The sequence below is a fragment of the Eschrichtius robustus genome, chromosome 4, assembly GCF_028021215.1.
Source record: "Eschrichtius robustus isolate mEscRob2 chromosome 4, mEscRob2.pri, whole genome shotgun sequence".
NCBI classification, from domain to species: Eukaryota; Metazoa; Chordata; class Mammalia; order Artiodactyla; family Eschrichtiidae; genus Eschrichtius; species Eschrichtius robustus.
Genome location: NC_090827.1, coordinates 82443441 through 82731798, shown reverse-complemented (window position 1 = coordinate 82731798; position 288358 = coordinate 82443441). Strand labels below are relative to the sequence as shown.

The 288358-nt window shown below is 36.0% G+C and overlaps 1 protein-coding gene and 1 pseudogene across 1 annotated transcript; both read right to left on the bottom strand.

Annotated features, from left to right (window-relative positions):
* Positions 1-7124: 7124 nt before the first annotated feature.
* On the bottom strand, positions 7125-8425 carry LOC137763767 (heterogeneous nuclear ribonucleoprotein A3-like; annotated as a pseudogene).
* An 84305-nt stretch (positions 8426-92730) lies between these two features.
* On the bottom strand, positions 92731-215519 carry GABRA2 (gamma-aminobutyric acid type A receptor subunit alpha2). Its single transcript, XM_068542238.1, has 11 exons — positions 215373-215519; positions 214286-214363; positions 211622-211737; positions 166093-166160; positions 141493-141713; positions 139588-139670; positions 134938-135081; positions 133748-133900; positions 102723-102925; positions 97015-97194; positions 92731-93027 (listed from the first exon to the last, which is right to left on the bottom strand). Exons 2-11 carry the CDS (start codon positions 214354-214356, stop codon positions 92731-92733), a joined length of 1536 nt encoding a protein of 511 aa, XP_068398339.1. The 5' UTR covers positions 214357-214363; positions 215373-215519.
* Positions 215520-288358: the final 72839 nt, after the last annotated feature.

Genomic DNA, 288358 nt, shown 5'->3' with positions numbered 1-288358 from the left:
ATAATGGTGATGCTTCCCTTAGGGTTTGATGACCTCTTAATGAAAAGATGATTGGGATTCATAGTCTTTGAACTCCATTTTACATGAATAATATACATGTTTTTTCTTTCTGAGAAGAAGCTTCATCTCATTCTCATTGATTCAGCAAATATTTGACTATCTATAAGGGATTCTTTCTTCTCTTCCCCAAAGGTTAAGAACTATTGCCCTAAATTACTCATATTGCCGTTGATTTGCATGCACGCTGATCTTTCCTCCAGGCTCACAACCAACATCATTTAAATTTTAAGCAAAGTGCAATTATCAAGAATCTATATACACTTAGAATAAAAAGGAAGACGTGTGATCAGAAAAAAAAGGCAAATAATATCATTTTTCCACATTAATTTACATGTGGAATAGCCTCAGAGGTTTAATTTTTTCATCTTGGAATTCAAGACAGAGATTGTTCCTTTGAGATAACTTCATCAACCCTCTCAGTTGACTACGTTGCAGGAACTTGCTGCCAACAGACATGGTGGAGGGTCATAGCTTTGAAGTCCTTGGGGTCCATGTTGTTTCAATCTGTTTAGTAGCTGTAGTCTGTGTGGATTTAAAGTTGGTTAGTCAACCAAACAAGAACAGAATAGATTTAGTTGATCAATGTCACCTTGAAAGAAAATTAAAAGGCATTTTTTGCAAGACTGAAAAATAGGAAGCTAGAAGAGAAAGCTTACTTATATGCTGGATGATGGAATTTAGCTTTGGGAAATCTTGATGCAGATAAAACCTAACAGAAATGAGTGTAAAGAACATTGCTTATATCTCATGATTATTGAGATATAATTTACAATTGGTAAAATTTACCCTGCTTAGGAATACTATTCCATAGGTTTTGACACTTGTCACTATGAAGATATAGAATATTTCTACTATCCGAAAATTTTCAACATACTCCTTTGTAGTCAATCCATCTCATACTCAGTCCTGGCAATCACTGTCTTGATATCTATCTCTATTCTTTGCCTTTTCCAGAACGTGATATAAACAGAATCATAAAGTATGCAATTTTGTGTTCTTGTGTCTTTCATTTAGCATAATAAATTTAAGATTCTACTCTATTAGGTGTTATCAATATTATGTTCCTTTTATCGGGGAACAATATTTAATTGTACAGATGTACCAAGATTTATTTATTTATTTATTTATTTAGACGTATCTTTTTCTTGCTTCCAGTTGCTGCTATAAACCTTTGTATACAGTTTTTTGTGGACATATGTCTTCATTCTCTTGGTTAGATGCCTGGGGTGGGGATTACTGGGTTGCATATTATATTAAAATATACTATATTATATATTATATTATATTCATAGATGCATTTTATATATTATATATGAACTGCTAAACTGTTCTCCAAAGAGGCTGCACCACTTTCTTTCCTGGAGGCAGTGTATGACAGTTGCTCTGCATTCATGTCAACGCTAGGCATTGCCTATTTTTAGCCATGTTAATATGTGTGTAATGAAATCTCATTTTGGTCTTTATTTGCATTTCCCAAATAAATAAGGATGTTGAACCTCTTGGATGTGCTTGTTTGCCATCCATATCTCTTTCATGGTGAAGAATTTGTTCAAAACTTTTTTTTTCCCATTTTTAATGGTTTATTTTTGTTACTATTATTATTATTGAATTGTTTTAAATGGATATATGAGTTGCAAATACTTTCTCCAAGTCTGTAGTTTGTCTTTTAATTTTCTTCAGTGTCTTTTAAAGACCAAAAGTTTTTAATTTTGATGAAGTACAGGTATCAATTTGGTTTCTTTCATGGTTTGTGCTTGGGATGATCTAAAAGCATTTTTCCTAATCCAAGCTCGGAAAGATTTTCTCTTATGACTTCTTCTAAAGTTTTGTAGTTGTATGTTTTGTGTTTAATTTTATGATCCAATTAGTGTTGATTTCTATGTATTGTGCAAAGTATGCATCAAAGTCTCCTTTTGTTCATGTAGATATCCAAATGGTGCATCACCATTTGTTGAGAAGACTATTCTTTCTCCATTGTATTACCTTGTCAACTTTTGTTGAAAATTAGTTACTGTTATATATGTAAGCCTATTTTTGGACCCTTCTGGTCCAATGATCCTTACACCAATATCACACCATCTGGATTAGTATAGATTTGTTGTAAGTCTTGAAATCAGAAATTGGGAGTTCTCATACTTTATTCTTTGTTTTCAAAATTGTTTTGACTACTTTAGCTTCTTTACATGTCCATAAATATTTTCAAATAAACTTATTAATCTATAACAAAACAAAAAGCAAAAAAAACTGCTGCGATTGTGTCTGAAATTGCTTTGGATGCACAAATCAATTTGGGAATAATTGATATTTTAATAATATTGAGTCTTCCAAATAAACTTTTCATTTAGTTAAATTTTCTTTGATTTCTCTCATTGATGTGTTAGTTTTCATCATATTCATTTTATAAAGACTTTGTTAGATTTTTCCCTAAGTGCTTCACATGTTTTGATCCTATTATAAGTAAAATTTTTAAAATTTTGATTTTCAGTTGTTTACTGCAAGTATAATTTTTATTTCCCCATTTATTTAGTTTTTATTTTTTAAATCAAATATATTTTGTTAAAATTATTCCTATAGATGTCATTTTTCATACCATATTAAATAGTCTCTTAAAATTTAAATTAAAAGATTTTTTATCACTGGTATATATAAAAAATGATTTTAGTAGGCCTTGTATCCTGCAACCCTACTAAATACATTCATTGGTACTAGAGAAAATTTGTAAATTCTTTGGGATTTTTCTATGTAGACAATTATATCAAAGTATGAATAAAATAAATTTTAGTTATTTCTTTCTCATCTCTATACTTTTAGTGTTTTGGGGGTTTTTTTTGCCTTATTTTACTGGTTAAGACTTTTATTATGATATTGAGTAATAATGGTTAGAGAGGACATCACTGCCTTACTCTCCATCTTAGCAAGAATGCATTTGTCAATATTACTGTACACATATGCATATATATATATATATATATATATATATATATATATATATATATGATATTAGCTGCTTTTTTTTTGGTAAATGCCTTTAACCAGGTTGAGAATGTTCCCTTTTATTCCTCCTTTGCTGACAGTTTTTATCATAAAGGTCAAATTATTTTTGGAAAAGGCAAGGAATGAAGTGTTCCTAAAAGCCTCTGGAGAGGGTGCAGCTTTGCCAACTCATGATTTACACCCACTTATACTGATTTCAGGTTTTTGGTCTCCAGAAATGTGAGAGAATAAATTTCTTTTGTTTTAATCCACCAGATTTGTAGTAATTTGTTATAGCAACCAGAAGAAACTAATACAATATTCTTGAGGGATATTTAGTAGGATTTTTCTTCCTCCTCATAAAATGAGTTGGAAATTCTCAACTTTCTTCTATTTCCTGGAAGAATTTGTGTATAACTGGTACATTCTTCCTTTAATGTTTGTTAGTATTTGCCAGTGAAGTTATCTGGGCATGGAGTTCTCTTTGTTGGGAGGTTTTTAACTAGAAACTCAATTCCTTTAATAGACATGTAATCAGCCCTGTTATCTATTTCTTCCTGAGTGAACATTGGAAGTTTCTATAATTTGAGGAAATTGTACATTTTGTGTAAATTACTAATTTAGTGACTTAAAATTGTTCATAATTTTGCCTTAATGTCCTTTTAACTGGGGTTTGGCAAACTATAGCCTGAGAGCCAAATCTGGCCCTGTTTTTATACACCCCACGAAGTGAAAATGTTTTTTACATTTTTAAATTGTCGCAAAAAGAGTCAAACAACAAGAATATGCTACAGAGGCTGTATTGTGGCATGGAAATTCTGAAGTATTTATTATTGGTCCATATAAAGAAAAAAAATTACCAGTACTTGCTATGATGTCTGTAGGATCTAGAGATGTCACTTCTTTCGTTCCTGATTTTGGTAATTTGTGTTGTTTTTTTTTTTAAATCGATTTTGTGATCAATCAGGCTGAGGATTATTAATAGTATTGATCTGCTCAAAGAACCACCTTTTTTGCTTCATTAGTGTCTGTCTGTTTTTAATTTAAATGATTTCTGTTCTTATCTTTATGTTTTTATTTCTTCTTTCCTTCTTTTTTTACTTTTAATCTATATATACCTTTATAAATAAAGTAGTTTCTTTACAGGTCATACGTAGCTCAGTCTTGTTTTTTATTCAATCTGATAAGCGCATCATTTTATCTGGGGTGTTTAGACCATTTCAGTTTAACTTGATCTGGGATATGATTAGTCTTAATCTATTATACTAATCCTTATTTTCTGTTTGTTCCATCTATTCTTTGTTCTTTTTCATCCTTTTTCATGTCTTTTTGTATTAATTATTTTCATGATTTCATTTATTTTCACTACTACTTATATCTCTTTTTGAAGTTTATTTAGTAAATATTTAGTTTGAAATAATTTCAGACTTACAGAAAATAGTAATAAAAAGAAATATAGGGACACCCTTCTGTGATAGTCCCAACTGTAAAAATTTCCCCACACCTTTGATTATTTTTTCCGTATATACATATTCTTCTTCATAATATTGTTACTAATCATTACCATTATTATTGAACCATTTGAGGGTAAGTTGTAGACATGATATCTCTCAACTCTAAATACTTCCGTGTGTATTTCCTAGGAACAATGATCCAAATTAGGAATTTAAGATTTTTACAATACTACTATATAATTTATAGACATTATTCATACTTTGACATTTGTTCCAATAATGTTGTTTATAGTGAATCTATCTTTGTCTATTTTACCCTTGATATTTTTTAAGAGAGTAGACAAGTTATTTTGTAGAATGTTCCTCTGTCTGGAGTTTTCTGACATTTCCTTCTGACTAGATTTAGGTTACATGATTTTGGCAAGAACACAAACGAAAACATTTTTTGTCCTTCTCCAAGCATCATACCAGGAGGCACAGGTCATTTTTTTCCCACCCATTTCTCGCACAACGCCATTCCTCACCTCTAGCAACCACCAGTATGTTCCCTGTATCTTGGTTTTGCTTTTTGTCTTCTTTTTTTTTAGATTCCACGTAAAAGAGAGATCATACAGTGTTTGTCTTTCTCTGGCTTATTTCACTTAGCATAATACTGTCTAGGTCCATCCATGTTGTCACAAATGGTAGGATTTTATTCTTTTTTGTGCCTGAGTAATATACTCACAATTCGTATCACAATTTCTTTATCCATTCATCCATCGATGAACACTTAAATCGTTTTCATATCTTGGCTGTTGTAAACAATGCTGCAATGAACATGTAGTTGTATATCTTTTTGAGTTAGTATTTTCATTTCTTTGCATAAGTGGATTTGCTGGATCATATGCTAGTTTCATTTTTAACTTTTTTAGGAACTTCCATACTGTTTTCCAGAGTGACTGCACCAATTCACATTTCCATCAACAATGTACTCGAGTTCCCTTTTCTCACATCCTCACCAACACTTATTTGTTGTTGTTTTTTTGTAACACCCATTCTAACAGGTGTGAGGTGGTATCTCATTGAGGTTTTGATTTGTATTTACTGGAAGATTAATGATGTAGAGCATCTTTTCATGTAAATGTTGGACATCTGTATGTCTTCTTTGGAAAAATGTCTATTCAGATCTTCTGCCCGTTTTTTAATCTGATTGTTTGTTTTGTTATTGAGTTGTATGTGTTCTTTATATATTTGGGATATTAGCTTCTTATCAAATATATGATTTGCCAATATTTTCTCCCATTCATTGGGTTGCCTTTACATTTTGTTGATGGTTCCCTTTGCTATTCAGAAGTTTTTAGTTTGATGTAGTTCTACTTGTTTATTTTTGCTTTTGTTGCTCTTGCTTTTGGTGTCAGATTATAAAAATCGTTGCCAAGACCTATGTCAAGATGATTACTGCTTATATTTTATTGTAGCAGTTTTATGATTTTAGGTCTTATGTTCAAGGCTTTAATCCAATTTGCGTGTATGTTACTCATATTTCTTTTTCTTAGTAGTAGCCATAGGGCTTACAATATTCTTTAACTTATCACATTTCACATGCAAATAACATTATACCAATTCACAAAGAATTTAAGAAAATTATAACAATATAATTCCAATTATGCGCTCCCATCCATTCTACTATTGTTCTCATAATTTTACTTTTATATATGCTGTAAGGTCCACATTATATTTTCACATTTTTGCTTTAGAGAATCAAATATGTTTTAAAGTATTAAAAATAAGAAAGTATGTAATTTCTATTTGCATCTTTTTTGTGTGTATTATTTCCCACATTCTTTTTTCTTTGCCTAGATTCAAGTTTCTATCTGGTATCATATTACTTAACATGGTCTGAAAAATTTCTTAACATGGCATGCTGTCAGTGAAAAATGTTCTTTATTTCATCTTAGTTTCTTGTAAGATATATTCTTTGGATGTACAATTCCACTTTGAGTGTTTTTATTTTTTGCCCAGTGCTTTGAAGATGTAAAACTCTTGTATTCTGGCTTGCATAATTTCTGATCAATAAGATTATTTTTATTTTTTCTTGGTGTGTAATGTTTTCTTTTCTTCCCTGATTGCATTCAAAATTTTGAAAATCTTTTTCCCCCCCACACATTTTGACTATGATATATCTAAGTGGGTAGTTTTTTTATGTTTGTTTCTCTTAGTATATATACTGATTAAGATTCTATGGGCATTTTGATCATTATCTCTTCAAATTTTTCTTCTGCACCCAAATTTTCTCTTCTCCTTCTGGGACCCCAATTATACATATACTTGACTGTTCCATGTTTTTTCTCTGCTCTTGGATTCTCTCTTTTTTCTTCTTTCTCTCTTTTATGTCCATCTACTAATAAATCCATTAAAGGAATCCTTTATATCTGGTAGCATTTTTAGAATTCTAGTATTCTTTTTTTTTTTTAAAGTTAAAAATTCCTTAATTTTTTATTCCTGGTACCACTACCACAATTTACAGGGCAATATACCTGATGTAATGAAAAGAAAAAGAAAAAGACAAAGCTACAACAGATAAAAGACCTCAGGAATGTACATCTAATTGACACTCCATTGCATTAATCAATAGCTGCACTTTTTGCAAACTGGCTATGACAGTCCTGAACAAGAAGGGTTTCCTGTTTAAGCTGCAGTAACTTTTCTGACTGTGGATCATCGTTCCTTCTGTGGCAGATTTTTCCAGTTCCTCTAATGCATTTGGGACGACTGTCTCAAAGTAACCTGCAGCTTTCCTGACAATTCCTCACTCTCTCTCCTGCTAAGAATTGTAGCCCTTTTCTTCTGAGTTTTTAGAACCTTCTGCTACCATATCCACCACTTCCACCACCAGATCCATAACCACCACCATAGGGACTTCCTGAGCTTCTTCCACCAAAACTGCCCCCCTTCATGGGTCCATAATTTGATTGCTGTTGTCCACTATAATTTCCAAAATCATTGTAGCTCCCACCACCACCATAGTTACCTCCAAAATTTCCTCCTTCATTGTAACCATCATATCCTCCACCACCGCCACCATATCCACCACCTTGGTTTCCATATCCTGGTCCACCACCACCATAGCCTCCTCTACTACTGTGACCAGGACCACTGCCATAGTTACCACCGTCGCCTCCAAATCCATTATATCCACCATCACCTCCGCCATAACTACCTCTGCTGCCACCACCTCCACCACCATAGCCTCCTCTTCCACCAAAGTTTCCACCACAGCCAAAGTTACCTCCACCACCTCCAAAGTTTCCTCCACGACCCATAAAATTGCCAGATCCACCTCCACGACCTCTTTGTGATCCAGCAGATTGCATTTCTTGTTTAGAAAGGGCCTTTTTCACTTCACAATTATGCCCATTAATAGTGTGGTATTTCTGAACAACAATTTTATCAACTGTATCATGATCATCAAAAGTTACAAAAGCAAATCCTCTCTTTTTTCCACTCTGCCTGTCTTCCATAACTTCTATGGTTTCAACCTTGCCATACTTTTCAAAGTAGTCTCTCAAATTATATTCTTCTGTATTTCTTTAATACCACCAACAAAAATTTTCTTCACTGTTAGATGGGCACCAGGCTTTACAGAATCCTCTCTAGAAACAACTCTCTTTGGTTCCACTACACGCCCATCAACCTTGTGTGGTCGAGCACACATTGCTGCATCCACCTCTTCAACACAAGAGTAAGTCACAAAACCAAAGCCCCTGGAACGTTTTGTTTGGGGGTCTCTCATCACCACACAATCTGTAAGTGTGCCCCATTTCTCAAAATGTTCTCTTAAGCTATCATCTGTAGTTTCAAAGCTCAGACCACCAATAAACAGTTTTCTCAACTGTTCTGGTTCCTTTGGATCATGGCCCTCCATTTTGAGACCGGACTCGCCTCTTCCAACTCAAGTTCAATATCTAGAATTCTAGTATTATTATTTTACCTTATTATGTTATCTATCTTTTTACTAAACTTTCCTCACACATGTATGCTGTCTACTTTTTCCAGTAGATCCTCTAACATATTAATTTTAGTTATGTAAATGTCCCTATCTTATAATCCAAGACCAGGGCCATCTCTGAGTCTGATTTTGTTGATTGCTTTATCTCTTGACAATAATTTTAATTTTTTGTCTTACATTTTTCAATGTCTCATAATTTTCTTGAGTATCAGGAATTGTGTGTAAAATAATACAGACTGAAGTAAATAGTGTTTATGCTTGTAAATGGTCATGTCTCTTTTTGTTATGCTGTTAGTGTAGGGGGATGAGCTAATTTAGTTTGTAGTTGAACTCTATTTGGGTTTTGTTATTGCTATTATTATCTTCAGGGATACTATGATGGTTAATTTTCTGTGTCATCTTGACTAGGCTAAGGGATACCAAGATAGCTGGTAAAAATAGCTTGCTTGTCTGTGAGGGTATTTCCAGAAGAGATTAGCATTTGAATTAGTAGATTTAGTAAAGAAGATTGCCCTCACCAATTCATCATTCAATCTGTTGAGGGCCTGATTAGAAGAAAGAGGCAGAGGAAGGGCAAATCTACTTGCCCTTCTTGAATGGTGATATCCATATTCTCCTGCCCTAGGACAGCAGGGCTTCTGTTTCCTGGGTTTTTGGACTCAGACTGGAACTCATATCTCTGGCCTCCTGGTTCTCAGTCATCTGGGTTTGGACAGGAACTACACCAGCTTTCCTGGGCCTCCAGTTAGAGATGGCTGATCATGGGACTTCTCAGCCTCCCTAATAAGATGAGACAATCCCTTATAATAAATCTTTTTCTACATGTTTGTACGTATATATCCTATTGGTTTTATTTCTCTAAAGAACCTGACTCATACTGATACATATTCTTCAAATTCTTCTAGTAATGGGCTGTTGTTTCCTTGTGTAGAAAGTAGGGAGTAGAGAAACAGACTTTTTTTTAATGGCCCTCCTCCTCTTTCAACTTTAGTCATTTCTGCACACCTGCAACCACAGATAGGCTCTTTCTAAGTGACCTCACCCTTCCTAATGCCAGGCTATTGCTGCTTGTTACTGTTGCTTGAACTAAGTGGGATGTGGAGATAGTGGTTTGCTATTGCCCTGGTCCAGCCTCAGTCAGAGACTAACCTGGTGTTATCAGACTTGGGAATAGGACTTTCTCTGCATTTATTCTCTTCCTCCTCATGGCAGCCAAGCTCTTCTTTATGACTTCAGTTGGTCTTGGGTGAAAGCTTCTACAATATTCTAAATAAAAATCAGTTCAAATTAAGTATATTATTCTAAAATATTTGCATATGCAAAGTAAGCTGTTAAAATTGAGAAATACATCAGCATATAAAATTGGTAATAGCTGCCATTAAATGAATAATTACTTTTTATTGGGATCTGTGTTGTGTTTTTGCATATATTTAGTATTTCATTTAATCCCTGGAAGAAATCTTCCACTTTATAGTATTATACTTACTTTATAGATAGAGTAATGAAAACTCAGAGAAGTTAAATAACTTGCCCAGGGTTACACAGCTACTAAATGGCAGAGCTGGTATTTAAATCCCAGATCTTCCTAACTCCAAAACCCTGCTGCTTTCCACTATACTTCAAAAGAATTTAAGTAGCTACTTAAAGCTAAGAGCATAATTGCTTCATTTAACTAACATGATGCTAGCAAAACATCAAAGAAGGAAATTGCAAATTGGATACCAATGGTAAAAGAGCATTGATTTCTTTAATCATAAAAGAAACTTGGGACTTGAATATCCAAAATAACTAAAGTGACTTTTTCCACCTAAATTTAAAGATATCTTCTCAAAGTTTTTCTTTTCATTTTAATTTAGTAGATGCGTGGGTTTATTGATGGTGATTTATGATTATAAATTAAACTCAGGGTATCAGAATCTGTTAATGAAATCAGTCTCAGAAGCCTCAGCTCAAGTGTCTTTGTTATAGCCTCTCATTAAAGAGATCATAAGCTTACTCAAAGACAAGATTAAATAATCATGATGTTATAGAAGTGAACATAATTTATCAGATACAGAAGTACAAGCAGTAAAGGTGACTACAGAGAAACACTAGAAAGTAAAAATCATTCATATAAGCAACATGACCCATGATCTCTGAAGTTTAAAGTTACTCTCTGGTAATAAAATAGATGTTTGTTAGTATCCCAAATATATTTAAAGTTAGCATTATGTATAACACAAAGCAGAGAAGAGTTCTGTCAACTTATGATATCATTTCTTGGTAAGACATTGTTTACAGTGAAGTCTGCAGCAAAGTCTGATAATTTAAGCTTCATGATTGAGCTTCATCTCATGCATGACCATGTGATATTGACAAGTAAATAAGTAAAGAGTTAGGTCCTGAGCTATTGTTGATGATGATTCACTGTATGTGTCATCAGTGCAAATGGAGGCTCTGTTTTAAGTTGAACAGAGGAAGTCTTGTAGCCAAAGAAATTTAAAATACAACCTGTCTCTAGTTACCAGGCAGAAGACCATTGATACTTTGGGAACACATGGATTCAATGGAGACTCCAGAGACACCATTATTCAGACTGGAGATGGAGGTGGGTCGTTGCAGTTGGGGGTGGGGGAGGGGAGATGGAGAAAAAAACTTTAGTAACCAGAGGAAAAAAAACTTCAGTTTATATTTCACTGAAGTGAAATATAAACATCCCAGAATTGACCAGAAGATGTGGAAAAGGACAATATGGTGAATCCCAGGAAAAAACACAAATTGGATCACAGCTTCTCTTTTATAAAAAGGTTAAATATTATTACCTGTTACTTAATGAAGAGAAGCTAAAAATTAATAATAAAAGCCACTCTCCTTTGGAATTCATTGTGTATAAGTATAGTTTAGGAAATTCTACATAGTTTTCATAAATGAGTGTAGATTTACTTATGCTCAATAAGTCCTTTTGTCAACTTCAAAAACTTCTGAGTTAAATGAAAACACTTTAATATTGTTTCATACTGATATATGAAACGTGAATATTTTCTGAATATTAGAATTAAGATTTTGGTACCCAGAATGAACAAAATCAGGAATAAAAGCCCATTCTCAAACAATCCTGCATTAATGAGCCTTAATTTTATTTGGGTATGATACACCTCATAGTAGCATTTACTCCTGTATTCTGAAATCTGTATGTACTGTTTGTCTCCTAAGTAAACTGAGATTTTGGAGGGAAGGAAATCATGAATTATCCATCTTCATGTCTCCAGTGCCTAATATATGCATGGCATACAGGAGGGGCATAATATGTTTATTGAAATAAACTGAATTAAGTAGAATGAATAAAGACTAGGATAAGAGAAGCAATGTGTCATTGCCTCAAGAGGACTGGCACGTGGATTAGGAAGTGGTCTTAAATGGTGACTTTGGCATTAATCAAAGGATGTTTAAAGGATTGAGTTCCTTCATCTAACAATGCAAACTTTGAACTAGATCACTTGTTTTTAAACATTTGGGTTTTGTTTTGTTTTGGTTTTGATTTTATTTATAGTCCTGTTCTCAGATTAAAAACTTACCACAAATCCCAATATACAAAAAAACTAAAAAAAGACGTGAACTGGATAAATCAGGGGCACAGGTTATAGAGCCCCGCTTGCTCCTTCCACTGCTGTTTGCTCTTATCTCATACCATCCAACAACAGCAATCCTTAATCAGTCTCCTCAGTAAGAGTTGGAAAGAGTAGAGTTTGAAAACCAGCATTCTACTATGTGATCTTTAAGCAATGAGTAGGTATAAAAAGCACTATATATATATAAAATGTGTGTATGTGTAAATAATAAAATATATAAGTATACATAATATATAAATAAAATATATAACATAATAAAATAGAAGTATAAATAAATAAAATAGAAATATATAAATATAAATAAATAAAATAAAAATATAAAAATAAAATATAATATATAAAAATAATAAAATAGTGTTTTATAGTTAAGATAACATGCTATCACCATACCCTGCTCTTGCCATGCCTGCCTTGCTATGATTGAGTCAAGGCTTTCCTATATAAACAACTAAAATGATCATTTGTGCTTGTTCTTGCAATTCTGTATGACTCCTTTTAATATATCTTCTTTTTAATATCTAATCTAGCTGTAATTGCTAAAGAAGTATATAAAACAAGAAAGGTGATTCAGTATTAAGGATTCTTCCTCAAGTGTGATTCATTTTGAATTCCATATTTTACTCCTCAGCTGCTTTGTAAAAATAATTTCCTTAATCTAAATTATTGCCATACTCATGAATTTAATGAGTATAAAATTATATAGTAAATATTTTCTATTAATTACATATTTGAAATATAAATGAAAACTTATTTTAAAATTGCTATAACAGGTTTATCATAATTTAAAATGGTATAGGTTGTGTTTTACTTTGTAAATATCAAAGTAATTTGATAATTACTTTGTAATCTTGCCTTGATGTGATCATACATAGTTCGCTTGTCTCCATCAGTGCCCTTTATACTAATAGTATGTCCTGATTAATATATTTTAAAATATTGTCTAACTTTTATGAAAATGCAAGATAAAAATTCTTCCAAAGTTATTCACTGCCAAGGAAATAGAATAAAATCTCTGTTGTATGCTTCAAACCTACAATTTAATCCCAACATAGGTTTTATAATTTACACTTGTAGATAAAAACAATTATTTTGACTAGGATTCATATATTCCTTTTGTGCTTATGTATTCTGCAAGAGAACATTTGTGTAGAAGATCAAGCCAAACACAAGCCCTTGCTTTTATGCAGGCTATGTATATAGTAAGCAAAAAAGCAAAAATTCCATTAATAGTAATACCCTAAGTTTCTTGAGTGTTTAACTTATGTCAGTCTCTGTTCTAATATCTTTAAAGATGTTAAACAGAAAAGAATTTAGGAACAGACTCATGGCTAAGCCCCTTGGAAATGACTCCCTGAACCTGTCACATCAGGAAATTGAAGGATCAGAAAGCTGCCTCTGCAATTTTTAGCTACAAGAGCACATTGGCTTGCACTTATAATCAGGAACTAGGAATTCCCCCTCCAGAATGTTGGATTCAGAGTCATATCACTAATCCCTCAGCAGAAGGAAATAATAATAATTTGAACACTTCTCACTCCACTTAATTCATTTCCAAATTCAAATCTTATACTAATTTATTAACTCTAAGATCCTAGCTCCTAAGAAATCTGGGAAACAGTTTCAGCATGCTAGAAGGAGATTGGAATAGGGGTTCAAGTGGGCCAATCTACTAAATCCAACAACCACAAATACTACTTCTGTGTGCTAGGATTGTGAATTATTTTACAGATTGAGATTGGTTATTTTTAAAATTGGATCATGACAGAGGATCAAGAAAACCTATTTCTCTCCTCCAAACCTATCCATCATGATTTGGCATAAATGCTATTTTTGTTAAAGGAAAACCATTAATAGCCCTGGAAACCAAAACTGTACCATAAATAGGCCGTGTATTTTGAAAAACTTCTAGGAGATAGACTAGAATTACAATGATGAAGAAAGAAGATTGAAGAAAGCCCATCACAATGTAAAATACATATAAGAGCAAGTCACTGAAAAGTTATTGTAATTCCATGATATTCCAAAATTAGTGTCAAGAAATAAGTAATCAAGAGGGATTCCTTAGTCAATTCTCAGAGTTAATATTTAATTAATAATGCACCTTCCCTTGAAGTTAAATTTATTACAATAGCACAGCTGTCTAAATAGGTTTATAATAGTATGTGTGGGGGGATGCTAAACTAGGTACCTATATAAATAAATCTGCATTTTCATTCGGTAATACAATGAATGTTCTATAGTTGGGGGGGATAAGTAATAGACCTAAGGAAAAGGACCAAAGTGAGTGACCAAAATAACTGAACCCAAAAGAAACAGAATGAGTCAAAGAAAATTCCGAGACTGTCATACAGAGTGAAGTAAGTCAGGAAGAGAAAAACAAATATTTGTGGAACCTAGAAGATTGGTACAGATGAACTTATTTGCAAAGCAGAAATAGAGACACAGATGTAGAGAACAAACTTACGGATACCAAGGGGGGAAGGGGGAATGGGATGAATTGGGAGATTGGGATTGACATATATACACTACTATGTATAAAATAGATAACTAATGAGAACCTACTGTATAGCACAGGGAACTCTACTCAGTGCTCTGTGGTGACCTAAATTGGAAGGAAATCTAAAAAAGAGGGGATATATGTATACATATAACTGATTCACTTTGCTGTACAGCAGAAATTAACACAACATTGTAAAGCAACTATACTCCAATAAAAATTAATTTAAAAAAGAAAAAGAAAATTCTGAGTACTAGAAATGCTAAGAGCAGTTTTTGGGAAAAATAATCCCGGAAAAAAAGCCTGTTGTGAAAGAGGAGAAAATATTAAACAGCACAACACACTTGTAATTTTTAAATATAAGCTAAGTAAGTGTGAATTTGGCTAAAAATAAAATTCATTGTCTGAAAGGGAAAATCAGAGAAATCTTCCAGTACCTAGAGGATCAGTCTAAAGGAGATATTTAGAAGTCTGTCTAATGTGTTTTCCTTAAGATGAGAACAAAGAAAATGGAATAGGAGAAATGTTTGTTGCTTTTGTTGTTGCTTTTGCTCGTTGTCCTTGTTAGGATTTTTAAGAGGATAATTTGTCTAAAACTAGTCCTTAGATTGCATCTATCAAATGCTGAGAAACAGTTCATTCTTTCCTTAACTTTGACCTATTAATAAACTAGTAAAATTATAGAAATCTTAAGATAAAATAAAATCTAAAAGCCTCAAGAGGGAAAGAAAATAGTAACTTTAAAGGAATAATAAAATTTGCATTAAATTTCTCCTTTTCAATATTGGACAGTAGAAACATAATAATTTCTTTAAATTTCTGAATGAAATTTATTTTCAACTCAGAGTTATATTCCCAATAATAATTAAAATCTGGAAAATGATACAGATATATTTTTAGTCAAAAATTACTCACCAAATAATAATTGGTACTTGGTCAGTTTGTCATTTGGAGAGTTTTGAAAGAATTTTATAAGAATGTAAGGCAGAATTTTTTTACAAATGTATTTAAATAAAGAGATAGATATAGAATACAATAAACATTAGCTACAAAATAAAATGGTTAAAGTGATATTTAAAATCTAAATTATTTTTTACGCATAGTGAAAGACATTAAGTTATGGATCACAGTTTGTATTTTTAAAAAGTTGAGAGGAGCTTCAAGATGGCGGAAGAGTAAGGCACGGAGATCACCTTCCTCCCCACAAATACATCAGAAATACATCTACATGTGGAACAGCTCCTACAGAGCACCTACTGAACGCTGGCAGAAGACCTCAGACCTCCCAAAAAGGCAAGAAACTCCCCACATACCTGGGTAGGGATGGACCTGCACCAGAGGGAGGGAGCTGTGAGGGAGGAAAGGTTTCCACACACTAGGAAGGCCCTTCGCGGGCGGAGACTGCGGGTAGCGGAGGGGGGAAGCCTTGGAGCCGCGGAGGAGAGCGCAGCCACAGGGGTGCGGAGGGCAAAGCAGAGAGATTCCCGCACAGAGGCTCGGCGCTGAGCAGCACTCACCAGCCCGAGAGGCTTGTCTGCTCACCCGCCGGGGCGGGCGGGGGCTGGGAGCTGAGGCTCGGGCTTCGGTCGGATCACAGGGAGAGGACTGGGGTTGGCGGCGTGCACACAGCCTGAGGGGACTAGTGTGCCACAGCTAGCCAGGAGGGAGTCCGGGAAAAAGTCTGCAGCTGCCGAAGAGGCAAGAGACTTTCTCTTGCCTCTTTGTTTCCTGGTGCGCGAGGAGAGGGGATTAAGGGCGCTGCTTAAAGGAGCTCCAGAGACGGGCGCGAGCCGCGGCCAACAGCGCAACCCAGAGACTGGCATGAGACGCTAAGGCTGCTGCTGCCGCCACCAAGAAGCCTGTGTGCGAGCACAGGTCACTCTCCACACCTCCCCTCCCGGGAGCCTGTGCAGCCCGCCACTGACAGGGTCCCGTGATCCAGGGACAACTTCCCTGGGAGAACGCACGGCACGCCTCAGGCTGCTGCAACGTCATGCCGGCCTCTGCCACCGCAGGCTCGCCCCGCATCCTTACCCCTCCCTCTCCCCGGCCTGAGAGAGCCAGAGCCCCCGAATCAACTGCTCCTTTAACCCCGTACTCTCTGAGCAAAGAACAGATGCCCTCAGGCGACCTCCACGTGGAGGTGGGTCCAAATCCAAAGCTGAACACCACCGGGAGCTGTGCGAACAAAGAAGAGGAAGGGAAATCTCTCCCAGCAGCCTCAGGAGCAGCGGATTAAATCTCCACAATCAACTTGATGTACCCTGCATCTATGGAACACCTGAATAGACAATGAATCATCCCAAATTGAGGAGGTGGACTTTGGGAGCAATGATATATATATATTTCTCCCTTTTTCTCTTTTTCTGAGTGTGTATGTGTATGCTTCTATGTGCGATTTTGTCTGTATAGCTTTGCTTTTACCATTTGTTAGGGTTCGGTCTGTCTGTCTTTTTCTTTATTACTTAAAAAATATTTTTTTCTTACTAGTTATTTTTTATTTTAATAACTTTATATTATTTTATTTTACTATTTTATTTTATTTTATCTTCTTTTTTTTTTTTTCTCCCTTTTATTCTGAGCCATGTGGAAGACAGGCTCTTGGTTCTCCAGTCAGGCATCAGGGCTGTGCCTCTGAGGCGGGAGAGCCAAGTTCAGGACACTGGTCCACAAGAGACCTCCCAGCTCCACATAATATCAAATGGCGAAAATCTCCCAGAGATTTCCATCTCAACGTCAAGACCCAGCTCCACTCAACGACCAGCAAGCTACAGTGCAGGACACCCTATGGCAAACAACTAGCAAGACAGGAATACAGCCCCATCCATTAGCACAGAGGCTGCCTAAAATCATAATAAGGCCACAGACACCCCAAAACACACCACCAGACGTGGACGTGCCCACCAGAAAGACAAGATCCAGCCTCATCCACCAGAACACAGGTGCTAGTCCCCTCCACCAGGAAGCCTACACAACCCACTGAACCAACCTTAGCCACTGGGGACAGACACCAAAAACAACAGAAACTACGAACTTGCGGCCTGCGAAAAGGAGACCCCAAACACAGTAAGTTAAGCAAAATGAGAAGACAGAGAAAGACAAAGCAGATGAAGCAGCAAGGCAAAAACCCACCAGACCTAACAAATGAAGAGGAAATAGGCAGTCTACCTGGAAAAGAATTCAGAATGATAGTAAAGATGATCCAAAATCTTGGAAATAGAATGGAGAAAATACAAGAAACGTTTAACAAGGACCTAGAAGAACTAAAGAGCAAACAAACAGTGATGAACAACACAATAAATGAAATTAAAAATTCTCTAGAAGGGATCAATAGCAGAATAACTGAGGCAGAAGAACGGATAAGCGACCTGGAAGATAAAATAGTGGAAATAACTACTGCAGAGCAGAATAAAGAAAAAAGATGAAAAGAATTGAGGACAGTCTCAGAGACCTCTGGGACAACATTAAACACACCAACATTTGAATTATAGGGGTGCCAGAAGAAGAAGAGAAAAAGAAAGGGACTGAGAATATATTTGAAGAGATTATAGTTGAAAACTTCTCTAATATGGGAAAGGAAACAGTTAATCAAGTCCAGGAAGCACAGAGAGTCCCATACAGGATAAATCCAAGGAGAAACATGCCAAGACACATATTAATCAACCTATCAAAAATTAAATACAAAGAACAAATATTAAAAGCAGCAAGGGAAAAACAACAAATAACACATAAGGGAATCCCCGAAAGGTGAACAGCTGATCTTTCAGCAAAAACTCTGCAAGCCAGAAGGGAGTGGCAGGACATATTTAAAGTGAGGAAGGAGAAAAACCTAAAACCAAGATTTCTCTACCCAGCAAGCATTTCATTCAGATTTGAAGGAGAAATTAAAAGCTTTACAGAGAAGCAAAAGCTAAGAGAATTCAGCACCACCAAACCAGCTTTACAACAAATGCTAAAGGAACTTCTCTAGGCAGGAAACACAAGAGAAGGAAAAGACCTACAATAATAAACCCAAAACAATTAAGAAAATGGTAATAGGAACATACATATCAATAATTACCTTGAATATAAATGGATTAAATGCTCCAACCAAAAGACATAGACTGGCTGAATGGATACAAAAACAAGACCCGTACATATGCTGTCTACAAGAGACCCATTTCAGACCTAGGGACAAATAAAGACTGAAAGTGAAGGGATGGGAAAAGATATTCCATGCAAATGGAAATCAAAAGAAAGCTGGAGTAGCAATTCTCATATCAGACAAAATAGACTTTAAAATAAAGACTATTACTAGAGACAAAGAAGGACACTATATAATGATCAAGGGATCGATCCAAGAGGAAGGTATAACAATTATAAATATTTATGCACCCAACATAGGAGCACCTCAATACGTAAGGAAAATACTAACAGCCATAAAAGGGGAAATCGACAGTAACACAGTCATGGTAGGGGACTTTAACACCCCACTTTCACCAATGGACAGATCATCCAAAATGAAAATAAATAAGGAAACACAAGCTTTAAATGATACATTAAACAAGATGGACTTAATTGATATTTACAGGACATTCCATCCAAAAACAACAGAATACACATTCTTCTCAAGTGCTCATGGAACATTCTCCAGGAAAGATCATATCTTGGGTCACAGATCAAGCCTTCGTAAATTTAAGAAAACTGAAATCGTATCAAGTATCTTTTCTGACCACAACCCTATGACACTAGATATCAATTACAGGAAAAAATCTGTAAGAAACACAAACACATGGAGGCTAAACAACACAGTACTTAATGACCAAGAGATCACTGAAGAAATCAAAGAGGAAATCAAAAAATACCTAGAAACAAATGACAATGAAAACACAATGACCCAAAACCTATGGGATGCAGCAAAAGCAGTTCTAAGAGGGAAGTTTATAGCACCACAATCCTACCTAAGGAAAAAAAAAAATCTCAGATAAACAACCTAACATTACACCTAAAACAATTAGAGAAAGAAGAACTAAAAACCCCCAAAGTTAGCAGAAGGAAAGAAATCATAAAGATCAGATCAGAAATAAATGAAAAAGAAATGAAGGAAATGTTAGCAAAGATCAATAAAACTAAAAGCTGGTTCTTTGAGAAGATAAACCAAATTGATAAACCATTAGCCAGATGTATCAAGAAAAAAATGGAGAAGACCCAAATCAATAGAATTAGAAATGAAAAAGGAGAAGTAACAACTGACACTGCAGAAATAAAAAGGATCATGAGAGATTACTACAAGCAACTCTATGCCAATAAAATGGACAACCTGGAAGAAATGGACACATTCTTAGAAATGCACAACCTTCCAAGACTGAACCAAGAAGAAATAGAAAATATGAACAGACCAATCACAAGCACTGAAATTGAAACTGTGATTAAAAATCTGCCAACAAACAAAAGCCCAGGACCAGATAGCTTCACAGGCGAATTCTATCAAACATTTAGAGAAGAGCTAACACCTATCCTTCTCAAACTCTTCCAAAATATAGCAGAGGGAGGAACACCCCCAAACTCATTCTACGAGGCCACCATCACCCTGATACCAAAACCAGACAAAGATGTCACAAAGAAAGAAGACTACAGGCCAATATCCCTGATGAACATAGATGCAAAAATCCTCAACAAAATACTAGCAAACAGAACCCAACACACGTTAAAAGGATCATACACTATGATCAAGTAGGGTTTATCCCAGGAATGCAAGGATTCTTCAATATATGCAAATCAATCAACGTGATACACCGTATTAACAAATTGAAGGAGAAAACCCATATGATCATATCAATAGATTCAGAGAAAGCTTTTGACAAAATTCAACACCCATTTACAATAAAAACCCTCCAGAAAGTAGGCATAGAGGGAACTTTCCTCAACATAATACAGGCCATATATGACAAACCCACAGCCAGCATCATCCTCAATGGTGAAAAACTGAAACCATTTCCACTAAGATCAGGAACAAGACAAGGTTGCCCACTCTCACCACTATTATTCAACATAGTTTTGGAAGTTTTAGCCACAGCAATCAGAGAATAAAAAGAAATAAAAGGAATCCAAATTGGAAAAGAAGAAGTAAAGCTGTCACTGTTTGCAGATGACATGATACTATACGTAGAGAACCCTAAAGATGCTACCAGAAAACTACTAGAGCTCATCAATGAATTTGGTAAAGTAGCAGGACACAAAATTAATGCACAGAAATCTCTTGCATTCCTATACACTAATGATGAAAAATCTGAAAGTGAAATTAAGAAAACACTCCCATTTACCATTGCAACAAAAAGAATAAAATATCTAGGAATAAACCTACCTAAGGAGACAAAAGACCTGTATGCAGAAAATTATAAGACACTGATGAAAGAAATTAAAGATGATACAAATAGATGGAAAGATATACCCTGTTCTTGGATTGGAAGAATCAACATTGTGAAAATGACTCTACTACCCAAAGCAATCTACAGATTCAATGCAATCCCTATCAAACTACCACAGGCATTTTTCACAGAACTAGAACAAAAAATTTCACAATTTATATGGAAACACAAAAGACCCCAAATAGCCAAAGCAATCTTGAGAATGAAAGATGGACCTGGAGTAATCAGGCTCCCTGACTTCAGACTGTACTACAAAGCTACAGTAATCAAGACAGTATGGTACTGGCACAAAAACAGAAATATAGATCAATGGAAGAGTATAGAAACCCAGTGATAAACCCACGCACATATGGTCACCTTATCTTTGATAAAGGAGGCAAGAATATACAGTGGAGAAAAGACAGCTTCTTCAATAAGTGGTGCTTGGAAAACTGGACAGCTACATGTAAAAGAATGAAATTAGAACACTCCCTAACACCATACACAAAAATAAACTCAAAATGGATTAAAGACCTAAATGTAAGGCCAGGCACCATCAAACTCTTAGAGGAAAACATAGGCAGAACACTCTATGACGTAAATCACAGCAAGATCCTTTTTGACCCACCTCCTAGAAAAATGGAAGCTGAAATGCTTTTGCACAGCAAAGGAAACCATAAACAAGACCAAAAAACAACCCTCAGAACGGGAGAAAATATTTGCAAATGAAGCAACTGACAAAGGATTAATCTCCAAAACATACAAGCAACTCATGCAGCTCAATATCAAAAAAAACAAACAACCCAATCTAAAAATGGGCAGAAGACCTAAATAGATATTTCTCCAAAGAAGATATACAGATTGCCAACAAACACATGAACGAATGCTCAACATCATTAATCATTAGAGAAATGCAAATCAAAACTACAATGAGATATCATCTCACACTGGTCAGAATGGCCATCATCAAAAAGTCTGCACACAATGAATGCTGGAGAGTGTGTGGAGAAAAGGGAACCCTCTTGCCCTGTTGGTGGGAATGTAAATTGATACAGCCACTGTGGAGAACAGTATGGAGGTTCCTTAAAGAACTAAAAATAGAACTACCATATGACCCTGCAATCCCAGTACTGGGCATATACCCAGAGAAAACCATAATTCAGAAAGAGTCATGTACCAAAATGTTCATTGTAGCTCTATTTACAATAGCCAGGACATGGAAGCAACCTAAGTGTCCATGAACAGATGAATGGATAAAGAAGATGTGGCACATATATACAATGGAATATTACTCAGCCATAAAAAGGAACGAAACTGAGTTATTTGTAGTGAGGTGGATAGACCTAGAGACTTTCATACAGAGTGAAGTAAGTCAGAAAGAGAAAAACAAATGCCATATGCTAACACATATATATGGAATCTAAAAAAAAAAAGAAAAAGAAAAAAAAGAAAAAAAATGTTCAGAAGAACCTAAGGGCAAGACGGGAATAAAGATGCAGACTTACTAGAGAATGGACTTGAGGATAAGGGGAGGCGGAATGGTAAGCGGGGACAAAGTGAGAGAGTGGTATGGACATATATACACTACCAAACGTAAAATAGATAGCTAGTAGGAAGCAGCCGCATAGCACAGGGAGATCAGCTCGGTGCTTTGTGACCACCTAGAGGGGTGGGATAGAGAGTGTGGGAGGGAGGGAGATGCAAGAGGGAAGAGATATGGGGACATATGTATATGTATAACTGATTCACTTTGTTATAAAGCAGAAACTAGCACACCATTGTAAAGCAATTATATTCCAATAAAGATGTTAAAAAATAAAAAAATTAAAAAACATCACATGTATCATCTCATCTAATTCTTAAAAAAATAGTTGATAATTATAACATAAGGGCTAGAACTGATTAAAGTGATAATATACTATGACAATATGATTAATTACATGAACAAATTGCAGGATCAATTACCCTTATTGAATAAGGTGAAAAATCCCACCATAATCTTGATTGATAATGAAAAAGCATTCAAGAAAATTTAACATGCATTTGTGATTACAAAGAAAGAATAACAAATTTATATTATACAATAAATTTTTAGTTAATATATGTCTATCAGAAATCTATCAAAAACTTCAAAGTTAATGGTGAAAGATTAGATACATTTTCTATTATGGTCGAGGACTGGACAAGAATGATGTTATTACTCAGTACTGTACTAGTCATTTTTTTATTGACTTTATTTTTTTTAGAGTAATTTAAGTTTCACACTAAATTGAGGGGAAACTGGAAGTATTTTGATAAACACTCACACATTGTATCTTTTAAAAAGGAAGAGTTGTAACTGTCATTAAATGCATCATATAAGCTGGATATGTAAACTCCATAAAAGCAAGGACTGTTTTGTCCTCAGAGGCTAGAAATTGCGTTGCATATAGTGGGTACTTAATGCATAAGTATTAAAGTAGCCAGACAAAATAATGATGTAGAAATGTTGATAACCTTCTTATACAACATAGAGAAAATTAAACCAAAAAAAAAAAAAAAAGCAACGAACTTATAGAAAATCTAGGAATAAAACTTATAAATGTGTCGAATCCATATAAAGTTATGCTGACACTTTAATTAAGGATATAAAAGACAACTAGAATAAATTTAAAGTATTTCATATTGTGGAATGGAAAATCTTTGTAATATAAAGGTGTGAATACTTGTAAACTTAATGTTAAACTTAAAAAAAATGACAGACTATAAGAAAATAATTGAATATATGGAATGCATTAGTAGCAGAATGTATAAGGAGTTAAAGAATTTTTTTTAAATAAGTCATTGCAAATATGAAAGTTGCTAAGAAGGTAACTCTTCAAAGTTCTCATCACAAGAACAAGTTGTAGTTTTGTATGGTGACAGATGGTAAGTAGACTTGTCGTGGGGATAACTTTGCAATGTATACTAATGTCAAATCATTATGTTGTACACCTGAAACTAAGTTGGGCCTTTAGCTGATCATTGCCAAGATTCACCAGAGGTGAATCCTCTCCTTGGTTAAAGCCAGCAGAAAGGGAGATGATAGAATTGCCTTATAATCCCTCTCGGAAAGCATTTACTATGTGTTAGATTTAGTTCTAAGCTTTTTTTTTTTTTTTTTTTTTAAGAAACTAAATTTGTTTGTGTTATCTCTCCAAAAGTCTCAAAATCAGGTCTATCTTCCTGGTACCAAACATTCACAAATATTAATCTGAAAAGATTCTTTCTTTCTTCCTTTCTTTTTAAAATTTTCTTGGAGTACAGTTGATTTACAGTGTTGTATTAGTTTCATGTGTGCAACAAAGTGATTCAGTTATACATATACATATATTCATTCTTTTTCAGATTCTTTTCTCATATAGGTTATCACAGAATACTGAGTAGAGTTTCCTGTGCTATACAGTAGGTCCTTGCTGGTTATCTACCTTATATGTAGTAGTGTGTGTATGTTCATCCCAAGCTCCTGATTTATCTCTCCCTGCAACATTTCCCCTTTGGTAACCATAAGTTTGTTTTCCACATCCGTAAGTCTGTTTCTGTTTTGTAAATAAGTTCATTTGTATCATTTTTTAAATTAGATTCCACATATGAGTGATATCATATGATATTTGTCTTTCTCTGTCTGACTTACTTCACTTAGTATGATAATCTCTAGGTCCATCCAAGTTGCTGCAAATGGCATTATTTTATTCTTTTTAATGGCTAATATTCCATTGTATATATGTACCACATCTTCTTTATCCATTCCTCTGTCGATGGACATTTAGGTTGCTTCCACGTCTTGGCTATTATAAATAGTGCTGCAATGAACATTGGAGTGCATGTATCTTTGGATTATAGTTTTCTCCAAATATATGTCCAGGAGTGGGATTGCTGGATCATATGGTAGTTCTATGTTTAGCTTTTTAAGGAACTTCCATACTGTTCTCAACAGTGGTTGTACCAGTTTACATTCCCACCAACAGTGTAGGAGGGTTCCATTTTCTTCACAAAAAGTCATCAAAAAGTCTGAAATGATTATTTCTTAAAGGTGATCTGGAAGAAAGAAAGGAGCTATGAGGCCATTTGTAGGATTCACCTTTTAATCTCTAGTACTGAAGCAAGATAATTATCTTTCTTCTTTCCACTGGTCTCCCAGATTCTTAGAGAAGTGAAGAAACTGACTTTCTGCTCATAAAACATTTTGGACTTTATAATTCTTAACTCTGCTGTTTTCTGTTCCCAGCTCTCTATAACCCATTGTGTGATTTTTAACTCCCCACACACTGGCAAAAATTTGGCTTGAAATTCTGTTTATGTTCCTTGAATTTTATGAATTCCCCTTGTCTTTTTCAATATTTATTTTTGTGTCTAATTTTACAACTACATCTCTCAATGTTTCGTTAACATGAAAGTTCCATTCGCTCACTGACAAATGCAATCTTTCACCACTTTATCTTTTGTTTGCTCTGAGAAAAGCAAACATTCTTCTTTTTTTTTTTTTTTCTTACCACATTTCTCTTCTAAAAGATATTTTTGATATCGTTTTAAATTTTTTTTCCATCTTGGGATGATATTGTCATACTAAAATGGAAGTCACCTTGCTCCGATGATGATTTATAAATGTCAAAAACTGAAGGCTGGGCATTGGAGAGGAAAGACCAATTAATTCTCTTATTTAACTAGTTTTTCCAAAAGGGGATCTTGAAGACTACTAAAAGTTTCTGCATATTAGGAAATATTTGGTTTCTTTTTTAAATCTCAGAATTTTTTTTTTAGCAATCTTGTTTCTCATTTTTGAGGTTAATTCTCATATAAATCCTTACTAAGGTGACAATTTTCAATGCTGTTTTTAAAAAAAGTAAATTAAGTGTAAAATTTTTTAGAATCAAACTGATAAATATCCATTAAATGTCATAGATATTTTGGGAGAAAACAAAACATGAGTATTCTCCACGAATTTAAAATTTAATTACAGAAATAACATGTGGACATAATACAAAGGAATTTACAATACTATGAAATGAATAATAAATACCAAATGAGGTTTATAGGATAAAAGTTATTCAAGGGTTTAGTGTGGGAACAAATTGCTTAAAATGGAACTTAATCTGCATTTGGAGAGACAAGCGCTTGCTGAAATACTGGTCAGCAACTGACTGCTCTAGTGAAATAGGGATGTTTGGCTCATAATACTTGGATATAGACATATGAAAGAGGTTTAAAGGTACTCTTAAGAGTGCTGACTCCTGGTATTATTATGATTGTTTTGTTTTATTTGTACAGAGTAGAGACAGGAGGCTTACTCTAGTGATTTAATGCAGAATTAATAGAAGGAAGGAGGACTAGATGCAATAAGCCAGTTAAAAGTTGTTGTGGTCATTTCTGCGAAATGATAAAGGGCAAAATTAAAACGGTGACTGGAGGAAATGTGGTAACAATTTGTCAGACTTTGGGTATTTCCTGGGTATAAATGGCCACTTTCACCACAGGAAAATTTATACTATGCAAATGTTAAACCCAATCAGGTTCAGTTGCTTCTTTCTGCCATTTCTATGTGTCAGACCCTATTTTGAACATTAAAGTATACAGAAGTTTTAATGAAACCTCTCTTACAAATTTAGAAAATCAGAATGTAGAGGGAAAAAAATGGGCATTTCCAGAAGAGTAACAACTCTATCTGATCACAATATGTGGTACTTTATTAGGCACTCAGTGAATACATGTTAAACATCATATGTATAAGCATGTAAATATTGGGAAACATGGCCTATATCACATATCAACACTGTCATACCAACATTTTATGGCACATATACACATATGTTTCAGGATTTATATTAAGTGACTGACCAATACATACAAACCCATTTAGTATGATTATTTTATAGTAGAGAAAGTAGATCACTGATTATTTGGGGCTTTATTTTATTGCTTTGGTTAAAAACTATAACCCTTTGAGAGCAAGGGCTGAATTTTTATTAATGCAGTAATCTGGGAATTCCAAATTTCAAGTTTGCATGACTAATACTGATTTTAGTCAAATTCTAAATTCTTGTTTAAAATAAACTAGTTAATAGCCTTACCAGTTAAAAGCCAAAGAAAAAAGAAAACTATCTATAGAGTGCCTACTATGCCCCTACACTGTACTAGATGTATAATTATTGTCAGGTTGAATTCTCTCAGTGACTGTGAACTAGATTTTAATTAACATAGTCATAATTCACAACGAGTAATTATTTATTCCTAGGTACTATAGCACAATGCAACATATGTGTCTAGCTTTTTTTTAGATAAAACTATTTTATTATTTTAATGTGTGACTTTCTCTATGGTTTCAAATATGCATGCAAACCATTTGTATATGTAAACAATATTATTCCAAATAATAAAGTATCAGTCATAAGAGGCTAAATTATATTGCAGAAACAAACAAAAACAGAATTGGATAACAGGTACATTTATCAGGTGTGTTTCAAGTGCAATAAAGATCAGCAGAAGAGCTCTGCTCATTTTAGTCAGAGACCTGGGCTGACAAAGACTCCACCTAGACTCGTTCTCAAGGTTACTGTAGCAGGAGGAGTAAAATATGTGGAACCACACACTGGATTTTAAAGTTTCCTGTCAGAAAAAACACATCCTATTAGCCAAATCAATGCACACAGCCACCTCAAACTTGGAAGGAGATTTACATTTATTTATTCACATTTATTTACATAAAAACTTAAATTTCTATGTTTTCTAGCTAGCAATGTAATAGTAAATTGTTTGTAATCAGGCTGAGAAGCATTCTTTATCTAATGGATTTGTCTCTCTTCTGAAAGATCTGTAATATTTTCATTATTGAAAAACTAAAGATGAATTAGTTTTCACTGTTGGCCCAGTATTTAGACAAAAAAAAAAAAGACCTACAATCTCTTTCAGATGAACATGAATCACAATGAAGTATTTGAATTATTTATAAAGAATAAGTTCTGAAAATGATACATTGAGATATTTCCATATGCCTTACTAAGTAATGGACAATGTTAAGATGCCTAAATTTTAGAAGAACATCTTCTACATGACTTGATAAGTACTTCCTCCAAGTACCCCTGAATTTCAAGTCATCATTTTTATGGATTTGTTTAACTACCATTTACGTACTGACTTCATTTTCTTAACAACCTAAAACCTCTGAACACCCATTCCTTCCCAAAAGTAATTCTATTCAAAGTCTGTGGGGAAAGGTTAGCACAATCAAAATGAATATATTACTTTAAATTTTGTATCTCCTTAGCTCTCTGATTCACTGTATCTGTCTTTTAAGCTCTTGGCCTTTTGACATCCCTAGACACAAATTCAAATAATGTGGAAAATATATTACATTGTAATTTGTGTGAAATACAGAGCAATGCCAGGTTTTTCATGGAAATGAATAAAGTTCTGAACAAGTGAGATGGCTATAATTTTTGAGACACAAAAGTCTTTTTCTAAGTCATTGGGAAGAAAGCTAGACAAATCAATTATATAAATGAGAGAAAAACAGAGGGGGAGAGAGAGAGAGAGAATACAGAGAAAGTTGTGCTTTTTAACTCACCTTATGAATTTATAGTATTATACAAAGCTAAACATTAGTTCATTCCAAGATTTTGTTTAATCTGCATGTTAAATATAAGACCCTTAATAGGAGGAAAAGGAGATTAACATCTAATGAGCTTCCACTCTCTTCTAGACACGATGAGAGGCATGTGGCCAAGTAGGTAAGAAATAAGACAGATGATAGATATATGTGTATGCACACACGTTTCATGTATATATATATATATATATATATATATATATTATATACACATATATAATTTGAATATATGTATATAAATACATATGTACTTTGGGTGAGATATTTTCTAGCTATGCTTTCATTTTCTCATTTATAAAATGAAGATATTAATACCTACCTTCCTGACTTATTGAGAGGATTAAATAAGGTAATTACTAAAAGCATATAAATACTCTCTTCCTTCAATAAATGTCCCATTTTATGGCCATTATTAATTCATTCAGTCCACATTGCATTTTTTTTTAAGCACATGCCAGTTTCCAGGTACTGTGCAGGCCCTGGGAATTGCTTGTGCAATAACACACATACAAGATAACTGCTCTTGTGGAACTTGTATTCAACTGACTCCATAACACTTAAAAAGAAAGAAAACTTGCTTGGGAAACTTTTGATTTTATGGTTTTCACCCCACACTTTTGATACTAATTTTTGAAGGTAATGTCCAAATAAATAACCCCTCCTCTGTTGTTCAATGAAATAAGTACCATATTATCTTCAGCCTTTCAGAATTTTATAGATATAACTTCATTTTAATCTTGAATAATCAAGCATCCAATGGAGTTATGGTTAAAAAAAATATAGACAAGAAAAGCTTCTGTTTTTGTTTATAGTTTTGTCTTCTTATGGCCCCAACAACCATTTTTCTGTTGGTCATTATTGCTATCACTGGGACATGGCCTCTGACTTGCTGTGATTCTTTAAATCCTAAAAGCCAGCATTGTGCCTAGAAGTCAAATAGCAAAACACAATTCACTGTGGTCTTTACAAGAAGAATAAGTTTCCAAACATTCAAGAAAAAATAATTCATACCTTCATATTCAAGGAAAAAAATATTGGGTTGGCCAAGAATTTCGTTCGGGTTTTTCCATAAGATGGTATGGCAAACCTGAACGAACTTTTTGGCCAATCCAATAATTCATATTTTCAATGCACAATTTGAAGTAATGAACCACAGGTCTATAATTTTAGAAGTCTGAGGCCAGAAGATACAATAGGGTCCAATTTGCAGCCCCTGTATTTGTCACTTCTTTCCTCTACTTTAGCTCAATAGCTCATATTATCAATATTGTGAAAATAGCTATATATAATTTTTAATTTTTGGTTTCATTTTTTCCTGTTTTATAGAGAAATAATTGACACTGTAAAAGTTTAAGGTCTATAGGATAATGATTTGACTTACATACATCAAGAAATGATTACTACAGTAAGTTTAGTGAACATCCATCACCATATATATATATAGAGAGAGAGAGAGAGAGAGAGAGAGAGAGAGAGAGAAATACTATCACAAAATACTTGTGATAACTATCAGGATTTACTTTTTTAACAACTTTCAAATATAACATCCAGCAGTGTTCATTATATTTATCATGATGATTATATTTATATTATATTTATCATAATTTAGTACTTATTTATCTTATAACCGGAAATTTTTACATTTTGATTACCTTTATCCAATATCCCCTCCCACTACTCCCTGCCCATGACAACCACAAATCTCCTTCTATGAGTTTGTTTTTGAAATATAATTGACCTATAATATTATGTTAATTACTGGTACACAACATAGCTATATTTTAAATAGAATAAGGTTGAACAGTATATACAGAGTTTGTAAAAGGCAACAACATAGAGAATTTCTCCAGAGATCTACATGTGATCATGTTTTCCTCTTTCATATTGCAATAAAGGTTACTAATCCAGCTGTTCATATTGAAGATTGTCTAGTAAATCCTAATCTTAACCTTTCTCAGGGCAGTATTTTGAATTCTTTTAATACTCTTTCAAAATATTGCTAACGAAATTATTGCAAAGCATGATGTTCTGATCTTCAGTCGTCTTGATAATGACTTAGACATTTATTGTACCCTGGAATTTTTATAGTCACCTATTGAGACAAAAATAATTTTGTACTTCCTCCCTTATCCTTGTAAGAGGCAGAAATTGAGCAGTAGAATTTTCAGATGAGGAAACCAGAGTTTATAGAACCCAATCATCAAGTAACTATGGTTAGTTAAATGTTAAATTTAAAGAAAAATCTCAGGTTATGGGGCAATCCGTTGGAAGAGTCAGTCAATTAATATGGATGAAAAGTTTATTCCTCTCAAGCACAGTTTCCCTTGCTCTTTGGAGTTCTCATTTACAAATAAAAAACTATGATTATTAATTAATCTCCAGGAGGTACATCAATTGACTCTGACTCTTATTAATCTCCTGTCCTACCCATGCTTGTCACCAGGTGATCATATTGCTTCTGATTCCTCACACTCATCTAGCAGTTTCCGGCTTTCATGCCTTTGCTCATTAGCTCTGTCTTCTCAGTGCTCTCTCTTTGTAGAGCTAACAGCTTCTCCTCCTTCAACCCTCAGCTCAAATGTCTTTTTTTTTTTTTCTAGGAAGTGTTGCCAGAATCTCAAAGGTGCTTCCTCAAAGCACTATTAACACCCTGTGGATTTTTCACTATCAGAGCATAAATCTCTTTAAAGTGAATCCATGTCAATATTCTTGTTTTAACCACCGTGTTACAACTGATTCGAAGTCAGACTCTGTGTCTCATTCATTGTTGCATCAATGAATTTATGCAACAAATTTAATGCTCAGCAAGGCATTAAATAAATGTTAATGTGGCTGTTTATTTTGGTGTAGGGATGTTCTATCCAATACATTCATTCAGAGAATCTGTAATAAGTACCTGCTGAATACCTACCAGGTGCCAGGTACTATGTTGAATAAAAGAGCACACGTTTTACAGGCAAATAAAATATTTCAAAAGTATTATGATGGAGTAAATGTAAGGCACAACTGCAGCACACAAGAGAGATATTTCTAATCAGTTTTGGAATACAGGGAAGGCTTTGACAAGAGGGTAATATTGAAGCTAAGGCCTAAACTGTAGTACAGTTCATGATCCCTTTTCTGAAATCCTGTAGCCAGATGCATTTCTGACTTCAGAATTTTTCACATTTTAGAAAGATAAGATAGTGCATACTTAATATATTATGTAACATATCTAGTGAGATTTGGGGTAGCACACCAGTATTCAAAACATTTATATTTCAGCAGAGAAATGAAAATATACACTTTAATTTTGTAAATAACATAATAGTATCACTTTAGTTCAAGTCATATCTTGTATCCAGATAAGCACAGGGTTAGGGTTGATTTTCTTGCCAAATAAATTCCAAAACGCTTTGTTTCCAGAGCTTTTTGTATTTTGTAATAGGAAATAGATAATTTTGGACCAAAAATAAGAGCAAACATTTATCGGGTTCTTACTTTTTGCCAGGCACCATTGCTTTATATGTTTATGATTGAATCATTGTTACAGTCTTATAATGGATGTACCTGTACTACTTTATGAGGCAGAGAGGTTAAGTTCACAGAGAGACTCAAAATCACACTGCCAAATGACTGAATCAGATTTGAAAGAAGGCAGTCTTGTGCCAGAGTCCTCCATACCTTTAACCATACACTGAAATGTTTTCTGTAAGTTATGTAAATGAAGGGAGTTGACAATGGAGAAGCAGGAACGGGAAAATGAATGAGGAGAGAAAGTAGGGCAGAGCACAGTCCGTATCAATATGCCCCAGGTACGGCACAAAATGTTTTCTTTATAAGGCAGGTAACAGAGCTAGTATCTTGTAATTTATTTGGCAATGAATAGGCAAAAGGGCAGAGGAGTGTTAGGAGACAGAGTGTGGAAGAATTAACTCTATTCTGAACATTGTGCATTATTCCAGGGGATGTGTTCCTACACAGTTGGATAAGTGTGTAGCTTGGCAAGGGGTTGTACAGTGGATTTGTAGATATGAGGCTATTAACAAAAGGATAGAAATTAAGCCGTGTGGTTGAGTAATACCTAGGGAAAATATACTAAGAGAGAGGCAGAGAGAGAGAGAAAGAATGAAAATAGGAAAAATAATAAATTCATCAGGAAACAATTATGTAAAAGAAGATCAGAGGAGCCTAAGAATAATGCAAAGAAAGGAAAATGATAAACTAGAAGACTGTGATGTTCTGGAAGCCTGAGAAATACAACACAATACAGTAAAAATAGAAGTTAATCTAGTAAATATTAAATAAAAGCTAAAGTACATAACATGAAGGTGTTAGATATATCTTCTTTCTTAATTTAAAAAAAGAAAAACTTTGGTCAAAATAAAATCCCTAAAACTGCAGAATAACTAGAAAGTACTAACAATTAAAACATTAAGAAGCAAAATTGTATGATAAGGCTACAGGTACAGTGGAAAATCTGTAAAAAAAAACCTCCTATTTTTTATCAAAAAGTAATATTATATTGGAATTTTGAAATATTCTAAAAGTGATTTATGGTGATGAATGCACAATGTGGTAAAATCAATAATTGTTGAATTTTTACACTTGAAATTGTGAATTTTATATGTAAAGTATATCTTAATAAAATTATAAAACAGTAATACTATGATGAAGTAATAATGTAATTATTATGAATTAATATTATATGAGCTAAACATCTAACTCAAGATATTGGAAAATAAAAAACCCATAAAACCAGGAAAATATTAAATATGAGCATAAATTAAGCAATTAGATATATAAAATCAGTAGGCAGAAGTTAATCTCAAGGGATATTTCTTTTAAAAGACTAACACAGATGAACATAAAACTGAGCTTTAATTCATAATATATTACAGAAGAAAAGTAAACAAATCCCTAGAGATGGAACATATTTTATTAGAATAATGAGTCTGCTCAACTTTTTCCTCATAGATTTTAAAACCTGGTATGAAAGAAAAAAATTAGAAAAATACAATTTCTAAATTTAACTGTAAAAAAGAAAAGCAAAAAATTTTCACAGACCAATTGTCATCAAACTAACAGAGAAAATTTAACCTTGATAAAACTCTAGAACTTGCCAAAGTGTGTTTCCAGGACCAGCTGCATCAGCATTATGTGGGAGCTTGTTAGAGATGTAGAATCATGGGTCCAATCCCACACTTATGAAATCTGTCTGCATTCTAACAAAATCGTCAGTGATTCTGGGGGAATTCCCTGGTGGTCCAGTGGTTAGGACTCCGCACTTCCACTTGCAGGAGCAGGGGTTCAATCCCTGGTCCAGGAACTAAGATTCCACATGCAGTGCGGTCAAAAAAAAAAAAAAAAAAAAAATCAGTGACTCATATTCACTATGAGGTTCAATACACATTGTTCTAGAGTTGAGAAAAATTCAGAAGTGAATTTTATTAAATGTTCCAGGAACAGATCATTCTAGTGTCATTAAAGTGTTTTAAAGTATAAGGAGATGAGAAAGGCTTCCAGATTATGGAATTCTATGGAAAAAAACAGCGTAACTTTTAGATGAAAATATGGAAAAAATGTGACAAAAAATATCCTGATCTCGCCTATATATCCTGATACAAAAATTCAATATGTAATTATTAGACTACAGCAGCACTTTAAAAATAATACACCATGAACAAGGGAAGTTTAATAATATTAGAAAATATTCGCTATAATAATATGCTAGAATAAACATATAATCAACTTTATAGAATTTTAAAATATAACCGGTAAAGCACAATATCAAATTCTGCTTTAAGAAAGTGCTTCTTAAAATAGGTCAGGTGGTATTTATTTAGTTTCATAATATATAAATTCTAATTTCTAACTCAATGCTTTATTTTTTAAATTTTATTTATTTATTTATTTATTTATTTTTGGCTGTGTTGGGTCTTCATTGCTGTGCTCAGGCTTTCTCTAGCTGTGGTGAGCGGGGGCTACTCTTCATTGCGGTGTGCGTGCTTCTCATCGCGGTGGCTTTTCTTGTTGTGGAGCACGGGCTCTAGGCACGCAGGCTTCAGTAGTTGTGGCACGTGAGCTAAGTAGTTGTGTCTTGCAGACTCTAGAGTGCAGGCTCAGTAGTTGTGGTGCACGGCCTTAGTTGCTCCACGACATGTGGGATCTTCCTGGACCAGGGCTCGAACCCCTGTCCCCTGCATTGGCAGGAGGATTCTTAACCACTGCACCACGAGGGAAGTCCCAATGCTTTATTTTTGACAAATAGCACCCCTGGTAAAATAATCCGTCAAGAATACTCACTATTATTATCATTATTTACTGTTTCTGGTGGCACTTTTCAATGTCATTAGGCAAGAGCAAATAAGGAAGGAATAAAACTGAAACAGAAGGAGGCAAAAATATCAATATCTCCAATTGGTTTGATTATATACTTGGAAAATTCAAAATAATTAATCAAAACTATTAAAAATAAAATAAAACATTTAAATAATGATTTTTTTTTAGATTTTTAATATTTATTTATTTATTTATTTTTGGCTGCATTGGGTCTTCGTTGCTGTGCACGGGCTTTCTCTAGTTGCGGCGAGTGGGGGCTACTCTTCACTGAGATGCATGGGCTTCTCATTGTGGTCTCTTGTTGCAGAGCACAGGCTCTAGGGCACTCAGTCTTCAGCAGTTGTGGCATGTGGGCTCAGTGGTTGTGGCTTGCCGTCTCTAGAGCTCAGGCTCAGTTGTGGCTCACGGGCTTAGTTGCTCCGCGGCATGTGGGATCTTCCAGCACAGGGCTCGAACCTGTGTCCCCTTCATTGGCAGGTGGATTCTTAACTGCTGTGCCACCAGGGAAGTCCCTTAAATAATGATTCTTGACACAAAGTCATTTTGCAGAAGTCAGTGGAAATAAACAGCTAATAAGTATTAGAAAAGAAAATATTTAATTTATAAAATCAAAGATGAAAGTAACGTTTCAGACACCTGCTGAACCAAATATATAAAGATCTCTAAAATCAAAACTACTAAAGGACATTAAAAAAGAGTTAACTAAAGGAAATACATTATTCATCAGTAAAATATGAAGTGTTGTTATGGTGTATATTATTCCTAAATTAATATGTCATAATCCTATTAAAATTACCAATATTATTTTGATTTAGGAAAACTGTTTCTGAAATATATATGAAAAATAAACATTTGGAAATATCCAAGAAAATTCTGAATAATGCAAAAGAAACAAATGGACAGCATTCCTCCACGGAGTAGATACATGTATAAGAACGCAGAATTAAAAAGTATTTTGTTTTGGTGCAGAAAAAGAAAATTGACCCAATTAAATAGAATTAAGATTTTAGCAAGAGAATGAACTGTTCATAGTTTTTGTTATGTGATAAAGGTAGCATTTACAATCAGTGGGTCAAAAATGGATTACTCCATAAATAGCACTAGGAGAACTAGCAAAATCTCTAAAAGAGCAAAACATAAAAAAACAAGAAAAATTTAGAAGTATCAAAGAATTAATGCACAAAAGGCAAAAAGAAAAAAAAATACAGGAAATAAAGCTGTAAAAGCACTTGAAAAAAAATACACTAACTATATATATTGTTCTCATATTATTAGAATCGGGAAAGCTTTATTAAACAAGGCACAAATCCAAGAGATAGAAAGAAAAAGATTGATGAAATTGAGTTTACCTAAAATATTAGTATATCTTTAGAAAAACCTTCGTGAACAGACTCAAATGCAAACATTACACTGAGGAATCCTGGGTAAACAGAATTCTAAGATGTCTCCCACAATTCCCTGCTCCCGATAACCACACAGTTGTATAATTCCCACCCCTTAAGTGTGAGTGGAATTTGTGACTTGCTTTTAAGCAGTAGAATGTAGCCAAGGTAAATTAATGTTACAGGTGTAATTAAGGTCCTAGATGGCTGACTTTCATTAATCAAAAGGGAAATGAGCCTGTTCTGATTTTAAAGGTGAGCTCTTTTAAAAAAAGATGCAGACTTTCCCTGAAAAAAAAGAGACAAAAGCAGCAAAAATTCTCCTTCTCACCTTGAAGAATTAAGCTCTCAGGTTTGAGCGGACCTGGGAGAGAGCCATGTGGCAGGGACAATGGGCAGCCTCCAGGACCTGAGACTGAAAATTTTACTTTGGGAAATGGGACTTAGACTCTGAGCTATACTTAAAAATTTTTTAACCTGTTCGAAATGTTTATCATTGCATATATTACTTTCATAATGGATTTTAAGAAAACATACTTGAAGAGGAAAGTAACTAGAGTCAGTGCCTATGGACAACAGTGTGAGTAGACTGTGAAAAGAAGATGTTAGATAAGGCAATAAGGCAATAATAAGATAGAAATGAGAAATTGAGGGTTTTCTTTATGAGATATTTAATGCTGTTAGAAAAGATACAGAAATTTAAAAAGAAGAGTTTGAACATAAAAGAAAGTAGGAAATGATATAATGAGAGCTCCAAGAATGAAGAAAGTAGTGGGTATGAAAATACAGTTGACCCTTGAACAACTTGGGGTTTAAGGATGTTAACCCTTTGCACAGTCAGAAATCCCCTTGTGGGACTTCCCTGGTGGTCCAGTGGTTAAGAAGCCACCTTCCAATGCAGGGGATGTTGGTTCGATCCCTGGTCGGGGAACTAAGATCCCACATGCCGCGGGGCAACTAAGCCTGTGCGCTTTAGAGCTCGCGTGCCACAGCTAGAGGAAGCCCTTGCACCACGACGGAGAGCTCACGTGCCACAACGAAAGATCCCGCATGCCGCGACTAAGATCCCACGCAGCCAAGTAAATAAATAAATATTTTTTAAAAACCTCATCTGGTTTTAAAAAAAAATCCACTTGTAACTTTTGATTCCCCCAAAACTTAACTACTAATAGCTTACCATTGACCAGAAGCCTTACCAATAACGTGAACAGTGATTAACCCATATTTTGTATGTTATATTTACATATAATTAACTGTATTCTTACAGTAAAATAAGCTAGAGAAAAAGTATTAAGAAAATAATAAGAAAGAGAAAATACATTTACAGTACTGTACTGTATGAATACAGTAAGTTTATGTCATCTGTTTACAAGATGAATCACCTGTCAATACCTACATCAATATTGTCTTATATGATACAAAACACTGTAGATGTTATGCATATTACTAACACTAGACATTAAAAATTAAAAGACAATGTGAAAAATAAATTAATATTTATTTACAAGTATAACAATTCATGCATTTACAATATAATGAGGCAGCAATATGATTACTTCATGGCTGCCTAGTATAATTGATGTGATTGCTTCACTGTAGCCTAGCCTATACACTAATAAATAGGTCATTATAAAATTTTTATGGCATACAGTAAGTATCACAGTCATATTCATAATAGAGTATTAGAAACATTACATTTTAAAAAAAATACTTATTTTGATGATAGACTGATATACATTTTCTCTAATTACAAGACAGAGACACATACTGTACAGTAATGTAATTCTTTGAAAGCAAAGTTATAAAACAGTAAGAAAACTTACACTTTATTAATTTTTTATTAAATATCACTTACCTTATGCCTATGTAAGGATAGGCTCTCCACTTCAACACAAGTCTTGCACATGATGGTCTACATGGTAAATACTTTGATGATAATGATGATGATGACACCAAAATGTCTCATACAGTTCTTGCTGTACAGTTATTAGACTTTCACACAAAAACACACATGACACAATAGATAAGTTTATTAACTGTATAGCATGATGACAATTTACTCTTCACTGAACTGAAAGTGGATCATCATAAAAGTCTTCATCCTTGTCGTCATCTTCACATTGAGTAGGAGGAGGGGAAAGAGGAGGGGTTGGTCTTGCTGTGTCAGGGGTGGAAGAGGTGGAGGAGGTGGAAGAGATTGAAGGGTAGGCAGAAGAGGCAGGCACACTCAGTGTAACGTTACTGAGATACATCATAATTTCTGTCTGGATTTTTTCACTTTTTTATTTCTCTAAAAATGTTCCTATATGTTATCAGTCCCTCATCTAGAAGCAGAATTAGAGACATTGTGATTGGGGGCAAGTAGATCAGTTCAGTGTCTACAGGGTTGAACGCATGGGGTTCTGGGTGGCCAGGGGTGTTGTCCAATACCAAAAGAACTTCAAAAGGCAGTCCCTTACTGACAAAGTACTTCCTGACTTCAGGGGCAAAGCATCAATGGAACCAATGCAGAAAAAGGGTTCTGGTTGTCCAAGCCTTCTTGTTGTACAACCAAAAGACAAGTAACTGGTGTTTATCTTTTCCCTTCAAAGCTCGGGGCTTAGCAGCTTTATAGATAAGGGCAGTCCTGATTATGAACCCAACTGCATTTGCACAAAACAGTAGAGTTAGCCTATCCCTTCCTGCCTCACATCCTGATGGTTGCTTCTCTTCCTTTCTAATAAGTGTCCTTTGTGGCATTTTTTTCTAAAGTAGAGAACTTTTGTCTGCATTAAAAAACCTGTTCAGACAGATATCCTCTCTCTTCAATGATTTTCTTAATGGCGTCTGGGAACTTGCCTGCTGTCTCTTGGTCTGGAGAAGCTGCTTTTCCTGTTAGGCTGACATTTTTTAAGCCAAATTTCTTTCTGAAATTATCAGACCATCCTTTGCTGACATTAAATTCTCCAGCTTTAGATCCTTAACCTTCTTTTTGTTTTAAGTTGTCTTATAATGACTTTGCTTTTTCTCAAATAATATTAGAGTCTATAGGTATGCCTTTGTTATAGCAATCGTGCACCCATATAAAAGCTTCATTTTCATTGTGAGATAAAAAGGTATTTGAAAAAATGTGCAAGCCTATTGCACCTGCTGGCATAGCTGCAGTGATGGATTCTTGAATTTCCTTTTCTTTTTTTACAATGGTCCTTACACTGGATTCATTGATCTTGAAACAGCAGATAACCACAGCTACAGACCTGAATTTACGGTACATGTCAAGCACCTCGACTTCTTCTTGTAATGTTGTGACTTTTCTCTGCTTCTTGGGAGCACTTCCAGCATCACCAGTGGCACTTCGTGTGGGTCCCCTGGTGTCATTCAGATTTACAAAGTTGCACTAAACATGGTGAAAAACATGGGAAAACCTCGAGAGATGACTTTTTACCTTGATATGCGATTTACTAGAGAGAAACTGCTCAGGCAGAGATGATTACATGACGTCTTAAGCAGATACACACAGCACTTGTGTTCACCACAATAGCAACAGGAGGTGGCTACAAAACTATCACAGTAATACAGTATGTACTATGGTTAATTTTATGTAATTATGATTTAATACTGCATCTTTATGTTTGTTTACCTTTCTCTCAACTGTGACATGTATGGTCTGTGTTTGTGTGTGTAAGTTTTGATAAATTTAATTTTTTATAATAGATTTGTGTGTATTTTATAGTAATCAATGATAAGATAGACTAGTATCTACATATATTTTATGCATTCATGGCATAACCAACTTTTTCTTAATTTTTCTATATTTCTAGGCTACTTGGTTCATCTGTAAGTTTTTTCAAATTGTTACAAATCTCCAAAAATTTTTCCAATATTTTTATTAAACAAAATCCACATATAAGCGGACCCATGCTGTTGAAACTTGTGTTGTTCAAAGGTCAACTGTAATTCAGTGCTTCATCATTTGGCAATCAATCTTACTACTCAGGGGAAATTCACAAGACTTGGAGAGATTAGACCAATGGCACAGTAAAGCATCAGAAGACAATATCTTTAAACTATTTTCCAGCATTTTCCTGTATGCCTTTTTCCCCCTAACAACAATGTCATTAATTTCTTCCCAGAAATCATAGCACCGAATCAGAAAGTAGCCTAGAGAGTATGTAGTCCTGTGATTTCCATGCTGTGTTGAAGAAGGAGACAAAGAGACACAGTGATTCTCAAGTGAGAAGAAAGGTCAGAGGGCAGAGTAACAGAATATAGTTGTGGGGAAGTGCTCAGCAAGAGAGAAGATATTTCAAAGAGCTTTCACATTTATAATCTAATTTTATCCTTAAACGTCCCTGAGGCAAGTAAGCTAGGGCTTATTATTTTTATATTTCAAAGGAGGATTTGAGGTGCCAAAAGGTTAAGTGACCTTGCTATATGTCGTTTTCTACACATATTTTGGTGATTTCTATCTATAACACCACGTGAAAACGAAGGGGCTTCAATGGTTTTTCTGATGATAAAAACACCTTTTGATTGTTTTTGAGAGCTTAAAGTGTTCTATACTCTCTAAACTTTCTTCTCTCTTACCATTAAGTGCAATTTTGTTTTGTGATCCAAAGATTTCTTGACAGTAGTTATCTCAGAAAAGAAGGGATTATAAATGATTTTTTTTTCTTGTCTTCATTTTACTACAATAAGCATGTATGAGATTTATAATCCCTAAATTATAATTGTTATACACTTTCAAAATTTATTTTAATGCATTTAAGAGACTTCCTGACTAGACAACCATGTTTAATTTATCCTTAAAAATATATAATGCAACATGAAATAACTTTTTAAAAGAGGGATACATTTCTATTGAGGACTAGAGTAAACATTTAAAACCAGAGAGGAAGTCGCTTAGAGTATGTGTTATAAGCACGGTCTCTGAAACCAGACTCTTTGGGCTCCTATTCAAGCTCTGTGTAACGTAACAAAACTCAGTAAACATTTGCTGCTGATGACAATTAGGTGAAATGGTTAAGGTGCACAAACTTCAGCATCAGTAAAATTTGTAGTGAAAAACTGGCCTCATCATTCTTGAATTTATGACCTTCTACAGAGTACTGAAGCTCAGTGTTATTATGTGTAGAAGAGGAAATATAGCACTTTGTTTACAAAGTTCATTGAACCAATAATGATTGCTATTCATTATTAATTAGATTGTCGATAACTATAAATTATTATTATTGCTATCTTTAATAACTGCAAAGCCTAATTATTTTATGTAACATAATGATATTTATATAGAATAATTTTGCACATTATGCTGACTAGGTGATTCTCTGAACCAGCATAATCAAAATTGTTAGAGATGCCAGGGATATAAACATAATTCTACCAAGATCAATTAGATATTAGAAAGAGAGCAGTTTCCTTGGTGAGCCACGTAGATGCCTTACATATTTTTTTAGCTTTGATGAGAAGATCCACAGTCTTCCATCCAAAGGGTATTTCAGGGGAAATGTGGAGTTCATTGATCAATTTCAGAACTAGCCTACATACTAAGAAGGACAAATATCAGCTTCTCTCTCCCACATATCATTACCCACTGTCTTTTTCATTCAACATATATTGACTGTATACTTACCATATTCCAATCATTGTTGTTGGGTCTGGAAACACATCAATAAATGAGCAAGACAGACAAGCTCACTTTCCTTGTCAAGCGTAGAAATCAGGGAGGAGAAAAAACAAATATGTAAATAAGATCATTTCAGATAGTTTAAGTACCATGAAGGGAAAAAACCCAAACAAATAAATTAATAAACCATAATTTGATAGAGGGTGACTTGGGCAGGGATGAAAAGCAAAATATTACATAGGATGGTCAGGAAAGACCTCTCTAATGCAATGACATTGGAGATGAGATCTGTATGACAGAAAGGAAAAATGCATGAACAGATGAGGGACAAAGAACCTTGCAAGCAGAAGGAAATACCATAAGCAGTGTAGTGAATGAGACTGAGAATGGTACACAGTGAGATTGTAGCAGTAAACAATGCCCAGATTCTGCACAGCCTTATGGAATTGGTCAGGCCTACAGGTACATTTTCCTTTGTTTCTGAGCAGCTTTGGGAAGAGTTTGCCTGTCAGTGGTGGTAACTAGCAGCTGGGGAATTCCACACTGGCTCTGGTCAGCAGTGCTGTAGGGACAGGACTCAAATCAATTGCAACCACATGCATTTGTTTGAATCTCAGACTTTGCTTTTTAACTGCTGCTATAACTAGTTTAAAGATGTCAGATATTTTGCACTGCTTACACTTTATTCTAAGCAAAGTGTATTATTTTAAAATTCAATAAATAAGTAGCTAATGATCCCTCTTAAAATAATTTTGTAGGTTAATGGCTTGAGTCTAAAAGAAGAAATTTTATTGTTTTTCTAAGAATCCCATGATCAACTATACTCCAAAATAAAATAAAAATGAAATTAATTTTAAAAAAAGAACCCCATATTTGTACAATAAATATAATATTAAAAAATAATATATTATACTGTCTCCTCCTATGCTAGGGATTTAAAATGTTTCCTTTAACAAGTACCAAATCTTAAATTTAACTCTTTAAGAAAAATACATTTATCTGGAATGCCCCAGGAAAAAACAGAAGAATATGGGTATAGAATACCATCTCTTATTCTCTATTTTATGATCCATTCAGATGTGTCATTCAACATAAACACTAAGTATCATAGCACTAAGGCAAGGGACTATTCATTGAAATGTTGGGGGAAAAGAAGGCAATAGCAGACTGATTCTTCCCTTCCCCACAGTTTCCCCAATCTCCCAAGGCAAGAGCCTCTTGAGGAAAGAACATCATCCCCTACAATGGTTTTTGCTAACAGTAGATGCTGGGCTCTAACTCATTTGAAACACATTGTTTTTTTTTTAAACATCTTTATTGAAGTATAATTGCTTCACAATGGTGTGTTAGTTTCTGCTTTATAACAAAGTGAATCAGCTACAGATATACACACGTTCCCATATCTCCTCCCTCCCGCATCTCCCTCCCTCCCACCCTCCCCATCCCACCCCCCCAGGCGGTCACAAAGCACCGTGCTGATCTCCCTGTGCTATGCGGCTGCTTCCCACTAACTATCTATTTTACATTTGGTAGTGTATATATGTCCATGACACTCTCTCATCCTGTCACATCTCACTCCTCCCCCTCCCCATATCCTCAAGTCCATTCTTTAGTAGGTCTGTGTCTTTATTCCCATCTTGCCACTAGGTTCTTCATGGCCTTTTTTTTTTTTTTTTTTCCTTAGATTCCATATATATGTGTTAGCATACTGTATTTGTTTTTCTCTTTCTGACTTACTTCACTCTGTATGACAGACTCTAACTCCATCCACCTCGTTACAAATACCTCCATTTCATTTCTTTTAATGGCTGAGTAATATTCCATTGTATATATGTGCCACATTTTCTTTATCCATTCATCTGATGATGGACACTTAGGTTGCTTCCATGTCCTGGCTATTGTAAATAGAGCTACAATGAACATTTTGGTACATGACTCTTTTTGAATTATGGTTTTCTCAGGGTATATGCCCAGTAGTGGGATTGCTGGGTCGTATGGTAGTTCTATTTGTAGTTTTTTAAGGAACCTCCATACTGTTCTCCATAGTGGCTGTATCAATTTACATTCCCACCAACAGTGCAAGAGGGTTCCCTTTTCTCCACACCCTCTCCAGCATTTATTGTTTGTAGATTTTTTGATGATGGCCATTCTGACCCGTGTGAGATGATATCTCATTGTAGTTTTGATTTGCATTTCTCTAATGATTAATGATGTTGAGCATTCTTTCATGTGTCTGTTGGCCATCTGTATATCTTCTTTGGAGAAATGTCTATTTAGGTCTTGTGCCCATTTTTGGATTGGGTTGTTTGTTTTTTTTGTTATTGAGCTGCATGAGCTGCTTGTAAATCTTGGAGATTAATCCTTTGTCAGTTGCTTCATTTGCAAATATTTTCTCCCATTCTGAGGGTTGTCTTTTCGTCTTGTTTATGGTTTCCTTTGCTGTGCAAAAGCTTTTAAGTTTCATTAGGTCCCATTTGTTTATTTGTGTTCTTATTTCCATTTCTCTAGGAGGTGGGTCAAAAAGGATCTTGCTGTGATTTATGTCATAGAGTGTTCTGCCTATGTTTTCCTCTAAGAGTTTGATAGTGTCTGGCCTTACACTTAGGTCTTAAATCCATTTTGAGTTTATTTTTGTGTATGGTGTCAGGGAGTGTTTTAATTTCATACTTTTACATGTACCTGTGCAATTTTCCCAGCACCACTTATTAAAGAGGCTGTCTTTTCTCCACTGTATATGCTTGCCTCCTTTATCAAAGATAAGGTGACCATATGTGCATGGGTTTATCTCTGGGCTTTCTATCCTGTTCCATTGATCTATATTTCTGTTTTTGTGCCAGTACCAAACTGTCTTGATTACTGTAGCTTTGTAATATAGTCTGAAGTCGGGGAGCCTGATTCCTCCAGCTCCATTTTTCGTTCTCAAGATTGCTTTGGCTATTCGGGGTCTTTTGTGTCTCCATACAAATTGTGAAATTTTTTGTTCTAGTTCTGTGAAAAATGCCTGTGGTAGTTTGATAGGGATTGCATTGAATCTGTAGATTGCTTTGAGTAGTAGAGTCATTTTCACAATGTTGATTCTTCCAATCCAAGAACATGGTATATCTCTCCATCTATTTGTATCATCTTTAATTTCTTTCATCAGTGTCCTATAATTTACTGCATACAGGTCTTTTGTCTCCTTAGGTAGGTTTATTCCTAGATATTTTATTCTTTTTGTTGCAATGGTAAACGGGAGTGTTCTCTTAATTTCACTTTCAGATTTTTCATCGTTAGTATATAGGAATGCAAGAGATTTCTGTGCATTAATTTTGTATCCTGCTACATTACCAAATTCATTGATTAGCTCTAGTAGTTTTCTGGTGGCAGTTTTAGGATTCTCTATGTATAGTATCATGTCATCTGCAAACAGTGACAGCTTTACTTCTTCTTTTCCGATTTGGATTCCTATTATTTCTTTTTCTTCTCTGATTGCTGTGGCTAACACTTCCAAAACTATGTTGAATAATAGTGGTGAGAGTGGGCAACCTTGTGTTGTTCCTGATCTTAGTGGAAATGGTTTCAGTTTTTCACCATTGAGGACAATGTTGGCTGTGGGTTTGTCATATATGGCCTTTATTATGTTGAGGAAAGTTCCCTCTATGCCTACTTTCTGTAGGGCTTTTATCATAAACGGGTGTTGAATTTTGTCGAAAGCTTTCTCTGCATCTATTGAGATGATCATATGGTTTTTCTCCTTCAATTTGTTAATATGATGTATCACGTTGATTGATTTGTGTATATTGAAGAATCCTTGCATTCCTGGGATAAACCCCACTTGATCATGGTGTATAATCCTTTTAATGTGCTCTTGGATTCTGTTTGCTAGTATTTTGTTGAGGATTTTTGCATCTCTGTTCATCAGTGATATTGGCCTGTAGTCTTCTTTCTTTGTGACATCTTTGTCTGGTTTTGGTATCAGGGTGATGGTGGCCTCGTAGAATGAGTTTGGGAGTGTTCCTCCCTCTGCAATATTTTGGAAGAGTTTGAGAAGGAGAAGGATAGGTGTTAGCTCTTCTCTAAATGTTTGATAGAATTCGCCTGTGAAGCCATCTGGTCCTGGGCTTTTGTTTGTTGGAAGATTTTTAATCACAGTTTCAATTTCAGTGCTTGTGATTGGTCTGTTCATATTTTCTATTTCTTCCTGGTTCAGTCTCGGTAGGTTGTGCATTTCTAAGAATCTGTCCATTTCTTCCAAGTTGTCCATTTTATTGGCATAGAGTTGCTTGTAGTAATCTCTCATGATCGTTTGTATTTCTGCAGTGTCAGTGGTTACTTCTCCTTTTTCATTTCTAATTCTATTGATTTGAGACTTCTCCCTTTTTCTCTTGATGAGTCTGGCTAATGGTTTATCAATTTTGTTTATCTTCTCGAAGAACCAGCTTTTAGTTTCATTGATTTTTGCTATTGTTTCCTTCATTTCTTTTTCATTTATTTCTGATCTGATCTTTATGATTTCTTTCCTTCTGCTAGCTTTGGGGTTTTTTTGCTCTTCTTTCTCTAATTGCTTCAGGTGCAAGGTTAGGTTGTTTATTCGAGATGTTTCCTGTTTCTTGAGGTAGGCTTGTATGGCTATAAACTTCCCTCTTAGCACTGCTTTTGCTGCATCCCATAGGTTTTGGGTCGTCGTGTCTCCATTGTCATTTGTTTCTAGGTATTTTTTGATTTCTCATTTGATTTCTTCAGTGATCACTTCGTTATTAAGTAGTGTATTGTGTAGCCTCCATGTGTTTGTATTTTTTACAGACCTTTTCCTGTAATTGATATCTAGTCTCATAGCGTTGTGGTCGGAAAAGATACTTGATACGATTTCAATTTTCTTAAATTTACCAAGGCTTGATTTGTGACCCAAGATATGATCTATCCTGGAGAATGTTCCATGAGCACTTGAGAAAAATGTGTATTCTGTTGTTTTTGGGTGGAATGTCCTATAAATATCAATTAAGTCCATCTTGTTTAATGTGTCATTTAAAGCTTGTGTTTCCTTATTTATTTTCATTTTGGATGATCTGTCCATTGGTGAAAGTGGGGTGTTAAAGTCCCCTACTATGATTGTGTTACTGTCGATTTCCCCTTTTATGGCTGTTAGTATTTGCCTTATGTACTGAGGTGCTCCTATGTTGGGTGCATAAATATTTACAATTGTTATATCTTCTTCTTGGATCGATCCCTTGATCATTATATAGTGTCCTTCTTTGTCTCTAGTAATAGTCTTTATTTTAAAGTCTATTTTGTCTGATATGAGAATTGCTACTCCAGCTTTCTTTTGATTTCCATGTGCATGGAATATCTTTTTCCATCCCCTCACTTTCAGTCTGTATGTGTCTCTAGGTCTGAAGTGGGTCTCCTGTAGACAGCATATATATGGGTCTTGCTTTTGTATCCATTCAGCCAGTCTGTGTCTTTTGGTGGGAGCATTTAATCCATTTACATTTAAGGTAATTATCGATATGTATGTTCCTATTCCCATTTTCTTAAATAGTTTATGTTTGTTATTGTAGGTGTTTTCCTTCTCTTGTGTTTCTTGCCTAGAGAAGTTCCTTTAGCATTTGTTGTAAAGCTGGTTTGGTGGTGCTGAACTCTCTCAGCTTTTGCTTGTCTATAAAGGTTTTAATTTCTCCATCAAATCTGAATGAGATCCTTGCTGGGTAGAGTAACCTTGGTTGTAGGTTTTTCTCCTTCATGACTTTAAGTATATCCTGCCACTCCCTTCTGGCTTGCAGAGTTTCTGCTGAAAGATCAGCTGTTAACCTTATGGGGATTCCTTTGTGTGTTATTTGTTGTTTTTCCCTTGCTGCTTTTAATATGTTTTCTTTATATTTAATTTTTGATAGTTTGATTAATATGTGTCTTGGCGTGTTTCTCCTTGGATTTATCCTGTATGGGACTCTCTGTGCTTCCAGGACTTGATTAACTATTTCCTTTCCCATATTAGGGAAGTTTTCAACTATAATCTCTTCAAATATTTTCTCAGTCCCTTTCTTTTTCTCCTCTTCTTCTGGGACCCCTATAATTTGAATGTTGGTGCGTTTAATGTTGTCCCAGAGGTCTCTGAGACTGTCCTCAGTTCTTTTCATTCTTTTTTCTTTATTCTGCTCTGCTGTAGTTATTTCCACTATTTTATCTTCCAGGTCACTTATCCATTCTTCTGCCTCAGTTATTCTTCTATTGATCCCGTCTAGAGTATTTTTAATTTCATTTATTGTGTTTTTCATCGTTGCTTGGTTCCTCTTTAGTTCTTCTACATCCTTGTTAAATGTTTCTTGCATTTTGTCTATTCTATTTCCAAGATTTTGGATCATCTTTACTATCATTATTCTGAATTCTTTTTCAGATAGACTGCCTATTTCCTCTTCATTTGTTAGGTCTGGTGTGTTTTGACCCTGCTCCTTCACCTGCTGTGTGGTTTTTTTGTCTTCTCACTTTGCTTATCTTACTGTGTTTGGGGTCTCCTTTTCACAGGCTGCAGGTTCGTAGTTCCCGTTATTTTTGGTATCTGTCCCCAGTGGCTAAGATTGGTTCAGTGGGTTGTGTAGGCTTCCTGGTGGAGGGGACTAGTGCCTGTGTTCTGGTGGATGAGGTTGGATCTTGTCTTTCTGGTGGGCACGTCCACGTCTGGTGGTGTGTTTTGGGGTGTCTGTGGCCTTATTATGATTTTAGGCAGCCTCTCTGCTAATGGATGGGGCTGTATTCCTGTCTTGCTAGTTGTTTGGCATAGGGTGTCCAGCACTGTAGCTTGCTGGTCATTGAGTGAAGCTGGGTATTGATGTTGAGATGGAGATCTCTGAGAGATTTTCGCCGTTTGGTGTTACATGGAGCTGGGAGGTCTCTTGTGGACCAGTGTCCTGAAGTTGGCTCTCCCACCTCAGAGGCACAGCCCTGATGCCTGGCTGGAGCACCAAGAGCCTTTCGTCCACACGGCTCAGAATAAAAGGGAGAAAAAAATAGAAAGAAAGAAAGAAAGAGGATAAAATAAAATAAAATAAAGCTATTATAATAAAAAATAAGAAACAAATTATTAAGAATAAATGTATTCAGAAAAAAAATTTTTTTAATTTGTAAAAATAGATTTATTAATTTTTTGTAGTAAAAAATAAGAAAAAAATTTATTAAGAAAAAAATTTAATTTTTTAAAATAAAAAATTTGAAAAAACTTATTAAAAAATTTTTTTTAATTTCTAAACATAGAAAATAAGGAAAAAATTATTAAGAAAACATTTATTAGGAAAAAAAATTTTTTTGAGTAAAAAAAAAAAAAAAAAAAAAAACACGGACGGTCCTAACCCTAGGACTAATGGTGAAAGCAAAGCTATACAGACAAAATCTCACCCAGAAGCATACACATATACACTCGCAAAAAAAGGAAAAGGGGAAAAATTAATATATTCTGCTCCCAAATTCCACCTCTTGAATTTGGGATGATTCATTGTCTATTCAGGTATTCAACAGATGCAGGCACATCAAGTTGTTTGTGGAGCTTTAATCCGCTGCTTCTGAGGCTGCTGGGAGAGACTTCCCTTTCTCTTCTTTGTTCGTACAGCTCCCAGAGTTCAGCTTTGGATTTGGACCCGCCTCTGCGTGTAGGTCGCCTGAGGGCGTCTGTTCCCCGCCCAGACAGAACGGGGTTAAAGGAGCAGCTGCTTCGGGGGCTCTGGCTCACTCAGGCCGGGGGGAGGGAGCGGTACGGAGGAGGTGGGGCGAGCCTGAGGCGGCAGAGGCCGGCGTGATGTTGCAGTGGCCTGAGGCACGCCGTGCGTTCTCCCGGGGAAGTTGTCCCTGGATCATGAGACCCTGGCAGTGGCGGGCTGCACAGGCTCCCAGGAGGGGCGGTGTGGAGAGTGACCTGTGCTCGCACACAGGCTTCTTGGTGGCGGCAGCAGCAGCCTTAGCATCTCCCGCCCATCTCTGGGGTCCGCGCTGTTAGCCACGGCTCGCGCCCGCCTCTGGGGTCTGCGCTGATCGCCGCGGCTTGCGCCCATCTCTGGAGCTCGTTTAGGCGGCGCTCTGAATCCCCTCTCCTTGTGCGCCGCGAAACAAAGAGGCAAGGAAAAGTCTCTTGCCTCTTCGGCGGCAGCTGCAGAGTTTTTCCCGGACTCCCTCCCGGCTAGCACCGAAGCCAAGCCTCAGCTCCCAGCCCCCGCCAGCCCCGGCGGCTGAGCAGACAAGCCTCTCGGGCTGGTGAGTGCTGCTCGGCGCTGAGCCTCTGTGCGGGAATCTCTCCGTTTTTCCCTCTGCGCCCCTGTTGCTGTGGGGTCCGCGCTGATAGCCACGGCTCTCGCCCATTTCTGGAGTTCGTTTAGGCGGCACTCTGAATCCCCTCTCCTTGCGCGCCACGAAACAAAGAGGCAAGAAAAAGTCTCTTGTCTCTTCGGCAGCTGCAGAGTTTTTCCCGGACTCCCTCCCGGCTAGCACCGAAGCCGAGCCTCAGCTCCCAGCCCCCGCCAGCCCCAGCGGCTGAGCAGACAAGCCTCTCGGGCTGGTGAGCGCTGCTCGGCGCTGAGCCTCCGTGCGGGAATCTCTCCGTTTTTCCCTCTGCGCCCCTGTTGCTGTGGGGTCCGCGCTGATAGCCACGGCTCTCGCCCATCTCTGGAGTTCGTTTAGGCGGCACTCTGAATCCCCTCTCCTTGCGCGCCACGAAACAAAGAGGCAAGAAAAAGTCTCTTGTCTCTACGGCAGCTGCAGAGTTTTTCCCGGACTCCCTCCCGGCTAGCACCGAAGCCCGAGCCTCAGCTCCCAGCCCCCGCCCGCCCCGGCGGCTGAGCAGACAAGCCTCTCGGGCTGGTGAGTGCCACTCAGCACCGATCCTCCGTGCGGAAATCTCTCCGCTTTGCCCTCCGCACCCCTGTGGCTGCGCTCTCCTCCGTGGCTCTGAAGCTTCCTCCCTCTGCCACCCGCAGTCTCCGCCCGCGAAGGGGCTTCCTAGTGTGTGGAAACCTTTCCTCTTTCACAGCTCCCTCCCACTGGTGCAGGTCCCGTCCCTATTCTTTTGTCTCTGTTATTTCTTTTTTCTTTTGCCCTACCCAAGTACATGGGGAGTCTCTTGCCTTTTGGGAGGTCTGACGTCTTCTGCCAGCGTTCAGTGGGTGTTCTGTAGGAGCAGTTCCACGTGTAGATGTATTGCTGCTGTATCTGTGGGAAGGAAGGTGATCTCCGCGTCTTACTCTTCCGCCATCTTGCCCCTCTCCCCTGAACCACATTTTGACTGCTGCTAATCTCTCATTAATGAAATGAGGCTTGCTGTATGTGGATAAGTTTTCTTCCTCTAGTTATAGTAGGAAAGCATGGACTAATCCTATTCTAATTCTTTGCCCTTGGCAGTTTACACTATAATTTGAGTTCAAGAATGTGAGAGTGATTGGCAGTCTTTTACTTCTCTTTCCATGCATACTTATAGACTGTCTTTCCTAGTTTACCTTGCAGATAGAGTTGGCAGTTTCACATATTGGTAGTCATGGGATGTAAGCAAAAGTGGTATCTATCACTTTCTGAACTGACCTATAAACGTCTCCTATGTGCAGCTGGCCACACTGTTGCAAATGTCAGATTGATGAAGACAAGCACTGCAAACCTGAAAGCCATGTTTTGAAGATGGTGCAGCCACAGGTGAAAAAGCCTCGATCCCAAATCATCTCATGGAGAGCCATTATTGGTCTGGAGCTTCATGTGAGTCAGAAACATGTTTCTCTTGTGTCTGAGCTATTTTTTGATACATTGGTCTTGGCAGTTATTGTTACCTTAGGGAAACAACAAGTATTTTAATTCAGAAAAAGAAGATATGGAGAAGTTAACTCTTTTCTGCAGCATCAAATGAAGTGGTGTAAACAAAATCAGAAAGTATTTCTAAGAGGATTTGAAACATCTAAGATATCAGATACATAATCTTTCAATGAAAGCCTTCCTTTAGGAATAACAAATCTTCCACACTTGCTGGAAAGCCATCTTATAATTATCAGGCCATTGATTGTTGAGAGATTTAACAAGAACAGATGAAATTGGGTTATCAGAAAAGAAAAAGTAAAATAAAATTATTAATAACGTTTGTTTGACTAAATAAGAGAAATATGTTCACATTAACTAAAAAATATATATGTTTTGCTTTTAACCTATGTCTAAATTCATGGAACCATGATTTTACATTTTGGGATAATAAGAGGCGTTTAAGTCACGTTTATCTCTAATTATATTGAATAAAAATATTGCATGTGATATTATAGGCTTTGCAAGGGGTGTTTGTGATATTCAGTGGAGCGCATTATACAAGTGCTTACTTATTTGGCCTCTGAATTGAAATTTAGTCTTAATTTACAGCCACACACACTTCTATCTAAAAGCTGATATCTTATATAAAGGCAATGGAATAACATAAGAAATCAATAAAAAGAATGAGGGTTACCAGGGGATTAGAACCATAGACTCCAAATCAGGCTTTCTGGCAAATATACAGACGTAATATGGTTCTTCTTTTCTGACTAGCATGTCACAATTTCAAAAAATAGAAAAGTAAATTAAACAGTCATTCCACTACATCAACTCTATTCGCACCACAAAGAGCATCATCGATTGACACAAGATTGTATTATTTTGTTTGGGAGAAGGATTGGCGAAGTAACATAGCATAGCATAGTTATTAACAAAGTTTTGAAATTTGAATGGTCTAGATGTATTCTGTCCTTTAACAATTTATTTCACATCTTTGGATTTTACTAACCTCATATATAATATTGACTAGAAATGATACATATCTCATAATACCTGTGAGATTTAAAAGACAAAATGCCTGCATGATACATCACACAATGTTTGGCACGTTGCAAGCTCTCAATAAATGTTAAACATATTTTCTAAATAATCTTTATTATTCTTTTTTTTTCTAATTACGAAGTAATACAGAAAACTTCATACAAGATGGGGAGTACATAAAAACACAATACAATAATAGCAATGAATCCTTGTTGAACATTTTCAAATTACCAGGTTCCTTTTAAAGAATTTCCCATGTTTAATTCATTTAATCTTTAAAAGGTATTCAATACAAATAGTATTCACTTTTCATCAATGAGAAAACTAAGGCTCAAGAAAGGTGAAGTACATTGACCAAAATCACAAAACTAGTATCCAAATAAATGTAAATAATTCTCAAGTGTAAGCTTTTAACCAACACACCACACAACTGTTCTCCATAATCCCAGTAACCAGAAAACTCACTGTCCACCTCTAAACCCTCTGACTAGAAATAAGCGCTAATATATTTGACATATGTCTTATTAGTATTTGTTTTGGTCAGATCGTTGATGATGATTTTTAACATACCCTTTGTATTAGTTTCCTAGGGCTGCCAGAACAAAGTACCGCAAACTGGATGTCTTAGAGCAATAGAAGTGTTTTTCTCTCAAGGTTTTGGAGGGTAGAAATCTGAAATCAAGCTGTTTGGTGGGGCCGTGCTCCCTTGAAGCCTCTTGGGGATGGGGGATCCTTTCTTGCCTCTTCTAGCTCCTGGTAGCCTTAGGCATTCATTGCCTTATAGCAGCATAACTCCAAACTGCCTCAGTCTTTACACGGCTGTCTTCCCTCTGTACCTGCTTCTTCATATGGTGTTCTCTTTGTGTATGTCTTTCTTCTCTTCTTATGAGGACACTAGTCTATTGGATTAAGGGCCCACCTCAGTTCCTTATGACCTTATCTTAACTAATTACATCTGCAAAGACTCTTTCTCCAAATAAGATCACTCTCTGAAAAACTGAGAATTAGGACCTCACCATATCATTTTGAGGAGCACAAGTCAACCCATAACACCTATAATAATAACAGGAAGTAGACTAGTTTCTTAATTTACATACTTTTAAAGTGCTATCAATCATGTATCTGTTAGGAGAGTGAAAAAGAAGATTCTAACATTTAGGAGATTGTTTTAGACCAAAAATATGTTTTGTCCTAAAATATACCAGAGAACTGTAAACTGTATTAGTGTATGGATATTTTGATTTCCTATTTTCATGAGTTATCTGGATATATACTTTGTTTTCTCTTGGACTCTCCAGGCTACAGACTTTTGCTAATAGAATGGACTAGAAATGAAACCAAACCAAGGTTAATTTCTATCCCTTAGGGTATGAAATTAGATATTAATGAGATTAGAAAATAAGAATCCTAGACACCTTTCTTCAGCCAAACCAAAAGTTGCTGAGGAAAGAGAAAATAATTTGGAAGTATTTTTACATTTGTGGAAGTAAGAGAAACAGGTGATAAGGCTGTTCATTAAGTAAGAACTGGTGAGTCAGCATTTTCAGATCAGGCACACTTTCTGCTCTATATTTCCTTTGTAACTTCACTGAGAATCTTCCATATAATTGCTGTAGAACAGGAATATCACAGAAAGCATGGAACCTTGATTTTTATCAGGATATATATCTACAAACGAGGAAGGATCAAGAGTGTCCTTCCATTCACTGTCAATGATTCATTAAAACCTATTAACCATAGAGCATTATACTAGGTACAGGAGGCGATTCCAAAATGAAGAAACTTTCCTAGATCTTAATAATCTCAGAAACAAACTGAGTAAAATTTCAGTCTTGTAACCATGTAATTTCATAACTCTGTAGATTTGTTTAGTTTTATACCAAAAAAAGGATTTATGGAACTCTTAAAATACATATTGTGTAGTAATATTGTTAAAAAATAGTCTTTGGAAAAATAGTCTAAAATGATAGAATTTGAATACATTTTAATGATCACAAATATTCACATGTTAAATATTTCACAGATATTTTTGTTACAGGCTCTAGAGCATAGATTATCATATGTCTTTCCACTAAAATATAGCCATGCATATTTTTTTCATTTCTAGAACAAATAATAGACCTGGAAGTGATTATGTTTTGAAAATTAACTAGTGCTTAGTATTAGAATATTTATTAAAATAAAACAGCCTACCAGTGATTTTAGCTTTGGTGAGCATTCATTACTGACTAATGGGAAAGCATATTTCTCAAAACTCATCAATTTTATCATTTTTACCTATCTTTAAAATAAGATCCATACATCCAAGATGTTGAATATGTATATGTATATTTCTTTAATGTAAATTTTTTTCTGAAGAAGAATATACATACAGAAAAGCACAAATCACAAATGTACAACTCAATAAATTTTCACAAGTTAAATACACCTATGTGACCAGTAGCTAAGCCACAGAGAAGACTATCAGATTCTTCATATCCTTTCTAATTTATAATCTCACAAGTGTAAATACTTTTAGCATAATGGGTTAGTTTAATCAGGTTTTAACTAATGAAATCGTATGTATTTATCCATAGTATAGGATGTAATTTTGTTATTCTCAATCTATATATTGCTATGTAGTGTTATTCTCAATCTATATACTGCTATGTATATATTTTGTATATATTTGCTATATGTACAAAACATATACATTATAATACTACAATTATTTTATCCACTCATATTTGAGTATTGAACATATTAGACATAACTCTCACAGCTCTGATTTTTAAAATGTTTTTTAAAAGTTAAAGATATATATTTAATGAATACTCTTAAAAACTATGAAAAACTTCATGTATGATTTAAAATATACTCAGTAAACAAATCTATTGCAAATAGTGGAATGAATCTTGACAAATCAGTATTTTGACATGTGGAAATCAGAGTTCTGTTGTACAATCTTCTATTTCAAACTTTTAACAAATAATTGTAAAACTTCTCCAAGGTATTCAGCTTAGAAATTGCTTGACTGTTAAAGGGCTTGTTCTGACATCTTATTCAGAGATGCTGTATTATTCATGATATGTGTAGAATTAATTTTCTTTGCCCTGGGGGATTGTAAAGAATCATGCATCATGATTGAAGAGAAATTGAACAGTTAAATCCTTAAATACATGTGACAAGAAGTAAGACTACTCCTCTACATTATCCAGACTATTTGGCTGGCTGCCAGTGATGTTCAACCAGATGGAGACCTCTGACAAGATGCACTGTCTCTGAATTAGAAGGTCTATATTATAGCTGATGATGAAAACACAAACGTCAGTTGAAATGACCCAAGTCTTCGAAACTGCTGACATTACTTTTCCTTTATAACTCAAATAAAATTAATATCTCTTCATCCACTCAGTTGGACATCCAAGACCCTTCTTTTATCTTCAGGATGCCTGGCTGCCTGCTGCAGACTGAGGGGAGGAACTATTTTTCTTCTCATCACCTGTGGCCCCAGTTGTCCCTCATTTAGGCCAAATGGGGTGCATCAAAGTATTTTGCTTAAACACAAGTACATTTAACTTAAAAGGAAAGAACACTTTGCATTTGTCCTGAAAACTGATTACATCAGTTGTAGTTTTAAATTGCCATTTTTCTTTTTTGCTTCCTTTCTCCATTGCATTGCTTTTTTATAATCCTTTATATTAAACAAAAAATCTATAATATAGTTTAAATTCTGCCATAAATGTATTTATTACTTTCTTTTAAGGTTTGTTTAAGACCTATCTTCCAACCCCAGGATCGATTAACTCCTGTGGGGATTTAGTTCTGTGCAAACTTCACAGATCCAAGAACTCCTAGAATTGTTTCCAAAATACTGTAGTAAATGTATTTTTTTTTTAATTTTTATTTGAGTTTAGTTGATTTACAGTGTTGTGTTAGTTTCTGCTGTACAGCAAAATGTATCAGTTATACAAATACATATATCCACTCGTTTTTAGATTCTTTTCCTATTATAGGTCATTACAGAGCATTGAGAAGAGTTCCCCGTGATACACAGTAGATCCTTATTAGTTATCTATTTTATATGTAGTAGTGTGTATATGCCAATCCCAATCTCCCAGTTTATCCCTCACCCCCTTCATTCCCCCCTGGTAACCATAAGTTCGTTTTCTACATCTGTGACTCTATTTCTGTTTTGTAAATAAGTTCCTTCGTACGATTTTTTTTAGATTCCACATGTAAGCGATATCATATGATATTTGTCTTTGTCTGACTTACTTCACTCCGTATGACCATCTCTAGGTCCATCCATGTTGCTGCAAATGGCATTATTTTGTTGTAGTAAATGTATTATTAAAGAGGTCCATGATCCTGACATAACTTACTTGGATTGAATGTCAGTTTTGCTCTTTATTAGCTGATGACTTTTGACAGATTATTTAAACTTTCTTCCTTACCTAAGAAATGGAAATAATAATAGGATCTATTTGATAGGGCTGTTGTGAGTTGATTTATGTAAGGTACTTAGTGCTTGGCACATAATAAACACCGGTGTGTATTGATTATTATATTAATATTATAATTATTATTAAATGGTCCTGAAATTCCATATAAAAATATTAGCTGTGAAATTCCAGAGTAAAAAAATCAGAGTAATGTGGTCTTGGAACCAGGAAGGTTTTGAATCCTACCTCCTTTACACCTGTGAGACTTTAGGCTATAATATAAGCCTTTTGGGTTTCAATTTCCTAATTTGTAAAATGGGCACATTATTCGCACCTTAAAGTGTTGTTTCAGGGATCCAATGATATAATTAGAGGCATGTTCCAACACATACATACAAAACTCCCAATAAGTATGCTTCCTTTACTCATTCTGTTTGCTTTGATACCCGAGTGGGGCTTGTTTTTTATAGCCTACAGTCACTTGACAAGGGTAAAATAACCAACGTTCAAGGAGTTGGTAGATTACAGGTAGAGAGACAAAATGAATCATCCCACCCTAACATGTCACATTTTATTTCATACTCCTGCTCAACAAAGCAACAGAAAAGCACACAGTATGGGATCTTTAAAAGAATGAAATCTATTGCACAAATAAAACATGACACATTTTATTCCTGACAGTTTCTCTACGGCAGCAAGATTTATTTTTACATTCAACCAAAAAGATAGATGTAACTCAGGTTAAGATTTACAAGCACTGTGAGACTGGATTAAAATAAAATTTAAGCAATGACTTGTAACCACAAGGATTAAACTTATTTCATATTAGAAAAAGATAGTTGAAAATATCATTTGATCTTCCAATTATTTTCTTTACTGATAGTTGCAGTTGTTGTAAAAGATATGATTGGAGAGAGCCAAAGAATGGTAAGAATTCAAAGCATAGTATTTACTTGTTCTACAATAATATTTTTTAAACTAAAAAAACTACATTTCTAGATATTTCAAAATTTTTATATATCTAATCATTTGTTGATTACTTACACTAATGGAAAAGAGGGAGAATTATACCAAATTTCATCTAAAACCTCATTTAAATATTCATTTTTTGCAAAAGAAATAAGAGGATAACCAAATATTCACAAATACACATTTTTGTTATATAACAGACAGATACAACTGAAAATCAGGCTTTGTTGTTTTTAAAAATTCAAATAAGTGAATGAATAAATGAATGAATAAATATAAGCTAAGAACCACAACACTACTTATCCCTTTAAATTTCTAAAACTATAGCTAGTGTCATTTCTAAATGAGAGAAACAAAAGCAAGAATTAACTTTGGGGCTCTGAAGTTTCTGAAGATTTTGAATAATGAGAAATATTTACATATATGTAACATCTATACAATACATCATTTTTCCTTGAAGTATTTACCACCAAATGTAATTGTCGTTCAGATATCTTGAGATTGAAACTCATCTGAGGTTAAAATACAGAAATTTGACTATCTTGATTCTAATGTAACAGGGCACCAAACCAATTTGTAATTTCAAACTAATGGGACTCTTGTGTTCTAAAATTGTCCTAGATCTGGGTTCTTTGGAGCTGAATCCAACATATAAATTCCGTTTTCTGTATGTCTTCCTGAGACTAGCAAAATTAACATGTTTGAGTAGTATAATTCTAGAACCAATCCATCCACCTAGGGGGAAATGTCAACTCAAGAATGTTGGGGAAGGGTAATAACTTTACTATCTTAAGATTTTTCTATCAACAATACATTTGTAAAAGACTTAGTGACCACTCTCAGTCTGGTTTTTGTTGTTGTTGTTATTAGGAGGCATCTATATTTATGTCCCTTTTGTAAATAACAGTGTTCCCCCATGTTAGAACTTGAGAATTCACTTCTGTCTCTGACATATCTTCTCCTGATGTCATCCACCTCTACTGCTTCAGGGAACACCCATTTTATGATTATTTCCAAACCTCTATCTCTAACTAAGATCCTTCAGACCCTCACAGACCTCAAACTCAATAAGACCAAACTCATCATTATCTTTCCCTTCCGACCTATGCCCTACTCCAATGTCCTTGCCTCTAGGATGCCTTTCCTGAATATTGTTCTCCATCATCCACCCCAAAGTCAGTGGTACGAGAGCAGAGTGGGAGAGTTCAGTACACAATTTGCCTTAGAGGGCTATTACAAAGTGATTAAAATGACTGCCTAAATTTACTGTAAATTGAATATAGCTAAAGAGCAGAAAAATCTTTCTGCAACTTGAATTCAGTTTTATCATAAAGTAAGATTTTGATAAAGAAGAGTCACCATTTTTTTCAACATACCAGGTAATAGAACGCTTATATGATTATTTAAAGTGAATCAAACATCATTAAGGCTGAATTACTTGAGGAAATATATATATATATATATATATATATATATATATATATATATATATATATATATATATATATGCAGAGATGTTAAGTTCTAGCTATTATTTGCCAGATTGGTTTAAATTCCAACTTCAGTATTTACTAGTGCTATGAATGTAGGAAGTAACTTTTAATTCATTTGAATTTCAGTGTCCTTGCTTGACAAAAGTAATAAAAACGTGATAAAAAAGGGATAAAAATTTTAAAACAAAATAAACCAGGGAAAAATATTTAGAACACAAGTAGCAGGCAAAAGATCAATTTTTAAATCATAAATGTGTCATTCAAATTAGTAAGAACAATATAGTTATGTAAAGAATGAATAAGTAACGCACCAGAAATATATTTAATATATAAAATAGCCAGCAAAAATTGAAATTTTTGGCATATGCTATGCTGGAGTACTGTGCGTTATGCTTTACACACATTACTTCATTTAATTCTTCCAATAATCCCATGAGGATAGATATCATTATTAACCCTATTTTGTAGAGGAGGGATCTGAGGAACAGAGAGGTTAATGAATTTGTTCAACATTAGACCACTTTAGCAGTATGCGTAGATTCAAACCAAGAACTGTCTGAACAAAAGATCTAAATTACTATGGTAGATTGACGATTCCAAATTAGGGAAGTTTATAAAGGAAAAAAATACAGTTTTAAAGAATGTCCCTCTTTTCTGTCATTACTTTGACACACTTACTTGGGAATCCACAGCCTAGTTAAATCCCACCCTCCACCTGCTCTACTCCTTAGCTTGTGCAGCTGAACACATTCCTATCAGTGTATAAAATGATGACACTTCTCCCATCATTTCCTATTAGTTGATGCCTCATTTATTGGTACTTTTTTTGAAACAAAACTCTGAAGATACTCCTTGTATCCAATTTCTTCTTTAATGTTTCTCTCTTAAATTTATTTATCCAGCTCTGACTTTTCCACTTTTCAGAAACTACTCTTATTCAGGTTGACCATGACCTTCACTTGTCTAAATTCAGTGGTAAAGTTCCAGTTGTCACCATATTAGACCAATCTGTAGCATTTAACACAGAAAGGTACTCCTTTTCTAGATGAATTTTCTATACACACTTGGCTTTCAGGGGACATCACACTCTTGATTTTTCTACTGCTCCCAACATTATTTCTTCTAATTCTCTTTTGTTGTTTGTTCTCCTTCTTATCAGTCACTTAATGGTTGAATGTCGCAGGGCTTAGTTTGGGAGCATCATCTTTTCTATCTAAATTCATCCCTTGGATATCGCATCTAGCCTCATCATTTATATGCTGACAACACCCAACTTAATATTTCCAGTCTAGACCTCTCCCCTGGATGCCAGATCATATAAAACTTCATTATCTTTACTGAGACATCTCATGGCTTTTCAAACTCAACATATCTACAACTCAAAAACAGTGACACCCTCCTTAATTTCCATATCAGGTGAGAGGAATTATATTCTTCAGTTGCTCAGATAAAAAAATCTCAGGGTCAGATTAATTCCATTCTTTAAAAAAATTTTTTTTTTTAAATGTGACTATTTATTTATTTATTTATTTATTTATGGCTGTGTTGGGTCTTCGTTTCTGTGCGAGGGCTTTCTCTAGTTGCGGCAAGCGGGGGCCACTCTTCATCGCGGTGCACGGGCCTCTCACTATCGCGGCCTCTCTTGTTGCGGAGCACAGGCTCCAGACGCGCAGGCTCAGCAATTGTGGCTCACGGGCCCAGTTGCTCCGCGGCATGTGGGATCCTTCCAGACCAGGGCTCGAACCTGTGTCCCCTGCATTGACAGGCAGATTCTCAACCACTGCGCCACCTGGGAAGCCCTCTTTTAAATTTTTTTGGTATTTATTTTATTATGTTAAGAACACAACATAAGATTTACTCTGAGTGTATTTTTTCAGTGTATTTATTGTTGACTGTAGGTACAATGTTGTGCAGCAAATGTCTTGAGCTCATTGTGCTTAACTGAAACTTTATGCCTATTTATTAGTAACTTCCAATTTTCCTCTTCTCTCAGCCCCTAGAAACCTTCATTCTACACTTTGATTCTATAAATTTAACTATTTTTGATACTTCATTTAACTGGAATCGTGCAGCATTTATTTTCTGTGACTAGCTTATTTCACTTAACAAAACATCCTCAAAATTCATCCGGATTGTCAGTAATTGCAGAATCTCCTTCTTTTTAAGGATGAATGTATACATTCCATTGTATGTAAATATCACATTTTCTTCATTCAGCTGTCAATGGACATTTAGGTTGTTTCCACATCTTGGATATTGTGAATAGTGCTGCAATGGCCACGGAAAAGTTAATATTGCTTTGAAATCTTGATTTTGATTCTTTTGGATGAAAACCCAGAAAGAAGTGGAATTGCTGGATCATATGGTCCTTAACTCCATTTCTCTCAAATCCCACAACCAACCTATCAGGAAATCCACTTTAGCTGTACCTTCAAAATATATCCTGAGATTTGGGACCTGTGAATTTACAATTTTCATCAAATTTGGAAAGTTTTCAGTCATTGTGTCTTCAGGTTTTTTTTTTCGGACCCTCTCTGTTTGAAGTTATCCCACAGCTCACTTCTGCTCTTTTAATTTTTAAATTCTTTTTTCTCTGTATGTTTTATTTTGCATAGTTTCTACTGCTATGTCTTTAATTTTGCTAAGCTTTTCTTCTGCCATGCCTACTTAATCCCTGTTATCCATTAATGCCCTTAATCCCATTCAGTGTATCTTTCATCTCAGTCATTGGAGTTTTTATATCTAGAAGTTTGATTTGGATTTTATTTATACCTCCTGTGTCCCTGTTTAACTATTTGACAGTATTTAGCATAGTTATAATGACCCTTTCTGCTGATCTAAAATTCATTTCAGTTTTTATTGGTTGATTATTCTCCTCATTGTAGGCTGTGTTTTATTGCCTTGAGTAATATTTGATTGAATGCCAGACATTATGAAGTTGTTAATCAAAATTTCAGAATCAAAGACCTGATCAAAATAAAGAGGCATTTATTTGGGGTTTGTAAGGACTACAGCCTGGGAGACACGGATTCAAGAAACACTTGAATTATGTTCTGCTGGACTACAAAATGGAGAAAGCTTACAAAGGCAAAAACCCTAAGGTCACAGTTAGTTACTTGAGCTGTTTATAAAGAATTGTAATTGAAACTAGCAAGAAGTAAGAGTGCTTGTTAAGCAAGGATTGGTTGGGGCTTAAATGGTTGCATAGTTATAAGAGGCAACAACCTTGAGGCCACAAGGTCGAAGCTCGCAGATGTTCTTTTAAAAATGGTTGGTAGTGTCCTTGAGTTTGGTACAGTTCACAGAAAGTTCGAGTTCTCAGTGGTGCAGGGACATGTCCGAGACCAGATGCTCAACGGCCATCCAACTCCATTTTGTATGCCCGAACTATGATTACTCCATTATGATTTCAATCTGTCTAAATTTTACCTTGTAGAGTGCTGGATTTTTTTATATTCCTATAAATCTTAAGCTTTGTTCTGGGTTGTAGTTAATTTATTTGGAAACAGTTTAATCATTTCAGGTCTCGCTTCTATGATTTGTTAGGTAGGTCCTGAGCAGAGATCAGCCTATGGCTAATTATCCCCAAGTACTGAGGCAAGACCTTCCTGAGTTCTCTATTCTTAAGTTCTGTGAATTATGAGTTTCCCTAGTCCAGCTCCTGAGAATAGACATTGAGATCATCCCTTTGTGAAAGCTGGGAAGTGTTCCCTCTGTCTATTTGAATGGTTCTGTCCCTAGACTTGAGTAGATTCCTCATACATTTACTCTGATGCGTAATTCTCAGAATACACCAGACTACCCTCTGCAGATTTCCAGAGTTCTCTCCCTCTGTGCAGCTCTCTCATTTCTGGTAGTCTCTCTGATGAACTATAGTTAGCTTGGTTTCTCTGGAATCTCAGCTCTTTCTCCTCAATTCACAGAATCCTCCAGGCTCAGCTTTAGTGGTGCCTCCTGTACCTGGTGCCTGTAAACTCTCTCAAAGCTATAGAGCTCACCTCATTTGCTTCCCGTTTCTCAGGGATTACCGTCCTCCATTGCCTAATGCCTAATGTGTTTAAAAAAATGTTGCTTTATGTATTTTGTCTGATTTTTTTGGACCTTTCAGATATGGGAGCAAATCACATCCCTGTTACTCCAGTTTCAACAGAAGCAGAAGTTACCTTGTGACTTTTGTAAAAAGAGAAAACAAAAAGAGGGATATAATATTTTCAAATATAGCCACATAGCACATATATGTGTTTCTTAATACAATACTGACTTCTTATACATTTTTAAACTATTTCATATAGCTTCATTTTCAAATTTATTCTTGCAATGTTTATATTATTTAAATTTTGCTGAACTATATCAAAAAAATTTACATTCCTTTGAATAAGTTATAGTAAGTTAGAAATAAAAACGATGACATTTTCTTACCTTTATTGGATAGACCAATTACACTTGCTCCTTAAGGATAGAAAGGAAATATGTTATCACTTGCAATCTGAGATATTTAGATAGAAATAGTTTTTGAGATAATTAAAATTAACCTTCATCAAGAAATGATTCTTGTCACCTAATCTAGATATCTAATATGGCATGGCATTTGGGCAATTTACCAAAATCATGCTCAATTTAAATTATTTCGTCAAATCCCAGTTGACACTGATATGGACAAATATGAAAAAGGATGATTAATTTTAAATCAGCAACAATACTCCAATGTCTTGCTTCATTTGCCATGTTATTGACTCAGAAAAAAACTAAAAATGACCTCAGATAATTTCCTCATTCTTATGTAAGACTGTCTGAAAAATTATAAAAGAACTAAACAATACAGGCAATACAAACAATACAAGAAAATGAAAGTTAATTACCTACTTTGATTGGTGTTGTTAAAACAAATTAATATTTTATGAACTAAAAACGAAGTGCTTTCTGGAGATTCAGTGGGAAGTCCACTTAACTTGGAAGAGAAATATAAATTTGGGCACAGCATGTTTTTGAGCTTTGGCAGATTACTTAAATATCCTGAGCAGAAGTATCCTTATCTATAAAATCACATTAACATTTATACAAATTTGCTGTGAAGATTAAATGAGGTAATACATTTTGCAGAGCTTTACACATGCACATTGATATAATCATTTGTATTATTAAATATTTCAATATTCATATTGTAATATAAAACATTAATTAAACATACTATGAGTCTGAAAGTTTATCTACTCAGTGAAAGATTCACTTTAAATTCAATTTCCCTAGTTAAAAACAATTCTTTATGATATGAAGATTCAAATGTCGTTCTCACTGTCAATGAGTATTAAAGTACACGTTGTTCCAGTGTTAAACTGTCATTCATAATTTAATAAATAAGCAACCAATGTTCAATATTCTGCACTGTACACAGGAAGTTATTTACGTATATATACGATTTATACCACTATAGACTGTAATATATTTTAAGTTATTGTTGAATGATACTAGATGCTAAAACTACAAACTTTGCTCAAATAGAAATAAGGACTTTAAAAAAGAACTCATTCACAAAAGACAACCAATTCAATATAGGACAAAGTTGCCTGGGAATATGATAGGCTAGGAAATCTGAAGGGAATCTTAATATAACTAGATCTTACATAAAATATTTTTTTAATGTGTGCCTGGGCTCCCAAGAAGGAAGAAAATCCCTATGTAACAACATCTTCCCTACTTGAAAAGCAAACACAAACAAACAAAAACCAGTAAGCTAAAAGGTGAGGTAGCCTGGAAGAAATACTTATACAAACTCAGAGATTCAACTTGAATCTGAGTTAAAGTGATGACATTGAACCTATGTATCCTCTATTTAGCCTCTTTAATAGGACCAAGGTTATCACAGGAAAGTAGTACACTTGGAGGCCTGCAGGACCAAATACAAATTTTCTCTGGAAAAAAGGATACCCAACATGGGTTCTCTGGATTTCCACAGATTAAAATGAATATTGTTGAACTCATAAACAAGATCACCAAACATATAAGAGAACATGGAACTATCAGGGTCAGAGAAACAAATTGAAGGAATATTCCTAATTAATTTATATCTTCTATAACACTTCAGATAACAGAATATAAAATAGGTAATAAAAGTAATTATATAGAAAACATTTTAAAAATAAAAGATAAAAATCACATAAAAAAGTAGGAAACTAGTAAGTATAAAAAATTCCCAGAGAGATATAAAAATGAAATGAGAATTTGAAAAACATAACCCATAAATATGGATATAAAAATATGAATAGGTGAGTTAAACTGATACAGTTGAAGAAAGATGTAGTGAACTGAAAGATCTGAGGAAATTACCCAGAATGCAATGCAGAGAGGTTAAGAGAGGAAATTATGAAGGGAAAATAAAAGAATCAATATAAAGAATAGAGTGTGGTATTCTAATGTATATCTAATCAGCCTATTAGAAAGGAGATTAGAGAAAGTGGGAGAAATCTGATATTTAAAGAGAAGATAACTGAGTAAACTCTAGTGATGGTGAAGGATAAGAATCCACAGACATAGCACAAGATATTCTAAACAGGGTGGAAAAAAAAACCATAAAAAATCCTGTATAAACTATAGAACATTAAGTACAAAGTGTTGATCCTAGAGAAATAAGTAATACTGAAGTCAGACTTCTTACCAGAAAGAGTGTAAGCCAGAGAACATAGGAAAGATTATAAAGAGTTTGAGAAACTTCCTTTAAGGAAAAAAAATATACTATTAGAGTAAAGGTGATATAAGTATACTTTTGGGAAAGTTACTACCGACAGAAATATATGAAAAGACAGTCTACAAAATGGAGAAAAAGAGGAAATGAATTTGGAGGAGAAGAAGGGAGATGTATAGATAGAAAGGATAGATATCCACTAAAAGAATAAAAATAGAATGCGTAAGAAAATAAAAGGTATAACCTCTAAACATAAAACAGAAAAAAAATATGAAAAAAGAAAACTTCAGTTATTGCCAAAAAAAAGAGAAAAGGGCAGAAAAGAAAAAAAAGCACAAAAAGAGAAGGACAAATAGGAATCAAAAGAATTCACATAGAAATAACTCCAAATATATTTAAAAAACTCTCAATAAACAAAAATGAATTAAGTTTAATATTTAAGAACAAATTGACAAAACAGATTAAAAATATCCAGCTACCTGCTGTTTAAAAGCAACTTATTTAAAACATAAGGATAGTTTAAAGTATAAAGTAAAAAGAAGAAAAAAGTTAAATCAGGAAAAATATTTACACAAAATTATATTAAATTCAGATAACATATTTAAAAATAATCTTTATTAGGGATAAATAGTATCATTACAAAGTTATCTGATGCTTATTTCACCAAGAAGATACAATAATTCTAAATCCATATGCCTCTAATAAAATAAATAAATAAAATCTCAATTACAGAGAGAAAAATTGATAAAACTAAAGGGAAAAATTATACTCAGTGATAATTTTCTCACTTATTCTTAGATCAGGCAGAGAAAATTTTTATAAATATTTATAAATTTTGAATAATACAAGTAACAGTTTTGTTTGAAAAGGTTGAACTCCCCACCCAGTATTTAAATAACAAACATTCTTCTTACACACTAAGTCATAAAGCAAGTATCAACAAATTAAAAAGAAATCTGTATTAAACGTAATATATCTTTCCTCAACTTGTTAGAAACCATTCCCCATTATTTTGTAAATTTTTAAAAAGTATCCTTCTTAGTAATTATGAGTAAAGAAAGAAATCATCCTAAAGGAAATTTAAAATTAATTATAATGGAATAATAAAATTATTATACAGAAAATTTGTGGACTTCAGTAAAAGCGATATTTTGAAGGTAATATATGACCATCAATGTTTATATTAAAAGAGTGGAAAACCTTAAAATTAAAGAGTCCAATGATTAAATGAAGAAGATAGCAAAAGAATAAAAGAATAAAACCTGAGAATCACTGGAAAAAATAATGAAGATAATACAGAAATTGACAAAAAAAAAAAAAAAAGAAATATAGTTGACCCTCCAGTTTCAGCAGATGCGGAACCCCAGATATGGAGGGACAACTGTAGGTATATGCATATAAAAAGATATCTTCTCCAAAGCCAGAAGGTATTTGTTCTTATAAAATATTAATAAAATTAGAAAACTCCCAGTTAGATTTCTATCGTATTAGAAACCTCATTACCGGCTCGGGACTTGGTTGCCTAGAATAACTGCTACATTTTTCAACGTCTCTGGCAGCTAGTTTTGCCCATGTGATTAAGTTCTGAGCAATTAGACGAAAGCGGAATCTTCCTTATAAGGCACGAGCCACATCCTTTTTCTTTCTCCTTTTTGCCTTCCTTGGGCTGGATGGAAACTTGATGGCTGGGGGTGAAGGAGAATTCTTAGTCCGTGTAGTGCTTTTGGGAGTGGAGACGGAGGAGTGAATAATGAGCTAGAAGGGGATGAATGCCTATAGACTTGGGGAGCAAAGCCCTTATATCTGTAGTGATCTACCTGCCTTCAGACCTAAACAGAAGTAAATTAATATATTTCTATCTCACTTGAGCCACCATTATTTTTAGTCATTGCTAATTTGCTGAAAAAGATAGAATTTTGCAGGAGGAAAAGACTCTCACATGAGATACCTTCTATTTTTTTTTCGATTAAAATAAGATGAATCATTAATTGAGAATTAATTGGGTTGGGGGGATGAAGTTGAAGTTGTGATCAGAGAGGATAAATAATCATTTCAGAAAGTAAGCATATCAGGAAACAAGTTAGTATTGTCACCCTGGTAGTGGTGACAGTGATTTAAAATTGTACCAATTTGCCAAGTAGTATAACTTTTCTCCAAGATGTTTCAAATGTTTGGGTTGAAGTACGGAGAAGGGTGATAGTTGGAAAGAACCAGGTATGGGTTTTACCAGGAGAGTATTAAGGCAAAAAGTTGAGAGTGTTTGACAGATATTTATTATAATAAATGGGGCACAGGACCTAGATCAGTCAAAAGAAAAAATAAGTAAAAAGTGAGGAAATGATGGATCTTAATGCAGTTTAAGAATTTTGTAGATAACTCAGGAAGAGATATGGAAGTTTTGAAGTTCATTGTCTGAGAGTGAAATTATTTCATTCAAGATGTTCTAACTTCTCTCCAAGTGTTCAGTTCAAAGACGTTTTTTCTCCACTGTAACTGGTAAAAACAAGACTGGATGAAAGTTGGGAAAAATTGCCTTATGCAGTTACAGGTAAAGGCAATGTTGTTTAATGAGAAAATTTTAAACATTTCAAAAAAAAAAAAAAAAAAAAGAAAGAAAATGGTCTTCAGAGAACCCCATTTCCAATGGCTATATATAAGATCTGCATGAGGTATAGAACCACTCGCGCCCAAAGAATTATCCTGGAAATTAGTATGAACATACAAAATGCTAATAAAAATATAGGCATTCTCATTATCCAAACTCTCGTTAGGTGAACTCACAAACCCAATAGATTTCCATGTACTTTTTCAGATTCTTGTGGAGAAAACCATATCCCTTACTATCTAAATTCTTACTATTTGAACTCTCCTTGATATTTGAAACGGGGAACCAAATATATCCTCGTAGTAAGGGAATCCACTTAGGTATATATATTACATTTGTCTTTCAATCTTCAATCTACATTTTGTATTCCAAATATTTTGTACTGTATTATTAATAAACTTTATAAAAGATTTTAACATTGTTCTCCACAGTTTTTTGTCACCGCTCCATTTCTTATACCTGATTAATTCAGTGATATTCTGCTGGCTTTTAAAATTTTATTTATTTATTTATTTTTGTCTGTGTTGGGTCTTCGTTTCCGTGCGAGGCCTTTCTCTAGTTGGGGCAAGCAGGGGCCACTCCTCATCGCGGTGCGCGGGCCTCTCACTATCGTGGCCTCTCTTGTTTTGGAGCACAGGCTCCAGACGCGTAGGCTCAGTAGTTGAGGCTCACGGGCCTAGTTGCTCCACAGCATGTGGGATCCTCCCAGACCAGGGTTCGAACCTGTGTCCCCTGCATTGGCAGGCAGACTCTCAACCACTGCGCCACCAGGGAAGCCCTCCACTACAGATAGAGGATAAAGTGCTTAAAGGAAAGAGCAAAGAAAAATAGTAAAAAAAAAAAAAAAAATAGGGTCTGTAATTTAGGATATGGTCATATTATGAAGGGTCTTCTATGCTTTGAAGTTTTCTTTGAAATGGTTAGCTACTAAACAGTACCCTGATGTGATTAGATTTGGATTTTGGAAAGAAACCTCTGCTGAGGAGATGGAGTGTGAATAGGAATGGAGGGAGACAAGGCATGGAATTTGTTCAAGAGCCAAAGGAAGGAGAGGCCTAAGTGAAGGCAGCAGCATTAAGGGTGAAGGAAAGGGGAAGGTCCAAGGGGCACTTCAGCAAAAGAAGCAACAATTTTTTTCAACTGGACCCAGGGTATTTTTTGTTGACAAGAACTGATGAAGGTTTGAACACGAGGGTGGGGAATAAAACAGAAACAGCAGTGACTATAAGCATTCCCTTTTGACCAGTAGTGTGGGCATGGCCTCCCAGACTGTCAGTAGATCAGTACCTCAGATACCTTTCTGAGTGGATGGGTGGTACCACACAGGTATTTGTATGGTGGTGAGTATAAGAATTTTCATGGACGTGAAGGTGTTAATGCATATGTTTCCACAGAGGCTTTCAGATGACATTCTCTTTGAAATGGCTTCTTAACAGATAACAAAATGAAACAAAACAGAACAGTAAAACTAATTGGAGAGAAATAGAGTGAATACAAAAATCACTTTATGTTCACTGGCAAACCCTGGCAATCAATCATATGTTGTTCAGGCAAATCTATTTTGTTAAATGGAGACATTGGCTAGAAATATAGAGCACTTTAATGTATATGATTTTCCCTCTAAACTCCACCACTATTACTTATTAACAAAAATATTTCTAAAACACTCACCTGGATATAAAATGTTGGGGATTGATCACATAAGTTATACAGACCACATCTTCCAGAGACTACTAAGGTGCATATACTTATGAAAGAACCAACAGCCTTCTGAAATGTTTATCCTCAGTGAGTTTGGCACTATTCACCTGGCATTTATTAGTGACCATGCTGGATATGGACATTTTGGGGTTGATTTGTAAATAAGGTACCTCGTGTAATCCATACCAAAGTTTACTGATCCAAGATCAAGATGTCAGATCAATTATTACCACCATCTTCACAAAACCACAAATCAGCTCATTATTTTATGATCTTCACCCATTATGTGAACTCTGGAAATTACCAAAATGATAGTGCTACAGAGTAATGCAAATATCCCTTGAGAAGGAGATGTCTAATGGGTGAATCATACACCTCAAGGGAACCACAAATACCCTTAGCTTATTAGTCATTGCTTTAGAAGCAAATGTGTCTCTGTAACTTAAAAATGATTTTTATTGTGTACTGGAAATTTTCCTCTCTTTATACTGTAAGATGATATTCATGAATATAAAACACAAAATTAGATCATCATATTTGCATTTGTTCCCAGGTTTCCTTAACCTCCATATATGTGTGCGAATAAATCTTGAGAGTCTACTAAAATGCTTTTTCTAAGAGGAAAAGCATTTTAATAACATCACTATGTTTTTAAAACAACTTCCAGTGTACAGCTAAATGAGTTAGTCCCATCGAACAGGAGCACTTTGTTAAATATTTATTAGAAAGGAAGACACAACAAAGATTATACATTAATCAGGAACTTAGGCAAATCAGTAAAAATCAGAATATTTTATATACTAAAATTATTCAATGAAGAATTTAGTACAATATGTGGTTGTAAGAATCTAGTATATTAAGTTGTGATTGAGTTTTAACTTGAAGTATTTATCCTGGTGTTTTCCGTACATCCTTCCTCTCAGGCATTTTCCCTTGTACCCTTTATATATTAGTAGAGTTTATATATTCACTTCATATGCAATCACAAAGATTGAAATCCATGTGTACAGAAACCCGTGTACAGAAAATCCAAGATTTTCCACCCTCAGAAAATAATCAGTCAGTGCTGCATGATGGTAGAGCTGGTGCTGAGGTCCCTTTCTTTACCTCTTCCTGGTCGTGTGACACTGGGAAGCTATTTAACTTCATTGTGCCTCAGGCTTCCTACTGGTAAAATGGGCATAATATTAGTACTTGCCTCATATTTTCTATGATAATTAAATGAGTACATTCATGGAAAATTCTTTGTGACTGCCAGAGTGAATCTAGCTCAATAAATGTTAGCTACGGTTGATAAGTATTGAACTATAGAGAAAGGAAGAGAAAATGAGATAGCCTAAAAAGCAAATAATGGAATGGATAACTTCCTGTTAGACCAGGAAGACCTCTCCATCAATACTACCTGAGAGCAGAATAGGAAGTCTACTCAGGGCCAGTTGCTTGAGGAACTCATTACCAAACCAGAGCCTGGAAATCAGATCCTGTGGATAGCCAATCATGTGATGTTGGAAGATACCCCCAAACACTTCTGATCAGTGCATGATCCCGGTAGAGGATCATGGTACATTGGATCAGCTTCATCCTGTGATCGAAGTAGGACTGGAGATGAGCAAATAGAGATTTAACTATGAGCATGAGCTAGGTCAGCAGTAGACGCCTCACTTCTGTTACACATGGTTGTGATTTGCAGGGTCTGACACGGTTCTCCACTTTTCAATTTGGATATCAACACATTTACACACAGTACAAAATAAATAAATAAGTAAATTTTATCACAATAGAAAAGGGTCTAACAATTAACCTACTGCTAGTCTTTAAAAGGCATTTTTGCTAATTGCAAGGATGATAGAACTTTATTTTAAAATAAAACATGGACCATTTACACAAGTCTGCCTGCCACCTGAAAGCAAGACCATTCTTTCCTCTACCACTGATATCTCCTCTGACTTAGAGATAGAAAGTCTATACTAATATTATCTGTCTATAGAGGAACTCCCCAGAAAGTTGGTTGGAAACTGGGAAATGGAAATGACACTTGTACATTGCACCTTGAAAAACTTAATTCCCAAAACTTAAGTGTTGTGGATGAAGAGAAAAAGACCTGTTGTAACAGTCCCTTCTGGTGATTGGATTTAAAATAGTAACAATAACCATAACAATGCCAGTGATTTCTAACATTTATTGAGCAGTCAATATGTACTGGGCACTGTATGTTACCTAATTCAGGGAGTATATGGTAATGAATATAAACTGCATTAAAGGTACTGAGGAAGTATAAGGAAGAAGTAATGGTATTGTGGTTAATCTCAACCTGGGAGAAAATAAATGTGTGACTGTTCTCTTCCTGATACAGTGGTATAGAGGTGGGGGAAGTCCAGTGGGCTTTCCTCCAGAAAGGACTCAGGATTTCCACATGCAAACTTCGTAATTTACCTGTATCCAATGTCTGATTCAGAAATAAGACATTTCAGCAAATCATTGGAAGTTCTTCTCTTGGTGACAGACTCATAGTAATCTAAATGTGAAAGTGATTTATAAAATCAGAACAACCATGATGCTAATCTGTAACGATAACAACTATTTATAGAGGCAAGAACATTCCTAGTCCATACACCCAGCACATTGTCTCACTGTAGGCAGACCTAAATGAGAAGCCAAATACTGATGAAGAGTTAGCTCAGTGTGTAAGTGTGATATTGTGATGTATAAGAAAACTATATGTTTGGTCTTCAGATGACCAAAATCTATTTCTCACATATATTTGGTCTTTTCCCATGGTTCTTGACTCACAACCCAAAACCCTTAGAGTTTCCTTAGTGCTGTGACAAATGTGTCTTTTGTTATGTTAATGAGGTGACTCTGGACCCCCACCTAAGGATGGGGGCTGGTTGCCAGGGGAGCCAACCCTGTGATTAGAGGGTTGGAACTTTCAGTCTTATCTCCCTGAGCTCCAGGGGGGGAAAGTGGGCCGGAGGGTGAATTGATTGCCAATGGCCAAAGCTGTAATCAGTAATGCCTATATAATGAAGCCTCCAAAAAAACCCCAAAGGAGACGGTTCAGAGAGCTTCAGGCTTGGTGAACACATGGAGATTCGGGGAGAGTGATGCCCTAGGAGAGAGCATGGAAGGTCCCTGCCCTTTCCTCATAACTTGCCTTGTGCATCTCTTACATCTGGATGTTCCTGAGCTATGTTCTTTTATAATAAAACTGATAATCTAGTAAGTAAAATGTTTCTTTGAGCTGTTCTAGCAAATTAATGGACTATGTGGAGGAGGTCATGGGAACCTCTGGTTTATAGTCAGTTGATCAGAAATACAGATAAAAAATGGACTTGGAACTGGCCTCTGAAGTCCAAGAAGGCGGTCATTGGAAACTCCAATCTATAGCTGGTCTGCCAGAAGTACAGGAGATAATCAGAGCTTGTGATTGGCATCTGAAATATGGGGACTGGGTGAGGGGGTAGTCTTGTAGGACTGAGCACTTAACCTGGGGAATCTGAAACTATCTCTGGATAAATAGTGTCAGAATTGAATCAAATTATAGGACACCGGCTGGTGTACCAAGCATTGCTTGAGGGTGTGTGGTGAAACCACGCCACTGCTAGCACACAATTGCAACTGGTACCAAAACACCCAATTTAATAAGTAATCAGAACAAAGGAATATGATAAATTGAATATTAACCTAAATTAGGCTTACTTTGCCTGATGCAACCATCTGACAGTAGTGATGATTTTGTCCATACTCAAGGACCAGGGTATTCTGATGTATTTGCTAAGTCTCTCTGTTTTGGGGCAGAACTAGGATGGGCACTGTAGGTGCTTGCTTCTAAGGATGTACTTTTGTTAGGCTTCTGTGGCCAACCAACAACACTCTGATTGACATTTGTTATTTTGAAATGTTAAAACTTGTAATCAAGTTATATTCTTGTCCATATGATCTGGAAGATATTTTGTCTGCTAAATATGAACTTGAAACTTCCTTTTTGACTTTAGGGTTTAATTCTCAGAGAGAAAATTTAATTCCTTGATATCTAATATCTAAGAAGTTGGCATACATACCTAATTGAGTTTTTAAATTTTTGATGCAAAAAAATCTGGACGTAAAATAGAATATTAAGTCAATCATCTGATTAGTAATATGCCTTTCAACTGAGAAGTTTATTGTGCCACATGTGAGTTTACTATGCAGTTCTCAGAATAGCCTAAGAATAATAATTACAATCACATAAAAAGTGAAAACACATGCAGCTGTGATCTGCTTCCTTAGAAGCTTAGCAAGACAAATCCCATTTATCTTGACTTTCAGTCTACAATTGTTATACCATAAATAACTTCTCTTTCTTTGTACATTAGCTTTAAATATGCATACCCATTCATCCCATTATTCTTAACCTGCATGAACAGCTGGATTCATTACATGAACAGAACTTTCTCTTTCTTCCACCCAGAATGAGATAAGAGAATAATTTTAAACATTTACAACAATATTTGAATGAAACAGCAAGTAGGCAAGATGTGGATGCCTTTCCAGGCTTTCTGTTCCAGTAGCTACTTGTTTTCCAGTCAGCAGAGTGCTGTGCTTTTCTTAATGAAACCCAAGTGTTCTGCACTGCTTGCCCTATAATTTTCTGGACTGAGTGAGCTGTTGTCTGTGCCAGGAGAGAACTACACACTTCATTATCTTTTCAATAGACCTGAAAATTATTTGTTTAAAAATATTTCCCACTGTCATTTTTAGAGGTGTTTGCAAGAGTGATTGTTATAGAGGTCCCAATAATTATAATTTAAGAGTTGCTTCATATTTATTCTCTCCTATATTTCAATAAGAAACAACTTGAGATTTAAAAATCACCTGTCTTCCATGGCTTTGTTTCTTTTCCCAAGAGTTGTCCGTTCTTTATTCATCAATATTTTGATTCACAAACTACTCCCTTCTCATGAATTCATTATTCCCTTTTCATTCTCATGAGAACACTTCACAGTGCATCTTCTAAGGGACAGATTGTACCATGCCCTTGATTTCTCTCCTCACTACCCACAAAATCATCACATAACAGTGCTGGAAATTTATCTGGTATGTACAGCATTTCATTGCTGATGTCTTTTGAGCTTTTTTCCCCACATTTTCCCAGTGTACTTTTCTAAAGTACTTCATAACTCAGTTCTACAAACATGTCTACAATTTCAAGAGTTTTACAGAAATTCAACCATGGTCTGTGTATAGACAATTTATATTTTTTAAAAAACCTCTAGCCCAGAGTTCCCAAACCCCTCTTTATTCTAGATCTGCATAACTGCTAATGACAAAGCCAGTTTGAAATACTATTGATTCCTGACATTGTCATATTTTAATATCCAGTACATTACTTTTTTTTCACCAAATAGATTCCACTTCCTGCTATTATCCTTTCTTTCCTAGTCTTTCCACACTGTGGCAGATAAAAGTTCTTGTCCCTGCCTTAAGGAATTGGCATACATCATCTCAAATCACTTTCTTTTTCATACCAGTTTACATTAAAGAGCTCAAAAGGCAGCGCCAAACTCACCCATCTGCATTAGGAGTAGCAGGAAGGCATCAGGAAATGAGTAGAGATGTAAGTGAAATCCTTTTTCTGCTGCTTACCAGCTTCTAATTTAAAAAAAAAAGACCTATTTGCATGTAACTGTGATTTTTTTAAGGTCTTGTTTTATTTGGAGCAGACTTTATACTATATTAAAAATTAATGCTTTATCAAGAATTTGCTGGAATGGTTCTCAACATCTACTCTACTATCTTCTAAGCATCTTCATTTTCAGACTCTCCTGCCGCTAGAGTTCTAGATTTGATTTAGATTCAGACAAACAAACTCACACAAGAATTGAAAAGTGAAAACCAAAAGAATGAAAGGCATCTTCTGGCTCTGCTCTTTATTCCAGTGAAGCACAGTCTAGGAGATGTGGAGTTTTCTACAGTAATATTAGCAGTAGTCCCACTCTTCCATCTCCACAGGACTTGAAAGCAGGGCACAGGTATTTTCCTGATAATGATAGTGATAGTGATAATTAATGATAATGGCAGTTACTTGGTTATGATGGTTGATTGTGGCAGTGGTGTTAGTTCTGGCACCTGTAACTCTCTGATTATAGAAGAGGTAACAACTCCCTTGATAGCTGTTCTGCAGCACATCTTTGAGAGAATTTCCTAACCTAGAGCTTCTTCCTGCAATCTTCCAGTGAGTCTCTATACAGTTCATATGCTATAAGAAATCCATTCTTGTTTTCTTTGGTCTGCATCTTAATGATGATTGTTAAAATAACTGATGGCAAGATTGTTTGAAAGTAATAGATTCTTAAGGGAATGAAAAATTGGAGTTGATTAGGTGACCTGGTTTAGTTTTAAGTTGGCAATGTTTCTACTAACATGAGATGGGCTATGGGTAGTCTATGACATGCAATGTTAAATGGGTTACTTGAATTATGAGAGACAGTATATGAGATTGGTTGAGGTCATAGACTTTAGAGATTTATAGCTTATGATTGAATTCAGGTTCTACCATACAATTAGCCTTGTGGTCTTTGGCAAGTTATTTAATTTATCTGCATCAATTTCCTCATCTGTATGATAGTACTAACTTAAAACTTTGTATGAAGATTATATATATATATATATATATATATATATATATATATATATATATATATATATATATATATATATATATATATATCTAAAGTGCCTAGAAAGATGTCTGGAAGGGAATGCTTTTTTGTTATTTGTAAGTATTATCGTTACGATCATTTTTGGTAGTTGTTATTTGTCAAGAACTGTGAAGTCTAAGATTATACCCTACGTGTAAGCTAACAAGTTAGCCAGCCAGGTTTTCTGAATACTAGCAGGAGACATGAGATTCCTGGGTCAGACACAGTTTTTTTACTCAAAGCAATAGCAATAGCCAGCATATCATGATGTTTGCATATATTTCTTGAGCCCCAATTCCTACAGAACAACAAAAAGAGTTTCAAAAAACACCTGCACGGTGGGTTACATTATAAGAGAGGAACTTCAAGCTTAGAGAACCTGAATTTTTTTATAATGGGCAATAAAACTACCTGACTTACGCCTCAGTGAAAGACATTATCATTACCATACTGGATTGTAAACAAGTAGACTTTGCTACTGTCTTTATCTTCCAAGGCTGTTTGTCATACAAATGTATTTGAAAAGAGTCTGGGACAAAGGCAGCCAGTGCCTTTGCTGATGAGATGTACAGAAATTTGAGCGACTCATGGAGAATTGTTTCAAAAAGATCTACCTCTTGTTTCTGCACCATCTTGGCTTCTGGTGAATTTTTCCATGAGTATATGCCACTTTATTGATTCTTCTGATAAATCCGACTGATCGAGGCTTGGATTATATCTGTTCAGCTTGTCTCGTGCATCATTTAACTAGGGCTATCGTCAATTCCTACTCCAAGATGGAGGATGAAACACACTGCACTATTGACCATAACCATGGTCTCCGAGGTTCTCACACATATCCAGCTGAACAAATCCCATAAAACACCAAGGCCTAACTTAAGAAGCCAGGAATTTTTCTCTGTAAATCTTTGTGTTAACATTTCCCCTTGTCCGGAGCCATTAATCTAGTAAAACAGAGTGTATTAACAATCACACAGACAATGGCCTAGCCCTCAAGGAGGAAATCTAGGATGGTTCTATCATTCCTAACATCTCTGGCCAGTGAGTTGAAGATTATCTGAATGTCTTCATGGGTCAAGGTAGTGTCACTTACCATTTCAGATAAAGTCAGGAAAAAAATTTCCTACCACCTTTTCTAACTGTATGACTCCCATTATAGGGATAAACTGTGCTCAGGATATCTATAAATAATGAGTCAGTTATCCCTCCAGGAAGTCCCCCTGAATAATCAAGGATAACCTTATTTTGGAAAGAGCTCTATAATCTGAGGGCGAAATGATCTACTGGCAATGGTTCCTTAAATACTTGAAAGTCTCTAAAGTGCAATTCACCATGTTTCAAGCAGGAAAGGAAGTTAGTGTCTGGTTTCCATGGAAGAATTATAGTCCTGAACCACATTTGTTCCCTTTGAAAAGAAAGTGTTATTTGCAATTATCAGGGCCCTCCAGCTGGGACCTATATATATTGAGGGGCACAGGTTGCAATGTTTCCACTGTGGCTGAGAAGAGAAAAAACATGAAATTGTTAGAGGAGGAGAAAAGATATAATTATGAAACATAGCTTCATCATCAGTTGGAAAACAATGGACAGAAGTGTTTACTCATAATTTCTCCCTTGCCCTATTATATATGGACTTTTTTGCTTTTTTTCTCTTCCTTTTGTCCATACTTCACATGCCTATGGTTGTAGGCATAGGCTTTATGTCATCATAGAATGTCAACACAGAATTGTGATTATACTAATGAATATTGAGACTGAACACCTCCCAGAGCAAGATTCTATGACTGCTAGAATTTGTTTTTGTTTTTTTTTCCTTTTGGAGAGTTGCTGAAAATATTCTTACTGTTCAGTGATGGTTTAATTATGTTTAATATTAGCTTATTATTATTTCTGTTGTGGGATTTTTTTTTTTTTTTTTGTAAATTTAAGTATGGAAAGAAGGGTACTTGTGGAAATAGAGTAGTCAAATGGGTAAACTGACAGTAGGGTGACTTCCTATATTTTGGAAGTTTGAAAGATAAATATTATATAATTCAGTTTCTGGCTGATTTATGTTTGACCAGTCAGATGCTATTCTGTGAGATTTGGAAGACCGATGCAATCTGAAGACTGCTTCTGTTGTTTCAGCTGTTTCTGCTGGTAAGAAGAGTGGTAATGGCAGTTGATTTTACTTTGGCAGTGTAAGCAGACATTCCAGTCACTAACCTCATAGATGTTAAGAAGAAGGACACAGCATGAATCGTCCATTAAAGACTGTATGTGACACAATGTGGTTCTGGACCGAGGAACATCATACTAGCTTCCTGATTGGGGGGGTCTTCTTTTTTTTTTTTTTAAACATCTTTATTGGAGTATAATTGCTTTAAAATGGTGTGTTAGTTTCTTCTTTATAACAAAGTGAATCAGCTATACATATACATATATCCTCATATCTCCTCCCTCTTGCCTCTCCCTCCCATCTGCCCTATCCCACCCCTCTAGGTGGTCACAAAGCACCGAGCTGATCTCCCTGTGTTATGCAGCTGCTTCCCACTAGCTATCTATTTTACATTTGGTAGTGTATATATGTCCATGTGATTGTGGTGTTACAGATCTTGGACCAGTCATTTCTTAATTATAGAAGAGAGAACAGCCTTGCTGGCCTGGTCCACAGTGAAGATATTTTCCTGTAAATTCATCCCATATTCTATTTTATTAAATAGAATAACAATTCTAACAACAATAACAATTTAATAACAATAACAATTCCTAACAATTCTGTAGGCTCTTTTTAAAACTCTGTAATAATTTCCTGCTTAACATGGGTATAGTGGGCTGTTTTCTGCAACTGAAATCTGATTGATATAGTACCGTAGGTTTACTCTATAAAAATAATTATTTTTTTAATGAAGTAGACAGCTTTAATGCCCTATAAATTATGAGCACAACTCATATAAGATAAATTCCTCATGTTCCTGTATATTTTCTTCTAAAGTAATCTGTAGTCATTCTAATTCCTTCAGACCTAAAATCAAAATCAATCCATTTACATTTGACTGCTTTGAGTTACTGTATTATTCAGGCACTGGATTTTTTTAATAGTTTCTTATTTCAGAAGTGGGCACAATGTTTACAGAGACACTTGCAGTTTTTCCATGAGTAGTTAATTACAAATAATTTTTTTAATAGCAAATACTAATATGATGGCCACAGCTGCATCTTGATGTATGCAATCTTAAGATGTTTTCTAGGCACTTATCTCTTTAATAAGGTAATTCTGTTTTATTATTCAGTTGAATAATAGAAGATATAATTATCACGGACAATGATGGAAGATTGAATGTTTTCACCACATTATCAAGATGAAGTCATTCCTCTTTGAGCTTTCAAGTAAAATCTGGCTGAAATCAATTGCCAGATTTTCTTTTTAGAAACTCATTCAGTCAGGAAATCTGTTAGACATGTATTGAACATTTAGTATATACAGAGAACTGAAGTCTGCAATAGAGCACAGGAAAAGCAATTACCAGAACATTATTTTGAAATGGTGACACTCACTTGCCCATGCTGTTTTATATGACTGAGACTACATGCAGAAAATCAATCAAACAGAACCTCAGGGGTAGGATCTGAAGGCATCTACTTGACTCAGATTCCTGGGGTTCCTTCCCTACTGCTCTGCCACAGAGCATGGAGTTTCATCCTGGAACTTCCCAGTGGATTAACACGTGATTTTTGTAAAGTCTTACTAAATATCTAAGTAATTTATACTCATATTAATTCCTTACAAGGCAAGATAATTATAAAATTTAATGAAAAGACTATGGAATTTGATATTCAAAATATTATAAATGTGGTTTTAGGAAAGTTATTTAGCCTTAGCCCAAAAGAAATTATCCAGAATGCAGCACAGAGAGTTAAAGGCATGGAAAACATAAAAGGGAGGCTAAAGAACATGGAGGATAAAGTGGGAAAATCTAACATATGTCTAATGGACACTCCAGAACGAGAGGGGAAAGAGAATAGAAGAGAAAGAATGTTATTTAAAGAGAGAATGATTGAAAATTTTTCAGCACTGATAAAAGACACAATCCACAGATTTGACAAATCTCACTGTATTTCAGTCAAAGCTGTGAAAAAGATGGGCATAATCCCCATAAGTGAGAATATTATAGACTAAAGGGGAAAACAAATATTGAGTAATCCTGGGTCAATAGGAACCCAGTGATGAGCACAGGGCATGCAATCAGGCACAGGTTTTCCACAACGGTGACTCGGATTTTCATGCAGAGTCTAGGTCAGTGGGAAGGATGTGGAAATAGTACTAGCTTCACTAGATAAAGAGTTGGGTATGAAACAGGACTTCTCTCCTCCAGTGCAATGCCTATTAGTGGGATAGCTGAGAAAGGCAAACAAGAAATGATGTGGAGCCTAATTTTGCTCAATATAGGTTTACAAAGTGTTATCAAAGTTTGTCTATGCTTTGCTCAAATCAAATAATAAATTATAAATTATTATCTAGTGTTTCAGTTCTATTGTTATTATGAAATTAGCTATAACTCCATCAAATTTAAAGTACTGAAGTTCAATATTATAGAAATTATAATAATGTATGTTCAATAACAAGTCATTAATAGTGACACCCTGTATAAATAGAACTTCATTCTTTTGTGCAGAAAGTGAAATTATAAAATCATTCTTTCAGAAATTAGTACTGTACTACCTTGAAATGTGCTAATCAGATAAATTAAGCTTATGTTAAACATGTAGGATGTGCTCACTATTCCTGTATCAAAATTTCTTATATGGTATAAAAAGCACCCTAATTATAATCTTTGAATAAAGAAGCAGTAATATACCAAATACACATTTAGCTGTAAAATTTATATTAAGGGTAAATGGCAAGTCCTAGTTTGTGGAAACAGGGAAGACCAAGTCTTCAAATCTTGATTGCTACTTATCTCTTCTCAAATTCCAACTTTATTTCATTTTTGTCTATTATACCTGTTACTACTGTTACCCAGCATGCATATGAGCATAACGGGTAATGAAGATAGGAAGATATTCTAGTTCCATTCTTGGTCATCAACAGGGACTTGATTTCCATCATTTATAACACATGTTCCAATTCCACATCAGTTCTGCTCATCTCTTCACCCTTTTGTTCTGACCTTGTTCCTACAGTTTTGAATCTGTTGATTGTTTGTAATTGTCCTGGAATATTATTTGCCAGAATAATTTCTGTTTGACATTAATCCTCCTTCCAGTCCTGGATCATTTAAGATAGGAAACAGAGAAAGTAAAACTTCTAACTCCATAGAGCATCCTTTGAAACCTCAGTTCCTCCATTTCTGAATCTGTTAGAGCAAAGGTGACATGAAAATTGTCTTATATTTGGAATCTAAAAAAAATAAAATAAAAATTTAAAAGCTGAACTTATGGTAATAGAGAATAGAATGGGGGTTACCAGAGGCTGGAACATGGTGGAAAAGGGTAGGTAAGACAAATAAGAGTGATGGTTGCCAGGGGTGGGGGGGAGGGAGTCATGGGGAGTTATTGTTTAATGGATCCAGAGTTTCAGTTTTGCAAGATGAAAGGAGTTCTGGAGATGGATGGTGGTGACGACTGCACAACAGTGTGAATATACTTAATACCACTCAACTGTACACTTAAAAGTGGTTAAGATAGTAAATTTTATGTTACGTATATTTTACAACAAAAAACGAGGAAAAAACGGACACTTATGGAATATTCCTCTCCTACATCTCGTGATAAAGACATACTTTGTTTTCACTTTTCTAATAAGAGGCACTTTTTCTATCAGAATATAAATTCTAATAAATTCCTTTGGTGATTAAAAAAACATTTCGTCCTCTAGGAGGACCCAACTTGTCAGTCATGACGCATTTACCTGAGCCACCAATCAAATTACCTCCATACTTATTGAGACACTGTGCTGATGGGGCAATTGCGAATGTAGTAAAGTAGATGGCCTGTCAGCTCAGTGTAAACTAGACATGAGTAACTTTGATAATAAAGATGTATATAACAAAATATATGAAATACATGTGCTCTTTGTGCTTCTACATGTTAGTTTGTATTTTTATGTTATATACACTATGCAGACCTATAAATACTAACAGTTCAATTATAAATTATATCATCCTTTAGTAGTTGAAGTCTATCAATTGGAAAATACAGTCACTTACATGAGTATTGAGTGTGATAGTCTTTTTTCCCCTCTTTTTTTATATATTTTTAAATTTTATTTTCATTTTTGGAGATTTTCAAAGTAAAAAAAAAAAATCTTGCTTAAATGTAACAGCCAATGTTTTGAGGTATATGCTGAAGCTTTGCCTCACTTCAATGGGCACAGCCTCTCTTCCTGTAGAGAGGTGGGCCCAGCAACTGCGTTTATTATCTTTTTTACTCTAGATCATATGACTGATTGGATGAAACTGATCCCATCAAATTATTTTACTCAAGAATTTGAATTAAACTACATAGGCAGTGAGCCTTGTTACTCCAGCGCATTGGTAAAATCCAAAAGCCAGTCCTAACTTCTCTGAGTTCAGGGGCTTTACTGCTCACTATGGGACATCTTATATCCTTTCCCTGAGTTCCTTTTGTGCTCAGACTAGTTGGAAGTTGCTCTTGTTCTTAGTCAAAGAAATTGTGGCTAAGATACTGACTGCCAGTAAGCAAGATACGATTTTCAGTAAAATACTCTCTCTTAACTTTGAAATTAACTAAACCTACCTAGAAAAAGTTCAATATAATTACTGGATAGGATACCAGAAAATAAAAAAGAGGAATGCAATGATCAGTATGAGGTAAAGTTTTTAAAAATTAGAGAATTATAAACATTTTTCTCCTCTGGTACAGATTCAGTTGTCTGGAATGGATTGGACTTTGAGAGAAGCCTTAGGGTGACCCTATACACACTCATTGTGGAATCTTCCTGTAAGCTGGTTTAGGGGACAGGCATAATGACTTTAAAATATTGATAAACTCTTTCATTTTTCTATTTATCTGGCATTCCATGTGTATTTTAGTTAGAAAGTAAAACTAGCTTTCAAACAGTAAGTTCAAGAGCAATTCAAAACTGGTATGCTTCAATTATTAGTTTACATTTTTTCATTATTCTGCATCTTAAGACATGATTTAGAAATTCTCCATAAGATTATTTTTATTGATTCATGGAAGAAATGTTATAACATTTCAAGCCACTTATGGAATAAGCTGTTCCACAGGAGTGAATTTTCCAGGTAAATGAATCCTAAGTAATTAAGCTCCAATTTTTAATTAAATTTTAAAAATACCCATTTCCCTGATTTCTTAAACCAGAACACTGGATATAATTCAACATTTTCTCAAGAGGCAATTGAGGGATTTAGTGCTATTTTTACTACTTGCATCTGGTTTTCCATTTTTCTAGTTTTCTATCTGTATCTGAGAACTTCCAAGACTTAATAATGGCCCAAGAATATAAAACCTTTTCCACTTGGCAGTGCAACAGTCTTCAAGAATTACCATTTTTGAGTCTTACTGCTTTCTCAGCAGTTTCCTTGGTTTTACAATTTAAAGATGAAGCAAAACTTCTAACGCCATAGAAAACCATTTGAAACCTACGTTCCTCCCTTTCTGAATTCTTCAGAGCAAAGATGACATAAATGCTTCCATTTATAGCATGCTTTCACTTACATGAATTTGACAAAGGCTGGACTATAAATTGATATTGGGGAAACTAGCTGAATGGTGTTGAAGAATGTGGCTTTGTGGCTGTAATTTAACTGAGATGTGAATTTGAAGTGATAAATATTCACCTCATTATTTAAGTGGAATATACTTCCCTACAGGCACATAGTTTAAAAAATGTTAGAATAAATAATTTTTTAAATATTTGATTAAAAAGTGTAGGCTGAAAATGATAATTAGAATGTACCTTTTTAATACATATACTCACATTGTTCATAATTAACTGCAGGTCTATAGGGTAAAAATTAAGAGTAAGGGTAATTTTAATTAATTGATTAAATAGTAAAATTTCAAGAATGCATACTTTATTACATAAGTTTGATAGCTTCACTTAAATTCACTATATTTTGTAAAAAACTAATTTGTTACATTCATTTAATTTTATGTTTGTTTCTTTTTTTCTTTACTAAGACTAAACTATAGACTAAACTAAGAGCTATAGGAAAAGCAAGCAGAAGTCTCCAAGAAAGAAACAGATTAGATAGAGTCCATGATAGGTTTATAAAATGAAAACATGTTGACACAGCTGTAGAGTAGAATTATTTGGGGAGTTTAAAAAATTTCTCATAACCCCTCCTCTCTCAAGATTCTGACTAGGGTAGGACGAATGTTTTTGAAAAGTCCTCAGGTAATTATAAACTGTGGCTAGGGTTGAAAAATACTGTAAGAGAACTTACCATGTTGATAAAAAATTGCCTTGTTATTATACCTTTTTGACATCCGAAAGCATTTAATTTCAGTGATATTAGCAATAATAGCAAAGGAACTCATGTCAACTATATTGTGTTAAATTAAGATAATAGATCCAACAAGAAAACTGCAAGATTTCTGCTTAATAAATAGAATGATGAACTTGAGTCTATCTAAAAAAAAGAAAATCTTATTTATTTTATTTAGAAGTTTCATGTAAATGTGACACCTTTTATGATAGAAGGGAGCTAATTTTCTGGGTGAACTTTTATACTTTCCATAGCGCCACTTTCTTAAAGTGTTAAAGAGATCAACATTAACAATTCGTGATACTCCCCTAAAATTTCAGGGTAGGTTTGGACTTTTCCTCTCACCCTATAACCTTTTTATTTTAAAAAGAAATTTAAGAAACCAATAAAATTTAAAATCACTATTTTACACTATTACAAAATATTAGTGTTATATCCTAATATAAAAAAGTCACATTTACAATAAATTCAATTCTTGTAAGCAAACATGTAACGAATGATTAGAGTATAAAAAACACAATTTTCAGATCAAATATATTTAAATTAATTTTAATAAGTACAAAAAGATAATGTTTAGCATTAATCTGCATGTGATTAATTAAGAATGTTTACACAGCAAGCATACTGACATATTCAATAAAGGTCAAGTTATCTTACATACGTAAAAAATAATGACTTTTCCCAATTACAGCAAGGTCACAAATTACAAATATAATTAGCTTCAGAATGATTTTTTCAAACAAGAAAACTTACCATACAAGCGTACTGTCACCCTGAAAATTTAAAATTAATGAATTGTTTTGGAGCTTTATCATGCATTCTCTATGCATGTGATTGTATTATTAATGTGTAGCAAGAGGAAAACATTCTTTCCTTTTTGTTTTTTACTTTTCTAACTTAGCAACAAGTATGAAGCTTTCTTAAGTTTCCATGCATGTGACCTCTAAAGGGAATATTTCATGAAAGGTCACATTCCTCTGTTTGGAGCACCCTAAAACCTGAATTTGTATCTGCTCAAGAGAATCTTGAAAACAATGAGATACCAATAAACCTGAAATCAATTATGGAGCAGACACCCAAGATCAACAATCAAGGACTTATCCATGGATGGTAATGTTTAATTCATGAAAACTGTAACTCAAAGTTCAGTTTCATTCAGGCCTTTCCAATCATACATTAAACTTGTTCACATATTATGCTGGGTTTAAAACACAGCCAACTGCTTCAACTACTGTGTTGAATATTTAAAAATAAATAATTGGGAACAAATCTTTAAGCCATTATCCCTAAAGTAATTCTGTGTCTAACACCTTTGTTTTGCTTTCCTAATACCATTTGTTTTCATAAATCAATTTTGTTGGAGTTACACTTATCTATCCAATAATATAGGCTTGCATTTGGCAACTTGTTGTGGTAAAATAAGTCTTCTAAAACAAAGCATGAAAAACAAATTTTTATACCAACTAAGCTAATTTAACACTTACAGTGCCAATACTGGTATTTATATGGTGTCAGATTAGACTTCTTTCTATAAACAGGAATTTGCAACAAACTAATGAAATCAATACATAATCCTTGAAGTTCATGTTTTAAAAGTTATAAAACCAACAATATGGCAAATAAAAAAAAAATCTCTCCAACCCCTAACACAAACTGTCAAAAATTTTTTTAAAAAAAGAAGGAAAATAAAGAGGGAAGTGCTTATTATTTTGTGTGCTTAATCAACTGTAATCATTTTTTATACATTATTATACCTATGGACCAAAGAAGAAAAATGTAATATATTCCCAGAAACTAAACTGTAAACAATATTAGTGAATAGCTAGTTTTACAAAAAGGGATTCTTGGTTGTTGTACAATTCAAAAAGATACAAAATTAACCAGAGACAAATATAGTAGATGACTTGGTATTTGCAAATGATCAACAGGATATTAAATTTAATGGAGGCTTTAACAAACCTCCATTGAGAAACTTGGAATTCAAAGATTTTTCTATCTTACCTTACCAGCACAACTGTGATATCATTTTGAATTTAATGGCTCAAAAGAGCCCACCAGAAATACATCAGAAAAATGTTTACACCTTTGTAGGAAGGATATTTTTTAAGAATATACAGGGCTCAAGACTAAATTCCAATGAATAAGTTGGTTGGATCTATTGAAAAAAACTATTCTATTGACTAAATTAATCACTAGTTTAATAAGAGCTATGTTTGGAATTAGATCCATTATAAAATAAATTGTTTAGATTTCATAAATTTGTCTAAATTTCTCAAAATATTCTTTTATACCTGGAAAATACACACACACACACACACACACACACACACACACCTACTTCTAATCAAAGCTAAGACCTTATTAAAGGTTCTTTGAGAGTATTACTTTAAACTGACACACAAACCTGTTCTTCGTTCTTCCCTACTGGCAATATTAACTGATGTTACGTATTAACTTCAACGTAAAGTGGTTTGAAGTGTGGTATATAATTACATGTATTAAAAAAAGTTCTTCATAAAAACAGGCAAAAATACAATATTTTACCTAAATAAGGTTGAAAACTGTGGTCTAAATATGTTGGATAATTAAGAATTTTTGAGAAAAACGATATAAAATTCTTATAAGAAATAGATTTTCATTACCTTTCCCAAATGCCTTTCACATGAACTTAATCTATCTTAGTATTTTAATCATGATGCTTACTTTGATAGAATCATGACTGTTAAATATCTCTGTATATACTTATATATGTATAATTTCTCACCTTTCTTAGAAATTAAAAAGGAGAAATGCCTCATTAGGTTTAACTAGCAACAGACATTTTTCAAGTGAGTTTTTCTCTTTGACTTTTTCCCCTGTTTTTGAGGTCTTGAATTTGTTTTTGAATTTGATGAAAATATGAGTGCATAAATATTAATGGAAAAGATTAGTATCTTTCATATAAATGTTGATAACACAAGATTATGGATATTAAGAATTTTATTAAATGCTGAATTTCATTTCTTAAAGCATGAATTCAATAGAGAAAAATATCATAATTTGTCTTGTCCACACTGTTATGATTTTGATTCAATGTCTCTGGTTCCTAAGCATGCAAGCGTTAAAAATAATCACACCCCACCCCAGTTTTAATCTTATGCTTCTGGATACTTTGGATTAAGAAAAGGTAAGCCCAAGGTTCCCATAAGACCTCAACTAAAAAGAAAATAAGTGCACTACAGGGTAGCAATCAGTCAACTCATAATTCTCTTGAAATTCTGAATCTTTTTATAGGGAAAAAATCTGAGAATTACTTCAAACATACACAGATGGATATAGGAAAGCCAGAAGACTAATAACAAGAACACCAGTATAATAAAGCTATTAATATGGTCCCAAATTTCAAAATAAGTCATAAAAATGTTGATGTTTCACAGGCATTGTCTGAGGGTAACAAGTATGAAGCATTTGAAAAAAAATTCTTAATAGATAATGAAGAACCATGACTTTGCAGAAGGTGGACCTGAGCTACTTCCCTTATCCTTCCATTGGAATGATGACAGGCTGTGTCAAAGTACAATATCCATAGGCTCCATAGAGCTTCTCTGCCCTTTTAGAACCTATGATATTATGGCAGAGTTGAGTTCTTTCAACCAGCAATATGAAAAGAGCCACATCATAAAAACTTTATATATATATATACATATATATATATGTATATATACCAAAAACTGTGAGTGAAGTAATAGCTTTTGTGCTCTTTTTAAACAAACTATGAACTATTCAAAAAAATTGGAAATGTGGCTCAAGGGGATCATTTATCCAAACCTGAGATAAATTCGAAATAGAGAGATCCCTGAAAAGATTGCTAAACATGAAGGTCGGCACTTTAAAAATCGCTGAAGTTTAAAAAAAAATTATTAGATGGTTCTATATTAGTTCCATTTTATATTCAAACAAATAGAAACATAAATAGAAGAAAAGAGCAAAACAGTCACCAGCTTAGCACACTCATGATCTCATAGCTCAATAAACAACTCTCAGTGCTAAATTAAGTTATATATTACATTTGGTCTTTTATTTAAAGTCTTTACAAGAATGAGATGCACTTTGATTTTCAACTGAATTCTGTGGATGTGATGTGAGTGGTAGTGACACCATCCAGATGGCATGGCTAATAGTAGGAGGTAAAAAATATTTGTTGAACAAATACGAGCTTAATCAGAGCAGTAACTATACAATAATGAGATTATATCTCTATATATGTACATGTATTTACCTACATTTTGTACATACCATAACTCTTTATGTCAATATACAGCTGCATAAAATAGTCATAATATTATGGGCCAAAGAGACCATTGTTAGTTTATTAAAAATGTTTCCCGAAAAATTAATCTTATTTTAATAAATCCATGTCACTTTTTTGTGTTTTTAAAATGATTTATAGAAGGGAGAATAATTGTAAAGACTCTGCTTCTATAATTTAAAATCCTTTTCCATGGACCATCCTCCCTCTCTCCAGCAAGACTAAAAGCTCCTTTCGATTTATCTAAACTTTAAAAGATTAAGAAGTGTGTAAGAAAAAATTCCACGAAAGTAAGAGAAATAATAGAAAATCCTGATCCACATTATTGGAATATCTCAACCGTCAGGATATCATTAGGATCAATTTAGATTTTAACAGTTGAAAGTAAAAATAAAAATAACAATAATGATAACTTTTCTGGTCAATCTACCATAAATTTTACTAAAACAGGTACCATCAATGTAGGTGCAGCCTTTTGCCAAAAGTATAGATGAGTCTCTTCTGTTGTCCTACAGAAACTGCTATTCACAAATATTTTTACATATGTACATATTTATAAATTTATAATGTATAGTCACACATTAAGGGGGAAATGCAGAACTTATAAGAACAATATTTAAAGTGTCTAACAATACATACCATACAAAGCACTTTTTATTGCTTGTCTTCAGGCATTGTGTACTGTCTTAGACTACCACACCCTTCCCTAAACAGCCCAGAAGAGCTATGATATATTTAAATGTGTAAGAAAATAGGATACCTTCCATTCCAGTGTATGAATAAAGTGCACTTTAAAAAACAATTTAGATGACAAAGAAGATGCTATTGGAAGGGAATTAAAGAAATACATTTATTGGCTCATGTAACAAATTTATTTTATTAAGGATTATGGATTACTTTTCGTGAGGGAATTTTTAATGTCAAGGCTGTCTTCACCGCCAATTCTGTTTATAAGATGCATTTGTGACCTTGGTATTAATACAGTCATGCAAAGCACATAACAGAATCACACTGAAACAAAGAAAATGAAAAAAAATAAAATTTAAACGAGGCAAAGAAATAGCAGTTTTTGTTGTGATTTTGCTTATTTCCATAAGATACTCCTTTTATTGATTTTATGAACATACCTATTTATGCACTATACTGAAATACTGTACAAAACTGCAAGAAATGCCACTATTTGACTACTTACGTTTCTACAAAAACACCATCATGTAGGTGTATCTATTAGTAAAAGTCAACTAATAACTGCTAATGTATATGTGAGTCAAAAGGATTTTAAGTTTGCCCAAAATGTTGAATCTAGGCATGAGACACAACTATTAATTTCTATTAACATATTTCAGGGACATAAAGAGTATTTTTTAAATACTGAAAGGAAAATGAATTTTACTCATTAATAATTAGTAATTATATAAAATTGAAAATTCTGGTTTCTAATTTAGCTGCATGTTTGTGTGTGTATCCTAATTGAGCTAATTGTGTGTGCGTGTGTTGTGTGTGTGTGTGTGTGTGTGTGTGTGTGATGTCTGTGCATGTGAACTAATCCGCAATCTGTTGGTGATGCTTTAAAGTTTCAGTTTAAAAATGTTCAACTCTTACCAAAACCTCTTCAGGTATACAAAGCTGCAAATTTGAGTCAGAGAAATTTAAAGTTGCAATTTACAAAAGCAGATTTACATTAATTCTTATCTGAAAGAGCTGCTTTCAAGACAGAAAAATGTGCCAATTAACTGCCCTTTCCTTTGTAATTAGTGGCTTCTGAGTCCTGATGAAAAGAAGCCTTAAGGCAGAATTTGCAGTAAACAGGAAAGGAGAGAATCGTATAAGTGCTTATACATATTCTGTGACACCTATGAACTCTCACTGATGGGAGTTTTTGGCACAGTTTTCTAATCCAGTATGAATGTTGCTCCACAGCAGCCAAACTGGATGTTTTTTCCAGTCTCCAGCACCAAGAAAATTTAGCTGATCAATTTCAGTACAACACATACTGGAAAGAGTAAGACCTATTTATTGTCTTTTTTTTTAATTTAAGGTAGTTTCCAATGATTAAAATAATCTGTAGGATTTCAATTATTACTTTCAAATAAACTCTGATGCTAAAAATGTGATGACCATGACATTCCAATGGTTATTAAATTCTAGGCATAATGAACATCCTGTCGGGGTGACTCATAATTATTTGAATTTGTCATGCTGTAATACGTACATGGCTATAGACACTATACAGAGTAATTAAAAGCTGATTTCAAATCTCTAGCTTTCCTTCTGATGTGTACTAAGCTTCCAGTTATGCTAGCAGGGATTCTGAGCACTCGGGAAGGGAACTGATGTTGCAGATACGAGGTTCTGTTATTTAGAGGAATTCATCTTGGAACGACAATGTTACCTTACATTATAGTTAGGCAACAGTAGAAAATAACTCCTATGTAAGACCTGTCCATAATATGTGGTGTAGGATCTCCATTTTCATCGCTGTTAGGAAAAGAGAAAATAAATCTGGTCATCTGAAACCCACTTCAAACCAGTTCCTAGGGTAAATCTTTTAAAAAGGCAATGGCTTTTTGGGCATGGGGTGCTTTCTGCCTGCAGTACCACAAGTTAGCAAATGCGTGTCTCTATTAGAGGTCTATAAGCTATGTTGCTATGTACATACTGTACATGTTGGTTCACAAATTAGCAGTTATTAGTCAGACTGTACATGGCAAAACAAACCAAGTTTAATGTTGCTATACATCCCAAAGACAACCTGTGTCTAGATTCAAGGACTGACCCCTAATACAGGTTCTCTGTTTAAGTATGTAGCCCAGTAAACTAAATTAAATGTACCAAACAAAACTGGGAAAACTATTCTAGACATTCTGTCAATTTTGCTAACACTGTTGAAGGTTTTCTTGGCTTCGGCTGGCTTGTTTTCCGGCTTCTTGTTGGGTTCTGGCGTGGTTGCACTCTTGGAGATGGTGGAGAGAACTGGGTCTTTTGAAAGATTCGGGGCATAATTGGCAACTGCCACTGCATAAGCATTGTTCTGTATCATGACAGAGGCTTTTTCTTTTTTCTATTGAAAAATACAAGAATTAACAGAATGTGGGTTGAGACTGCTTCCTAACATTTTCCAAACTCCAGTTCAAATTCTGAAGAAAAGTATCTTGATAAGCATCATTATCCATTAGAAAGAAGGAATTTAGGGAAATAAATGTAGTTTGTTAAGTCCTAAAACCATTAGGGAGAGGAAACCCCCAGAGTAAATCAATGATATCATTTTCCTGGAGAACCATTTTCTTGTTGTTTACATGGAACACTGACAATCAAAAATACAACTTTAACAAATGACACATTTTTGACTCTTACAAGTCACTCAAATATTTGTTGAATGAATGTGTGAATGAATAAATGATATGAAGACATAATTTAACATGAGGAATGATCATCTACAGTGAATTATCTCAAATTTTGAATTAATAATTTAATTTCTTTAACTTGATAACAGGATTTCTCCCCTTCATGTCAAAATCATACAGTAATGTTTTACTCAGATGGTAGGAAATTGTATCCATATACAGATGTTAGTGTAATAAATACTAAGAACATAGAAGGAAGATGAAATACAAACTTTTGGATTTCTGCCTAGCTCATCCACAACATGTTTCTCCTTATACTTCCCAGTTCAGTTCTCACCCACTTTAGTCTGGGTCACAGTTTTCTCCTGCCTGGACCAAGCAGCATTCCTTTGTACTCTTCCACTTGGCTTGACCTCATCCAATCATTAGTCAAACTACAACCCCCATGGGGACTTTTTAAAGAAATAAATTGGATGGGGTCACCTGTCTGCTTAAATCTCTTAAATACCATCTCATGGAACTTAGAATAAAATCAACACTTCCTGCCATGGTGTCTTTTTTTGTTCATTATATACCAGTCTCACTGAAATAACTTGCATTTGGAGGACTTCTTTGTTTGATGCCTTTGGCTATGCTACTTCCGATAGGGCCAGAGTAAAGGGACAAAGTAGGTAATTAAATAGTTAATCCCACTAGGGGACTGTAAGTAAAGAAAAAAGTATGGGAGACTCCTGTAAGTTAATGAACACTCTAGAAAGCAGGTTTGCTTAGCCACAAAGCCAAGCAGGCTTCCTTAGCAACAAAACCATGAAACAGAAGCATGAGACATGCCCCAAAACTATGAAACAATGGTGGCATGGGACCCACATCCTGCCCAGTGAGCTCAGTAAGTTACTGTTTCCTAGGACACATTCATATATGCGCACTAAAAACAAAAATATAAGGAAAGGTGACATACTAAAACCTGAGATGATTTCACATTTTTAGCGTAAGTTACTGCCTTTTTGCTCATTTCCATTGAGGCATGACAGTCCCAGCTTGACCATGTAAGGACAAGAAAACTCCCCTGCCTTACATGGAGGAGGAATTGATGATGGAAGCATGACATCTACTCAAGAATGAGGAAGAAGGGGTTTTTTTCCCCCTCCCACTGTTCCTTTGATTATAAAACTGTAGCCCACTAAGTTCTCGGGGCACAGCACCCTCTGGCCTGCCTACTTGTAAGCCTCACAAGCATCCTATTCTAATACATCACTTCTTATCCATCTCTTTGTCTCTCACTTAATTCTTTCTGCACTGAGACATAAAGAACCGGAGCTCGGAGTCCCCTGAAATGCCACCTAGTGGTTTCACTTCCTCATCCTGGAATGGCTTCCCTCCATCCCATTTTCCACGTGATCAATACCCTCTCATATTGTGATCTTGGTTGAAGTGTCATTTCCTCAGAAAGTACTTCCTAACCACCCTAATGTCGTCCTGGCTCCCCATCTATACTCTTTTAGAGCACCCAGTTTACTTCCATAATGTCATTTTTCAAAATGAGTAAATTCTTTCTTTAGTTGTGTGATTATTTGACTGACATCTTCCTTTCCTATTAGAATCTAAGTTCAATGAAGGCTGGTGCTATTTCTGTCTTGTTCACCATTATAACCTTAGCATGATTCCTTCCATGAGGTAGGCACATATTATGCAGCCAAATTAATGAAACCTGAAAATATTTACTCAACATTAAATAATAATATTTAATGAAACCTGGAAAACTATTTAACTGCACTTCTGTACTAATACGCACTCATTGCTAGTTATCTAAATGCAAACAAATTTGAGCCAGCAATGAATTATCCAAAATAGTGAATAATGTAAATCAACAGATTTATAGGACCAATTGACCTAGGACAGATTTTCAAGTATCAGTATTTTGAATAAGAATTCTCAAAATGTCCAAGTAAAATAAGATAACAAAGGGCCTCTGAAAGCCCAGGAAGATCTGTAAACAGGCCCACATTTCCTGTCCTTCACTGGCACTGGGTCTCTCCCTCACCTCTTTCCCTTGCTGATAAGGCATTCATCCAGACCTGGCGGGAGCATAAGAGGAAAAGGGGTGAGGGATTACCATTTGTAGCTTTATGAAAGCTATAAAACAGCTTTTCCCATGTTACACATGGAGGGTAATCCTCAAGCATATAACTGGTAGCAATGATAACTAACACCTTGTGAGCCCTAGGATGTGTCAGGTTGAGTGTTAAGCCTAAGGGTGTCGTTGGTGACAAAATTCACTACTGGATAAGAAGTAAGTTCTATGTTGTAACCCCAAGTTACAAAATCAGAAACAGAAGCTAAAGAGGTTTTGTGACATGACCAGGTCTCCTGTCTAAGTGGCTAAAAAAGCACACAAACTCAAATGTGTGTGGTTTCCAAACCTCTGCTTTAAACAGCATGCCTCATGACTTTACCTCTGAGGAAGCTTGTGAATATCTTTTTCTCAAGATTTTCCAATTGAAGTTTATATTACTAGGTCAACCTTCTAAAAGGACTTTTTAACCCATAAAGTTCTGACATATAGTGTTTATATTATTATTATTTCAATTATACCTAAACATCTCTTAAACTGCAATATCGAATTGCAGAGATTGGGCAATGCAGAATTCCTAGCAAAGTTCCTGGCACAGGGCAGGCTCAAAAAATGTTTGCTTCATGATAAATGAATGACATCTACTAGAATGATTACTGTGATAATATACGTATATAGGTATATATAATGTATATAAGCATATACTGTATTTCATAGAATACAATAACCATTTATTAGATTAATAGAAATAGATTCTAATAGTGTATTCTGCAATTCTGTTATGTAATTATCCCGAAAGTCCTCAATTTCACCATCTATAGATGTAGGAGACTGAGAAATAATAAAATAAGCTCAACTGAAAAACAGTGCTGCGGAATTTCCACGTTTGTGGAAACTGTTTCACTTGTGATTGAGACATATAAGAGGGAAGTGGGAAAATATGACTATACACTAAAACAGCAAATGATTTATTTTTATACATTATCTGGGGAAAAAAAGTAAATTATGCTGCTTTAGAATCAGTGGATGCTGTTACTTAAGTGGAATGAAAAGCGATATAACCCATACTAATTAAACTTTCTGTTTTTTAAATGACATTTTATAAGAATCAGAATATTCTGAGGTTATTACTTTGTTAGAGTGTCCAAATATATAATTAAAATTTTAAGTCTGGAAAATTCCTGATTACAGAAATCAAAACATCTTACACCATTGGGGCAAACCAGTTTTGGCTTTCTTGGAGTATTAGATAAAATGAAGTGCTAGTAAATTGAGCAAATGCTCTAGCTAAAATATAGACACCTAGTAGTGAAGTGACCTAGGATATAAATGAAAATAACAATCACATAGTTTCAGAGTTGGAAAGAATCTCAGAGACTGAATAAGGAAATGGAGCTTAGAATAAGGAAATGGAGCTCTCATAAATACAACACTAAATACAACAGTCTTTGGAGAAAACCCCAGGTTTACAAAGTGGCAAATTTATGCTCTTTCTACGTACCATGTTGCTTTTTTACAGTCATTGTGGCTACTAGAAAGCCCATTACTTGTAAAACAACAACATGCTCCCTTGTCAGATAATGCTATTGTTAACTGTCTGCTAACCATCCTGACTGAGAAAAGTGATACTTACAGAAGATTGTTTGAAGATTATACAGTCCATCCACTTCTCTAAGTACTCTAAAGTCTTTCCTTGGATTAAACTGGGCCATGAGAAAGCTATATACTTGGACCATATTAGCTTAGCTCCTTGAAGAATTGCCTTCACTGAGTTGTATATTAATGTAATGCCTTCAGCTTTTATTGAAGGGGACTACAAGAAACATCAATATGAAATTCATTACTGCTTTTATTGGGAAAATGTTGACATTACTTGCAATAGCACCCAACTTTCCCTAATATAAAACCCATATGATATTGTTTAAAAAAGAGATTTTTAGCATAGGACAATCGTTCTTTCTGAGGAAATTTATACATCCATTTTCTGGTTAAAGAAAGATAAGTTTCCCCCATGGTTTACTCTCATAGCCAAGAAGCTCAAGATTTGAATCTCAGCATACTCTAGCTATGAACTACAGTTAATGTTCTGGCCCAAATGATGGACATATTTGCAGTCTATTTTCCTTCATCCTGATTTTCTACTTCTATTTATATCTTATTATAATAATTTAAGTACATGCATTCTTTTGGTAAACTGCCTGAAATGCTTTTGGAACAAGGCATGATGTTTAAAAATGCGTATAAATGAATAAAAACACTTGAAATACGATGTTTTCTATGAATTGCATGGAGTGAATCACAAAACAATGGCACATTTCATGTTAGTTTGGATATTATGGTGCTATGCCTATATTTCAAGTAATTTAATATGTAGTGTATTTCCAGAGAATATGCTTTTCTTGGCCAGTGTAGAACCACTGACTCAGATTTAGAAATAAAAACAATCTCAAGGGACAAAATGTATTTTTAAAAATTTAATTCAAATAAGCTATGTGCTAAATGCTATGTCAGGTATTGGCAGAGAAATAATGAATAAGACAAAACTATTATCCTCTTAGATCAGGTAACCTACTGTTAGAAACAGATTTGTTTATAATAAAAGTATAATTTAATGAGGTTACATAAAAGAAATTCATGCCAGGTACTGTAGAAAGATAGTGGGGGGATGGCAATTAGATACAATTGGAAAGATTTGAAGGAATAAGTAGTTCATCAGTTAGAAAAGAAAGGAGAGGGCATTTTAGCAAGAGGGATGAACACATCTAATGCCATGGAGGTATGTAGGGGCATGGAATTGGGAGATGTTTTTAATGGCTAGAGGAAGCATATGAGCATGGACTTTAGATTTGTGTTCAATCTTGGATTCACCACTTATTAGATGTGTGATCCTGAGCAAGTAACTTTACTTGACCAATCTTATATTTCCTCATTTCTAACATGGAGATATTCCCAGGCACATAGTAGTAAGTGCACAATAAATAACACACAAAAAAATTTCTTATTATTCATCATGTAAACAAATATATGAGAAGACTATATATTTGGACCATATTAGCTGAGCTGCTTGAAGAATTGCTTTCAAAAATTCATTAAAGAGCTGAAAATTAAATGAACAGATTTCTGTTTTAGAAAGATAACTCTGGCACTACTGTAGAGGATGGATTAAAGGGAGACATGATTTAGAGATAATGAGGAATAAAGAGTCTCAAAATAATGAGAGATGGCAAGGGCATGGTCTATGACATATAGGTAGGGGAATGGACACCATTCAATGACTGATTAGGTCTTAAGGGTAACTTCCAAGTTGTTGGTTTCTGAGATTAGGTTTTGCCATGAACTGAGGTATATATGAAAAAAAAATAGGCATTTAGGAGATTTTTTGTTTGTTTGTTGTTTCTTTCACTTTTTAAAAGAGATATGTAAAGACTGAAATGTCATATTCATGTAGAAATGCCTAGGGAACAGGTTGGATATATGAGCTTGGAAGTTAAAAGAAAGGTATGGAGTATAGCTGTAGACAATAACCGTGGAAGGTAAGATAAAGGTGTTGGCTGTAGTTGTGATTTGGTTATACTTCATTAATTCATACCATATTTATTGAGCAACTAATATATACTAGGCCCTGTACGAAGGGACAAGGATAAATGATTTATTAAAATAAACATGGTCATTGTTAATCATGGTCAGTGAAGGAGGTGGGATATAAGCGTGCAATTACAAACTGTGATAAGGAATTAAATGCAAAAGAGCAGGATACTATACACACTTATAAGGTGATCTAATTATTCAGGGGTGTGGGGAGCAAGTGTTCAGAAAGTTCCTGAGGATTGGTATATGTGCTGAAGATGAGTAGGTTTTACCTATTTGGATATAATAAATAATGAACAGTGTGCTTAGTGTTGCTGACATTCCTACAAGTATGGTCAGTAAAATCCTTAAAGTGAGAATCACTTATGAATAGTAAAAACAAAAACATAAAATAAATTTAAATGACTATCTTTGGGGATAAACAACAGCAGATGCTAAGGAGATTGGATCTACTCTGAACTCAGGCAAAGAATCTCAAAGAACAGAATGAATAGTGGTAGCTGTTTTAAAGGCCTAACAGAAGAGAAAAAGTTGTTTTAAAGGCCTAACAGAAGAGAAAAAGTTGCTGACTTGGGCCTGAAATGGAATCTTGCAGTATAACAGTATTCAATGGATTCAGTGGGGATCCCTTAAGAAAAATGGAAAATTATCTAATCTGAAAATGTAGAGGTTGTTGCTGTCCTTCAGTTACAGGACAATGAATGGAAAGAATTACAGTGAGCTGAGAATTAAACTAGAAGTGAGAACATACACATTATAAGCAATGTTTTCAAAAAGCTTGAATGGAGAAAAAGAGGGTGGAATCTGATAATGGGAGAATGGGTGACATACAATCTGGAGAGAGTTTTGGTTTTGCCTTTATGGTAAATTAAACATATTAATCATCTTCAGGAATGTAAAGCAAGGAGACACTTGAAAAGGAGAAGATAGCTTTGAAGAAGTAAGAGAAGAAAATAATAACTGATGCTTCAAGATTGAAGAAGGAACAAGAAGAAAAGAATCAAGAGATGGGGTGGAAGAATTAGTCTTGAGGAAGTGGAAGAACACTGGGTGTAAGAGAAGGTTCCAGAAGAACTTGGGAGGTTGCATAAGTAGATATTTTCTTATATGGAAGGGCATAAATATTTGAAGTTGGGTTATTTGATCCACCACTACATTTTTAGAATGATAAAATTTTGTTGACTAATTTCACACCTGAGACTAAAGGTGTAGTGTACAAACTTGTGCAAGATCACAGAGCAAGGTAGGCTTTGTCTTCTAATAGAGGGCTCAAATGTGTTTTGAATATGAAGTGAGTGGATTTATTTATTTATTTTCAAAAACTAACTTTAAAGATCAACAGAGCACAATCTACATGAAAACTGTATGTTAAATACATATCTTTCTTTCAAACATATAATATTAATATGAATCTCTGAGTGATTATTCTTATGAGACAAATTAATACTTGCCAGTTAACAAACCTTTAATAACTTTTTATATACTCTTTGGATTGACAGATAATTTAAGTGCATTTACTCATGTTTACTAACTTCAAAAAAGAGAACTTCCTCCAGTCTGGTTAAACTGAAAGGATGCCAATTTGGCCGATGGATAAAAACTTTGTATTTCAGGAAAATTATTGTTCTCCGCTTAATTAAATCTAAGGATAACTAAAGCAGAGGTAAATTGCACTGAAATATTTTTTTTAGGCAGATGTGCTAGTCTGGGGCACTATACTAGATTTCCTTTTAGTTCTAAGGACCTGGTTATTTCCAAAGTAGGTTTAGGAAATACCTCCCCAGATTCATTTCAATCATGAAAATGGATTGAGTACCCATTGATAAATTCACCACTGTAAAGTTTTAAAAGACTTTCCATGAAGGCAAAGAAGTCTTCTCATTGGTATTACATTGCCAGATTTAATATCAGAAACGTATCTATTCTTTTATTCAATGAAACTTTCTGAAGTGCCTACTAAGTGACTGGCACTGTGCTTGGCACTCTAGCTGTGGAAAAGTGATTAAGAACAAGCAAGGTGCCTGATACAATGTTCCCTTTAACTTATCCACTGAACTTGAACCACTTATTACTGAAATAATACAAATTTGTTAGTTGTTTTCCTGCAAATTAGGTTGGAACATAAATGATTTCAACCTAGATTTAGCTTCACTATGTGTGATCTGCTATGTGGGTAGAGTTAAATTCAGTATTCATCAGTAGTAGGTTATTGCTTTTAGAATGCATTATCAAGAATGTGTTTTTCGCATTTATAGGTACTTCTCTTTTCCAAGTTCAGGGGTTGAGAAGGCATATTATTTGATATGCCAAATCACAACATCAATTTGATTGACACCCTCATCGCATTAAAAATAATATATCAGTATATTTCTACACAGGGCATTTACACTACAAACCACTATTTATCTTTTGTGACATATTTACAAAGCATCTTATCTTCAAAAAAAGTTAGTATGAAAGTGCATGTGTAACTAATATAAAAAGAAATAATTGCATAGATAGCATGGAAAAGCAGTATATTTTATGGGGAATGAAAACATCAATCAACAGTAAAATGCAATGGAAATGGTAAAATAACCTAGAAGGTAAGCATGGAAAATCAATCAGATTCCCTTTAATATTTACTCATTGGCTATTAGCATACAAAACATAGCTTATAAAATGAAATAAACCAGCACTCTTATGAGAACTTTTACAGTTTACAAAATTAGGGAAAAAGAGCAAGACTTTTAAACTATAACATCAACTGTTTGTACACTTTAACTGCAATATTGTCATAGAAATTTGAAAAAAAAATCTGTATTCAAATAACTGGAAAGGAAAATCAGCAAGTATATTATTCCAAATTTAATGGAAGGGTATTCAGGTAGATATTTTATAATAAAGGAGCCCTCCAAGTAGAATTTTTACTATTATTAAGACTACTTTCTATCTCATTGTGATATATACAAAGCCTCCTCATAAGACAGATGAATAATAATCTATAGACTAAGAAAGGAAACGGCTATTTATCAATGCACAAAACTCCCACTTCCTTCAGTACTTGAAACCTAAAAATAGACACCTGAAATAATTGCCAAAGAAGTTAATCTTCAAAACAAATACTTTTTCTCTTATAGACTGCAGGAGCAACTTAAAATGTCTAGGCATTGCTACCTAGTTACTTATTCCATACCACATGGGAGAGATTACGATGCTGCCAGTCTTTTACATCCAAGCAACAGAGATGGGGGTAGGTGAAGAGTAACTCAGCCCACTTGACTGATAGGGCCTGAAATTCTATAACTGGTAAAGTTAATGCCCACTTTTCTTTTCCAAATCTTTTTCCTATAAACCGGCGTGGTTAAGAGCATGAATTTAATGGTCAGGCAGATCTGGGTTTAAGTATGCTTATTAATTTGTGTGAGCTTGAGCAAGTAAATAACTTCACTAAGCCATCCATAGCTTCTTCATCAGAAAAAAAGGAGAATTAAAAAGAAACCCTAGTTATAAAGTTGTAAAGATTACACGAGAGAACATATATAAAAAACTTAGCACAGTGCCTGACACACAGAGCTCAAAAGATGCTAGGAAGTGGTTTTAACAGAAGTAATACAACCAGCACTCCTAAAGGATTTCAGGCAAGAGCGTACTTTGAAAGAAATCTTTTATGTTTGAATGTTCTTAATGTCAGTTTTGAGGAACAGTGTCTGTTGCAAGCTAAATCTGTTGGGGGATTCTCTTAATCACGGTGAGAAGGAAGTTCTCACTTACCTTGTCATTTACTACACTCTTTCCATCCCAAGCCCATCCTCTTTTGGTGAAGTAATTAACAGTTGCAAATTCAATTAGGGCAGAGAACACAAATGCATAACAAACAGCAATAAACCAGTCCATGGCAGTTGCATAAGCCACTTTGGGGAGAGAATTCCGAGCACTGATGCTTAGAGTGGTCATTGTGAGAACAGTTGTTACTCCTGCAGAAAGATAGGAAGCAAAAACATCAACAAATACCAGCAGGACAGCATTGGAAATACTTTTTTTTTTTTTTTTTTCCCAAAGGTACTTTCAGTGCCACCTCTAGCCACTAAAAAACCAAAGAAAAATCTTCAGAAAGAAAACAGTGCAAAGTTAATTATCGTAAATGGTTATTATGCTTTTTGAAGTGATGACTCTGAAATGCTTTCATTTTTCATTTTTGTTTGTATGAATCTCCTTTTTCTCTTAAATACCATTGAGGTTAGAAAGACTGGTGAAACTGAAGTCGAATTTCCTATAAGGAAAGAAGGACTTGACATTGACCCATTGTCCATTAACATTAATTTTTAAAAAAATCTTTCACAAAGCCTCACATTAATTTGTTCATCATTTATTTGAATCATTCTAAGCAGATGACCAATCATCCACACTAGTAGTCACAATAGAACTATGATTAAGAAGTTCTTCATTCTAAGTATAGCTACCTAAGTATGAAATTAATTCTGGATTGCCTAGCATTGTGAGGACATAATTTCTTTCCTAATGAAGCTTAGAATCTGCAGAAAATAAAACAAGCATCTAAATCCCAAACCTTATAAAATTTAAATCACTAAAAAGGTATATTTTATACCTTTGTTGGTTTAAAAAATAATTTCGTTCCTTGCATTATAAAGCTTTTCTGCCTATAGTCAGGGAAGTCACAATGGTTAAGTAAAAAGAAAGCAATAACTCAGAAGCCAGTCACAGTATCAGCAGTCAAAGTGTCTACAATTACCTGTTTTATCAGAGATTCAAGAGAGGATTAGTTATGTACATAGGGGATACATTAAATTAAAAGACAATTGAAATGTTAAAGAAATGTTCATTCATATACTGAAATTTTTTATATTTTATTTTTTACTTTCCCTTAGGATAAATAAAACAGTCTTTTTTCTCTCTTACCATAGAGTTAGCAGTTCAAAATAGCAATAATTCTATTTAATCATGAGTGAATGCATCTGGGAATATGATGGTAGTAGTAGGAATAAAAGGTAGAAAAATAAATTTAGCTCACCTGCTGCCGAGTCAATATTAAAAAACACATTTACAGAAATACATTGTGTTTGCATGCATCAAACTGTGAAAGGTTTTAGATGGTGTCTTCTTTCGAGAATTTGGTAGAGGAGAATAATTAAATAGAATACAAGCCAGATACACCCACACATACCCACGAACACAACCATATCCACCTGTACACACACACACACATATATATATACATGGCAATGCAAATGACGAATCAATATATGAAAATATATTTAACTTCACCAGCAGTTAAGGGAAAAAAAAAGCAATAATGAGATACCTTTTTAAAACAATATTATCAGCAAAATGTTAGCAAAACTTTAAAAGAGTGATACTATCCTGGCATTGAAGAGGATGTGGAGCAATTGACATCCTCTTTAATAGGGATTACAGATAGATATCTAAGAGACTGTTGCCTAATCTGAGGTCATAAAGATTTAGGCCTATATTTTCTTTTGAGTTTTATAGTTTTAGTTCTTACATTTAGGTCTTTGGTCCTTTTTGAGGTGATTTTTGTGTATGGTAGATGTCCAAATTCATTCTTTCGCATGTGGATAGCCAGTGGGCCCAGCAACATTTGCTGAAAAGACTTTTCTTTCCCCATTAAATGATCTTAGCACTTTTGATGAAATCAATTGATCATAGATATATGGGTTTACTCTGGACTTTCAATTCTATTCCATTAATCTACATGTCTGTCCTTATGCAAATTTCACAGTTTTGATAACTTATAGCTTTAGAGTAAGTGCTGAAATTGGGAAGCAGTTCTCCAAATTTCTTATTCTTTTTTCAGATTGTTTTAGCTTTTCAGGGTCCCTTACACTTTCCTATGATTTTATGGTCAGTTGCTCATTTTTTCAAAAAATGGTCATTGGAGTTTTGATAGGTATTGCATCGAATCCCTTGTTTGGGGAAGTATTACCATCTTAACTACATTAAGTCTTCCATTTCCCAAATATGGGATACATATCTATCCATTTAAATCACATATACATATATCATCTCCATTTATTTAGAACTTTAATTTCTTTCAGCAACATTTTATAGTTCTCAGTATACAAGTTTTTCATCTTTAAACTTAAATTTATTTATAGGCATTTTATTCATTTGGCTGTTACATAAATAAAAATAGCTTCTTCTTAATTTCCTTTTCAGATTGTTCATTGCTAGTGTATACAAACAAAACTGATTTTTTTAATGTTGAGCTTGTACCCTGAAACTTTGCTGAATGTATTAGCTCTAATAGTTTTTATGTGGTTTAATAAAAGTTTTCTATGTATAAGAACATGTGATCATGTGATATGCAAATAGAGTTTTACTTCTTCCTTTCCAAATTGGATGCCTTTTATTTGTTTTTCTTGCCTAACTGCCCTAACTAAAGCCTGAAGTATGATGTTGAATAGAATTAGTGAAAGCAGACATCCTTGTCTTGTTCCTGATGTTAGAGCAAAGACTTTTCATCTTTCACCTCTAAGTGTGATGTTAGCTGTGGGCTTTTCTTTGATCCTCTTTGCTGGGTTAAAAAAGTCCTTTTCTAGTGCCAGTTTGTTGACTGTTTTTATCATGAAAGATGTTTCATTTTGTTTTTCAGAATCTACTGAGATGATTTTGTGTTTTTTCATATTTCATAAATATGTTTGGTATTACATTGATTGCTTTTTGTGTGTTAAACCAACCTTACATTCCTGAGGTAAATTCTACTTGGTCACAGTGTGCAATCCTTTTTATATGTGGCTGGTTTCAGTTTGTTAGTTTCTTGTTGAGGACATTAACATCTATATTCATAAGGGATGTTGATCTGCAGGGCTTTTTATTTCCCTTGTGATTTCTTTGTCTGGTTTTGGTATCTTGGCAAAATGGCTCCATAGAATGAGTCAAGAAGTTCCCTCATCTATTTTTTCAAAGAGTTTGAGAAAGAATGGTGTTAATTCTTTCAATATTTGGTAGAATTAACCAGGAAAGCCATCGGCCTTAGGCTTTTATTGATTTTTTTGATTACCCACTTCATGGCTTTACTTGTTATAGATTTATTCAGACTCTTCAGTCAGCTTTGGTAACTTTCTGATTTGAGGAATTCGTCCAGGTTATATAATTTTTTGGCATACAGTTGTTCACAGATTCCCTTATAATTCTTCTTAGTTCTACAAGGTCAGTTGTAATGTGCCCTCTTATTTCCTGATTTTAAAATTTTGAGTCTTCTCTCTTTTTTTTCTTGATCAGTCTAACTAAAGACTTGACAATTTTGTTGACATTTTAAAAAACCAACTTATGGTTCTATGTTGATTTTCTCTATTGTTATTTATATTCTCTATTCCATTTATCTCTGTTCTAATTTTTATTAATTCCCCCCTTCTTGCTTTGGGTTGCATATGCACTTTTTTTCTTTTAGTTTTTAAGGTGGAAAGCCAGGATATTAGTTTGAGATCTAAAAAAAATAATGTAGATGTTTACAACCATAAAATTCTCTTTGAGAAATGCCTTTGTTGTATCCCACAAGTTATGGTATGTTGTATTTTCATTTCCATTCATTCTAAAGTATTTTATACTATCTCTTGTGATTTCTTCTTTGACCCAATGGTTATTTAGAAGTTTCTTATTTAATTTCTACATATTTGTAAATTTTCAAATTTTTATCTATTATTGATTTCTAATTTCATTCCATTGTGGCCAGAGAACATGCATTGTATGATTTCAATCTTTAAATTTATTGAGAGTTGTTTGTGGACTAATGCACTGTCTTCCTGAAGAATGTTCCATGTACATTTAAGAAGAATGTACATTCTGCTTTTTTTGGGTGGAGTATTCTATAGATGCCTGCTAGATATGGCTGGCTTATACTGACATTCAAGTCTTCTATCTTCTAGTTCTAGCCACTATTGAAAGTGGGGCATTGAACTCTTCAACTATTATTTTTGGACTGTTAATTTCTCCCTTCAATTTTGTCAATTTATAGTCATGTATTTTTAGGCTTTTTTGTTGGGTGCATATATATTTATAACTGTTATAACTTCTTGATTGACTCTTTTATCATTATTTTATATTCTTATTTGCCTCTGGGAAAGTTTATTGTTTCAAAATCCATTTTGTCTGTTATCAGTGTGGACAATCAAGCTCTTTTTTTGGTTATATACTATTTCCATCCTTTTATTTTACCCTTATTTGTATCTTTGAATTTAAAGTTAGTTTCTTGTAGACAGCATATAGTAGGATCATGTTTTATTTTTTGTTTTTTATCCATTCAGCCAATTTCTGCATTTTAACTGATGGATTTAATGTATTCACATATAACATAATTTCTGATAAGAGAAAAGTTACTTCTGCCATTTTCTCTTTATTCTCTATAGGTATTTTATATATTTGTTCCTTTGAGAACAAAGGAACAAATATATAAAATCTTTGAGAATCTTTTTCTTTTGACACTTTGAATATGATATCCTACGGTCTCCCGGCCTCCATGCTTTCTGATGATTTGTTAGCTGTTAATCATATTGAGAGTTCTCTTTACATGAGGCATCCCTTTTCTCTAAATGGTTTCAAGATTCTCTTTTTTTCCAGTTTGATTCTGATGTATGTATTCGTGGGTCTCTTTAAATTTATTCTATTACTGGTTTACTGAGCTTCTTGAATGTGTTGATTTGTGTTTTTCATTAAATTTGAAAGTTTTTGGCCACTATTTCTTCGAATATTTTTAAAACCTTTATCTCTCTCCTTTCCTTCTGTGACTACCATTATACATATGCTGACATGCTTGATAATATGCCTCAAGTGTCTTGGGCACTGATTATTTTTCCTCATTTTTTTTCCTTTCTGTTCCTCATACTTAAGAATCTTAATTGACCTATCTCTGAATTCATTGATTCCTTCTTCTGACTGCTTAAATCTAAAGTTAAGCTCTTCTAGTAAATTTTTATTCTCAGTTATGGTACTTTTGAATTACAGAATTTCTACTTGTTTACTTTTTATAATTTCTATCTATTGATTTGATATTCTCTGGTGAGACATCATTATTATACTCTTCTTTCATTCTTTAGACATGGTTTCCTTTAGCTCTTCTATTTTAACTAATGTAGCTTATTTAAAGTCTTTGTCTACTTAGCCCAACATCTGGGCTTCCTTAGGTATAGTTTCTAATGAATCTTTTTTTTTTTTTGGTAAATGGGCTATACTTTTTTTTTTAATTTGCGGAACTTATATTTTTATTGTAAACTGGACTTTTTGAATACTGCAATGTGGCAATTCTGGAAATCATATTCTTGCCCTCTCCAGGGTCTTTTGTCAATTACTGCTTGTTGTATTTATTGTCTTTGTTTGTTTAGTGACTTTTCTTAACTAATTCTGTAAAGTCTGTATTCTTTTCATTTGGGACCATTAAGTCTCTGTTTTCTTAGCTTAGTAGTCATCTAATGATTGCATAGAGTTTTTCTGAAACACTTGAAACCAAAAAAATCTCTCAGTCTTTGTCCAGTGATTCTGTGTGCAGGTTGGGATATGTCTTCATCATTCAACCAGGCAGTTTACAACTCTGCCTTCTCATCCACTTCCTGCTTGTGTAGAGGCTCAAGGTCAACAAGAGGGGAGAGCTTTGGGCTTTCTCAGTCTTTTTTTGTGTATTCACATAGCTCTATGTATGCATGTGGCCTTCTAGATTCCAGGAAATATGTCAGTGCTTTTCAAATCACTTATGTACAATTCAGTCACCAGCTTTTCCTCTCAAACCTTTTGGTTAGCCCACTGTTTGCCCCAGATGTTATCCACTGCCTCAGGCAGAAGCAGCTAAAGTATTTGCCTGGAAATGCTTTCAGTATGCATCCTTCAGGTGGTAGCTTTGGCACTGGGGGAATTCTGAGTCAAGTGAAATAAAAACAAGCTTTTTGAGAAGATCTTCCAGGGAGGCATCATACAGATGAAGTAATGATAATTCTTTTTGGATGAGCTCCATTTTCCTCCTTCTGGTACCAGGAATTCAGGCTTTATTTTCAAGACTACCACTTAGGTAGGGAGTGGGTATAGGACTAGTGTAAGTTGCAACACCATAAAGATTACTATTCTCTACCAAGATTCTACCATTTTTCTTGAATACATGTACTCAGGGTTGCAAGCTGTTGGCTAGTTTCCAAAGTTCTGAAAAAGCTGATTTTAACAGTTTTACCAGTTTCTTATTGCTTTTATGAAGATGTGGGATTTTAGTATTTCTTACTCCATAGTTTTTGGTAATGTCACTTCTAACATTTTGAGGGTCTACCCTGAGACCTAGGAGTTATCTTTCTAGATAAGCCAGGGCAGTATTAAATACTGGATAAGAGTATAGATATTTCCTCAGAAGGCCTTATCATCAGATGGCTTGGGTTTGAATTCTGGCTCCATTACTTGCTGCCTGTGTGATTTTGAGCAAGTTTCTCAACTATTCTCATTATGTTCATCTTCAAAATAGAATTTTAGACTATATCTACTTCAGAAGAATGTTGTGAAGGTTAAGTATGCATTTACCACAAAGCCTGGAACATTGTAGGAATTTATTAAATGTTACTTATTTTACTTCTCTTTTTCATTGTTATTACTATTACGTCTATCAGAAATCTGCTTTACTTAAATGATAGCAGAAAAATATTTAAAGGTAAATGATACACAAGGCCCTTTACATGAACACTGCTTATAAAAGTAAGAAAGTGGCAAAAGTGGCACAGTCAGTATTTGGGAAATAGTTTAATAAATTGTTGAATACCTACATTAGTAATACCAATACAATATTGAAAAGAATAAAGTTGGGCTATACATTGATGGCAAAAAATCTACAATACATTTTGCTTAAAAATGTTTCATGATTCAAGATTCACGAAAATATACACAAATGAATTTGTGCATCAATATAGATATACTGCATGAACTTAGTAAAAAAAAAAATCAGAAAAGACACTCATCTTAAGTTACCACTTTGGTAACTTTAGGGGAGAAGATAGCACATGGTTTGGAATGATGAAACAGAACTGGACTTGGGACTGATTTTTCATTGTTTTACTTTTTTTGGTATTTTATCAGGTAAACATAAAAGGACAAAATCTCTAAGGGTACAATCTAAGACAATAATATTAGTTACTTTGGGGAATTAACATTGAAGGAAAGTCATTTTTAAAAATTTTTCCTGGAGTGAACCTGCTTTGCTTCTGTGATAAGAAAAAATACAAAATTTTTGATTTAAACAAGAGATACTTAATGACTTTTAATCTTTTCTAATTCAAGTGTGAATTCTTGGGAACAACTGATAGATACATTAGTGTTGACTAACTTAAAGAAAATCTACAAAAAATGCATGTTCAAGTTATGGCAAACTATAAATTTAACTATGATTCTAAGTCTATACTGCTAGCTTAAAATTAGATGTGAGTCTAGTCATTCAAGCCAATAAAACGTTATAGCAATTTCAATATGAATCTACTAGGAGGCTCTTTTTCACCATATTCAAATCTTCCCTATATCTAAACTTTATTTTCTTTCGTCTGATTGTGGAAACTTGACATTAAAATTGTTAACATGGACAATAAGCTCCTTTCTCCTTCCCTCCCATCCTTCCCATTCTTCCTTTTACTGGAGGGCTAAGATTCTCATACGTCAGCTCTTCTGCCCGCTCGTTGAGTCTAGCCTGGTCCCATTACACTGTAGATAGAAGAGCTAAGAATTAAAGAGCTGCACTTAGCTAGAAACCTCACAAACCTTCCACAAGCCCATCTCCCAACAATGGGCATTTTTCTATACCTAGTAGGGCCTCCATAAATGAATATTCCCACAACATTACTTTAACAGACTTGTGTCTTCCCTTATCACCACTGTGTGACCACTGAATCCCAATGCTTCTTTGGGAAGCCTAAGTTTCTTTTTCAGTAAAATAAAAGGCAGGTATTTTAAAGTGCTTTCAGCACTAAAATTCTATGCATATACGTGAAAAATATGCGACCATTCCCCATACACAGACAATATCTAATGTATAGCTATTTTATATTCTGATTTTATTCTGTGTAATATTTATTTCAAGGTGTAGGTGCCAAAAACATCAACTCATAGTAGCTGAGAAAATGGTGTCAAAGTAAAGAAATGCTTAGTATTGAGTGAAAATATACACTGAAAGGAGAAAATCAAATCAGGGGAAATGATTTCAGCACAGAGACTGAGACTGTGGGCTCCACGGCCCGATGCCTGAATTCTAATTTTGTGACCTTAGGGAAATTCCCTAGCCTCTTCGTTCCACAATTTCCTCATTTGTAAAGTGGGGATTAGGGATAGTGTTTTCCCATCCTGTTGTTATAGCAACCAAATGAGTTACTGCATGTAAAGCAATGCCTCTGTTATAAAAAAAGACACCTCAGTGTGTGTGCGAAAAAAAAAACATCACTCTGAAAGCAAAGTCAGGACATATTTAAATCAGAAAAATAAAATACTCCTTGAGACCTTTATCCCCATCAAATGCTTGTTTGTGGTTAGGGTGTGGGAAGTTAGGAAGAAGTGTCAGAAACCAAACAGGCACAAAAACTGCAATAGAACAGAAATGTCAAATTGTTTGATACCACCTGCTGGCTACTGCTAGAAATGGCAGAAACAACAGACATTCTGGAAACAAAATGGTGGATTCCACACCCCACCCCTGCCTGCCCCTTCAGCCCCATGGACAAAGCAATAATCACCCCTTCCCCCAAAAAATGATAATAATAACATTTACAAATACAGTATAAGTGCAGTATGAAAGGTTGCTATTTTAGTTTATTTTTAAGGTTGAAATTTTAACGCATAACTGTACTACATCTGAATAACAAAAAAGTTGAAACTTCTATGTGTTAGAGACAGAAATTAGAACTTGGATAGCATATCATTGTCCTAAAACCTAATTATCTCAAATTCCACTAATTTAAAATTTGTGAACTATTGATTATAATCTAGAAGAACATGATCGAAAGGTTAATTATAATGTAGACAACACTGTGAGGGATTACAAAGTTTTCTTTATGCTTACCTGAATACATCATGGATTTAATAAATCCAAAACTCATATCCCTTTCCCCAAATATTGATGTCCCTTTCTCAATGAAAGGCCTCTGCGATCAGAATGAAGTCATTTTCATATTCTGTCAGTTTGGGCAACACATGGTTTCCTCTCCCTAGAATCTTTTCCTTGTCACACATCCTTCTTTTTTACCTAGCTAAATCCTATTTCTTCTCTTAAGTTATTGAGTACCTACTTACTGCAGGTACTTTTTGTAGGCACTGGGAACATACCAATGAACAAAATAGCAAAGATTCCTGCACCTAAAGAATGCACATTGGACTAATGCTGCAGTACACACAGCTCAACTTGTTCTTTCTGCAGGATTTCATCCATAAAGGAAAAAAAATAGGCACCTATGACCTGGTCCTATGCATACCTCCATAGGTCGTGTCCTTTTTCAATTTTCTGTTGGTTTACATGACTGTATATCCCCAGTAAACTATATGGATTAGAGTTTGTCTTCTTCTCCCCAAAATGTAAAAGTGTGCATAACAGAGGGTAGGAGATCATTAAATAGTTTTTAAATTAAATAGTTTTTAAATAAATAGGGCATAGCAGAGTGCAAGAGGTCATGAAATAGTTTTTTAATTGAAACTACTCCCCCAATGATCTGTAATTGATAAGCCTTTATTTATTAGGATAATGGCAAGAAATCTCTTCCTTCTTCTATAAAGCAAGTAGGCATTGAGTTCCCATTCTGTGCTGGGCTCTGTGGAGCTGTGAATGGAATGCGAGCCAAACCAAATCAGTTCTCTACGAGACATTTTTTCAAAAGAGCACAAAGTAACATAACATCACAAGTGGGCAGGGTCTATGATGAACTGTAACGGGGTGACCTACCTAGATGGGAATTTGGGTTAGACTTCCCCAAGGAAATGAAGGGGTAAGTTAAATGGTCACCAGACAATGGAAGATAATACTAGACTGAGGAAAGAATATGCACAGGACCCAGCCCAGAGACATGGGGAAACACGGCATTGTGAGGCATGGAGAGAATCCTGGAAGGTGGGAAGGCAGAAGAGAAGGGTTTCGTGAAGAGAAGGCGAGAGGGGGAGACAAGAGCCAGACTATCCAGGGCCTGTTTGATGGTGTTCAGGTGATATAAATTCTTATCAAGAGCAATGGGAAAGCTTTACAGAGTCCATTTTAAACTGGTTAGTGACATGGTCAGTATCTCTTGTTTAAAAGATTACTCTGGCTATTGTTCCTCTAGAGTTAAGGTGGTTGCTTTTTTCTTTATTTTTTTCCAGCATTTTCTGTTTGCCTTTGGTTTACTGTAGTTTGAATACGATATGACTAGGTATGTTTATTGTTTGTTTTGATTTGTTTTGTATTTATCCTTCTTGGTGTTCTCTGAGCTTTTGGACCTATGGTTTGGTCATTAATATTTGGCAAGTTTCAGCCTGTTAATGTCAAATATTTCTTCTGTTCTTTCTTCTTCTTCTGATATTCCAATTATGACTATGTTACACCCATTAAAATGGTAGCACAGTTCCTGAATGTTTTGTTGTTTTGTTTTTGTTGTTGTTTATTCAATTTTCTTTTCCTGTTTGAATTTCAGTCTGTGAGGTTTCTAATGACCTACAGACAAGCTCAGTGATTCATTCTTCAGCCTTATTGAGTTGATTGATGAGCCCACTAAAGGCATTTCTGTTATTGTGTTGTTGTTTTTTTAATTTCTATCATTCCTTTTGATTCTTAGAGTTTCCATCTCTCTGTTTATATAACTGATTTCTTCTTGGATGTTGTTTCCTTTTTCCATTAGAGACATTAACATATTAATCATAGTTATTTTAAATTCCTTGCCTAATAATTCCAACATCCCTGGCATGTCTGAGTCTGGCTCTGTTGTTTGCTTTTTCTCTTCCAACTGTGTTTTGTTTTTTATTTTTCCTTTTGGCATGCCTTCTAAATTTTTCCCCAAGTTTTATGAAGATATAATTGGCATGCATCACTGATAAATTTTTGTTGAAAGCTGATCATGTTGATTTGGGTAATAGGAACTGAGATAAATAGACCTTAAGGGTAGGATTTATGTCAACTTGGCTAGAGGTTGGCTGTGTTTAATGTTTGCTGTCATTATAGGTGCCGCAGGATTCAAGGTTTTTTTGTGTTCTTGCTGTGGCTTCACCTTTTGACTTTGGACTTCCCTAGCTACTCCGCCTCCCAGGGAGTCTGTGTCTTCAGCTCTTTCTGCTGTAAGCTGCTGCTATTCTACGGGCATCACCTTGGCGTGGCGGTAAGGTGTACGGGAGGGAGACTGGTCTACAATCTTCTGATTAGATCTCAGGCTTTTAGGCAGCCCGTGTCTCAGACTGTAGCTTCACAAGTGTTTCTCCACTTGTACAGCTTTCTTCCCCATTCTGCTTACTCCTTGCAGCGGCTGTAGCATGCCCAATCTATTTCCTTGATGCTCTGATCTCTGTTGATAGTATTTCATTTCCTCAAACCTCCTTAGGTGAGAGAGTAAGACTAGAGGGCCTGGCGTGGGAGGTCTGGCCTTCTGTCAGCTGGGATGAGGCTCTGGCCAAGTCCCTTCCCCTGGACACGGGCTTTGGCTCTGGAGAAGGCTCTGGGTATAATTCAAAAAAGCTTCTTCTCCCTTGCCCTTTCCTCTGCCATTGTCAAGAATGGATATTTCTCACATCTTTCCCTTGAGAATCTAGTGGGGTTCTGGGGAGGTAAAGCCCACGAATATGTGGGGATCCCCCATAAGACTGTGGCCTTAGGAGTTTCTTACATTCACATGAGTACACGCTCAGTTTCTAACAATTCATGACAATGACCATTCAAGTGCCTCTACCAGATGCTTAAGCAGCATCTCTTTCAGCTAAAAAGAAAATCTTAGCTGTGTCTCTCAGTGCGTCTGCCTCTTCACAATTTGGGATGGCAGTTTGCCTGTCTCCTTGATTCTTGTACGAATGCAGTAAAAGCCCTTAATTTTCATTTGTTTAGCTTTTTCTTATTGTAAAGATGGGAGTGACAGCTTGCAAGCTCTTTACATGTCAGTGCTGAAACCTGAAGCTCAGCGCCTTGATTTTAATACATGATTTTTTATAACTTCCCATGTTTATTAGTCATACGTATATTTTTTCTCTTCTGGGTTTCTGGTTGTGTCTGGGTAGTTGAGTTTGACAGTTAATCAGAAAAGCTAGGTAATATTTAGCAAGGTAATGAATCAATATAATATAGACAACCTTCTGGAAGTAAAGAATGAACTGATAATCAGCAGATGACTGATAGTCAACAAGGCAACTTCATAAATCTCTGCATTTGGCCAGCGCAATTAAATTTGAAACAGATGCTCTAACAGTTCACTGTGTTCCTGCTAACTGCATCTTAAAAGAAGAACTTTGAAGACATATAAAAATGAATTAAAATGAATTATAATATAATGTCAGAGTATTGTTATATCACTATATCGACATCATTTAAAAATAACTTGTTAAAAACAGGAAAATTCAAGAAATCAACCAAGTTTTTAATCATATGTACCTGATTTATTCAATCAGCTTGCCTCATATTTGTTCCCCCACTAACTGGCTTGATTATATTTTTGGCAAAAATATTACTTGTAAAATCTGGCCAAATTATTTAATGCTTCACTACAAGCATAAGCAAAATCATATTTTAAGATCGAAAGTACGAAGAAAATTCATACAGTAATGTTACTGACCCTAATTTAACATCTGTGCACACTAGTTGTTCAATTAATAAGATATTAAGAACCTTCATGGATACAGACTGCAATTTATTTGCAATCAGTGTATGTGAAAGTACATATACATACATGCATATGAATATTCAGGAACTCTGGGGCATCAGTGGTGGAGCCTCAAGCTATGAGGATGAATTAATATACCAAGTCTGTGTTGACTGCCCCTTCCAGGTTATCAGAGCGCACCCTGAATATTCCCAGAACATAGCATATCATAATATAAACCATTGTTTACCTTCCCTTCTCCTCAAACAGACTGTAACCTCTGTGAGTGTAGGAATAACATCTTTTTTGTTTACCTTGTGTTGCTAAGGTCTAGCAAAGTGTCTGGCACATATTTTCTAACTGAATGGCTTAATAAATATAGTTTTGAAGCAAATACATCTATTTGTGTGGATATAGACATATATTATAAATGAGTGGGTATGTTTGTGTGTGTTTGGGGTTAAATACATAAATACACAAAAACAGTCTGATACTAGCTATTTTTTTCCCAGAATTCAATGACTAGGGAAGTGGATGCCTTGGAAGGTTTGGGATTAAGAGACGTCCGATCATTTAAACAGTTTTAAGTAAATATTTTATGTGTTCCATAAGTCTAATCAAAATATTATATATGTAACATTTTATATATATATATATATATATATATATACACACACAAAATAGTGTGTACATAGTATATGGTGTACTATATACTATGGTGTACTATATACTAATATTTAATGTGTATATATATATAACATATATAGTTATACATGTAATATATACATACATAAAATTACATAAATATACTAATGTTATGGTTAATTCTTAGAAAAGTTATTAAGCTAAGCACCAACTAAAAACTGTTCTCTGGTGTGAGCAAGTAGGAAAGCAGACAAGATAAAATGAAAGTACCACCTCATCCTCTCTCTCATTTAACAATTGTGGTGGAAGACATCCAAGGGTATGATTGTTGTGGTGTCAGAGACCTAGGCTTCCTCTTTCTTGTTTCTCTGCCATTTTTAGGGTAGTGCCCATGTCCTTGAGGTTGAAGAGGGCTTGCCAGCACTTGGCCTGCATTCCAGCAAACAAGAGGGGAGGGAGAAGGAGGGGCACATAAAATATTTAGGTTCTTAATATCTTATTAATTTAACAACTAGTGTGCATAGATGTTAAATTAGGGTCAGTAACATTACTGTATGAATTTTTTCTTCTTACTTTCAATCTTCAAATATGATTTTGCTTATACTTGTAGTGAAGCATTAAATAATTTGGCCAGATTTTACAAGTAATATTTTTGCCAAAAATATAATCAAGCCAGTTAGTGGGGGAACAAATATTAAGCAAGCTGATTGAATAAATCAGGTACATATGTCTTTGAGAACTTAGTCATATGGCCACATCTAGCAGTAAGGGAGGCAGGGAAATGAGTGGGTGTGTACATCAGGTCAGTGTAGTCTTCACTTGATGTACACAGCTAGAATTGAGACTTCTAATGTTCTGTAAGTTATTAGGGAGTAACTAATCATCTCTGACAGATGGAGGCCTGTGATGCTCTAGGCACAGACTATATAAATTATCTGAAAAATTGGGAAAGGAAGAAAGGACTGTTTTATATTAACCCTCTAACGTATCAAACTACCTACTAAAGCAAAACTCTACATACCTACATACACTGGCCTCCTGCAAGTCATTCCAGTGGGCTTGCTTTGCAAATACAGCTTTGAGACAGTCCCAAGGCCCACTTCCCAATAGTTTGGTCCTATCGAAATAGAGATTCTAGACCTACTATTTCCATGCACATTCTGTCTTTTGACCACTCTCTTCTTTAGTTCTCTCTGTAGGCTGTTCGTTACCACTCGTAGCTCAATTGTTCAGATTCCACGAGGTAACATAATTGCTCTTCTACTCCTCTTACTTTACTGTTCTCTCTGGGCAATATAATTTACTCTCATTTCCTAACCTGTTCCCCCATGACAAATAACTTTAAGGATGTATCTTATGAACTCCAGTGCCAAATATCTCACTCTGGCCATCTTCTGGATATCTCTAATGGGCTCAATAAAAGTTTATTGAGCTTCCGATATGACATTAATTTTTTATTTTAGAATTTTTAAAATTAATTAATTAATTTATTTTTATTTTTGGCTGCGATGGGTCTTCATTGCTGCGTGTGGGCTTTCTCTAGTTGCGGCAAGCAGGGGCTACTCTTTGTTGCGGTATGCAGGCTTCTCATTGCGGTGGCTTCTCTTGTTGCAGATCATGGGCTCTAGGCACACACGGGCTTCAGTAGTTGTGGCATGCGGGCTCAGTAGTTGTGGCTCATGGGCTCTAGAGCACAGGCTCAGTAGTTGTGGCTCATGGGCTTAGTTGCTCCATGGCATGTGGGATCTTCCCGGACCAGGGCTCGAACCTGTGTCCCCTGCATTGGCAGGCGGATTCTTAACCACTGTGCCACCAGGGAAGCCCGACATTAGTTTTTTAATTAAAAATCTATCCAGTCTACTACACGTCTGCACTTTGTTATACATGAGTATACAAAAAATACGAATTATATGCTCAGGGAGAATATAATCTACTGGAAGATGCAGATAATCAATAGGCAAATTTCACAGATGCTGTAATAAATAACAGAGAAAATATGGGGTGCTCTGAAACTGCCTAAAAAGTACCTGTCCAAGATTTTGGGATCAGAGAAGTCTTCCTACAGGAAGTGATATATAAAAGGAAATTTGAAGAGTCTGAGGAATATGTTCAATGAAGAAAAAACATGTTCCTGGGTCTAATGTAGGTCAGTGTAGCAAAAGGTACCCTCACAACAGGTTAGGTTGGGGAGGCCCATGAAGGCCGCATAAACCTGGTAAGTGTTTCAGTCAATGGCTATAACATACAGTCATGGAAGTTTCATGCAGGAGAGGGTTATGTGACTAGATTTGAGTTTTAGAAAGATCAATCTTGCCACACTGTGTAGAATGGAGTGAAGAATAGTAAGACTAAGGACAGAGAGATCAGAGAAACCTTTTATAATAATCCCACACTGTTAAGTCCCATAGAAATCTCAAATTTTAAGCCTTCACAACTGAATCTATAGTCTAAGCCAAAACCTACCACATCTCCCATAATTCTCTATTGTAGGGAATGATGTTACATTCATCTAGTCACTCAAGTAGAAATCTGGGAGTATTCTGCAATGCCTAATTTCTCTCCCCTTCAGATTCACTATGTCCTGCATATTCTTCCTCCCTAGCTTCTCTCAGATCTATAACTCTTTCTCCACCAGTATTCATTGTCCTATTCAGGCCTTCATTATTTCTCACCCAGATAATATCAATTGCCTCTTAACTAGTATTATTCCCCATGATAGTCTTCCCCTAAACTCACTTCAGTTTACTCCCTCACTAAAATACCCTTCAAGCAGTTTCCATGGCTTTAGCGCGGAATGTAAGGCTGTACACGAACTGGCCTCTGTCTAACCATCCTTACAAACAAATGAATCCCATGCCTGAGATACACCGAGCAATAATCTGCTTCATATGCTCCATGTTGCTTTTGATAATTGAGCACCCTCTGCTTAGAATATGGCCTTTTCCATTATGCTAATTTGCAAGGCTTGACTCGATTCTTCTTCCCTTGGGGTTTCTCTGACTTCCTCAGATTTAACTGCTTCCTTCTTTTTGTTCTTACCTTATTTTGGAATATTTCTCTCCCAGCACCTATGATCCTCTATATCACTTATTTATTTACATGTCTCTCTCACTCCTCCATACTCTGAGCAGCCTATAGGCACGTGGAAATGCTACCACCTCATTCAGATTCTGGCAAGAGTAAATCCTTATTTTTTGTTGGTTCATCAAATGAAATAATTAATTTAAAAATCTGTGAACTGTAACACTGGGAGACCATATTCACAAATTCTATAAGAAGGAACATACAGGTTAAGAAGCTAATAAGCTTTAGAATGAAACAGAGGGCTTCCCTGGTGGCGCAGTGGTTGAGAATCTGCCTGCCAATGCAGGGGACACGGGTTCGAGCCCTGGTCTGGGAAGATCCCACATGCCACGGAGCAACTAGGCCCGCGAGCCACAGCTACTGAGCCTGCGCGTCTGGAGCCTGTGCTCCACAACAAAAGAGGCCGCGACAGTGAGAGGCCCGCGCACCGCGATGAAGAGGGGCCCCCACCTGCCACAACTAGAGAAAACCCTCGCACAGAAACGAAGACCCAACACAGCCAAAAAAATAAATAAATTAATTAATTAATTTAAAAGAAAAGAATGAAACAGAGGTTTAATCACAACATTGTAGTATAAATGGAATATAAAAATAGTGTAAATTGATGCCTTTTCCACTTAAATCGCATATTCTTACATTACTCCAGATAGGATTAAAAAGTATCATTTAGGAGCACCTACTATATGCCACATCTTATTATAAGAACTTTTCATGTATTAATTTGTTTAATTCTCCTAACAACCCTGTGAGTTCGGTATTATTATCAGCCTCATTTACAGTTGAGGAAACTGAGGCTAAGTGAGGCTGACTACCTTACTGAAGATCACACTGTTAGCAAGGAGTAGAGGTGGAATACAAACCCAGGCAGTCTGCCTCAAAAGTCCACACTCGTCGCTAAATTGTACTGCCTAGTCTATAAATGGTCTCTTCTTTCAAAGCCAATTATATGTCCATATAGTGTATTTTTCAAAATCATGAATCTAACACTTCAGCCCCTAAGCTCTTTATACATTTTAAAGTTATATCGTGTATTAAAGTGTTTCGATTGCTTGAGAAGTGGCTATGCATAGAGACAATGTGCAGTAAAATCAGGCATGGATTTGGATTCTGCTTCTGCCACAGCAGCTACGTGACCTTGCTAAGCTTCATTGCCATCTGTAAAATGAAAATGATTTTTTTTGGTGGGAGGGGGATTGTTGAGAGGATAGAGTATGAGCATGTATGCCTGGTACATAGAATTGTCCAACAAATGTTAAATTATCCTCCTTTCTCTCTCCCTCTCCCTGCCACCTTCTCTCTCTCAGCCTCAGTGACTTTATCTCTGAAATGGGAATTATGATATATTATAATATAGTATTTTATATACTTGAACATTAAATGATACATGCAAATGTCCCATTTGGAACCTGTCAAATAAGAAGTGCTATAGCTTCCCTGTTATTTCTGAGTTGTTTAGGCCCCCAATATGTAGATAAAGCAGCTAAGAATCCAAACCAAGGATGCAAGAGTCCCATCTAGTGGTGGTTTAAGAAAAAAATCAAGACACCTAAGGATTATACTGCTTAAATGGTTGCCTAGAAAGCCTTGGGCTATTTTGTTTTATTCATTTCCCACCTTGAGAAATAATCTAATGTGGCTCACAGGGAAAGATAAAGGAAAGCCTTGAACTGGATTCTTCTCTGTTCTTCCATTGTTCCAAGAATGTCCAAAATCTTTTCAGAGTGGATCCACAGATTTCTGGTCTTGTTAAACTCATTATCTTCATTGCTGAACTACTCTATTCCTAGATTTCCAAAAGGATGTGATTCAGCTCCTCAGTTAGGCATGATTTGATAGCCTAATGCTGTCAGATGGATTCAGCAGTGTCGTTATGACTTAAGACAAATCTCTCGCAAGAACACCCATCAGTCAAAATCTATTACATTTGAGAGGTGACTTCCAAGAAGTCTAGCATGGTTTACATCTAATCTCAAATGATATCAGGAATGAGGTGGAAGTTCTGGTTAAGGTAAGGCTAGATCTAAAAGTAGTTGAAAACAGCCTTTCTGGGATCCCTGCACCTCTGCTCCGTTACCCAGGAAAGTGCAATCCAGCGTAACTGCTAAATACCACAGTGATTGTTATGAGCTAACTGCATGTCTGTGTTCCCTCCAGATTCATATGTTGAAATCTAATCCTTGATGTGATGGAGGTGGGGACTTTGATAGGCAATGTGGTCATGAAGTTGGGGCCCTCATTAGTGAGATGAATGCCCTGATAAGAAGAGGCCAGAGAGTTAGCTCACTCTCTTTCTGCCACGTGAGGACACAAAGCCAGCAGCCTATAATGAAGGAGAGGCCTCTCACCAGAACCCCACCGTGCAGGTATCCTGATATCCAACTTTCAGCCTCCAAAACTGTGAGAAAGAAATTTCTGTTGTCTATTAACCACCAAATCTATGGTACTGTGTTAAAGTAGCTTAAACTAAAACAGTAATATTCTGATTTCATGAGTTTAAAAGAAAATAATATATTCAGTATGATGACAATAAGGCAATAAAAGAACAGACCACAGAAAACACCATCTTGTATAAACTCCCCACTGTTATCAAATCTTTTTATTATTTCAATCTTGTAATTGTATTGTCATAAAATGCAAGGTGACTGTTCAAATATTAATTGTTTTGGTGATTTCTTATAGCTCCCTGAGGTGATCTAACTAGGGAGATATTATGTTATTTGTGATAAATAATGCATTATTAAATAATTTTTATCAGAAAAAAGTCACCCAAGTGGAAATCATTTCCTTGAAAGACTAGGAGGTATTTGAAAATAAACAATAGTTTTAATTTTTTTGAGAGTTTAAAAACTAAGAATAAATATGCACTCAAAATTTTGCTATAGTGAAAATAAATATTTAATGATCTAAACCTGTTTAAATAGTAAATAATCAGAGTAGAAAAATCTATTATTTTCCACTTTGTTATTTCAAGGCGTAAGTGAAGGAAAAAAAAAAAAAAACAACTAAAAACAGAAACTAAAAAAAAAAAATCAAAAGGAAATGACAGTAACAAAAAACCCTTCTCTTGAAACACCTAAAATCTCCCTTATATATTCTATAAGGTTATCAAGCTTTCACAGATGAGTTCCAAGACAAAGTACATTATAAGAAATGGTTTTACAGAATGCAGTCAAAAGCAGTCATAGAATTCTCCACCTCAGATTAAAATTAAACAGAAGTTTCTAATGACTAAGGTGAACCTATTATAAGTACCTATACTTTTAAAGACCTGGATTAACTAGGTTAATTTTGCTTAAAAATGCAGAATATGACACCAGGACAGGAGAGAACTTTGAAAAGTCATTTAATGCATTAGTTACTATACCATAATGTGATAGTATCAACTTCTGGCAGGAAATAGGGCAAGGAATCTGAAATACTTCAATAAGCAGCTGCTAATGCCAAAGTTAACTATTGTTCAAGTCGGAACATTCGCCTCTAGTTCTGATCTATGTTTAGTAAGCCTGACTCTCAAACAGAAATTACCTATGTTTGAAGCAATCACCCAGGAGATTTCTGATTTCAAGCTCTAAAAGAAAACAAAACAAAACAAAAAAAAAGGAAAAAGTAGTTTGATGGCATAAAGGTGCAGTAGAAAAAGTGAAAAGATTAGAGTCAGAGAGTGTAAGGTCAAATTCTTTCTTTGTTACTGACCTGCTGTCTGATAATGGAGTAGGTGTCTTAATACTTTCGGGCTTCAAAATTCTTGTCTGAAAAGGGGGGATAATTACTTTCCTAACTGGGGATATATATTTTTTTCAGAATTAAATAATGATTAAATTTGAAGTTTCTAACACAGTATGTAACCCATAGAGGTGCTCCGAAACGCGCTTTTAAATTTTTTTCTCATCACTATGACCGCATAGATTTCAGTGTAGGAAATGGGATTGGATAATCTGCCCTCATAACTTGAATGGTCATAACTGTATAGAAGTGATATTTGCATGTCCTGAAAAAGAATCTAAAAAAAAAAAAAAAATTCACTGACAAAATAAGAGCATACACTTTTAATTCTCTTCCTATGCCCTTACTAATAATCCATTCTCCTCAATCAAGCTTAAGCAGGCCACCTATATTCCTGAAACAACTTCTAAACCTGACCCTAGACTTGGACCAGCAAAGCTTTCTAATCTTCCTTGCCATGGCTTATTAGCGTATTTTGCTGCAGTCACTTTCCTAATTGGCAGTGGCTGACGGGGATGGGTCTAACAGCAGGAGGGAGGGAGGCTGGTGGGCTGGCAGCTTGCTGATTATCATGTGCTGCCTTGTGCCAAAGTCAATTCTGGGATGCCAGGTGTGCAGCCTGTTAGCACTCTGCAGCCCATGCCTTGTGGAAGACAGGGATTTGGAACGAGGTTTGCAGAGACTGTCTTTGCCCTGCACAGGCTTTCTGTTCATTGGTTTCATATCCTGCTACCACCCAGACATTCTACTCCTGCTGGCACTTTCTCCATACTTTCCAATTAAAACCATCCATGTCTCCTTCTAAGACTGCCCCCATTCTTTCGCCTAGATAGGCTGAAGCTGTATCCAGGTGATTTTCTGATTTTCTCTCTCTTTTTAAAGTTCTTTTCAGCTTGATTGAGGTATAATTGGCAAATAAAATTGTAACATATTTAAAGTGTACAGTGTGATGAATTGATATACATTATGAAAGGATCCCCACCACAGAGTTACTTAACCTCATCTCACGTATTTACCTTTTTTCTTTCTTTTTGGTGAAGACACAAGCTCTATTCCCTTAGCAAATTTCAATTAGACAGTACAGCATTATCAACTATAGTTACCATGTTATACATTAGATCCTCAGACCTTATCCATCTTATAACTGAAAATTTGAACCCTTTTATCAGCCTCTCCCTAATCCCTCACACCCAGCCCCTGGCAACCGAGATTCTATTCTCTGTTTCTATGAGTTCAACTTTCTCTTTGCTTGGATTTTTTGCTCAATTCTTATGCAATGCTCTTTCCTATCTCTGCATGCCTTCATCCATAGACCACTTGGATTCACAGCACATTCTGCAGTATCCTTGGTTCTCAGAAAATACTCAGACTTGCTATTTGTTGAATATATAAAACAATAGAAGTATATGTTTACTTTAAGATTTAATAAAACCTGTACACATATTGTTTCAGGGATCCTCTTAGCATCCCAATGAGGTGGACAGCATAAGTTTTACATCTATTCACAGTGGAGAAAATCTAGACTTTACAGAGATTACATGCTTGCTTAATCTAGAAGTGGAATCAGAACCTGACAGAAGCTCTCTTCATTCTTGGTGCAATATTCTTTCAAACATGTAGTTAAGCGCTCAACATTATTTGCTGTTTTATTTAATAATTTTATTTATTATTATTAGTTGTTTTATTATTATTATATTTATTACTTCAGATCTTGATTATCTCTTTATTAAACTACAATAACCTCATTATTAAGGGACTTTCTGCCCAGTAGGTGACTGGTTTCTCAAAAGTTGAAGTGGAATGTTCTTCTTATCTGCCATTTTTATGATCACCTATAGTATGTGTTTCATGTAACGGGTACACAGAGCCCACTTTCTATAGAGCTTTCCTGAACTAAATGAAGAAGCATGTTTTTCACTCACCAATTCCACTGTAAAAAAGATATTTCTAATATTAAATAACTTGTCGGACATGCTGGTGGAGGGGAGAAATGCTCCAGAGTAGGACTAATGTTGAGACCTATAGGGAATTAGACAATGATGAGGGCAACAGGATAAAGGGAAGGTAAGCATGAGGGAAGGGAGGAAGAAGAAGACTAGTGACAATATTGAGAAAGGTATGAAGAAAGCAGATATATTGGTAACTCAAAATGATAGTCTAATAATTCAATATTTAATATTTGGTTTTATAATGTATACAGTTTCCATAATATAGAATTTTAACCACACCCAAAGAGAGGTCAGGCCTTTGCTCTCAGCTTCTGGGATGTGATTTCTAGGCCTGGAATGTCACACTTGATAAGAGTGGCTTTGCCTGGGGGCTTTGGTGCAGCCCAATAGTGACAGTTGAATTTAGGGTGGGAGTTTGGGAACGTGCCATATCAGCTCTACCTCCTGAGGAGCTGGAAACTGAGATCAGCCACAAGACCAATCAACCATGCCCATGTGACAGAGCCCCAGTAAAGCCTCTGGACACCAAGGTGCGGGTGAGTTTCCTGCTTGGCAATATGTGCTGTCACATTATCAATGCCAGGAAAGTACTGCTGTCCCTGACTCCATGGGGAGAGGCCAATGAAAGCTCTGCATTTGGTACTTTGCCTGGACTCTACTCTATGTGCTCCTTCCTGTGGCTGACTTTAATCTGTATCTTTTCCCTGTAATAAACCATACCTGTGAGTGTAACAGCTTTCAATGTGTTCTGTGAGTTATTCTAGTGAATTATCAACTCTGAAAGTGGTTTTGTGAACTCCCTGAACTTACAGTTAGTGTCAGAGTGATTACAGCCCTCTGCCCTGTGTTCCTTCTAAACTTCACAGTTGGCTAACCTATTGCAATGAATACGTTTTATTTGCTTATTTTTTTTCCCCTGTATCCATGCAACCTTCTTTTGGAAACAGCACTCTGATTCCCTAATTTTAAAAATTAGGAAAGTACCCCACTTGACACTTTTAGTCTCTATAATTTTGCTAACCTAACTCTCGTTGAACTCACAAATGTGTTTATCTATACTATCTATCTATCATCTATCTATCTATCTATCTATCTATCTATCTATCTATCTATCTATCTATCTATCTATCATCTATCTAAAATCATTTTCCATTTACTTATTGCCTCAGTTTAACCTACTTAATTGACCATCAGCTTAAAAAGAGGTAAAAATAACTGCCCTCTTGAAATTTAAATTCTTGTCGGGGAGGCAAATTAAACAAAAATATATTTTTTTTCTATAAAATATTGGAAGATGATATGTGCAATGGAAAAAAAAAAAAACATAGGATAGGACCAGCGAGAGCAGAAGATTCAGGATTGGGAAGCAGTTCACACTTTTAAGTTAGGTTGTCAGGTAGGTCTCTTCAAGAAGATGACATTTTAGAAAAGCCTGAAGGAAATGAAGGAATTAGCCACACAGATATCTGGGAAAAGAGAAACCCAAGCAGAGGGAAAAGACAAACCTTAGAGGTGAATGGCTAGTATATTCATGAAATAAGAAAGAGGCCTGAGTGGATGCTAGGGGAAGGGAGGTCATAGGAGGGGTGTGAACCTGTCCATGATGATTGTATCAGGGATAAGAATGTGACCCATGTCTAACCAGTAAGACTCAATTAATTATGGGACTTTGAGATGGGATGCACATCTAAGATGTTGTTTCTTATGGCTATCTGTACAAGCTCATGATTAATTAAGAATAAAGTTAACAAAGAGGCTTAAGTCCGCTGGACTTGAGCTTCATTTGACATAATAAAGGAGACTCGATTAAAAACTGAATACACACTGGCATATTTCACTTAAATACGGGAATATCAAAAATTCTGAAATTCCCTTCAAACAATTGAACACTGATGATATGAATATCAAAGAAGCTGGATAACTGCCCAGGTACCTCTTACCTAGAGGTTTATAGAGTTCGTAACTCCCAAAATATGCCATCTTGGGATATCCAAACTAAACTAAAACAAGATCTGACCACTCTTTACCTATTTATTTATAAGAAGGAGAGAATTAAGTATTAGATAATAAATAGTAATAATAATAGCAAACGATTACATAGAATTTACTATGTGCCAGAATTGTTCTAAGTGTTCCATGTGTCTATGAATGTATGTGTGTGTGTGTTGATTCCCTAAAATACCTCATGAGGTAGATATTATAATCCGAGTTTTACAGAGGGATGAAACTAAGGTACAAAGAGGTTAAAAAGACTTTCCATAGCTTACCTAATTTGATCATAGAAGAGCCAGATTTTGAACCAAGATACAAACATACCTTGGAGATATTACAGGTTTGGTTCCAGACCACCACAATAAAGTGAATATCACAATAAAGCAAGTCACGTGGAAGTTTTGGTTTCCCAGTGTATATAAAAGTTATGTTTACACTATACTATAGTGTATTAAGTGAGAAATAGTATTGTCTTAATTAAAAAATACTTTATTGCTTAAAAAATGCTAAGCATCATCTGAGCCCTCAGTAAATTGTGATCTTTTTACAGTAGTAGCATCAAAGGTCACTAGTCACAGATCACCAAAACAAATATAATAATAATAAAAAAGTTTGAAATATGGTGAGAATTACCAAAATATGACACAGAGACATGAAATGAGCAAATGCTGTTGGAAAAATGTCACCAATAGACTTGCTTGATGCACGGTTGCCACAAACCTACAATTTGTAAAAAATGCAACATCTGCAAAGTGCAATAAAGTACAGCAAAACAAGGTATGCCTATGCTCTGATTCCAGAATATGTGCTCCTAATCATTTCATGACCTTCATAGCAAACTGCTATTTTTTCTTTTTTTTCTTCTTATTGTAGTAGAAACCACTAGCTGCCAATCCAATATTTAGTCAATCATAATATTGGAACACTGAATTTATTCAGGGTGGCAATTTCTCAGACTCTCCGGTTATGAGACCAAGTTAGGCTAATAATATATAAATAGAGATTGCTTGAAGGGACTTCTGGGAAAGCTCATTAATGGCAAACACAGAGCTGGAAGAGGTCTTTTGCCCTTTTTGCTTACTCCTTCCTGTTCCTGGATATGAATGTGATGCCTGGAGCACCAACAGCCTTTTTGGACAATGAAGCAAAAAAACTCCATGCTAGGGATATAAAAGAAGAAAGATGAAAAGAGACAGACTGCCAGATGCCCATGATATTATCATATTAGTCTTGGAGGATCTACTTGAGGATTTTTTTCACATGAAAAAAAAGAAACACCTCATATAATCAAGCCACTATCTTTTGTATTCCCTAACATAAGCAGTCAAACTGAATCATGGAAATCTGTGATCTAAGTAGAAAAATGAGCAATCCAAACATATCCCTTCTGGAGTTCTAATTACTCCAAAAATATAAGACAAGCAGGTAAGTCACTTGCAAATGCAATGAACTTTGTATGTACAAACTTTGCAGTATAAGGCATCTGAACTCCCTGTACTCTTTTACCAGACAAACATACACCCTAACAGATGTTTGTTATTTGGTTTTAGTTCTTAATAGAAAAAACTCTCTATTCCATACTGAATATAATATTAAGACAGAAATACCAGTACATATTTCTTATATATAAACTTATTCATATACTCATATGTTCATATATTAATGTGTAGTAATATATTCATAGATAAACTTATCAATTTGAAAAATGATTTGGCTTCAAATATACAGACAATAATTAGCAAACTCGTTATCATTATTCTTATTTATAGGAAGTTCTGAAGGATGTTAAGCAACTAAAAAAACCATAAGCCACAATTTCACAAAATAAGCTATATGTTTATACAAACACAAAATGAGGTTTGTACATTGCAAATACATTGTTTAGTCACAGGAGGCTTGAAAGCACAAAACCTGAGGTTTAAGGTTAGAAGTTTCCCAAGTGCTTTCTTGTACCGTTGGCAACAGAGAACAACTTCCTCATCATAAGGGTGTTTGGTTTTGTTCAAGGACATACCCCAAGCATCTAGAACCATGTGATAAGTAGGTGCTCAGTAAGTATTCGTTGGTGTTGAATGAACTGGACGTAAGCACTCAGAGAAAGTCAAAGGAGGTTTTCCTCATCTATCATTGCAAGATATGTACGCAGCCCCTTTGAAGAAATATCTTTGAAAAATATCAGGCTGCCCCTACAACCACAAAATAAATGCAATATAAAAAAAAAAAACTGAATAGATAAAACCCAATACAATGGAACAAAGTTTCTAATATCAAAGGAGTGCACATTCTAATTTCAACTCCTCTGCCTGCTGTCTTATTTGCTCTGTTTTCTTATTCTATTGACAGCATGAAATCAGACCTCAAAAGCTGAGAAATTTGGCATCTGTGTCCCAGGGCATATTAATTTCTTAACTGTAATAGTTGTTGTTGTTGTTGTTGTTGTTTTAACTTGGGGGGTTACCCACCACAGAAAACCTCTGAGGCAGGAGGAGTGCAGATGATTTAATGATATCTTGTAGACCTGATTTAATGGTAATCAGCTTGTAGACCTGACTGTGGATTCAGGGAGAGAAGTTTGGAGAGGGTAGACACTTTGCTTAGGTAACTGCTGTGCATCGGTCAGAGAATGATGTTAAGGAGGCAGAAAACAGTGAAAGATAGAATGGGGGTAGAGAATAGAGAGGCTGGGCAGGTTTCAAATCTCATTCCACACGGGATGTAGGATTTTTAGCTTTTACTTTCACACACATATACACATACACTCACATGGAATTATATTTATTACAAATTTTACACCGAATAACTTGTAGAGATAATACTAAGAATGCCTTTACCACCTAACAGTTTATATTTACATGACAATATGACTTTTGGGTCCTTAAACCTGTATTGTAAATCATTCATACACAAATGAATTTACACATTCAAGTATAGCCTGGATTTTTAACTTTGTATGTGTTATTTTTATAATCAGTCTTTAGAAACTTTTGTACATTTGTTATAGTTGAACCTAGCAGCCTAGATACTAACACATTCTGTTGATTCACTGTTAAATATTTATCCATCTATTTATCTCTCCTTATACTTAGGTAGTCTTCTATTGGTTTTTTTTTTTAAACATATGCCTCTATATGATTTATGCTATAAAATCTCTGTCTTTATTTACCTCAATGCAATATTTTGTTTTCCTTACAACCTTTATTAAGCAAATACTTCATCATTTAATCTTATCTGATATGCTGTATATTTATATATAAATTTAGATCTTTCTTGAATATCAACTCTGTCCTAATCATTTCCTTTCTGTTATTAATTATTATGTAATTTTCCCTAAAACTTTATTTTCTGTATTATTTATGCTCTGAAAATCATGTAACCTTATTTTTCAAGTCATTTGAATGGAAGTTTTCTCATATTTTTAGCCATATCAGTTTTTTTGTCTTTGATTCAATAATTTGCAAATTTTGAAATAGATATCTAAGAAGATTCCTAAATCCTGGGAAATCCTTGGTGTGCTCATCAATGTTGTTTTTTTTAACTCATGACTTAAAAATTATTTTACGGAGATGAAATTCACATAATATGCAATGAATTATTTAAAAGTGTACAATTCAGTGGCATTTATGCATTCACAGTGTTCTGCAACCATCATCTCTCTCTAGTTTCAAAACTTTTTTATCACCCTAAAACACCCTGTTCTTACTACAAAATCACTTCCCATTTTCCCCTGCATCCATCCACTGGCAACCACTAAACTGCTGCCTGTCTATGGATTTGCCTATTCTGGATAATTCATATGAAAGGAATCATACAATATGTGACCCTTTTCATCTGCCTTCTTTTACTTAGAATGACGTTTTTGAGATTCATACATGTTGTAGCATGTTATCAGTATTTAATCCTTTCTATAGATGAATAATATTCTACTGTAAGTATATACTTCATTTGGGTTATCCATTCATCCACAGAAGGATATTTGGGTTGTTTCCATCTTTTGACTATTAGAAATGATCCTGCCATAAATACCTGTGTACAAGTTTCCATGTAAACATATGTTTTCATTAATCTTAGGTAATACCTAGAGGTGGAATTGTTGGATGATATGGTAATCCTATGTTTAATCTTTTGAGGAACTGCTGAACTGTTGTCCACAGAAGCTGTACCATTTTATATTCCCCCAGCAATATGAATGTTTCTATTTCTCTGCATTCTCTCCAATATTTATGTCCTTTTGTTTTGTTAATTATTATGGCCATCCTAGTATGCATAAAATGTACTTTATTGTGGTTTTGATTTGTGTTGCCTTAATGTATAATGATATATATCATTTCTTGTGCTTGTTTGCTATTTGTGTATTTTCTTTAGAAAAAAGTCCGTTCAAGTTCTTTGCCCATTTTTTAAAATCAGGTTTTTGGTCTTTTTGTCTTTGAGTTGTAAGAGTTCTTTATTTATTCAGGATATTAAACCCTTATCAGGTATATAATTTGCAAATATATTCTCCCAGACGTAAGTTGTCTTTTGACATTATTGATAATGTTATTTGAGATACAAAAGTTTTCAATTTTAGTGAAATCCAATTTATCTATTTTTTCTTTGTTACTCATGCTTTTGATGTCAAACCTAAGAATCCATGGCTAGATCCAAAGTCATAAAGATTTATCCTATATTTTCTTCTAATAGTTTTATACTTCTAGATTTTACATTAATGCTTTGTATCCATTTGAGTTAATTGTTGTATCTGGAGTGAGGTAGGGGTCCAGCTTCATTCCTTTGCACATGGTGGTCATCCAGCTGTCCCAGCACCATTTGGTGAAGAGACTACTATTTCCCCACAGAATGGTCTTGGCACCCTTGTTGAAAATCCATTGGCCATAGTTGTTTGTTTGTTTGTGGACTCTCAATTTTATTCCATTGGTCTATATGTCCATTCTTATGCCACTACCACACTGTTTTGAATAATGTAGCTTTGTACTAGGTTTTGAAGCTGGGAAGTATGAGTCCAGCGAATTTTTTTTTTCTTTTTCAATATTGTTTTGGCTATTTGGAGCCCCTTGCAATTTCATATGAATTTGAGGATTGGAATTTCTGCAAAAAAAAAAAAAAAAAAAAAAAGCCACTGGATTTTTTACAGGTATTGAATTCAATCTATAGATTGCTTTGGGGATAATTCCTATCTTAACAGTATTGTCTTCCTCTCAAAAAAACATGAGATGTCTTTCCATTTAATTAGGTCTTCTTTAATTTCTTTCAACAAAGTTTTATAGATTTTAGTGGACAAGTCTTTTACCTATGTGGTCAAATTTGTTTCTAGGTATTTTATTATCTTGGATACCATTATAAATGAAATAATTTTTTAAATTTCCTTTTGAATTATTCTTTGCTAGTACTGAGAATAAAATTGATTTTTCTCCATTGATAATAAGAATAGCCAACAGTTATATAGCACATATTAAATGCCAGTCATTGTTCTAAGAGCTTACACATGTCTATAGTCTCAAAACGCTGTAGTCTATAAGATAAAGGTACACTATCTTAGCATGGCCTACAAGGACTTCCCATTAGGCCTCAAGCTATACTTCTATCTGTATGTATATCAACTGACACTGAAACAGCTCACTATCACTGAATACACTATGTTCTTTCATCCTTCAATGTCACTGCACACTTTATCCTTTTTTGGCTAAGATTCTTGTCCCATATCATCTGTCTGGGAAACTCCTACTTATCCTTCAAGAATTAGCTCGAATGTTGACTCAGCTACTTAATCAGTCCTTTTAGGGAGGATCCATGCTGCTGTCTTTTTTAATGGCTTGTATGTGCCTCTTTTATAATGATTTCATCTTGTGTTGCCATTATCTTTCCTGCTTATCCTGGTGCCCTCCACTGTACAGAGATAGTTGAATGCAGTGCCCTCCACTGTACAGAGATAGTTGAATTTTATATGTTTTTGAACCTTTAGGGTCTGATGCCATATCCAACATAGTAGATTCTCAATAAAGCTTTCCTAGATGAATGAGTGGACCAAATACACAAAGGTGATCTACTTTGTCACAAAATGTACTCATCCTAGTTCATATAGCCAAAAAGCAGTAACCAAATTCCCCTGCATGGTTTAAATCAAGAAAATTAACTTTGTTATTAAACACACTACTGGTAGCGAATGAGGGAGTCTTTTTCTCCTTCTCTTTCCCTTCCTCCCTTATTCTCTGTCACTTAAAGTACTAAGGTCATTTTTGTTCATCTAAAAACCAAACTAAAAAAATGAAATGAAATAAAATAAAATAAACATAGCTTAGAAATATGGTACTGTTATACTTTACATTAAAATCTCTAAGAATATTCTCCTTATACTAACGTGGAAAGAAACATTGATAAACAAAATGATTTAACAGAAAGAAGACAATGTAATTCAGAAGATTTTAGAACTTCTTATATTCCTTTTTAAGAATGTGACACTGACTCTGTATTGTACCTCTCTGAGCCTCAGTTTCCTCATCTATAAGGCAAAACGAATACTCCCTGCTCTGCACACCACAAACTACTGGGGTGAAGATCAAGAGAGATAATGCTTTTGAAAGAAAGCCATGAAACAAAATGTGCTGTACAGCAAAGTATGTAGTTATTCACTCACCAAACACAGTTCTTGCCGGCACAGATTCTCTGTTAAGCCAGAATGACACTTGGGAGAGAATAACAGTCATGATGCAAGGCAGATATGTCTGAATCACAAAATACCCAATTTTTCTTTTCAAGTGGAAATGAGCTGTCATTACGGTATATTCACCTAGAAGAAAAATTTAAGAAGCTTAAGAAACTGTAATAGTCAATAGTTTGAACATTTTGGAAATGGAAGGGATTAGGCAAAGAACAGTCCCTGATTTAAAAAAGGAAAGAATTTGCCCCATATATGACATGGAAAGTATATAACATTAAAATGCCCACTTAGCATAGCAAGAGTATTTAAAAGAAAATTTTCATATGACCAAAAAATTTGAATGGCATGTGTATCGTGTGGAATTTGTTTTTCTCTCTAGGTCATGCTTACTGACCAAGGGATAGAGGATTCATAAATGCTCTCTGACCATGGATTATCTTACTTGCTCAGGTTCTCATCCCCTTTGGTCCCAACCTCAAGCCTCTGTTTTGACTGTTTCCAGTCCAGTCCTCTCCGGCTCTTTAAAGTATTGATCTCTGACCACATCTCCAAGACTGATCTCCTGGCCCAGATTTTCTACTTTTAATCTTGTCACAAATTCTGAATTTATGTATTAATGTCTGCTCTAATATAGTGAGGTCAGTTCTATCTGATACTCATAGCTACCTTCCCTTCTGCTCTCTGGGTTTACATCTGCCAGATGTGAGATCATTCGTTCATACAGCTGCTTTTTCTTAGAAAGGGCTTTAGCTTTCCCACACAGACCAATAGTAATTATCCATAATCAAGAGTTGAATAGTCATAGCTTATCCAGAATAGGGGGAAAAGAATTAGAAAGTGAGGGAAATTGTAACACTGTGTGAAGGTAAAATTGGCTTGTCTCAAAAGACACACATGTTTTGAATTGGGAGCATAAGTTAGACTAGTGTTTTTTAAACTTTAATGCACATCTTGGTATCTCCTTGAAATCTTGTTAAAATGCAGATTCTGACTTAGTAAGGAGTCAGGCCTGAGATTCTGAATTTCTAAAAAGCTCCCAAGCACAGTCTGCTGCCTCTTCTTAGACCTTGGGCACAAAAGGTTTTAAGCAAACTGACACATTTCCAACGACGTTAACCCATTAATCTTCTTAGGAACTAGCTTTTCTTTAGACTCATTTTACTAACCTGTACTGGATTTAATTGTCTCCTTCCCAATTGATTGGCCCAGCAGATCATACTGATTTAACCTAGAGCCATCAGGAGCAACTTGTACAGAATCAGATGCATTGTATGTCCAAATGTAAGTGACCTCTGAGGTTGTATACGCATCTGTAGGAAATCAGGAAAAAAATCTTTTTAAGCATTTTAGTAAGAACTATCAATAACATCCAGCATCAAAGGTTGCATATTTCATAGAATTATTGTTTACTATAAAAATTGATATTTTTTAGGGCAAAAAAGTGTCTTTGAAATTTACAACTTCAATATGAAGGGTGTGAAGCAGACCAAGAGAGACAACCATGACCACAAGAGTATTTTCACTGTAACCACTTTGAGAGATGAAGAGCAAATTTCTCTTTAGATCCTGCAAAAATCACTGGGCCCTGAGATGGTTAACACATCCTCCATATTCCCAAGGTAGTAGATGATGGCATTGCAGTAAACAGGTTATGAATGCCCAAGCCCCATTTAACCAGTTTATTTAGAAATAATAATCACTCATGAAAAACTTACGTCCATGTGAGAATAATGATGAGAAGTATTGTGTTTATTTTAGGTATTATTTTTGTAGTTAGTTTTGTAGGTTTTTCTTCAAAACGTTCACCTAGTTAAGAATTAAATGACTTAACTATCATAATACAATGCATTTCATTAGAAGGATGAGAATTTTGCAGAATATGCAAAATAATTCAGAATGCTATAGTTTCGTAAGTTGAAAACACTTTTTTAAACCTGTTCATTTTAAAATTAATTAATGCACACAGATCTCACTGAACTATACTTGCATAGCATCCTAATTAAGCTATGGATTGGCAGGAGGAGACAAATCACATACAGACCAAGTATAATTTTCTGATTTATTTGGCCAAGGATACAGAACTAAGCAGAAGTGAGATGACTCTAACGCTGGAGGGCAGGCAGCCTATCTTGTCTCAGTACTTCTCTGGCCCTGGCATTTCCCTTGCACCTGTAGGGGGAACAGCTGACCTCTCCATGCGGGCAGAGTCTCTCCACAGTTGAATAACCAGACAATTCCAGCTGTACTACTGACCTTTCAAAGAACTTCTATGCACTTTTGCTCAAGGGAATGTTTAGAAATATTAGTTACTCCTGGTCCTTGAGCAAAACTCAGCATCACAGTCACATTTTCAATTGAGGGAGAGAAAGAACCAGCCGTCTCCAGCAATATCTCTGCCTCTAGCTCTCCAGGACACTGGAAAAGCTCATTTACCTGCCATCTAATAGGTTTTCTAGGTTAATACCATTGTTCTGGGGTGGTTCTGGTACTTACCTTGATCTAAAGTCTGTGATCACAAATCCATTCCCACTTAAGCATTAGTTACAATAAAGTGAACGTTGTGTCTTATTCACTGTGTGGTCTTTTAATGACATACCACAGTGTTGTCTGGTTTTCAGAATGTTACTAGTAAATGTTAATATCAGTGAAATACATGTATACACCTACATCCACAAATAATTATATTATGTGAAACAATTTTTGAAACAGCATTCTGAAAAAGTATGTATGTATGTATATAATTATACATACTTCATATCATCATATGTATATATATGTACTTGTTTTAATAGCAGATCTATTCCTACAGCTTGCATATGAATGAATTCAGTTACCCTAAGGTCTAAATTTTTATTAATTAATTTCAATTAGTTAATCATTGACGATTCTACTGTTATGTATAAATAAGTAACATTAGTAATGTGTAGAACTAACAATGCATTTGCAGATCATCAAGTGGCCTTCTCTTCAATAAAATTTCAAATGACACAGAATTTAATAAACCAAAAAGACATCACATGCTCCAGTTCATATCAGAAGGCCTCAGAGTACTCAGTAGTTGTGGATCTTAATAAATTATGAGGTTTTATTTTAAGCAATTATAATAATTCAACTTTTGAATTTTGATGTTTACCTTTAAACATAAATAAGAGAAGATGAAACTCTACAAACATAGGTGACATTTTAAAGAAACTAGTAAGAGACTAATGGGAGAGACTCTATCTTACTCATATCTATACTTCTTGCACCTGGCACAATGCCTGTCACGAGGAAAATGTTCTCACTTCATTCTTGCTAGATTAATCAATAAACTCATAATATTTTAATCCTGTTATTTACTGTTATGAAAGATGGAAATCTGGATAGAAGCCTAAGAATATGTTAAAGAAAATGACTGATCCTGCCCATGTCTTTTATAAAAAAGCAATTATTTAATTTCATTTTTTAGGCAGGAATGTTTTTTAGATTGGGGGTCTGGTGAGAGAAGAGAGAGCAGAAAGTTATGCAATGCAGATTAGAGGCATTTCCTGGCCTACCATCACACATATAAACTTGGAGACCATTGTGATTTTTCAGTGAAGTATAAAAGGAGAGAAAGACAAATTTCTTTATAAATTCCATATCTAGATTAGGTTTCCATTAAATAATTTTATTTAATTTTATGCAATAATCCATTTTAAGTCCTAATCTGCATTAAACATCAAATGCATACTGACTGATTCTTAATATTTGATAACCAAAACAATCCCCAAATCATTTTTATCCAAAAAGAAAATTTATAATTTCTTTTGGGATGATGCCCAGAATACTCTTAGATTTCCATTCAGGACGTTTTAAATCAAATTAAACAGCAAGGAATTATATAAAGATGTGAGGCAATGGGAATAACGCAAAATGAAAATGAATTCAAAATTTTAAATTAGTAGAAAAATGCTTCTTTTATTTGAGAACAATGATAAAAAGCTCCAGAAATTCTATCATTTGTGGGGACACAAGAGAGTTTTTTAAATAAGTGAGGAGTAAATGACTAGAAGAAAAAGTCATGGCTGCTTCTGCTAAAATTTGTTATGCCAGCATTTTAAGTTTTGGGTTGGCTTGTTAGTCTATACACCATGCTCGTGTCCATACTATTAACACTATGTCTCAAGTACCTACTATTGGCAAGGATAAATAAAATAATATACAACTTTTTTACTCAATGTGTCAGAAAATAAATATAGAGAAAACTAAACAAAAACAATTGCTTCAATAAAAAATGCCCAACAGTAAGCTCTGTGTGTTGCCTGCATCACTTCTGATACAGAAAACCATATTCTCAAATGTACAATATTACACTACTCTGAAGATGCACTCTAAGGGATTTTAAAATTTCATTTAAAATATTTTCAGGTGTATTTATTTCAAATTCAGAATTGAGACATCATACGTCATTTATATTTGGTGTCTTAATGGCACTAACTTGTCCACTGAAAAATGCCTTTCCTTCTTAGACCATTACTGCATCTTGAATAAATCCTTTCTTTGGTATGAAGGCTTTTCACTTTTCTATTTAATGCCATTTATGCAATGCAAATGAGTTTTTCTCTGCTGCATCTGCTGTAGTTTTTCCAGCATCGTGTTTACTTTTATAACATGATTATCTTAAATAATCTTCGAAGAAGTGCCAGTACTGAAGTGATAGATTCCGTGGAAAGAAAAAAGACTTTATAGCTAAACAAAGAGGAGATTCTCAAAGAAAATAGAGAGCTGACACCTTTCGTAAGATTGAACAGAACAAACAAGATTGAACTTCTCATTCCACAAAACTATGGCCATCAATAAAATTAGAGGGTTTTGCATTCATATTAGCCACCATTCTCTTTTCTTTCACTTGATACAGTCTGTGGGGAGAAGGCACATTATTCAGTCATACATATTTGTGTCAGGTGAGAGTACTGCATTTCACTGCATGAAAGAGAATGAAAAGTCAAAACTACCCAGAATGGACAAAGATGGAGGTGCCAGCAAGAGCAAAGGTTTCTGAAAAGGTCAGGCTATGGAACACACAAAAGAGAGAAGCTGCTTAGCTGTGTCCATGAATTTATCCTGAACCTGCCCTGAATGCCCTGTGGGCCTAGGGAGATGATTTGACCTTCCCTCTTTTCAATTATTCTGGGAGAGCTAATGCTTCTGCTTGACATATAAGATACAACCTCAGTGACCTAAAGAACAGCCAAACGCACAGAGCCTTTTCTGAAATATTTTATGTACACAGAAAGCGCCCACATGTAGCAATCGACTTACATCATCTCCTTCAAATTTATTTTAGAAAGAAACTTTCCTTCCATTATTAGAAAGCAGAAAGGTAATTAGAGATCCAGCTTTTTTTTTGCACCTATTCTCTGTTGCCATTTGCAACAGGCTGATCGCTACTTTAACAAACAATTGAATCTATCCTTAACATTTCATTCTTAGTTGAAAAAAAGCCATTTATTTTGCATTTTTAATGGGTTAGCACTTGAAAAAGAAGGTAAATGACATAGTCCTGACCTTCAAGGAGCTCCCAGTCTACTTTTTCACGTTGATAAAAACACAGGGTGTTCTTTATTAGCAGTAAAGCAAATGACAATTAAACACAATGATTAAGATATGATATTTGAGAGTACAATAGGGCTAGCCAATTGATTACTTGAGGGAAATCAGTATGTTTTTTATTTCTGCATCTTATTGGGCAAGTATTAAGCATCCCATCATATGAGAAGAAAGTATACAATTAAGTTGTGCTGCTATCCCTGATTTTATTGACCCAAACCATGTACCTTCGTCCCCATACTTACAGCTGCCAAATTTCAGAGGACATGAGTGGGCATCCATTGGGAAATCCTCCAAGTGCATTGGACATTCAGCTTGAACTGTAAGCCTAAAAGTCAAAATTCCACTCTTTGTTTACATAAATTGGCAAGTCAAGATAAATCACTACTTATTGTGGTCAACAGAATTAATGATGAGGTAGGACCCTCATTAGGGCATCTGATGAGGCTAATTCACATTTAAATACGCTTTTGTTCTTTCACATTTAGGTGATCCTTCAGAAGACATTTGCACCTACAAAATCTGAGTTCAAGTAACAATATTTATTTAAAAATATACTTTAAGCATTTTGTACTATATGGTTAGTTAAGAAGTTATGTACACATTTTTGAAAGTTATTTTCCCATTAACTTCAGTATTAACATTTGAAATCTTAAAGAAAAAAATGAAAAAAACCTCTGTCATAAAAAGAATGCTATTTTCTCCCAACATTCCATCAATAACCATATAGCAAAATTGATATAGGAATTCAGTATTGCCTCAGAGAAGCACCCTTCAAAATTATGTAAGTTGTAAATGAACATCATATACTGTATATAGATACATATATAGAAATATAAATATTTCTATAAATAAATATAAATATAGACATAGTTACATATATAGAAATATCTTGTTGAGACTGGACTATTCAAATTATGGGCACAGGTTATGAATGTTAAAGAAATATTTTTTTTGTATATACGTGATCACATTAAAGAGTAATCATAGCAAATTTGTTTTAAAGAAAATTATCAACTGTTCCATTTCAGACAAAGGTAAATTAGATAAAATAGGGACTAAACTGAACTTACGGAAGAATCTCTGACAATGAGCAAAACAAATGTAACCAACAATTTAATTATAGCTTATATACTTCCAGGAGAGTATTTAAGTAGAACCCTACACAATATTTTTCCAAACCCCAAATTTCCAATCATTGTCTTAATTCACAGGACTAATTAACGTGTAAAATCAAGGGGGATACGGCATCTATATTGCTAGATTCAGAGAGAGAAGCAGAAAGAATAGCTAACTTGCATTTTAGGCAATGGTCATTTAGCAATGAGAACTTAAGAGTTTTTTTCTTTAAAGATCAGGACTGTATTATTGCCCCTTCTTAAATAACTTTCACAATTGAAATCCAACACTTAACATTTCATATGAAATAGTACATCAAATGCTTGGAATACACATCTGTCTATATACGATGCTGATGAAAGTTATCTACGTTTTAAAGTCTTTATCAAACATTTACCTTTTATATTATACACCATTTTATTAGATTTGTGATTGTTTTCTTTGTTACGTGATATAAGTAACTTATTTTAGAAAGATTAATTCATGAGAAGAGTTCAAATGGAACAGTGATTTGAGTCAACAACTGTATATCTCTTCCGATAATTTTTCAAGATCGAATCATCCGAACTTGATGTCACATGACATCTCTGAGGTTATAAAAGTATTTTTCTCCCTTCATAAGAAGGATTAAAATATTAAATTAAGTGAAACTTGCTTAAGAATCACTTAAAAATTTGATGGGATATTTCATGAGATATTAAAAATAAAATTATGTGCTTGTATAAAGAAAAATTTAAATCATACTATTAAAGTTGTACTTAACTAAAATGTAGTATGAAAAGTAAACTGCCAAAAAAAAATCAGTTCTTAACAGCTAAGGCAATTTTTAAGCTTTAACACACTAAGATGAGTGTCAAACTCATAACCTTTATTTTTTAAATATCAAAGCATTTATAAAGCATATTCTGGTTACCTCAATAATCTGTTATGAAAATGTTCAACTTGCTAATACTTGACAGCTAGGTTGGCTGGTTGGTTAATACACAGATTCCTCAGTATTTAAAGGCAACATGTCAAACCTGAACACATACCTCATTGTGTATAGCAGAGTCCCATCATCCTGGATTCGAAGAAGCTTGTTTGGCATTGTCATATTATGTGCTACTGATTTTTTCCCGTTGTGGAAGAAGGTATCTGGCGTCCAGATTTTGCTGGCCATTAAATTGTTAAGTCGAAGGATGTTCATAGGACCTTTAAATTTTAACCGTTCATCTTTCCATTTTTGTCGAAAGAAAACATCTATTGTATATTCCTGAAATATAAAATAGAATTCTTTTGAAAATAATAAATGTTTTAGATACAAAGACACTATAAAATTTCAACAAAAATAATAATATAAATAGTTTAAAAAGAGAGAAAGCTATTTTGAGAAGTGAATTTTGAAAGATCATTCCTTTATCTCATCAATAAATGTTGCCACTTACAATGGGGTAAAGCATGTGTATTTGCACAATCAGCTACATATTATTATGAAAAGAAAACAAGAAATTTACTTTCTCTGGTGTCTTTCAGTTGAACAAGGTCTTAGGCAAACTGCTTTACTACATTGTATAGTTTAGAACCACTCGGAAAGGGGGCATGCTTGGGCAGGGTCTGGGTGGATTGTCCCAAATCATTTATCTCAAGAATGAATAAGGAGGCAAGCAGGCAGCCTGATTCTCAGTAGAAAAATAAAAAGAAAGGAAAAGAAACAACTATTAAACACACACACTGTGGGATGTATATGACATCTCCTGCTGCCAAAGAAACTGAAAAAAAAAAATCTTACTGCTTTCTTAATCCTAAAAAAATGGTGAGATGTCATACTGTTAACAAGAATGTATTAGGGGAAGATGATTTAAATAAATTTTATTTAATGAAATTGTAATAAAATACTTTGACAAGGTATTAGAATACTTAAAATAGGAATATTTTGCAAACAAACACCCTCAGGTTAAAATGTACTTTTAAAAATTTATACAGACCAGCTAGTGATCAGTTCCCCTATTATCATCCTCCAATACGTTAAAAGTTGGTTTATTCAATCTCTCTCTCTCTCTCTCTCACCCCCTCTCTCTCTTTTCTCGTTCCCCACCTACCCTCTTTTTTCATTCTCTCTCTGTCTTTCTTAGGATAAGAGAATGTATACATTTTAGACGAGATGTACAATTCACAATTATGATTGATACTGACAATTTTTGGATATTAAAAATTTTGGTCAGTGTATGTTCGTGCAGACACTTCCATGATAGATAACTAAAATGTTCATTTATGCACCTGAGATTGGAAATTCAGAAACTGTCCTTTGTGCATAAAGCCATAGCCATCACATGTTTGTTTGAAAATAAACACCTTATCAACTGGCAATTTCACTCAACTAAAATTATGTGTTTAAAAAAGGACATTAAAAAGGCCACATACTTATGACAATAACAAGTCATTTATACAAACCTTACTCAAGTAAATGAAAGTAAATGATTCCCAGCGATCCCTCAAAAGTTGAATGGATGAAGATAACAGGAAATGGCCACAGGTAATGACATATGAACAGGAAGTAAAGAGTGGCTCTGGGCTCCTAATCCTTAGAAGAAAATAGCATCATCTAATCCACCCTCACTCTCTGTGGTTCACTCATTTTTTTTTAAGTTCAATTCTATATAAGTGTAACTAAATTTTTTTTAAAAAGCTGGATTAAGAGATGAGTTTTTGCTACCTGACAAATTTTTATGCAAATGTTTCTTTCAACTGTGGTTCTCCCAAATTCAAGCCTGATGTGAACACATTGGACATTTACTTGTTCAGGCAAACTGAATATATTTTACAACTTTCTGTAAAACTTCAAATTCAATTTTTCCATTTCTATAAAATTATGGGATGTTTTATCTGTCATCATGTGACTCCAATGAAAGTTACATGGGTCTAATATCGGGGGGCAGGTTGGTTATAAGTTAGTAAGTATAACTGTAATCGACTGTATTGTACCTCAATTAAGTGAGGGCCCGTGAGCAGAAGCAAGATTAGAGCAGTAGCTAACAAAGTGGGGTATGTACATCCATTTGGGTGTAGGAAGAAAATATTAGAATCTTTACGTTTATATAGAATTCTTAGCTAAATATAAGAAGTAAATTAAGCTTTGCTAATAATATATGGAATGATATTGGCACTCTCACTATGTCCATAAGTAGTAGATGATGGTCATGCATGAAAGGCATGCTATGGGAAGAGAAGAAGCCACAACAGGGAATGGTCAAGTGATGCTGAATTCATTTGCATTCAGTGTACTGTGATTTGTACTCAGGTGAATTTTCAAGTTATAATAATTAGTTTTGATTAAACTAACTCTAGTGAAAATAGGCAATTGACTTTAAAATTATTGCTAACTGATACCATGGATTGAAGAAAACACTAATAATTACACAAGCATAAGTGAAAAATAAGAAAAGGGATATCACTTCTATGCCTAATATGAGTTCTTCATTAGCCACATAAAGAATGATGAACTAATCAACTCTACAAAGAAATATGCAAAAGCAAATTCATAATTTTCAATAAGGCTGCTTAAAATATGGGTTTATACCCGCTACATTTAATGATGAGCTTCATCTGAAGCACATGTTGTACCATGAAATACTGGTTAATGATAGCATAAGGACATTGCAAATAGTAAGTTGTTTTGAAAACCAAATATCCAGAACATGAAGATGAACATCTAAACTTGGTGGATGGGTTTTTAAAAAATTGGCATGATGGTTCAGTAATCAGTAGCCAATGATGCACTTCTTAAATTTGAATTTGCATATCTTTTTCATCTATGGCAATCATTAAGACAAGTATTAAAATAATATAAATTTAGAATCATACTTTTGATTGCTATATTATAAAATATTAAAGAAAGATATTTAGATATAATAAAGCACAATTTAAACATATTAAATGCTAAAATATTCTCAGGAATAGAAATCTTAAGTATGAGTAAAAATAAATCTATTTTAATAATGACACAATAATTATTCCTGAAAATAATATGTATTTTAACTTTATCTCATTCCAGTTTCTGCTTTTTTGCTTCTCAGAATACCTCAATATATTAGTACAAAAGCATATAGATACAGACATATAGATACATAAACAAATAAATACAGTTGATTCACTAGTTTTTGTGGTTTTGCTTTCAAGATTAAAACAGCAGGGAAAGGAGACATTTCAATCAAATAATATTCATTTCATATCCACTAAGTTACTACAGGATTTCCAGACAGATTATTTGCATGTGATTCTTTTAAATGCATATATAACACACATTCTCAGTACTTGAAAAGAATATTTTTGAAAGGTTTCTTAAAATAACACTCAAGTTTGTCATGAGTATATACTAATATAGTAATTACTTGATTTGTGTGTTACAAGAAAATTGCCAGAAAGTACAAAACAATGCAACTTCTTCATACAAATAAGACTTAGTCCCTTGAACCGAGGTTCTAAAAGAAATAAATAATACCAAGATCAACTACAAAATCACTCAGAGAATACACAAACAACTAAGGAGCACATTTAGAAAGAAACAAAAAAAATTCATAAGGACATATCAGCATGCAGCTATCCTCTGGCCTGTGTATAGGACACATGAGGCTGTTAACTGAGACTGAAAAGTTGAAGAATCCATACACTTCAAGATTTGGAAAACTCTTTATGGGAAATTTAATCCAACTTCTCCTTTTTATAGATGGGATTATAGATAAATGTAGTGACTGCCCTGTTTCCGAGCTTGTAAGGGGCAGAACCCAGACAAGGATGTGATTTCCAGCCTAATGTCTTTACTACCACTAAGTGTTATTTCCATAAAATGTATTGCTAACAAGGAAATCACTCTCTATTGCACAGTTTATTGAATAAACATGATTTCAAGGACACATTAATTTAGTGAAGACAGCATATTTTTTAGTGCCTGGCTACATTAATTATAAGTCAGTGGTTGTAGCCAATTTCTGAAGAATTATATCTACTCACTAAAACATAACCAAATTGCAGGACTGCTCTTGGAGTGATTTCTCATTTACTTTGATTTACTGAGTGTATTTTTCTTAATTTTTAATTTAATTTAATTTTATTTTGGCTGTGCCGTGCGGCCTGTGGGATCTTAGTTCCCCGACCAGGGATTGAACCCGAGCCCTCAGCAGTGAAAGCTCAGAGCCCTCACCACTGGACCGCCAGGGAATTCCCTACTGAGTGTATTTTAAAGTACCAGAATTTATTTCATTATACCCTTTTGCTTTTAAAGGTTAGTCTCCTCTGAGTAAGTTCCTATCAGTGTGTTTCTTCAATAATGAAGAAAAATGTGGTTTATGAAGCATGTATGTAGCAACTGAAGAAATAACACCCTGAGACTATACAAGAATGGGTAAGATCTAACACTTTCAGTTGGTACTCAAAGGGGTGTGAACCAGGAATTTAGCCCCGTATTAGCATTGCAAAAATTGCAACACGTGAAAAGCTTAAGAACAGATCAGCAGTGTCAGTAAACCCAATTAGTGCAGTTCATAAAACCTTATTATGCAAAGACGCTCACACAAACAGACTGCAGAGCACCACAGCTACTGCATGTTCGGACTGTTGTGCAGGCACGATGCCTGGGCTTTCTCTTTGGAACTAGATGCCTGGCAGGTTTACAAACAAATTAGAAACTGATACTAAAGGTTCAGATTCTAACAGAAAATTATTAAAATATATCTAATCAAAATACTTAAAATGATTCATAGAATATGTTAATTGCAATTCACTTTGACACAATTTATTATTTAAAATTCATAATAACCTTATTAAATATAGAGAACTCTTCCCATTTCACATATTCATTAAAAACAAAAAGAGAGAAAGCCAAAATTTGAACTCAAACCTTATGTTTCCCAACATCATGTTCTTTCATTGTACCATATGTAAAAACAATCTTTGGAGGTGGGACATTAAAGGGAAATTTCCTTCTTTATAGACTAAAAAATAGACACTAGTCATGTATTATGGAAAGTTGCAGGCTGAGACTGAAGTTTTGGAATCTCTGTCAAAGTCTTCTTTCCACATTTAAAACTGACTCAAACACAAGATTGAAGGATAACAGCAATAATAATAAGTTGAGTAATGTGAAATAGATGTTAAGTGCATGCAATCGTAAGTCAGATAGAATAGGGTACTGGACCTTTAGCAGGTCACTTAATCTCTCTTTATTTCAGCTGACGTATCTGTAAAATGGTGATAATTATACAACTTACTTCCTTTAAGGATGAAGTGGTATAATACATGTAAAGTTCTTAGAAACAATTTGGACATCAAAGAAGTTAGCCTGGTATGAATCACCTTCAAAGCGTCCTTCTCCCCCCATTTTCCATACTCAAGAAAAAGGTGGCCTGGCAAGAGAGGGACACCCAGAAGCAAAAGGGCACAAAGTAAAGTGCCAGGGGCAGGAGCTAAGTAGGATGCCACAAGAGGTCCATGAAAGAATAAGCCAGCTGTGCTTTTGGTGTTTTGGATAATAAAGAGGTCATTGAGAAGAAATCACAAGTGTGCCCCATGAGAGGTCCTGTATTTATCTACCGGCCATTCAAATGTCATTGATTGCCAAGAGAGAACCACCAACAGAATAAGCAAAGTAAAAAGGAATATCCCCCCCCCCCTTTTTATAATCTCCCTTTTTCTTGCCTCAACTCTGGAAGACCCAGAAAGAGAAGAGGAAGAGTAGATCATGGCCTCTCACCCACTGTGCACCTCTTACCTGTGACCACGGCTAAGAAAAGGAGAGAAGCTCTAAATGGCATACGAGATTGAAGTTAAAATTGGACTGGACTGGGCCCTTTGATATTTGAAAGTGAACAGAAAGCTACAAGATGCACCCCAGATATTGTCATGATATGGCAAAAGAAGATCCAAAGAGTGAAATGCTGCTGAGTTTGATCAGTTGAATTTCTAAAGCCCTTGGGATGAAGCCCAAATGCTTTCTCACAGCCTCCAAAGCCCTGCAATGACCCCTCCCTCCCTTACCTCTCTAGTCTCATGCTTAGCAATTCTCCATATATGCTGCTTATAGTAATAGTGATACTGCAGGGCCTCTGACGTGTCATGCTTCACCTTACTACCCAAACTCATTGATCTCCCTTGCAGTCACTCTTCCCTGTCAACCCCTACATTTGGCAACTTTTACTCCACATTGAGAACAAGTACAAAGACCACCTTCTTCAATGTATCAACAGTATCTAGCTGCCCAGAACATAGGCAAAAAGCAATAATTAGTCCATGAATAAATGAATGAGAGGAGCCACTGGAAATTAAATATGGTAACAAGGATTCTGGGCCATAACAGCTCAAATGGTGCACAAGGAGAAAGGCATCAGCAGAGGCAGCCAGTAGAAAAGCTCTCAGATATCTTATGTCAGTCCCCTGCATGCAATACCCTAATCCTTAAATTCACAAGTGTGAAGTGTATATGTTTATGTGTGTGTGTGTCTGTGTAACTATATTAAACTAATCACAGTAGGCTTTTCTTTTATATAATATTTATTTTTTAAAATATATTGACACATATAAAAAAGTCAGGCTATAATAAGATCTATGGTAACAGAAATCTACTATGTTTTAAGTTTTATTTGGAGATGCTTTTATGGTGTTTTGGGGCATTTGGCTATAAGGCCCTTCATGATCTGATTCTAAGTTATTTTCTAGCTTCATCTCCCCCAAAACCTGTAAGAGTATTCTAGGCTGCAGTCACATTGAACTTTTACATTTTACTAAATTCAACAAGCTCTTTCACTTTGTGCTAAAACACTTTTCCCATTACATAGCTAGCCAGTCCTTGTTTGTCCTCCACTATCTTCTTTTCCTAGAAACTTTCTCAGATATAGATATTCTCTACCCACATCTCCTCTGCCACCATATTAATCCATAAATACTTCAATAAAAACATGACCACACTGTTTTAAAGTTGATGTGTTTTTTTTTTTCTTAGCTGTTCCCACACTACTCTGTGAACAACATGAGGGCAGCTCCCGACACTGTGACAGACACAGAGTATGTACTTAGCAAATCTGGTTGAAAAGAACAAACACAACGCATGCCTTCTAGTAGCTCAGATGGCGGTAAAGAAGAAAAACGTGTTCTGATTTTTATAATCTAGCGTGCAAAGTCATACAAACGTGTGAAAGCCATGTGGTGGAGCCCGGAGACAAGAAGGACTGACTCTACTTGGAGTAGCCTAGAAAAACATCAGGGAAGATGAAATGGAGCTTGGCTTTGAGTAAATGAAAGCTCTCCAGTTGGCCAAGGAGGAGGGTAGGCATAACAAGAACAGGGGAAAACACTTGCAAGGCCAGAGAGTTGTTAAAGATAATGGCAGGTTCCAAGAACAGTGAGAAGTTCAACGCAATCTTTAGAAATAAAAGCCTGTCTGATAGTTATAATGCCTTGCAGCTACTGCCCCCCGCCTTGCCTTCTCTCCTCTACCACGCTGCTTAAAAATGTTGCCGCCACTCTTTCTCCATTTCCTCACCTCCCACATACCTCAGCCCACTGCAATCTGGTTGCTTTTACCACGATCAACAAATATCTCCTTGTTCTTAATCTAATGACACGTTTAAATCCTTTTCTTGGCTTTACCATAATATATGACACCGTTGTTTTCTCCCTACTTTTGTAATGCTCTCCTGCGTTGGCACTAAAACCACATTCTTCTGGTGTTGTAGTTAACTCTCGGGAAAATGCTCATCATGGGACCTGAGACCTCCTGTGTCTGACAATAATCTACACGTAATGGTATCTCCTGGAGAATGTATGGGAGTAACACCGGTGGATGGTTTCTATTATTCCTCCTCAAGGCATACAAGCTCTGCATAGTTTTCCCCAAAAGACAGGTCCCACCCTTGTAACCTGGGGAAAGAACTTGCAACTCTTGCAATTTTTATTTTAAAAATCACTTCACGTTCAGAAATCCTAGCTGTGTGTTATTTAGTTTTTACAAAAGAATGGGCGAGTGGTAAGGAATGCCCTCCCCTGAGGCAGCCAAGTGAGCTATGACTAGATATATGTAATTCCTACAAGCCTCCCTCCTGCAGAAAGGTAATGGATTGGGTCAAACTAGTTAAACTACCTTTATCTGCACTCTTTTCTGGAACTATTACCCCACTCCGTAGGTGAGATTTCACTGTGGGCAAAACCTATGGGTTCATCCCATTACTAAATGAATCATACTTCCTTCAGGATACAGAATCCTACCTGGACAGAGGGCCATAAATTATACAGATACCTGACTACTGAACATTGTTGCATCTGACACGGAGGGAAAGGCAGTGGTCTCTGATGTTTGTTCTTAAGGATCAGAGCACAGTCTAGTCACAGAAGGGAATGCACCTCCACTTGGACAGACATCCATGGTTGCTCCTTCTCAGATTCCTCTGCAATCTTTTTTATCCTCTTCTAGCCTAGAGGTTCTGTCAGGGTATGATTACCATCTCACCCTAATCTCTTTCCTTGCACAAGTTCATGTATGCCTTCAACTACCATCAGATGGCTCCCAAGCCATTTGCATTCTAAGTTCTCTTGAGCTCCAAGTCTATTCCTGCTACCTAGACATCTCCAATTAAATCTCTCACAAAGACCCCAACTCAATACGTCCAAAACGTAAATACTCATCCCCTAGACACCAAAACAAAAGCAAACAAAACTTTTCTTCCTGTGTTCCATATCCCAGTGAATGGTACCACCATCCACCCAATGCCCCCAAGCCTTCATACTATACATCTCCTTCAACCTCTACTTCCAACAGATCACAAAGGCTTATCATTTCTGTCACATCTTTTAAATCTTTTCAGTTCTTTCTTTCAGGGTAGTAGTACCTCTACCCTGACCCAGTCTACAATCATTTCTTGGCTGGCATATATCAGCTTTCAAACAGTTTTTTCCTTTCCTTGTCCTCTAATATAAATTATTGGATTGCAGAAAATCTGACTCTTCACATTCCTTCTGTATTACCCCAATCGTCCACCAATCCTGTGATGGTTTTTGGCTGCCCTCAGCATAAAGTCAAATACCTCAACCCTGTTAAAAGGCAGACTGTCATGCCCCACAACAAGCAATTATGATTCCACAGATCGCAGAAGGAACCTAGGAAATCACTTTTTAAATAAATACTCCAACTGATCCTAACACAAGTGTCTGTGATTCTCATTTTGAGGAACATTATTAAAAATTCTAGGAGGGTGCTGAAAAATATGGGCTGAATATTAGCTAATATTAGCTAATTCCTATCCTTCCAAAATATCAATAACTGTCCAGTAATCAACTTCTACATTCTGACTTTAAAGTGAGGAAACATTATTAGTTTATCTTTGATATATAGTATTTGCTGTGTTTGAAGCAGGTTTCTTTATCTAGATACATTTACAAATGGCAACTTCTGATAAGGGTTGACAGCTTAAACCCAGTGTTAATTTTCGGCCAAATATCAAGATCTAATAATTCTCTAAAGCTCCCTATGATGTTAACTACTGAACTATATAATATCCCAATAGCTTCTGGGGTTTCTAAGAGTTAATGTACTCTGTGTTTTCATAAGATAGACAAGTATTAACTAAGGGGATTGATATGATCAATAAACCAAGGTCACCACTTACCTGGCTGCCTGCTTCTTAATAGCCTAATGGTAAACTCTAGATCAGAAATCTTGAGATGACTTCAAAGTGTTCATCGTTCAAGATCTAACCCTAACACTTAGCAGTGCAAGAGATAACCATTTGGGCTGTGGTTCTTAGTCTAGGTTTCAGTGCAATAGTTGGTGGCTATACCACTTATGTCTGAAGAATATGCTCACCCAGTGAAAATGCTTACTAGAATGGGAAAAGACCCCCTATATAGAACAAATAAAAAAGTAAAAAATACACACAGAAGAGCTATAAATTGCTTAAATGTGCAGTTAGCTACTACCAACTTTGTCAATTAGCTGTTAGTACATCCCCAAGTTTACCTTCCTACTCATGAATTTTTTTAAATGTTGAAATTTTAAAGAAAAAACTGTACTTAATTGCAAGCGCTGTAATTAGAATCTTTAATTATAATTTAGATCTGCAACTTTCTTTGGACAATTACACTAGTTAATGACTCTGAGACAGCAGTGTGTGTGCGTGTGTGTGTGTGTGTGTGTGTGTGTGTTTGCTCTTTTGCTTCTTAATTCTTTTTGCTAGGCTGCTTTTTCCTCTCAGGCTAATGTCATAACAAATCTACATCACTGACCTGCAGAGGAGGACTTAGGAGTTTAAGTCTTGCTACTGAGTATGCACACTGCATAGAAATAAGGGTATTAGCTAAGCTACCAAAAGTGAAATCAAATTTATTCTTTACTGTTTTCCCATTAACAAATTGCTTCTGTAAGACATGAATTAGATATCTTCATATCCACTTTTATGTATGGGTAATAATAATGTGGGTGTCTTGTACCTCTGCATCATACTAAATTTCTTTCTCTTTAGAGCCGCACATACAAGATTCATTTCTTGACCTGGCCGTCCATACTAACATATATTCAAACTTTTCCTCATTATTTGTTTTGCTTTCCAACAAAAGTAATATCAAGATTGGAAATCACTCCATGTGAGCACCGTGAGGTCCAAGTCATTTCTCTTCACAAAATGTATGCATGTTTTTAAATTGAGCTCTGTCTTCCCTAATATATTTATAATATGAGTAAGTGTGTGTGTTCGTGTGTGTCTGTGTTACATGTGTATATAAATTACTCAGCTTTCATTTTCTTCTCTAGATTTGGACACATTTCAAACAGCAGCTGTTGCATGGTCAAACTACCCCTTGACTCTCCCTCAAAATCCTCCTCATATCGCACATTATTATGTACACCTATTATTAGTGAATTGCCTCTCAGCTCCAAGTCCACCCTCCTTTCCCCTTCTTTGTGACACAGGAGAAAGGCTCTGTAAACAGTGCTCCTTCCCCAGCTCACACAATGTCAGGCTTGGCCATTAGCAGGTGCTGGAGGGATACTGCTATGTCACAGCAAGGGAAGAGGGCTTTTCTTTCCGGTTCTCCTCCTGGTTCAGGTGCACTGTCATTCTCTGACACAGCTTCAGAGGACTGCCGGGCTGTGAGTTGTCAGCCAGCAGGCAGGATATTCCTCTGACCAGCTTCAGCAGGTACCCTCATATGTTTCTTCACCAGCAGGAGGTGCATACTCCTCTAACCATAAAGTCCTCTCCAGTGAGCTCTAAGTCTTGGCCTTAGGGGAAGGACTCCTTTACAAGTCCTGAGTTCCTTCCTTGTTCATGATGCTTCACCCCACAAGCAGATGCTGCCCTCTGCGTCTGCTAAATCTATATTGCTTAGAGTCTTCTTTTACATTTTTATTTAGCCATCTTGTACTGATCTATAATTCATTCTATGAGGTTTTCCCTGTTCTAATTACCGTTACAGATCCTTTCCTCTAACTGGACTCTGATGATAGAGTAAGTAACCCAGTTAGTGGTCTTGCAATTAACTAGACTCCCCCCAACCCAACTATCGGTAAGACTGAGTAAACAAGGTGCATAAAGATGGAAATAAAGTAGAAAATTTGACATGACCAAAGAGAATTCTATAGGACTATGTTAGGCTAGGTGATTCAAAGAAAATGTGTATTAGGAAAAAAAAGTCTAGGGCCTTCAAGCATCTCAAGAGCCTAAGAGATGTTAAATATGTATTTCATTTTAGGGAATTTCTCAATATACAAGGGCGTGTGCTCACATACATACACACACATAATCCAAAATACATAAAGAAAACTAAAAAAATAAAAATAAGTGATTTTTTAACATTTAAATGTTGCCAAACACAATTCTACTCAACTCAATTCAACCTATATGGTTTGGAATATGAGTGCATTTTCATATTTAATACAATGTGTGGTAGTGTCCCCCAAAATAAGAAAGCCTATCTTGAGCCTGTTGAACTTTCTTTAAATTCTTGGGCTAAAGTCACTGAAGACACCAACATTCTGAATTCAGTTCACAGATGAGTTTAAATTTGCTCTATTGCCAACGACTATACACCTAACATGAGCTCCCACCTTTTTATTTTTATATATTTATTTTTGCATATGGCTTATTAATATTTATTTCAAATTTATTTCAAAACGACAGCAGCAGACAGGACACACAACTGCTAGACGCATTATTGCCTGATCGTGACTGCTTCACTCAGACACGGTCCTGTCCCAGTTCTGGGACTTGTCCTTAACCTTGAGTTTTCAGCTTCACACATCAGCATTCCCTCCTCTGGGCTGCAGCTTGACATCTGTGGATTCCTTATGCTCAGCTTTAATTCTTGCAGGAGAATTATAATGCTTTTTCCCATTTTCTTATTTGATTTTTCCCAGAATTTAGGATTTGTAAAAATATATAAATTTCCCATCAAATGCCTGGATGAAATTCCTACATGGAAACACTAACTAGACGATCACAGTTTCTCTTTATTTTCCTTTTAAAAATAAATTCAGCTTTATTGAAGTATAATTGACGAAAAAGTTTTAAGGTATTTGAAGCAATCATAGTGGTAATTTGATATACATAGTGAAAGGATTCCCTCTGTCTAGTTAATTAACATATCCATCGCCTCATATCTATTTATTTATTATTTGTTTGTTTTTGGCAAGAACATTTAAATTCTACTCTCTTAGTGAATTTCAATTATACAATACAGTGTTATCAACTATAGTCACCATGCCTTACATTAGATCCTCAGACCTTATTCATCTTGTAGCTGAAAGTTTACCCTTTTCACCGACCTTTCCCTATTTTCCCCACCCTTCAGCAGCTGGCAACCACTTATCTACCCTCTCTCTTTATGACTTTTTTATTCCATATGTCAGTGATACAATGCAATATTTGTCTGGTTTATTCACTTAACATAATACCCTTGAGGTCCATCCATGTTGTCAAAAATGCCTGGATTTCGCTCTTTCTCATGTGATATATATGTCACATCATATTTCCATATCTTGGCATTGTGGAAAATGGTGAATTAAAAAAGGAATGCAGGGAATTCCCTGGCGGTCCAGTGGTTAGGACCCGGTGCTTTCACTTCGGGGGGTCCAGGTTCAATCCCTTGTGTCGGGGAACTAAAGATCCCACGAGCCATGCAGCACGGCCAAAAAAAAAAAAAAAAACCAGTAGTGTAGATTTCTCTTGGGGATCCTATTTTCATTTTGAATATATATACCAGAAGTGGATTACTGAATAATATGATAGTTCTATTTTTAATTTTTTGAGAAACCTCCATACTGTTTTCTATACTGATGACACCAATTTACATGGCTGCTAACTGCACAAAGGTCCCCTTTTCTCCACATCATTGACAACATTTATCTCTTGCCTTTTTTTAAAACTATTTTTATTGAGGTGTAGTTGATGTACAATATTATATGTTTCAGGTATACAACATAGTGATTCACAGTTTTAAAGGTATACTCCATTTATAGTTATTATAAAATATTGGCTATAATCCTGTGATGTGCTCTATAATATATCCTTGTAGCTTATTTATTTTACACATAGTAGTTTGTACTTCTTAATCTTGTGCCCCTATCTTGCCCCTCCTCCCTTCCCTCTCCCCACCAGTAACCACTAGTTTGTTCGCTCTATCTCTGAGTCTGTTTCTTTTTTGTTATATTCACTAGTTTATTTTATTTTCTAGATTTCACATATAAGTGGATAAGTGATATCATACAGAATATCTTGTCTTTTTGTTGATAGCCATTCTAACAGGTGTGAGGAGAGATCTCATTGTGGTTTTGATTTACTTTTCCATGATGATTATTGATGTTGAGTATATTTTCATGTACCTCTTGGTCATTTGTATGTTTTCTTTGAAGAAATGTCTATTCAGTTTTTATTCCTTATTTAAATTGGATTGTGGTTTTTGTTTTTGTTTTGTTTTTTTACTATTGAGTTGTACCAGTTCTTTATATATTTTGGATGCTACCCCCTTATCAGATACATAATTTGCAAATATTTTTTCCCATTCTGTAGATTGCCTTTTCATTTTATTGATGGTTTTTTTGCTGTGCAGAAGCTTTCAGTTTGATATAGTCAGTCCTACTGGTTTATTTTTGCTATTGCTGTCAAATTTTAAAAAATCATCGCCAAGACCAACGTCAAAGAGCTTATTCCCTACATTTTCTTCTATGAGTTTTATGGTTTCAGGTGTTACATTCAAGTCTTTAATCCATTTTGAGTTGAAGCTACCAGCTTTCTAAATTTTTCAGTGATCCCAAAGAATGGTCAGAACAAAGAAGAGGAGGATTAGTTTAACTCATTATCACCACTGGAAAAATGTCTCTTCATATATTTTGCCAAAAATATGACTGTGTGCCTAAAACGCTCAAGTAACAAACATTTGCATGTCTAGAAAAAGCATATATGAAGATATGTTTACTTTTGATTTTTTCAGGTAAAAGAATTCACTCTGCAAAATGAACAAACAAAAAAACTTTAGCATTGTAACTGTTAGTATTAATATTCACTACACAAAATCTAAAACATTGAAAACTTTGATATTTTGGGGTCCTATATCATTTGCCTTTCTGTTTTGGCTGGTAATAAAACACCACAGCTAACCATATAAGGATCATAATTTATATAATATTCTGCTAATTTTTCAATGTAGTGCTTGACAGAATTCTGACTCTCTGCACTTGACTCCACATGGAGGTTAGGTGCTCATTCTCACTGTGTCTCTAAGATAGGGAGCATTCATTAAGACAAACTTCACAGAAATATTATCTTTACTGCCAACCAATAATGTTTGGGATATACACTCTTACTAAAAATATGTCACTGTGATCTTTTCAAGTTTGTGTACACTGAAATTAACCTATGGAAAGAGGAGGATTAATATTTCAGGTCATGATATAGGATACTGCAAGGGAGGAGGAGAGTTATGTTGAAAAGTGGGAGTTTTCCTGTTGTTGCAGGATTGTAGCTAATGCCTGAAGTTGGGGGGAAAAAGCACTTAAATCTTCACATTCTAATTTGAAAGAACTTCAAAGGTCAGCAGTGTTTGGTATCAACCACCTCCCCAAAATTGGGGGTCATCACCCCTCTTCCACTTTACATCTTCAGCCATCCAAGTTAATATGAAAAAGAACTATGAGGTCAGAGAAATGGCTCTGGGTGGAAGAAAAACTGATTTTTTAGTGATAAAACCAGCATATCTGCTCCCTAAAGGAAAGGTAGGGAGGTCCCCAAAAAATGGATAATTATGGGAATGTAAATTAGTAGAGCCACTAATGAAAACAGCATGAAGGTTCTTCAAAAAACTAAAAATAGAGTTGCCATATGATACAGCCATCCCACTCCTGGGTGTATAACTGGAAAAAAACAAAAACTCTAATTTTAAAAGACACATGCGGGCTTCCCTGGTGGCACAGTGGCTGAGAATCTGCCTGCCAATGCAGGGGACACGGGTTCGAGCCCTGGTCTGGGAAGATCCCACATGCCGCGGAGCAACTGGGCCCGTGAGCCACAATTACTGAGCCTGCGCGTCTGGAGCCTGTGCTCCGCAACAAGAGAGGCCGCCATAGTGAGAGGCCCGCGCACCGCGATGAAGAGTGGCCCCCGCTCGCCTCAACTAGAGAAAGCCCTCGCACAGAAACGAAGACCCAACACAGCCAAAAATAAATAAATAAATAAATTTATATTAAAAAAAAAAAAAAAAAAGACACATGCACTTCAGTGTTCATAGCAGCATTATTTAGAATAGCCAAGACATGGAAACAACCCAAGTGCCTGTCAATAGAAAATTGGCTTAAGAAGATGTGGGGAGGAGAGAAGATGGCGGAAGAGTAAGACGCGGAGATCACCTTCCTTCCCACAGATACAGTAGAAATACATCTACACGTGGAACTGCTCCTACAGAACACCCACTGAACGCTGGCAGAAAACGTCCGACCTCCAAAAAGGCAAGAAACTCCCCCCGTACTTGGGTAGGGCAAAAGAAAAAAGAAATAACAGAGACAAAAGAATAGGGACGGCACCTGCACCAGTGGGAGGGAGCTGTGAAGGAGGAAAGATTTCCACGCACCAGGAAGCCCCTTCGCGGGCAGAGACTGCGGGTGGCAGAGGGGGGAAGCTTCGGAGACACGGAGGAGAGCGCAGCCACAGGGGTGCGGAGGGCAAAGAGGAGAGGTTCCCGCACGGAGGAGCGGTGCTGACCAGCACTCTCCAGCCCGAGAGGCTTCTCTGCTCCCCCGCCGGGGCGGGCGGGGCTGGGAGCTGAGGCTCGGGCTTCGGTCGGATCGCAGGGAGAGGACTGGGGTTGGCGGCGTGAACACAGCCTGAAGGGGTTAGTGCACCACAGCTAGCCGGGAGGGAGCCCGGGAAAAAGTCTGCAGCTGCTGAAGAGGCAAGAGACTTTTTCTTCCCTCTTTGTTTCCTGGTGCGCGAGGAGAGGGGATTCAGAACGCCGCCTAAACGAACTCCAGAGAAGGGCGCGAGCCGCGGCGATCAGCGCGGACCCCAGAGACGGGCGTGAGACGCTGGGGCTGCTGCTGCCGCCTCCAAAAAGCCTGTGTGTGAGCACAGGTCACTCTCCACACCGCCCCTCCCGGGAGCCGGTGCAGCCCGCCACTGCCAGGGTCCCATGATCCAGGGACAAATTCCCCGGGAGAACGCACTGCGCGCCTCAGGCTGGTGCAACGTCACGCCGGCCTCTGACGCCGCAGGCTCGCCCCGCCTCCTCTGTACCCCTCCCTCCCCGCGGCCTGAGTGAGCCATCGCCCCCGAAGCAGCGGCTCCTTTAACCCCGTTCTGTCTGGGCGGGGAATAGACGCCCTCAGGCGACCTACACGCAGAGGCGGGTCCAAATCCAAAGCTGAACCCCAGGAGCTGTGCGAACAGGGAAGAGAAGGGGAAATCTCTCCCAGCAGCCTCAGAACCAGCGGATTAAAACTCCACAAACAACTTGATGTGCCTGCATCTGTTGAATACCTGAATAGACAACGAATCATCCCAAATTCAGGAGGTGGACTTTGGGAGCAGGATATATTAATCTTTCCCCTTTCCTTTTTTTTTGTGAGTGTATATGTATATGCTTCTGGGTGAGATTTTGTCTGTATAGCTTTGCTTTACAATAGCTTTATTTTACTTCACTATATTATAGCCTCTTTTTTCTTTCTATTTTTTCTCCCTTTTACGCTGAGCCGTGTGGACGAAGGGCTCTTGGTGCTCCAGCCAGGCATTAGGGCCGTGCCTCTGAGGTGGGAGAGCCAACTTCAGGACACTGGTCCACAAGAGACCTCCCAGCTCCACGTAATACCAAACGGCAAAAATCTCTCAGAGATCTCCATCTCAACATCAAGACCCAGCATCACTCAATGACCAGCAAGCTACAGTGCTGAACACCCTATGCCAAACAACTAGCAAGACAGGAACACAGCCCCATCCATTAGCAGAGAGGCTGCCTAAAATCATAATAAGGCCACAGACACCCCAAAATACACCACCAGACGTGGATGTGCCCACCAGAAAGACAAGATCCAGCCTCATCCACCAGAGCTCAGGCACTAGTTCCCTACACCAGGAAGCCTACACAACCCACTGAACCAACCTTAGCCACTGGGACAGATACCAAAAACAACGGGAACTACAAACCTGCAGTCTGTGAAAAGGAGACCCCAAACACAGTAAGATAAGCAAAATGAGACGACAGAAAAACACACAGCAGATGAAGGAGCAGGGTCAAAGCACACCAGACTTAACAAATGAAGAGGAAATAGGTAGTCTACCTGAAAAAGAATTCAGAATAATGATAGTAAGGATGATCCAAAATCTTGGAAATAGAATAGACAAAATGCAAGAAACATTTAACAAGGACATAGAAGAACTAAAGAGGAAGCAAGCAATGATGAAAAACACAATAAATGAAATTAAAAATACTCTAGATGGGATCAATAGCAGAATAACTGAGGCAGAAGAACGGATAAGTGACCTGGAATATAAAATGGTGGAAATAACTACTACAGAGCAGGATAAAGAAAAAAGAATGAAAAGAACTGAGGACAGTCTCAGAGACCTCTGGGACAACATTAAACGCACCAACATTCGAATTATAGGGGTCCCAGAAGAAGAAGAGAAAAAGAAAGGGACTGAGAAAATATTTGAAGAGATTATAGTTGAAAACTTCCCTAATATGGGAAAGGAAATAGTTAATCAAGTCCTGGAAGCACAGAGAGTCCCATACAGGATAAACCCAAGAAGAAACACGCCAAGACACATATTAATCAAACTGTCAAAAATTAAATATAAGGAAAACATATTAAAGGGAGCAAGGGAAAAAAAACAAATAACACACAAGGGAATCCCCATAAGGTTAACAGCTGATCTTTCAGCAGAAACTCTGCAAGCCAGAAGGGAGTGGCAGGATATACTTGAAGTGATGAAGGAGAAAAACCTACAACCAAGATTACTCTACCCAGCAAGGATCTCATTCAGATTCTATGGAGAAATTAAAACCTTTACAGACAAGCAAAAGCTGAGAGAGTTCAGCACCACCAAACCAGCTTTACAACAAATGCTAAAGGAACTTCTCTAGGCAAGAAACACAAGAGAAGGAAAACACCTACAATAACAAACCCAAAACATTTAAGAAAATGGGAATAGGAACATACATATCGATAATTACCTTGAATGTAAATGGATTAAATGCTCCCACCAAAAGACACAGGCTGGCTGAATGGATACAAAAACAAGACCCATATATATGCTGTCTACAAGAGACCCACTTCAGACCTAGAGACACATACAGACTGAAAGTGAGGGGATGGAAAAAGATATTCCATGCAAATGGAAATCAAAAGAAAGCTGGAGTAGCAATTCTCATAGCAGACAAAATAGACTTTAAAATAAAGACTATTACAAGAGACAAAGAAGGACACTATATAATGATCAAGGGATCGATCCAAGAGGAAGCTATAACAATTGTAAATATTTATGCACCCAACATAGGAGCACCTCAATACGTAAGGCAAATACTAAGAGCCATAAAAGGGGAAATCGACAGCAACACAATCATAGTAGGGGACTTTAACACCCCACTTTCACCAATGGACAGATCATCCAAAATGAAAATAAATAAGGAAACACAAGCTTTAAATGATACATTAAACAAGATGGACTTAATTGATATTTATAGGACATTCCACCCAAAAACAACAGAATACACATTTTTCTCAAGTGCTCATGGAACATTCTCCAGGATAGATCATATCTTGGGTCACAAATCAAGCCTTGGTAAATTTAAGAAAATTGAAATCGCATCAAGTATCTTTTCCGACCACAACGCTATGAGACTAGATATCAATTACAGGAAAAGATCTGTAAAAAATACAAACACATGGAGGCTACACAATACATTACTTAATAACGAAGTGATTACTGAAGAAATCAAAGGGGAAATCAAAAAATACCTAGAAACAAATGACAATGGAGATACGACGACCCAAAACCTATGGGACGCAGCAAAAGCAGTGCTAAGAGGGAAGTTTATAGCCATACAAGCCTACCTCAAGAAACAGGAAACATCTCGAATAAACAACCTAACCTTGCACCTGAAGCAATTAGAGAAAGAAGAGCAAAAAAACCCCAAAGCCAGCAGAAGGAAAGAAATTATAAAGATCAGGTCAGAAATAAATGAAAAAGAAATGAAGGAAACAATAGCAAAAATCAATGAAACTAAAAGCTGCTTCTTTGAGAAGATAAACAAAATTGATAAACCATTAGCCAGACTCATCAAGAGAAAAAGGGAGAAGACTCAGATCAATAGAATTAGAAATGAAAAAGGAGAAGTAACCACTGACACTGCAGAAATACAAAAGATCATGAGAGATTACTACAAGCAACTCTATGCCAATAAAATGGACAACTTGGAAGAAATGGACAGATTCTTAGAAATGCAGAAACTGCCGAGACTGAACCAGGAAGAAATAGAAAATATGAACAGACCAATCACAAGCACTGAAATTGAAACTGTGATTAAAAACCTTCCAACAAACAAAAGCCCAGGACCAGATGGCTTCACAGGTGAATTCTATCAAACATTTAGAGACGAGCTAACACCTATCCTTCTCAAACTCTTCCAAAATATTGCAGAGGGAGGAACACTCCCAAACTCATTCTACGAGGCCACCATCACCCTGATACCAAAACCAGACAAAGATGTCACAAAGAAAGAAGACTACAGGCCAATATCACTGATGAACAGAGATGCAAAAATCCTCAACAAAATACTAGCAAACAGAATCCAACAGCACATTAAAAGGATCATACACCATGATCAAGTGGGGTTTATCCCAGGAATGCAAGGATTCTTCAATATACGCAAATCAATCAATGTGATACACCATATTAACAAATTGAAGGAGAAAAACCATATGATCATCTCAATAGATGCAGAGAAAGCTTTCGACAAAATTCAACACCCATTTATGATAAAAGCCCTGCAGAAAGTAGGCATAGAGGGAACTTTCCTCAACATAATAAAGGCCATATATGACAAACCCACAGCCAACATTGTCCTCAATGGTGAAAAACTGAAACCATTTCCACTAAGATCAGGAACAAGACAAGGTTGCCCACTCTCACCACTATTATTCAACATAGTTTTGGAAGTGTTAGCCACAGCAATCAGAGAAGACAAAGAAATAAAAGGAATCCAAATCGGAAAAGAAGAAGTAAAGCTGTCACTATTTGCAGATGACATGATACTATACATAGAGAATCCTAAAGATGCTACCAGAAAACTCCTAGAGCTAATCAATGAATTTGGTAAAGTAGCAGGATACAAAATTAATGCACAGAAATCTCTTGCATTTCTATACACTAATGACGAAAAATCTGAAAGTGAAATTAAGAAAACACTCCCGTTTACCATTGCAACAAAAAGAATAAAATATCTAGGAATAAACCTGCCTAAGGAGACAAAAGACCTGTATGCAGAAAATTATAAGACACTGATGAAAGAAATTAAAGATGATACAAATAGATGGAGAGATATACCATGTTCCTGGATTGGAAGAATCAACATTGTGAAAATGACTCTACTACCCAAAGCAATCTACAGATTCAATGCAATCCCTATCAAACTACCACTGGCATTTTTCACAGAACTAGAACAAAAAATTTCACAATTTGTATGGAAACACAAAAGACCCCGAATAGCCAAAGCAATCTTGAGAACGAAAAATGGAGCTGGGGGAATCAGGCTCCCTGACTTTAGACTATATTACAAAGCTTCAGTAATCAAGACAGTTTGGTACTGGCACAAAAACAGAAATATAGATCAATGGAACAGGATAGAAAGCCCAGAGATAAACCCACACACATATGGTCACCTTATCTTTGATAAAGGAGGCAAGCATATACAGTGGAGAAAAGACAGCCTCTTCAATAAGTGGTGCTGGGAAAATTGGACAGGTACATGTAAAAGTATGAAATTAGAACACTCCCTGACACCATGCACAAAAATAAACTCAAAATGGATTAAAGACCTAAGTGTAAGGGCAGACACTATCAAACTCTTAGAGGAAAACATAGGCAGAACACTCTATGACATACATCACAGCAAGATTCTTTTTGACCCAGCTCCCAGAGAAATGGAAATAAGAACACAAATAAACAAATGGGACCTAATGAAACTTAGAAGCTTTTGCACAGCAAAGGAAACCATAAACAAGACCAAAAGACAACCCTCAGAATGGGAGAAAATATTTGCAAATGAAGCAACTGACAAAGGATTAATCTCCAAGATTTACAAGCAGCTCATGCAGCTCAATAACAAAAAAACCAACAACCCAATCCAAAAATGGGCAGAAGACCTAAATAGACATTTCTCCAAAGAAGATATACAGATGGCCTACAGACACATGAACGAATGCTCAACATCATTCATTAATCATTAGAGAAATGCAAATCAAAACTACAATGAGATATCATCTCACACGGGTCAGAATGGCCATCATCAAAAAATCTAGAAACAATAAATGCTGGAGAGGGTGTGGAGGAAAGGGGACACTCTTGCACTGTTGGTGGGAATGTAAATTGATACAGCCACTATGGAGAACAGTATGGAGGTTCCTTAAAAAACTACAAATAGAACTACCATACGACCCAGCAATCCCACTACTGGGCATATACCCTGAGAAAACCATAGGTCAAAAAGAGTCATGTACCAAAATGTTCATTGCAGCTCTATTTACAATAGCCAGGACATGGAAGCAACCTAAATGTCCATCGACAGATGAATGGATAAAGAAGATGTGGCACATATATACAATGGAATATTACTCAGCCATAAAAAGAAATGAAATGGAGGTATTTGTAATGAGGTGGATGGAGTTAGAGTCTGTCATACAGAGTGAAGTAAGTCAGAAAGAGAAAAACAAATACAGTATGCTAACACATATATACGGAATCTAAGGGAAAAAAAAAAAAAAAAAAAAGGCCATGAAGAACCTAGTGGCAAGACGGGAATAAAGACACAGACCTACTAGAGAATGGACTTGAGGATATGGGGAGGGGGTGGGGTGAGATGTGACAGGGTAAGAGAGTGTCATGGACATATATACACTACCAAATGTAAAATAGATAACTAGTGGGAAGCAGCCGCATAGCACAGGGAGATCAGCTCGGTGCTTTGTGACCACCTAGAGGGGTGGGATGGGGAGGGTGGGAGGGAGGGAGATGCAAGAGGGAAGAGAAATGGGAACATATTGTATATGTATAACTGATTCACTTTGTTATAAAGCAGAAGCTAACACACCATTGTAAGGCAATTATACTTCAATAAAGATGTTTAAAAAAAAAAAAAAAAGAAGATGTGGTATATAAGTATACAATGGAATATTACACAGCCATAAAAAAGAATGAAATATTGCCATTTACAGCAACATGGATGGACCTAGAGAATTTTATACTTAATGAAGTAACTGAGACAGAGAAAAACAAATAATGTATGATATTGCTTACATATGGAATCTAAAAAATAACACAAATGAATCTGTATACAAAACAGATATAGACTCACAGACATAGAAAACAAACTTAAGGTCACCAAAGGTGGGGGGGGGTGGGGGAGGATGGGTAAATTAGGAATATGGGATTAACAGATACAAACTACTATACATAAAATAGATAAGCTATAAAGATTTACTGTATAGCACAGGGAACTGTATTCAGTATCTTGTAATAACCTCTAATGGAAAATAATCTGAAAACAAAATAACTGAATCACTATGCTGTACACCTGGAACTAACACAATATTGTAAATCAACTATATTTTGATTAAAAAAAAATGGCTAATATTGTTAATGAGCATCTGCAAAAAAGGCAAACCTTTAGTTTTTGTGTGTTTATCCAGGTGGAAAACCTGCACACTTATCCTTCCCCTTGGGGTATCAGATAAAGGGAAGAAATTGGGAAGAGATGACATGATGGAGAAAGGCCAGGCAAAGCAGGGACAAAGGCATCTCCTCTCATTCTCATTCCCTGACCATAAGGAAGGTGGATGAAAAATAATCTCTACAAAAAAACTTCTATAATAGATCACTGTAGATAGCAGTAGAAGTGGAAGACTGATCACTAAAATTCTTATGCTTAACCAAGGATTTATCGACGATGTATCTAGTCCACTGATTTCTAAACCAACAGACTAATTTCCCCTTCTACTGATCTCATTTTAAAGAAAAATAGGGACCAGTTCCATAGAATTCAAGGATGTTAAGATTCTAGTTTTCTTTAGATTAATTTATATGTATGAGTGTATGTACTGTGTTTATGTAGCTAGGATGACAAGAAATCCACCTTACTCAATGTTAATAGAAGGTTTCCATTTGTAACACCGACCATAACCACAACCTGTAAGAAGCAGTTATCTATGGAACTGCCCCAGACGTATGGAAGTCAAGCAGGGGCCTCAATCTTTTTTTTTTTTTTTTAAAGGTTTGCTTTTATTTATTTATTTATTTATTTATTTATTTATTTATTTATTTATTTATTTATTTATTTTTGGCTGTGCTGGGTCTTCGTTTCTGTGCGAGGGCTTTCTCTAGTTGCGGCGAGCGGGGGGCCACTCTTCATCACGGTGCGCGGGCCTCTCACTACCGCGGCCTCTCTTGTTGCGGAGCACAGGCTCCAGACGTGCAGGCTCAGTAATTATGGCTCACGGGCCCAGTTGCTCCCCGGCATGTGGGATCTTCCCAGACCAGGGCTCGAACCCGTGTCCCCTGCATTGGCAGGCAGACTCTCAACCACTGCACCACCAGTGAAGCCCAGCGGCCTTAATCTTAAAGAATGATTCTCAGTAATATAATTATTTTTATTTAAACAATTGTTTGCCACACTGCAGCTGGGTAGAAAATTTTGAAAATAATACAAAGTATAAAGGGTTAATCTGAACACTCAAGTTAGAATGGTGCACACAGCTATAAGCAGATTAACAGCCTTAACTTTCCATGTATTTGGGCAGACTAAATAGGCATGAGACAGATCCAGAATCTATAACACTAAAAATACGTGTTTATTCTAAATTAGCCCCCAGACTTCCCATTATATGAAGTAAAAATACTGTTTAATGAAAAACTCACCATATCTGTATCTGAGACGGGGCCAAAACTGGTCACATAGATGTTAGTGAAGACTTCAGTAATACTGTCTGGTGTAAGAAAAAAGAGATTGAATATAGATATTATATAATGAGAACCACAGGAGAGAGAAGGGGTCAAGTGCATGGCATGGTTAGAAAGTTCTGTGATATTTGGGAATATTTCTTTTTTGCTTTCTTTTCAACGTTCACAACCAACAAAAATAGCTGTATTGCTTAATTACTTCATAGGGTCTTACAGTTCTAAATGCTAAATGCTTAGAAGGATTATGACATTCTTATTTGGAAACTATACCTGACTAGAGCATTTTGTTTTCAGCACACTGCTCAGAATGAATAGTTTCTCAGAAACTATCTTAAATGTACCACCAGTACGGAAAATAAAGTACAGTTAGTATGGTTACTGTTTGATACAGTCCTGTAATTGACCATTAAACCAAATATTTCAAATGGTATTTCATGATGGTAGAGATTTAGTTTGTAGATTGTAAATTAGTGTATCTTCTCAATAAAGCACAAACACATCGTTAATCATTATAAATAAACATAATTCATATTTTATAAAAAGCTTTTTCATTCAGTAACATAAAAATAAATGCAAATAACATTCATTAATCACAAGGATTGCTTCCAAACAAGCTTGCCTTTACATGTATTTAAGAATGCCTAAGACGCAAAGATTACATTGAATTAGACTTGAAAGTTATGTAACTTACAAAGTGTAGCACAATTAACTGGATTGCTTTATTAACCAGGTGATTTAGATCTTTGATTTTAAATAAGCCAAATGGCAATGGGGGGAAAGCTCAAAGGAAAAATTTAAAACTAAAACCCTTTCAGTGTTCTTATAAGAAAAAAGTACATCATTAATTTCTACCATCATGAACTTAACGCCTTAACTGCTAAGTGTCAAATGTGTAATTCTACACAAACAATATCATGAAATATTTTAATATTATACTGAACATTAATTCACAACCATGAAAGAGACAGTAAACTGAATCTGGAGTATTGTATCCACTAAAGCAAAAATAAAAAGTAAAAGGATTTTGAAACAACAGAATAGACTGAATGCTTACTCTTAAAAGGACTTGAAATGTAATAATCTACATGAGAAATCTATGAGATAGATTCTCTGTTATCATCCCAATATATGTGTACACTGATGTGCGGAAAGTTAAGGAAATGTGCCCCATGACCCACACTCCATTGAGTAGATAGAGCCAGGTTTTAGGACCCAAGCACTCTGGTTCCTGAGCCCTCAGGGTAAACAAAGCATTGTACCACAGTCAAGAATAAATTTAAAACCAAAAGTGTTTTCTTATCAGCTACATATTTCTATTCACCACAATACTCTGTGCCAAAAGCACACTTATGGTGTTCCAAATAAATATATTCATTCAACTTTGTTATTTTATATACTATTTTATTCCAAAAAACGGTATTCGTGAAATTTTGTTATAAAACTCATTTGAAACTCATTTATAAAGTTAATTCTCAGCTGCCACCTGCCCCCAAACACCTGCACAGGGTCTACTTCATAGCTATACAATTCGTGCAGTCACATAGGTGCCTGTGCTCAGGAAAGTCCCATGCCTGGTCTAACGTTCTGTTTTTGCTTCCTTGAAATTCTTCATTATGTTTTGCATAAAGGGCTGTGCATTTTCATCCTGGACTGGGCCTTACAAATTATGTAGCTGGTCCTGGATCTGAATTATATGTGTTTTTTTTCCTCTTACTCATACAAAACCAATCATGCTCTCACATTTATTCAATAAACAATTGAATAAAACTTTAGTCACTATAGATATTGGTTTAAAATGTTCCAAGAGAGAGAAATTAAAATGTTATGGCAGTCTTCACCCAAATAGAGGCAAATGGAATTTATTCTCCTTAATCTGGAGTTGTAAAGTTAGAAAAGAGAGATGATAAAAATACATGAATATATTCATGCTAAGGACATGAAGAATATCCACTTACACACCAAATGGCAAGTAAAGAGTAAAGGAGAATATGATCATCCTAGTGGCTGCAATGAGGTGCCAACTAAGAATCTAAAGAGAGAAAAATAAAATTACCCTCAAAGCTCTAAACAGTAAGAGAAACACCTCAAGACAGAACAGAGATATGCAAAGTTACCTTAAAGAAAATAATTTCAAAGTTTATTGACTTCATAAACACAGTTAAAAAATGTATGCATTTCAAGGAATATTCTCCTGCTATGCATGTTCAGAAAAAGTAGAGGAAAATAAAGTGTCCGTAAAACTAGAGATTATAGTGTTACAAAGGCAGTTTACACCCCTGTGAAGAAGTGAGTTGTGTACAGTCACTGCTGCTGAGAGATCCAGTAATCTGAAGTCTGGAATATTTACTGAATTTAGAGACCTAGGAGCCATTAGTAAAATAATGTGCGCAGAGGCCAGCTTGAAGTGAGGGAAGTGGGAGAAGAGGAAGAGCCTAGAGTGATTTTAAACAACCTTTGAGAAGTTCGACTGTGAAGGGAAAGAGGACTCCAGCAACAAGGGAAGGTGGGGGAAAAGAGACCGTTTTTGTTTGCTTGTTTAAGGTGGAAGATAGTTAAGGATCTGGCAATGCAGATGGAAGGGACTAAGGGAGCCGCTGAATATTCAGGAGACAAGATCAGTGGAAGAGGAATATTCCTGAGTAAGCAGGTAGTACGTTCATTAAAATTGATTGACAACATATACATGGAGGGAAGAAGGAGGAGGGAATATCCTTAATTATGTCGGGGTGAGAAGACAGAATGTTGAAATAAATGGAAGTAGGTTTTTAGGTCTAGTGGCAGGAAAGCTCCTGGAGAGGAGAGAAATTCTGAGTTACGTGCAAAATATCTGTGCATTATTTTTATTATAATAGATGATGATTCCAAGTCAAAAATTTGATAGTATAATTATATTAAGAACAATTACAATAGTATACATCCATAGAAGACCAATGTAGCATCTGCTGCCAGTTCTTTGTCCATAGCCCCTTGACAATCATGATTCCTCTACATCAGGGGTCCCCAACCCCCGGGCCGTGGACCGGTACCGGTCTGCAGCCTGTTAGGAACCGGGCCGCACAGCAGGAGTTGAACGGCGGGTGAGCGAGCGAAGCTTCATGCTGGCAATACCACCTGCACCACCCCCTCACCAGTCCATGGAAGAACTGTCTCCCATGAAACCGGTCCCTGGTGCCAAAAAGGTTGGGGACAGCTGCTCTACATGCTGGCATGTTCTGCTGCAAGCTCCTGTGATTCTCTGCCTGAGGGCTTTTCCTGGCTGTGCAGGGCAGAGTGTAATTGCAGAAAAGTCTGTGTTCCTGGGAACAGCCATCAACCAACAACGGATGAGAGTTGGAGGAACTATAACTCAGCTTTCTCTCCCTCTCAGTGGAGACAACTCGAAGGCATGCTCTACACCATTTCCCAGATGACTTCAGTGGGAGGAAACTGCAACTGTCCTCAGCAGTAACCTGCTCACCGTGGTACCCTGCTTTGGCTGTCCTCCCTTCCCTGTATCACTTTGACCTCCCTCAGCTAGTGCCGCCTGATATCCCTTCCCAGATGACTGTGTATCTTAGAGTCTGCTTCTGTGAGAAACCAAAGCCAACTACAAACATCATTCACATACTCTAAGAAGAAAAAAATGATAATAATTAAGGAGTCAGGAAAGATATTAATTGTATTAAAAGATATTAATTAATTGCAGCTAACCATCCAAGCAATAAGCTATATCGTCTTCACCCCTGTAATTTAGATATAACACTAATACTAATAAGGGCACACACGCATAAGATGGAGAGTAAAATCAAACTGTAAATGACATCCCTTCAAGAAGATGAGGATGCTAATAATTTTTCTCACCATGTATCATAAATAGGATGTCATGCACATATTTTAAGACAAGTTAGCCATTGCTGTTTTGCTTTACTCTCTCAGCAGCAACAAAGATATTTTGCTTCCTGGGATGATTTCTGTTAACACCTACATGTGCCATTTGTCATCAGTCAAGTTCAGTAAAGTCAACAAATTCTTAACCGACTTTTGTGTCTATGGCACTTAGTGTTCCCTATTAAAAGTTGAAAACTTGGAAGCTGATAATATAATTTGTCACCATTCTACCACAAAAGAATTGCTGCTCCTTATCCAATATCTTCCTCCCAGTAGACACTTAACACGTGTTTGATAAATATAGTGCCCATAAAATCAGGAAGAGTTAAGACCAATAATAAAACCAATATGAATTGTGTTTTCTTACAATCATTTTTCATGATAGTTCTAAGTTTTGGTCTTTGATTCTTTGCGATGATTTGGAAACATGAAATATAAACATATATTGAATACATGAAATTTCCTCTCAGTGTAAGACTCCTGGTGCTTTTAAATTTTTGAATCTTTATATGTTCTGTTTGTTCTTGTAGTTTTATTTACTTTGATTTTTTTTCCTACTAATGAAAATGCATTGATTTAAAAAGTATAGCACATTTGGGGATCCGAAACAAGAATCAAGATGGCTGTATGTTTATGGACCGGACACAAAGTCCTCAAAGGATAAACTAAACATACCCCATCATGACAGTCACCGATTATGGGTTACAAATGAATCTGACTTTGAAATCACTGGAGGGTCTATCTATCCCCCAATAAGGTTTGGGACTGTTCTGGCCCTTAGAACCATCACCAGGTAGAAGATTTGTAGTGCCTTCTCTTTCTTTGAAATGTCTTTCTTCAGTACCTGATGATTCAGTTGCTCTGGTGAGGAAGCTGAAGACACACCTCTCTCCCCAAAGCACTAGTGAAGGAAATCAACTAGGAAAGGGAAGAGGAGACTGAATGCACATTGATTCCCATGGATTTAGTGGGACCGTTTGGTCCAATTAACAAATAGCTACTAAGAGTTTACTAAGTATTGTCCAGAGACATCCCCTGCCTGACAGACAAGGGAGAGAATGTTTTCAAAGGGAAGCTGTTAGTGGTGCCAGAAGCAATTTATGTTCCTCAAGGTAATGTTTCATCAAGCCTTTGCTACGTGCTCAGTGTGGGACTCTGACAGGGGAAAGAATGAAGATGTTCTCAAAGATCTCACTTTTACTATCACAGGTTAGACTCTCTTTTGAGGAGATTCTAGTGACCCCATCCCATTTCAATTTGCTAAAGATGGCATCCAGAGCACACGGGATACCCTAGAACACTGAGAGTTCAAAGTTTAGTCTGAGCACAGGCTATTACATATCTAGTATCCCTGGGTTAGTTAGAAACTTGGAGCTTATTAATCACCAACCTGAAATCCTATGCTGTTCTCTAAGTACTGATAGAAACCAGCTTAACAACTAAGTTATGAGAATTTAAAAATTAAAACTATGCTGATATAAATTTACATTTTGCTCCCCAAATACATATTAATAAAAAATGATTCTCATGTCCAATATATATAATAAGGATAAGCTTTTACCTTTTTAAGATAATGAATTATTTTATAAATCAACATAAGTTGAGCATTCTTAACGCACTAAGAACTACAATTCACATATATATGTGTGTGTGTGTGTGTATATATATTACTAATACAAAGGATTGAAAAAATTCCACTACATTAATTTTCTTTATTATAAAAAAGGTGCATAAGTTAAAGCTTGCTAATTGACTTTTTCTTTTATGACCTTTTCACCATCCTCACAAAATACTGCTGTGGACAGCGATATTTCCGTTTACTTTGCAAAATAATTTTTCAGTTCTTTCTTTTCTATTTTGTAGAAGGAAAGCATTTAAATGTAATAGAAGTATAGACATTGAAAACACTAAATTTCAAAAGCTCATATAGGCCATGGCTCCAAATATTCAAAATTCTGCCTCCTCTGTTTCTAGTCTTGGTAAAAGCCACCATCATTTTGTCAGTTGTCAAACTTTTAGTCTCAGGCTGAACTTCTTACTCATATCCAGCATTTTAATTGTTGACTGGGTTCTGTTGATTATATTTCCTACATCGCTCTTGACTTTCCCTTCTCTCTCAATCCTCACTGGCAATGACCTCTGGAATGGCCTCTTTTAGTCTTCCTGCCTCTAGTCTCACCAACTCCTATATACCCTCCATGACACTGCTAATAATAAATCATGTGATGTCTCTTCTCTGATCAAATTTTTCTCAATGACTCTCCTTTGCCTAAAAGATCAAGTTCGAAGATCACAGCATAGCACATCAGACCCTTCATGATCTTTGTCTCCTTTCCATCCTGATCCAGCGCTGTCCCACACTGTATACCTTAGCCATACCCAACTCCATGTTATTCTCCTTCATTCTTTTTCGGGCAGGGGGGGGGCGGTGCTTTCTCTTTCCTCTATGTAAAATGCCCTCTCCTTGAATCCTTGTTCTTAAAAAATAAGTTCAAATAACACTTCCTCTTTGAAGTTGTCCTTGCCATCCCTGGGTATTTAATTAGTCTTTCTGTTTGTTCCAGAAATGTTTACTTCTTCAAATGAAATAATCAAATCATATTGTAACTTCTAATGCATGAGGAGTTGTGAAATGGTTGTTTGTTTCCCCACTCTACTCACCACTCAACAGCGCCCAGGACTTTGTTCTATGTGCATAATATGGAGCAACATAGATTATCACAGAATGATAATCACAGAAGATTATGGTCAAGGATAAGGCCATACCAATCCTGTCACACTCAAATATGAGATAAAGTATTATCTTTACGCCTATGGATAACCTGCAATAAATTACATGTAGGAAAAGTATTATGATGGTAAAGTGCTGAATTACATTAAACATATATGGAAAAAAATTTAAGGCAAGGTTTTAGATTCAGATGCTAAAAGCATAAGATCATTTGCCTTTATTTCTAATAGAGTTCGGTTCTCATATTCAACAATCCAACATTTTTCATCTACAACATCCTAAAGGTAAATGCATGAAGAGCCTTGTTGGCAATATTACAAACCTTTGCTATCTTTCCCTGAATCTCTTGGATCAGCTTCAAAAAGAAATTCTGTACTTATAAAACGGAGCTAACTGATATTCTAATTTGATGGTAGTATCAATTTCTTCTTAAAAATAAATTTGGCCCAAATTAGTGTAAAAGGAAAAAAGAAATCTCCTAAAGTAACTAACTTTATCACCCATCACTGGATGCTGTTTCCTGACAGTCTGTACATTGGAGAATGTTATGATTACTTTACACCTAACATGTAATTCGGAACTTTTAGAAACTTTATGTAGCAACCCTTAAATACTTGTCTTATCTGTTGAATTCCTATTGTGTGATAATAAAAGGAACTTATTACCTATTAAGCATTTACTATATGCATGGACTGGGTTAAATTTTTATATATAATTTCATGATCACCCTGTGAACTGTGCATAATTATATTCATTTTATCTCATCCAAATTCAACAGCTACTTAGACAGAGAGCTGTACTGAAACATTTCTTGTGACTTAAAAATCCCATGCTAATAACTATTTCAATAATAAAATGTCATTCAAAAACACAACCATTGGAAAAATTTTTCATTTAGTTTAAGATTATTTGGTATCTTTAGTGCCAGTATAATCACATCATATATATATTTATTACACACTTGCCATGCACCAGTCTCAAGTTACATATATGAGGAGACAAAATAATGTAGAAATAATAATAAAGAAACCTACAGTTCAGTTAAATAGTCGGTGCTGGTTTTATAAAACATGATGTCATTTCAACTTTTCATTCCATCATATACATGATGTAATATGTATATGTTACATATTAGTATGTATTATATACACCTAAATATATATATATGTATGTGTGCATATGGTTTATTTATATATGTATTATATATTGTTGTGTGTGTATACATATATATAATAACATTTGATTTATATGCATATATTTGTGTGTATATGTATACACATACCAATATATAAATTTTGGTGTTGAACTGTCCCATATTTAAATCAAAAGCCTTATATCACTCTATCTTAAATCTGGAACTTCCGAAGAGGGCTACATGTAGAAAGATAAATGGATGAATAAATTTTCTTTCTTTCCTCCTTTCTTTCCTCTTGTTTTTCTTCCTTCAAAAAAACGATAATTGAGGGACTGATTGTTACACTACGTAATACACTTAGATAAAAGACAAATAAAGAACATAGTATGTAGCCATCATGGTCTTTGAGGGGAAAGAAACAAGTAAATAGATGACTGTCTACAAAGCATGTGTAAATAGTAAAAATAATCAGTCATGCTAAGCGGTGACGTCAGGAGGTAGGAGGTGGCTGATGGTAAGAAGAGTGACTCTGAATCAAAACTGGGGCGTCGGAGAAGGCTTCTCAAGCCATCCTTTTATTTATAATGCATGCTTCTTTTTAAATTTTTAAAAATTTTAAAAGTTGTTTTAGTTTGCTCTCAGAACCTTTCCCTTCTATCATTTCAACTCATTTGATTACATGGTCTCATAGTTGAAAGAAAGAAGGAAAGAAAGAAAAAAAGAAAGAGAGAGCGAGAGAAAGAGAGAGAGGGAGGGAGGAAGGGAGGAAGGGAGAAAGAGCTAGCTAGCCATTAACTGTCATGATTATTAATTCTTATGATAGGCCCCTTTGATGCAATTTTAGGAGACCTAGACTTCTAATTAGGGAGAAATCTTAAGAAAGTAGATTACAGCATAGGGTTTGGACCTCAAAGTGAGGGCAGAAACACAGCAGAAGGAACTTAACAGAAAAGATTCACTAGATGCAGGAGATAAATGAAAGGTTGAAAAAAAAAAAGAAAAGATAACTGTGAAATTAAAGTGATAATAGAATTCTTTGGTGGTCTTTTAAAATTGTTTTGGACGCCACACCTAGATCTGGTCAGAAAATACTCAGTTTAATGCAAATTCCCAAACTCAGTCTTCTTTGTGATTCATAACATTATTTTACTTTGTTCTAGATCTGTCCGTGAATCCTAATTATGTCTATATATTTATCAGAACATTAAAATATTTTTATTTTAGACATTTACTACTATATAAGAAGTAGAGATATGAGAAAAAATTTTTACAGTCAAAATTTTTAGTCAGAATATTTGAAAAGATATATATATATATATATATATATAGGTATTAACATTCAAGACTCATGCATGAAAAACTGTCCTTTCAAGGATAGTGATTACAGACCATATTTGAAATAAAAAATTAAATTTACTCTTTTTTTTAACACCTTTATTAGAGCATAATTGCTTTACAATGGTGTTAAATTTACTCTTTAGTAATCTATAGTATACTTTTAATTTCTCAGCTCTGATCATATCTCTTCCATAAAATATTTCAATGCAAATAATCACGTTGCTTCATTCCTTTTTTGATTTGCATTTAAATTTTATCCTTTTTCCTTCTCTGCTCTAATATACTGTTATGAGCACTTGATTTTTCCCCACTGCCCTAAATTCAGTTTCCAGCACCACGTCCTATAACAGTATTCGTTATATAAACTTGTAGGTTGATACATTTGGGGTTTTACCAGAAAATGTTTCCCACTTTGTCCACCCTTACTTGTTCCTGCCGTTCCTGGTAGTCTTTTAAACTGCTGTTTCAGCTCTCCAGGCAGCTTTAAAAGGCAGCTGTTGGGCTTCCCTGGTGGCGCAGTGGTTGAGAGTCTGCCTGCCAATGCAGGGAACACGGGTTCGAGCCCTGGTCTGGGAAGATCCCACGTGCCGCGGAGCAGCTGGGCCCGTGAGCCACAATTACTGAGCCTGCGCGTCTGGAGCCTGTGCTCCGCAACAGGAGAGGCCGCGATGGTGAGAGGCCCGCGCACTGCGATGAAGAGCGGCCCCCGCTCGCCGCCAACTAGAGAAAGCCCTCGCACAGAAACGAAGACCCAACACAGCCATAAGTAAATAAATAAACAAATACTTAAAAAAAAAAAAGGCAGCTGTTGTACAACCCCAGCTAATAGATCAAAGAGATTCACCCCATGTTTGCCTTCACTGAGCTCAGAACGTGGAACTCTCAGCCTTTTGCTGTTAAGGGCAGAGAAACGTTGATAAATGAGCCTTTATACCTCATGCAAGAAAAACACATCCAGTTTATAGTCACAGGGACAGTTATAGCTAAATCAAGGTATTTCACTTGTGCCCAATACGCCTCACCCCCAGCCCTCCTGTTTGTAAGGAGCTGACGCTATGTGTCTGAACTGTTGGGTCCCGCTAGTTTGCTTTTATCTGTGACTCACCGATTATGATGAAAACACAGAAATAGTAAGTAAGCTACATAATTGATTTTTCCTTTGGTCCTCCCAGAAATAATACCGTTTGCTTCTTTTCTCAGTGTGAAGGTTTTTATGAATCCCATCTGTAAATGTTCACAAGAATATAAATCTAATACAGAAATGAAATACATCATTTCCAGAAAATATCGTGGCAGTTCTCTTTAGTTCCTAAGAATATATCACCACAGAATGAGAAGAACTGAGACTGCCTTTTGCCCATGTAAGAAAAATTTTAGACAGACTTTTTAGACTTATTTAGTCAGGAAATTTCATCCATTGTCCATTTCCAATGACTGCACAGTACTTGTCTCTGTGTGGCCAGAGAACAACGAAGCCAGATCACTACTAAGGCCCCCTAACAAGGGAGACAATTTTCTGCAATCACGAAGGCTGTGGGCATCCATATTGATTTTGGAGAATGGCTGCAGCAGGGTGCCTGGATCAGACAATTTAATGGGGAATGCATGGGCAGAGCCAGACCTAGATCAAGCTGTAAAGTAAAAGAAGATTTCCTCTGAAAGGTCATATTATCTTTTCCTGCCTTACTATTTTCTTTGACCAGTAGAGTTGTCTCCATAGCCCTCAAAGGTTCAACAATCACTTATTCAGCGCCAGCTGGCTGCATATCGTTTTCACAGTGCTGTGGAGGTTCCAAAGAAGTATAAGGGAGTTCACTGTTCTTTTTCAAGTGCATAAAACAAAAAGCCACAAATTGTAAAATAATAATACTCATTACATTTATTACAATGCTTGCTGATGCTTAGGCTAAAACCTTGTAATTATCTTTGTCTTTTCTCTTTCACACCCACATCCAATCCCTCAGGAAAACTGTTGGTTCTACAATGTATTCAAAATCCTGCTACCTGTCAAGATCTTTACTGCTACCACCTTGGTCTAAGCCGCCACCATCTCTCACCTGGATCACAGTGGTCTCCCAGCTTCCACCTCTGCCCTCATACAGTCTATTTTCATTATATCACTGAGAGAGGGTCTTATAAAACACGAGAAAATGGAATCATGCCATACCACCACTTGGAATTCTGAAAAAACTCCCTATTTCACTCAGAGTAAAACCAAAGCTCCTATTATGGCCAACAAAGCCTTAAGTGATGTAAGCCATCCTCTCTATTATATATCTAACTTCATCTCTCTCTATCAACTTGGCCTCCTTGTTCTAGACATACTCCCACATTAAAGCCATTGAACTGACTGCACCCCTCCCCATCCTAGAATGCTATTTTCCCAGCCATCCATATATGTGACTCCTTTAAATCCTCATAGAAATGTCAACATCTCATCTTGCCTTCAGTTTTCCCAATACTCACTTCCCTGCTCTACTTTTATTTATTTATTTTTATTTTCTCCATAGCATTCATCACTTACTGTCATACTACGTAATGTACTTCACTATGTGTATTTATTTCTGCTCTGTTCACAAAGATGTAAACTTAGGGGCAAGAATCTGTTTTGTACACTTATAATATTCCAACGGATTAGAACTACTGTTGACACATACTTGGCATTCAATGAATGCTTATTAAAAAGTAAATACATTTATGAAAGAATGAATAAAAACAGCTTTTACCACGTGTATACTACATGCCAGGAGTTTGCTACATGTTTTGCATATATTATCTTATCTTCTCTCATAAAACACTGTGAGCTAGGTATTATTCCAAATGCAGAAGCTGACATTTGGGAAAAAATGTGTTACTTGTCCAAGGTTACAAAGCAGATAAGTGACAGAGCCCGGATAGAAGCTCACGTCCAACTAAAACTTGGAATATTAACCACCATGACATGTTTCAAGTAAACTCTTGTTTCACTACACAGTTCTGCATAATCCTAAATTCTGTTATGTGTAGGAAAGGATTTAAGCTTCCTAGATTGGGAAGCAGAAAGTAATTGTCAAGAGCTATGTTATTCCAGAGTCTAATCCTAATTTAGAAAAATTTTCAAAGATACTGGTTCATAATTTCTATAGAAAAAGGAAAGAAAAACCGAGGGAACATGTGTGAATTTTAATGTGTTCTTTTATTTCATTTCATCATATCCTGATTCTCAGTTCTTCCTGGGAATTACTCCTAAGTTTCTCTAATGCTTGAACTCTCTTCTGGACCTTCGATTAACACAATACCCAAACCATTTGGTAAATTCAGCATTTTCAAATAAACTAGGTGACTTTTTAAAAATCATTCAAACTGCTTGCTTGGAATAATGCAAAGCAACCAACCAGTGGAACCACAGCTGCTCTCAGTGGTTCCTCTTGAATTCAGCTATGGTCTCAAGAATGAAGACACTTGGTCCCGTCTTGGTGAAGCACGGTAACCCTTTAACTTCCCTCACTCATGGCACCAGTGTATACTCTTGTGCACATTATCTTATTTCAGATATGAATCTGTCCTCTAGTCTTGCCCCAAGTACATCAGTCTTGGCACCACCTGTACCTCAGATTCCAAAATTCTTTGGGATGAGGCCTGGATATAATTATACACACTAACTCATGTTATACACACCGTGCAGGCAGCCATGAACTGACTAGACTCCTAATATGCACATTCTGATAAAAATATCCTAGTCTACTCCCTACTCCCTATACCCTCCAACCCACACCAACACTTCACTTTCTCATTTGCCTGGTGAGTCATATCAGTACTGGCATTTATATTAAATGCTTCAATCCCAGTTTCTTATTTTGTTTTTTGTCAGTATTCTCTTAACCTGAATAGTCCTTATAAATGCAATTGTTCGTTTCTTACAGTATAAACATGGAGGAATGTGTAGTAATCAATAGAGTCCTAGCATTTCGATGTGCTGAACAATATTTTTTAGAATTAAACATCCATCATGCTTTAAAAATACTCCAACAGATTGTCTTTCTAAACGGTGCCTTAAACAGCGGTTGTCCCTGTCTTTGCAAGCTCAGTGAAGAGATAATATATCCTTTGGGGTCAGGCAATGCTCCATTTTCCCCCCAGTAGACCTTTTAACTGCAAATAACTTTTCTTAAATGGATTCTCAAATTTCTTATTATTAAATCAAAGAAAACAAGAGAAGAATTTTTATGTGCACAAAGCATTCACTTTAGCACTTCCTGCAGGAGAGCTCATTTAAATGTGTAGGATTCCTGATACTCTCATTGCCAAAGATCCCCCCAGGGTACAAGGACCTTCAAATAATCAGGACTATGTTAGGCACAGCACTACCAGAGCATGATTGGAAGAAAATACATTACAGTCTAATATGCTACACGTTTTCTGTCTTGTTTTTACTTATTTATATTTTTCTGCATTACTTTCAAATAGGACTACGTCAGTTAGAATGGAAGTTCAGTGGTAAGACTCTTTTAGGCTCTTTCTAAATATACACTTCATCAGCTTATTAGACCACTGGAGCTAAATGTGGTTACAATAGTTTTGTTTACATTCCTCATCCGTTATTCTCATAATGGTGATGTATTATTACCTGTTCCAAGAGTCAAGAGCCCTCATCTCTGTCTTCATTGAACCTGCTGAAATGTGACATCTCTTGCTTCACATCAGGGGCCAAGATCATATCCCTGTTAATTGTTAGTTGGATCACGGCACTCAGTGCTCCCGCCCACATCACACCTCGTGAAAGAACACCATTTCCCTCAAATTCATCCTTTAAACTCCGAAAATCGCTTTCTTCAACCACTGCTCTACTGTGTGCCTCAGAAAACCTTAATAATTCTGGAGTTCTCAGAAAATCAAAATCAGCTTTCTACTGCTCTGCTTGTAATCTCTTCTCCCAAGACTTCTAATTTTATTCGCCTGTCCAGTCCCTCTCTATGGATTTGCCAAAGTCAATCTACTTGTTGATTTTTTGACTTTCTGGAAATCTCCCGTTCAAGAACCCACGTGCTTCCACCTCTTCACACTCTGGCCCAGGCACGAATCAGCGTGGCGATTACTTGGGAGGTGAGGTAAACTCACTGAGCAGAAAGTGGCCACTGTTTTCCAGCTTCCCAAATCTATGGCACCTAACAGCGCCTCTCCTTGAAGTTTATCAGGCAGTTACAGGATTCATGGCTGCCACAAGTAAGTAAGTCTTTGAGGAATCTAGAGTCTGCATATCAAAATCACTTCTGAGACTCACATAAGCCCTGGGTCTGCAGAGATTGTCACAGGACAATCAGGAACAAATTTAATGGTTTCAGAGTTAGCGTATTCTATTTTCCTAGGGAGGCAAAAGGAACTGCCGCCCTGTGGAGGTTTGATCTAGTGTTAGGGGGAACCCTTATTCCCCAGTCCTCACATTTTCCTGGGAACAGTAGTGAAATAACACTTCCAGCCCCATTCCCCACTCATTCATGCCTCCCCTGAAAGAGAACTGTGGCAAGTGAGATTGGGAGAAGGAACTGAACACTTTGTTGGGTTAAGATCTACCTGCCCCAGGAGAGCTGTGTCCTGTGTTCTTGCTTCCTGTGATAAGCATGCAATATCAAGCATAAGCTTTTCGTCCAGAGACAGAGCTGAAAGTGTCCCTTTCTGGCTACACTACTGGGGTTCCATACATATGAAACAGTGACTAGGAGTATGTGTGTCTATCCGCAGGCCCCAATATTCCTGGGGTGAAGTATTAGGAAGCCTGACCATGATCACACATGTAAGCCACATTCTCCAATCCAGCTTGGTCAGAAATAAAACTGATATTCTAATCTCTGTATGTCTGCTTCCTATGTCTACATTTTCTGTGAGTTTAGGAGGGGAATAAAGGAGTCTTATTACTGGCCTCATAGACCTTCAACAGGTAAGGAGAAGGAATTACACATGTCTTTCACCCAAAATGTTGAGTTTCAGTTGATTGGCACTGTGTGAAGTTTAAAGCCCTCAATTTGAATCTCAATTCTGTCATTTACTATCTTTATGAGGCAAGTTATTTAATCTCTCAGTGCCTCAGTTTCCTCGGTTGTGGATTCAACTAAGATTTAATGAGCACATGGTCTGTGCCAGATACTGTTCTAGGATCTGAGGACACACAATGTGCTCACACACAAACAGAATAAAATGCATTCATGGAGCTTTCATTCTGTGAAATTGAAAGAGTTCTACAACATAAGGTCAGTATAAGAATTAAATGAGTTGGTATATAAGATGTACTTACAGTGGTACCCAGAGCATAGTAAGCACTCATCAATTAGTAGGCACTCAATAAGTGATGGTGATGATGATGATGATGCTGCATTTAGGGAAGCAAAGCCAACTCTAAATCTTGCTATTAATGCAGTTCTTTCTCTGTGATCGTCTCTGAGCTTCATTCAAGATGCCCCATGATGCATTGATGATTCTCACAAAAAAAAGGTCATAAATTCTGATTTCTAAACTCCACTCTCAAACCCTACACTTAGCTCCTTAGAGGATACTGTTATTTATTATGCTATGCTATGTCAGGAGGAATTGAATTTTTCTGACTTTGAAAGTACAGGGGTTTCATTTTTGTCTGTGTTTTGTTTTGCAACATTCAAGTAAAACATACTTTGCATATCGTACTTTCAACTTGATTGTAGTAGACAATATTGAAAACATTTTCTCATGGTCTTCAATGTGGCAGTAGGACACTGCTAAATAAATACATCTATGAAGTCGACGAGAATACAGAACTGCCATTTCTTTAAGAATATTCTAACCATTTCTCAGTTTCACACACTGGCTAATTAGGAATTCCAGGTGTGCATGTTTGCTGGGTTGGTTCTAGTATAGAAGTGGCTACACTAGCACACTCCTGCCCCTACGTCCATGCGTAACCACCTTCTGCAACACAACTGATCTAGATTCAACTCAGAGGGAACTCTCTACACACTCTTCTAATAGAATCCTTTCATCTGCATGCCATGCCAGTTATGAGGATCTTATGTACTAGCTTGGTTACTTGTTAGAATTGTCCATTTTAATTCCTACCTAAAACTACGTGACAGATCCATTTATCTTAGCCACATTAATGTTCTCTATGTAAGGACTGATGATGAATTGTTTTCACAGGTAATGGATAACTCTCAAACACAGCTCCTTGTCTTAATACATTCATTCAACTATAAAAAAACATGTCTATTATTTACAAATGCTGTGATCTGCAATTCTATCTTCATTTTGAAACAGGAAATGAGAGCCTGGAGAACTTAAATATTATAGTGTACATGGGGTCATTAAGATAATAATGAGTAAAGGCATTAACTAAAATATTTTCCTCCTGACAAAGTCTATCAAACTATAGACACTGGTTTGCAAAAGTTGACCAAAATTTGCCCATTTATGTTGTAAAGTCTAACAAAAGTCATTCACTGCAAATTTAAGGAGATATTCTGAAACAAAATCCTTATGGGATTTGACATTCTCAGGCATATTCTCTCTACTACTGTTGTAAAATCTAATGCAAATCACTCACTCCAAATTTAAAGAGATAATCTTAAAATAAATCTTAATTGGACTTAACATTCTCTGAAAATTTAGGGCTCACCTTCAATTGTGGACACTCATGATATCCATGACAATCACTGTAGAAATGGCACTGTCAGCCCCGTCAATTGTCAGATGATTGAAAGGTGTCATACCTTTCTTTACTCAGTAATGTGTTGCTAAAACAACACATCTACAATTGCCTGTTTCTAATATGTTTTTAATGTACCAAGTAATATTTTTAAAAACTTTTGGTAAGTTCTCTAATTGTTTAGGACTCTATTTTAAAAAAAAAAATAATAATTACTTTCAACAAGGAAGGACCCCTCATATAGTGATTTTTATTTTTATATTACAATACAATGATAAATGAGAGCATGAAAGATCTATAAGAGCAGTGGGAGCTTCACTCACATCCCTGAAAAGAGAGGGGCAGAAAGAAGAACATCAACTGATGAAAAGAAGATTCCCTTCTCCTGTCCTACTAGCTCTGGGAGCAGTGAAACCAGATAAAATGCCTTATGGTTCCTTGGGAATCTGATTTGTTCAGGAACTCCAAAAATAATAAAGACAACACTCCTTAAAGCTTGAAAAAAGAAACTTCATTAAAAAAAACACTGCTTTGCATGGTACAGTGCACTGTACCCAATTCAATATTATTGAATGGGTACAATTCAATGATATTATTGAATAATATAATAATATATTGAATATTGAATAATATATTCAGTATTATTGAATGGGTACAATTTGCTGTGCCCAATTCAATATTATTGTCACTGTAATGATGGACACCAGTTTTGGCCAACATGGCATAATACTCTATTTCAGATTTCCTCAAGGCTGGGCAGTTGTTGGCGAGGATGACCAGTTTTGCTTTGCCATGTCGGATCATTTTCAGAGTCTGCTTGTACCCCAGCACGTACTTTAGCTTACATTCCATCCAACAAGAAAAGCACAGTTTGGAAACAGAACTATATTTTAAAATATGTAGATGAAATCATTATAATAAACCATAAAAAGCTACTAAGTAAAAGATTTAGAATTGTCTCTAAAATTTTAATGATTGGTTGTAAGCGTCTGCCATAGAGTTGCTGGTCATTATTAAGAGGAGAGAATTTAAGCCTTGGCAGACTTACATGCAGTAAAGCAATGGTTTGCAAAAGGACAAAAGATGATAAAGTTAAACTGGTTTATTCAATTATTAAACATTTACTGAGTGATACTCTATGCAGGATGCTGTGTTAAGTGCTGTGCAGATTAAACAAGCAAGATGACTTAGTTCCTATATTCAAGAAATTCATAATCTACTCAGGAAGCTAAGGCATGCACAGAAGTCACGGTAATTCAGATCATCCCGAGTTAAGTAAAATTAAGCAGTTTGTACCCATTTGCCTAAGTCAAAAACCTTTGAGATATCCCTGATTTTTCGTTTTCTCTCACCTCATCTGGTCTAACAAGTTTTATTTCCACTACCTGCAAGACATATCCAAAAATAGATGTTTTTGAAAAATGAATAAAGCTGCAATAGATAAGGCAGATGTTAAGGGATGGATAATAAGTGTAGGGAATGAAGAGTAAAGTATTTCAACAAGACGGAGAGGAGATAAGTGGCAGGGGGAGTATTAAGAATTAGTGGATACACACTATCATATATAAAATAGATAAACAACAAGGACCTACTCTGTATAGCACAGGGAACTATACTCAGTACCTTACAATAACCTATAATGGAAAAGAATCTGAAAAAGAATATATATATATATATATATATATATATATATATATATATATATATATATATATATATGTACTTATGTATAACTGAATCACTTTGCTGTACACTCGAAACTAATACAACATTGTAAATTAACTATACTTCACTTAAAAAAGAAGAATTAGTGGAGACAACTAATCAGTAAGCATTAATGGACAGAGCTAGGAGATGTTTACACCTGCAGAGGTAGAGCGAGCATGAGGTCTCTAATCTGAGAAAAGACTTTAGAAAAATGCTCACAAGGGCAGCTGATCTCCTGGGGAAAGATGAGACCGCCATCAGGAATGAAAATGTAAGCAAGAAATATTTCCATGTATTAAAGGAGAAAGAAAAGAGGTCATCAGAGAGAAAAGAGGCAGAAACACACTAATACTTTACTAAAAAATATGACAAGATAATGGCCTATTTGAGAATATATAATGACATAAAACTAATTTAAAGAACAATTTAGCAATGGAAGGCTTAAAGAAAAAATTAACTTTATTATATAGAATTTCTAATGTGTAATAGTTTAGCCTTTCAGCTATAAAGTTAGTATTCTGAGAATACTTCATAAGACATTTAATAAAGATATCAAGAACATTAACAACCCTAAAATGGTTTTAAAAGACATCTATTCAATATAGGCAAGGGTGATAAAAATAAAATTAAACGTTATGAAAGTATTAATAATGCACTTTAAAAGTCAGTCATTTTAGAATGTATAATTTTATTTATATTAATGACAATTTTGAGCCATAACTGACATCTAAAATGCATTGTTGGATATAATTCAACTTTTCCAGGACAACTGTAAGGGAAAAAAAATGCGTTCACGTACAATGGTTTAAAACTACAATACCCATAGCTGGTAATCTTCTCACATAAAAACTAAAATGAAATTTCTTTATCCCTTGCTAAGGGTTCATAAATAAGATATTCTGTATATCAAGCGTCACATCAATGTCATATCATCCTGTAGAAGGCTTGTCATCACCTCCGTGAAATGTTCATTCCTACCCAATTAAGGGGCATGTAAGATGCCAAAACTTGGAATTAGAGAAATCTAAATTCAAATCTGAGTTATATGCCAATAATCTTGTGGCCCTGTGCACACGTCTTAAATTGTGCTGCAGCTTTCTTACAGATGGGGCTCAGAATGCTCATCTGACGATGTTCCTGTAAAATTAAATGAAATGATGTCTGTAAAGTGCACTGTGCTTGGCACAGGCTAAATAGTAAAAAAAGAAAATGGGTATATTTTAAGTTGGTAATAGAAATTATTTTAGTTTTATATTGTTTAACAAATTATTACAAACTTAACAGCTTGAAACAGCATCCATTTAGGAAGTCCAGTTTGGCATACGTGGGTTCTCTGCTCAGGGTCTGAGGCAGAAATCACGGTGTCAGCTGGGCTGTGTTCCCTTCTGGAGACTCTGGGGAAGGATCAGCTTCCAAGCACATTCAAATTGTTGACCTTGCAGCTGTAAAACTAAGGTCCCCATTTCCTGCTGGCTGTCCTGTCTCATCTCCTTGAGGCTGTCAACATTCCTTGCTACATGGCCCTCTCTGGCAGTAGAAAATCTCCAGGTCAAATCCCTTTCCTGTTTCAAATCTCCCTGAATTCTCTATTTCTGACCATCTCCGACCTCCAGAACCAGATTTAAAGGGCTCATATAATTACGTCAGTCCCTCCTGGATAACTTCCTTTCCTTAAGGCAAAGTGACATATAACAAAACCTAATCGTGGGATTGATGCATTCACAGTCCCAGGGATTACAAAGGACTTACAAAACATGCAGCAGGAATCATGGGAGATATCTTAGAATTCTATATACCACAGCACTGTGGCAACAGTCTTAATAATTGTCTACTGTATAACACTTTCAATCATTTTAAAAACTTATCTCTTTTAAAGTTTGAAGAAATCATAAGTAATTATGATTAAAAACCTCATAAAATCCCTTGTTATACCATTAATGTTTAACTATATTTACACACAGGAGATACAACATATTTATGGGAGTTTGAATTGCTAAAGAAAATCTAGAAGAAAGTAGATTATCATTTACTTGCCTACTCATGCTTTCTCAGAAACACCTTATTCCCCTGTTTTGCTCTGTACTTCAATAAACGTAACCTTGAAAGCCAGAAATTCCCTTTCATTTAATTCCAATGTGTGACAAAAAACACCATGCAATTCACAGATTGACAAACTTCTGCAGTTTGATTCTGCCACAAGCTTCTACTGGAAAGGCACCCACAAAAGGAAAAGCTTAATCATAGTTAACCTTAGGGTACGTAGTTAAAAATCATCCAATTCCATGAATTCTCTTAGAAAAAATAACTTCTTATGTCCTGTTTTTAAAGGAACTCTCATTTAAACTCATTATTTCCTAAACTGTGAACAAGTCTCCACATTATGACATATTAGCAAGAATCAAAGGGCAATCGGGAAGCTGGCTACTAATAAACACCTACCATAGGCCAGGTATTTTATGGTAACATTACACACATAATTTCATTTAATCTCTTTAACATTCTTAAGAATGTTGGTTATTTTATACCTATTTTACCTATGAAGAAACTGAGGCTCAGGGAAGGTAACTAATATGTGCAAAAACCATATAACTAGAACGTGTTAACGCCAGAATACAAACCTAGGTTTAACAGACTCCAAAGCCTGATCTCTTTCCTGGGTACACTATACTGCCTGGTAAGATTAACATGGGTCAAATGGGCACAAAGGAAAATGCATCTAGGAGACAGGGTTCTTGTATTTAATATTCCTTCATTTCTTTGGTTTTTATCGACTTATCCTTCTTTCATGTGCCATGTTCTTCAAATGTGATTTACAACAAGCCAATCAAAGCTGAAATTTATAAGACTGATTGCATCATCGCATTATTAATTCCACAAATAATCTAAGTACTAATAAAACAATGCTGAAATGATCTACCTAAACGACATGGTCTTCTTGTGTCCTTCTCATTAGCTATTCTTGAGCATAATAATGGCAAAAGCTGTGAATCACATCAAGTAAGGGGTAAAACCAGCAGAGTGCGAGGCAAAGATTCTGGCTTTAATGCACCAATACCCTAAGAGATTGTACTACTAATCAATGTCCTTTCTGTCCCTTCATATCTTAACCCAGATCCAAGTCCAGGGTATATGTCAAAGTCAAGGCTGACCAGGAAATGTGATAAGGAGACCCCCTAATCAGATAAATGAGTGGGATTGCAAACCATCCTTCACCTTCCAGAGGTACTTAACCAGAGGCCCCCAGAGCAGAGATATTCTCATTGTGATTCACTATCTCTGTTGCATTTGGGGGTTCTTAATTCCTGATTTAACAGATAAAAGCTCTGGAGAAACATGCATGGGTCAGAATGCGAATCCTATCACAACGTAATTATGTGATAAAGGGCAAATAAGTGGTCTCTTGCTCTCATTTTCTTAAAGAGAGAAAAATGTGGAGATCATCAAATTACTACCTTGTGGGACTAATAATGAGTATTAAATCATAGGTGAACTGCTTAGCATATTACCTGGCACTCAAAACATGTTGGATATTATTATTATTAATTTATTATGATCAGCATCATTTTATAATGTAGCCTCTGCAAGACAACTGCAAGGCCTCTGTAGACTTATAAGAGAGCCTCTGCAAGACAACTGAAAAATTTCAATCGTCCATATGAAACTAATAATTGTTCTGCATAATTTCAACACAGAAAAACATTTAGACTTATGCTACTCGGGCATTTGAAATATATTTTTGTAGTTTTGTTTTTGTTTCTATCACATGCAACTAGTGGCTCTTCCAGTGCTTTTGTTTCAGTTAGAATGCAGTGCTGAATGTCCTACAGACAACAGAATCCGTGGGACCTTTGGTTCACAATCATCACTCATATGGTTCCCCCAATGCAGCAACAGTGAAGGCCACTGAATTTGTTCTTTTACTATATTAAATCCAAGGTCATCCTAATGGTTCTAATTCTATGTGCCATTGAATGTAAGGTCCAGCACAGCAACTGAACCTATATGTCAATAAACAGTGTTTCTAACAAGAGTGACACATTGGAAGAAATGCTGGAAGTCAAAATCACTAATATTTAAAGATAAAACTCTAGATAGCCTCATCCACCAGAGGGCAGACAGCAAAAGCAAGAAGAACTACAATCCTGCAGCCTGTGGAACAAAAACCACATTCACAGAAAGATAGACAAGATGAAAAGGCAGAGGGCTATGTACCAGATGAAGGAACAAGATAAAACCCCAGAAAAAAAACTAAATGAAGTGGAGATAGGCAACCTTCCAGAAAAAGAATTCAGAATAATGATAGTGAAGATGATCCAGGACCTGGGAAAAAGAATGGAGGCAAAGATAGAGAAGATGCAAGAAATGTTTAACAAAGACCTAGAAGAATTAAAGAACAAACAAACAGAGATGAACAATACAATAACTGAAATGAAAAATACACTAGAAGGAATCAATAGCAGAATTACTGAGGCAGAAGAATGGATAAGTGACCTGGAAGACAGAATGGTGGAATTCACTGCTGCAGAAAAGAATAAAGAAAAAAAAAAGAAAAGAAATGAAGACAGCCTAAGAGACTTCTGGGACAACATTAAATGCAACAACATTCGCATTATAAGGGTCCCAGAAGAAGAGAGAGAGAAAGGACCAGAGAAAATATTTGAAGAGATTATAGTTGAAAACTTCCCTAACATGGGAAAGGAAATAGCCACCCAAGTCCAGGAAGCGCAGTGAGTCCCATCCAGGATAAACCCAAGGAGAAACATGCCGAGATACGTAGTAATCAAAGTGGCAAAAATTAAAGACAAAGAAAAATTATTGAAAGCAGCAAGGGAAAAACAACAAATAACAATAAGGGAACCCCCATAAGATTAACAGCTGATTTCTCAGCAGAAACTCTACAAGTGAGAAGGGAGTGGCATGACATACTTAAAGTGATGAAAGGGAAGAATCTACAACCAAGACTACTCTACCCAGCAAGGAACTCATTCTGATTCGATGGAGAAATCAAAAGGTTTACAGACAAGCAAAAGCGAAGAGAATTCAGCACCACCAAACCAGCTCTACAACAAATGCTAAAGGAAATTCTCTAAGTTGGAAACACAAAAGAAGAAAAGGAACTACAAAAACAAACCCAAAACAATTAAGAAAACGGTCACAGGAACATACATATCGATCATTACCTTAAACATGAATGGATTAAATGCTCCAACCAAAAGACACAGCCTTGGTGAATGGATACAAAAACAAGACCCATATATATGCTGTCTACAAGAGACCCACTTCAGACCTAGGGACACATACAGACTGAAAGTGAGGGGATGGAAAAACATATTCCATGCAAATGGAAATCAAAAGAAAGCTGGAGTAGCAATACTCATATCAGATAAAATAGACTTTAAAATAATGTTACAAGAGACAAGGAAGGACACTACATAATAATCAAGGGATCAATCCAAGAAGATATAACAATTAACAATATATATGCACCCAACAAAGGAGCACCTCAATACATAAGGCAACTGCTAACAGCTATAAAAGAAGAAATCGACAGTAACACAATAATAGTGGGGGACTTTAACACCTCATTTACACCAATGGACAGATCATCCAAAATGAAAATAAATAAGGAAACAGAAGCTTTAAATGACACAATAGACCAGATAGATTTAATTGATATTTATAGGACATTCCATCCGAAAACAGCAGATTACACTTTCTTCTCAAGTGCACACGGAACATTCTCCAGGATAGATCATATCTTGGGTCACAAATCAAGCCTCAGTAAATTTAAGAAAATTGAAATCATATCAAACATCTTTTTGGACCACAACGCTATGAGATTAGAAATCAATTACAGGGAAAAAAACGTAAAAAACACAAACACATGGAGGCTAAACCATACGTTACTAAATAATCAAGAGGTCACTGAAGAAATCAAAGAGGATACCAAAAAATACCTAGAGACAAATGACAATGAAAATACGACAATCCAAAACCTATGGGATACAGCAAAATCTGTTCTAAGAGGGAAGTTTATAGCTATACAAACCTACCTCAAGAAACAAGAAAAATCTCAAGTAAACAATCTAACCTTACACCTAAAGGAACTAGAGAAAGAAGAACAAACAAAACCCAAAGTTAGCAGAAGGAAAGAAATCATAAAGATCAGAGCAGAAATAAATAAAATAGAAACAAAGAAAACAATAGCAAAGATCAATAAAACTAAAAGCTGGTTCTTTGAGAAGATAAACAAAATTGATAAACCATTAGCCAGACTCATCAAGAAAAAGAGAGAGAGGACTCAAATCAATAAAATTAGAAATGAAAAAGGAGAAGTTACAACAGACACCGCAGAAATACAAAGCATCCTAAGAGACTACTACAAGCAACTGTATGCCAATAAAATGGACAACCTGGAAGAAATGGACAAATTCTTAGCAAGGTATAACCTTCCAAGACTGAACCAGGAAGAAATAGAAAATATGAACAGACCAATCACGAGTAATGAAATTGAAACTGTGATTAAAAATCTTCCAACAAACAGAAGTCCAGGACCAGATGGCTTCACTGGTGAATTCTATCAAACATTTAGAGAAGAGCTAACACCCATCCTTCTCAAACTCTTCCAAAACATTGCAGACGAAGGAACACTCCCAAACTCATTCTATGAGGCCACCATCACCCTGATACCAAATCAGGCAAAGATACTACAAAAAAAGAAAATTACAGGCCAATATCACTGATGAATATAGATGCAAAAATCGTCAACAAAATACTAGCAAACAGAATCCAACAACACATTAAAAGGATCATACACCATGATCAAGTGGGATTTATCCCAGGGATGCAAGGATTCTTCGGTATACGCAAATCAATCAATGTGATACACCATATTAACAAACTGAAGAATAAAAACCATATGATCATCTCAATAGATGCAGAAAAAGCTTTTGACAAAATTCAACACCCATTTATGATAAAAACTCTCCAGAAAGTGGGCATAGAGGGAACCTACCTCAACATAATAAAGGCCATATATGACAAACCCACAGCAAACATCATTCTCAATAGTGAAAAACATCATTCTCAATGGTGAAAAGCCTTTCCTCTAAGACCAGGAACAAGACAAGGATGTCCACTCTCACCACTATTATTCAACATAGTTTTGGAAGTCCTAGACATGGCAATCAGAGAAGAAAAAGAAATAAAAGGAATACAAATTGGAAAAGAAGAAGTAAAACTGTCACTGTTTGCAGATGACATGATACTATACATAGAGAGCCCTAAAGATGCCACCAGAAAACTACTAGAGCTAATCAATGAATTTGGTAAAGTTGCAGGATACAAAATTAATGCACGGAAATCTCTTGCATTCCTATACACTAATGATGAAAAATCTGAAAGAGAAATTAAGGAAGCACTCCTATTTACCATTGCAAGAAAAAGAATAAAATACCTAGGAATAAACCTACCTAGGGAGACAAAAGACCTGTATGCAGAAAACCATAAGACACTGATGAAAGAAATTAAAGATGATACCAACAGATGGAGAGATATACCATGTCCTTGGATTAGAAGAATCAACATTGTGAAAATGACTATACTACCCAAAGCAATCTACAGATTCAATGCAATCCCTATCAAATTACGAATGGCATTTTTTACAGAACTAGAACAAAAAAATCTTAAAATTTTTATGGAGACACAAAAGACCCCGAATAGCCAAAGCAGTCTTGAGGGGAAAAAACCGAGCTGGAGGAATCAGATTCCCTGTCTTCAGACTATACTACAAAGCTACAGTCAACAAGACAATATGGTACTGGCACAAAAACAGAAATTTAGATCAATGGAACAAGTTAGAAAGCCCAGAGGTAAACCCACACACCTATGGTCAACTAATCTATGACAAAGGAGGCAAGGATATACAATGGAGAAAAGACAGTCTCTTCAATAAGTGGTGCTGTGAAAACTGGACAGCTACATGTAAAAGAATGAAATTAGAATACTCCCTAACACCATACACAAAAATAAACTCAAAATGGATTAGAGACCTAAATGTAAGATCAGACACTATAAAACTCTTAGGAAAACATAGGAAGAACACTCTTTGACATAAATCACAGCAAGATCTTTTTTGATCCACCTCCTAGAGTAATGGAAATAAAAACAAAAATAAACAAATGGGACCTAATGAAACTTCAAAGCTTTTGCACAGCAAAGGAAACCATAAACAAGACGAAAAGACAACCCTCAGAATGGGAGAAAATATTTGCAAACGAATCAATGGACAAAGTATTAATCTCCAAAATATATAAACAGCTCATGTAGCTCAATATTAAAAAAACAAACAACCCAATCCAAAAATCAGCAGAAGACCTAAATAGACATTTCTAGAAAGAAGACATGCAGATGGCCAAGAAGCACATGAAAAGCTGCTCAACATCACTAATTATTAGAGAAATGCAAATCAAAACTACCATGAGGTATCACCTCACACCAGTTAGAATGGGCATCATCAGAAAATCTACAAACAACAAATGCTGGAGAGGGTGTGGAGAAAAGGGAATCCTCTTGCACTGCTGGTGGGAATGTAAATTGATACAGCCACTATGGAGAACAGCATGGAGGTTCCTTAAAAAACTAAAAATAGAATTACCATATGATCCAGCAATCCCACTACTGGGCATATACCCAGAGAAAACCATAATTCAGAAAGACACATGCACCCCAATGTTCATTGAAGCACTATTTACAATAGCCAGGTCATGGAAACAACCTAAATGCCCATCGACTGATGAATGGATAAAGAAGATGTGGTACATATATACAATGGAATATTACTCAGCCATAAAAAGGAACGAAATTGGGTCATTTGTTGAGACATGGATGGATCTAGAGGCTTTCATACAGAGTGAAGTAAGTCAGAAAGAGATAAACAAATATCGTATATTAACGCATGTATGTGGAACCTAGAATAATGGTACAGATGAACCGGTTTTCAGGGCAGAAATCGAGACACAGATGTAGAGAACAAATGTACGGACACCAAGGAGGGAAAGTGGCGGGGTGGTGGTGGTGGTGGTGTGATGAATTGGGAGATTGGGATTGACATGTATACACTGATGTGTATAAAATTGATGACTAATAAGAACCTGCTGTATAAAAAAATAAATAAAATTAAATTAAAAAATTTAAAAAAATCTACCTCCAATCCCAATATTTAATATTAAGGCTAATTATCAATTATTTGAAATCTTTAAATTATTGATTAAAAAATAAAGGTAAAACTCATTGTTAAATGCCTAAAATGTATATGAGAACCCCAAATAAGGAGCTACCCAAAGTACCAACAAGTCTATGTATTTTTATGTATATGAGCATTGGATTCACATACATAGTCAATTGACAGCGAGTGAATTCTAGGTATTCTGCCAGGCACTGAGGACACAGTAGCAAACTAGAAAGACATGGCCTCTGCTCCTCATCCATTTAATTCCACTGTCCCTGGCAATTACTGTCACAGAGGTTTGAGATTGCAGGCTAACACTTCAGACTATCTCCTCTTAAATCCCTACAATTTGAGCTCTGGCTTCCCAGCCCAAACGGCAAAGCTCTTTATGCCTGGGAGTTGGGGAAGAAGGTTTTGAAGGTGTATCATATCAATTTGTCAAAAAAGCAGAACAATTAACTCGTAAACACACTAAGCATGTTACCCACACAACATAGTTCCTGAATTATATCTTGAAATAAGATATGACTGTATCACCAAGCAGTGCATATTATTTGTCACTACTGAAGATGAGTTACACCCTGAGAAATGGGTACTTCTTGCTAAGAATGGTAGTCATTAAGCTGCCAAATATCTCCAATTCTTCTACTCCTGAGTTAATGGTAGAGTTGTACTTCTCTGCCCCCTTGAAGTTAAGCATGTCTATATGCCTTCCTTTGAGCAAAGAATCTGAGCAGTGACATTGTGTCACATGTGGGCAGAACTTTAAGGGACAATTGCTCCTGATCACATATCTTTTCCCTGACACGGTGACCAGCGATATTTTAGATGGTAGAGGTCCATCAGCCTGAGACCCTAAGGGGTGATGACGTGTAGGCAAGCCCAACCCTTACACACCCGTCGCACCTCAGGGGGCAGTGTTGTGTCATGAACAAGATAAATAAGGGAGAAATAAAACATATTTTAAGCTGAGAGTTGTTACTGCGGCATAAGCCAGTTAATTCAGACTAATACCTTAGTAAAGAAAAGTAGGTCTCTGACCCTATAAAATTGACAGCCATCTCAGAAAAATGGTGCACAAAAGCTCCTCTTTGAAGTTATTGAGGAAAATGCTAGCCAGACTCATCTGGTGACAGACTGATCTTACTCTACACATTTATTTTTCCTTTTTAATTAAAAGGTTACAAATAAAGTCCTATGAGAGAAAAGAGGAAAACACCATCATTTTTAACCAGAAACTTAAAGATAGATAATTCAGTCCAGCACTGGGACCGCCTGTATCAGAATCAAGAACATTTGATGAAATGCAGATTTCTGGGTTCAAACCAAAACTGACTGAATTTTTGAGAATGTGTTAAATTTGCATTTAACAAATTCTCCAACTGATTCCTTCACACCCTTCATGAGAAATCTTGGTTTCCGACTCGGGCCTGCAAGCTAATAATACTCAGGTGTGTGTTGTTTGCGTTACACAAGATTTTGTTTTGATTAGCATTAGAATTGGTTGGTCTTTAAAATTAAGAAACTTCCCATGAAAACTGATATTTCCAACAACTTGTGAAAAATAATTGGGGTATCTAGCAACTCTAATCTCAAACACTTATACAGCAATAATCAGATAAAACTTAACCCTCTTTAAACAAGGAATGTACCTGCTCCAGTTCTTCAGTTGTCATAATGTCAACCCATTTTTTACCTGACCTGCCCAAGAAAAGCATTAGGGTTTGGGTCCCCTTATTCTGGTTTCTGGAAGCTATGTTATACAGACTGGAGGTTATGCTCTGGAAAGTGGGAAAAAAAGAAAGCCATTGGAGAGTATTGAGCAAAAGAATTACACAACCAAATCTAGTTAAAAAGTAAAAATCTGGCAATATAGAGAACAGGGTAGGGCTAGATTTATATACACAAGTGTTTCGGGGGACAGCACGTTATTTACTTGCAAGGCAGGTAACTTAACTGAGTGACATGAGCTGAATGAGATCTCTGGCTAAATGTGGAGGACACACCTCCTATAATAGGGAAAGCCATTACTTAGTTTCAATTGTTGTCATCAACTCAATTTCAATGTCAATTTCTGGCATCAGGAATTTTGGCCTAGGATCACCAAATCTGCCATTTTTGAAAGAGAAAGAAATCCATGCTTTTATTGGAAATGTCCTGATTTTTAAATGTTTTAAGCTAATTATTTATTTAAAAACAAAAATAAGCTAAACTATCAGGTTAATATCTGTATATTTGAGGATTGCAGAATTGGAGTCAGGAGACTGGAAAAGAGTAAAGAGAATTTGAAACTCATTCTCAGATGGATTTTTAGCTCTTGTAGCTTGACAAATGTAGATTACCATTAACCATGCAAGAGAACCACAGGAAGAAAAGCAGTTTCAGGTAGCAAAATTATGAATTCAGTTTCTAGAAGTTTGAGAAATGTATATATGAAAGGACATAGCTCATCAGTAGCCTATTCATCTAGTCAACAAATATTATGATTACTATCTACCTTCTAGAAGCATTACACATAAAACAGGGGCTAGAACAACAGACAAGGAGTCATAAATCTCTGACTTTAGGAGACCTTAGATGCCAATAGGTAAAATGGGAGTTACAAGAAAGTATGTTAATTTTATTCCAAGTATAGTAATGGGTGATTTGTTCAACAGAGATGTGTGTGTGAGGGGATGATAGTCATGTAAGGTTACTAGAAAGTATGACGTCTAAGCTGGAACCTAAAGAAAGGCAAATGTGTTCCCAGTAGACTCAACAGCCTGTGTAAAGGCCCACAAGCTAGAGAAAGCCAAATGCATTAAAAAATAAAAACTGAAACAAGGTCAGTAAATCTAAGCCACTTCATGCAAGATAGCGATAAATAGTGAGCAATGAGGCCAGAAAAGCGAACAGAGGCCAGAGACTGTAAAGTCCGCTACGTTAAATGCTCTGGACTTGATCCTGAAAGCAGTGGGTGGTCATAAAGAGAGTTCATCTGGGCAATAACGAGCAGATTTACATCAGAAAACAGCAGCAGGATGACAGAGAATCTACATATAGGTTAATATTTGAGGCTATGGAATTGAATGAAATTCTTCTGGGAATATCATGAAAGTGAAAAGCAATAAGAGTTAAAAGGACAGAATCTTGGAGAGCACCCGTATTCAAGAAGAGAGAAAATAAAGAGGGACCAAGGGCTGAAACAGATGAAGAAGGGTGGAGAGACCAAGAATCAGGGAGGAGGTGGTAGGTCTAGGTTATCAGACAGGGCAGAGAAGCCAAAGAGGGTGATCTTCGGAGAGATGTAGCCATTTACATCACAGAGAGAGAGAGTGTCCAGCAATGTCTGGAACACGGGCAATTATAATTTGGCATATTTATCACTACCTCACTTGTACCAACCACTTTCTAATCAACCTTGCTCGGCTTTAAGAGAAGCTCTTGATTGGCATTTTTGTGCACTAGGAGTACGTACTTCTGTACAAACTCCTAATTGCTAGGAGCTGGAAGACCAAACAGCCTTTATTCTCTTAGCTGGCCATACTTTATAGAGGCCTAGTAGCCTTATTCTGCTAGCTTGTATTCAGGCCCATACTCTGTCTATTTTTCTACAATGAAGAAAAAATTGGCTTCAGATTTCTGTTCCAAGAACCTTATTTTCTACTCTATTTGCCTTGAAAGAAGTCACAAAAGGATGGGAAAAATTTTAGATGGCAAGGGCATTGCAAGTCATTGCTACAGTCTCCTTACCTTCATGTTTTGGAAACTGAGGCACAGAGATAATAATTGGCCTTTTATAAAAGAAAGGGGTTTTTCATAGATAAACTAGTGTTTTTTTTTTATGCTCTCGTGCACTGCTTCGCCCTCACAGCCTCTTCTGATCAAAGCAAAGGCCCTTGCCCCTCTTCGTGTCTTTAAAATAAAAATTTAATCAGTTCTTTAAGAACCTGGATCCTCCAGGTTTATAATCTGGTCTCTGTCGGGCACTCTCATACAAACCATGTATAATATTTTTCAAGGGAAATTACAATTTTCATCTGTCCAAAAAGAAAATTTTGGAGCAACTTAAATAGAACATAAAATAATTTAAAGAGAGAGCTCTATTATTTTTCTGCCCTCAAGATTACACATGTGGTAAAATTTTATTTACCACAACACAATATTCAGAATTAAATTAGTTTTATAATCAATTATTTTATAACTTTATAATCAATTAATCAAATTTTATAATCAATTCATTATACTGGATTAATTCACAAGCTTCATGTCAATATTTTCTTTCCCACAACTAGCTAACTGTAATATCCAACAAATCTTTTGAAGCAGAGTTCAAATATCATCATGGCTTTATCACAACTTAGTTTTAATTTTTTAAATATAAATAGAGATAGGGATATGTTCTTATTTACAAAGAATGTGACAGAATTAGAGTGTACTGATAGCTGGATAGAGAAATTGTATTTAACATACATCATAGACTTTAACAGTCAATCTAGTATTTACTGGCAATTTTGTAAAATGTATCAGAAGGAATAAATTTATCTATGATTATACTCTGATAAAAATAAGATTTATCACTGCAACCTTTAGAAACATAAATTATGAATTCCTAATTATTAGAGTAAACCAGTGGCAGTAAAGATAATAATAATAATAATAAGTGAACACTTAGCCTCTTCTTGTCATTGCATTATACTCTGTATGAATGCTCCCTGAGGTTGTACAGCATGGCAGCCCTAGCTGAGTACTTTCTTGCTACTAAAAATGTGACCAAAAGACCAGCAGCATTGGCATCACTTGAGGGTCTGTTAGAAACGCAGCATCTTGAGATCCACAGAGATATATTGAATCAAAATCTTCATTTTAACAATCACCATCCAGGTTATTCGTATGCAAATTAAAGTTTTAAGTACTTTAGATATATTGACCCATCATTGGAATTAATATTTTCTATTTTACAGAATAGAAAATTGAGGCACAAAACGATTAAGTAACTTTTATTAGCATTAGTAAATGTGGCAAGCATTGCCAGTAGCCTACTGAATATCCAAAACATCTTCCTTCTTTCTAATAAATCCCCAGTTTTATAAGGGCAGAAATGTGCCCAACACCAGGTAGGGCACTCATTTTCCCAGATGCTCTCCTAGCTTGAAATAACTATGAGATAAATATGGAAATAGGCTGCAAGTGCTGGGAAGGTTTATTTTTCTGATGAAGGGAACTAATGGAACTGGCACCATCCCTTCATTTCATTCCAGCCTTAACCATGGATGTGATAGCTGGAGCTGCAGCAGCCATCTTGGGATCAGAAGGTAACAGCATAAAGGACTGAAGTCACACTAAGGAAGAGGAAGTGGAAAAATAAAAAAAGTCTTGGTTCTTGATGTTCTTGATGCCATCACTTAAGAACTCAGTACTAGGAGCCACCTACTTCTAGACTTCTTGTGAGAAAAACTGATTCCCCACTGAAGTCACTGCAGATAGATTTTTCTGTTGCTTTCAGACAAACGCATCCTTACCTGATAAAAGCTACCATGATATTCTTCTTTCACCTATGCTTTATTATTTTATTCCAATGTTATGAAGCAAGGTTTCCTTTGTTCCAATTGGCATTAAATTTGCACTATAAAAAGCCACTTGGGATTATGATATCCTCTGCTAATGTCTTCTTCAGACAGAAGTATGTAAAGTGTCACATCACCCTCTCTGAGCGGGTGGGGGAAATGACAGCCTGCAAAACAGTTCCCGAAAGGGAAAGGATTTGATGAAGAGTCACTTTCCACCTCACTAACCTTCATATCCACTCACTTAACATGAACCTGAGCACGTTTCCTTATCTGCTGATAGATTTTGCTTAACCTCCCAGCTGTTCCAAAGCGGCGGCAACAGCGGCAAAGATTGCAGCTGCCCCTACAAATGGTAGCAGTCAGATGCCTGAGAGTGAAATGCTTGTATTAGAAGCTGTCACCAGAAATGACAAAGACTAAATTGGGTGTGGCAGCAGCTAAAGGAGAGTGACAAAGGCAGGCAACATCCGTGTAACAAGCAGACCTCCGTCTACACATAAATATCTCCATCCTCAGTCAGCAACTGGCCCCCACGGGACTTTTCATCACCCCCGTATTTCACAGACAATAATGGAAATGCTCAACGACCCTCCCTGCTAATGCTATGAGTCAGATCATCAGTTTGGTGGCAGCCAAAAACACCTCCAGGAGTTCTTCAGATTATCTGGGGAGCTTGAAAGAATGAGTGGAAAGGAATTCTTCTGCTACAGAGATCTTCTCCTCACTACTTCATCTGCCTGGTGTTCTCCTTTAAGAATTCAGACACTATTATTCAGATTTATATGTTTTAACAAGTCAATTTTTGATATTTAATCTATTTTAAATGGCAACATACTGTAATATAAGCACTACTGATCATACAGCTCAGTGTATAGCTTTCCTGTTTGTTCTCTTTGATCCTGTAATTTTGTAATCATTACTAAAGCAAAAGCTATTTAGAATGATAAATGGATACTCAGTTTTAATTTTTAGTTATCAAGGGACTTTGTTCTCTTAGTAATGCTCTAATGGCAACTCCCTTTAAAATGGCTCTACACTCACCCCCATTTCATTATAACATTTTCACCACCTAAACCCACCCATTCACTCTCTTAAGACTCTAGAGTTTCTCTTCCTCTAATAGCTGTTGGATGATTCCTTTGCTATTCTCCAAAGCACAGTCATCAGCTTCACATTTTTTGCTTCGACGATTATCCTCTCACATGCCCCAGATAACTAATTAAATCTACCCTCCCATATTCCCCTCTACCCGACCTGAACACCAGCCTTGCAATTCCATTTTCTTTTAATTAAGACTTCCTCTCTCTTGGTATCCAAAACTTTAATCTTCCTTGTAAACCTGGCTAACATTTTAGCTCACTATTTCCTTTCTTGAGAAATTGCAGAGTTTATGCAATCATGCAGCAAAAATGAATTTGTTCCATTTACCCTAATTCTCTGCCTATGGCTGATTTGCTTATTTCTCTTGTAACAGCTTCAAAAAATTCATATAATTGAAAAACTGTGGACCCTCCAACCTATATCTATGAGTAGTAACTCATCATTTTTGCTTCAAAATCTAAAATCTTCTCACGAGTAAATAGGAGTAAAACGGAAGCCTCTCATCTTTTTCTAAAACATTCCATGACGTTTGTCTTCCTCCTCCAAACCACTCCTCCAGTTTAAGTCTGGAGCTCTCTTCTGTCTAGGGAAGTTTTTAACACACACACACACACACACACACACACACACACACACACACACACACCCCATTCTAAAACCAGCTGATCCTTTTACGTTCTTAATGGAAGTCAAATGCCTTCCCAGTACTTACTAAAATACTTATGTACCACTACAAAACATAACCTAAACAATGGGTTTGGGAATGCTCTTAGGAGGCATTCATAATTTTTATTCTCTCTTCAACCTTCCTTAACTTTGTGGCATAACTCTATTCCTCTACTCAATAGACAAGATCCAATTGTACTACTCAATATATGATATTCCTCAAATATTCACAGAATTTATGAATTACTAACCATCTCCACAAAATAGCTGAAGATAGCAGTATCTTCTTTTTGACATATTTTTCCTCTGGATACTATATCGGAAGAAGAAAACCTTACCTTTTCTTTTATTATGTTTTAAATCAACTTAGTAATATTCCAACTGAACATGTCCTCTAAGAATCCTGCAATACTTTAATACAGAAAGAATAATGCTACACATACTACTGGGACAATCTTTGTGCTACATTTTGCATTTATTCCCCTAAAAAGGAGCTACCATCCTGAATCTTAACAAAGATATTTATTAAAAGAATGCTCTTATAACAGAGTACTGTATTTTTTAATTTTATGCAAAACCATTTTTTTATGTTCTTAACGTGCATGTTTTAAATATTAAAACAAACAAAAATTTTAAAAAAAATTGACATAACTGAATTCATATTAAATTAAGATGGAGACGGAGTCAAACTTTTCCATATGCTAGTTTTTTCATTTGTTAAAAGGTATAAAAATAACATACAGAGACATCAAATCTACCCTAATGTAAGTTACTTAAAATGCAAAAACCCAATGGAAAATTTGAGGGGATCTATATGTATCTTATAAGTTGATATCCTTAATTTGATGAGTTTCTATATGAAATCCCTTTAGATTTAAACATTAATTTTATTCTTATGATAACTTACTCCTAAATGAGAAGATCTAAACCTTGAGGAATGAGGGTATTTCAAGTTAGAAACAAGTTTTCAGAATTTTGTGTTGGGTCAGAAACATTAAAACTCAAAGGAAATAAACTAAATCCTCATGATATTACAACTCATATCTTTTATTTCACAGTTCATGTCTAGTTATTATTTAACTCATCTGTAGCTCAAAACAAATTAAGATAAGGTAGAAAATAAGTTTTCCTTAGAAAGAGAACTGAGGAGTATCCAGAAGTTTCCACTGGAATAAACACTTACCTTTCTACCTCTAGGAATGCCACTCTTACCATAAATACTCTCAACACCCCTGCTACAGACACAGAAAGACATGCCCTCTGGATGTTATACTCTTCTGTAGATATCACAATTCTCAGCCTGACAGTAAATATATCAGAAATCCCTCTTTTTTTCATGAGAAAAGACTTACACTTCAATAAAGAAAAACATACAATAATTATACAATATTCTTAATTAAGGAGAGAAAGAAGAAACCACTGTTAAGATAGTTGAAAGGCAGAAAGAGCCAAAATATGATATGATATGAATTTCTGCAAAGACTCAGTCCTGTTCGGCATAGTATTTGCAGCATTTACAGTAGGACCCAGCAAATCCTTGGCCCTTAGAAAGAAACAATGGAATGAATGAACTAGGCTTATAGAGACAGAAATTGGCTAACTCCAGTTGTATGATGCAAGTAAAAGTGATTTCTTTTCTTTATTCCAATAGCATGTTCTTAGAATGGAACATGTGTTGTACTGTTTCAAGTCATTTTGAGAATCACACTGTACCTACCTTATCTGCCCTCCAAGGGACTTCATCCCCTGGAGACCAACACTACACCTTGTACATCTTTATATCCTGCAGAGTGTCTGGCACATCATAAGCCTTCAACACACATGTGTTAGGGAACAAGCTACTAGAATAACTTCATTTGACTCTTTTCATGTTAACACATCAAAAAGTAATGAATTGCTGGCTGGCCAAGCTGTTCACTTGGCCATCTCCACTACCAATATAGATTTCTACAAATGATTGGAGCTGTAGCAATCAAAAAATAACACTAACACAAATGGATCAGTCATGCCTATGGTCCAATTTATCCACTGTGTATTAAGGAGTGAAAAAAAAAGAAAAATGTTGATTGCACCTGAGCTTAAAAGCTGGCAAGAAAACAACAGAGTGAGTGGGGTGTGCTTGTGCCCGAAAAGAGCAAAAATAACAATCCCTCAAAATTATGACTAAGGGCAATGCCTCTCTAGCAGCAATGGTTGAGAGAAGAAGCTGCTATTAACCAAAACTGTTTTAAGGTGAAAAAAAAAGCCTTAGCGTTAGTTCATTGAAACATGGATAGTATTCTCTGGGTCACTCACTTCAGTTATGTTCCCTTGAATTTTGCAGGACATGCTGTTTGGGAAGAAAGTGCCACCATCCAATCTAACGCAACCCATTGCTGCCGTGTACGCACTCAGTCTGCCTTTCCTATAAAATAACCACAAGCTATATGTATAGTTAAAACATCAGACGGAGAAAGAGTTCTGCAAAACCTCACTCTAACCATTTCTGAAGAAGCCTGTCTTAGCACCATTCCCTGAGAGGGTAGGCAAGCAACACACAGCTTTAGAGTGAGGGTGTACAGAAACGCTAAGATGTTTCTTAGTCGGCTTGTAATACTAAAAAGAATCCAAAAGTCTGCACATAACATTACTGTGTTTCTGGTTTTAGCTAGCACGCACTGTGAGGAAGGCCGTCCTGTGAAGGAAGCCCATGTCCAGAGTTTCCAGCCTCCCAAACAGCATCCCACTTCAGGCACCTAGTACCTTTCTGCGTTCTGTTTCATGCCTCCCACAAAATAATTTTCAATAAAGAGGAAATGAAAAAAACTTGATATCCATTATTTACATATTTACCCAAAGCTATTTACACACTTCTGTGAAGTCATCCCAATTTATTTTTATTTTCTCGCTCATGAAATAATCAAACTCGGTGTTTCCTGTGACCTTTTCGCAAACGCAAGTGGGTGGAGAAGATCTGGTGGCAGAGAGTGAAAAAGGCTCTGAAATCTTCTTATGCCTAAGAAGGTTATCCCACTCCGGGCACACTGGGGGACCTCAGAAGACCTAGTCAGGAGGGAAGGGAGACTAGATTCTCTGCTGCCTCCTGCCTTTTCAGGAGCATCAGCCCCAGTCACAGCTGCTGAATGAGGAGAATGCCGAACATCAGAGCTGTTAAGCGGAGGACCAATACCTGAAGTTTACCCAGCCTCCACCTGAGACAAGAACTTCTTAAGGGCTCAGTCGCTTCCTTTCTGCTCAGCGTGCAACCCACTTGTCCCCTGCCCCTTTCAATTCCGTATAGAGATTTCAGATCATTCTCGGCGTGTTATCTTCTTCCTGATGCCTCTACCACCCCTCACCTCATAAGATGTTGTCAAGCATCAGGCACGCACCCGGTAGCTGCAAGACCCAGAGCTCGTGCCATTCAAGTTCCTGGCACATCCCAGGCTAGGATGGTGGACACGCTTTCAGTTTCATGTCCCTAAAATCATCATCTGCGTCACGTAGTGAGGTTTTCATTCTGTAAGTATGATTTTGTTCTTATAGGCAAATTCAGTATCATGAACTGATGATGCCCAATTGTTATATGTTACAATAATCTGATATATTTCTTTTGTGATTGGTTTTGTTCCCAGAGATTCTGTACATATACAGAAGTGTGCTACAAAATGAAACTAATAGCATGAGAAACATACAAATATATCTTTCCTCTAAAACTGGGTTATATGTGCCACACGTTTATCCTTTTTTAGAAGTCACAGCTTTTACAAATTAAAGAAAACATTGAGTGATGGACTCTATTGCATTCATAGTAGAAGTAGTAGTAGAACCAACAATAACAGCAATAATATCTACAAGTATTGCGTTCCTACCCTGTTTGCCGGACGCTCCAAAAAATTTTTTTAAATTAAATACTTAACAAACCAATAAGTCACATACTTTTAGCCCCCCATTTGACAAATAAAGAAACCAAAGCAAGGAGAGGTTGAGTGAAAAGTTTTGTAGTTCATATAGTAAGGCAACAGAATTCAAATTCAAAGATGCTGGTATTCAGAGGCACTGATCTTAACCACTTCTTTATAAAATAATACGATGCTATTTTGAGGTCAGACTCCCTCTTAGGTTCTGGTAGAGACCAGATTTTTTGTACTAATTTTTGCCCACCGAATATCCTATATTTTATTTTTATAAAATTGAGAGTAGTAAAATTCATAGAAACATGTTAACATCCATCTCTCTACAGCCTGAGGAAAAATATCCAAGAGTGAAGTTGGAAACTGACCCTCAGACCCTAAGTCTATAATCTGACATCATGTTTTTCATGGCTTTAAGCGTAAAGCTGCTTCAAGTTTTTAGAGGACAAAACAAGAGCACTATGTACCAATTCTATCTAGACAAGCTCCTTGAAACAGCTTTTCAAAATGCAGTTAAGCACGGTACTTTATCTAGATTCTCCAGACTGAATCTATAATTTAGATACCAAGCCTTGTCATTTCTAATAGTTGTCACTGTTGAGCACTGTGAATGTTAGCTGTTATAAATATACAAGGCCTGTCTACACTTTCCTTTTTTTCAATGACCCTCTAAACACAGTCCGAAATACAAATGTTGCTCCTTTTATTCAGTTAACAATTTGAAAGCCTCTTATGGAACATCAAAATCCATAGGGGGTACCTGAGTTGTTAGCTCCAATGCCTAAAAGGAAGACTAAAGGAAAAATTGATTCAGTTATAAGTTCTAGCTAAGCTGAACATACGGTCTTGGTAGATACATTTCCAGACTTAGAAGGGACTAAGCCAACCAAATGCACAGGACCTACCAGTATTTTCTTGGCATGTTTTCAAGGATACTACCTCTAAGATGATGTTCTCCTTGAAGAACTCTCCTCTGTTATTCCTAACGATCCTAATACCTATCAATGCAAGCCACATTATGCTTTCTTATTTACTTGAACCATACCATATCATTGTGAGACAGACAGGGTAAATAGAACCTCCCCTCCAATTTCACAGGTAAGTAAATGACATCACAGATAGGATAAATGAATCGCCCCAAATCCCCCAAATCACACGGTTAGTTCAAGGCAGAATCACAGCTAACATAAGCCAGGAGTTGGAATAATTGTAGTGATTGTTTCCATTCACCAGGAAGTCAGCCTAATACGCTGGTGCTAACAGTGAAAGGCCAGTACAGTAATTAAATGATAATTGCTCTGATGATTTTAAGGATAAGGTAAGTTGTATAGTCGATTCTTTTCATGGGAGCATACTAAATAACATAAAATAAAATAAATGAATAAAATCAAATTCATTCAAGAAATATTTAATTCCATGCTTACTGTGTGCCAGGCACTGTTCTAGGTGCTTGAGAACCAGACAACAAAACAGACAAAAATCCCTAAACTCAATTAGCCTGCGTTCTAGCAAAAGAGACAAAAGTAAGCAATTGACCTAATGATTTAAAAATTATCTTGTATATTAAAAAATAGTAAGTGCTAAGTAAAAACAGAAAAAAAGGGGTAAGAAGGAGGAGTATTGCTAAAGGAGGAACACATAGTATTTATCGGATTGGTCAGGGTAGGCCTCATTGAGGTGAGCTCAATGGGTATCCAGGGAAGAGGGAACAGTCGGGGAAAAGCTCCAAGGAGTATCCTGGTATCTTTTTTTTTTTTTTTTAAATGTCAATTTCTTATTAATTTATTTATTTTTATATTAATTTTTGGCTGTGTTGGGTCTTCGTTTCTGTGCAAGGGCTTTCTCTAGTTGTGGCAAGCGGGGGCCACTCTTCATCGCGGTGCGCAGGCCTCTCACTATCGTGGCCTCTCTTGTTGCGGAGCACAGGCTCCAGACGCGCCAGCTCAGTAGTTGTGGCTCACAGGCATAGTTGCTCCGCGGCACGTGCGATCTTCCCAGACCAGGCCTCGAACCCATGTCCCCTGCATTGGCAGGCAGATTCTCAACCACTGCACCACCAGGGAAGCCCCTATCCTGGTATCTTCATGGAACAGAAAAGAAGGCAATGTGACTTCAGCAGTCTTAGCAAGAAGGAGAGTTGTGTGAGGTGAGGCCAAAGAAGAATAGGAAGACAGATTATGCAGGACTTTGGAGGCCATCGAAAGAAATCTGTGTTTTATTCTGACTGAAGTAGAAACCATTGCAGGATTTTGAGCAGTTGAGTAGTGTGATCAGGCCCTCAGTTTAAAGAGGACCCATAGTTCTGTACACCTTCAGTGTTTACAGTGCTATATGTCAATTATACCTTAATAAAACTGGCAGAAAAAAAATAAAACCCAGAATTAATTATTAAATACCTTAAAATTTTATCATTCGACCTATTGTACAATCTTTATCATGTATAGAAGTCCCAGTTTATCCTCCTCCTCTCAGAATAAAATGCTAATATTTTTATTTTCCCTAAGAAGATATCAAGGCTCAGAATGTCTAAGTAACTTGTCTGGGATAAGATCTAGTAAGTTGAAGAGCCAGGTGAAAAGAATAATTTTTCTAACTCTTAATACAAAATTGATTGCTCTTTCCTACGTACTCATTTATACTAATGTTACAAAGGAAAAATAATAGTAATTGAGATTAATTATTCAGATTATCCATCAATAGAGATGTTCAGTTTGATATATTAAATTGAATCAAACCCATTTTTCCCCTTATTATTAATTTCTGGGACATAATGATACGAATAATTTCCCTGAACTTTCTATTTGAAATGACATATGAACATTCAGGCTGAGAATTTTGGACAGAGAAGAAACCGTAATAATAACTGAAATTTACAACAGTGTATTTACAAAGGTTTTCAAAGTCTTCTACTTATTGTTATGTATTAACTCTCTACGATATGCCAGTCACTGTGCTAACTCCTTTGCGTATATCATTGTATTTAATATTCATCAAAAACCCTAAGAATAGTAATAGTAATCCCATTTTACAGATGACAGATGTAGCCCCAGAGAGGTAAAGGACTGAAAGGTCACAAGACTGCTCAGTACCCCATCTAGAATTTTACCTAAATCTCCACAGTCTAAAGTTAGGTTCTCTTCACTCAGCCACACCACCTTCCTGCAGCAGGATGCACAAAGTATCACCTCAACATTCCCAACTAAAAGGTCAGCCAGATGTGAGTAGCTCCGTTTTCCAGATGATTAACTGGTCATAGAAAAGTTAATCAAGTAATCAGTATTTTTTTTTTATGGTCACCATATGCAAATCAATATTTAGTTAGTGAGAGTACAGAGGATTTATGATACAATACCTTGCCTCAATAAGTTTACGATCTTGTTAAGGTAACAAGAGACACATAAAAAGGTAATAAATAATCCAAGACAGCACATAATAAGTGCCAAATGAGATACAAAGCCAACAACAGCTAAAGAAATTCAACAGAGGGAAAATTGAATCTGGGTGCTTCAATTCAGTTAAGAAAGGTTATTACTGAAAAGGACCCACATTGAGGTGGTCTTCACAGGAAAAGTTTAGATCAGCAGAGAGAATGAGGAAGAATAATTCCAGTGAGAGGGGGATATTTTCCCCTCAAAGGCTAAGGGAGCAGATGTGAATGGATTATCAAGAGAAAATGAGTAGATGTGTTTGAAGTACAGGATAGATGGGTGGCAAAGTAAAAATTAAGCCAGAGAAGTAAATTGTAAAAACCTTGATTGTCACGTTCGGAACCTACGGGAGGAGGGAAGGAATTGATTGTGTTTAACTGCTAGTATGTTGTGTGTACACTGTAGTTTATGTAATCCTCTCAACAACACTATAAAGTAGAAATGCATCATGGCCATTTTATTTATTTAATTTTTGGGGGGTATAGTTGATTTACAATGTTGTGTTAGTTTCAGGTGTACAGCAAAGTGAATCTGTTATACATATACGTATATCCACTCTTTTTTAGATTCTTTTCCCATATAGACCATTAGAGAGTACTGAGTAGAGTTCCCTGTGCTATACAGTAGGTCCTTGTTAGTTACCTATTTTATATACGGTGGTGTGTATATGTCAATCCCAATCTTCCAATTCATCCCCCCTTTACCCCCTGGTAACCGTAAGTTTATTTTCTACATCTGTAACTCTATTTCTGTTTTGTAGATAAGTTCATTTGTACCCTCTTACATGGGAAAGGAAATAGTCGCCCAAGTCCAGGAAGCACAAGAGTCCCATACAGGATAAACCCAAGGAGAAACATGCTGAGACACATATTAACTGAACTAACAAAAATTAAATACAAAGAAAAAATATTAAAAGCAGCAAGGGAAAAGCAACAAATAACATACAAGGGAATCCCCATCATGACCCTTTTAAATGAAAGGAAACAGAGATTACCTGGCCAAGGCACAGTTTTGGGTGTGTAGATGGAGCAGAAATTCTAATCTAGATCCATCTGCATGCAAGGCCTATATTCCTTCCACTACCCCCTCATCACCATCTACAGAAGGCAATGGGGAGCTATCAAAGGTATTTGATCAAGACAAGAGAGTAATATATGAAAAGTATTGACTAAAAGAAGACTCATCTGACTGTGAAATATTAGCACATGTCCACTATCAGAGAAGAATTGGGGAAGGAAGACACTAGGCAAGAAGAGCCACTTTGTCTATTGCATTAACCTACAGAATGAGTGACAAGGATCTATATTCGAATGCTGATGACCGAAGTAAAAAGAATGGAAGAGATATTTAAAAAGAAATATGAAGAAACAAATGGCAATATCCATGTCCTTTAACAGGTAGTTTTTACTTCCCAACTATACACCCACAGTGTAAACATTTCTCCTAAAATCTCATAGACAAAATCCAAGATCTAGCTTAAATATCTTATGTTTTTTTGACAGCACATGATTTATTTAAAAATAATAAAATCTAGGCCTTGGGAAAATATCTGCCTTAGTGCAATCTACCTCTCAAATCACCATCATGAATTATGACAGCCTCATGCTAGGCATACTTCTGTTGTATGAGTTTGACATTAGCTCCTTGCTATATATATGCTAACATGGATGGTAATGCCTTCTATTCATGGTCATTAGAAATGTTAATTACTAAGAAAGTATTCTTTTCCTTTCGTTTTTCCTTATTTTAACTTTTCTTTTAACTTTTTATTTTATATTGGAGTAAAGAACTTATTTACAAAATGGAAACAGACTCATAAACTTGAGAGCTTTTTCTTTTAGTAGACTGTGTATTAAACAATTGAATTATCTCTGAGAGATACAATGTATCATACTTCTGAACATTATTCTTCCCCATCACTTCCCTCTTGAAATGCAAGGTACCACTCGGGATTCAAGTCCAAAACCACTATCAATTAAATGGCATATTATTTAAAAACAAGTTGGGTCTTTTCCAACCTTTTCTGACTCCTGGGCAATGCAAACCATACAATTGCCAAATATGCATAGAATTAACAACCACCTACATTTTTCAAAGACAGTATTGACATAAACATCCAGGTGTTTAGTCACTACACATCTTTTCAAGCAATTTAATATTGCAAAGTTGCCAACCTGGTAATAATCAGGCTAACTATATAAACCTCCAGTCAGTACCAAGCATTCAACTAATTCGTCTTAACTTTGAATTAGTTATTAAACTGAACATCCTAATAAGTATAACATACATTTGATAAATGTGTGCATGCATATATATATATATATATATATATATATATATATATATATATATATATATATATATATCTCATGTTAGAATTAATGAGTAACAATATTTTGACTCAGAATCCTTTTAGGAATTACACACCTACCCTACTTATACCTAATCTCCTTAGTATCACCCAACTATGCTAAAGGATAAGTAAAATTTAACACATTAGCCAAGCCTAGTTTCCTTTACCTTTATGGATAAAAATAGATTTGTTTTTCTGAGTTGAGAATGAATGTTTAAATTTGAAATCAAACTGTGCCACAGGCCAATAAATTAGGCCTACAGCTAAAGTATATCCAAAATGTCTTTGAAAGTTTCAAGAATGCCAAACCGGTGCTGTATTTTAGAAATGTCACATGCACGTGTAAAGAAATATCATCACAGAATCCTGTGATGATTGCTAAAATTTATCTGGTTGGTAAAATTCAACCCAGGTACTCTTTTATATTTTTATGTTTCTCGTTTCTACATATCTGTACTAGTGTGAAAATAGGCATCTGCAAAATTCAATGAAGGAAACGAAAGATACTATACAAGCATATCTGCCCAATAATGTCACGCTTTCACATAGTCTAAGTTTGAAAAACTTAGCCATTATAAATAAACTAATTTAAAAACGATTCATGCACAAAGTCTGGGCTCTATATGACTTCAGGTAGTCTATAAAAGGTATGTTAAATACATTATGTCTGTATAAAAGGAATCAGAGATAATATTTATTTCATATACCTTATTTTCTATTACCTATGTTTTTTAATATGTGACATTGCATTCATGTATAAAATGTATTAAAATATAAATATTACCCTTAACTTTTAAAGGCATTATTTTGTGAGCATTTAAGAAAAGGAAAACTATTTTTACCTCCCAGTCCTGGTCTAAGCCGATTATCGTAACCATCCAGAAGTCTGTCTAGAATTCTTGTAAAGATGGTAATGTTATTTTTAGCCTCATCTTCTTGGATGTTAGCCAGCACCAACCTAAACAGATAATTTTACAAGCTGATGTATATACATACGTGTGTTTCGCAAGTGCCAACATGCTCTTCCTCCTTGATTTGAATTTTAAGGCTCCCTAAGCTATTAGTGTCACCCGTTTTCCTCTTTTTTTTTTTTCCACTTCTTTAAATGCCAGTATGTCTATGGGGAAGGTAAACATGCTGTTGGAAATCGATAATAAATATTAGCTTATCAGAAAGTTTGATGCCAAAATTATTTCAGATTTCTACCACTTCGCATTTTGTGTTACCTATTCAATTTTTCTAAAATCCACTCCCTAGAATATATTATGATGGTAGAGGATCACACGCAGATACTATTAGTAATGTTGTTCTGCATTTGGAAAGGTACAAAAACCAAAGGGACTACTGAAAGAATTCTTCAGTGATTTGAATATTAATTGGAAAATAAATTACCTCCTTGGAGGCACAGAATTTTTCCATCTTTCTCAGAAATGTCTTTTCTTTTTATGTCTTTTTCTCTTTTAAGCCAAGATGATTTTCTAACTTTGGGTATACCTCCACCCAATGGCCAAGTGCAATATAGACATCAGGGAAACTCCGCTGGCTGTGTTCCAGACTCCACTGAAGTCCGGAGGTGGAGGTGGGCTCTGAAAGCATCAGCAGCGCACACACATTTGCAGAGAGCCTTGGAGGAGTACCCCTCCTGACAGGTCTCTGAGAAGAGCAATAGAGGTCATCCAAAGATTAAAATGCCCAGCTACTTTGTGTGTGTGTGTGTGTGTGTGTGTGTGTGTGTGTGTGTGTGTGTGTGTGACAAATTTGCGGAAAGAATAAGTGGTCTTAAAATATCACCAGAAGAGGGTTAGAAACAGTGATTTTCTCCATTATTTCTCCATCAGAAAGCCAGACACCTGGTTTTGTGACATCCAGCAATTTGGTGCAGAAGCAACTGGATGTATAAAACAGAATGTCCCTTTTCACTGCCATTTTTTTCCTCAGAATGATTCAGAGATTTAAATTACTGGTCCAGAAAAAGAATCATTTATATAATAGAATAAAATACTGGCATGAGCATTACTGGTCAAATATAGAACAGAAAACTAGTAGAAGAAAATATGGTTAAGTACTGAGGATTTTCAATGATTATTAATGGACCACAGTTTGTTCACTCCTCTAAAATCAAAGATTATATGTAATTGCATTCTGATCAAGGTGTATTGTGTGAAATATCATTGACAGAATTCATTTGCATTTAAAAGATTACACAACTAGTAGCTAAAAATAGTCATAATACATCGAAAAATTGGTAACCAACTTCAAGCAAATATCCTCTTGGGAGAAGAGAAAATATTAAAATATCGATATAAAGATAAACATTTTAAAAATTATGTAAGCAAGTTAGTTCATACCTCAAGCCTCAAGAGTTTTTATATTGCCTTAAGCTAACTTTAAAACCAATCACTAAGATGGTCATGAAGTTCCACTTAGAGATTTTCACTGGGAAGCGATTTTTAATCACATGTCACATTTCTTTCTAAACTCAATATTAAGATATTAAATGAGGAGCTATTTTCCAATTAAAAATAAGACTTCATAAAGAGATTTCTTCTCAATTCTAGAAAGTATTTTCAAACTTTGACAATTACTGAGATAGGAAAATGAAAATTTTAAAGGGAAATAAAGGTATCATAAAATCATAAACCTAATTTTTTTAAAGGAATAGTTACATGGACATTATTATGAATCATATTTTAAGTTCTCTGGCATTTTGAAAACCATACCCTAAATTTAGGCAATTAATAAAAGCTGCCCATTGATGATTAAAAAATCAGAAAAGACTCCAATTAAGATGATGCTATTGAAAACAAGAGAAATTAAATTTGATATTTGTAGAATACAGGCAAAACAGAATTTGTTACATTTTCAAAGTAAGTACTTTTTATGACAGTACCATTTGAGAAGTAAAAATTTCTAAATCAATAATATGAAAAGTTGATTAATAAATCAAGCTTTTGTTTTATTTGTTTGTGATTGTGAAGTTGTATAGTACCTCCACCTAGAGGTTTCAGATCCACACATCATTTAGGTTTTCTATGTTGACTGAAAGAGCCAAGACCATTTAAGAAAAAAAAGGAAAGAAAGACAGAAAGAAAAAGAAAGAAAAAAAACTAATACTCAAATCATTTTAGCTTATGCTTTTCTGTTTGGCGTAAAGGAAAACTGATGCTTTCTTTACTGAACTTTGATGTTATTATAATCGCATATACCAACCACTTCAATTCCTTGCAAAAATATGCCATCCAAAGGGCATTCTTTTCTCCCGTGATTTATTTTTTTAGAAAATGTTTGTATTCACTTTTGTATTTTATCGCTAAAAACAAGAAGCAGCGAACTTTTAATCGTCTCTGTCACTTAATAGTTCTGTTTCTTGGTACAATATCTTTTCATTAGAAATGACCCTTCAAAATACTTCAGCTTCTCCCAAGCCACCTCTGCATTGATGACATTCAAGAAACACACCTTTACCCTGAATTTAAAATGGCAAATACAGTAAATAATTGTCTCACCTGGCTGGGTCCCACACCAAGAAAACAAGAAGCAGCAACTGCATGTTGCAGATGTTCAGTTTCATCTTCATCACCACTCTTTGTAAAGTCATGGAAGAAAAACAAAACACACTTAAAATTACATTCAGTCCCACCATCCAAATAGCCCAAAAGAATGTCATTTCAACTGGGAATTGGAGTTAAAGATATAGAGATTATTCCAGTGGAGTATGTGTAGGGTGTGATGACTGGAGGAGGGTTTTTTTCTTTTCTTTTCTTTTCTCCTTTTTTTCTTTTTTCTTTCTTTCTTTTTTTCCTCTTAACAGAATGATGACCAAATAATCAGACTTCGCTCTGCCAGGAACTTCCCTCAGCCACATCGTCAGCAAACACTGTTTTGTGGACACACACACACGTATTAAGAACACACGGGACCCTGCACTGACATTTGAGCTAGAGAAAAGAATGGGTTGGAGGGGAGAGTGAAAAAGGGGAGGAGAAACGGGTATTTCATGCCACGTCCCCTCGACCAAGACCACCTCCGCAACCACAGAGGGAAAAGCAAGGGGCAGCCAGCCCACTTTTTTTCGATTATTCTTCTTTCATTACAATGAACTGCAGTCCTCACGTCTTCACTACTTCACTCCTTTTAAAATAAAATCAAATCACCTCCCTCCCTGCCCATCCACAGTTGCCCAAGACCACGTCTTGGAGGCAGCCGGGTTCGGATTAACTGCTGCGAAACAACGCGTTTGACAGCTGTTCCGGAGCCCAGGACCGCAATCCTGGCAGGAGCGTGAGGCTCCGGGATCCAGCGGACGCAGGCAGGCAGCGGCGATCACAGTGTGCAAAGTTAAAAGACTATAAAAGAGCCAGGCTAACGCGCTGCCGGGCGGGCGTCTCGGATCTTATTGTAGTTGCCAATAGGCTTCCGGTGAGGAGTATCGAAATTATTTGTTAAACGTGCTGGGGAGGAGGGGGCGACCTGAGCCGCTTCGGTTTCCAGCGAGCATCGGAGAGTGAATGGGGGGGAGATGAGCCATGCACGGGAGGCAAAGGTAAATGGGGAAGCAAGGGTCCCTGTTGGGACCAACGTGTGCGACCTTACCTGAAAGGGCAAGCAGAATTGGGTGTTTTCCTCCCTTTGCCCTGATCTTGAGGAGATAGGAAACTTGAGAGAGACAGACAGACAGACAGACAGACTGCAGCAGCCCGGCGAGCGGGGAGCGATGGGCTGGTTGCAGCCGAAGGAGAGCGCGAGGAGTGGCGGCGGCGCGAGGAGTAGAAGGAGGCGAAGGCGTCCGTAGTGGCGGTGATGGGCGGAGGAGGAGGAAGAGGAGGCGGGGGAAGCGTTGGCAGGAGCCGGCTGGGTGGGGGGAGACGCGAGCAGAGGCGCGGTGCGCGCAGGCAGCGGCGGGCACGAGCCCCACGCCTGGAGGAGGAGGAGCCAGGCCCGAAAGGAGGGCTAACGAGGTTCTCGGCAACGCAGGGACGCCCCCCTACCCCCGCCCAGATACCGGGTAACCGCCCACCGCCCGCCGGGCACCGGCCAGGGCACAGCCCCAAGCGGCGGCGAGCGCCCGGGGGAGCCCCGAGCACGTCCCCCCGCGCCCACGCCGCGCCGGAGGAGCGGAGCCCACTCGCCGCCCGGGACTGCGCCCCGCGGCCGCCCTCAGGGACTCCCTGGAGGCCCCGAGGTTCCAGGGGGCTGCTGGTGGGTGCTGGTGCGGCGTCGGGGACGCAGTGTGTCTGTGCGGCCCTAGATCCCCGGGACCTCGCCCTGCCGCCCGCCCCCCAACGTGCCCTGGCTCTGGAGCGACGTGGCTGCCGAGGAGAGGTACAGCTCCCGCTGGAAGGCGAGGGGACTCATCACGCCTGTACTTGGTCATCAGCGCGTCCACGCAGGACCCAAGTTCGAGGCATGTTGCGTGGAATCAGACAGCAGGAAGTTTCTCTCATTTGCCGAGCCCTTCTGATGTACCACTCATTCCTTTACACTCCTGCAATCAGGACCAATTTCCCTTCAAAGCTCTGAGGGCTGGAGACTTCCCTGGAGCTGGTCAGTCAAGTCATCTGCAGATTATTGGGAAACCCGCTCACTCTCAGCAATTCTTTCCCCCAATATCTTTTCACAAACGTCCTCCCTACCTGGTGATCAAACTCAATCAACCGCTCTAAAAAAGTTCACGTACTCCCCGCCCTACCCACCTCCACCCCCAGCAAAAAGGGACCTGCTGTGCTTCTACTACCTCTGCAAATTCTTTCCGCAGCGGGGCGGGGCGGGGCGGGGCGGGGCGGGGTGGGAGGGGGGGCGGTATGTAACATGTTTTGAGGTTTTCCCCCTTTAGGGGTTTTTGCTGGTGTAGAGACCTGTTGTAATTTCAGTCCCATCGTACACTTTCAGCCTTGTGTTTAATTTGTCTCATTTCTCTTCTACTTTATCTGAGGCGATAAAATCCAAACGTGCAACTTGAACAACAACAAAAAAAGCGACATTTTCCTCTTGGTACTACAGGTAAGACAGAACGTTATGCACATCCTTCTAAAGCAAAGCAGAACGGGTGTTTGTCTCTTCAAGAAGTTGTTATAAATGGTAGACATTTTAAACGAAATAAAAAGATAAGTATGCTGATATGTTTCTGTTCTTTTGCATTCAGGGTCAATATATGCCAAACACTTCAATTTTGTTAGATATGAACCCAAAATTCAGATGTTTTTCCTAGATAGTACAGTTTTCATAACAACAGGCACTTCTAATCGCCGGTAAATTTTAGCTTTGCTTTGAAGATTATGTGAGGAGAATAAAACCTTTACATTGCAAATTTTTCAAGCTGTTCTTTTTAACCTATTAATCACCACTTTCTGAATGAGCATTTAATAAGCTACAACCTAAACAAACATTTGCTCTACTTAGCTGCCTCTGTGAAGAATGGAACACCACCCAGCTTTCTCCTCCATCATTAATATTCCCTCCCTGACTTGCCCACTGCAGAGTCTAATTGAAATTCACAAAGATAAAGGCATGCCATTTAAAACCTTGCAACTAGGGAATCTAAACATCTTCTACTTAGTGTGAACACTTCACTTCCTACGGTATTTTCCTATTTTCCATTTCTATGAGTCAATCTTTATTAAGATCTCTATCACTTTGCCATTTATATTACTACTAAATTGTTTATATTTTGATAATGAAAGTTGAACAGCCCCTGGTTTCTTCCCAACCTTAATTGCTGTGCTACAAAATTTCTCTTTCATGGATGTACAATTTTTGTAAATATCTTCATAGATTATTTTCTTACTTACCACTATAGTCTTTTCCTTGGGTGCTAATGACGAATTACGGATTGTAGCTTTAATTGTTTTATCTCAAAATTTATATTTATTGGAATTTGTTCTAAAAAAAATAACCTCTACCATTAGCACCCTTAATAAATTTGTAATCTCACTGCCGTATGACCCATTTATGTGGAAGCTCACAAAGTTCAAGCTGTTTTGGATGATTTTCACCATTTGCTTTTTAAAAAACTGTGCGTTAGAACAATCTATAGGTTTCGATATACACTTGAGAGAGACTCAGTAAAAGCTAGATTCAAAAAATTCATTATAAAACCATGAGTTTTAGTTCTTCTCCACAAAATGCTTTGCAATTTTATTGAAGCCGGATAGCTGTGATTTAAACTTCAAAGTACATTAAAGGAAATGGAAATCAGAAGAGCCGATTGCAAGCAGCGGACCTCTACTTTTATTGCTATATCTTCACTGATATTTCGCTGTGTTACTAGTCCAGTCAAATTTCTTCTAGGATCGTCCAGCTTCCACAAATATCTGAAAAATCCAGCCTGATATCCTTCTTTCCTCTCTGTGATGGAGTGCAGCGAACTGCCTGTGATTTGAGAGCCAGCCTGTGTAGGTCATGACTAAGCTCTTCCTACCCACTCCTTGCGGAGCAGGTCCTAAGGCAACCAATCCTGTAGAAGAACTGACAACTAGTCGGTGGCCAGTAAATCCATTCCCGCCCAGGCTAAAGCAATGCAAAACCTTCTGTTTGAACACGTTTGAATTACTCTCCCACAATTTGGATTTAGCGGGGGGGGGGGGGGGGGGGTCAATTCTTATATAGTTCCCATCCCTAACAACCAAGTCCCTAAGGAGATTTCCACATGAGGACCAAGAAAAAAAGAAAATGAAGAATTGGGAGATCATGATTTTGTCTGATTTTGTTTCCTGATATCTCACAATATTGTATAGCTTTAAAATTCATTTAAAATTTAAAATTCACAAAACTGTTCATGTTTTTTAGCAGATATTTTGTAGCGCTTCCTTTTTTAGGGCTCAGCTATATTGAGACTTGGCACTACCGCTCCAGGGAACTACTGCCCCATAATCTATATATAGGGGACCTCATGAATCTTTAGGTTCTATAAGATGCGTATATAGGTACATATAATATATGTACATATATATTATATACATACATACATGCATACAGATATACAGGTATTTATCTGTAGAAAGATAGATACCTGAAACTAATAAAATAGGCATAAGGATTTTAATGAGAATAGCATTTATATAATACATTTCTACAAAACTATTTCAGTCTCACTGCCATATAATTTGGTCTTAGTGATGTTTACATACCTTGAAAAGAAGTACCAGAATTACTTCAACAAGGATAGCATCTCACCATATTTACAAATTTTTAAATATCAGCGTATATTTCATATACTAAATTTATATACACTTTACATTCTTATGAGTCATTCATTCAAATGGGAATATATATTTGGGGAAAAATAGAAACTAAAGCATAGATTATCCTGTTTTCACAGAATTAAATATTATTCTGTACTTTTCCCCAGAATACTTTACTAATTTCAAAGTATGCTTGGAGTGCAAGTCTGTTCTCACATATTCACCGCATTATCATTCAAAAAAAACAAACAAAAAAAAAAACTGGAGCAAATACCCATTTGGTAATTCTCAAGTGAAAACCATGGCTTGGTGAAGCTCCTTTTTGCCCTGTAAGTTGAATTTAGGTAGATAGTTCTAATATGTCCACTAGACTCCAAGATTTTGCAAGGAGAGACGGCTGCAAAGTGGGAGTAACTAGCCTTATAAACAAATAATTCCAAAACTACTCTGTTACATTAATGTATCTAGGTCACATTTCATTACAGCTAAATATATCACATACACTAACTTGGATACACTAATGCACATTACCTTCTTCAAACAGAATAACTCTCTGCTTATAAAATACCTTTACAAACCCTTATCCAACTTGCAAACCAAATATATCATGCATCCTAGTGCATTTCTAAGATATTAAAAGCCTAAAAACGAAAATCCTAGTGATTTCTAAGATTTTAAAAACTACTTACATCAAACACATATACAAAGTAATTTGAAAGGAAACCCTTTTGCTATCCCTTTGTGAAATTATAGACAGAATATTTTCACGTTATTCAGTTGCTTCCTAAAACAAAGAGAACCTTTCAGTAATGCAAGCCAAAAACTCCCTCATTGGAAAATACACTGTGCGTTTCATTGAAGGATAAGCTGCCGCATGATTGGCAGCTTTTGCCTGTGAGGCATGTTCCCTAAATAATAATCATTGTAATGAAAATAATAAATGTAAACCTATAATGTCTTCATTAGTATAAAAGCTTAGACCCCATTCTAAATACTTTGCACGTATTTATTTAATTAATCTTCACAAGCAAGAGGTTATTATTATTCCCATTTCGCTGATGCAAAACTTGAGGCACAGAAAGGTTAAGCTAGCTCAGGTATTCCAGTTGGGGAGCCAGGAGTAGAGCCCAAGCAATATGGTTCCAGAGTCTCCATGTTTAATTATTATTCTGTATTACCTCTACATTATTCCTTGACAGCCAAAATTCTAGCTTCTCATGTGTAGTCTCACCATTGAAACTTTGGACAAAACATTTAACTGTTGATGTCTTGGTGTCGTCTGAGTAGTGTAAGTCTGTTAATAACAGCCATGTATTCATTGAAAAGGTCTTATTTAGTGTCTGCTGTGTATGTACAAGACCCCATTAGATACCACTACTCAGGATATAATTATGATTAAGGCATGGTCCCTACCCTCATGGGAGCTTACATCAAATTGAAAAGGCATGAAATAATGTATGTTGTTAATTGTAAACAAATTAACGACTGAAGCCTATACATGTACTCTAAAAACTTTGTTTCTAAAACAATACTACTTTTACTAAGGAGTAACATACAGCATAAGAAAAAGAATGCAACATAGGGAATGTTTCCTTTAATAATTTACAAATCTAGATGTTACCATGTAACAATTAATAAATGGATTCTTATTATTAAGAACATGATTAAGTATCTTCTATGAAACAAAAAAAAACACTTAAGAAGCCCCTAGGACCAGGAAAATTTTATATCCAGAATAAAAAATAATCTATTTTATGTGGATATTTTCTGAATAATAACACCTCATCAGGAAAAATTATGCAGAAGAAATCACTAACAATAACAACAACAAACAGAGGACAGAGGAAGTCCAGGACCTAATTTGAGCCTATTTACATACATCTCAGGTAGGATAATATTGGTCTCAATGAAGGATTATTCCAATATCATTATTTTTAGCATCAAAGCTCTTCCATCGTGAGAGGAAGAGAGAATATACATATTGTGAAGAAATAAGTGAAATACAATCAGGCTATGAGTATTTCATGGTCAGTCAGAGAGACATGAAAGAGAAAATAGAAACCAATTATTTCTAAGAAAAAATGAATAATACCATGGCAAATTAAATATGGATACCAAATAATTTTAAATAATAATATGTAGACCATTTCTACTTTCTAGAGACCTCTTTTATTTGCCAGAGTAACCTGCTCATAGATGCCCAGTAAATAATTGCTGATTTCTTTGTAGAGTTAAGCACTTTGGAACACAAAGTGGGAGCCTTGGTTCCAGAGTTTAAAATGCCATGACCTTTGGCAGTCACAGCTATGATAAACGGTAACTCTTGAAGCTCTCACCATCTCTCACCGCTCCCTATACCCCACTGGAAGTCACCTTCTTTCCTCAAAAGGTCTATTCTCCGGTGTCCTCTATCTTACCACCATCCTCCCACCAAAATTCTGAAAACTGGATTCCCCAAACACACACGCATTTACTGTTGCTGAGAAAATACCTCCTATCTATCCCCATCATCTGACCCATTCTACCCATTACCAGTCCCATCGCCTGGGCTCTGTCCTCACCTGGACTACTGCAATGCCAATACATAGTAGCCAACTGGTTTCTCTGCCTCCAATCTCAGTTTTTTTCAGTTTGTTTTCTACAGGACCAAGAAAAGAGTCTTCCAAAACCAATTCGATACTGTCTGTCAATCATTTAAAATCTTTTGTTGATAAAAGTATAAGGTGCAAACTCCTTAATGCATCACATATGATCCCTGTTTATATCTCCAGCCTCAACTGTGATCTTTCCACAGGCACATTGTCACACACATGCACATGCCGGCACGCACACACACACACACACACACACACACACACACACACACATATATCCATAATTAGCATTCATTTCTCAACATCATCCCGTTCTCTACACTCCCTACAAAGGAAAGCGTTTACATTTCTGTTTCTCTCAACAGCCAGTAGTTTCATGTCTCTATGCTTTTGGATTTCATTGCCCCTTCAACTGGAATGCCATCTTCACATTGTCTACCTGGTGAGCACGTCACGCCTCAGCCCTATAAACTATTTCTTACCCGTCCAGATACAATTGTTCATATTGTCCTTTTGTGCTCCTGCTGAACGTAGCACAGGCGTTTAACATGAAACCTGGAATACCCCATTTAACTTATTTATTAACTTTTCTATCTCACACCTGTGAGCCTCGTCTTAATCATCTTTACCTCCCTGGTGCCCAGCATAAAACCAGGTGTATATAATCTTTCAGGAAATTCTTGAGGAATTAATGAAAGAATGAATCAGTGAATGAATGAGCAACCTGATGGATAAATGAGAGAACACATGAGCATCTGTGCCTTCATATGTATCTGAGAGACAATACTTTCTTCAGAGGAAATGAGATGCAAGAGAGTAGTGGTTAAGTGCTCAGACTTTGGTGCTAAGCCTTTAGGTTCAAATCCTAGTTCTACTGCTTAATCGCTATGCAGCCATGAATAAATTCCTTAGCCTCACTGTGCTTTAGCTTTCTTACCTACAGAATAAGGGTAATTGTAAAACCAACTTCACAGGTCTTGTGTGAGTGCTCTGAGTTGACACACCTGCACAGAATAACAACTGGGTCACAGACGACACTGCAGTGTTTGCTGGTATCACTGACGTGTTTGAAAGCCCTTAGTTCACTGCCTCGGCGTTTAGTACGTGAGATGAAGCTACGCTCCTCACCCTTGAATTTATTGATTTTTTTAGTCTTATTTTTCCACTGTATGTTCCCATCCGCTTTTTCTCACTAACATTCAGGTTCCCACCTTCACAGAATAATCAGTCAGAGCCCTCCTCATATACCTACATTCTCTTATGTTGCCTTATTTTTGTTCTCATGAATACATGGTTTCCCTCATTCTCTCTCTTTTTTTTCTGCTCTTTTTTTTTTTCCTGTCCTCCTTTTAGTATACCATGGCCTCCTTTTTATTCCAGCTTGGCCTGCATTTCCATCTTTTGTTAGTTTCCTAATGTCCCCTTTTCCTCCCTCTTTCTTGATATTTATATATAGCATAAGTCTGCTTTTGTGCACACACTTGTCTAGCATATGGATGAAGGTGTGTTTATAAGAGTGCATACAGGCAGGGAAGTGTCTATTTCGTCCAGTGGGAATGTGAGTGTCTCTGCTACAAATGTATGGGCAACCCTGTCTGTGTTTCTGTCTGTCAGTCTCTCTATAAACCATGCTATTACATCTATTCAAGTGTATTGTGTGATTCATTATAGGAACTGAATAGAAAAGTCAGGTGACTTTCTCTTTTGAACTGGCTACTGGTTTTCCTGCAATAAAGAAGTTGCCACATGTTGGATCATTTGTTTAAAAGAGGCCCATATCTGTAACATCCAGAGAGCCAAAGACACTAATCAATGTAGAAGTTTTCAGCCACCCTGCCAGTCATACCCTAGATTAAAATATGATTACAAGTTGCTATTCCTTTTTTGTGACTTCCAGGCCTCTAATATTCTCATGCTATTCAGTTGGAAGAGAAAAAAGTAGGAGACATTTTTGTATTAGGAGTTAGGCGTTAACAAATTATCTTTAAAGAATATTTTTTGAGGGAAGCTATTTTAAAAGTGGCTTATGACGGACATTAATGCTGTCTGGCAAATAGGGCCAGTTTCCAGCCTAGATGTATGAATAGACAGAATTTCATTACTTTCCTTGAAATTAGAGGTGACAATGGAACTTTCTCTGCCCAATGAAAGTTGAGCAAAAGGGACCCAGGCCATTTCCAGATGGAGGCTGGGTGAGCCTGTGTTCATTCACCCTGCTGTCCCCTCCATCATCTGGTCGTAGCCAGGGATGCTCCAAGTGGTACCTCAGTGGCTCCTTGAGGAGGGCGACAAAGAGCAGAGCTCCTAGCTGACCTGCGATGGACATACAGAATGAAATACAAATAAATATTTGTTGTTTTAAGCCGCTAAAATTTAGGATGGTGTTTAACTTGGCCTCTCCTGACCACTGAAGGATGAAGAGAAAAGGAAATTTTGTTGTGTTCTCGTTTTCTTTTCATATTTTTTGGAGTATAGTTGATTTACAATGTTGCGTTAGTTTCAGGTGTACAGCAAAGTGAATCAGTTATACATATACATATATCCACTCTTTTTTGTAGATCCTTTTCCCATATAGGCCATTACAGAGTATTGAGTAGAGTTACTTGTGCCATACAGCAGGTTCTTATTAGTTATCTATTTTATATACAGTACTGTGTATATGTCAATTCCAATCTCCCAATCTATCCCTCCCCCACCTTATCCCCTGGTAACCATAAGTTTGCTTTTTACATCTGTGACTACTTCCGTTTTGTAAATAAGTTCATTTGTACCTTTTTTTTTTTTTAGTTCCACGTATAAGCGATATCATGTGATATTTGTCTTTCTGTGTCTGACTTCCTTCACTCAGTATGACAATCTCTAGGTCCATCCATGTTGCTACAAATGGCATTATTTTGTTCTTTTTTATGGCTGAGTAATATTCCATTGTATATATGTACCACATCTTCTTTATCCATTCCTCTGTTGATAGACAGTTAGGTGGCTTCCATGTCCTGGCTATTGTAAATAATGCTGCAATGAACATTGGGGTACATGTATCTTTTCAAATCATGGTTTTCTCCAGATATATGCCCAGAAGTGGGATTGCTGGGTCATATGGTAGTTCTGTTCTTAGTTTTTTAAGGAACCTCCATACTGTTCTCCATAGTGGCTGTACCGATTTACACTGCTATCAACAGTGTGAGGGTTTGTTGTGTTTTCTTTTTAATATGAAATATTGAATGATGGAGTGGCATACAAAATATTTTCTGGCAGGGAGACTTTCTTAAACATCCTGAAATCACAGCATATAAATAGTTGCTTACCGAAGTCTGAACCGATGGATTTCTTTGATTTTGGGTAACACTTGTTCTTTATTTCCGTCTCCTAACGGTTCTTCGCTTTCTTTCTCCATCCTAAACACCCAGAGGGGTTGAGACAAAGTCTGAGGTGGTTCTTGACAAACAGGTTCTCTGAACCTCTGCTTCGTCCTGCCCCACAGCGGCACAGACACTGGATGTGGTGCTGATGAGGACAGAGCATGGTATTCAGTGAGTTCCAGCAGGAGCTCTGATAACCGAAACGTCTGTCAGGTTCCAGAAATGGGATGGAAAAATGACAAAAAGAGAAGGGATAAGAAAAAGAGGCTGACTGGGGCAACAGCTGTTCGATGTTAAAGTGAATGAGAGGTGGATAGGAAAACTGGTTTCTGATGAGGAATTCATGTTAGGAATATGTCTCTGTGTCTCTACTGCATAAAGAAAAAACAAAAGAAATCGACTCTGACCTAAATATAGTGAGACAATTTTAAAGCCATTTGCAGAGATTTCCAACAAGGTAGAAAAGGCAAGTTAGTTAGTCACGAACTTTAATTCTATTGTTGTCATTATACAATTCACAGGAGCAAACATTTCTAGATTCAAATTTCTTTTAGCTAGTCAATCAACTTCATTCAAGTACAAACCATTGCAACAATGTAACACGAGAAGAAAAATATACTTGTCTTGAATAAGCTCTTGAAAGAATCCAGAAACTATGATTTATCTCTCTTTTTATCACTCACTGTGCTTCTCATATTGTAGATGCTCTGTAAGTGTTAATAGAAGAATGTAAGGCTGTGTCAAGGAGTTCATATATGTTGTTCACTGTAGCTCGTCTGTTCTCCCCTGATCCATTTTGACCCTCACCAGCCTGGTCTCCATGCAGTAGTCTGAGTTGTCTGTCCAAAATACAGATCTGGTCATGTCACTGCCTAACTTAAAATCCTTCACATATTTCCTATTTCTCACAAGGTCAAGACCAAAATCCTTATCATGACCAAAGTCAGTCCCAGATGCCTTGACGCCTGCCTGCCCTTGAACCATTGTTTCCTTTGCTTCATCAAACACAGCCTTCTTCAGTTCTTGGAATGTACCAGGCTTCCTACTGCTATTTCTCCCCCTGCCATAGGTCATTGTAGTACCTATCTCCTCTGCTGGAAAGTTCTTACCCCTTCCACTCACCTGATTTGCACCAATTCATATTCATATAAAAAAAAATAGGAAGCTCTTCCTCAAGAAGCCTTCTCTGACATAGCCTCCCCACTTGTCTCTGTTAGGTTCCTTTGTTATATGTGCTTTCTCTTAGAGAACTTGTCTCAGTTTTTTTATTGATATATGATTGTGTGTCACTATTTGGTTAAAATCTATTAACCAGTCATGCTGTATATTCCATGAACTCAGGAACCATGCTTATTTTTACTTAACATTGTACCCCCTGCAATTAGTACACTGCCTGACAGAGATAGTTGTTGAAACAAACAAAGGGATAAACAAATGTGTAACAAACACAGGATTAGATGTATAAATGTTACTTTCAAAGCTAGCGTCTCATATCCTTATTCATAGATCTGCAGTTCAGTAACTTGGATTGTTGCCACATTCATAAAGAGTCTCCACAAGTGGAATGTGAACTCCTTGAGGATAGGAACTAATGATGCATTTCTGTACCCCCTTCTGGGTAGCACAGTAATGAGTTCTCAATAAAAATTTGTTGAAAGAAATGATAAAATGAAATATGGATAGATGGCTAGGTTAAATAAACATTGTTATTCTGCATGATTATACCAGTGATTGGTCATAAGATACTGAAGCAGGTTGAGCTGGAGAGGTGAAAACATGTTTTGTGGAGATAAACACCTTCTTACTGATGATTCTATGAACACTCATGTTGATGTTACCTGTTCTTTTTACTTAGCAGAGGAATTTCCCAGTGTATCAGCACAGTTTATGTCACAGGATTGTCCTAAACATTTCTACTATTTAACTCACAAAATGTACTGAACTAAACAACCACAGATAACAACCACAACTTACATCCATTGAAGTTTTATCAAAGTACCTGAAAGCAGAGATAAAATGAAATTGAATTTAATTAAGAAGAGATTGGATTCTTTATTCAGGTATCATTGCCTGCCAATGATCAAGCAATTGTCTACAAAATCAAATTCTAATGTACTGGTCTCTCTACAGATGATTGTGAACTCTTGGGCATTGACTTTTGTACTATTACTTGAAGAAATTATGGGTATCCGAACAAAACATGGAGGTGGCTCTGGGAAGAGAGAGAGAGCTCCTTTAAGTGTACAGTAGGAACATTGATTTACTGCGTGAAAATATCAGTGCAATGACTTAACTATTCTTAACACTAGTTAAGAATTAACAAAACTTTGGAGGAAAATAAAGCAAGACGCTGCCATTTTGTTCCTGTAATATTTTTCGTTGGTTATAACTGCTCCCAAGGATGGATCCCACCCTAAGCTCTGAAAATAACTAGAACAAAATAATATAGAGTCTCCTGGAACCAGTTTAATTACAAGACCTCAAGTCAGTCTTGTTGGGGTTCCATTCTGTCTGTCTTTATAGTTGTAGTAACAGAGTCCTTTGGTGGAGATTAAGTTCCAACCAATTCTTGGTTTTGGTAAGTGGCATGGCACTTAATTCTTTCACACCTGACTCCTGCTCTGATTCCATCTTTAATATCCCCTCTCTTTAAATAATCAGTTACTGTTTCGTTTCTCCTAGTCTTCCTGGGACCTCAATCACAGTTGTGAACTCTGTGTCCCTCTAGCTCTGTTCTCGTTTCCTTGTTTATTCTCTTCCTTTACATTTTCTTAGGGTTTTATCTAACAGTGAAAAAGGACCTGGCCCCTTAAACAGCACGATCCTGGAGAAGGCTGACAAAGTTTAATGGATGAAGAAGTGTTCTGACTTTAGAGAATCATAGACTCAAGTGTTCACAAGGGACCTTAAATGCCCTCTAAACCTATCCTCCCATCCCCTTCTACCTAGGACCATGACTGATCTATAAAGCTGAATAACTTCAAGATCCCATTGATTTTATTTATTAAGTCATCTAGGAAATCAGGGAAGAATCCTCTCATTACCACCACCCCAGAAGCTGGTTTGTTCATTATATTTTCTGGTTGTAATTAACTTTAAATGTTTCAGTATCAGTGGTATGACATATGTGTATGGACAAGTTAAATTTGACTAATGTTCTAGAAGAAGTTAATTAGCCTAAGAAATGTCTCAATATGAATAAACCCCTTTGGGTTATTGATTTGCATAAGCCTTGTGAAAAATAACTTTTGTTGGTGATAGCAATGGGATTTGAGATATGTGAAAAGTTAAGAGGAGTTTAAGAGGATCCAATGTCCTTGCATGAACAAGATACAAGAAGCTCAGCAGCAACCAGTGCCCCTGGTGCAGCAGGCCATGTCTAAATCCTTTGACCTGGAGACACCTCGCCACTGGATCCACTTACAAATACTGCAGATCCTGCCATCAGAACTTCTTGGGTCCCCTTCGGAGCGAGTGTTTTTCATGGATGATGCTGGTCTGTGAACCTGTGGACAAAAGAATAAACCTCTCTGAATTGAACTAAAAGGAGTTCTATGACTATGCCTGCTTATTAATAAATACCTTTCATTTTGGGCAGATTTTAGCTTAAGAATTACTTTCATTGTAACTTAACTTCTGATAGAGAGGTTGCAGGGTAGGGGCTGCCTCTAACCAGTGGTGGTGACTGATGTTTGCCAAAAGAACCTGACCTACTAAAGGACAAAATTGGTTTTGGCACACTTGGGTGATTTGAAACTGTTCACAGGAACTGTAGAGTTTGAAAATGAGAAAACAAGGAGTGAGCAGCTGATATTAAAAAAAAATAAAGCCAGGGCTTTATACTTGGCGTAGGGTTAAAGGTAGCAATGGTGACACAGTTTGGCTGGAATGGGTACAGAAAGCTTACTCACATCTGAGCCTAGGCTCTTGAACTTGGACAAGGCCTCCCTGGGAAAAGAAACTTATACTATAAGCAGGAGAGCTTGGGGCAGAAAGAAATGCCTTATTTCTAGAACACTTATGGATAATATGGAAAGCAACTCTTGAACATGGTTGTTGGTATATAAATCAGAGCCAGAGATATTTTAAGTCTTAGCTTCCTTCCCCAAAGAAAGCACACCATGGCACATGCTAGCATGGGTACGACTGGAATTGAAAGATTACCCATTTATAGCCATGGATCAGAGCTCAAGAGAAAGACGAAAGTTTAGCACGTCTAAAACTAGCCAAAAAAGTCATTAGATTCTATTAGATTCTCTACTAGGGGGAGGGCATGATTAATGAGTTAATAACCAGGATTGGGAAGGCTAGTACATTGTAAGAACTGGAAACCAAGCACAGCCTTACACCATCTGGCCTTGGGAAGGTCTATACTGTCCCCGCTCACAGACTGACATTTATATCAGAGTCTATTTGGAGAAAATTAACGTCCAGTCCCCTCTCTCCCCTCATTCCCCATCTTCTCTTTCTCAGAAAACAGCAGATTAAAAAAAGAAATGCTTCTGCTTCTTTCTTTTTGGCTGAAACCCTGCCTGCAACCACTGGGTGCCAGGGAAGGGGAGCTACCATGACAGGCTTTATTTTCTTTAGTCAATTACTTTTCATAAGAGTTCTATCACATTTAATATGGTAGAAGTAAAGAGCTTATAAACAGTCTTTTTTCAAGTTAAAATAAGTAGTCTATGGTCACATTTAAAGAATTTGGGGAAAAAATGTAATTTTTCACTCATTTATAAATCATCCAAATTAAAAAAAAAAATGTATAAGGACATCTGGTCCTTGTTGTACATGGGCTCCGCATAAGCCAAGGAACCTGGCTGTAGAGCCCAGTATATTTCCATTTAATGGCTAAATAATTAAAATAAGCAGTTAATTTATTACATTATCAACTATCTTTACAAAGACCTTTTCTTACTGAATTTGACAAACCTCTCAATCAGCTTCATGCAGTAGCGATGTAGCGATCATTGTTAAAAGAAAGTGAAAGAAAACGAGAGAGAGAGATCCTTAGTTCATTTTGGCTGCAGTAATGGAAGCAAGTTCTCCATTTTTAGTAAAACTTAATAATAACTCACATTTATCAAATTTCTACACTGTGCATGACACTACTCAGAGAACTTCAGATACAGCATCTCACCAGTCTTTCATAACAGCCCTTTCAGATATTAGCTCCGCTTCAAAGATTAGCAGAAATCAGGTTCAACCTGGCTAAGTTATTCATTCAAGGTGACAGGGCCACTCAGAGCTGCGTCATGACTTTCAGAAGCACTAGACATTTTTGCCTTTGTGGGCCCCTTCCTCTGTAAAAAAAAAAAAAAAAAAATTCAAATAATAATAATAATAAATTAAAATAAAAGAATATTTTGTTAATTGAATAAGTATAAAGACAATTATTACCCAGGCTGGATTCACTGTTACATGTTCATTATTCTTACATTAAGTTGTTTCTTTCTGATTTTAAGAGAATTTAAAATTAAAATAGACACCATGCCTACTGTGCCTAAAAAGTAAGTTGGCCCTGCAGACACAGGATTCAAACTCAGATCTATGGAGTAAGTTAAAAAACTATATCCTAAATCACCAACGTCACCTTCTTTTCCACTTCTCCCAAACTTAAAAAAAAAAAAGTATATTAATGTAACAGGCTTAGGCTAAATTCTATGAGTTTGTAGAATTCCAGTTTCTTTTCTTGCAAGATAGAACACTCCAGAATTAGTTCGGGAATGTACAAAGAAAATTGTCACCGCATTTGTAATGCTGCGAAGTGAAAGGAAATGTTTTGTTCATAATCATTTGAACTCTTCAAGCCATAAAGAACAAAGATGCTTAACCTATCTTTAACATTCATTTCTGTGTTATTGAACCAAAACTGCCTGCAGGTGCATGTGGCTATTTAAAGGGAATTGTAAATCGCTTTCATATCTTACTAATGTAGTGAGGATGTATAAATAGTTGCACATGGCAGATAATTAGTTTATGCCAACACATTATTGTGCTTATGAGCATCTGGATATCAACTACTTGGCAAAGCATCCAAAGGAAGTTACTGCTAACAAAATACTACGAAGTCATTTGCAAAATGCTGAGTGGTGAATATTCAAGTGACAAAATGAATATGTTAAACTTGTGCAAATGTATATTAAGATTTAATTTAAATAAGGAAATTCAGAGAAAAAGTATGCTTTACAATCAGGAAATGGTGTACTTAATATTTCTTGGGACCTGTTTTCCTTTTATAACTTTCTTGTTAAACAAGAAGAGAACAAAAAATACACATATTATATAAATTGCACTTTTTCTACTTTACAGAAAACGCTTAGAAAAACATTGGAAATCTTTATTCCTAGAAAAAAAATATATACACACACATATACGTGTTTATGTTTATTATGCCATACTCTTTAAAAATTCTAAAAGAAATTCTAGGATACATTGTCATTCTTTCTCTTGTCAGGCAGTCTGAAATCTGTCCACCCACAGAGAAGGCTAAATTGCCTAAAGCCCTTGTAAACTGTGGGCATTGTTTTCTCTTATATCCCATGTACCACTCAGCTTGGAGGTGGATAGGACTCCTATCTGGTACTCATTGCAACATCCAGACCATTCTCTTCCCTACTATCAAAAAAACCCAGCTTCCTTGAAGCCACTGTCTTCAGTATGTAGCCTCTTATCCACTTTTGCTGCTAATATTTCCTACCTTTCACCCCCTTTTATTAGTACCTCAATTCCCATCATTCTGTAGGTAGGTAAGACCTATTGACACTGGAACCGTTTCACCGACCACACACTTGACTTTTCTTACCTGACTCAGATTCCGTGATGGAGCGTCATATTCATTGCCCTACCTAGACCCCTTCACTTACCCCTCTATTACTTTGTTGAACTAATTTGGGAAAACCCCAGTCCTCTTTGAATCCAACTCTTGATAGACTTACTTGGTGCTGGCAACTGAGTAGCTGCATGTGCCTAGAGAGAAACACAAAATGCCATGATCAACACCCTCAAGTGGACCCGTAGTGCACCAGGGTAATCCTATCGTGTTTCTTTAGACAGCTTTCTCTCACTCTGCTGCATGATTATTTCATACCTTTTTAAAAACATTTTTATTGGAGTATAGTTGTTTTACAATGTTATGTTAGTTTCTACTGTGCAGCAAAGTTAATCAGCTATATGTATACATATATCCCCTCTTTTCTGGATTTCCTTCCCATTTAGATCACCACAGAGCACTGAGTAGAGCTCCCTGTGCTATACAGTAGGTTCTCATTAGTTACCTATTTTATACATAGTATCAATAGTGTATATGTCTCAATCCACATCTTCCAATTCATCCCACCCCCTCTTCCCCTGGGTATCCATACGTTTGTTCTCCATGCCTGTGTCTCTATTTCTGCTTTGCAAATAAGATCATCTATAGCATTTTTTTAGATTCCGCATATATGCATTTATGTACAATACATGTTTTTCTCTTTGTGACTTACTTCACTCTGTATGAAAGTCTCTAAGTCCATCCACGTCTCTACAAATGACCCAATTTTGCTCCTTTTTATTGCTGAGTAATATTCCATTATATTTATGTACCATATCTTCTTTTTTTTCTTTTTTCTTTTCTTTTATTATTTTTTAACATCTTTACTGGAGTATAATTGCTTTACAATGGTGTGTTAGCTTCTGCTTTATAACAAAGTGCATCAGTTATACCTATACATATGTTCCCATATCTGCACCGTATCTTCTTTATCCGTTCATCTATCAATGGACATTTAGGTTGCTTCCATATCCTGGCTATCATAAATAGTGTTGCAGTGAACATTGGGGTGCATGTGTCTTTTTGAATTATGGTTTTATCTGGGTATACGCCCAGTAATGGGATTGTGCGGTCATACAGTATTTCTATTTTTAGTTTTTTAAGGAACCTCCATACTGTTCTCCATAGTGGTTGTATCAATTTACATTCTCACCAACAGTGCAAAAGGGTTCCCTTTTCTCAACACCCTCTCCAGCATTTATTGTTTGTAGACTTTTTGATGATGGCCATTCTGACCAGTGTGAGGTGATACCTCATTGTAGTTTTGATTTGCATTTCTCCAATAATTAGTGATGTTGAGCATCTTTTCATGTGCCTCTTGGCCATCTGTATGTCTTCTTTGGAGAAATGTCTATTTAGGTCTTCTGCCCATTTTTGGATTGGGTTCTTTGTTTTTTTAATATTGAGCTGCATGAGTTGTTTATATATTTTGGAGATTAATCCTTTATCAGTTGCTTCATTTGCAAATATTTTCTCCCATTCTGAGGGTTACCTTTTTGTCTTGTTTATGGTTTCCTAAAAGGAATCCAAATTGGAAAAGAAGTAAATCTGTCACTGTTTGCAGATGACGTGATATTATACATAGAAAGTCCTAAAGATGCCACCAGGAAACTACTAGAGCTAATGGACGAATTTAGTAAAGTTGCAGGATACAAAATTAATGCACAGAAATCTCTTGCATTCCTATACACTAACAATGAAAGATCAGAAGAAATTAAAGAAACAATTCCATTCACCATTGCAACAAAAAGAACAAAATACCCAGGAATAAACCTACCTAAGGAGGCAAAAGAACTGTATGCAGAAAACTATAAGACATTGATGAAAGAAATCAAAGACGACACAAACAGATGGAGAAATATACCATATTCTTGGATTGGAAGAATCAATATTGTGAAAATGACTATACTACCCAAAGCAATCTACAGATTCAGTGCAATCCCTATCAAATTACCAATGGCATTTTTCACAGAACTAGACCCAAAATCTTACAATTTGTATGGAAACACAAAAGACCCTGAATAGCCAAAACAGTCTTGAGAAAGAAAAATGAAGCTGGAGGTATCAGGGTCCCTGACTTCACACTATACTGCAAAGCTACAGTAATCAAAACAGTATGGTACTGGCACAAAAAACAGAAATATAGATCAATGGAACAGAATAGAAAGCCCAAAGATAAGCCCATGCACCTCTGGTCACCTAATCTATTACAAAGGGGGCAAGAATACACAATGGAGAAAAGACAGACTTCAATAAGTGTTGCTGGGAAAACTGGACAGCTACATGTAAGAGAATGAAATTAGAACACTCCTTAACACCATACACAAAAATAAATTCAAAATGGATTAAAGACCTAAATATAAGGCCAGACACTATAAAACTCTTAGAGGAAAACATAGGCAGAACACTCTTTGACATAAATTGCAGCAAGATCTTTTTGACCCACCTCCTAGAGAAATGAAAATAAAAACAAAAATAAACAAATGGGACCTAATTAAACTTAAAAGCTTTTGCACAGCAAAAGAAATCATATTTCATAACTTTTTGTCTCTCCTCAGACATCCACAACTCCTTCCTGCCTTTCTCTCTGCTGATTATTTTGCTTCTCAGGGAAAATAGAAGTAAAAAGATAACAGGGAGATTTTACATGCTCCCACCAACAAATCTAAAATCCTATGTGTGCTCATGTCTTCTTCTTGTACACTGGCCTCTGTTCCATCCTGTCTCCTCAAGGGCACAACTCCACTCATTTTCCCCATTTGAGTCACAGCATGAATTTTTCCATGACTACAGGCTCATTCCCATTAGCAGACAAACATACTATAATATACTTCATTAAAAATAAACAAACAATAGCCAAAATCCTTCTCTTGAACCTGTATTCTCCTATAGCTACTGCCTAATCAATTTGCTTCTCTTTTAGCAATATTCCTCAGAAAAAAATCTATATTCAAATTTTCCACTATTTGTCTTCCAGTTTGTTTTTTTTTTCTTGGACTCATTTTGGCCCCAGTTACAAACAGCTCATGTTAATGACACCAATGGCCTGCATGTCACCATTTGTAAGGATCACTTACTTCTCAGAATTCACTTCCTTCCTCAACAGCATTTGAAACAGTGGCTCACAACCGTCTCCTTGAAATATTATCTTTACTTGACCTCTTGGAACCACTTTGTCTAGTTATTCTCCTACTTCTCTGGCCATCACTTCTTTGTCTCCTATGCTGAATGCTTCTCATCTTCTCTACCTTCAAACTTCAGAGTTGCCAAGACTCCACCCTCAGATTGTATTTCCTTGCTATCTGTGCTCACTCTGTAGGTAACCTCATCCATTCATGGCTTTAAATACCATCTATACATACACTGAACCTCCAGTCTATGTCTCTACCTTAGAACAATTCCTGAATTCCAGACTCATATATCTATGTGCTTACTTAACATTTCCGTTTGGATATTTAGTTGATCATGGCATTAAAGACCTAAATGTAAGGTCTTTACATTACATGAAAAGTTGATCACGTCCAATACTGAACTCCTGGTATTCATCCCCCAAATATGTTCTTCACATAGTCCTCTCCAGCTCCAAAAATGGCAAGTTCATTCTTTACATTGTTCAGATCCAAACTGCAGAGTCCTTGTTGCCTCCTCTCTTTTACCCAATCTATCTGCAAATCTTCTATTCTTACCCTGCAAATATCTAGAATTCTTCCCATGCTCACTAGCTCTACTGTTTAGTCCAAACTAAACTCTGTTACTCAGACTATGAAAATTGCTGTTAAGTGTTCTCTCTACATCTATCCTGGCCTCTCTACAGCCTATTCCCTACACACCCACATCTCTGTGTAAGAGGTGCTTCGGCTTTCCTCCCAACCACTTGGAAGCTAAGCCAATTGTACAACCAGCCCTCAGGGGATAAGGAATGGACCCCAGATCTTTCTCTCTATATATATTATTCTGACCAGTCTTGAGCATTTTTCATTTTTTCTAAAGTCACTCAAAATAAATGGTATTTCCAGCCAGAGTAATATATACATATTCAAAACCCCAATATTAAAGAGATCTGTACTGAAAATTTAAACTCTGCTTCTCACCCCTAAGTTGCTCCATCTCAAAGGCAAAAATGTTTAACCCTTTAACTGATTTCTCTAACAGTTAATATTCCTCTATATTCAGGCAAAATGCATGGATTCATATTTTCTGGTTATTTGATTTCAAATATTATCTACAGAGTTCCTGCTCTGACGATTTAGGTATCTTAAAATTCAACCCAACTTTCTATCTCACTTGTCCTATTTAGTTTTTTTTTTTTGGTCCTATTTAGTTTTATCACTATTTCTAGTTGAATGAATAAATATTGCGTACATGATTATGGCTATGTAAATATTTTGCCCTAGAGAGCCAAGTAGAGTAATTCTTATTCCATTTCATTTCTTTTACAGTATTTTCTTTTTCCCTAAAGTTTTAATTATCTTACATGTTCTTGACTATATCCTGAAAAGTTTTTTCAATCACTCATGGTGTCAGAAATTCTACTGAAGTCATCTCTCTCTTTACTTCTTTTTTTTTTTAATTTTTAGGTGTTTCCAGTTTCATTGAGAAATAACACACATCACTGTATAACTTTAAGTTGGACAGCATGATGGCTTGATTTACATGTATTGTGAAATGATTACCATAATAAATTTAGTTAACATCCATCATCTCATATAGATACAGTAAAAAGAAAAGAAACAAGTTTCTCCTTGTGATGAGAGCTCTTAGGATCTACTCTCTTAATAACTTTCTTATATATCATACGGTGGTGTTAACTGTAGTTGTCATGTTGTACATTACATCCCTAGTACTTATTTGCCTTATAACTGGAAGTTTGAACATTTTGACCATTTTCCTGTAATCTCCCCTCCCCTTAACACTTTTTTTCTCCTAAAGACCTCCCTGCTGGAGTCCTTATTCTCCTAATCAGTCCTACACTGATTGATAGGATTTTTGACAAAAATATTTATTTAAGTTTCATTTCATCACCTGTAACAAAGAGTTAGGACAATCTTCTACATATCATGCTGGGTTATTATGAGGATTAAATGATCTGTATAAGAAAATACTCTATCAACTACATAGAGCTAAAAATGCATGATAACATTACTACTATCATTATTAAAATTGCCATTCTCATGTTGAGTTATCAAACCAGCTTCACAAATACAAGATACTAAATTCAAGACTTCAGAGACAAGAAGCTCTTCCATCAATAACTGCCTGGTCAACCCAGATTAGTATCTGGCTGGTAGGCAGCATAGTGTTTAAAGGAACACAGCTCTGTTATGAAAATACCTGGGTTTGAAACTTGGATTCTTCACTAACTGACATTAGTTAAGTCATACATTAGCTGTTGTAACAAACCCAGGAACATAATAAAAGTTCAACTCTAAATATTGTTTTTATTTTCTCTTGTGATTTGTCTTGCATTTTAGATTGAAAAGCTCTGATTTTCTTTTTTTTTTTTTTTCCTGCTAAGTATCTTGAAAACTTTCTCATTTAGGACACTGTGGGAAACTAGAAGAAACACCATCTGTTGACATTGTGAAATCAGGCACCCAGGATGGGAATTTGAACATTTTCTTTTTTTTTAAATGATTTATTTAATATATTTCTTATCTCTCTCCTACCTTCCTCTAGCCCCTCTGTTTGCTGAAGTATCAAGTCAAAGCTAGCATGTTATGTTTGAAAAAAAATGGTTATGAAGATTTACTTTATTAGTGAGTTTCTTGAAGGATCTGCTCTGGACAAATGTCTTAAGTCCCTTCTCAGGAAGTACTTACATCCTATTGCTGTTCACACTGGGTGCCCTAAAACTCACTTCTGGGGTCCTCCATCTTCAGTGCTGCTCAGTAAATGTCAGTTTAATTACCCCAAGACACTTCTATCTGGCCATTCATTTTAACTTCTAATCCCTGGTGTTTTTTTGCTGCCAATAAAATCAAGAACTATTGAGTTCAGTGGCAAATTAAAAGAACTAATTTATTCAACATTATTGAAAAAGACAGTAAATTTTTGTTATCTCTCAATCAGGATTTTTTTTTTCTATAGAAATCCAGGTTTTGTTTCTGTTTGTTTGTTTTCAGGAATGCTATTTGTATCTCCTCAAAGAGGCCACACTTTAATAAAACCAGGCATGTATTCAAATGTATTTTCAAAATAGTGTACCTACCTCTTACCTAATAGAAAGTAAAATGACTCTCTGCAGTGTTCATTTTATCATTTCTTTTCATCAGAAATTTCTCCTGAACTTAGGAGGGAGAGGAAACAGCCATACTTGCTGGTAGCTGCTCACTGGCCCCTGTTAATATCTGAATTGGGACTTATGCAACCTCTAGCTCTTCCCTTTTACAAAAGAAAGTTGTTAGGAAAATTAATCTGATAATTCTCTGACCCACAGATAAGCAGCAGAAAAATGCATGTCACCTTGTTCCCCCCGATGGAGCCCTTGCTGGTAGCATGGGCCATGACAAGACAGGACATACTGGAGCCACTGGCCAGGACTGAAGGCTGAACACGACTCCATTTCTCCAGGACAAGCTCCTCTACTCAGTTTTTCTCCAACTCTTCTCCAACTTTTTTTGAAAAATGATAATAACAATAAACACTACCTGACATTTGCAAAGCACCAGAATTTTTTTTTCTTTCATTTTTCACTTCATTTGACCTACTCTAGGGAAGACAGATAAATTTACTCCCAGTTTACAGAGGAAGAAATTGAGACATGAAAAGATGTAGTGAGACAGTGCAGGATATCTACCTGGAAGGATTGATAGGAGGATTAGATGGGATTAGTATAGTGCCTGGCTTAGAGTAAATATTCAAAAATGCTAACTGTTTTACAGGAGACTCATGATAAAGCTCAGCTTAGAACTGAACTACTCTCTTTTCACTAAATCACATAAAAGTTGGCTAACACAGATTTTCAAATTAAAAATAAATTCTCTACATGACTAGACACAAATACATTTCATTTTGAGAATTTGAAAATGAAACAGGGGCCATTTATTTTTCTTTGTAGTTCTTTCTGCTGTTTCTCTCATATTCTGAGTAGATTTTCTCTCTCTCTTTTTTTTTTTTGAGAAAACTCAGCGGTTTCATTTTGTGTTTACCAAATAAGCACTTGACATTAAATTATTTATATTATGTTTTTCAAAATTAAAATAAGAAACATAAATATTATTGATTTTATACTGTTAAAGCCAAATTTGTAAAGTGTACCATACATATTTTAAAACTTTAGTTAAATAAATATATAATGACAAGAATAGGATGAAATGTTCGGAAAGATATGGGTCAACGGATTTTTAAACTCTTTCATCATAATAAGCTATTTTTGCCTGGGTTGTTTTGCAGCAACATTGCCCTTTTAAAATAAAAATAATGAGTTATTCTAAACCACAAATATATACATACACAGAAACAGCACTATAATAAGAAAATCAATAGTAGATATAAAAGTCAGTTTTATAGTACATCTAATAAAAAAGATACATACAATTCTTAAACATTTTAACTTAAAAAAATACTTGTGCATTTACTTGCCAATATTTTGATATAGAGAGGCTGATGTGGCATTTTCTTTGAATTTAAAGTTTTATGTTATACCTCTAACATGAATCATATCCCAAATACACCATTTACAGTTACAACTTATTTCTTTTTAATTTATTTATTTTTCTTTCTTTACGGATTTCATTTTGCATCCCTCCCTACTTCCCTCTTTTCCTTCCTCCCAATATAATGAGAGCTTGAAGAGGCAGGTAAAACAGTTGGATTCAAAACTTGATTACCATCCAGGACTTGGTTATAACCCTTCATTAATCTTTATATTTTCACCCTAGTTTTTAGTTATCTTGTTCCCGAACTGAACTTGGTCTGCTTGCCTGTGCACAGCAAAGCCAATCTACTGACACCAATCTACTGGTTTTTGTGAAGGAAAGTACAGTGTTTATTGCAGGGTGTCAAGAAAGGAGAATGTGTAACTAATGCCCAGAAGACCTTAACTCCCCACTCCCCAGTGGCTTTCAGGGAAGGATTTTTAAAGGCAACATTTGGAGTGAGAGTTACAGCTCATAGACTTTCTTCTGATTGGTTGGTGGTGAGGTAACAGGGTAATGTTTTGAGATCTTAGTCATCAACCTTCTTGTTCCAACCAGTCTGGAGTCTACTTGCTCATGGTCAGCATGTAGTCACCATCCTCCAACTGGGTGGGAGTCTTAGTTTCTGCAGAGCAACTCAAAGATATGTATCAGATTATGTCTATCCCTTGAAGAGAAACTAGGACTCTGTTTTATCCCTGAACTATTGTTTAAGCTATCATTACTTTGATTGCTTGACTGCTTTTCCTTTGTTTCTTTGTTCCCTCACTTCCCTAATTAGTAACTGCTTGAAACTGCTCTTTGGAACTCAGGGAAGGTCTAGGAGACTAAAGCCTTTTACTACAAGAAACGGGGGACACAGAGGGATCTTCGTACCTTAGAGAGCCCAGCAAGGTTCTGTTCAGCTTCAATCCTCTCTTTTCTTTGATACTCCTCAATCCTAATGGGAACAGGGGTGAGACAAGAAAGGGAATAAAGTTTTGGGTAGAGAGGTTAATCACAAACTCGGCAAAGGAACTCAGTCTGGGGGGACTTGGTTTCAGTCTCTCCAACATCAAATTATCAGAATTATTTTAGCAACTCACATTCATCAACACTTAGCAATGCGGTATATTCTGTTTTCATACTATATCAATTTACAAATATTTCAAGTTAGCTATTGTCCTGATAAATACAATTGGCACATACATGTTGAGAACAAATGCTATCTTGAGAAGCATCTTAATCCAAGAAGGAGCAGAAGGGCACAGACATTACAAAGAGAAGACTATGGCTGGGAGCAATTGCTGACTAGTGTCATGAGTCAGTGCATTTTAAGGAGAGAATGGGAAACATTCAAGCCAGTTGTTAAGAGGCCAGATAAGAAGGAATTTTCTGTAATTACTTTCAAAGCATTTACAAATTTTTAGCAAAATTGACCTTAATAGATAAAATATTCTTCAGAGACTGGGTTTGAATAAATCTAACACACACAGTCCAAACATCTGGGCCATCCATGGTATAGCTCCTTACCTCCTTACCTGTTGTAAGGTAAGCTAAGTGTAGGTAAGTTCGCTAACAACTGATGGAAGCTGGAACAGCATTTCCCACAATGGACCATTCAGATATCACTTTTGGGAGATGGAAAGTGTGAGTTCCAGATTGATTATTTCTAATACATAGGTTAGATCACAAGATCAATCTCACTTTTTTGAGGTTTATAGAAAATGGGAAGAAAATATTCAAACCAAAAAAAAAAAAAAAAAGGTTATTACTAGATATTGCTATCTTTTTTCCACCTACTTCTCTGACATCCTGATTATCTTCAATAGCTGCCTCCTCTCGATCTCCTTTGCTAGGTTACCTTCCTCTTCCTGACCTGTAAATGTTGGAGCACCTTGCATCTCAGCTCTCTTATGTCTCCACTTCTTTTTCTATAGTTAATCCCTAGGCAAGTAGAACTGATTCCATGGCTTAAAGGCACTAATAACTCCTAAATTTAAACCACTAGCCTTGCCCGTATCCCCAAAATCTAGGAAATTCCATTTCGGTGTCTAATAATCATCATAAACTTAAAGTGTCCCATGATGAATTCATGATTCCCACTCTACTTCAAAACCAGCTCCTGTCTGCCTTCTTCCTGCCCATCCCACAGGGCTACCTATCTCACTAAATAATATTATCATTCTCCTAACTGCTCAGGCCAAAACTCGTGAAGCCATCCTTTACTTTCTCTTTTTCTCAGCTTTGATCTCATCCCTCCATATTTCCCGCTGGCTCACCTTCAGAATATACCTAGAAACCAACCATTCCTCACTCATTCTACTATTAATCTCCTAGTCTGAACTACCATCATTCTATGCCTGGATTATGCTAATTTGCCTTTGAATTAGTCTGTCTGTTTTTACCCTTGTCTTCCTCCAGTTTATAATTTACAGAGAAGTCAGAGTAATTCTTTTAAAACTAAATCATATTTAGTCAGTCCTCTGTTCAAAACCATAAGTGGCTTCCCATATTAAAATAATGTCCAAATACATTAACATATGTATATATGTGTATATATCAGAGTAATATCCAGGACCCTTACTACTGCCTTCAAGATCCTACAATCTCAGATGTCCACGACTACTCTCACCTCACTTCGTACCATGATTCCTTCTGCTTACCATGCAAAAGCCACATGATTTTTCTTGTTACTTGTCAGCCACACCACACATGCTCTGTCTCAGGCTCTTGTCTTTGCTGTTCTTTGCTGAGAACATTCCTTCCCCAGACATTCACTGTCTCTGATCAACAATTACCACCTAGGAAAAATGACCACTTTATCTAAACACGGCATCTCTTGAAACTTTCTGTCCCTTTATCTTCTGTACTTTTCTTCATGACACTTTTCATTACCTGGCATTATATTATATATCTATTTGATTATTTCTCCATGGGAGCAGGGTTTTGCCTGTTTCATTCACAGATGAATCCCAGAGTCTGAAGCAGTGACTGGCATAGACTGCCAGTCACTGCTTCAGATAAATATATTTTGAATGAATGAATCCAGAGATAAGAAAGAGCAGAATGTAAGAGCAGTCTAAGAGTGCCTAATTTAGACTACAAAGAGGAAAATTCAGAAACAAGTTGGCCTTGGCTTCCTACTGGAATCCCCTTTCATGGAGGGTCCAGCAGAACTCCAATTCTAACCGAGTACCAGAGTGGTCCAAATTAAGGAGCCAGAAATGAGTGAGGCTTTTCTAATGGACATTGAGCTCCTAGTGTGAGCTGGACACTTGGCTGAATATTGGGCACTCAGAGATTATTTAGAAATGCTTCTTGAGTTCCAAAGGTTTGTTGTTGAGGAAAATATACAAATAAATACAATGCACTGCGGTAAGTAAAATAGTAGAAATATAGCCCTATAAATGTTTCGTAAGGGTTCAAATTGGGAAGGGCTTATACTGAGCCAGTTACAGCTGAGTTGGAGAAGACTTCACGAAGGATTCTTGTGCTAAATTAGTCTGTTAGCTAAAACTCTGTATATAAAGTATGTCTTTTAACTTCTCAAAAAAGAAGAATCATAATTTATTTTTAGAAATTATAAATTATTCTGTTGAAATCTTTATCCTCATTAGTATTCCTTCTCCTTGACAGATTAGAGACAGATAGTTTTTCATGTTGGTCTATCCAAAGGAAACGTAGAAAAAGAATAATGTAATTAGTGAGGCACAATACGTGTCAGAAATCTGACATATTCTGGGTTAAAAATTTTTTTAATATTTGCACAAAACTCATTAGGCATCTGAACAGCTCAGTGAATTTGGATGTTGTATGTGTAGCACTCGGCTCAATTAAGCAGATGATATAGGTTGAAAGAGATTTTAAGAAGGAAAAAATGAAGAGTGAAAATATTTTGGTGATGTTACCTTTCTATAATCTTTGAGAAACTATTTTTGAGAAGCAGTCTATCACAAACAAAATTATTTCCAAGCAGCATTAGAACACCATCCTGCGTTGTTGTTCGTATATATTCACCTTAATTACTTTGTCTACGCATTTGAAGGAAAACTATAAACTGATGGATGGAGATAGTATATATAAACCTAATTAGGATCACAATATAAAACATGCATTTTGAACTGTTTCTTCCATTCCACCTCTCTCTTTCTCCCTCTTTCTCTCTCTCTCTCTCTCTCTCTCTCTCTCACACACACACACACACACACACACACACACACACACACACACAGAGATATTTTACCTGGGTAATTAAAATGTTTGCAATAGCTTTAATGTTATATTGAGTAGTTTAGTGTGCCAGAAAACTCCTGAAATCTCGAGTTCTCGTACACGTTATCTTAGCTGATAACTACAATTTTGACATGTAAAACCAGAAACGCTTCTTTCTACCATTAGAGATTAATTTTTCATTCATATATTCCAAGTAGAGGAACACATGTTCAAACTCACCCTCCAGCACAGCTGACTGGCATTAGAACACTTCTAAGAGCAGGTTTTGACATAGCTTTGGGCCTCTGGAAGTTTGAAGTCAGCTGGGTAGGTGAAAGAAAGGAACAAAAGGAGGCGGTGAGGATAGCTGTGCATAAGATCTCTCTGTTTTATAAGTTGGCTAAGGAAGGCATCTAGTCTAAAACTTATTACTTTAAAAAGGTGCTCTAGAGAAACCTCAGGCCTTAGTCATAGCCAATATTTTAATGCAAACAATATATATAATTTATGGTCATTAAGACTATTAATATGTTCTGGCAGAGGATTCCAACCACTGACGTGCTGGTTGGTATCCCCCAGAGTCAGCAAATGCATTAGCCTATTCGATCCTTTGAAAACGTATAAGAGAGGTAGGTGCATTGCTTACCTTTTTGAGAGAGCTCATTGCTAATATTGTGTTTGGATCTAAGGCCAACAATTGGTTCTTTGGCTAGCAGACATTTTGGACATACTGAAAAGCCTCAGTTTTGTTCTGCTATCCATCCGTTCATCTCATATGACCAGAATTCTTTTGGAGCCAAGATAAATGTAGTAGTATTATCCTTTCTTCCATTTATTGCTTTAGAGGCGGGCATGTAATCCAGTTTCAACTAATAAGACCCAAGAAGAAATCTGCTAGGGGCTTCTGGAAAAGCCTTCTTCACTCCCAAATAGAGTCACCAAAGGAGAAATGATTCTGTTTCTCCCACTGAACACTTGTGGTATCTTCAACAAAGAGATGAATCTGTAATAGCCATTTTGCAATTAAAAAGAGACTCAGCCTGAGGGAATTACACTAGTATAGTAGGAGGCGTGAGAACAGAAAGATAGAAGAAATTTTGCCCCAGATAACATCACTGATTTACAAAATTAACTAAATCTGAAACCATTCTATCTCTGAACTTTTCCATTTTTTTTTCTTTTGGTATGATTGTTTCCTTATTATTGAAGCCATTTTTGTTACTTGCAGCCAAAATCTTGTTATCTGTATAGAATCAAAGGGAAGAATCATGCACAGCAATAGTTCTAAAAATGCATTACTAAATTACAAGGCACAAAACCCAAGTTTATTCACTACACTCAAACTGAGATTTCTTTATTCCTAATTCTCACACCCAGATAAGGAAATGCATTGCAAACATGTTGCAGCTGCTGAATGACTCAGCCTGGCACGTTTCCTGTCTGGAATTATGTGCTGCTCTGAGTACCTCTCATCAAACATTCACCCCAGGAGCATAAGTATGTGCATTTGACAGATATTTATTAGACACTCATTATTGAAACTAGGGATGATATGGAATATAGCAGAAGTTTAAGATATGGTCTTTGCTCTCACGATGCTGACCATCGAGTTAAGAGAAGAAGGCATGAATAAGTAAAAAAAAAAATACAAGAAAATGATGTCACAGATTGTATAAAACCAAATGTTAAATAAATGGTATCAAAAATAAATCCCACAAACTGAAAAGAGAAAATTAACATAATCTGGAGCACTCAGTAGAGTCGATGGAGTTTATATTAGGCCTATTAGACAAGTAGAATAGGGAGATTCAGGAAGGAAGAGGAAATATTTTTCAGTGTTATTCTTTGTGCATGGTACCTTATTGGATTGAGCAAGGTATGTCTAGAGAACATGAAACAGAAAGATGATGTAAGAGAAGAGTCAGAAATAAGAGAAGCAAGTTTGGACACAGTCTGGAAGCCTTGAACATCAGGCTAAGAAATCTGACCTTGACCCTGTTGGTGAGAAAATCATTGGAGGTTTTAGCAGGGAAGTATCATGGTGAAAACATTCTTCTTGAAAGAGAAGTCTGGTGTCTGGGTAAAGGATTGGAAGTGAAGAATTGAGAGCAGAATATCAGTGAATAGGCCCTTGCAAAAGTCTCTTCTTATGAGGAAAAGCTATACTCATAATTCACATCATTAGGCAACGTTGTCACTTATAACTAAATTGACTTGAATGAGATTGACAATTCAATCTCAAGGAAACCTGGTGCAAGGTATTTGATACTATGGAGATTAAGAACAAGATATTGAACGAATTTTTCTCTTTTGGAAACTATCATTATTTTGATAGAGCTTCATGTTCAATGTAGGAGTTTCCAGTTGATACAAAGAGAGAAATGGAGATCAGCGGCATATTGTCCCTCATTCCATTGTTGCTGTTAATTCGTGATTGTAGGATCTGCCCAGAGTAGTCAAGGGAAATGCAGTTCCATTGTTCCATAAACAACAGAAATAACCTTCATTAGCCAAGTTGGAAAACAGGGATGTCACTTCTTCCTAACAAGATTTTTGTTACTACTTACAGTCTTTAATTAGGAGATTCATTTATTCAGCCTTTGATTATACAGTCTTTAATTATGAGATTCATTTATTCATCCAAGCATTTATTCATTCATTTATACTTGTATTCCACAAATATTTATTGAGCGCCTCTTCTGTGCTAGCTGTTGAGTGCTCATTTCTAAAGATATTTAAAACATAAACAAGATAGCCTCATCCCCCTTTGGAGGCCGTAGTCTAGTTGGAGAAGGCTCCACGAACTATAAGCTACTATAACCTACAACTGTAAGCTTTATGATGTGATCAATACAGGCTTCTTTGAAAGCACACAGGAAAGGAAATGAACCTATCCTAGAAGTCACAGCAAAGATGATATCTCTGTTCTATTTCTAACACTTAACAGCTGTGTCATCTTGGGCAAATTAATTAACCTCTCTACATCACTGTCTTCATCTGTACAATTGTACATCCTTTATGGGGCTATTGAAAGAGTAAATTTCACTCATATACGTGTGTGTATGTGTGTGTGTGTGTTTATAAAGACTGCCACCTAATAAATCAAACACTCAATGAATGTTAGCAATTATTATCATATTATTGTTATTGTCATCATAATTATCATAACTATTATGCTGAGTCATGAAAAATGAGTAAGGTTCACCTAGGAAAATGAAGCATAAGGAAGGGAATTTATTGTGAAAAGGAGCAAGACCCTATGGTCCTTTCCCCCCAAGTCCCCCGCCTGCCTTTTGCCTGTGGAAAAATTGAGCCAAAGCATAAGTTTAATCAGAGAAGTGAGAAAATGCAGAAGCAAAGAAAAGCAGTCAAACAGGACAAAACAATAATAGTTTAGTCATTAAGCAAAGTCAAGGACGTTTAACTCCTCTTCATGGACTACAGCCGTATCCTGTGAGCTACCTTGTAGACACTGAAACCCCACACCAGATGGAAGAAGTTAACTGCATGATGACCAGACGGCAGTCATGACATAAGCTGCCACAATTTCGAGAAATGGCCTCAAAGAAATGGGAACAAACCGACCCTGGAACTGAAGATTAATTGTACTTAAAACAATCAAGATGGCACTGGTCAGACCACCGCATGACCAATTTCAAAATGACAGTCAGAGCTGACTGTGCTGTTTCTGCATGTAGTCCCTCCCTCTGCCTATAAAAGCACTTGCCCCCTGGTTGTCAGTAGGGGACAGCTGACCTTTGGACAGAAGTCTGCCCCCAACCCCCCACCCCATTGCTGGCATCCAAAATAAAGCAAACTTTCCTTTCCACCAACTTTGCCTCTTTTTTGGCTTTTGAGCAGCAAGCATTAGAACCTCCACTTTCCGTTACAACTGCATGCAGATGTACAGAGGCTCTAACTGATGGGTGGAGATGGGGGAATTTAAGAGGCAAGGCTATGGAGGGAGGACAGTTCTTTCCAAGGAATCTGTTCATTATTTTTGTCGCAGCAGTATTTTCTCTCAGTTTGCAAGGGCTTGCTGCTTTCTCCCCATTTGTCTCTGTGTTTCCTGTTCCCCAAGCAACAACCTCTGTGTCTCACCAAGCCCCGGCAACCAAAGGCATGCTTCATGGTGTTCACCATATAATGAATGGGAAAGTGATTATGGTTCAAGGTTAAAACAAACTCCCATTAGGTATAAATCTGAATGCTCAAAGCCTTCCTATGTATTACTTCTTTTGAAAACTGAAATGTATTAACATCTACTCATTTCAGATGTACAACATAATGCTTCACTCTTTGTATATTTTTGAAATGATCACCACAGTAAACCTAATGAACATCCACTGCCACACATACTTACAATTTTTTTCTTGTAATGAAAAATTTTAAGATCTAGTCTCTTATTATGTATTAATTTTAATCAGACTACCTCCAACTTAAACCACAAACATCCCAAAATTATATGCAAATATCTGTCTATATCCACCTTTTAAACTTTTTCTCAAGAAGAATAAGTATTTTTCATCAGATTTTCAAAGGAGTCTTTGACCCCCAAAAATCTGCTGTAAAAGTTAATGATAACCCTGGGCCATCTTTTACTATAACTATGGATAAAGCATAATTTTCCAGCAGCTTTAAAATGATTTACATGTCTTTTATACCTATTTAGGTTTTCAGCTTATGGTATCTTCTGGGGCATTGAATTCCACAAGGATACTCTCCATTATAGAAAGTAATTATTTCTATTTTCTTGTACTAAAAAATCCTTCAAGTATCAAGCTACATCCACAAGTTCTAGCATTACAGAATCTTGGGAACAAGTCCCCAGTGAGAAGCGCTGTATGGCATGGCTTCTCAAATTATCCGTAAGAAAAGATCTTTTCTTCTTCTTCCCTCTGATCTGTTGCAGAGGTACACTGTTGTAAAATAAAATTTTTAAGTGCAGCAATGTCATATTTCTGTAAAAACGTCGAAGTGCATACTCTCAATTTTTCTACTTACTCGAAATAAGTAAAAATAGTTCAGAGACCTGCAGCAGTTTTTGGACCACACTTTGAGAATCATATTATAGGCTCCTGGAGATAGAATGCATTCTCTTCTATGGGCATTTTGTTTTATAAGGGAGTTGGTGAAGATTGAAAGGCCCACATGTTTCAGAGAAGCTGTTTTTTTATTGTGGTAAAAAACACATAACGCGAGATGTACCCTCTGAACACATTTTTAAGTGCGCAGTACAGTATTGTTACATACAAGCCCAGTGTGGTACAGCAGATCTCTAGAACTTTTCCGTCTTGTGTGAATGAAACTCTATACCCATTGAACAGAAATTTCCCCATCTTCCCTCCCCTCAGAAAGAAATTATTTTTAATGGTAAAAATTCAATTTACGAAGGAGATAGGAACAGGGGCAAATTACCAGCCCCATCTTAATGTGTTTATAGAATGATTAAATCCAATAGCGCATGTAATCAGATGACAGGCCTCAACAAGAATAATGAATGCAATAAAGTGAATTCTCTTTCTCTTCCCTTAGCAGGTCTGAAAATACCATGATGATGGGAGTTGCTGTGTTTTTTGTTCACTTAAAAGGTCAGCTATTACCTTATATATAGTCTTCATTTTTATAAACTTTCTTTTTAAGACACACATATGGCACAAGAGGCGCATGAAAGGATGCTCAACATTGCTAAGCATTAGAGAAATGCAAATCAGAACTACAATGAGGTACCTCCTCACATTGGTCAGATGGCCATCATTAAAACATCTACAAATAACAAATGCTGGAGGGGGTGTGGAGAAAAGGGAACCCTTCTACACTGTTGGTGGGAATGTAACTTGCTACAGACACTATGGAAAATAGTATGGAAGTTCCTTAAAACACTAAAAATAGAACTATCATATGAGCCAGCAATCTCACTACTGGGCACATACACAGAGAGAACCATAATTCAAAACAACACATGCACCCCAATGTTCGTTGCGGCACTATTTACAATAGCCAGGACATGGAAGCAACCTGTGTCCATCGACACATGAATCACCATAGTTTCCTTAAAAAACTAAAAATAGAGTTGCCATAAGCTCTATTTTTAAAATCGGGATCTTACTGCAACTCCGCTTCAAATACATTTCTTTTAATCCTTATCTTATGATCAATACTTATACAAGAATGCATGAAAAATGAAGTCAAATTTCAAGGTGAAATTTCTGTGCAGCCAGACAGGAAACTTAAAATAAATCCAACACAAGGCACTGTAGGACCAGCATCTTATGAGGCACATAGAAAATAAAAATTAAAGATGTTAAAGGGAAGAAGAAACACTTTTTTCCTAAGGGTAGGGATGGAGGTTAATGTAAATAACTTTTTATTTGTGTTGCTTCATTATTGAGTTATCTTCTGCATTTTAATCTTTGGGGGAAAATAATTTACTATTTTTTATTATGAGACACATTATGCATGTGTGTCTCATAATAAAAAATGCACATATTATGTGTGTGAAATGCACATGTTATGCATTTCATTGCATAATATGATTCAGAAATTATAGACCAGATATGTTAAGAGTAGAAGCAGTGAGATTGAAGATGTTAAAATGAAAGGATAACTAGAGGACCAGATCTTGGAGTTGTTCTGGAACGGCACATTTTCAAAACATGTACCTTATAAATGGACAGAAGAGAAAATCTTAAAGTGAGTTATCTTAAAGCAGGGTAAAGATTGGAGAAGATGAGAGAGATCACACCAATTTTCTTACATCAAATAGGCAAGATTGAGAAATCCACTTTAATTTCCAAAGGAAAAGGAAATGTGATCATCTGAAAGAGACAGGTAAAGGAATGGAATGGGGAGGTGGATGAAAAGACAACATTTTAGGATAATTGTTACAGTGAATGTGTTGCCAAATTACCAAGACATGAATAATGTAATTTTCATTGAGAACCCAGCTAGAGCCAAATAGCACTGTTCAGCTCTGGTAGTCATCAACACTGGAGAAATTCCCTGAACTGATTATGGGGAGATTCCCTGAGTCATCTTTAGTGTTACTAAGGTAACTGAAACATTTTTCTACAGTTGAAAATGCACAAAATTATGCCTGCATTTCTCTTCTGAATAAACATACAATATGATTATATAAGTGTAGGAAATGACTCAAGAGTCTGTATCCATGAGATTGAAAGTCTTGGTTGTGAAATGGTTTATCTCTTTGATTAGATTTTATTAAAGATACACTTAGATTTCTGTATGATCATAATGATCAGTTTAATGAAAACTATCCACTGGATAAAAATCAAAAGCAAAATTAAAAATAGTTATCTGATCAGATCTTGTCATAGTCTAACTATTTATAACATGGTGAGTTGGCGGCTTATTCCTAAGCACTAGAAGCACAGCCCTGCCTACTGAGTAAGTGCTACCTGGACATCCCGTCAACCCTTCAAATAAAAGATATAACAAAACATTAGTTTATTATCTTCCCTTCTCCAGCTTTTTTGCTTCCTGTATTCTCAAATTCTGTTGATATCATTCGTATTCCAGGCGTTCAAGCTAGAAGTCTCAGAATGATTTTCTATTCTTTCTTTTGTCTTGACATTCATAGCCAATATGCTGTCAAATTCATTTGATTTTGCAATAATAATAATGAAGTGGGCAATCTTTCTTGAGCACTGCCTGCGAGCCAGGCTCTATGCTAAAACTTTGTATGTATTGTTTCATCAGATTCTTATCCTCATACCAATCTATAAGAAGTAGCTTTGTTATACTCATTTGTAAAATGCTGTAAAGCGTGGAGCAATCGAGCAACTTGTCCAAATCCATGCAACTGGTAAGCAGGGGAGCTAGGATATGAATTTATGCTCTTACTAATATACTGTCTCCTTCACCTCCTTTCCACACAAATACATTCTCCTCATTCAGTATTTTAGCACTTTTTTATTCCTTCTGAAGTTTCTCATATACCACTGCCTAGCTGATCTTTCTACAGCACTTGCTTACTAAAATATCATAAATATATTTCCACTGCTTAATAAAAGCAACACAAATTTGACAGCCAAATGGCCAAAACTTTAATACTTTGGATCCAATTCATCCCTCCAGCCCCATCTTCCCCCATTTCCAGCCATACAACCAATACTCCAGCTGAACTAACAGTATCTCTTTTCCTCAGGAGACCATGCACAGGCAAAATCTGGAAAGAGCTGAGTGTGTGAGGAAAGGAGAAGTCTTTCCTGCAGGATAGTAGGGACTAGGCTGGAAACATGGTGGTGGCCAGACTGCAAGGGAATTTGAGTCTCATGCAATTAAGTTTGACTTTTGGCCTGGAGTCAAATGAGTTTGACTGTGGGTAGAGGTGGGTGTGGGTGGAAGGAGTATAAATTGGGGGGCACAGTGTCTGTTCTTACAAGGTTTTGATGATATTCTCTGAAGAAACAGCTATCTCTATGTTTGGTTTACATCAGCATGGTTAAGGATATTAGAATGTATAGCAAGATCAGTTAGATTCGTTTACTTCAAATAGCTCTACGGTTGATGCAGACTGTGAGACGGTCTTGAACCAAAGTATTTGATTTTCTCAAGATTTGAAGAAGTAGCAGGGTGAGGGAAACGTCAAAAGAACTTTAAACAAAAGCTAGCAATACACAATTATGTACAAAAGATAAAAGTAAGAAATAATGACTAACCTAGAAGTAGTTGCTTTGATGAAATCTAATAGCCAAACCAACCTATTATACGGCACACAATATGATAGTGGGTAATTAGCAGATAATTTCATTAAACAATTTGGAAATATAACTTAAAAATTTCTTATCATTCAAAAATGTTTTTGATCAATCTGATCAAAATCTTTGCTCAACTTTCTTAGAAATCTTCACTCTCTTAGAAAAATCTAAACATAAGAGGTCTATCTTTGCACATATGTGTTATTGTACAGGATATGAAATCAAACAAAAAATCAAAATATCTCAATAGGCAGCCTCACATTTTGTATTCTAAAAAATGACTATTTTTCTTTTAGGCTTTATAAAAACAATCTATTAAAATATTATAAACACAATGGTAGGTTTTGTTGACTTTACAAAAGCAAAGGAGCCAGTTATTTTACCAACAAAATGAGTTATTTTCAGGAATAGCAGAGAAATTGCAATTTGGGACAAGCAAACTATAGGGAACCATAGACAAGTCCAGAGAACAGAGGAAAGGGTCTTGCTTTTATAGAGGGAAGGAGGAAATTGTGGAGGGCTATGGTGGTTCTTCACTGGTTGCAGGCAGTCGGCAGCTTACTCTTGGGTCAGAGCAGTCTTTTCTGCCTGCTGGGGTCTGTTAGCTGCGGTGAAGGATACAGCCCTGAGAGCTCCCCCTTCAGGGCTTCCCGACTCCATTTTAAATGAGGTTTCCTTTACTCATTTTCACAGTTTCATTAAAAGAACACTTTCAAAGCACCAAATAGCTTCTATTGGGCAATTAAAAAATAACTTATATACATCAGAATAGCAGTCCCTCTCTTGCATTCCATGCATGTGAGAAAGAAGTCTGAAGCCCAGAAGTGCATGTAGTTGGAAGACCAAGAATTTGATGGGCATGACATTTTCTAGCCAGATAAAAATACACATGCATATGTCTGTATGACTCATTCCACACAACTCAAAATTGCTAGAGAGTGGGTGTAGCTATGAATATTACTGCACAATGTAGTTTTCAAAGAAAAAAAAAAAAACAAATTTGGCAGCTTCCAATCTTCCTGAGTAACTTTAGATTAATTGAAATTTTAATTAATAAAATGCCCAACTAAAAATGCATTAAAGGCATGTCAAGTGCTAGAGAACAAATGAGGAAGAATGAATAATACAAAACCAAGGTGGTAATTGTTCTATAAATGCACATTTTTTTTTGGTCTGTCTATTTGACTGCATCTTAACTAAGTTAGGCCATGTCTCAGCCAGTAAATTGAAATAAGCAGTTGATTTTCTTTTGCCAGTACTTCAGTTTCATTGTATTTCATATCCAAATTGAAAGATCTGAATTGTCCAAATAACTTTTTTCAATTTCAAACATCTCTTTGTAAACTGTGACTTGATTATTAGTTGTGAATAAGCTAGGTTTAATAGATAAGAAAAATAATAGCAATAGCCTTGATAGCTATCGTTTTCCCTTATATGTTTCCATAAGTGTTTCCTTATGCCAGCTACTTTGGAAAGTGACTTTACATGCATTATCTCTTTTAAACCTAAAAGAAAAACATATGAACTTCTTATTATGATTATCCTTTTTTTGCAGGTGAAAAAACAAATAAATAGTAGAGCATATTCTATACAACTAGTAAATAACATAGTTAGGATTCAGTCCCAGGTTTGTCTGATGCCAGATTCCTTCTCTAAACTAGCATGATACTGAGCATCTCTAAAAGAGGAGTGCTTCAATTTAACAAAGGTTATAGGGCCATTAATAGAAATTAAAATATAGGTGAAAGTGATGGTATAAAAGCATGTCCACAGAGGTTTAAACATGTATGTGAAGATCAACATATAAACAATTATATATTTACATAAATGCAGTTTATTCACTGCATATTCTCATTTTATATAAATTGTCTAAATAATTTACTCAACTCTAATGTAGCAAAACCAATATTATTTAATTTTTTACACAAAGGCGTATACAAACATAGTAGTGTACAGAAGTTGTGTAGGAAGCTTGTTCTTAAAAAGTTTATAAATGGACTAAATTTTATCTATAACAGAGTCCAGTGCACAGATTTTTGTCTTGGTAAATCACTTCATAGAAATTTTTAAAAATTAGATGGTTATTACAGATCAAGTCCAACCAGACCAATAGTGAATGAACCTACTTCATGAGGCCATGGCTGTGTGAGGGAGAGAAAATAGGACCAAGGTATAGAAAACAGCCTCCCTGGTTCATTTCAGCACATCTTAATAGTCAATGCCAATCACTGCTATTGATTATGAAATTGGCATTGTGAACCCTAAAGGCTTCGCTTGCTGTCCTGACATCCATTTTATTGACTTAGGCATAAGTGAGCTTCAATCAGCAGATATTTGCTTTGTGCATGTTGAATAAAGCAAAAAGCAAACAAGAAAGAAGCATGACTTTTCTCTAACATTGTCTGTGCTTTTTTAACCTAGCCTCATAGCCTTCATTCACAAATTCACAACTGTCTGTACATTTGCGACCTGCAGAATAGTTCACATTGATCTCACCTCTCCTGATTTCATATAGCCGAGTTAATCTAAATAATACGTTTAGCTTTTACTATTAGTCAGATTCGAATTTTCTGGTTGTTTCACAGTTGTTCTTCTTTCCACAGATAGTAACTACTCCCCAGATGGTAAATATAAGCTTATTAAGGGCAGAATGTGTCATATTAATTCATTTACTCGTGCATATAGGTGTTATTTTATTCATACAAAAGGACTTATTATCATAAAATTACTCAGCATTAGCACAACCTTTTCCTGTTTTAAACTAGATAGAGTTACTCAACCACGCTGAGCGTCCGTTTTCTCATCTCTAAAATGTGGATAATCAAAGTGAATTATAATGATAGTGAAAATTAAATGAGAAAATTTCTGGAAAGTGCCTCAAACATGGTCTGGAAGGGGGTCAGCCCATGGTGGTTCCTGTATTTCCTTGAGTAAGGTCTTGGTACATGCTTAACTGGATGTTAACATCTAGTTTCATCAAAATAGTCAAATTAATTTTCAGTTTAGACATAGCCATTTATTTCTCTAACTCCTTCATAAAATTGGAGTTTAAAAATGAAAATAAATTTTGGTCAATTGATATAGTCAGGAAAATATACCAAATGCATTGTAGAAGATACTTTTGGGAAAGGAGAGAAGGAAGTGAATGAGGTTCAAGAGTGGAGGGAGTATAAAATGGGTGGGACCTTGCACTGACCAGTGATAACTGCACCACAGCCTGAGAATTATGATTTAATTACCCTCTCATTCCTGGGAAATTGGGAGGGGAGAGGGAAAATAAACAAACAACAACAACAAAAATACATTCAACTTGTTTGTAGGCACCAAGAAAAATAAATAAATATAACATATCCATATGTGAGTAAAGACAGTAAGTACAGTTGACCCTTGAACAAAAAGAGTTTGAAATACATGGGTCCACTTATATGCAAATTATTTTCAATAGTAAATATTACAGTACTACACGATTGGTGGTTGGTTGAACCCGTAGACATGGAAGAATGGTGGAGAGTGAACTATAAGTTATACACAGATTTCTGACTCCTTGAGGGTTAGGGCCGCAACCCTCACACTGTTCAAGGGGCAACTGTACATGTTTTTATAGAGTATATATAGTTTTTCTCTCTCTCTCTCTCTCTTTCTGGCTATTCATGTTACTGCTAGGTGTGAGTGATACAGGACAATCAAAGTATGGTCTTCTTTAATTTGCACAGTTATTTTAGTCGCATTGGCACTTATCTTCTACTTTTCCCTAGACTGCATATACAGAAGATAGACTAGCAACTATTACTTCAGCCTCCTCTAAACAATGATGTACATCAATATTATTGAGAAAAAAAAAAATGATGTCTTCTAACATGGAATTTAAACTAGAGAGTGAAGTGTATAGATTCCATCATAAAGGATCATTTATACTTAGATAAAATATTTTGAAATCCCACCAAAGCTTTAAGATGGAAATACTTCCCTTTAACTCAGAAGTTTTAGTGGCATTCCGTTATTTATAATGAGGAAAGCAAGATATCTTGGCAATCAGATTGGTGTGGGGATTGATTTAAGATTATTTTGGACAAAAAAGAATGCATTTTATGTAAAATATAATAATGATGCTATTTTTATATCTCTATGAAGAGATTTTTAAAGCCAAACATCCATGATCAACATTCTCCTATTGATAAAATTACCTCATTTATTACACTTATAGAAATAAACCGCCTAGATTTCTACTTTACTTAACATTATATGTTAAGGTATGTTCTTTAGCAGAAAAAGACTATGTATACAGGCACAGTAGTAGAATATTTCTGAGAAGAGTTTCCATCAGAGCTTTTTTCTATGCTGCCTTTTTAGCACAGAACATCTAGGAGAAAAAACCTTAGAACAATGAGCAATGCTCACTGGTTTTCACATGTTAGTCAAAATGAAATCTTAAATCTCCTCTTTCAGAGTGTAGAGAGATCACTCACTGTCCACAGAACATAACTTGAATAATATTCCTTTAAAAACATATTTAAAATTCAGAATTTTATATTGTGCCAACTCATTTTCAGGGAAGAAACAAATTTAAACCAATGTCTTGATAAATATATAAAATCTAAGGCATTGAGGCCAAGTTGTATGTGTTTTAATCCTTAGGTTATTAATCTTTTATTATCTCCTTTCTTAAAATCAAAAACAGAAGTGATAATAGGCCTCTGAATAATTTCAGTGAAATTATTCACTAAATAAAGAGAATGGATTTATACAGTGAATATATTGATTTGCATGGATTTGGGATTTACTTAAGTATAAAAATTATAAAGAAATTATTATACCACTAGATTAATAATAAGGAATAAAGTATTCCATATAAAATTATGATTTATAATTTCAGAATTATGCTCTAAATAGCAGAGCTTTCTATTTTTAATATTTGATAATCAATTGGATAGGAAATTTTGCATCAATTTGTCCATGGAGTAGTAAGTTTTTATATAGTTGCCTGCAGTAAGGCAACTTAGAAGGTGACATTTACTCAGTGGTCTAGGGACAATGTTCTTTCATGTGAATATGGGGCACAGATGCTTGGGATTCATGCATGAAGACCCCCACTCACCAGACCTAAATGCAGGACCCTCACCCAGATGATTCTGGCGACTACACTTTGAGAAACTGCTTTAGAGTCTGACTCATCCTCACAGACTGAGAAAGATGAAAATACTTAAGTACAAGTATGGATCTATCAGTCTGGATCAGATGTTTGTCACCCAAGTGGACAGAAAGCAATATATATAACAGAATGCTAAAGTATTCGTTAAAATGAAAACTGTAACTCATGCAAGGCGGTACACTTAGGCTACTAAAGCAGGCAATTATAATCAGAAAGCTGCTTAGAAAATATAGACTCAAAGCAAGAAAATCTATGGGATTCAAATAAAATGGCATCAAGGTACAAATTGTTATTGATTTCACAAAAAATCCTGTAAATTATGCAGAATTGTCTTTGCCATTTCCATTTTTATGAAAAATATGAATATATAGAAACTTACAGAGGACACAATAATCCTTCGCATTTCCATCACTCAGAATTAACAAATGTTAAAATTTAGTGTATTTCATTCTTAAATACTTGAATTCCTTGTTACTTAGATTTACGTAATTTATGTTACACATATGATAAATGCATATATTGTCCCTTAGCTTATTTAACATTATAAAGTCGCTGGTGAAAACCCTTTAGTCCCTTCTCTCATTTATAGTATACTGCAAGTTGTTTTCTTGAGTCATGCATAAGCTGTCAGAAATAGCGTTCATCTATACAAAAGTACTGAGTGTCTGTTGCCATACTGTCACTGTGAGTTGTTGACTCACTATGCTGCTACTGTCCATTTAAAATGCATCCAGGGGGGGCTTCCCTGGTGGCGCAGTGGTTGAGAATCTGCCTGCCAATGCAGGGCACACGGGTTCGAGCCCTGGTCTGGGAAGATCCCACATGCCGCGGAGCAACTGGGCCCGTGAGCCACAATTACTGAGCCTGCGCGTCTGGAACCTGTGCTCCGCAACAAGAGAGGCCGCGACAGTGAGAGGCCCGCGCACCGCGATGAAGAGTGGCCCCCGCTTGCCGCAACTAGAGAAAGCCCTTGGCACAGAAACGAAGACCCAACATAGCCATAAATAAATAAATAAATAAATAATTTAAAATGCATCCAGGGATATTGACAGCATGCTTACTCAGTATAGCAGTCAGAAGGATATTTTATGTTTGTAGATACAAACAAATAATATATGAGGAAAATATCACATAAAGATATTACAACTACTAAGTCATTCCAAACACATAAACAGTAAGAATTAAGCAAATAAAGAATTAGAAATGTCACACCCCAAAAAGAAGTTTACATTTTAAACAGAAAAAAAAGATTGACATATAAGAGGATATAAACTTTAGATGGAAGAATAAAAAATTTGCATATCTACTATGGTTCTAAAATAAAAGCATAATAGCCTAAAATAGAGATAATTAAGAAAGGCTTTCTGGGAGAGTGGGATTTTGACCCAAATCACAGTGATCATGGGCAAAAATTGGTGAAGAAATAAAGGGAGATATTCTTTGCTGAGAACACAGCATACACAGTCACTCAGTAGAAATGGATAAGCTTGGTGTAGGCCATGTCACCAGACCACCTAGACTATGGATCATGAGGTGAGGAGGAGATTTGAAAAATGAGTGAGCTGCTTAATAGACTTTAACAATAGGCTTTTAAAAATGATTTTCACAGATTAGCTTTTCTTTAATGGTGTTTTTTAAAACATTGGTGTTATTGCAGATATTAGATATTAATGCTACCTCCCTTCCCCTCCAAAATAATAAACTATTCTACTTGGGCACTGCTACCTACTCTATGCCCTCATGGCAATTTACAGTTTTACCATATTATAGTTCTATGGGGTTGTGTAGCAAAGAAATGTCTTCACATTTGTTCACTTAAGACACTGAACTCTTTTTCAGATGATTCATTTTTTTTTTTTTTGGTTTGGTAAAATTTGCAAAAGGTGGTGGGAATGTGTACAGATTCGTGAACAAGTTTGTATCATGGTAAAAATCATCCTTCAGAATTTGGAAACTGGTGGAGGAAATGTGTGGAGGTGGAGAGGGGAAAAGGGAATTGTATCAGGGAATTGGCAGGGTGGCCAGTGCCCTAGCGCAGGTGTGAGGCAACAAGGATGAGACGCTCACGGTACAGAGGAAATAAGAAAAAGTGCCATCTGTGATACAAGGAGGCAAAGGAAAAGAACATATTGATTGCTTGGATATAAAGTAATGAACAAAAGAGAGGGACAAAGACTGGCCCTTGTTAGTAAAATCTTACTAGCTTTTTCTCTTGACTGTCTTTAAAAGCCAGAAAGGGATTAAGAAGTCAGTGGGGGCAAAAATAAGGTATAGATATCTGCAGTATTTACATATATCTAAGTTCACCTTACCTGTATTTTATATGTATTATATATGTATGTATACATATATATGTAGTATATACAGTCAACTTTCTATAGCCAAGTATTCTGCCTCTGCAGATTCAACCAACCACAGATCAAAAACATTCAGGAAAAAAAATTACCAGAAAGTTTCAAAAAACAAAGCTTAAATTTTCCAGGTGCCCTGCAACTATTTAGAAATCATTTGCATTGTGTTAGGTATTATAAGTAATAGAGATGATTCAAAGTATACGGGAGTCTGTGTGTTGGTTATATGCAAATACTATGCCATTCTATATAAGGGACTTGAGTATCCACAAATTTTAGTATCCTTGGGGTGGGGTGGTCCTGGAACTAATTCCCCATGGATACAAAGGGATGACTGTATACACACATATATTAATAGTATGTTTAACAATATTTTTATGTTTTTGAACTGTAAGGACCGGAACTCAAAGGAGATTGTAATGTTGAGTTAAAGGACATATCAACAGAAAAATATACATAAAATAAATATGGGAAACATATACTAAAATTTATAAGTCATGAGTTCATGTTCATAGGAGAAAATGATGTTACAATTAATTTTTCTTAAAGCCTGTGATGCAACAAAATGAAAGGAAAAAATAGATTCTCTATCCACTGCCTATACTGGCATCCTGTGGAATGACACAGTAAGAGAAGTCAGGCAATAGTAATTTCAATCACTTTCAAGATTGATTTATTTTCAGTTGCAAGTTCAGTCTGGTGAAAGGTGTTATAATGGCAGCTTGAGATTCTGGAAGTAAAGTAGAACATGAGAAACAGTAATTTAGAGTGTTCTACACGTCGTCCTCTACCTTGACCGAGAGAGAATCACTGCAGGCATTCAATTATTGGACTCTTTTTTTGTTTACTCTAATGCTACTTAACTTGAATCTTGTCTGTAGAGTGAAGGGTCCTTTATGTAATTTTTATCTATGCCTTTGGTAGATAAAATATACAGTGTATTGTCCTCCAGTTACAATAATGTGACAGTGGGCCATTGTCATCATGGCACTAGGAAATGTGAGGTATTTATGTAGATGACATTATCACCAATATGTAAAGAATTTTACCACTTTACAAAGTTCTCCAAGTTGTTATTTCATTTGGTGTTTAACAATAACTTTATGTTTAAAATTACCAACAACTGACTGAGTGTTTTCTCATTACTGGGCCAAGAGCTATGTAGCTATCTGCTTTACAGCAGGATTTTTCAACCTTGGATCAAGTGTAGCATCTTGTGTCTGTAAGTTCATACCGTACTATTTTAAAATTTTTCTATGTCATTTTGTTAATAAACAATATACCTCTTCTGAATTATCTGAATGATCATCTTATAATTGAATACTGATACATTTCAGGTCCTGCTTTGGAATTTAAATTTGCAGTCACACGTTATTTACTAAGTGAGACCCTAATGTAATAACATTTAATATTAAATGCAATGCTTCTCACTGAAGTCCAAAACTGAGACATCTGTAGATATATTCTTGGAATGCTGAACACTTGGGGTTCAGGTTTCAGTTTCAGAGAGCAGAATCCCCTGAAGCTCGTTTAAGCAGGATACAATGCAGTATAGAGAATCATCAAATGATTTTTGGAATCCTTAGGAAGTCAAAAGAAATATGGTCCTGCAGGAATGATTCCCAAAGATGCTATAGAAATAGGAAGTCAAAGGGCATGCTGCTACTACACCGTAAAAGTGCTGCCTGCATAGCCAGCAAACTGATACGACAGCTCCTGGCTTGAGAAGCACACAGCCTTAGCTATAAGACACACCAGCACTTAAGTGTATTGTATCAGTGTATTGACAGTATCTTTGTGTGTCTAGACACAGAGTTTAGCATGAGGGAGATAATCGACTAATAGTTATTGAAGGGATGAATGGGTATTTTTTCTCCTCTATTATACTACTCAAAGTCCATTTGGGCAAATGGCTACAGCAATTCAGAAAGTTAACTATGGCCATGGAGAAAAGCTGGACAGCAGTATTGTTAGACATATTGTTGCAGACATTTTATATTATTTAATGTAATTAGCCACAATGATAAAACATAATCCCTGAAACTTCAGTGACTTAAGAGAAAGGTGGTCTATTTTTTATACTCAGGTGAACTTTACAGGCAGTGGGAGGAATGAGAGCTACCCTGCTTGACAGCTCGTTCACGGACCAGAGACAGTGGGAGCAATGCATTGAAGCCAGCTAAACCTGCTGCCTGGATCAACAACCAGTCGGTGTCTGGAAAGGTGAAGGTGTCGGTGGTCCAGGCCTTGAAGTGGCCGCATAACTTTCATTCACCTCCCGTTGACAAACATAGTTATCCATCTCCATCTGAGTACAGTGAAGACAGGGAGTAGAGCATGATTGTTTATTTTATCTCCAGGAGGAATAGCAAATAGGGTTTTGATGGAAATAACTGACTTTGTGACAGCGTTGGAAGGGAAACCATAGCATTCGGTTTATAAAAATCATTATGTTATATTGTATCATGAATGCCGTTTTTGAGAGACATTCATGAATAATATAGACAAAAACATTTTATCTGTAAAAGCAGTAAAGGTAGGACTTTAAATATCTCTCTGTGACCACATTGTTGGGAGTTAATACATCTTTGGACAGTCAATAACAGTTTGTGAGGGGAATTCCCTGGCGGTCCAGTGGTTAGGACTCCGTGCTTCCACTGCAGGGCGCATGGGTTTGATCCATGGTCAGGCAACTAAGATCCCGCATGCTGCAAGGCGTGGCCAAAAATAAAAAATAGTTTTTGAGATGTTTTTTTCCACATAACAGACCAAGGCAGACCAAGGTCATTCCCATTGCACTAAGCATCTAAACATTTTTCAAGGGAAGCAAGTCACAGTTGCTGCCTCTCCTTAAGGTATTTTCTGCTTCTTGACAAGTAGTGTATTCCTCCTCCACCAATTATTTGTGTTTCATGGGAGTGTTATTTAATTGACACTGACACAAAATTGTAATCTCTAAGTTGGACCCTTAAAAGAGATTTATGTTGAATCTAAGTGAATGTATGTAAAAAACAAAAATAATAAATAAGAATGGTGAAGAGTTGAAAGAAATGCAAGGGCATGTGACAGATGAAGACTTTTAGAAAAGGGGCAAAATTCTGTAGCTGACCTGCACAATACGGAGTTTGCATCCTTCTATATATTCTTATTTTCCTCAATGTCTCAAATCTAGTAAAATAATTTCTGACCATAGCTGGTTTTATATATTTTTAAAATGTCATATAGAAAAAAATACACAGGAGTCAGAGACAATATTCCCAAGACTATAACTTGAGAAAGAAAATCAGATCTTATTCCCTAGGAATAATGCATTAATAGGAAACTTACTCTTTGATGACGACATGGAATCTTATCTCTCCTCCTCCTAAAAGTAAAGAAAGTTCAGAAATGCCATAGGCAAAAGGTTAAGTTGCAAAAACTTAATTTTAGTTCTGCTTCAAGAATATGTAACTTTCTCCCATTAGCAGTTAAGAATTGAGAATATTGTACACCTGAAACTAACACAACATTGTAAATCAACTATAGTCCAATATAAAGTAAAAATTAAAAAATATAAATAAAGATCACACTTTTTTAAAAAAGCCACAGGCTGCAGAAGGACAACCCCACCCCAGACAGAGATCAGGATTGGAAAGAATCCTGAAAACCTCATGGAATAGATTTCATGTGCTTTGGTTGAGGCAAGTACAAGTACGTTATAAATGCCCATGGGAGCATTATGGAGCTGTAAGATAAATGGGATCATGAGCGGGGAAAAAAAAAAAAGAATTGGGCCCATTATTCTCATAACGTAAGATATTTCAATATCTTAAATGTATGTTGACAACAAATGTTATCTTTGTAACAATTGTGTTTACATGTCTTTCTCCCTCATTTTCTAAAGATTTCTTGAAAACAGTAACATTTTCATTTATCTTTTCACAAATTAAATGTCTAATGAATATGTGTTGTTGGTACTGATTAGGCATAAACACATATATTTTGTCCTTCTATCATCAGCATGTTGTCAGAAAAACAGCATTATAAGTATACCCACAAATCATATGATTTTGCAAGGAAATTCTTAATTATTTTCACTATATTTGCTTAGTGTGCCACATTTACCTTCAATCAGCAATAAATCATGTCAGTTGTAAAAACCACTCACATTTTTATTGTCACTGGCACAGTTAGATTAAAAATTCAAGTGTCGATAGATGACTAACATAAAGTTAGTGATTTTGCTGAGCTAGAGAGACTTTCCCCAGCAGAAAGATTTGGCTTTTCATTGGGATTGTGTAAGATGTCAATGTGTATATAGCATTACACATTAATGTTATAATCAAAGTGATTTTTATTCAGTTCCCTCGTCTCATGCTAGGTTGGAGGCCTCCAGAGAGAAAGCACTTATCTGGAACTAATGATGTAAGAATATTCTTAAGTATTCTACATATGAGTTATTTTTATTTTTATTAATTTTCCACAAATATGGCTATCATATCTATTCATTTTAGAAATTTTAGAAAATTCAAGAAAGTATAAAAGCTAAAAATGATCTTAAATCCCAAACCTACAATTAACTACTATGATGATTTTATTTTTAGTTTCAGTTTTCCTAGTTATTTAGAGTAGAAATAAAAGTTTAAAACTTTTTTCATAAAGACTTAAAGAGTAAATATTTTAGGCTTTGTGAGTCATATGATTCCTGTCAAGACTACTCAGCTCTGCTGTTGTATCTGAAATCAGCCAAAGACAAATGTAAATGAAGGATCATGACTGTATCTTCAATACAGTTTTATTTATGGATGCTTAAATTTGAATTTCAAACAATTTTCATGTGTCAACAAATATTATTCAACCTTGTAAATATTCTAAAGAGCAGTTTTAGCTGGCTGGTTGTACAAAAACAGGCAGCCGGCCAGATTTGACGAGGGCCATATTAAGCCAGCCCTTAGTTTAGACACATAGATGTAGATACAGCTATATACATCTGTCTACATATATATGCATGGTATAAACAACTAATTTAAAAAACCAGGACCAAAAGATATTACCTGTTTTAGAAACTTTTAATTCTCACTAATTTTTGTCTCATTCTATGGCAGGTGAAAGGAATACATTTTCCACCTCTTTAGCAGTTACCCAGAACCATATGGCTGGTTGAGTTTACTGGGTGAGGTATTGAAAATTGGGGGTAAACCCTGATGTCTCAGATTGAGCTGGCAGGGCCACCACATAAAAGTAGATGAGGCCCTGGGTCACTACTTGCACAGCAGATGTTGCATGAATGAGAAATGAATCTTTATACTTTAAGCCTCTGAGCTTTTTTGCAGCAGGTCCTAATCTAATACAATGTTATTTGTATCTGACTTTTAGCCTTTAATAATATATTCTGAAAAATCATCTTTGAAAACAGCATGTTTATGGAAATATAATGGTTCATTACATGAGTCCACTATAATGTGCATAACCAATCATTTAATCACTTTTCAGACTTGAGTTCTTTTCTGATTTTTGCCTGGTATGAACTCAGCTGTAGTAAAAAAGATTTGTAGGTAAATATTTATATTTTATTCTTATTTATTTATGAATTCTGGAAATGTAGTCATTGAGATAAAGTGCTGAATATTTTAAGGACCATTGATATATAGTCACAAATTATTCATCATATAATTTGTGACATTTAAAACTCTTGCTGGCCATGTATGTTCTACAATCATTTTATTATCATTGGTCAGTATGGTTTTTTACATCTTGCTTGATTAGATAAGGAAATAGTATTTCTTCATACTAGTTTGCATTTCTTAACTAGTAAGGTTGAATTCTTTCCATATTTTTATTGGTCTCTTGAGTTTCCTTTTTTATTAAAAGTTTATTCAGGTCCTTTCCTCCTTCTTCTACCAAGGTATTCATCTGTTTCTTACTTATTGATAATATTATTTTTTAATTAATAATGTTATTTTACTTACCCTTTGCCATATCTGCTGCAACTATTATTCTAGGTTTTCATTTGCCTGTTACTTTACTTAATGTGGTATATTGTCCCCATGTATACAGATTTTTAAACTTGGTTTAAGACTGTAAGTCTCTTTTTTATGATTTCTTCATTCACTTTTATGCTTATAATATTCTTCCCCATCTGAAGACAGATTCATATCTGCTAGTATTTTTTCTTGTTCTTTTGTAGTTTTATTTTTACCATTTGTGGGAGATAGAATATGGCCTCTCAAAGTTGTCCATGTCTTAATCCACAAACCTGTGAACGTGTTATCTTAGATGGCAGATGGGACTTTGCAGATGTGAAGAAGTTAAGAATATTGAGATGTGGAGATTATTTGGATTATCCAGGTGGGACCAATGTAATCACAAGGGTCCTCATAAGAGGGAGGCAGGAGATGCAGAGTATGAGAAAGAGATGTGCTGATGGAAACAGAGGTCATAGTGATGTGGCCACTAGTCAAAGAACGTAGGCAGCCTCCAGAAGCTGGAAAAAACAAGGAACAAATTCTTCTCTAGAGCCTGTAGAAGGATGCAGCTCTACGGACAACTCAGTTTTCTCCTTCGAAGGTCTATTTCAGACTTCTAACCTCCAGAACTGCAAGATAATAAAGCTGTGTTGTTTTCAGCCACTAAGTTGGTGGTAACTTATTACAGCAGCAGTAAGAAACTAATACAGCATTTGATCCACTTGGAAGTTATAGATACAAAAATGAGAGTTATTTTTATAAGAGCAAGAAAACAAGAAGGGTCTCAGAAATAGCTTATGTACATATGAAAAACAAAGAGCTCTCTAAAAAGCTATGAGTGTCTGTTAAAGTATGTTTTTAGTAAGAAATACAATGAGAATTTTGAGGTTCTGGGGTGTCTATACCCTGTAACCCAGTTAGACTGGTTCAGGGACTTTAATCTCAGTGATATAAAGAAAGAGAGAGGTGCCTAGGGAACCCCTGCCAGGTAAATTCAAGTCCCAACTTGTTCCCAACAGAAGTTCTACTTCAGGATAAAGTACTCTCAACTGGGGCCACTATGAAGGTGACCTGCTGACTCCTCGCCCTCTGAAATCCTTCCTTTATCCTTCTGACTACCGGTTATATATTTCTACCAAAGGTTACCTACAAAAGGATCTAGAAACACTAGCTAAAAACAGAGAATTTTAGAAATATGTTTCAAAGCTCAATTTTATTATTTTGTGATATCTGATAACAACATCGGAAGTTGCAGAGGGTACTGTTATTGGTTTTGGTGTCTGTACTTTTCAACTTTCTTAACTATTTGAACGTGGTATTTCTCCCTTCCATTTTGGTGTGTGTGTGTGTGTGTTTTGCACCCATTCTTCTCTTACCTATGGCCCTCAATTAATTGAAATATTCTTCCTCAGCAAAGGAGCTGTTTGCAGTGGTTGAGTGGAGTTTTCGAGTCAGACAGCCTGGTTTGAATCTTCCTCTATCACTTAGTCTGTGACATTAGCAATAAACTGACCCACTCTGAACCTCAATTTCCTCTCCTATAAAATGGAGACCATAATAGGAACTACCTCATAATTTGAAAACAAAATAATTTGAAAATAATAAGTGGAAAATATTTGGGCATTGTCAAATGCAAAGTTCCCACCCAAAGAATTTTGATTATTTATTCTTCCTTTCTCCTCATAACCATTTCAAACCTTATCTACCCTTCAATGCCCAAACTAACCATAATTCAAAATTTACTTCTGGCCACTGCATATCGTAACTCTCTTTCACTCCTTGGAACTTCTATAAACTACTGTATTAAAAGTCAGATATTTTTACCTCATTGGATTCATAATAATATACTGCTTAATTTAAAAAATTTTTTACATCTTTTTATTTAACAAATGTATGTTCAATAGCAAGCAATTGTTGGGATCTCTGTTTCTCAGTGTCCTGCTATATAAAGTGGGAATATTAATATTGGGTTGGCCAAAAAGTTCATTCGGGTTTTTCCATTATATGGTACAGAAAAACCCAAATGAACTTTTTGGCCAACCCAATAGTATTTACAGGGTTATTGTGAAAACTAAATGAGTTTATGTATGTAAAGTGCTCAGAACAAAGCGTGGCACATGGGAAAGGCTAAATAAATGTTAATTTTTACTAGAATTATTACATGCAAACCACTATAAAATTATTTAACATTATAAAAAGACTACACATTTCTTAAAAAGCGTCTTGCCTATGTCTTCTTTATAGTACATTGTACGTTTTCAATAGATATCAAGTCAATGAATGTGAAATGCAAAGATGAATTGTCGAAAATTAATATTTGGATATAGAGTCATTTCAGGGAAATTTTGAGGTGTGATTGGACACATGAATGCATATATATTTCAGAAGGAAAAAAAAAGGATGAGGAATGTAGAAACACCCTGTTTTTTTCTGCATACAACCAATTGAGAGGATTTTGGCTGCCTGCCCATAAAGGTGATAGGGATGAGGGCAATAAGAGCAGCAACAAGTGATCTACACAAGAGATAGCTAGAAATGATCTGAAATGGCACAGGATTGCAGGGTGTTTATTTGCACACCCATGCTAACACTCTGCAACAAATTCAATAAAAAAGATGTGACAGAGCTGATAGGATTTGTGTGTAAGAAGGAATTTAGCTTGTAAAATATGAAAGAAGTTCCCTTTTCTTACAATGTCATGGAAAAGCAGAAATTTCTCATAAACTGAGAGATTTGGCAGAAGTATAATTTGGGAAGAGGCCAGAAAGGAAGTTTTGTGCGATAACAAAGGATATCACTCAAGTGCATGCTAATTATCAGTGCCCAGCTATTTTTAGGTGAAGTTTCCTCTGGAAATTCTGTCCCTTTCTAGATATATCTGCCAGTCAGAAGGGGGGGGGGGGCGGGGAAAGAGAGCAATCCAGCCTCTGGGAAGTTCCCGTTCTTACACATTCCAGTATATATACATTCTCTTGCGGTGTGAGATTATTCATCTGAGTGTATTATTTTCAAAATCATTCATTCTTTCATTAGTTCAACAAACATTTATTCAACAAGCATTGACTGAGCACTCTTTTATGACAGCATTGCGCTAGATATCCTGGGAATGTGTTTGTGACGAATAATAATGAGAATAATAATAATAGTTATTATAGTATACTTTATAGAAAACTTACAGTGTATTTACTGTGAGTCACACTGGGGATTGTTCTAAGCATTTGATTCTCACAAACAAAAAACTGCAAAACAAGTAGTAATAATATCCATGATTTACAGATGAATAAATGAGGCACAGAGAGGTGAGCGACTCTCCCTAGTCCATAAGCTTGTAAATGTCACAGCTGGCATGACTCCAGCCTGTCCCCTTAGCCACCATGCTGAAGATGCTTCTGAGATGATCTGGTGCTCTCAGAAAACTTATAGACTGGCATATTGTTAATATAAACAGTTTATAATTATAAATAGTTATAATAAGGTGTGACCAGAGCTGTACAGGGGTGCTTATAAAGTATTGTGAGAGCACATAGGAGAAGTGTCCAACCCAGGGAATCAGAGCAGGGAAGAGCTCATGTAAACTGAAGCCTGATGCAGAAAGGGAACTAATTGGATGTTGGGAGGTCCAAATGTTCCAGGGAAAGGAAACAGTATGAAGTCCCTAAGGTGAGGGAGGATAAGATCTGGTCCATTTGAGAAATGAAGTAAACTTCACTAGACCTGGAGGAAAGGGTGATGAGGATGAGCCAGTGATTTCAGAAAACAGTCAAGATGCTAGAGCTACAGGTTCCATCCTTTTCATTTAGGTCTTGCCGAAGAGATGATGCCTGACTCACCTTCCAAAGCTGTACTTGTAATAAAAAGTGCATGCATATTTGAGTGGGCTACTACTTTGCCAGGCAGAACCATTCCAGGCAGATTTAATGGGAAGCCTGCTTCTCTGCCTCAGCCCTTTGCCTTCTGGCAAATTCTCCTGACTGACTTCTCTTAGAAACAATAGCAGACAATCTTTTCTTTGAAAAGAGTCTATAAAGGTTTTTGTAGGACGATTTTAGAGCTAAAGGAATTAACTTATAATGGTAAGTAGAGGATGACATGTTAGAACAGCAAGAACTTATAGGAGGATTGATTAAGGGAGTGAAGTGTGGATGCCCTTTTAAGATGTCAGAGAGTGATTGGAAAGTTAAAAGTGATGTGAAGAATGATTTTAAAAGGCTATGAATAAAAACAAGGCTTTCAGGAAGAAAGTCAATATTCCATAGGGCTACAGAAACATTTTGTGGAGAGAGCAAGAGTATTAAAAAAAAAAAAAAAAAGAAAGCATAAATTAAAGCTAAAATAGCAAGATTCAAAATATAGGTGAGAGAAATTGTCTATCCCATCAAGGTAAAAAGCATAAATAAAATGTCAGACAAGAGTAAACTATCAGATAGAAAACAGAATATAAAAAGAAGAGAAGGTTCAGATTGGTTTTAAGGTATTAAAAATAGACAATAAGATGATACAGAAAGAGAAATTAGAAATCAAGGAAATGTCCTTTAAGACAAAATATTAGAAGTCACATAAAAGAAAAGTAATGTGTGCCAATACTGAGGAATTAGAGGTTAAAAATTATTCTACAGCAAACAAATCAACTCAAAAACTGTGCAGAGTGATTAAGGTAGAATTTGATATTTCCCTTGGGTTTGATATTTGATCGTTTTCTGCTGAATTTTACAGCTCTTTAAAAAAGAAATCCAAAAAAGCTTTGTATTAAAGGTATATGAATAAAAAGTGCAAAGGCCAGTACAAAGGAAATTACCAATAATAATTATTAGGGAGAGAGGAAAAGCATTAGAATCTAGAGACCACTAACCTTACTGAATACTCATCACAAGACTTATGTAGACATCTTGCTGCAAGGGTTGGCAAGCTTAGCAGAAGGCAGGACTCACAGGGCAAATGATATGCCAGACATCCAGAAACAGCTGATTTTGAATTTCAGAGGCAATCTGGAACAGACCAAAAATAGAGAGATGGGAAAATTATTAATTAGTTTATTAAAAATATGGCTTTGATGGTTAACTATAATTCTTTTTCTAAATTTAGATCCAAAATAGCGTTTGCCAGGTTAGCTGCTGAAATAAGTGAGGATGTTATGTATCAAAGTGATCCACATTCAATGTTCAATGGGTGGGGGAAGAAACAAATTAATGTGACAAGAAGAGTGAGGCAAGTGTACCCACATGGTCCTTTATTTTCATGTGTGCTATGTCGACCCTCTCAAAAGACAACAGAAATAAACTGGAGAAAAGACACATGAAAATGATTTTTAAAAGAGATGCTATCGAGGATGGTCAGGAGATGGCGGAAGAGTAAGACGCGGAGATCACCTTCCTTCCCACAGATACAGTAGAAATACATCTACACGTGGAACTGCTCCTAGAGAACACCCACTGAACGCTGGCAGAAAACGTCAGACCTCCCAAAAGGTAAGAAAATCCCCACGTACTTGGGTAGGGCAAAAGAAAAAAGAAACAACAGAGACAAAAGAATAGGGACGGCACCTGCACCAGTGGGAGGGAGCCGTGAAGGAGGAAAGGTGTCCACACACTAGGAGCCCCTTCGTGGGCAGAGACTGCGGATGGCGGAGGGGGGAAGCTTCGGAGCCACGGAGGAGAGCGCAGCCACAGGGGTGCGGAGGGCAAAGCGGAGAGATTCCCGCACGGAGGATCGGTGCCGAGTAGCACTCACCAGCCCAAGAGGCTTGTCTGCTCAGCCGCCGGGGCGGCCGGGGGCTGGGAGCCGTGGCTCGGGCTTCAGTGCTAGCCGGGAGGGAGTCCGGGAAAAAGTCTGCAGCTGCTGAAGAGGCAAGAGACTTTTTCTTGCCTCTTTGTTTCGCGGCGCGCAAGGAGAGGGGATTCAGAGCGCCGCCTAAACGAACTCCAGAGACGGGCGCGAGCCGTGGCGATCAGCGCGGACCCCAGAGACGGGCAGGAGACGCTAAGGCTGCTGCTGCCGCCACCAAGAAGCCTGTGTGTGAGCACAGGTCACTCTCCACACCGCCCCTCCCGAGAGCCGGTGCAGCCCGCCACTGCCAGGCTCCCGTGATCTGGGGACAACTTCCCTGGGAGAACGCACTGCGCGCCTCACGCTGCTGCAACGTCACGACGCCTCTGCCGCCGCAGGCTCGCCCCGCCTCCTCCGTACCGCTCCCTCCTCCTGGCCTGAGTGAGCCAGAGCCCCTGAAGCAGCTGCTCCTTTAACCCCGTTCTGTCTGGGTGGGGAATAGACGCCCTCAGGCGACCTACATGCAGAGGCAGGTCCAAATCCAAAGCTGAACCCTGGGAGCTGTGCGAACAAAGAAGAGAAAGTGAAATATCTCCCCGCAGCCTCAGAAGCAGCGGATTAAAGCTACACAAACAATTTGATGTGCCTGCATCTGCTGAATACCTGAATAGACAACGAATCATCCCAAATTCAAGAGGTGGACTTTGGGAGCAGGATATATTAGTTTTTCCCCTTTTCCTTTTTTTGTGAATGTATAGGTGTATGCTTCTGGGTGAGACTTTGTCTGTATAGCTTTGCTTTCACCATTAGTCCTAGGGTTAGGTCCGTCCGTTTTTTGTTTTTTGTTTTACTTAAAAAAATTTTTTTCCTAATAAATGTTTTCTTAATAAGTTTTTCCTTATTTTCTATTTTTAGAAATAAAAAAAAAATTTTAATAAGTTTTTTCATATTTTTTATTTTAAAAAATTAAAAATTTTTTTCTTAATAAATTTTTTTCTTAATAATTTTTTTCTTATTTTTTATTATAAAAAATTAATAAATCTATTATTAAAAATTAAAAAATATTTTCTGAATACATTTATTCTTAATAATTTTTTTCTTATTTTTTATTATAATAGCTTTATTTTATTTTATTTTATCCTCTTTCTTTCTTTCTATTTTTTTCTCCCTCTTATTCTGAGCCGTGTAGATGAAAGGCTATTGGTGCTCCAGCCAGGCATCAGGGCTGTGCCTCTGAGGTGGGAGAGCCAACTTCAGGACACTGGTCCACAAGAGACCTCCCAGCTCCACATAATACCAAACAGCGAAAATCTCTCAGAGATCTCCATCTCAACATCAAGACCCAGCTTCACTCAATGACCAGCAAGCTACAGTGCTGGACACCCTATGCCAAACAACTAGCAAGACAGGAACACAGCCCCATCCATTAGCAGAGAGGCTGCCTAAAATCATAATAAGGCCACAGACACCCCAAAACACACCACCAGATGTGGACGTGCCCACCAGAAAGACAAGATCCAACCTCATTCACCAGAACACAGGCACTAGTCCCCTCCACCAGGAAGCCTACACAACCCACTGAACCAACCTTAGCCACTGGGGACAGATACCAAAAACAATGGGAACTACGAACCTGCAGCCTGTGAAAAGGAGACCCCAAACACAGTAAGATAAGCAAAATGAGAAGACAAAAAACCACACAGCAGGTGAAGGAGCAGGGTCAAAACACACCAGACCTAACAAATGAAGAGGAAGTAGGCAGTCTACCTGAAAAAGAATTCAGAATAATGATAGTAAAGATGATCCAAAATCTTGGAAATAGAATAGACAAAATGCAAGAAACATTTAACAAGGATGTAGAAGAACTAAAGAGGAACCAAGCAACGATGAAAAACACAATAAATGAAATTAAAAATACTCTAGACGGGATCAATAGCAGAATAACTGAGGCAGAAGAACGGATAAGTGACCTGGAAGATAAAATAGTGGAAATAGCTACTGCAGAGGAGAATAAAGAAAAAAGAATGAAAAGAACTGAGGACAGTCTCAGAGACCTCTGGGACAACATTAAACGCACCAACATTCGAATTATAGGGGTCCCAGAAGAAGAAGAGAAAAAGAAAGGGACTGAGAAAATATTTGAAGAGATTATAGTTGAAAACTTCCCTAATATGGGAAAGGAAATAGTTAATCAAGTCCTGGAAGCACAGAGTCCCATACAGGATAAATCCAAGGAGAAACATGCCAAGACACATATTAAACAAACTATCAAAAATTAAATATAAAGAAAACATATTAAAAGCAGCAAGGGAAAAACAACAAATAACACACAAGGGAATCCCCATAAGGTTAACAGCTGATCTTTCAGCAGAAACTCTGCAAGCCAGAAGGGAGTGGCAGGATATACTTAAAGTCATGAAGGAGAAAAACCTACAACCAAGGTTACTTTACCCAGCAAGGATCTCATTCAGATTTGATGGAGAAATTAAAACCTTTACAGACAAGCAAAAGCTGAGAGAGTTCAGCACCACCAAACCAGCTTTACAACAAATGCTAAAGGAACTTCTCTAGGCAAGAAACACAAGAGAAGGAAAACACCTACAATAACAAACCCAAAATATTTAAGAAAATGGGAATAGGTACATACATATCAAAAATTACCTTAAATGTAAATGGATTAAATGCTCCCACCAAAAGACACAGACTGGCTGAATGGATACAAAAACAAGACCCATATATATGCTGTCTACAAGAGACCCACTTCAGACCTAGAGACACATACAGACTGAAAGTGAGGGGATGGAAAAAGATATTCCATGCAAATGGAAATCAAAAGAAAGCTGGAGTAGCAATTCTCATAGCAGACAAAATAGACTTTAAAATAAAGACTATTACTAGAGACAAAGAAGGACACTATATAATGATCAAGGGACTGATCCAAGAGGAAGGTATAACAATTATAAATATTTATGCACCCAACATAGGAGCACCTCAATACGTAAGGAAAATACTAACAGCCATAAAAGGGGAAATCGACAGTAACACAGTCATGGTAGGGGACTTTAACACCCCACTTTCACCAATGGACAGATCATCCAAAATGAAAATAAATAAGGAAACACAAGCTTTAAATGATACATTAAACAAGATGGACTAAATTGATATTTATAGGACATTCCACCCAAAAACAACAGAATACACATTTTTCTCAAGTGCTCATGGAACATTCTCCAGGATAGATCATATCTTGGGTCACAAATCAAGCCTTGATAAATTTAAGAAAATTGAAATCGTATCAAGTATCTTTTCTGACCACAACGCTATGAGACTAGATATCAATTACAGGAAAAGATCTGTAAAAAATACAAACACATGGAGGCTACACAATACACTACTTAATAACGAAGTGATCACTGAAGAAATCAAATGGGAAATCAAAAAATACCTACAAACAAATGACAATGGAGACACGACGACCCAAAACCTATGGGATGCAGCAAAAGCAGTTCTAAGAGGGAAGTTTATAGCAATACAAGCCTACCTCAAGAAACAGGAAACATCTCGAATAAACAACCTAACCTTGCACCTAAAGCAATTAGAGAAAGAAGAACAAAAAAACCCCAAAGCTAGCAGAAGGAAAGAAATCATAAAAATCAGATCAGAAATAAATGAAAAAGAAATGAAGGAAACAATAGCAAAAATCAATAAACTAAAAGCTGGTTCTTTGAGAAGATAAACAAAATTGATAAACCATTAGCCAGACTCATCAAGAGAAAAAGGGAGAAGTCTCAAATCAATAGAATTAGAAATGAAAAAGGAGAAGTAACCACTGACCCTGCAGAAATACAAACGATCATGAGAGATTACTACAAGCAACTCTATGCCAATAAAATGGACAACTTGGAAGAAATGGACAGATTCTTAGAAATGCACAATGTACAGAGACTGAACCAGGAAGAAATAGAAAATATGAACAGACCAATCACAAGCACTGAAATTGAAACTGTGATTAAAAATCTTCCAACAAACAAAAGCCCAGGACCAGATGGCTTCACAGGCGAATTCTATCAAACATTTAGAGAAGAGCAAACACCTATCCTTCTCAAACTCTTCCAAAATATTGCAGAGGGAGGAACACTCCCCAACTCATTCTACAAGGCCACCATCACCCTGATATCAAAACCAGACAAAGATGTCACAAAGAAAGAAAACTACAGGCCAATATCACTGTTGAACATAGATGCAAAAATCCTCAACAAAATACTAGCAAACAGAATCCAACAGCACATTAAAAGGATTATACACCATGATCAAGTGGGGTTTATTCCAGGAATGCAAGGATTCTTCAATATACGCAAATCAATCAACGTGATACATCATATTAACAAATTGAAGGAGAAAAACCATATGATCATCTCAATAGATGCAGAGAAAGCTTTTGACAAAATTCAACACCCGTTTATGATAAAAGTCCTGCAGAAAGGAGGCATAGAGGGAACTTTCCTCAACATAATAAAGGCCATATATGACAAACCCACAGCCAACATTGTCCTCAATGGTGAAAAACTGAAACCATTTCCACTAAGGTCAGGAACAAGACAAGGTTGCCCACTCTCACCACTATTATTCAACATAGTTTTGGAAGTGTTAGCCACAGCAATCAGAGAAGAAAAAGAAATAAAAGGAATCCAAATCAGAAAAGAAGAAGTAAAGCTGTCACTGTTTGCAGATGACATGATACTATACATAGAGAATCCTAAAACTGCCACCAGAAAACTACTAGAGCTAATCAATGAATTTGGTAAAGTAGCAGGATACAAAATTAACGCACAGAAATCTCTTGCATGCCTATATACTAATGATGAAAAATCTGAAAGTGAAATTAAGAAAACACTCCCGTTTACCATTGCAACAAAAAGAATAAAATATCTAGGAATAAACCTACCTAAGGAGACAAAAGACCTGTATGCAGAAAATTATAGGACACTGATGAAAGAAATTAAAGATGATACAAATAGATGGAGAGATATACCATGTTCTTGGATTGGAAGAATCAGCATTGTGAAAATGACTCTACTACCCAAAGCAATCTACAGATTCAATGCAATCCCTATCAAACTACCACTGGCATTTTTCACAGAACTAGAACAAAAAATTTCACAATTTGTATGGAGGCACAAAAGACCCCGAATGGCCAAAGCAATCTTGAGAACAAAAAATGGAGCTGGAGGAATCAGGCTCCCTGACTTCAGACTATATTACAAAGCTACAGTAATCAAGACAGTTGGGTACTGGCACAAAAACAGAAATATAGATCAATGGAACAGGATAGAAAGCCCAGAGATAAACCCACACACATATGGTCACCTTATCTTTGATAAAGGAGGCAAGCATATACAGTGGAGAAAAGACAGTCTCTTCAATAAGTGGTGCTGGGAAAATTGGACAGGTACATGTAAAAGTATGAAATTGGAACACTCCCTGACCCCATACACAAAAATAAACTCAAAATGGATTAAAGACCTAAGTGTAAATTCAGACACTATCAAACTCTTAGAGGAAAACATAGGCAGAACACTCTATGACATAAATCACAGCAAGATCCTTTTTGACCCAGCTCCTAGAGAAATGGAAATAAGAACACAAATAAACAAATGGGACCTAATGAAACTTAAAAGTTTTTGCACAGCAAAGGAAACCATAAACAAGACGAAAAGACAACCCTCAGAATGGGAGAAAATATTTGCAAATGAAGCAACTGACAAAGGATTAATCTCCAAGAGTTCCAAGAAGCTCATGCAGCTCAATAACAAAAGAACAAACAACCCAATCCAAAAATGGGCAGAAGACCTAAATAGACATTTCTCCAAAGAAGATATACAGGTGGCCAACAGACACATGAAAGAATGCTCAACATTCTTAATCATGAGAAAAATGCAAATCAAAACTACAATGAGGTATCATGTCACACCAGTCAGAATGGCCATCATCAAAAAATCTAGAAACAATAAATGCTGGAGAGGGTGTGGAGAAAAGGGAACCCTCTTGCACTGTTGGTGGGAATGTAAATTGATACAGCCACTATGGAGAACAGTATGGAGGTTCCTTAAAAAACTAAAAACAGAACTACCATACGACCCAGCAATCCCACTACTGGGCATATACCCTGAGAAAACCATAATTCAAAAAGAGTCGGGCTTCCCTGGTGGCGCAGTGGTTGGGAGTCTGCCTGCCAGTGCAGGGGACACGGGTTCGAGCCCTGGTCTGGGAGGATCCCGCGTGCCGCGGAGCGGCTGGGCCCGTGAGCCACAATTGCTGAGCCTGCGCGTCTGGAGCCTGTGCTCCGCAACGAGAGAGGCTGCGATAATGAGAGGCCCGCGCACCATGATGAAGAGTGGCCCCCACTTGCCGCAACTGGAGGGGGCCCTTGCACAGAAACGAAGACCTAACACAGCCATTAAATAAATAAATAAATAAAGTTTAAAAAAAAAAGAGTATGCATTGTTTATCTAAAATGTATATTTAAAAAAAAAAAAAAAAGAATTAAAAAAAAAAAAAGAGTCATGTACCAAAATGTTCATTGCAGCTCTATTTACAATAGCCAGGACATGGAAGCAACCTAAGTGTCCATTGACAGATGAATGGATAAAGAAGATGTGGCACATATATACAATGGAATATTACTCAGCCATAAAAAGAAATGAAATGGAGGTATTTGTAATGAGGTGGATGGAGTTAGAGTCTGTCATACAGAGTGAAGTGAGTCAGAAAGAGAAAAACAAATACAGTATGCTAACACATATATATGGAATCTAAGGAAAAAAAAAAAAAAGGTCATGAAGAACCTAGTGGCAAGATGGGAATAAAGACACAGACCTACTAAAGAATGGACTTGAGGATATGGGGAGGGGGAGGGGTGAGATGTGACAGGGTGAGAGAGTGTCATGGACATATATACACTACCAAATGTAAAATAGATAGCTAGTGGGAAGCAGCCGCATAGCACAGGGAGATCAGCTCGGTGCTTTTTCACCACCTAGAGGGGTGGGGTTGGGAGGGTGGGAGGGAGGGAGATGCAAGAGGGAAGAGATATGGGAACATATGTATATGTATAACTGATTCACTTTGTTATAAAGCAGAAACTAACACACCATTGTAAAGCAATTATACTTCAATAAAGATGTTAAAAAAAAAAAAAAAAAGAGATGCTATCCTAGGTTAATAAGCCTAGGTACCTTATGCAGATAACATCCTCTTGACAATGCAGACAAACCAAAGATGAGAATATTTAAAATCTATAAAGGGTACTCCCAGAAAGCTGAAGCAAGAGGCACAGTGCTATAAAATGAGGCAAAGAGAGACCTGATAATATTGAAGATATCAAAGTGCTGGCTGGGCCACTGGCAATGCTTAATTTGCTCTGGACAGGTGGAAGATGCAAAATGACATTAGGGCAATAAAAATAACAGCACAGAAGATTAAAAATAAACATAGGGGATTTGAAAAGTATTAGAATGCAGGATACATATCATTAAGCTTTGCCAAGTGCCAAATCGTATTTGCACATTCCAGCTCCCACGAACTGCATGCAGCTCCTTCATTGATGAGTCGTTTTAACATCCTTATAGAACAAAGGCAAAAAAAAAAACTTGACAGGAGGCTCTTTATTTCTCACGAGAGGATTAAATGATCAATGTCAAAGTATTTTATCAGTCAACATTTTTGTCTTTCAAATACATGAAGGCAGAAGGTGGCAAAAACTGGGAGAGTTGATGAAGCACAAGCGCAGCACAGCGGGAAAGCACCAGCTTTGGCAGGCTCGGAGCTCTCTGACATCAGGCTTTTAAATCATCAGCTGTTAAGGCTGGACCAGTTACCTAAATGGAGTCTGTTTTCTTTTCACATGTAAAATGAGTAAAACAGTTGTTTATCAGTATTCCAAGGTTATAGTGGAAATTAAATGGAGTCATTATGTAAAGTGCTTAACACATAGGCACTCAAATACTGTGGTAGATTTTAGTAGAGGTAGCAGTTTTAGATCTAAAGGCTCAGGGTGGTGGTGGAGGACAACATTGAAATACAATAGGTCTTCTACATCGCGGGTCTGCATTTGTGGATTCAACCAACCATATATCGGCCGTTGGTTGAATTCACAGCTGTGGACCTGTGGACAGGGAAGGCTGACTGTACTACGCCATTTTATTCAAGGGACTTGAGCATCCCTGGATTTTGGTGTCCGACGGGGATTCTGGAACCAATACCCTGGGGATACCAAGGGAGACTGTAATGAAACAAATTTGAAGAACTGGAAAAGGAGAGTTTTAGAAATGTTTCTATGTAGCTACTAGAAATCATTGTGATGTTTCTAGTATGGAATGTTTTGCAAAAAGAAAAAAAACAAAAACACAAAAAACATCTCCTAAGCATGAGAAATGTGAGAAGAGGAGAAAAAACAACACGATGTGAGGGAAGGTATTTGGAGCCACTCGGCTATGGAGGAGGAGAGAGACAGGATGATATCCAGTCAGAACTACAGCGTTTATGGGGCATAATTAAAAGCAAATAGCAAAGAGAGCAAACAAAGGTGGGAAATGCTCTCAAGGGGGAGCAGAAAGAGTGGAATATTATTCATTCATTCGTTTATTCATTTATTTATAGATCTGACAAATATTTGCTGTGCTAGGCATTAAGAAATAGTTAAAAGAAGAACCAACAGGGAAAAGAAATTACACGGAAAAAATAAATTGCCTAGAAAAAGAGTTGGTGAGCACCATACACTTTCATTGGCCTTAAATTAAATGATGATATGCTTGATGGTGATTGCGGCAGGATAAGAATCTACCGCAAGACAATTTGGGCACTACAGATTTGTAACAGCCTCATGTGAAAAACGCCTGATGTGATTTTCACAAATTTGAGAGGAGGGTTTCCAAGAGTCTGACTCAACCCATAAGTTGCACCTGGGGAATAGAGGGAGGGAGGTGGGCTTCACAAATCTTTCTCTAATAGAAACATTAAGAAAATTTTCTCAAAATTAAAAAAAAAAAAAATTGATTGGACAAAATAGTAACTTGTCAGCCAGACAGCATAGTTGAGCTAATCAAGTTACAGGCCGCTTTAAAGATTTCTTCCCACTGCAGCAAAACTAAACAAGAAAAAAATAAAACAAATATTACTGTATTTAAAAAATATTCACAATGGCAAGATGACATACAGTTTCTGTAGTTATAACGTTGCTATCACTCAGTGAGTGGCTGAATAAATTAGAAACAGAGCACAGTATTATCCATTTTTTAAAAATAACCCAACACAAAAGGTTGCCAAGATACTGAGCTTTTGTCATCTCTAAAGCTTGTTCTCCTGGTTACTTTTGTTCTGTCTACTCTATGTGACAATGTTTGTTGCTATAGTTAAATCCAATTTTCATTTTTAGTGCTGTTGCATGCTGCTAAGATGCACAAAACGTTAACAACACTGTCTTTAGGCAAAATTTCTCTATCAGGGTGCAACTGAAGTTTATTCCCCATAGTAATTTTTAAAAGTCTAAATGGCATCAGGATTGCTTAGCTTGTGCTTTTTCCAGACAAAATATATTCTCACTTATATGGCAATTGTGTTATGGGTAGACTTGTCCTTTGTATCCTCAGGTATTTTTATATAATGTGAAATACTGAATGCATGTTGAAGTGCTGCCTGATAGGATTTAATACTTAAAGGATCTTATTGTCACAGGCTTCACCTTTTATCATGGGTTTTATAACCTTGATATAAAAGTGTTTTGAAATACTGATATTACCTTACATAGTCAAGGAACTTACAACATAAAGGGGGAAGGACACAGACAAATAAACTGTGATGGTTATGTCTCAGAAGTGGAAATGTCAGGGAAAAAGGGAAAATTTTTTATTATTCATATGTATTTATATATAGTGCATTGTTAGATAAATATATATGTAATTCTGTGACATAAGTATATATATAGATAGATAGATAGATAGATAATTAAGATCAAACGTGCTTTTCTATGCTTCCAAAATTTTCTCTAATAAATTGCTTTTTTGTTCCAGAAAAAGAATTATAATAATACATGTCAAAAACTACTGTTTGAAACTGGTATAATTGGGGTCTAAGCTGCTCTGGAGATAAATCCACCAATATTGAAAGAGAGAGTGCAAGGAATATTTCTCAAAGAAAGTAATTTCTCAGCTAAAAGCTGACTTACCATTACTCAGTGCTTTGCATCCTTCTAACCTGCATGCCTTTTGCTAATTCCTGTCTCCATGCGTTTCTTTCTTCCATCCTGCCGTTAGAAAATATTCACTTTGTATTATTACAGTGTTCATCGTCTTTCAAGCTTCAGTTCACAAGACACATGTCCATCACTGTTTCATGAGTCAACTGTAAATGCCTTTCTTTTTGGAAGACTATCCTGAGTATTCACATACTATTATTAAATTCTGCACTTAGTTTTAAAAAGAATCAACTGCAAAAATTTCAGGTCAGAGAAAACCCAGATTCCTATCAGTATTTGTGTGTCAAAATTGTAATGCACCTGTCAAAAAGTAATGCATCTGTGGGCTACTTCTTAGGTCAACTTCATAGAATTGTAGGGCCTAGACCAAGGAAGATAATGGTGTCACTGGGCCCCAAGATTTTATGATTACTTTTGAAGTATTATAACTAAGTGTCACAATGATGTATTTAAACATTCATATAAGAGGGACCAAAATAATAATAATATGGCACTCTGAAGAAAATGAGAATGTTTCACCTGAAGAAAAGAAAATTGAGATATATGATCACTTTTTTCATGTATTTAAAAAATTTTCATGTGAAAGAGGGAATAGAAGTGTTAGTTATGTCTCCAAAAGGAAAGTGTTAGGACCAGTGGGAGGAATTGATAAAAGATATGTTCTCAGTTCAGCATGAAGGAGAACTTTCTAATAATTAGAGATAATGTTAAAGGAAAATTATTCTGACACTTGTTAAAATGGTAGGGAAGACTTTATTCAAGACTATTACAACAGGGGAGAGAGACTGGGCTCAAATCCAAATACAGCAAAGACAGCTGAGGATTTATAGCCAATGAGTAGAGTGAGGGGCATCAGTAGATAGAAAATTGCTAAGAGGGGACCTCAGGAATAAGGAGATTCTTACTAAGCTTACTTAGAATTTTTACTGAAGATAGGCCAGAGAGATTATATATCATGAATGGGGATGAGGAATTTGATCAGCTATCGAGCGTGATCAGATATCAAGGGTGGGAGATTCTCACTAAACTGACTTAGCAGAATTCTTGCTAAGACTGGGATTGAAAAGGATGGACACGGAAACCTAGTGGAGAAGAGGGCTTAAAGGAGCCTAACTAAAATTCAGTCAAGGAGACGGTCTCTCACTAATAGTAATACTAATAGTAGTCACAATATTTTTGTAACAAATGATGAAATGAAGTAACCTTCCCAAAGTCACTCAGCTATTGAGCAGGTATTCAAACTCAGATGGGTATAACTCTAGAGTTCCAACTGTAATCCATGGCACTCTTCCATCTATTTATTAGAAGAACCTGCTTTATAAGATGGAGAGCTCCTTCTCAGGGTTAATCTTCAGCTACAGGTTATTTAATCAGTGATATTAAAGAAGAATTCCTAAAATGGATAGAAGGTAAAGTGATTGCTGAGGTCTCTTCTAACTTTAAGTGTCTGTGGTTTTATGATTCCACTCTGATGATTGTTTTCATTTTTAATCTGAGCTACAAAGAACCTTAAAGCAATCTAACTTTTCTCCCCACTTGCCAGCACTTATTTCTTGTCTTTTTTATAATAGCCATTCTAACAAGTGTGAGGCAATACCGCATTGTGGGCAGCAGGGTGCCTATACTTAATAATACTGTATTGCATATTGGAAAGTTGCTAAGAGAGTAGATCTTAAAAGTTCTCATGACAAGAAAAAAATTGTTATTGTGTATAATGATGAATGTTAACTAGACTTATTGTGATGATCATTTTGTAATATATACATTTTTGGAATCATTATGTTGTACACCTAAAACTAATATGATGTTATATGTCAGTTCTATTTCAATTTTAAAAATCAGTGCATATATACAAACCTAAAAAAAAAAAATCTAACTTAACACCCTTATTTTAGAATGACAAAACCGAAACTAAGAAACATCAGTTGAATTGTTCATGATAATATAGTAGGTTTGTGACAGAGCAGAGAATAGGGAAAGTCCACTGACTCATGGGTCTGAAATCATGCTTGTTTATTATTTTGTAATGGTCTAATCCATACCCCAAACATCTTATTGACTAGTTTTCCTTAAACAGTATTTTTTACGCTTGCACAAAGTGTAGTTGTTGCCTAATACATCCAGTACAAAGATTGCTTGACTTTCACGATCCTAAGAAGTCTGGTCTTTAACTGTCCTCAGAGTGGATGAATTTTGTTCAATGTTCGGGAAAAAAGTAATCTGATTGAAAGATTTTCCCCACTAAGGCATTAACCCCTTAATTGGTCCAGGATATTTGCATTTTAAAAGATTACGTGCAGGGGCTTCCCTGGTGGCGCAGTGGTTGAGAATCTGCCTGCTAATGCAGGGGACCCGGGTTCGAGCCCTGGTCTGGGAAGATCCCACATGCCGCGGAGCAACTGGGCCCATGAGCCACAGTTACTGAGCCTGCGCGTCTGGAGCCTGTGCTCCGCAATAAGAGAGGCCGCGATAGTGAGAGGCCCGCGCACCGCGATGAAGAGTGGCCCCCGCTTGCCACAACTAGAGAAAGCCCTCGCACAGAAACGAAGACCCAACACAGCCATAAATAAATAAATAAATAATTTTTTAAAAAAGATGACATGCAAATCCAAATGAAACTGGAAGAGGAGTTTCTGTTGGTAAGAGTTTGCTACCTAAGTGAAAGGAGCTATTTGGGGATAGAAGCGAAATGAAATGGCTCATCGTCCTGCATACTCCCAAGTTATAGATCCAGAAACCTAAGAACCACATGCACCACATTTTCTCTTCACAGCTGGCTCTAGATAGACTGAGATAATTCCAGGTTTTATAAGCTTTTCTCAACTTCAGCTCTGCCTAGATTATTTTATCCCCCCGGGGGTTGTGCTATGCAGGTATGGACTGTTTGCGGTTCCAATCAACTGTTTCGCTAGGATGCTGTTAGAGTTTCATATGCCATCTCCTGGGAAGCGAGCTAAAGTCTGGAGAACTGGACTATGGTCAGAGCAGACCTCTGTACAAGATACTAAGCCTCACCTGCTTATAGATGTTTGCTTTTATATATTGCTAATCATGAAACCTAAACATCTAGGTTCAATTAAACAAAGACTGCTTTTTCAATGTGAATTGTGGTAGTTTATGAAGCTAAATTATTTAGCTAGTCTTAGAGAAAAGAAAACAACTAATAACAATGGCAATGAATTTCATTTTTTTGTATTTTTTACCTAATAAATAATTTATCTTGTTTTGACCAAAATGCAAACATTTGGTGGTAATTTCACAGTGCTGGACTGAAGTAAACAAAAATAATTTGTAAAGTGCCTACTTGAAGAATGGGACCTAAAATGTTATTTTTAATTATAGCTTAATTTATTCCTAATAACTTAAGCAAGAACAAGAACAATACTGAAGAAAAGCTTTTACAACATTGTGACAAAAGTTTACAAGTTGGGCTTTGTTAAAATATGTGACTCATGGGAACATGGGATAAATTATGCCCTTCCAGCCCCAGCGATGCTCAATTTCAAAGCTAAAATAATACTTTGTATTTTGGATGGAATGATGAAAGGGCTACACAGGCACTTCTTTACTGCCTCAGGGAAATGTTTCTCAAAAGTAATAAAGAAGCCTGAAGCATCCCTTATGAACAAACTATCAATACTTCTGTGTTCAAGGCAATAAGTGGACTTTGGATAGGAATGAGGAAGTCAGGAAGCCAGTCCAGATTGGAGAGTTAGATTTCTCTGATTCCTATATTATGCTCTCTTCAGGAATAATTAGAGAAACTTAAAGGACTTTATCAAATGCTATGCATGTATATATGCTGTTATTTACAAAAGAGTGTATGTGCTTGGTAAAAGATCAGTTAAGAAAGTGGCAAGAACACTGAGTTTGGAGTAAAAGGATAGACCTGGCTTTGAACTTCAGGCCTGTCATATTCTAACAGGGCACCTTTGATAAATTTAATATCTTCTTCCTCTACTCCTTAGTTTTTGTCATCTGTAAGAAGAAAGAGAGAGAGAGAAAGGAAGGAAGGAAGAGAAAGAAAGAAAGAAAGAAAGAAAGAAAGAAAGAAAGAAAGAAAGAAAGAAAGAAAGAAAGGAAGGAAGGAAGGAAGGAAGGAAGGAAGGAAGGAAGGAAGGAAGGAAGAAAGGAAGGAAGGAAGGAAGGAAGGAAGGAAGGAAGGAAGAAGGAAGGAAGGAAGGAAGGAAGGAAGGAAGGAAGGATGGGGAAAGGAAAAGAAAGAAAGAAAACCAATATTACTTATTATGTAATTTCCTGTAAGAATCAAATGAGATACTACAGGTGAATCATAATTTATGAAGAGTTATGCTAAATCAGTTACTGGATTTTTTAAGTATTTATTTTATTCTGAAATGTATTTGAAATAGTAGGTGATAGAACAGATATATGTATTTAGTGACTTTTTTAAAAGCCTGCTATTCTCCTCAATTTGCTTGTTATAATGGCCATACCTAGTTTTCCTTGTTTCAAATTCAACACTTATCACTTTCATCCCAAATATAGTGGTTTAGGATACTGGTTCTGAATCTAAACTTATGAGTTTGACTCTCAATTCTGCTACTTACTAATGACCTATGTTAATTCATTTTACTTTTCACTGCCTTAGGGTTTTTTTCCCTATAAATGGGAATAATAATAACACTTCTTAACCAATAAGGTTATTTGGAGGATTAAATGACATAGTATATGTCAAGTTCTCAGTTCAGTGCTTCACACATAACCAGGACTCAATCGATGTGGCTATTTTTATTATTTTCACCCCAGCCCACAGAGTCAAAGTAGAAACACTTATCCCACCTAGAGATCCCTTTACCTGTATCTAATTCCATCTACTTCTGGTTTGTGAATGACCTTGTTTCTTTTTACACTTATTCCCCCCCACTTTTTTTTTTCTTGAAAATCTTTGATTTCCAATGCTTACTGTGTGCCATCTATAAACCTCACAAATCTTCTCAATTCTTTTATCACTAAATGACTCTTTAGACAGACCCTAAGAATGGATATATTGAATGAACTTTTTCCATCCTCCCTATTCTTGCTCTCTCTCATGCCTCATATAATTCTAAAGGCGCTATCTTTGGGAAAAAATATCAGTTTAGTAATAGTACATATGTCTAGTATATATGCATATCTAACTTCATGATTCTATAGCTACCTGCATCCTTCTGACCCCTTAACCATGGCTTCTTTCTTAAATTTCTTTCATTTTCACTGTATGTTTTGTCTCAGAGGATGCATTCATTTTCTTGGCTTTAGTGATAACCCCAGTGCAGATGACTCACAAATTTCTATCATGGGATCTGATCTCTGATCCAGGCAGGAAACCTCTAACTTTTCACTGAATGGCTCATGTCAAGTATAAAAAACTAACATAACTACTCCAAACATAAAGTTTTCACTCAAAATTAGCCCTCCCTTCTAGTTTACCTACCTCTGTCCATGGTGTTTCCATTGCCCCAGCTCTTCAGATTTGGAACTGCAGACTTCTTTGACTCATTCCTCTCCTTTATTCTCTATATTCTGTAAATGATCTAGACCTCCATATTTTTACTTGTAAAGAATTATTTTGTTCTTAACCTTCTTCCTATCTGCACCATTATGGACCACATTTCCCTCACAATTAAATGACTATTACAGCACTTTCTTTAGCTTTTCCAGAATTGCTGTTCCTTCCTCACTCAATTAATTTTTCTGACTTATAACAGGCAAATTAGTTATCATTACATGGATTTTCATCTTGTGACTCCCTACCTAAAAGCCTAAATGTTCACCAATGTTACTACATCAAGTCTAAACTCCCATGACTAGTGTTCAGACTTCCCATCACCAAAGAAAAGAAAGACATACAAATGTTCATACCTCACTTCTTTGTAACACTTACGTTCTATTCAGGGCTGCCTTTCACTGGTACTCAAAAACATCTTGCATCTTTTCTTTACTTTACTTTCTTCACTCACATCTGCTATTGTTATATGAGGATGTGTCTCTCCTTCCACCAATACAAATCCTACCAGCCTGTATCAGTCTACAGATTCTTGTTGTAGAGGGCAAAAAAATCAACATGGAAGAGGCTATTAAAGCTTTTTCTCAGAATTGTAACATTTCACATCTATTCACATTTCACTAGACAAAGTAGGCCACTTGGTGAAGCTTGATGTCAGTCGGAAGGGGATGAATCTTTTCCTCAGATGGAGAGGCACAGAAAATCCCATGGCTAAGCCTGATGTCAACAGAACCAGGATGTATAATACTTCCATAAAGAGGAGCAGCTAATATTTTGAAAATTTATGAAGTCTACTACAGTCCACTCTCTGTCACAAATATTTACTTTCCTCCCTTCTGCCTGCAAAATATACTCATTCCCTCTCCAAGGGAAACAACTCAGCACACGACATATGAGACCAAAAACTGACCTGATGATATTCTATATCTATATCAGGTCAGGATGTAATTCCTCTTGAGTTATATATTTATAAACTAAAAAGGCAAATCATAAGCCCACAACATACCCAACCAACAAACCTAGCAAATATTCACACTCAGAAAGGACAAGGATAGCTGGCACATGGCAGTGATGGGTTGACAGTCATGCTCTAAAGTTGCTAGAGGGACTTCTGAGGCATG

Bases quoted from the DNA above. Each gene is read 5' to 3' on its own strand.
- GABRA2 (XM_068542238.1), bottom strand. From the start codon at position 214,356: ATGAAGATGAAACTGAACATCTGCAACATGCAGTTGCTGCTTCTTGTT. The intron at 166,161-211,621 runs GTAAAAATAGTT...TTCTTACACCAG, and splicing joins GCTTAGACCAGGACTGGGAG to ACAGTATTACTGAAGTCTTC. The intron at 141,714-166,092 runs GTGAGTTTTTCA...TTTATATTTCAG, and splicing joins CCGTCTCAGATACAGATATG to GAATATACAATAGATGTTTT.